The following is a 245,466-nucleotide window of genomic DNA, read 5'->3' as shown; positions in this document are numbered from 1 at the left end:
CTGATAATATGACGTATTAATTTATTATTATTAATTACATTGTAATTAAATAAATACAATTAAGTTTAAGCATTTAATTCGTGTACGTAACTCCCACATTGTTTTTGTTTTATATCTTACCTAGGTACTCGTGAGAATCTTTAAATGGCTTTCTGTTATTTTATTATATATCTATTGTAAAGTTTTCAGTTGTAGATTCTCCAATAACATAAATAAATAATATAACACAAATAAATTTTGAAAATAAAATTTTAAGAACGATGTGGGACTCGAACCATATAAATGATCACTAAACGAAACTTTACAGTTAAAAGTTACCTTCGAAACTTTAGTTGAGTTGATATTCGGTAAAGCAATGTTATTTATCGAATAGTGACTGGAAGAGGCTTGTTTTCTTCCAAATGAAATACAAAAACATTTCTTAAAATTGTATGAAAGACCATTGAGCTCGCACCTAGATTGAAAAGAGTCAATATATAAGAGTGTCGCAGTCGTGGTCGCTAGCGATTGCTTTAAAATATATTTGTACATCATCCGAATTCACTATACTTAATGCTAATATTTATGTATTTTTAAAATCAGAATCAACAGTGGTAGGCCCACTGTTGATTCTGATTTTAAAAATACTTTAGTAGTACATAGTGCGTATTTTGTGCTACACTTGAGATGACATCAAAAATCTTTGATAAAAAGTTTTTAATTTTTGCACATTGAATGCGATTCGATAAGAATGATCCAAACCATTTTAGCAAACTTCTAGTTATTCCATATCTCTTCTAGTGCCAGGAGCTTAATATTTGCTACATAAAGCTCTTCTTCAATTAAGATAAATGGCATGTAGGTACAATGAGATTCTTATTAACCTTAGAAATTGAGTAGGTATCCTAAATAGAGACATAGGTTGGACATTGCTGATCTTCCGGTCAAAAAAACATGTTGTTGAGGAATGATAAATTTCGATAGTCAGGAGGCTTTATTATATAAGGAGTAATTATTAATAATTACTTTTTAACCCGAAAAGTCTTTTGAGAGTTTTTGCAATGACACTCAATTTATTAATTATTGGTCAATAATTATTAAACGAGGTATCCCCATTTTTTGGTAAAGGTGTAATGTAAGAAAGTGTCCACACAGTAGGAACCTTACCAATCCCGGAGAATATGTAATAGTACAAGTACGGAAGTCTCACTCCGCAAAATCAACTAAAGAAATAGGGACTCTTGCGGACATGCAATAAGTTGTAATTCAGATCGCACAGCGCAATTAACCTACATTTTTATTCACCTAGGAGTTGCCTCTTTTTTTTTAAAAACGTTTGTGTGGTAAAGGTTACTATAACATAAATGACTTTCTTAATGATACCACAGATTGGGAATGGAGTGACCGCCCTCAGGCTTTTAAATAATAAGTTTAATTGTACAATATTACTTTGTAAACATATTTATTCGATGAAAAAAAAGCCCGCTGAGTTTGTTGCGCCCATTCTTCTCAGGTCTGAGGTATTCATTTGGAATGGGTGGTAGTTTTTTTGACTTTCAATAAGTGATGTCACATCCTATTTTGAATAAAAATATTTGAATTTGAATCTATCGCGTGACTCTTACCTCTTCTGATGACAGTAGGGTTCACTTCTTTACCTAAAACTATAACTGTTTAGTATACTTAATATAAATAAGTATGTTGTCGTTATTTTAACTCTATATTCTTTTGTAGTCAAACCTACAATATTTGCAGGTAGTAATGTATGCGTTGGAAAACCACGACATAGTCAGCATATTTTATGCTTCATTAAAATACCATACGCATCTATTTTTGAAGATTATTTGATTGCGCTTTAACAAATTTTCAGTCATTGTAAATAATAATTATACAGATCATTGTATAATTAAGAACCAACATAAAATTGAATATAGTGCTAACTACCGAAAATCATATCTAGGAACCATACCATATCTAGACTTTCACACTGTGCTTCATCCAAAAGCATTGCGTTTCAATGTTTTATATTTCGCGCGTATTTATTGCACATTTGTTTATTTAATATTCATTAGTCAGCAACATTTTAACAAGATAAAACTTAGATAAAGTCAATAATAATGAAGATTAAAAAAAACATGACCTAAAATATATGTTACATGCATACGCCCTAATAGCTTATTCAATAGATCGATAAAAACAAGCATTTTCTAACCGTCAACGGGTGATTTAAATCTGGAAATGGACTTCAATTTATGATAAGCGAGCCAATGTCCTTGAGTTATCGAGCGGAGCTAGGTTACATCGCCATAGTTTTGATTCAGAATTAAAAAAAAAATTTTACAACCATTACAATTTTATTTACAAAACTATATCATGTGAAATAGTGTTGATGTACAATTATTAGAATTAGAATTTTCGTAGATTTTTTATCTAATTTGAATGATTAGCATTTCTCCAACTATAAAAGTTAGGGTTTTTTGTTGAATTTTTTTCGCACTGTCCATAAAAATAGAAATGTAAACAAAAAGTGAATTTCGTATTCTGTAGATATATAGGTAACTATTTTTTGTAAAGATATAAGCTTTATATAAACCGTCAAAAATGGTTTCAATTATGCGCTATTTAGGAGATCTCTTGGGATATTGGCCTTAAGATTCCATAGTAATCATTGAAGTCAAACGGTAATTAGGTATTGGTAAATTCAACATTCGTATAAACACTCCCAAATCTCTTAGCAAATAAATATATTCTAACAATTTATATGATATATATGATATGATTTTCAGATAAAAGAGCCGTATCTCTAAACTTACTTCTGAGTTCTGACACCCTTTTAATCGAAAATGTCATAATATAAGACTTGTGAACATTCAGGTTTAAGCCATTAGAGATATAATTGTTTCCTAACTCAATTAAATTTAAATTTAACACAAAATAATATTATATATAGGAATTGAGATCTGTCTACAAGAAAACTTCAGTAAAATTGGCCTTTACAGATCAGGTGCACTTCCTTACGACGGGTCAAGTTTTAACAAGTAAGTACTTTTCTACATTAGGTATTACGAGTAATTCGTCTCGCGAAAGTTTAAGAATAATATTATATTATTATCAAGGCTAGTTCTAGGAATGGAATCGACTTTAAAAACGGAGCTAAAGAATGGGTTAAGTAAACATATTATAGATAAGCTATTGTTTAACCGTCTGATCCACTATCATTATCAAAGTACATACTGTCTGGAATACAATTACTATTTTTTACTACCTACCTTACCTGGCTTAGATTTTACAAATGCCCAGAATTTCTTAGAATTGTTATATATATTTTTTTCACCCTTATGAATAAAATATAAATCAGTTTTGTTTCACGGCGTGATTCCGAGAACCTAGCATACTATGTTCCATATACTTTTAATTTTTTATATCCTTTCGGTTTTTTGTTTATTACCTTAATAAAGATCTTTAGACTCTAGATTGCCAAGAAGGATACTTATTAAAAAAGTATTTGTGGGCGGATATCATCAAATCAGTTTCTTGTTTGCATATAATGTATCAAATTTAATTTGTGAAAAATTTTAAAATTAAAATTCTCTTATTACTAGTATACTTCTATGAATATATACTTTGCTTCTGATTTTAGTAACAATGGGGGGACAGCGCGTACGCAGTCCCCACTAACAAAAATTACGCGTCCGAGTTATCCGCATTAGGGATAATCGCAGAGGTCAACCCGACCGCAGTGCAATGGAAGGGCCTCGCTCTGGGGGAACCGCCTTCTTGATCACGGTGTCCCCTACGCCAGGTAAGTATGATTAAAATATATTAAACTGGGGTAGTCCACAATACTGAATAAACTTTGATAGCGCGTTATGGAATTACTGCGATAGAGCATAGCGCCATCTATCGGATGTTCATCGGATCACCCATCTAAGCGAACAGTGTGTATTGTGCATTGAAAAGTTATCGTATCTATACAAATTATAGGAAGAAAACATGTACGAAAACCATATTTTGCCTCAAAACTATTTGCTTATAGTATTAGTTACCAACAGGACCAACAGATTAGTAAGACACAACAGATGATATGTGACTATTCTAAGCATGTGACATTACATCCCCAAAGCAATATGCGTTTTATGGGATATTGATATGGGTGGTTAAGGCGGAAAATGTATCATACTTATAAATATGACAGTGTATTCATAATAGATAAAATTTGCATTGACGCTTGCTATTTTTTGTAGACAAAAACGCTACTTACTATAATTTATAAAGCCAACATAGATTTTAGAATTCTTGTTTAGTGTACTACTAGAAAAAAGCTTTTGTCTATTTAGATCTAGACAGGGCGACATTTATACTTTAAGCAGCAATACCAATGTGGTCCAGATGGACTCTCAGTCTCCCGTGGACTCGACGGGGGTCTACATTGGCGTTACGCAAAAAATGGGGGTTCACAAGTCGTATCTGTCTGCTTTCGAACAAAAACGATGGCGTGACTTCACCTATTAATGCAACGTAATAATAAGTAATCATTTTAGTTTTTACTGTTTAAGTATAGATTATTTGTCTCAAACCAACACATTATTTTTGAGAGTGCATTAATCACCTCGTTACCAACATCTGCACGTAACCTCACTTTAAAATCAGCAAACAAAAAAAAATCTCATGGCTATCATCTACCACAACAGGTAAATCGTTAATAAAGGTGAGAAACAAGAAAGGACCGAGAATAGAACCCTGCGGTACACCTATATTCCTACAGGTTTATTCGAAGATTAATAATATTATTAACAGTACTAATTTATTAAAATATATTAGTAGCACTGAGTAGGGATGGATACTTAGTTAGATAGATTTAGCAATTTAGTATTTAATGAGACACTTTTTAATATGCATAGAAAAGTAGACAGGTACTTAAGTATGCAATGCGCGTTCTCAGCAATATAAAACTGCATAAAATTATGGAGCATTCATATAATCATCTGCGCAACAATAATATAAAATTTCACTTTCACAGCACATCAACTCTATTCAAAATAACTTGATATTTTATAAAAATATATTCATTTTATTTCTTACCAATTGCTATGTTTATGTTTACGTAAATTTTAAGTATAATAGCACAGATAGTTTATTCAACAATTGGACTCAGTAGCAGGGGCGTGCATATCATGTAGGCAATTAGGCAGTGCCTACCTCGTTATGAACCTAAATAAATATAGTACTAGTGTTAAAGTTAATTTAGTTTAATTTGGTTATTTTATTACCAAACTTCCATTTAACACCTACTCATAAATTTTTCCTTACGCTAGATACTAAATACATACGTCAAGCAATCTTTGCTTATTCCAAAGCTCAACAATGACTAGTTAGATCCACAGTGCCTACCTTGCTAGAAAACCAATGCACGCAGGGGCGTGTAGTCAGTTATGCATAAAAATAGCCATGTGCGTTAATGTACACACAAAGTTATAAGTATTTTTCTGTCGATAGTTGCACTTTGGTTATGTTATGTTGTTTGTGTTGTTTTGTTTATTTTTCATCCTATCCAGTATTATGAACTGTTAACTGTTTGCTTTAAGGCAAATAATTACGTTTTAGAGTTGGCTGTTTCATAGAAAAAAAAACATTTTTTTTAAGGTACCTAATCACAATATTTTTTATTAATTTAAAACCAAAATTTAAATAATTAAAAAGTAAACCATAAGTTACTAGCTTAACGAGCCACATGAGTTGGCTGTGTTTTGAATTATTTTTAAACAAGAAAACAAATAAATGAGCACACAAAAAATCCATAGCAACAAAAACATAAATACAAAATAATCAAAAATATTTTGCCCGTACTCTACGTAAACCAAGCGGTTAACAATTCGTTCCATGATTTTTGAGAACAGGCAGGTGATCATACTACAAAGCTCTCTCAACATCACCGGTCTTTATTATTGGGTATGTACCTCTGTATCGTAGTATATTCCATATATACTCTGTATAGTATTTAAATCTCGGCACAGTAACACGTATCCTAGTTAATTTTCGATTCTCCTCCTTAACTTTTAAGTTTGAGAACAGGCGCGCTAGCGCAAGAAGGGGGCACAATAGATCCTAGGATTTAAGTGCATTGAAATCCCCAAATCATAAGAATAATAAATACCTCTGATCTGGCATCAAATACTTAAATGTTATAGTTTCTTAGTTTGGTTTCGTACTGCTTTTATCATAAGAGTAATTTTAATATTCCTTTTTTGACCACCACACGAATCCGACCAAAGGATTAACTCTATAACAATATCAGGGACATTCTTCTCTATGTGTTTCAAAAAGGACGATCCCACTTCCTGTGCACCACGTCCAGTCTGACATGTATAACAGTAGGTTTGGATATTTAAAGCACCGTGAACACCAAGTTATAAGGTTAGATTTGTCTTTTGTAAAATATTACATTTGTTTGAATCCGGGGTAGTGGTTGTGTCCTTTGCATATAAAATGTAAGATGTTTTTTTTTTATTTTTAACTAGCCTCATATCTATTGAAATCTTGCTCTTTCAGCCTGATGAAGATGTGTATTTGATTTTTCTTATGGAGTTAACATCCCCATTGCTTCTTCTTGCATTTATTATTTCGATTCGATTTGTATCGCATTTATTGCACGTATCTTTCCTTAGTGTTTTAACTTTGGTGTTATAGTTGCTGTAAAAAACTTCTGGAAAAACTGTAGCTTACAGCGTTCAAAGTAGTTTGACAGTGAAAATAAGTAGGTACCACAAATTGGAAATGTTTCCCGCTCCAGCAAGCGCAGTAATTAACAGTCCCCATTACGTAACAAACATACGGCCGAATGGTTAGTCACCCTGACTACTAAGCGAGAGGTCCCGGGTTCGAATCCCGGTAGGTGCAATCACATATATGATGAATCATGGATGTTTAAGTAAGTATATTATAATATATCGGTATAATATGTTCGGGTAATTTATGGTATGGGAGCAAGAGAGGAGATAGGGAGGGATATATATATATATTATTTATAATCGCTTATAAAATGCTCACAGAATACTTTTATTTATTTACAGTGTGTGAGGATGATGCAGCTACTGTACTCAATAACTTTTGTATTAATTTACATTTACTTTCTTGACTTAATCGTGTAAGGCAGTTGACATTTGAGTATGTTTGTTTCATAATTTTACATTTTATATTGCAATTGAAATGTTTTGTAAATCGATGGAAATGTAAATATTGATATTAAAGAGTGGCAATGAGTTTCTTGCTACTTCTTCTCATTAGCTCAACCCTTTACGAAGTAGCGGTAGATTCGATAAGAAAAATATTTTTTTGACATTCATAAGTGTTATTTCCGTGACCTACATGAATAAAATTAATTTTGATTTGATTTGCTATCGTTGGCTTGTACCCATAGTACAGGCTATGCCTAGTTTGGGCCAAGATATTTTGTGTAAAAGTGTGTCAATATTATATCCTTTATTTATATAGTGGTTAAATGTTTACCTACCTACACCACTAAATTATACCCATAACTTGTTACCATCACTTTTCAGAAATGCCTCTTCTCGAATTTCTCATCTAAACAAGTTTAACTGGCTAAGTTAAATAAACAAGATCGTAATGAGACTAATAAGCATTAGTAGTGCTGATAATAATTATTGTATTCCATTGATTTGATTCTTATTCATTTTGTAACTAGTTAAAAGGTACCTATATATCTATAAGTATATACCAATAGTGGTAGATAGATGGTATTATTGCCTGTAAATGTAAAGCACCATTTATAATTTAAGGCCAGGATATATACACTGGCCTGCAAAAGTAAGTATCACACTTTTCAAATTATTTTTTTTTCTTAACTATAGAAGGTAGAGATTTAAGATTAAAAACGTTTTGTTGCAAATTTTATAGGCTTTAATTCTTTGAAACTAAAATTATACATTAGTAACATTTTGAACTTAAAAAAGATAAAACAATGAAAATAGACATTTTTAGTTTAGTGTAAAAAAATTCAACTAAAATGTATTACATGTTATTTAATTTTTAATAACTGGTGTTGCCTCCTCGAGCTCTGATTACAGCTATGAGCCGGTTTGGCATACTGAACACTAGGTGTCGGAGCCGGTGTTGGGGAATATTCTCCCATTCTTCTACCAGGGCCTGCTTTAGTGCCCTGAGGGTAGTAGGTGGTGGTCTGCGATATCTGACTAGCCTCCCAAGCTCATCCCAGGCGTGTTCAATCGGGTTGAGATCAGGACTTCTTGATGGCCAAGCCATCACGCTGATACCGACCTCCTGAATAAACTCTTGTACGATATGAGCCGTGTGTGGCCGGGCATTATCATGTATCAGGATCGATCCATCACCCATATTTGCTAAATACGGCCCTGCATGCTCATTGAGAATCTCTTGAGCATACCTTTGCCCAGTGAGGGTGCCATTTTCTATGGCTACTAGCTCTGTGCGACCTTCTGAAGATATGCCAGCCCATACATGTACACTGCCTCCACCTTATTGGACTCTTTCTGAGATGCAGGCTTGAAGGTATCGCTCACCAGGTCGCCTGTAAACACTTCGCCTTCCATCAGAAGTGTAAAGGGAGAATCGAGACTCATCTGCAAACAAAATTCTTGACCATTCTTCTTCATCCCACTGCATGTGTTCACGGGCGTATCGCAGTCTCGCTACTCGATGCTGTCTCTCGAGTTTTGGGCCACTCGCTGGTCTTCGGGGTTTCAAATTTGCTTCAGCAAGTCTTCTTCTCACTGTACTGTCTCTAATGTTGTCCCTCCGGGTCTGAAGTAGCTGTTGCTGGACTTCAACTGCATTTTGGTGGCGATTCCTTAACACAGTGGAAATAATATAACGATCTTCTCGGGCACTGGTACACCTGGGTCTGCCATTAAAAGGTCTCCTCAGATGGTGTCCAGTCTCTTCGTACCTTCGCTTTACCTTCTGGACCGTTCGTACCGTCACACCCACCATTCTTGCAGTGCGACGCATACTGATGCCTAGTTCCAGAAAAGCCATGATCCTAGCACATTCTTCAACTGAAAGAGGCATGATAAATAAATGTTATGTGCTTTTTAGCATAAATTTTTAAAACAACACCCATCGATCTTGAAAAAAATTTAAAACAGAAAGAAAAATGTGAATGGTAAAATTGTAATTCGGAAACGTCCACTTTGAAAAAGGAATGGTTTTGTTTTTGAAGTTTTTTTTCAGCCAATTCTTAAAAGAAGGTTACCGACTATAAAGTTTTTATGTACAAAATTAAATTCTCTTTGGAGTCCTTTTTATTTCGAAAGTATATCTTGTGAACTTAAAACGTTATCCCAATTTTAAAAGTGTGATACTTACTTTTGAAGGCCAGTGTATTAGGCTCTGGGGTATTCTCTGGTTCAAAAAGCGTTGGGCACCTACATCTTCACACGGTCACGATAGGTTTCTGAATGTTTTGATAAACATTTTAAAACAATATTCACAAAAATGTCGAAATATATGCGGTCTGAAAACTAATACCCTGTTTACTTAGTTCACTATATCTGCTGCCTATCCATTTGTTTGTTTCAAATAAATCGCTAAATACTACCTATACTTACAGAAGAAATTTTGATTGAGTGTATATCAGTGTCGCCGCAAAAAATAAAAAGGTTACGGACGAGATGGCATTTCAAAATGGCAGCCAAGCGATTAAAAATGTTTATTTTACAATTATCAAAGAAGTACAGAATACTCTTATTTATATATTTGAGAATCTCTTGAGCATACCTTTGCCCAGTGAGGGTGCTATTTTCTATGGCTACTAGCTCTGTGCGACCTTCTGAAGATATGCCAGCCCATACATGTACACTGCCTCCACCTTATTGGACTCTTTCTGAGATGCAGGCTTGAAGGTATCGCTCACCAGGTCGCCTGTAAACACTTCGCCTTCCATCAGAAGTGTAAAGGGAGAATCGAGACTCATCTGCAAACAAAATTCTTGACCATTCTTCTTCATCCCACTGCATGTGTTCACGGGCGTATCGCAGTCTCGCTACTCGATGCTGTCTCTCGAGTTTTGGGCCACTCGCTGGTCTTCGGGGTTTCAAATTTGCTTCAGCAAGTCTTCTTCTCACTGTACTGTCTCTAATGTTGTCCCTCCGGGTCTGAAGTAGCTGTTGCTGGACTTCAACTGCATTTTGGTGGCGATTCCTTAACACAGTGGAAATAATATAACGATCTTCTCGGGCACTGGTACACCTGGGTCTGCCATTAAAAGGTCTCCTCAGATGGTGTCCAGTCTCTTCGTACCTTCGCTTTACCTTCTGGACCGTTCGTACCGTCACACCCACCATTCTTGCAGTGCGACGCATACTGATGCCTAGTTCCAGAAAAGCCATGATCCTAGCACATTCTTCAACTGAAAGAGGCATGATAAATAAATGTTATGTGATTTTTAGCATAAATTTTAAAACAAAACCCATTGATCTTGAAAAAAATTTAAAACAGAAAGAAAAATGTGAATGGTAAAATTGTAATTCGGAAACGTCCACTTTGAAAAAGGAATGGTTTTGTTTTTGAAGTTTATTTTCAGACAATTCTTAAAAGAAGGTTACCGACTATAAAGTTTTTATGTACAAAATTAAATTCTCTTTGGAGTCCTTTTTATTTCGAAAGTATATCTTGTGAACTTAAAACGTTATCCCAATTTTAAAAGTGTGATACTTACTTTTGAAGGCCAGTGTATTAGGCTCTGGGGTATTCTCTGGTTCAAAAAGCGTTGGGCACCTACATCTTCACACGGTCACGATAGGTTTCTGAATGTTTTGATAAACATTTTAAAATAATATTCACAAAAATGTCGAAATATATGCAGTCTGAAAACTAATACCCTGTTTACTTAGTTCACTATATCTGCTGCCCATCCATTTGTTTGTTTCAAATAAATCGCTAAATACTACCTATACTTACAGAAGAAATTTTGACTCAGTGTATATCAGTGTCGCCGCAAAAAATAAAAAGGTTACGGACGATATAGCGTTTCAAAATGGCAGCCAAGCGATTAAAAATGTTTATTTTACAATTATCAAAGAAGTAGATAGCGCTTAATTTGATGGCCGCTCGAGGCGGGTTATTCGAAAAATATGTTAATGACTTTTTTTAATATATTGTGTACTATTTTGTAAGAAATTACTTACCCTCATCGTGATTACATCTGGCATTCTACAGCCGTACGTTTTGCGAGGAACTTCTAGACTAGCACAACCACTTTGTGGAATCAATTATTATCGAAGGCACTTTTCCCGAACCGATACGACTAAGGGACCTTCCAAGCTTAGAGGGCCGGCCGAATCTCTTGGCTTCTGGTGTTACGGATGTCTATGGATGGTTGCCTCACCACTTCCCATCACATAAGCCTCTTGCCCGTTTGCCCCCCTTATATAAATAAATAATATTATATAAACAGGTCAGTATGTATTCCAACCGACTGCAGAATCCGTCGAAGCGGTCATTTAGTTTGGCAAGAAGTGTACGTAATATTACATCTAGTATGATAGTCACTACCTCATGGTCGTACGTTTTATCCCCTTTGGTGGTAGCTACAGAAGATGGCACTCCAGATGGTTAGAAGACGGGAATTACGGCTAAAATTAATTCTTGGTATGTAGCTAAATAATGATTGTGGGTAATTAGGATAGTGTTGAAATTTACAGGACTATCGTTAATTTGTGCAAACATAACACTGATTTAGGTACTACGTATATTCATTTTTAAGAAGTGGTAGACCAGTCAGATGTAAATGAATTAAGAATTTATGCAGACTGTTCCAACCTTGGGCACAATACAGCTCACTCTTCCCATGTTAGTGTGAAGTCATCCAGGAAGCTGCAGCCGCTATACTTAAAAGAAAAGAACATGGTTACAATGTAAGAATTCCCTCCCATATTATCGCAGAAGAATGACACCTCAGTGCTAATTTACTAGAGTCATCAGTACCTGGAACGAGTTTCCTCTGATGGGGTGATTCCGGGACACAGTGGGTCTTATAACTGGGTAACGATGCAACCGACGAACTTGCAAGGCGGGGCTCAGTGACTCAGGGGCTACCTAACGCCACTCTTGCCACTGCGGTCCAGCCTACTCAATTATATAATTGAAACCAGACTATCGTACATATCTAGTAACAAAGAAGAAATGTGAGTAGTTATGTAGGTACATAATATACATTTTTTTGCAACGGTTCTAGCAGCCAATCTAAACATCCGCTGACGTAAGGTCCATAAATATTTCTATGTTTGTTCAACTCTTAAGGTGTGACTCCATCTATAGGATCTACCTTACAGATGATAGCCTGCTCAACCCCAATAATTGCAGATACAGGAGTCGAACTGTGGAGATTACAGACCTACAGGCTACAACGCTTTCTAATAAAGGTATAGCGTAAACACACTATGAAATCGTTCATTTACTGAATTAACCTACTTATTTCGTCAATTCTATCGCAATATTAAATTTTGAACGATCCGAAATAATTAATGCCAGTAAGCACACCTATATAACATTTCAAACTCTCATTCGTGCAATAAAATGTTTTCTGCTTCAGAGTCAAGCTCTAGAATAGCAAGAAAGACCGTTATTCCTGCCTGCAATTCTCGGGAACGTTATGCAAGAATGCAATTTAGTTTTTTTTTACTTAACTCATCCATAGGGAGCATCGGGATTACGGTTTACACCCACGCCAAACAATAACGCACCGCCTACCACTAGAAGGAAATACAATAATTAATATATGTACCTATACCCTACCTTATACAACTTAAAAACGACTTGACTATATTGGTGAAAATGAGATACATATTTAAAAGAACCGATATCTTTAAATATATTTGACTTCCATTTGCTAATGTGATCAATATTGTTAATTTATTAAAACCAACGTAAGTTGAGCTCAAGTCAATAGTTGGGTCGTGTATATCAGATGGGTTTCAGCTTACGCTGGACGGTCGTCTGCGGCCTGACATTGTATTTATCTTAATTTGCTGTGATTATGACAGAACAAAATTGTATCATCGTCAATAAAGTCCTAATAATAAATATTTTTCCGACTAGTTCGTAAGTGGCAAGATAAAGATTGTATGCAGAGGGTAGGTCCTTATTTAAAAAGCCTAATCTAAACAAGACTAATTAGTTTTAATAATTACCTATGTACCTAAATGTGACAAACAAACAGCGTTACTCATTTTATCCTTTCTTAAATTATTAGTCCACATAGTATTGCTAAAAGGATTTTATTTTATGGAGCACTAAAAACATGAAGAAAATAAATTAAAACAAGTACTTTAGTCTTCAAAAACTTTAATTTTAAATGTAAACAAGGTGCAAATGTTATCGACAATTTGCCAAAACCTTTCAGTTCATTTTTAAATAGTTCATCTTAAACAGGTAAGTATTCTTACACAACGACAAAAATGCTACTTAATAATAAGATAAGTGGCACTTTACAAAATGGTTGGTGCCCATTGGAGCTAAGGCACGATTGCCGGTAAAGTATTAACTATAAAACAGCATGCAACAAAAATGGAAGAACGAATACTGCTCAGTAATCTTAAAAGGCGAATAAATAAAAGCAACTAGTAAAAGCATTATCTACTATAAGTAAGTATATCACTAAATTCATTCACAAAAATAAACTCGAAAAAATTTAACATTGCTTAAATATGTTTTACGAAATACATTATTTTAGATGACACTAAGTCACAACTCATGTAAAGTGTTTAAACAGTGATCTAAATTTTATTACCTACATAAATAATGGGATATGGTACTAAGGCACGGAATATTTAAAAAACGTACAAACCCTATCTAATAAAAAACTACATCAAAAATGTTTAGTTTAAAAACGTTAACTAGCAAGCACCGTGTTAAATTATTAAAGATAGTAACACTTTACTTAACATTAACATTCTACTTAACAATAGTTAAATATTTGAACAATACATAAGACCTTATGTTACCTACTTATTGCCATCAACATTTCATCTGATGAAATAATTTACGCGTTTACAATAAATAAGGCATATTTTAGAGTTACGTCACTTTAGGCGATTAGAAACATCCCCGCTATTATCTCTTGAATATCTTATTTACAATTCAAAACAGATCGACAATATCCGAGGACAAATACAGAACAGTTCTTACAACCCAGTAATACTCGCATAAAGAGATATAACCGTATTGACAAGTGATAGAATTAATTTTCCATAATATGCGCATAACTGTTGCATTTAATATTATTCGAGGCGTAGACACGCGAGTGTTCGCTCAAATGAGCACATGTAGGCGGTCAATGCAAACACTCAACGTATTCAACCAACACACCATATCACCAATTAACTAGTTACCATTATCTGACTTAAAAATCTACTTTAACTTAAAACTATTAATTGCAATGTATAAATCACACAAGGAGAGTAACGAAGTTATATGTGGCACTACGAAAGTGATAGTAATTGATATTTTAAGACATTTTATTGATACCCACCCTCACACTGTCTGGTGTGACTTCTAGAACTCTCTCATTTGCCTTGTCTTCCTCTGTGAAATGAATTCTCGTGATGACTATATCTCCAGTACTGAGTGTTTGAGAACCAGTTTCAATTTTCTTTGTTTCAATGAGATCATTGCATTTATTATCACCAAATGTGGAGTTGTGACACTTACAACAACAATTTTTCCTCTCACCATCATTAATATTCAGAATTTGGTTTAAATTGGACCAATCCTTGTTCTTGAGCAATGGCAGAGTTTTCTCCATTTGTTGAGAAAATTTGTCTTCCAGTTCACCACTTAATGGTGCTACAGCCGATAAAATTGCTTCCAATCGGTTTATCTTTTCTACTTTGTCCATGTTTGTATCTGATAATATTTCATCCATCATTTGCATGGATTCTGTGAGGCTCGGAGGTTGTGTAGAATGAGGGGATGATATAGAATCTGAGGGATTGGACTCCAAACTAGCCATTTCATTTTCTTTTTCATCATCGTCAGAATCACTGTACCTATCTTGGCCCATAGCTTCAAGTTTTTCTAATTTTTTTGATATCTTGTGACAGCCTTTCAGCTTCTCTTTTTCTTCTTCTGTGAGCTCTAAATATCTCAATAACCTAATTTCTCTATTGCTCAGCACAATATTTTTAGTACACTCTGCCAATTTTTGTTTCAGTTCGCCAACTTCAGTATTGACTTTTCTTTGACGCTTATGAAGCTTTACTTCAGTTGGTTCAATGTGCATTAAGACTTGTTCATTGCAAAGTTCCTCAAACAATTTTTGGTTTTCAGGTTTTATATTACTGGACATGAAGAAATAAATTGCTGGATTAACAAGAGATAGAACATCAGAAGCTGAATAAATTATCATATCTTTAGTGAGTGGTCTTCTTGTCCAATATTTTTGGTCTCTGCGATAAACATTCTTAAGTTGTTCCTTCATGGGGTTCATTGGGGCATTATATATTTCACATAGAGCATTAAGGCTTAGGTTCTTTACCTTGTAGACAGGAATATTGTGCTGCTGTAATTGTAACACAGCATGGGCTGCCTGAGTGTCAAACACATTTTTCAAAGATATCTCATACTGGTTGTACAAGTTAACCGAGTCATTCCTGCAGTCATGTATGATTTTAACAACATTCTCACTTTCTAAAAGCTCCTTGATTTTGCCTTCTATTATCATTCCGGGGCATGTCATTATATCCAATATGAATACCTCTCCATTCATAGTTCCAATTTGGCAAAGAGTTAATACACCCCTCATTCCTAAATTGATGCCTTCACAGTCAAATGATACAATACTTCTTCCAGAACGCTTGGGATTCAAAATACTGTCCATCAATGTAGCACATTCCCTAACATTTGCAATAATGGTTGTGCTCTGTATGACCTTTTGCCTCCATGCTTCCCCAGTCATCATATTTCGAAGTGTTGCTCCGTTACTATCTTCCGAGCACCTATTATATACATTGTTAACCCTGTCTCTGACCATATTCTCAGCTAAGTTCTTGATAACAAGGGAGTTTAAACGCTGCTTTAAGGTCTGGTTTGCAAAATTAGCCTGTGTGATACGGGGAGATTCAGTAGGGCTAAGAATCCTATTAGCAGGACTGTATTTGCCATCAGAGGGTGTAGGACTGGTGATAGTGGGAGGGACCGGGGAAGATTGCTTTTCCAATATGATAGGCTTTGGTGCATCAGTCTTTTCTTTCGGTTTTGCATTTAAATACATAACAGGTATTTTTGGTTTACTTATAAGTGTGACGAGATTTGCTTGCACATGGAAACTATCAGAAAATAACTTCAAAAAAGCACTTAAATCTGCCGGTGTTCGAAACATTTGGTACCAATATTCCTGTGGAAACTGAGCCACTATAAGGTGGAACAACTGATCGACCATGACTGGACCTTTAGCCTCAATACACTGAGCAATAAAGTCTAGTAATTGCTGTGCTGTGTCCACATTTATATTAGCAACAGGCAAATTATGGAATTGCGAATTGCTATGAGCATGATCTCTTAAATGATTCTCGCTGACTAGAATAACATTATCATCGACTATATGAAACGTATCCGGATGCTTCAGAAGGAAATCTTTAAATTCTTTAATACGCTGACCTGATATGTGACGAACTTGCGGAGAAGCTTGACTGCGATGGCCCAGAAGACTTTTTATAGGCACCTCCGTTCCTTCCCCATATTGTATCATCTTGTTTGCAAAGTATTCCTTGGCTTCTTCGATGTAGTCGTTGTTTGATGACGCGCCAGCACCACTGGTGTACCTCTGGAAAGTGTTAATATCAACATAGTCCCCGTCTATGTTGAACAACGCTGGATATTGACCCAAGAATTTCTTAAGGCCTGACTGCGATCCACCAGCTATCTGACGCATCTCCTTGGTGAAGCCTTTGGCACCAAACTGGCAGGAAAGATCGTGCAACGTTCTCGGCTCGCCTTTGTCGAGTAGGCGCTCCACGAAGAACAATAGAGTGAGGTTTCTAGCAAGCTCATATTCCATTGATTCCATTTCCTTACAGTTGGTGCCAATGTGGTTCTTATACTAAAATTTACGTATATGTGTCACCCACAGCACCATGAAATTCTCTGATTCTGAAATCAGAAACGATGAGAATGAGATATCAAATCAGTCATATAATTGCAATGTGACACATGACATCAGACATGACATTATTATGAATCAAATTCCAGAGAGAGTAAATGTGTCACTATATAGTCAAATTAAATTACAAACCGAGTAAAGAGTACCTAATTCTAAAAAGAATTATATATTGATATGAATTAAAAATTAATGATATTTTATTATTCCATTGATTGAATAAATATAATAGAAATACCTTTTCCAAACACCAAACAGAAATGCTTTGTAATATTGTGCACATTATTTCAGTAAAAACTTAATTGTAACTGCTGAACCCTTAAAAGCATTAAATAAAACGAGTTTTAAATGAAGTATAAACTTTGCATTTATTAATTTTATTTAGCAAGTAGCAAATGACCGTGCATGGCAAGGTGGCAACTAGCATTTGGCAATTTAGCAACACAGCAAATGGAGTCCGTGCCACTACTAGAGTTGAGACGTACTAGGCAAAATGCAATACTAGGTATGACGGTGACTGTGACTCAAAAGTAACAGCGACAAATACCTGTTACAAAATACAGTGAAACCTGGTTAAGTGAGACATCAAGGGACCTGCAATGTCGTTTCACTTATGGTTATACTTATAGGTATTCCACTTACCCAGTGTCTCAGATATACAGGTATAAATAAATATCTGTCTCATTTACAGAGGGTTCCATTAATAGAGTCACCTCTATTAATGGAACCCAGGTTACAGGAATACAGGTTATTTCAGTTATACAGGTGCGATCATTAAATAAAATAACGTGTTATGTATGTAAATGAGTTTTAATAAAAAAAAATATTATGTACTTAAAGGTAATCATACAAATGTAATCAACAAAAATATTCAAGCACGTTTTTACACGTAATATGTTTGTACGAACATGGAAACAGAATGTATCAATTATAAAAATCTGTCATTTTAGTTTGTCGTTTGGAAGTATCAGCCATCAGATGTTTTTCAATATTATAAATTTTATCAAATATGCTTTGGTCACCAATTGATGACATTTCAAAATAACTGTGCAAAGTTTCTAGTGCTTTTACTGCTTCGCGTTTAGAAATTTTTACGGAAATTAACTTCAAAAAACGGATATTAGCTTCAGTTTTTCACGTAAAGATAACGATTGTGGCTTTCGTTTTGACATTTTTCAAATAAACATCTGTATGATAGTAAAGCGAAACTAAAACTGAAGGTAATTGAAGCTCAAAATTTGTACTTACGTACTTGGAATTACGTGTGGAATTTGTGGGTAGAATAAGAATGAGTAAACAAACAATGTTATCTATGATGATAAATCGAAAGAACAAATCCCAGATATAGAGGTTTACCTCGTCCCACTAACAGAGGTAATTCAGTGCCAAAGTGTTGGGACCTCAGCATGAGTTCTTATTAGTTATAGAGGTTTCTCACTTATCCAGGTCCCACTTAACCAAGTTTCACTGTACTAGCTGTTATTTTAATTCTATCTGTGTTAATATACTAGCTACTGTAGTGAGGCGTATATTTTTCGTTGTTTGGTGTTACTTGTTAGCGCCATCTATACGTATTACATAGTACTTTCTCTTGTGGTAACTTCGAATTTCAAAAGTTCTGTTTAGGTAAAGCTGTACAGACCTATTAATTATTTTTATAGTTTTGATGTAATAAAAATAATCATAATACTTTCGTATTCATTATGTTTCAATACTACCTACGCTTAAACAGTGATCCTTACCTAGTACACAATTAAAATGTGCCCTTATCATACGAATAATTCAAGAATAAAGCAGAAATAAACATCATAAAAATATATTATTCAGTAGGTACTATCAAATTACCAATATAGGTTTTTTCTTTCGAAGAGGTGAGCCGTATTTTCCTGCTCGTAGGCACAATATAATTGTGAATAAATACGATTACGAAAAATGATATCAGAGACAGGGTCTTCCATTTGAAATTTACTTCAATATTTTAATTAGGTACCTACCTATCTTATCTTAACAATAGTATGTTAAATAAATGTATGAAAGTGATGTATCTATTATTTACAAATGTGTCTAAAAGAAAAATATTCAGTAAACAATAAAAGTAAACAGGGTTTTTCTTATCCCACATATTTTAAAAGAATAGTTGAACCATAACTATTTTATTACCTATTGAATTAAAAATAATATAACAGACCTACAAATCACACAATTATAGCTACATCAAAATACTGTTAAAAAATACCTACTAAATACTCCTAATTATTTGTTCAATAACAGGTATTACTCAAATATCAGTTACTACTAAAATACTAGCTGTTATTAAATACTTGTTCAGTAACAGTTGTTACTAAAATACTAGTTGTTATCAAATACTTGTTCAATAACAGGTGTTACTCAAATAACAGTCGTTACTAAAATACTACGTGTTATAAAATACTAGTTGTTACAAAATACTAGTTGTTACAAAATACTCCTAATACTTGTCACAGTTATTTTTGATATCTTGTCACAGTGACAACCGGTGATATTTTAATACCTGTTACAATAAATACGTCTCACCCATAGCCACTACATAAATTTAAAAAAAAAAGTAAATAGGAGTAAACTGTAACAAATGTAAAAGAGTAAAATATTTATTATTTTTAAATAATTAAATATATAAAATAATAGGTATTCGGTACAGTACAATACTGACTGAGTTGGAAACTAAAAGATTAAATAAAAGGCAGAAGATACCTTCATTTTGAAGGATAATTCACGGAGATTCGGAGATTGGAGAATTCTTGATTTTAGTGCATTACTCAAAATTGAAAAAGCTGTGTCTGCATCTACAGTAATCATAATTCAGAATTGACAATGGTATTTTTGGTATTATTTATGTCAATATGTCCGTTTTGTTGATAGTTAACATTAATTCCGTAAAATTGTTTTAGTTGGTATTAGTACTAGGAGATCTACACATTCCTCATCGATGCGCCAGTTTACCCCCAAAGTTCAAGAAACTCTTGCTGCCAGGACGTATTCAGCACATATTGTGTACAGGGAACCTCTGCACTAAGGAGTCATATGATTATCTGAAAACTTTGGCTAGTGATGTCCATGTAGTAAGAGGAGATTTTGATGAGGTCTGTATAGTCTGAGAATCCCTTGCAGTTGAACCACACAATGTCATGGAGCACAAGTACTACAGATTTCTATGGTTATACGGTTTTTGAATTAAGAGGTTTAAGGAATGTTTTAAAAGAAACATTCTTTATATGAGAATATTTTTCCTATGGCAAGGAAAAAGGGTTGGTCCAATAATCTTGTATATTATATTCATGCCACACACTTGCAAATATTAAACAAAGAGAAAGCTGCAAACCTCATTTTCAAAAACTCAATATTCTTACATTACTGTGCACATATATATTCAGAATATGTAAGTTTGTAAGAAAACACCCAATCATAGATGTGCCCCGGCACAACACACCTCACATTAAAAATAATCTTATGCAAACTAACTCTAAATTAACATTACACAGTTCCGGTCCCTACCCAATGTCAGTTAAAATTTATAATAAGTTACCAGAACACTTAAAAGCCGAAACCAATATTAAAAAATTCATAAGCTCTTTGAAAAAGTTGCTTTTGGAAAAATGTTACTATTCTATTAATGAATACCTAGAGGAAAAATATATTTGAATGTCTGCCCCTCTGTCATTCATTGCTATGCCTTATTACGAGGTGCATGTGATAATTATTTAGTACTACAATTTTGTTTAGTAACTAAGTCGCATGTTACGCAATTTAATAAATAATTAAAACAAATAACAGATTAAAATCATTTAATCAGGCCTAAATTTAAGAAAACATAATACACCCAATACCTTGTTTTGCCTTACATTTTAAAACGATATTTTGTTATTATTTACCATAATTAGTGTATTAATTTCCTAAAAATTATTTCAGAATTCTACTTATCCAGAGCAAAAAGTAGTAACTGTTGGCCAATTCAGGATTGGTCTGACTCATGGCCATCAAGTTGTACCTTGGGGTGATGAAGAGACACTGGCTTTAGTGCAGCGACAGCTTGATGTTGACATACTTATATCTGGTCACACACATCGATTTGAGGCTTATGAACATGAGAATAAATTTTATATAAACCCTGGATCTGCCACAGGAGCTTACAGTCCACTCTTCAGGTAAAGTTTTAATTAAGTAATTTATTTAAGAAATTCCATTAAATTTTAGAATTATCAGAAGTTATGTAGTCTGGTTAACAGATGATATGTAAAATGCATATTACTATAAGTCAGCAGCTCAAAAAGACTGTTGAACAAACAATTTGTTTTTTAAACTTTTATGGATTTAAGTGGCAATGCTCAAAAAAGATATGGTGCAATGTGTGGGTCATGATATTAATGATCGAAAGAAACAAACAATTTTTTATGTAAAGGAAAGCAAATTATATCATGATAAGTAATTGAAGGAAACTTCTGAAAAACATAACTTTTAACTATGATTATGATAAAAATCCTATTTTGTTATTGCAAATGTGAATTTGTTTGTTGTTGTTGTTGGTATGAAAGTTAAAGATGTTACTTTAACTTTTCCACCAATAATCATGGAGTTTGCACAGTATTAGGGTGATTGTGAAACATTCCCAAACCTTCGGGAATGTTTGACAGTTCCAAGAGAACCTAGTTGCAGTCATATGTCAGTGTTGATGCATATATATATATATTTTATTGCAAATAAAATGTATTACCCAATATATGATAGCATTATATGATACATGTATGAATTGAGACTTTAGGTGTTTTTAACTAGCCAGACTAGGCTGCTTTCCAGTACTTGAAAACAAAGAAGAGGTGACCACCTACCATCAATTGACTAACTTACACCAAAATCTGACATATTTTTTTTATGAAAATAAGGGACAAGACAAGTAGGACATTCAGCTGATGGATTAATTTGATTTTTGCCTCTCAGCATTTTTGAAAAACCCAAAAATTCTGAGTGGCACCACAACTGCGCTTGTCACCTTGAGACATACAATTTCAAGTCTCATTTGCTCAGTAATTTCACTAGCTACGGCACCGACAATGAGCAATGCTGACACATTACTGCTTAACGGCAGAATTAAGGCACCATTGTCGTACCCATAATCTAGCCGGCATCTGGTGCAAAGGAAAGTAGTTGTTCACTTACTTTATTGTGAATATGATAGAGTACTTTTACATACACTTTATATTAAAAATTAATTTGATTTTTGGTTGTATTTTTTTTTGTATTCGCAGAAACCCCACACCCTCGTTTGTGTTGATGGACATCACAAGTTCCACTGTTGTGACATATGTCTACAAATTGATGGGTGATGAAGTGAAGGTCGAACGGATTGAGTACAAGAAAGCATAATTGATATACTTGTATATAAATTGTAATTGTAAGAATATTATTTTTTAATAAAATTATATAAGCTATTGTTAAAACAGCTGTCTATTTCAGTAAAGCCCATAAAATATAATAATAAAAGTAGTTTAAAAAACTTATAAACACACTTTGGTTGAAATTTAAAATGAACGAAATCTGGCCATTTAAATTAGGTCAAAATCTCACCCAAATAAGTCGGTTACAAACATACATACATACATACAAGTGAAGCTAATAAAAAGCATGTAAAAAAGCTAAATACAATTATTTTAGTGTTGGTCTATAACATGCAATGCTTTGAATTATAATAAGTAAAGAAGACATTAAATGTGTTGCATGCGGTCAAATGTATTGAGCTGATTCTGGGGTGCGCCAGACCAGAGATGACAGCAATACTCCATATGTGGCCAGACCTGCGTTTTTTATAGCGCTAGAATGTGTGCCAGCTGGAAGTATCGCCGTGCTCTATTTATGACGCCCAGCTTCTTTGAAGCCAATTTGGATTTGCCCTGCAGATGACAACGGACTTGGCAATCGCTCGAAATTTTAAGACTCAGTATTCCAATACTAATACTAGGCGTGGCTTTAAGGGAGGTGTTGGAGCGGTGATACAACACATGGGTTTGGGTTTTTTAGTGGTAATTTGAGTCTCGTATCAGTGATGTGTAGGAGATAGCACACAGCCTTATGAGTAATACAATAGTATTTAAAATGTTCCACTTTCCAGTGAAGTGGCACTTCACACAAGTGGCATATAATTATCATTTCCAATTTGGAAATGATAATTATATGGAATGAATAATTTTGTGTTATGGTATGGTGTGGTGAGGTGGTTTTTTATTGAGTGAATTACGAAAATTCCGTGAAATTATGAATCCAGTCAGATAAAATAATTATTGTGAACATTTCAGGAAAAAACATAAATCAATGCATTATTCAGCATAGATATACCTTAGACCTACTTAAAGACTAAACAATTTTTATAATTGAATTAATTCCAACAAAATCTTACAATACCTAATTCAAATAGGTAAGTACCTAGTTACCTACGTGCTATTGGACATGGTTACTACTAATTAGTAATTACCTACACTGGAACTTAACCTAATCAAAGACTATCAGTAAATGACGAATGTTATTATTTCAACCTACATTAGAATAATAAATTAGCTGGCTACGTGACAACCAGTAGTGTCCTAATCATAATCTATAGTAGCGTACGAATTTTGGAATAGAAATAGTTTGGAAATAAAATTAGACTTTATCGTTAATGAAATAAGATACCATTTAGTTTCATTAATGAATATAAACAAAAGACCGGTAAATAAAAACAGTACCACATGTATTGCACGTAGCCCCAAAAACTGTGCAAATTTAATCAAAATTGTATCTTAAGTTACGTGCACACGAGCTATTATTGCGCATTGATAAATAATAATATATTACTATTGTCAGACGAGTGCTTGGCAACACGCCCCACCCTCGAGAACGTCCAATAAAACTAAACGGATGAGTGTTCGATTTTTAAATTGAATCTACAAGTGTGCAGTGCAAGCGCATCAAAGTTCAGTGACATAGACAAATAATTTTTAATGTGATAGTGACTTTTTTTTTAAAATGGCAACATTATTATCGAGGGTAGGATTTCGCGTTATTAGCTTCAATTTTGAGAAGACTGCTGCTGTATTTACTATAAATACTTCAAGTTCTAAAAAGGTAATAAATAATCTATGCTTTGTAAAAATATAGTTAAACGAAAAAAGAAAGTGTGTCCATCGAAGCGTTCATTCTAAACCCCAAAGGAATTGCTAAGCCTTAATTATTTCACAGAATACTACTTTTAAATTATTTTAAATATTTACAGTATATTTTCAATGGAACCTGATTTGAGCTAAGTTTGTGTATACATATAATAGAACCTTTTTAACATAAACAAATTGAAGTGTTATTTCGGTTGTTGCATTTGAGTGTTTGTAACCAGTTTCTCGACAAAAAGGGCCGATGTATTAACAGTTAATGGCGGTAGCGAGTGGGTGTTCATTGCTAGAAAAAATGAGTTCAGGTAAAAGGGACCATTCCATGATAGGCATAGATGCTACTAGTTAAGTTTTTAGGCACTTATTTTTTTTTGTGTTACTTCAAGATTTTGGCCCATAAGTTAAGGGCTTATAAAAAAAAATTGTTAAGATATAAACTAGCTTTTGGTACCCAAACGACCGATATTTTGAAACAAAGAAGATTAAGAATAAGCGGCAACGTAACAAGTAGGTAATAGGGCCAACAGTACTTAACAATTAGAAAACATCTGGAACATCGTGGAACAAATCATCAGGCACCGAAGGAAGATACACAAATATATGCTTACTTTCGTCTCATAGCAGGTACTTAGCTGTATGTGCTGTGTTTGTGTTCCCATTACAACTATTTCGGCCGTAAAATAGACTTGCTCTTGTATCGTTGTGTTCCGGTTTAAAAGTTGTGGTTGCCGGTGTAATTACATGAACAAGACAACCACATATTTAGACTCAAACAGATGAGTGCAAAGGGGGATCGTATCGCATTAAGCTGTCGGTCGTGTTGCAATGGGTAAAGTCTATGTCACATCAAACACATTCGAGCAGCAGTCGAACATATAGGTATCCTTTGTTTGCATAGCAAATATCTACTCAAACTGTTCACAAACTCTTAGCACCATTAATTTAACCCTTTATCAATTAGTAAATTAGTGGTAATTGGTTAAGGGTCCAATTATTAATAACGCCAATAAAATAAACAGTCTACGCAAAAAGAAACGTCGTAAGATTTGAAGGTGCAGCTTTGTTTAATTAACGTATCTTTTACGAAAACACTGTCCCCCTTATTCACAATAGTCTGCTAACTTATAGCTTTGCTAATTCTCTTCTTCTATTGACGAAATCCAATAGAATTGTTAAAAAAAGTTTGTGCGGTAAAGGTTACTATAAAATAAATGATTTTCTTAATGATAACACAGACTGGGAATGGAATGAACGCCCTGAGGCTTATTAAAATTATAATTTTGAATAAGAATATTTGGATTTGAATATTTGAAGATTTGGTACTACGACCATAACATCTTGATAGGTACTTTAAAACAATCTTTATATATTATAATGTTTTCAGATTCCATCTTAATAATTATTTTAATGAATGATACAATTAAAATCATAATGTTAGTTTGATTTTATGCCACGACGATTCTAAATCAGCTGTTAAAGAACGTAACATTATCAGCGGGCTGTTTTTATTTAAAAAATAGGCTTACGTAAGAAAATTACAACATTGTAACACAACGTATCAGGTATTTTATTTGGCTAGAAGCCGATCTAATTCATAGGAATTTAATTATTAGACATAATTGTTAAACCTACATTATGAGGGTGAAACTTCAGACACAGGTAGCTTATTTACAATTTTTTTTACATGAAGATGCGATTATTTATACCATGGTAGTTGCCTATACCTAGTTGGTTAATAGTATTAGTTTTGTATTTGTGTTTTTTTTACTTCTATTATGGTAAAAAATAAAGGTAGGTATCTTCTTAAAAATAAAGAGTTCCGGAAGTGTTCCGGAAGATTTATTAAATATTTCCTTTCCTTTATTGAAATGTCTTAAATAAAGTTTTTGACTAACAATATATTTTATCTTAATTTTTTCTCATTTTTAATCGATAATAGTAACTCATATATTTAGCAGCTTTAATGAATGATTGACGATGAAACGATGTTCATTGAACTTATTAACTAGATGTTACAAGATTTTAATTCAGTCTTGTTTACATCAGAAACAAAGCTATATGTTTAATATAGAAGCAGTATATTTATATTTTATTATTTACTAATAATAAAATATAAAAGTGCACTGCACACTGTTACGCTGTAGGTATGTGATAACCTCTTATCACGAGCTTCGTGTTATCAATTATTCCTAAAAAAGAATTGTAACCAAAATATATATTGTATACTAATAACAATAAGGTTGACTTTACTGTTGAAAATATGTCTAATATTTATTGTTCATTAAATAGGCTGTATTTAGGTCACAATGTAAATGAATATACAAATAATAATAATAATGTTCAACGAGGACAATATTTTTACAATTAAAAATACATCGTTAAAGTGTAATATGTAATTAATATCTATTATAATCAATGTAATGAAAAAACTGAAACATAAATGAAATAACGGTTCTCAAAGAATTTTCTTCCGCCATCTATTGAAGTAGGTATGCAAAAAAGTTACTGTTTCAGGTGCAAAATTATTTTTGTGGGGCAGCCCTATAACATTGAAATACACTCGTTTCAAAAATCATTTTTTATATTCTTTTTAATAAACGCTTTCCATACTTTTATAGTTCCATTATATTATATCTTAGATAATTTATATTACTTACGTCTAGATAAGAGTCTCTTGCTGTTAGACAACCGATAAAAGAAGGCCAGGCATATAAGTTTAGTATGCGTGACAAGCTACGTCTTACACTTGCGATTTGTAGTTTGTTTGTAGTGTGTGAGAATTGCTCGAAATAGAGGTTGATTCTAAACTCAATTTTTTCGACGTTTTCACGGCTGTCACAGTCTATCTTGACGTATAAATGATCTAAGCATTATATTCAACTTACTCAGAAGAGTTTCAGCTTATAGAACTTTAGATTTATTTTAACTTATTTTAAAGTATGGAGGTAAAATAGTTAGATTCTCCAAGTTGTAGTGGGAAAGGTGTTTACTATAATAGCTTTTTAGAAGTCACTGATTTCGTCTACTTTAGATTTTGAGCAATAAACGCTTTGTGGACGGCAAGGTATAGATACTGCAAGTCATTTTGGCGCGCGGCGCATGTGTGCACTGTGCGTATGCTTGTAAATATGCAGCTTTGATCTGTGTGAGAGTGACGCTCGATTGCTCGGACGACACCTGCCATGTCATGTCGCCACGCGTCAAGATGACTTGAAGTATCTGTAACGAAATCTTTTTTCGAATAGGTACATAACTAATCGATTTTTGAAACCATTCTTCTTTATAATAGAGTCTGCTAAAATAAGTTACTAAGCATTTCCTTGTTAATGCTAGTATGTATTGGAAAATCACTGTTGCTGACTAAAATATTACGTAACCTCATCCTAACCAGTCCTATCGAACATAATGCGTGTTATAGTTACTTCCGTCTTTTCAAATAAAGACCTTCAATATCCCAACAACATTAATGTTTGTAAACAAACAATATTGTAATGAGTGGCCGGTGATATTGTTTTTACAAGGACATCTGCTGTCTCAAACGTGGAACCTTTGATCAACTTTGCTGATCACTTCTGGGTTGGTATCAACGTTAGCGCTTTGTTTCGGGTAGGTAGTGAGACAGTTGTTGTAATGTAAGATGTAAACAAACGTATTTGTTTACATTTTGATTTTAATTGCTGAATAACAATCAGATTTAGTTGTGTTTAACTTATTCTTAGGTAAAGCGATCGATAAGGTTAATAGTTGTGCCTTTTTTGATGATTGAAGTACTCAAATGTTGTGTGTCTTCTGGGGTGTTAATTCCGCTATTTTACGAGACTATCTCGTGCCAGAATTCGCCGAGTCAACATCTCTAGAGGATGTCTCGTGTAGAGGCAAAACACGTGTCGAATTGTTTTTTTTATGATAATAAGGGGCGAGACGAGCAGGACGTACAGCTGATGGTAATTGATACGCCCTGCCCATTACAATGCAGTGCCGCTCAGAATTTTTGGGTTTTGTCAAGAATCCTATCAATAGACATAAGATGTTTAGTCTATTTGCCCTGTAATTTAACTAGCTGCAGCGCCCTTCAGACCGAAACACAGTAATGTTTACACATTACTGCTTCACGGCAGAAATAGGCGCCGTTGTGGTACCTATAATCTAGTCTGCATCCTGTGCAAAGGAGCCTTCCACTGGTTAAAGACAAATCTAATCAGAATTAACAAACACTCAAGAAAACTCACAGCATTTGGATAATTATGGATTTCCGCTAAATAATAAGTAGATTTTCAAAAACTATAGCGACTATAGCGCCTTAATTCAATAAATTTTGATTGATGTATTATTATATGATACCTACTTTCTTTCTCAGTCTGTGTCCGTCCATAGTTGAGATAGTTAATAATTTCAAGGTTACCAGTACTTAATCGTGTCAGAACCTATATACTAGCGTTTAGACGACAAGACAGTCCCGATAATGGGTGGCCAATTTTGATTTAGTTAGTTAGCTGGTATTCATTATTACAAATACTAAGGCGCTACTTCGAAGCGTTGCTGACTGTTTACGACTTATAAATAATAATCAGTTACAGTAACAATAGGTTCGCGTTCCTTTTCTATCGAGCTGTAACACCGTTAGAAGAGTTACTGTTTATCGCACGTTTTGTTTGTCTATCCTACTATACTACTATTGTAGTACCCATATTGTAAGTATAGACTTAGCTGTTATTTGGCGTAATAAAAACAAAAATTATTCTTCGTGCTTTTTTACATTTGTAGAAAAACCATTATTGTAATAAAGAAGGTTATACCTACCGCATAATTTAGTTATAAATAACGTGTATTTAAATATCATTAAAAAACTTACTTATAGAGAATTTTATTTTAAAACATGTAGGTACTTATATAAATTGAAATTTATTAAATTCTCGTTCTTTGGTTGACTAAGAGTATTGTTAGGTGAATTATGATACAAATGGTCTAGTTGACCAGCTGCTAACGTCAGAATGTCGAATTTGCATAGCGGTGTACGCGCCCATGGTAAAAAAATCTCTAATAATTTTGCCCTAACGCGTCAAAAGAAGTACCTATAACTTCTTAAATGTTATTATATCTGTAGATGTCTGAATGTGACATCATACTACTGTGCCACGTCCTGTACAATGAATCCGTCTCATTTATCGAATTGAGGCCAGGATAATATTTGCGAACTCGTCTCGTTTATAAATTATCTTTAGTCTCAATTGAACTCGTGTATTTTGAGTTTTATCTTACCATCGAAAGTCAATCAATAAAAGCAATCAGTACGTCGATACTTTTTAACCGTCTACGAATTTGCATAATATTAAAAAGTATTAATGTAGCAGTAATGTGTAAGCATTAAGTACTGTGTTTCGGTCTGAAGGCCGCCGTAACTAGTGAAATTACTGGGCAAATGAGACTTGAAAACTTGTCATCGAAAGTTATAGTGTTCTCAGAATTTTTGGGTTTTTCAATAATCCTGAGCGGCACTGTATTGTGATGGGCAGGGGGTATCACTTACCAACAGCTGAACGTCCTGCTCGTCTTGTCCCTTATTTACTAAAAAAAAGTAAAAACGTAGCGCAGGTTGTAGTATTTTGTATGGTTGGTAGTGTTCCAAAATAGGTCATATGTTTGTTGATTAGGAACTTATATATTATAGTAGTTATGTTAGGTTGTAATGTAGTACGTGTTTCTAATTTACACATGATTAAAATGACGAATCAAAAGTCTTATAAAAAACTTTTTTTCATGGATTATTATTATTTTTGTTGGGGAAATAAGCAGTTAAATCTGTAGATGTATTGTGCCCCCAACGTCTGCTTGGATGCACGCCCTGGCGATGACTATGCTCATTGTGATGAGTTGTGGCTGTAGGGCAACGTTTAGAGAATTTTTCCCTTGCTTATTCGGCGTCCAATTTGTATTTAAATCACGTCCTCCAGGCTTATGATCTTTAAGAGGCGCTGTATCCTCAGTAGATACAGGTGGGGTAGGTAGTCTGGATATTGAGGGTCTTGAGGCAACCTGCCCTCATTGCGGCGATGGCCTCACATTCCAGAGTTGGATGTGTTTAGGACTCTCGTAGGCCTCTTGGCCTCATAAACATATTCATTGATGGTAAATGCTTCATTGACTATTTATAGTATAAGAAACCAACTAAAACGCGCTTATAAATCATAATTAATAAAATGAATCTAATCTTTCTACATACAGTCCACCAGTTTATTATCTATCTATATATATAAAAATGAAAAATGCTGTTCGTTAGTCTGGCTAAAACTCGAGAGCGTCTGGACCGATTTGACTAATTTTCGTCTTGAATTATTTGTGGAAGGTTTGAATAAACATGAAAATGCTGGAAATTAAATAAAAACAACAGTTTTTATTTTCCTTTGATGTGTGTCGTGTGTCGTTCAGAAATCAAATTGAAAGAATAGTTATCTTTCTAACTTTCTCAGGAGGTAAAAACGAAACTTCATTAAAACACGGGTAAATAACACTTAAAAAAGTATTCCTATTGTTTGTTTTAAGTTTATTTTATACAAAAGTTTACGTCTTTTGTTTATCGATTGAGGCTATAGGATATCTTTTAGATTACTGAATCTAACATACGTTCGGTAAAAGTAGAGCTCGTAATTAATAAATAGCTCAACTAATTATAAATATGTTTAGGGTTTTAAATTATAACTATTTTTTAATACCTGTGATAGGGGTTAGGATATGAGGCTAAAGTTATGAAAAAATATTGTATTCTCATTGGAGCAAATTTTGAAGAAATTAGGACGTTCAATGATTGCATTTGTATTAATACGGAACAATTACAAGTTAAGGAACGTGGGTAGCTGTAAAAGTGTTTAATTTTCAATTTTTTATTACAATGTTGTTGACATGACATAACTTATTATTTATTATGAAGGGATACACAACGCCCATGTTTCTAACGGTAATAGATAAACTCATATTTTTAATGTAATCAACACAAACATAATTTAGGGAGGTCAATGACTCTGTTGTGTGTTTCTCCGGGCACATGGCTGACCCCACCGACAAGCGCCTGCATAGTGCATCATATTACCTAATTATATGGTCGGATTTCGTACGGCCGGACCATCAGATGTAGGTACGGTGTGTGTCTCGAACGATTGCTCCGGCTTCGTACTCGGTACGGTCCGGAAAGTAATAATCGGGGGCAGCTACCGCCGTATCGGCCGTATCAAATAAAAGGGGCCTCCGGGTGACGGGGGCCCGCGACGAGCATAAGCAAAAATTAATAAAAACATTTGTTTCTTGCCGAAAAAAGGCAAGGAGAGTGTATATTTAATTTGAAATGTTTGTAAAATATTTAAAAAAGGACAGATACTTAGATAATTATGATATATAAATATTTCTTTTAATTTTAGGCAAAATTTTCTTTTATTTTGTGGGAAATCTTTACTCTTCACCGAGCAAATGTTTATACGGGGCCCCGCCAAGGCACGCTACGCCACTGGTAATAATAATAATTTTCTGAGATGGACAATGCAATAAGCCATCAAGTATGGTCTGCTACCAGACCGCGTCTGATGGTTCGGCCGTACCAAATGCGATCATGTCTTTAGGCTATTATACTTAGCTCCCACACGTTACTGACGGCAATGTTGCAACCATAACCCTAGATTCGTGAGTCTTAACGAGTACCTACAAGATAGACAGACAAAAACTTCAAAAGATATCCAATTTCTTGGATATCAAAGTCCCGCAATGCTATTTTGGGCGCACGTTTTATGGACTTGGAACCGCCACTTTAGAAAATTTTTTGCATACTTTTTTTGCATGAACAAGAATACCTAAGAACTATACTGTCCAGAAATTAAAATATAAACACCTAAGTATAAAATAGAATATAAAGCGAAGCGTCCAAATACCAAAATCTTAACTTGTCAATTTTATTATAACTAGATAAATCTATAGACATGTACAGTATATGTATATAGTAATTATACTACATGAGTACAATATAAATTATTTCGAAAACGTTCTTTAATATTTTGTTGGCGTTGCCCAATCTCCACGCAACCGTGATTTACGGTCCGACACTAATACATAAATAAATTAAAACCAGTTTTATAAGGTCTTCGCCCTTTTGCCTATCGCATTATCTAACTTAACACGTCTGCTGACGAAACCAACTCGACCTATAAAAATAATACCTTTTGGAGAAAACCATTTTCACAAAATACGATGCCCGTGACTAAAGTTGATGGATAAATCTATTAGTTTCGCAAGGCAATTAGCCAACAATGAGAATTATTAAATGACATAAGATCAGATAAGTTGAGGTACTTTCTACTACAAAAGTTTCCATAAATAATTCAATAAGATTAGAGCAAAAACCCCTGTGATCGAACGATTTGATCTCAAGTAACACGGATCTTATAGAGTTGCTGGTGATTCAAGACCTAGAAAGACCATCGAGTTCCTAGTAGGAACTCTATGAACAATTGCTAGGTGTTGAGTGAGCATAAAATGAAATGCTTATTTTTGAATCGGATTATCTCTAGGTTAGCACTGTGAAAGACGCATAAAATGAAGATTGTCTGATCTTTTAATAAAACTTTAACTATAGGTCTATGAGCCTAATGTTATGACAATATAATATACTTACTCATATATTCCTATATTGACGATATACTTATTTCCAGCAAATACATACGAAGATGTCCTGCAACGGTACAGTTTGCTACTTACAACTCCAAGAAGCACGAGAGCTGGACATCTCGGAGACAGTCCGCAGTCTGAGAAGGTACAGCAAGCAGCACGGACGACCAGAGGAGAACCGGAGGAAACTGGATTATGATAGTGATTCTGACTCGGACACTGAATGCAAGGGATTTGAAAGAGTAAGTCTCCTTCAATTATGATTTTTTTTATCATAACAATAATTAAAATATTACATCATAATACATAGGCTGCACTAAAAGTATCGGGAATGGAATATTTCCACTGTTCCTGTCATATTAAAATCTTATTAATTGAAAACTCCTTGGTTTTAAAAATCGAATACCATTGATTTATTTAAAAAAAGATTCTCGGTCTTGTCACAAGGTGTTTTCAAACTTGTGTAGTCGTTGAGAAAATGGAATTGACTCGAGAAAATTCTAGAGCAATGATTTATTATGACTTTCGAAGTGGTTTAACACAAAAACAGTGTGTTGACCGGATGATTTCTGTATTTGGTGATGAAGCTCCATCCAAAACCACAATTTATCGCTGGTTTGCTGAATTTCAACGTGGATGTGTCAAGCTCAGTGATGATCCCCGTCAAGGTCGTCCAAAAACTGCAGTCAAAGAAAACGTTGATGCTGTGCGTAAGCTGATTGAGGAAGATCGACATGTGACATACCGCGAAATTAAGGCAACTTTAGACATTGGCATGAGTCAAATACAAATAATCTTGCATGAACAATTAGGTGTAAAAAGTTGTTTTCCCGATGGATACCGCACCACAGAGTGAAGAGCAAAAAGCGGCTCGCGTTGCTTGGTGCGTCAGAACTCTCGAAAGATTCCACGCAGGATCCTCAAATGCTGTATACAACATCGTATCAGGTGACGAATCCTGGATATACGCGTACGAACCCGAAACAAAAAACCAGTCACGAGTTTGGGTGTTCGAAAATGAGTTAAAGCCAACAAAAATTGTTCGTTCACGGAGTGTTGCAAAAAAAATGGTGGCTACGTTTGTCTCCAAAACCGGCCATGTTGCGACTATTCCTCTTGAGGGACAAAGAACGGTTAATGCAGAATGGTATATGCAGAATGATATGCTAGCATTTGTGGCAAACAGGTCGTTTCTGAACTCCTTAAAGAGAACTGCAACCGCCGCATCATCCTCCATCACGATAATGCGAGTTCTCACACCGCGCACAGAACAATAGAGTTTTTAGAGCAATAAAGCATAAAATTATTAGACCATCCGCCGTACAGCCCCGACCTAAGCCCTAACGATTTCAATACTTTCCCTAAAATAAAGAATAAATTGCGTGGTCAGAGATTTTCATCACCTGAAGAAGCTGTGAACGCCTACAAAACGGCCATTTTGGACACCCCAACTTCCGAATGGAATGGTTGCTTCAATAATTGGTATTGAAAAATGTGTCAAATTTCGCGGAGAATACTTCGAAAAGCAATAAATACATTTTTAAATAGTTATTTTGTGTCACTTCCTTGATTCCCGAAATTTTCAGTGCCGCCCTCGTTATTAAAATATTACGATTTGAAATTAAGCAGCATGACAATAGATTTACAGCAAAAATGTACGGATGGCAGCGTTGGTTTTAATCGACTTACTTACCTGCATTCCTCTATCAGGTCTGAGTGTACTGAAAAGATGCCAAGTCCAAGATGAAATGTGTCATGGTTTGAGATTTTTGAGTGAAACTTTTTTCACATAGTACCAATGTAGATTCCTTTTAAAAATGTGCAACATACGATTATCGACTTTCAGTTATATTTTTTATTCAGTTCATTAAAGTAAGTAAAATGAGACATATTTAATTTTTACATAAATTCACAACTAAGCAATGAAACATTATTTGCAAACACCATGATAGTTAAACTCTAATAAGCGATACCCATTTCATTGCTGTGAATAGTAAGCCTTTTAATGTCGCGATGTTGTCTCTCAAGTTGTCCGTTTCCTGCTTCTTTAGAATCTGTTCGACCTTCATAATTTACTTGTGGTTCTGAAAGCTGATAAATATTTTGTTTAAGACTGAATAACAACATAGTATTTTCTTTGATGAACGCGAGTGTTACACATTTGAGAAAAACATCAAATTAAAAAGAATAAAAAAAATTAAAAGTTTTTTCAATGAAAATAAGGGATATCTCTGGGAACTTATTTCGAAGACAGAAGTGGTGATGATGATGAATAATACGTGAATACGAATAAGGAAAACACCATTCCATTTAGTTCAAAAACAAGCTGTATACGTGTTCATAAGAAAATAATCTGCTTTTATCGCAGTTGATACTTATATTAATATTTATATTCAGAAGCCTATAATACTTTGTCAATTGAAAAATATATACCAATAAACAAAAATTTTTCACTTCTTAATGTTATGTCCCACCCAAAACATTATCGGATGATATTAATATTTTAGGAAATTAGGATGTGCCAATAACTCAGTATAATTTTTCTCAGTCTGAATTCTGGCGACGGAAGATGAGGACAGTCCACAACATTCTGGACGTGGACAAGGATGGATTGATCTCTTTCAACGACTTCCTGCTCTTTTCCGATAGATTCAAATCGCTGGGTAACTTAGATGAGGAACAGGCGAAGGAATTCACTGCTATCATCAAGGTAAGGAATGATGCAAGGTACTTCTCTCGCGCTTTATATGGCGCAAACAGCCAGTTAGTTTACAGAAATCCTTTTAGATTATCAAGTTTATTTTTTTTAAATATGTTTACGAAGCAATAAGTTGTTAAATTTATAGAGTGATTTAACCAGCTCTATATTTGCGTAAATTTCAGTAGATCATCGGATATTGCAGTGACGACAATCACTGTATTGAAATTGTTTAGTTAAATACCTATTTTTTTATAGCAATAAGTAATTGATCGATAAGGTCACAGACTATCCAACAGTGCGACTTCCAGTTATTTAGCGAAATAAATACTTCAATGCATAAGCAGTACACCTGTGAGGATGAAAAACTTTTGCATGGAATTTTAAGAGCAATGAACTATTAATGTTAGGCCTGTTGTTTGCACAGTTGACATGGGAGGAGCAGTGGGGCGCCATAGACCCGTACAACTTCGTGACAGTCGAGCAGTACTTGGAAGACATGCACCATGTTCTTAGCGACAAGACGCTTAAGCATCGCGCGCATCGGTGGCTGCCTTATCTGTTCAAGGTAAGCTTCTTGCATTGCACATTGATTTTGAAACATCTGCTGCCGGCTTTATAAAATTATATAGTATTCACGAGTCAATATGACTTAGGGTTAAAAACAAATATCACAGTTGTCCACAGTCCACTTTTGATTGGGTGAGCCTTTGGCACTTTGTCATAACCCATGTAACAACCATCTAACTGCAGCAAGAGTATTAGTCTGGAATCACTTGTTGACGGTGAAGCATTCATAAGTTTTAATTTGTCTTGTAAAATCATATTTGCTTAGCTTCCTAGAAGAACAGTTATCCATAACCTTCTCAGAAACCAGCTCAACCATTAGCGTTACGTAAAGACGTTTATCTTTATTTTTTTACTTCTACCTTCACATGGATAATTTGCTAAGATCTATGTTTGCCCATTCCTACCACTGATGTCCAGTATCAAACATACATATCCTGTTCTCAGTGCTATTTACTAGGAACCTTCCCCAACAACCAAACGGTAAATATGACGCTCGTATGAATCCTCTGTATTGTAAGACAGTACGGGACACTTACCATCAGACTTAGTTAATTTATAAGTTTAGATAGAGCTTGTTGCTCCTAGACAACCGATGAAAAACAGGCCAGTCTTTTACTTAAGTGTGCGTGACAAGCTACGTCTTACACTCGTGATTTGAATGTCACTTTGTATTAGTGTGCGTGCGTTCATAATAGAGCGTAACTGTCAACCTCAATTTTTATCAACGTTTCCTTCCTAACCTTTATATCTTAATTCCAGGCAGTCGATAAAGATAGATCCGGGTTCATATCAGTGAACGAATTCAAGCTGTTCTTCAAGTGCCTGGGCTTGGACAATGAGCACGCCGCCGTTGCCTTCGCCGTGATCGACACCAACGGGGTGAGTGGCTGACTCATTCTTGTATCACTATTATCTGCAAATAATCTTGTATCACTTTTATCTGCAGCTAATTTCCCTAAATGCTCATAAAACCTGTTTATCTTTCGAAGAGATAAACTGGACCAGTGGGAGGCTCCTTTGCACAGGATGCCAGCTAGCTTATGGGTAATGGCGCCTATTTATGCCGTGAAGCAGTTATGTGTAAGCATTCATTTCGGTCTTAAGGGTTCCGTTGCCAGTGAAATTACTGGCCAAATGAGACTTAACATCGTATATCTCAAGGTGACGAGCGCAATTGTAGTGCCGCTCAGAGTTTTTGGGTTTTTCAAGAATCCTGAGCGGCACTGCTTTCTAATGCGTATCAATTACCATCAGCTGAACGTCCGGCTCGTCTCGTGTCTTATTGTCACAAAAAAGTGAAACTTTTAACAATTCGCTCCTACTTTCTATCATAAAGGTACCGAAGAAGATTATTATTATTATTATCTTCAAAATTTAGCCGCACAAAGTTATCGATGCAAACTTTCCCAGATTTAAACTCTTAAAATCGAATCATTTTAATGCCGTAATCATTTAGTCAGGTTTAAAAAATAATAAAAGTAGGTATCATGTGTGAATATCAAAGTTATACAATATTTTAGTATTTATTACATTTTCACACAGTTACCAGTTTAGAAAAGTGGAGCTTTAATGAAAAGAGTTTAAAGGCTAGAAATCCTTGCCACTCTTTAAAATTATCATTTACAGGTGTGTGTATTACCTTTATACAACATATGTACACACTCATCAGCTCTCTAACTAGTGTATAAGCTCTTACAGATCACATTAAGGGGGGCTTATAATCGCAGTTATCATTTCAATACCCGAACCTCCATCAACCCATGGCGACCCTGCCTGATACCTGTCCTACATCGCACAGGTTCAACACTTTGTATAATATTTATGCAATATATATACTAAAACGTTTATTTAGTAATACGGCTTTACCCACGATTTGTCGGTATGGGTACCGACTAGTTACGGACCATTCGGAGGTCCTTCATCAGGGTGAGTGTAGTGGCTTCGCGATAACGTCCCGTCTCTTACTGCGGACTTGTGCTCGTAGTGCGCGGCTGGACACGGCGGGGGGCGCCGGTGGTAATGATTGAGATGAGAATAGTAGATACAATTACAACACCACACTGTCAAAAACTTAAGGGCTAGAATCTTTGACATAAACATTGACAAAAAAAATTACATATGAGTTACAAGAGGCTTGTTAGCTGAAGTATGATACAAATGGTCTAGTTGACCAGCTAACGTCAGGGTGTAGAATTTGCGAGACGGTGTCGCGCGCATCGTTTTATTATTATGCTCTAATAATTTTTCCTTAACGCGCCAAAAGAAGAACTTCAGAAATAAGACTGAGAGTTACATAAACTAAAAATTATTGTATATTTCAGGATGGCAAGGTATCTCTGAAGGAGTTTGTGAATCTCGGCAAGGAGTTCTTCACAACAGAAGACCAGAGCCGAGTCTCCAAGATGTTTTGGGGGCCGCTTATTGACGTGTGACATTCATAATGGTTTTTGACGATGGATTTGTAGATAACATTCTGTCATTTTAACATAAGAACTTTTACTGCGTGACCTGAAGATGAATATTCATTTATTTTTTATAAACCAATCGCCCACTGCTGGGCAAAGGCCTCGTGAGGCACCCAATGCGTGTCCACCTGTGCCCATCGGTCTGTGTGCATCCGACATAATATATGCCCAACCCAGTTCTACTTTAGCCTGGCGGTATTTCTCCCACGCCAGAAATGCCAGTTCTTATGCGATCGTTTCGCTTGACTCCCAGAATACTCTCCATAGCAAGCTGCAAACCTGGGGTTTGTTTCAAGCTTATTAAACAAGATGTCCCAAATTTTCACTACACTATTTGAGTTTGGACAATAGTGACTTCAAATAATGGCAGACAGGAACTCATTTTTATAATGTTATGAATAAATATTTTAAGTATTAATTTTAATAAGTTCTGTTCATTTATGTTTAGACTTGTCGAACTTATTCTATTTTATAAGATTTATCGTGACGTGTTTATTTTATAATTTGTTACTATAATTATGATTCTCTTATTTTCCCGATAGATATTACAAAAATTTAAATAAACACTTTTTAAAGGATTACAATAATATTATTATTATTATTTTTGCCAACCCGACGTTTCGTGACCTTTCCAGAGCACGTTTGAGGGGGTCATAAAAATGTAACTTTTACACAAATCTTCAGTAGAAACACAGTTACAATTACACGCGTTTTAATCCTGTAAACGTGTAACAATCGCGTTAATCAAAGTAATTACTATACAACAAGATTTTTTTAATTTTGATGTATCAATATTGTATCGATTTTAACTGAAGAGTCCTAACGCGTTGTTTCAAATTAGTTCCCATTTATTTGTTAAGCGACAAATGTCGGTCACCTAAACACGAACCATGTTAACTCGCTTTTATACATGTTTTAAACTTACTTATAAAATACCGTACGGAAAATTGTTCGCATGTCGTGGCGGTATAGTTTTGATATCAGAAACATATGGTACAATAAAATATAACCAAGTATTTTAAGTAAGAATAAAATTACTAAGTATGATATGTAACATGTAAGGAATCTCAATAAAATATTAAAATTTGGAAGTATGTATTAATTAACTACCCGAAGCATTTTATTCATTTAAATAAGTTAAATATTTAGATTTCCTCGCACACTCTGCGCTGTTACATCTGGCCCATACTTCTGCGTGGACTATTTAAGAAGGCCTCAGCTTTTCAAATGTGGGCATATAGACGTATGGTGGCCAATAGTTGGACTCACAAAGTCATGTCAACACGAACTCATGCAAACCATCAAGATGATGAAAGTCGCATAATTGGGGCACGTGCTTAGGCACGAGAGGCACGAACTCCAACAACATCGTGATGGGAAAAGTAGTTTCCGGAAGAAGAGGCATAGGTCGCAGAAAGAAGTCTTCGCTGAGCAACAACCGAGAGTGGACAGGCGAGTGCGGCAGAACTATTTCGCCTCGCGAAAAACAAAAAGCTATCACATTATTATATTACTTGGTAACTTTGGTAATTTACTTTTTACCGTTTAATTAAGTGTGACTATCAAAGCTAGAAGTTCTGGTGAAAGGTGATCACCTAAGCCCACATCAATCCATACGTCATGATTGATTTTCCTACCTCACGTGACCTCATTGACGGGGCTAATCGTCAATTGTTCACACATTACATTTTGAATCTCAGAAAATTTTTTGAATTAGGCGTTACTTTGCGGAAATCCATAATTATACAAATGATTTAAGTTTTCTTTAGTGTTAATTCCGCCAATATATGTTTTTTAAAACAATGCGATACGTGTTTCGCCTCTACACGAGGCATCCTCAGGACGTGTTGTCTCGCCAAAGTCTGGCAAGAGACTCAATAAAATTTCAAGACTCGACAAAACAAATATTGGCGGAATTAACACTAAAGAAAACTAAAATCATTTGTATTTTGAATCTCGTTAAGCTCATTAGAGCGAATTTCGATACGTAAAATTACAAAATAAGTATCGGTAATATCATATACACATAATATATCGTACTCAAGAACGTCGACCCACCAGTGAGTGCGATGTTTCGGTACCCGTCTAAGCTCAGGTGTAACCGGCGTACGGTGCGAGTGTGGTCGAGATCGGGCGCCGGGCGACCGCCGACGCCGAGCAGACAGTCAGGGAAGGATTATCGGGCGAGGCGGTTGTGTCGCACGCGCATGCCCGGGAACACCACGTTCTTATTACACAATCATAAAGCTTTGTGAAGTGTACCTACCATTACGATTGGAATGTTTGTTGCTAATAATGATACCGTATTTATTTTTAAGACTGTGTTTTACTTGATATCGTAATCAAGGCTCACAACAATTTTATTACAACCACGAAGACCCTGACCATATGACCGGCCCTACCCCTTTATATATTACACGTAAGATAATTGCTCGTTTAAATACATTGTTAAAAACATTTTTAAATTTTCCATATTATTTTTAATATCTCTGCAGCCACCTTCAACAGTAAGTAAAAAAAAAAACAAGTATAGAAATAATCATATTTTATTTAAAAATAGACAATCATACTGTAACTTAAACACGTAATTTTGGCTGAGGTAGGTTTTAATATAAGCCTGAACCAGCTACATAGTATCAATTTTTTTTATCCTACTATCATTTACATATTACCAACATGAGAGTTACGTTGCAAGCAGAAGTGGGATACAAACTACATTTAATTGATATTAGTTTACAAATTAATAAAATTAAATAACATTTTTATAAAGTAATGCCTTCATGTTGAAACATTAACTCAAAATGAATATTATAATCATATTTTCGGTTGTAAAACAGATTTTCAAAACCAATGTTTTATCAAATCGTTCTACAATATTTAAATGGGCTACGCATAAACAATAAATAAACAAAAATCAAATAAATGGCCTCTTTTTATAATCTACAATTTGTATCAATAGCTTTGACTAATCTGCAAAATGACCTTACCTCACTTTGAACCTCATAAGGGTCCCACAAACGTAAATCAACACATTATAACAATTATTAATAAACGAGTTTATACATATCTAGACACGAAGACCTTATCAAAAAATAATAAAGATATTCTTACAAAATAAACGTATTAAATATAATAATTAAAGATTAATATTTGCACTCGACTTCGAGTATACTTGTGGTACTTCGGCGAGTGTGGACGAGACAATTCGGCCCTACTCGGCAAGTGTATCTAGATATGTATGTAATTATTAGATAAAATTACAAATGCGCAAGTTACATTACGCCCAGTTGATCTTTAAGAAGTTTGGTCTCTTCAATTAGCGTCGATACCTGGTTCGTTCTGAAATTTGTAAATTAAGCTTAAGTAAATTCAACACTTAAACAATTTGTTATTTTTAAAATGATATCCCTCACGTCTGGGATTAATTAAATAAAATTTTTATCCATAATTTATGAACGATGCGTGACACAAACACGCGACCTCTCGGGTTCCGTCCGAACGCTCTTCCAACTGAGCCAACTTGTTTAGATTTGAAAGAGCGACATCTCAAGTCAACTTCCCAATATGCAATTATTGCGGTCGAGTAGGTTATCAACTGTAAAGTAAATCCTGCAGATGGAGCCCAACTTGAGAGTTGAAGACATACCAAGATTTACGAACCATACGTCACTCTAACGTTTGGCTCAGTTGGAAGATCGCTGGGATGGAACCGCATGGGTTCCATCACAGCACAAAGTTACAAATTTAATTTAAAATTAAATTTTAATTTAATTAAAAATCAAATACGTTAAATTTTAACGTACAATAAACAACTACACTCACAATCACGCTCAAAAATTGTCTGAAGCAAAACTCTGCCCATGCGTCTATTAGACAGAGTTGTTTCGACCGCGCTTAGTATACAACGCCACGCAATGACAAAGTGTTCAGTGGAAAGCTGTCCAAATAACAGCATAACATCCAGATTTAAAATGGATGGAGTGTCGTCTTTCAGGAAAGTGCCCCTTTAAGTTAACGAAATTGTAAAACGAAACTAACTTGACCTTTTTAATTATTTTGCTTAATAATCACAATTGCTAAAACAAACTACATCGCCGTAGCACATTTCGCTGGTGCCGGGCCCGCAAAAATAGAATACGCACTCTTAAGAACGCAGGGCACTGGCGGTGAGGAGTAATATTATGCTGGCTCGCAGGTTTGCTCGATGTAGCAGTGAGGTAAAGATAATGCTTTTCAAAGCATATTGTCAAACCTGTCTATACGAGCAGCCTATGGGTCAGATATACTCAAAGAACGCTTAGTGCCTTTCGCGTTCAGTACAACAATGGTTTCAGGTTGAAGTTGGGGCTGCCCCGCTTTTGCAGTGCTTCGGCAATGTTCGCGGATGCGAGGGTGGACGGCTTCCATGCCATCCAACGCAAAAGAACCGCGTCATTGCTGAAGACGTTGCGGGGTAGCCCTAACATCATTCTGCAAACCATTGCTAGTCATTATGATGCGCCAATTATAAAGGCATTTATGCGGCTTCATGTGCCTGTTTAGTTATAATTATACTAACATAATTTAGGACATTCTACTAACAAATATTATGTTTTTTTTTCCGAATTCAAATAATTAAATTAATTATTATTGATTGTTTTCTTTTTAATTGTGATTATGACGTATCTTAAATTTTAAACTGTAATTTTATCTGTAATTTAATTAATATCAAATTAAACTCAACAGTGTTATGAAATTTAATTTAAGTTAATATTGTTTGTGTATCTATGAATAATGCCTGACAATAAATGATTTATTATTATTAAGAAACAGCGACACAACAGTAAAAGAAGTGGTAGTGTACAGTTTTTCAATAGCGTTGAAGTGGTTTGGTCGTGCACAAAGGATGTATGAAAGTAAATTGAATTTATAACCAACATTTATGAACGATGCGGGACTCGAACCAGCTACCTCTCGGGTTTCGTCCGCGCGCTCTTCCACTGAGCCAACCGTTCCCGAATCGGTCATAAATTTAATTAATCCCAAGTATACCACTTACAAAATAACAAATTGTTTACATCTGTATAAAAGTAGATTGACTCTTAGCAAGCCATCGAGTACAATTTTTTAACAAGTAATACGTACTGTTGCTGCAGAATGGAAGATATGGTCTCACTGTGGGACTTCCCGAGCACTACGTTCTGCTTTTTGTACTCCTCTTGCCATTTCTTTATCTGAAAAAATAATATTTAAATATTTTTACACAAATTAATATTAATAATACTTAAAGATATTCGTCTTTCAGATTTACAGCCGGCTTAAATCTTTTTTTGTCTAATTACATCGACCGTTTCTATCAAACTGTTTTAGGTACAGTTTTCTTACTGTAACCAACTCATTGTGGTGAAAACTACTTTCCTTTATTACAGTAAAAGAAGAAATTATCGACATCAACTCTGATTTTAAGAGACAAATGTAATAAACAAAACCATATACGGGATGACGATGTGCATTCTCTCACAGTTGAGCTGGTAGTATGTATAATTTCAATTGCTTAAGGCGGCACTAAATGCCAGCGACCTTGAGCAATATGAGTTCACGGCTGCCGGCCCGCCATCTATGTAACAAAGCCAATATTTTCAAAATTCTTGCGTGGAAAACAGTGTATATGCTTACAATCCTCGTTATACACTACTAATCTGAATAAAATAAACTACACAAAAAAGTACAACCTATTAGAATAACTTTTCTGAGAGAAGTACCAAAAAATGCGTCATGCCATGCCAAAAAACTTGTTTAACTTCAAAGAAAAGTGGTAGTTCATCGGCAGTGTTAACTATAACCAACAGCAAGCACTAGCAACCTACAAATAAGACTTAAGGAACATATCCTTTTATATTGTTTAAGTAGTGTTCATAGCTCGAAATGCTATACTTTCACCACAAAATTTGTCTAAAAACACCATGTTTGCTTGTTTTCTGCTTACTCTTCGCCTTAAAATTTAAAAAAAACACGCGTTACGTCGACCTTTAAAGTCGTGTCCCGAGCTGTTAACTTATTCAGAAAGTTTACTGCTGCGCTCCAGGAATAGCACCTGACGCTCAGTGCAGCCTCTCGAACAGTCCACTGAACACATTGGATAAAATCTCAACTGGCCCATCTGGAGGTCGCTCAACCGTCTCAGAGCAGGAGGGAAATCTAGGGCAAACTTAGCGAGGTGGGGGTTTCATCTCTGGACATGATACGGAGTGCATGAACCTGCAGGAAGGAGGAGCTACACGAGGCTATCGACCGAGCTATCACGGTTGCGGCTCTTTAGGTTGCCCGTATTTATTTATTATATACAGACACTTTATCACATAATATTACATCATATTTGGTCCCTACTCTAAGCGTAGCCTGTCCTGTAGGAAACCAATTTACATTCTATGGTTAACAATATGAACCGAAAGGTCAATAAGTGCACTCTGTATGTGTGTGTGTGTGTGTGTCTCTGGGTGTGTGAGGTGACTGTCGACTCAATAAGGAGAGAAGAACTTATTCAGAAGTAGCGCATTCAGCTCCGGCTCGTCACACAAGCCGCATACCCCGCACGTTTGCTCTGTCTAGACGGCTTCGTCGGACGACTGTTTGTTCATTTATAGACTGTGCTTTTGGGTTGTCTAGTATAAATAATAGACGTTTTCGAGTTGACGAGTAAAATGAGTTCATAAGATTAGGATCAGCTCAGCGAGATATGGGATTTACAGTACGGGACAATTTTAAATTTATTTAATGTATTGATACACACTTTACCAGTGGGAGGCTCCTTTGCACAGGATGCCGGCTAGATTATGGGTACCATAACCGCGCCTATTTCTGCCGTGAAGCAGTAATGTGTAATCATTACTGTGTTTCGGTCTGAAGGGCGCCGTAACTAGTGAAATTACTGGGCAAATGAGACTTAACATCTTATGTCTCACGGTGACGAGCGCAATTGTAGTGCCGCTCAGAATTTTTGGGTTTTTCAAGAATCCTGAACGGCACTGCGTTGTAATGGACAGAGCGTATCAATTACCATCAGATGAACGTCCTGATCGGACCTTCCTTCAGACCGAAATACACTAATGTTTACACATTATTGCTTCACGGCAGAAACAGGCGCCGTTGTGATACCCATAATCTAGCCGGCTTCCAGTGCAAAGGAGCCTCGTATGTGTACAAAATGGAATTAGCGGTAAACACCATGCAGGCATCGCGCAAAAATCTGTGCGGCTACAAAACGTGACGTCATATGCGTAAAATAAGCAGCCGTGTATTACAAATATTTTATATTGTCTCAAGGGAAAACGTAGTATACAAAAAAAAACCATCTACAAGTTACTACATACTGATAATACCTACCACACAACATTATACATCACAACCATTAGGTACAAACATTAAGAAGAAGTCTACATACTTAAGTTTGGTAAATACATCTAGACAAGTAGGTACGAAGTTATTATTGCTAGGACTTCTTAAAGAAACTAGGCACATATAGACTTGGTTGGACATAGGTTTATGTGAAACAGACATAAAAGCTGGTGCCTTATTCCACATAATAGCTATTTTGCTGGAGAGTAGGTATGTAATAATGTAGTCTACATTATGACATAAATCTACTAGTACATGGCTGAGCTCTAATTCCTGAACAAGTTTCTATGTTTTAAGGATATTAGTACCCCCGTCTATCGGTCGGTTATTGCATAGTTCAAGAATGTGTATATGGGCGCAAATCGCCACCTACCGTTTAGTGTTTGCAACTATTGATATTTATGTTTTAGTTTATCGTTAAAATTAATATATTATTATAGATATATCTGAAATATATAAGATTTAAATGCAAATAGCTATTTGTAAACATATGACTGTTATTTATTAAGGTCTAACTAATTTAATAGACACTGTTTTGACTGTTTGAATTGTTTGAAGATGTTTGATGTTTCATTTATTGTTAAAATACTTAATTGAATGTGTAAATGTTCAAATTAATTTGTATTAGAATTAATATCGTTATTATTTTATGGAATAAGTCTTTCTTAGTTGTATTTCGAAAATTGCTTGCAGCGCCATCTTCTTACTTCGTAATGTTTGTTCAAATTAAATGAACAAACTATTATATAAATCATTTGAAGTTATATAAATTCACTAAAACATTTATTGAGCTGTATTTAGGAATTATTTTACAATACCTAATTTTATTTGTGTTTTAAAAGAAGTATCTACTCTGTTTCACCTATTGTATGGAAGCTATAAAAGCGGTTGTTTCATGTAAAGACGGTTCATATCTATATCTTAGTGTTGTATTTCTTCATGATGGCCAATTCAAGGAAACCCTGGTTTAACGCCGACATGTATGTCTGACTATTATAATGCACAATATGAGAAGTTTAATATTTTTGAGAGGGAAAAATAACTAAATAATATAATATATCTATGAGTAGTAATAAGTAAATATGTAGGTAGGTAATTAAGTCTAACTTACCACCAGAAACTCGACCTGTCAAAATTCGGAGAGGAATTAGACAGGGAGATACACTCTCTCCAAAACTGTTCACCCTAGTACTGGAGGACATTTTCAAGAAGTTGGATTGAGAAGAGTGTGACATTAATATTGAGAGCGAGAGACTGAGTAACCAACGATTTGCGGATGACATAGTACTGTTTACGGCCAACCCGGACGACCTTCAAGCAGGATCATACAGGATCAAGCATCTGAGCAGTGTGGTTTAGAAATGAACCTAGAAAAAACCAAGATCATGACCAACATCCTAAATAGTACCGCTAAAAACAGCGTGCAAAACAGCATGTGTGTATCTGGCTAAAGAAATTGACAGGCGCATAAGATTGGCGTGGGCAGCTTACTCCAAACTCAAGTTCACGACCAGAGCATCTTGCCCGGGCTTACGTATGGGGCTGAGACTTGGGTTTTTACTAAGGAGATCCTCCATAAACTTCAGGTGGCTTAAAGGGCAATTGAGAGAAATGAATGGGTCAGAGAGCAAAGCAAAGTGAGCGATGTAACCAAACGTGTTGCGAAATTGAAATGGGAGTGAGCTGGCCATGTCGCCCGCAAGCATGGCTCGTGGTGCAAGGCAGTGATAGAATGGAGGCCGTGGGGTGAGAGAGGAAAAGGCATAAAGGCATTTATTTTCTCAAAATTGAGTCCTTTAGAATTCTTTTTGATGTCATTTCTAACATACTCGATACTACTACCGCTTCGGTAACAAATGGCGCTCTGAGAGAGAAGAAGCGGCGCAAGAAACTCTCCCAGCATTCTTTTTGGAGTTTACTTTATAAGAATCGATTTTCATATAAGGCGCCAAATAGACAATATTTAACCTAACCTATTATTTTATTATTTAAATAATACGCTTTTATTAGCTTATGCTGTATGTCTGTTTGTAACCGACTCCATTGGACTTGATTTTGTTTAGTACCTGTTCAAAGACAATCGTTCTTGAGGAGAAAACTCCAGTCGTGCATCGGAGCTGATATACACACTTTTTTTTGCGCTCTTTTCAATAAGGAGCACCGCAGATGCGGTGGTACGACGATATCAAAAGACTGGCGGGAACAAAGTGGTTGGAAACCGAAAAAGATGGCATAAGATAAAGGTGGCCTACACCTTAAAGGTTGAAAACGGCTAAAGAAGAAAAAATTACTTAAGTCTAATAGTTATATGGTAAATATTACCTTTTCCAAGTGATCGTCGGCGTGGTCCCGCAGCGCTCGTGTCCGCGTCAAGAGCGTGTCGGCCTTGTGCTTGTACTGTTCCAGCCGCTTCACCATCTCGAGCTCCGCCGGAGAAACACGCGACGTCGACCGTACGTACCGGATCGCAACTGCACATCTGTTCAATAACGAACTATATTTGGATCTCAGTTCGGTTTAAAGATCATTTATTCTCATTAAAAATACAAACTGTCACTTACATGAGGACAATATTTATAAATAATAATCTATGAATCGTCCTTATGATATACACAGGTATTGTTCGAAGTAATCCATCGAACAGCATCATATTGCAGTTCGATGGATTTACTTCGAACATACTCCCGAGAACAAAGAAAAAATAACAATAACAGGTTATCAAAATATCTATCTATACTATTATTGTTGTTTAGCATAAGCAATAGTTTTATAATTTAGAGATCCGCGTACTCACCAGTAGAACCATTAATTATAGTTATTTAGCAAGTGTCATAGATTAATTTAGTATCTTAAGTGAATAAATACTTTAACCATTAAACCAATATATATATCTACCCCTAAGTGCACCCCTTTTCATGGTCCTTCGAGCCTAAGTACAACCCTTTTCAGTTATAAAACTAAATAAAGGAAGTATCATCTGCAATACATTTCGCTAAACGAAGCTTGAATAAATTAAAAGTGCCTGCATCTTTGATATCCGAAGATTGTACAGTTTAGCACATTCATATGTAATTGTTTTCAGTCCATAATTGGTCCTTGGTAGGGGTGAGACGTATTTATCGTAACAGGTATTAAAATATCACCGATTGTCACTGTGACAAGATATCAAAAATAACAGTGACAAGTATTAGGAGTATTTTGTAACAACTAGTATTTTATAACACCTAGTATTTTAGTAACGACTGTTATTTGAGTAACACCTGTTATTGTATTATATTTGATAACAACTAGTATTTTAGTAACAACTGTTACTGAGCAAGTATTTAATAACCGCTAGTATTATAGTAGCAACTGATATTTGAGTAATACCTGTTATTGAACAAATAATTAGGTAGTAGAAGTATTTAGTAGGTATTTTTTGAACAGTATTTTGATGTAGCTATAATTGTGTGATTTGTAGGTCTGTTATATTATTTTTAATTCAATAGGTAATAAAATAGTTATGGTTCAACTATTCTTTTAAAATATGTGGGATAAGAAAAACCCTGTTTACTTTTATTGTTTACTGAATATTTTTCTTTTAGACACATTTGTAAATAATAGATACATCACTTTCATACATTTATTTAACATACTATTGTTAAGATAAGATAGGTAGGTACCTAATTAAAATATTGAAGTAAATTTCAAATGGAAGACCCTGTCTCTGATATCATTTTTCGTAATCGTATTTATTCACAGTTATATTGTGCCTACGAGCAGGAAAATACGGCTCACCTCTTCGAAAGAAAAAACCTATATTGGTAATTTGATAGTACCTACTAAATAATATATTTTTATGATGTTTATTTCTGCTTTATTCTTGAATTATTCGTATGATAAGGGCACATTTTAATTGTGTACTAGGTAAGGATCACTGTTTAAGCATAGGTAGTATTGAAACATAATGAATACGAAAGTATAATGATTATTTTTATTACATCAAAACTATAAAAATAATTAATAGGTCTGTACAGCTTTACCTAAACAGAACTTTTGAAATTTGAAGTTACCACAAGAGAAAGTACTATGTAATACGTATAGATGGCGCTAACAAGTAACACCAAACAACGAAAAATATACGCCTCACTACAGTAGCTAGTATATCACAGATAGTATTAAAATAACAGCTAGTATTTTGTAACAGGTATTTGTCGCTGTTACTTTTGAGTCACAGTCACCGTCATACCTAGTATTGCATTTTGCCTAGTACGTCTCAACTCTAGTCCTTGGTTTTGGTAGTATGAAGTGATCATTATTGCGTCTATTTTGTGTTTGTTTCTTTTTTATAAATGTTAATTCTAAATGTATCTGTTTGTCTACAATTTTCCTAATTAGTATGCAGGTTGTGTATTTGTATAACTGTAATATATTCATAAATTTAGTTTCTTTATAAACTTTCTCTGTAGGTGTTACAAATGGATAATGGAAAAGTATTTTAATTAGTTTCTTTTGTATTACTTGTAGTTCTTTTAACATAAATTTGGCGGCGCTGCCCCATACTTCTATTAAATATAATAAATGTGATTTAACTAATGAGTTGTATATCATTAGACGGACCTACTTGGAAGACAATGAACAACTCTATGAAGTGAACCAGATAGTGATGATAGTTTAGATTTGACGTGATCGATTTGAGATTTCCAAGTCAAGTTACTGTCTATTCTTAAGCTAAGGTATTTTTCTTCTTGTTTCTGCTGTAGTTCTATGCCATTTATGGTAAGTGGAGAATGAGACGGAACACTCTTGTTTCTGGATAGACAAAGTTTACATAAGATGTTTTTGAAACGTTAATTATTAGAAGGTTATATTGGATCTCTAGACCCGTGTTCCAGATTGATGGTACCCACCTATATATACGAACCTTATATGCGAAAACTGTAAAATGTTAATAGATGTATACTTTTTTTAACTTATTTATGTCATGTAATACTGTTTGTTTTCGTAATATAATATTTAAATATTATGTCCACCAGAAGAACAGAGATGACCACAATACACCATATTATGCAGTTGGACTTGGGTTTTGCAGATCGCTAGATTATCGGTTCGCTTAAAGTATTGCCTTGCTCCATTATTAACATTCAATGTTCCCCTTCTACCTGTGTTTTATGTCCTCCTGTTTGTTCACGGCCTGCTCCCGTTTGGATTTCAACGCCCCCCACTTCAGGTGTACGTGTGCGATATCCTCCTGAAATACATAACAATATATTTAATGTGATTCATATCAACACATTTTTTACCTGCAGAACATTTTTTTTTATGGCAATAAGGGACAAGGCGAGCTGGACGTTCAGCTGATGGTAATTGCTACGCCCTGCCCATTACAATGCAGTGTCCCTCAGGATTATTGAAAAACCCAAAAATTCTAGGCGGCACTATAATTGCGTTCGTCACCTTGAGACATAAGATATTAAGTCTCATTTGCCCTCTAATTTCACTAGCTACGGCGCCCTTTAGACCGAAACACAACAATGTTTACACATTACTGCTTCACGGTATAAATGGGCGCCATTGTGGTACCCACAATCTAGCCGGCATCCTGCGCAAAGGAGCCTCTCACTGGTAAACTGAGGCGGCGGATAGCATATAAATTTTCACAGTTACAAAGTGAATAGGCCTATAAGTGACAATAACACCCCTGGAGTGTACCTTCTCGTTGGGGATCTTGTTCGGACCGCTCGTCATACCATCTAAAAAGCGTGTACTTTAAGAGCGACGGTCACCTGATATAAAGAGAAAATAAAATGATTGGAACTATTGAATACGGTTTCGTAATATTTGTGACATTACATAGTAGCAGGCCAAAAACTCGAAAGAGTGCGCAAATACAAGTATTTAGGTACGTGGTTAAATGAGAACTGGAATAGCGATCAAGAAATCAAGACCAGAATTGAAGTGGCTCGAAGAACCTTTTTTGGTCTTAAGATTTCCTTGTGCACTCGTTTACTGCGCTGTTACTTCTACGATTTAAGAACTTTATTTCTCAGAAGAATATTACAATATTCACTTATAGAGAAAATATATTCTAATTACTATATAATATAATATGTGAGCCGTGAGAATACAACAATATCTATAATATATCGATTATTTTTTCTTCTTTAACTATAAATATTAACAGAGTAAGTAAAGTGGAAAAAAAAACAGTAAACACACACTAGATGAAACACTTAAAAAGAAATAACTATACAAATTATAATCTAAAGAACATTCATAAATAATATATATTCATTGTAGTAGTAAATGTAGTGTAGGTAACTTATACGAATATCAACTAAAGACATAATACTGAATACAATAATACAAGAACTTTAGTGAATTACGCGATCGAGCGGCGCGATTCGCATGCGCAGACCGTCATTCGCAATTTGTAAATATTATAAAGCTGTGACTACACTGCAGCAACAATTATTCATTAACTTAATTTTTTCTTTACTTCTGCCCCATACTTCTTCATACGGATGTGAGACGTGGACATTTAAAGAAGACATCAGGAAACGTATTTTGAAATGTGGGCATATAGACGTATGTTGGCCATTAGTTGGACTCACAAGATCACGAAGTTATGCGCTGATTAGGTTTTGTTAATTTGTTCTTTAATTTTATATTTTACCTTTAGTAACTTACCAAAGTAATAAGAAAAACCCTCTTGTACTCTAAACTTACTGTTAAGTGCAACTGTACCTGCCGTGAAGCAGTAATGTCTAAGAATTACTTTGTTTCGGTCTGAAGGGCGCCGTAGCTAGTGAAATTACTGGGCAAATGAAACTTAACATCTTACGTCTCAAGGTGACGAGCGCAATTGTAGTTCCGCTCAGATTTTTTGGATATTTCAAGAATCCCGAGTTTCACTGCATTGTAATGGGCAGGGCGTATCAATTGCCATCAGCTGAACGTCCTGCTCGTCTCGTCCCTTATTGTCATTAGGTAGTATATACACAGCGTAAGGAAATAACATCATTGACAGTAAAGTAGATTTCTGTTACCAGTAGCATCTTCTGCCAGTCGCGCTGGTGGTTTCCCAGAGACCGCAGAGCTTCCAGCTTGGCGCGCAGGGCTCGAGTGGCACGCTCCTGTCGGGACATGTACTCATTGCGGAGCTTCACAGTAGCCTCCGTTAGTATCTGAACACACCATAAAACTGGTTGAATGAGAGAGATCGTAATTACTAGCAACCTAAGCACAGCTCACCCCTATAATCTGTAAATTCTGCTAAGATTTTCATTTCATCAATCAATTCCACACGTATTTTGCCTCTACACGAGGCATCCTCAGATGACTCGCCAAAGATTAGTGCCAGAATTTGAGTCGACTCAGTTTGGCAAGACACGTGCCGAATTGATTAAAGACAAATCTTGGCGGTATTAATATTCAAGAAATCGCACAAAAATTGGATAATTATGCATTTCCGCTAAATAACGCTTATTCAATAAACAACGGAAGTACTTGTTGGGTTAAGCTGGCCGTATTTCGACTCAACATTTGAACCATGTTGCTATACGGATGCCGGACCTGGAGAATCTTACACCAACTGCAGATCTTTTTGAATCCCTGCTGGAAACAAATATCTGTTGTTGTGGCAGCACTAATGTGATACGCCGATCAACCAGCAGATTATACGCCTGAAATGTAACTAGGTTGAACGCCAACTACGAGTGAATTCTGATCATATACCAACCTGTACTTTTCCCGGGGCGTAAAAAGAATAGGGGAGTCCCAGGCCCATGGGTGTCGTAAGAGGCGACTAAGGGCTTTTTAGAAGTGGGAGAGTCACGCTGCCGTCTTTTGACGTCAGCACAATCGGGCCATGCTCGTCCGGGTTAATTACCACACTCGCACAGAATACCGGCGTGAAGTAGCGGCCTAGTGCCGCTATATGTTTCGCATAGGTTAGTGTCGAGGACCGGTGGCCATCCCCCCCCTCCACCCGAATATGACAGCGGAACTTAAAAAGATTTTACCCCAGGGTACCGGCTCTACCAGAGTCGGAGAATCCCTCCCCGAGCACTCTAGCTCGGGCTGCCCTTCGTATTCTGGGGAGGGCACAGAACCGCGCATGACCAAGGACAAACGAGGCAGTAACACCACGGCACCTTGCTCCACACTCAACGTGGACTTTTGCAATATCAGGGGAATTCACTCCAATTTAAACGCCGTCCACCACCACCTTGAGACGGCGCAGCCGGCCTTGTGTTTCCTTACGAAGACGCAGATATCTCGACCTAGCGATACGTCATATTTAACGTACCCCGGGTACAAAATTGAGCACAATTTTTTGCCTCATGCCGGGGTATGTGTGTACGTTAGGGAGGATATCTGCTGTCGCCGTCTCGGCAATTTTGAGGGTAGGGACCTGTCCACTCTCTGGCTCCGCGTAGATTTAGAGGACCGCGTCCGCATCTATGCGTGTGTCTACAGGTCCCATAGTGGTAACGCAGAAACCGATCATCTCATGGGCTGCGTTCAAGCGGCAATTGACGACGTGCTTGCACAGATCCCCTCCGCTGAAATCGTAGTCTTGGGTGATTTCAACGGGCACAGTGCCGAATGGCTTGGATCACGTACTACAGACTACGCAGGGCGATCTGTGCATAATTTTGCATTGGCGTATGGTCTGTCCCAATTGGTCGAGTCGCCAACGCGGCTCCCGGATGTGGATAGCCATATGCCGTCCTTATTGGATCTTCTGCTGACTACACATCCCGATGGTTACCAGGTCTTTGTCGACGCCCCTCTCGGAACGTCCAACCATTCTTCAACCATTATTCAGCCTGGTCAGGAGTGTAGTGCCTATCCGACGCCAACGTCGCAGACCACCAGCAACCCGCCGCGTTTGGCACTACAAGTCAGCAGATTGGGATAGGATACGTTCCTTTTTTGCATCCTACCCTTGGGGCAGGGTTTGTTTCCCTTCGGATGATCCTAGTGCCTGCGCCGTTGCATATTTATACCAAGCTCTGTAGTACCCATCGGTGGCAGATCACAGCCCTGGTTCGATGCGTCAGTTAAAGCAGCATCTGACTGCAAAAAACAGGCGTATCGAGCTTGGGTTGCGGCGCTGGGCGCAAAGGATCCGAACTGCAGATTTCTTAAGAGGAAATACAACCGTGCCTCCAGATTTTTTAAGCGGCAAATCGCCCGTGCAAAGTCAAAACACGTCGTCATAATCGGCGAGCAGCTTTCCAGTTACCCGACCGGAACACGCAAGTTCTGGTCGTTGTCGAAAGCTGCTCTTGGTAACTTCAGCCAGCCGTCCATGCCGCCGTTGCACATGAGGAATGACACCCTGGCCCATACGGCAAAAGAGAAAGCCGATCTATTGTGCATTCTTTTCGCCTCCAACTCGACTCTTGACGACAACGGAAAAACACCGCCGACCATCCCGCGGTGTCAGAGCTCTATGACTGAAGTACTGTTCAGACAGAAAACTGTTAGGCGAGCTCTGTTTTCGTTGGACGTCAGGAAGTCGAGCGGGCCGGATGGCATTTTCCAATCGTGCTTAGAACGTGTGCCCCTGAGTTGACGCCGGTGCTAACGCATTTATTCCGGCACTCTTATTCTAAAGGCGTAGTCCCTGACTCATGGAAGTCAGCCCTTGTCCATCCAATCCAAAAAAAAGGAGACAGTTCGGATCCGGCAAACTACAGGCCTATTGCTATTACCTCCCTGCTCTCCAAAAACATGGAGAGCATAATTAGCCGTCAGCTCTTAGTATATCTAGAGGGTCACCAGTTGATCAACGATCGACAATACGGGTTTCGCCATGGTCGGTCGGCAGGTGATCTTCTAGTATACCTAACACATAGATGGGCAGCGGCTATTGAAAGCAAGGGTGAAGGCCTGGCAGTTAGCCTGGATATAGCGAAGGCCTTTGATCGTGTATGGCACAAGGCGCTCCTCTCCAAACTTCCATCATTTGGGCTTCCCGAGAGCTTGTGCAAGTGGACCTCCAGCTTCCTCACTGGGCGCAGCATACAGGTCGTTGTCGACGGATATTGTTCGAACCCGAAGCCCGTGAATGCTGGAGTGCCCCAAGGCTGTGTGCTGTCTCCCACGCTGTTTCTTCTGCATATCAATGATATGTTGGACACCTCCAACATTCATTGCTATGCAAACGACAGCACTGGTGATGCCGTATACACTGGCCATGCAGGTATCTCTCGGGAAATCGTCAACCAGTGCCGGGAGAAACTTGTGTCTTCGAGTCCTCTCTTGAGAAGGTCGCGGAATGGGGAAAATTGAACCTTGTCCAATTTAACCCCCAAAAGACTCAAGTTTGCACGTTTACCACTAAAAAAACCCCATTTGTCGTATCACCGCTCTTCGACAACACTTCCCTCAAAGCCTCGCCTAGTATCGGAATACTGGGTCTCGAAATCTCGAGCGATTGCCAATTTCGTGGTCATCTGGAAGGCAAAGCCAAATTGGCTTCAAAGAAACTGGGCGTCATTAATAGAGCACGGCAATACTTCAAGCCGGCCCACATACTAGCGCTCTACAAAGCGCAGGTCCGGCCACACATGGAGTATTGCTGTCATCTCTGGTCTGGCGCACCCCAGTATCAGCTCGATCCATTTGACCGCGTGCAACGCAGAGCAGCTCGAATTGTCGGGGTCCCAGTGCTCTGTGAACGGCTGGATCACTTGGCGTTGCGTAGAGACGTCGCTTCATTGTGTGTCTTCTACCGCATTTATCACGGGGAGTGTTCCGAAGAGCTGTTTAACCTGATTCCTGCCGCCGAATTCCACCTTCGCACGACACGCCACAAGTTAGGATATCATCCTCACCATCTGGATGTGTGGCGGTCCTCCACAGTGCGGTTTTCAAGGAGCTTTCTTCCACGTACTACAAAGCTATGGAATGAGCTTCCTTGTGCGGTGTTTCCGGGACGATACGACATGGGTACCTTCAAAATAAGCGCGTACACCTTCCTTAAAGGACGGCAACGCTCCTGTGATTCCTCTGGTGTTGCAAGAGATTGTGGGCGGCGGTGATAACTTAACAACAGGTACGCTCGTTTGTCCTCCTATTCCATAAAAAAAAGGCGAACAAGATTGGAATTCCTAAGGTATGTATCGAAGATCAGAGTGAAAAATACACCAGTGGGAGGCACGCATTTGCACAGGATGCCGGCTAAATTACGGGTACTACAACGGCGCCTATTTCTGCCGTGAAGCAGTAATGTTTAAGCATTACTGTTTCGGTCTGAAGGGCGCCGTAGCTAGTGAAATTACTGAGCAAATGAGACTTAACATCTTGTGTCTCACGGGGACGAGCGCTATTGAAGTGCCGCTCAGAATTTTTGCGTTTCTCAAGAATCCTGAGCGGCATTGACGCACAGTTTGACAGTTCTGCTGTAAAACAATTTCATTACAACAACAGGGAGCATATTTTACGAAATAATTCTTGATGTTATGAAATATTATTGACAAATTCATAAAAAACAGTATTTTATTTATTATATACAGAACAGCGTCTGTCGGGTCAACTAGTATTAGATAAATAGGATCTAATTGATAACTTTTCCTTTCATTTCTGCTTTCCCAAATGTATTTTATTATTATACATACTATTATTACTGCATATAAAATAAAATAAAAATAGTATTTTATTGTGTGTTCCCACGTATTAACAGTATGTAGTAAGCCTAAATACGGCCAACAGGCGGCCATTTTGCAATATATTTACCGACGGCATGGATAATGAAATTGTTTATGAATGGGTGCTTTATTTTAGTTTAATGCAACTTGTCTTGCATATTCATAACTAATAATCAGCAGCTTCATTGTCGAGATATTCAATCATGACCTACCCTTTGCTATATCCAGAAAAGAGCCCTTGATCTATTCGGCCGAACGACTCGCCTTAAATCTCGTAGGATGTTGGTCTCATCAAGACAAGATTACTACTAGACTGTTATTTTGTTTCTGGATCATAATGGTGACGCCAAGTAAGAAAGAAAAGATGTTCTAATATTTTTTAATTAATCAATATTACAACGAATTCGCAATTCATTTTCATCATATACTGAACGCCTTTCGTCATTCTATAAAAACGAAAAGAGAGCCCTCTCTACGTATTATGAGCTGTCTATTTGAAAACTAGCGCCACCTGGACATTGGCCCCGAAAATAACTATATATAAGCTCGAAATTATAAAATTCATTTTTAATGTTGTGACGCAATTAAATAACTAACTCTACTTTTTAATGTAGGTATTGCAATTTTTTACCATGTTGAAATTGCGCGTAGAGTTAGTTATTTAATTTTGTCACAACATAGAACATAAAGGATAGATTTAGTAGTGTAAATATGCAAAATGGAACACGAGAGCTACATACATGCGCAAACGCTAGAAGTAGCCGCCATTTTATGACCAGTGGGCAGTGACAAGTTTCAATCAACAGTTAAAAGGTTTCAAAGCGAGTGACAGCTGACAAAGCTTTCATTTTCGGGCCAACTAACAGATGGCACTACAGTCTTCTGAAAACTTCACTTTAAGGCGTCTGTCCCACCAGGGGGTGCACTATGATTACATACATACCTATACCACAATTATTGCTGGTCTATTTTCTACATACCTCCAGGCATTCCTTGGGCGAGGGTTCCGTAGCGGGCTCCATTTTGAGGATGGGCTGCGACATGTCCCGACTCAATATCTCCATCAGTATCGAAGTGAACGATACTTTTTGTTTCTGAAACAATGCAAATTATAATAAATCCCATACCTTGGTTGCGCGGAATATATTATGTATTTATATTATATATATTTATTTCCTATTATCCTACTCCTCCTTCAGTATCCTCTTTACCGCTTCTATATTCCATTTCCTAATGGCAGCGTACAAGGCCACAGAGATGGCGCTAGTCGTTCACAAAAGCCTTCAAATACGCTAATTACGCGAGGTGAATCGAAGGACGATCATTATTGTCTTCGAAGTGCCGCTGAGTGACACCGCTTCGGCGCCGCACGCATTAAATTGAGATTCGCGCAATCACCGCACTAACTTTATACAATAATTAAATACCTGTGTATGTGTCAAGTTTAAGTCATAGTGTTACCTACTTGGAGATCAACTTGAGACAGAACGAGCTCATCAAACAAGGTAGGTACGTTGCCTTCCTTCCGCCATATTACAATATAATCCTAATTTAAGTATATACTTATTTTCTACGTCCTTAATTTGAACCAGCGCATAATGTCCACAAATTCCGCATCACCAAATCTTACCGTTCGATGTATATTACTTAATGGTTAGGTTCAATTTTGTATGAAATAAAATGTTATACTACATATATTTGCATGCCTTGTAGGTAGAATAAGAGAAACGTAATATAAATAAAATAAGACCGATTGTAAAACTGACCTTATTCAAATGCAAATAAAGATTATTATTATTATTATTACTAATCCCTTCTTAAGAGGCGCATTTACTAAATACTTAAAATTATATGTATGATGATAATGCCAATAGGAAATTTATGTACTATCGAAAAAATTTGATCGTGACCTACCTTTATGACATTTTACGACAGTAATCATAAACAATTAGGTCGAAATTCGCTTGAACATACATTACCTAAATAACTGTTATCATTTTATTAGAAACTGATCGTCCACCAATTGTCATACAATCTATTTCGTGCAAACATAAAACTGTTTTTATGATTTTAAAAGAATTATCAGCAAATTGCATCATGAATCAATACTGTACTAAAATAGTCAAAAGAATTTAAACAATTTGTTATTTTAAAGTGATATTGTTCACTTCTGGGATTAATTATACAAATTAAATTTGTAACCAAAATTTTGAACGATGCGGGACTAGAACCCGCGACCTTTCGGGTTCCCTCCGAGCCACAAACTGGACAGTTGGACAAGACATATGATATGCGTCACTCGAACGGTTGGCTCATTTGGTAAGAGTGCTCGGACGGAACCCGAGAGACGCGGGTTCCAGTCCCGAATCGTTTCTTGGTCTTGGGGGATTTTATCAACATAAAGCACATTTTTAATATGTAAGTACATCGTTTGACCACAAACCTCTTTGAAAAGCTTCTTCATATCATCTTCGTCAAGCATGGGGTTCTTTAGCTGAATTTCCTTGTATAAGCCCTCTTCCATATCAAATGGCTCGAGAGTTCTGAAATAATAATAAAAAAATATTGACACACTTCTACACAAATTATTTTGCCCTAAACTAGGCATATCCGGTACTATGGGTGCAAGACAACGATATATTTAATGCAATACGAGGGCTGCACTAAAAGTGAATAGAATATTTCCACTATTCCTGTCATATTAAAATCTTTTTCATTGAAATTGACTCCTTGGTTTTAAAAATCGAATACCATTTATTTATTTAAAAAAAGATTCTCGGTCTTGTCACAAGGTCTTTTCAAACTTGTTTAGTCGTTGAGAAAATGGAATTGACTCGAGAAAATTCTAGAGCGATGATTTATTATGACTTTCGAAGAGGTTTAACACAAAAACAGTGTGTTGACCGGATGATTTCTGCATTTGTTGATGAAGCCCCATCCAAAACCACAACTTATCGCTGGTTTGCTGAATTTCAACGTGGACGTGTCCAGCTCAGTGATGATCCCCGTCAAGGTCGTCCAAAAACTGCAGTCACCAAAGAAAACGTTGATGCTGTGCGTAAGCTGATTGAGGAAGATTGACATGTGACATACCGCGAAATTCAGGCAACTTTAGGCATTGGCATGAGTCAAATACAAATAATCTTGCATGAACAATTAGGTGTAAAAAAGTTGTTTTCCCGATGGATACCGCATTTGCTATGTGATGAGCAAAAAGCGGCTCGCATTAGTTAGGCGCGTTATGAAAAAAAATATGAGAGTGGAATTTTAAGATGCGCGCGCATCACTGTAACACAAATGTAACAGGTAGATGTTGGTTCCTAAAATTTTCTGACGTTTGCATCATTCGTTATTTTATTTTGGTGTCTTCGTCCATTATTAGGACAGGCAAAGGGTTGACGCCCATACAGCCGTATTCGTTATTCAATAATTAACTGTCAAAGCCATCTTTGCAAGATTTTTATACAATAATTGTTTTCTTATAACGTAGAATAGAACGAGGATTAAATCATTTCAATGATTTTTGCTTCGTTAGGCCAAAGAAGTATAACTTCTTGCGTGCATACATAAGTACACACACACTTTTTTTTCATCATAATTAGAGTGATCACCTGGTGAGCAGGTCTCCACCGCAGCACAGCACTAGCACGTGGTGTAGAGGCGCTGGAGAGAGGGCCACGCCAACTGGAGGGCGGGCGACACGATCGCTGGTACACACCAGGTGCCGCGCCGAACTGGACTTGGCGCAGATTATCGATATGACAGAATCCATCTCACCTGCACAAACAAACTCCATAGTCCAAATGCGAATCTTCACTGTACAAAGTCTGTCTCACTAATAAAAGTAGTGTAAATTTACTCCAAATTTAAAATTACTTCTCCCTGTCTTGTAATTCTGTAGTGACAAAGGTAAGATGTGGACGAAAAGTTTTAAACTTGGAATAACTTTAATTCGCGTTTATTAATAAACACAGAGTCGGTGTTATTATAAAAAAAATATTTTAAACATGGCTTTGTTAGACAGTGTCCTAACTATTACAACGTCAGTGAAAACGACGTCTAAAATGGAGATTATCTTTTCCTATTACAAAACATTGTTTAGCTTCTGTTTACTAAAACATCGATAAACTCAACATAAACAGTGTACAGGAACAATTAAGTTCTTTTTTAATGAAAATAAGGGTCGAGACGAGCAGGACGTTGAGCTGATGGTAATTGATACGCCCTGCCCGTTACAATGCAGTGCCGCTCAGGATTCTTGAAATACCCAAAAATTCTGAGCGGCACTGCAACTGCGCTCGTCACCTTGAGTCACAAAATGTCAAATCTCATTTGCCTAGTTACTTCACGAGCTACGGCACCCTTCACACCAAAACACAATAATGCTTACACATAACTCCCATTATTTTGTCCAAACACAGGCGATAAGCTTAACGGGAGACACCTGCCCCTAGTTTTTAAGTACTTTTTGTGAAATAAATAAACAACTTTATTGTTATTACTGCTTTACGCAGAATTAGGCGCCGATGTGCCATAATCTAGCCGGCATTATGTGCAAAGGAGCCTCTCACTTGTCATAAGTGATCATCGACACCCAAAGCCTACCGTATTTTTTTCTTTCCTATGGTTGCCGGCCTTTTAAGAAGGGGTACACGCTTCTTTCCTTTTACTTTTACTCACTATCGTCAGCCATTGCGTAGTCCTTCAGGTGTTCCATAATCGCCAGGGTCACAGTGTGAACTCCCCCCGCGTGGACACACACGTAGGTATTCTTGCTGCACTGAAATTTATTGGACATATTTATATTTATATGTTCACTAGCTCATACCCGCGACTTCGTCCACTTACACATATGGCTAAGCACGTAGTACTTATTAAAACCTTTATTTCTTCAGACTTTATCAACTTTATATCCAATGAAGATATCGCCATTTTTTTCTAGAAAAGGGCCTTGTGTCTACGGAAAAAACTTGACTTAATATGTAAAATATATTCAATAGTTTTTCCATGATGCGCATAAAAGAAAACCTCTGTTAACGAACCTATGTTAACAACTGTAGTTAATCTACTAACTATAGTAAGCTATAATTAAGTTTATTTTTTACCTCCTGAGAAAGTTGAAAAGATATAAAAATTCTAAGTAGTTATTCATTTTGAACTATTCTTTAAATAAATTGATTTCTGAACGACACATCAAAGGAAAAACAAAATTGTTGTTTTTAGTTAATTCCGAGAATTTTCATATTTATTTAACTTTTAAACCTTCTCTGGAGTTAAACAAATAATTCAAGACCAAAATTAGCCAAATAGGTCCAGCCGTTCTCGAATTTAAGCGAGACTAACGAACAGCAATTCATTTTTATATATATAGACTAGTGGACCCAACAGACGTTGTTCTGTCGGAAATTTCGGACACACGTCTTAAATTTGAAAAATCGGTCCAGCTGTTGCGGTGAAGGAGTCCTCTAAAATACACTATATGAACGGAATTGAGAATCTAAACCAATCCCAAACATCATCAAAATAGGTCCAGCCGTTTAGGAGGTAGTGCAATTGTGAATCAAAATAATTCTCAAATCCACCTGAAGACACACACCAATCTCAAATTCACTGCAACACAAAAAAAATCATCAAAATCGGTCCAGCCGTTTAGGAGGTAGTTTAATTGTGAATCTAAACCATTCTCGAATCCACCTGAATACACACAGAAAGTTTCATTAGAATCGGTCCAGCCGTCTAGGAGGAGTTCAGTGACATACACACGCACACAAGAAATATATATATAAAGATAGATAGCGACAACCCTAGTAATTCTGGGTCTCGAAATCTCGAGCGATTGCCAATTCCGCGGACATCTGGAGAGCAAAGCCAAAGTGGCTTCGTTCGGAGCACGGCAATACATCAAGTCGACCCACATTCTAGCGCTGTACAAAGCGCAGGTCCGGTCACACATGGAGTATTGCTGTCATCTCTGGTGTGGCGCACCCCAGAATCAGCTCGATCCATTTGACCGCGTGCAACGTAGAGCAGCTCGAATTGTCGGGGATCCAAAGCTCAGTGAACGGCTGGATCACTTGGCGTTGCTTAGAGACATCGCTTCATTGAGTGTCCACTTCCACATTTATCGCGGAGAGTGTTCCGAAGAGCTGTTTCACCTGGATTCCTGACGCCGAATTCCACCTTCGCACGACACGCCACAAGTTAGGATATCATCCACACCATCTGGATGTGTGGCCGTCCTCCACATTGCTGCTTTTAAGGAGCTTTCTACGACGTACTATAAAACTGTGGAAGGAGCTTCCTTGTTTCCGAGACGATTTGACATGGTTACCTTCAAAAAAAGCGCGTACACCTTCCTTAAAGGCCGGCAACGCTCCTGTGATTCCTCTGGTGTTGGAAGAGAATGTGGGCGGCGGTGATCACTTAAGACCAGGGGGCCTAGCATGAACTCTTATAGGGACTCAATTGACAACCTAAAGTGAACTGCTTTGCTATTTCGTACCACGACGTGATTAGAGCTATCTAATTAAGGTTGAGGTCAAATCAACTGAATAAATCGCAAGGACGTCAATTGAATGTCAAAAATGATGTAATTGAATCGCAAACTGATTTAGTTCGTTCATTAATTCGTACCATGAGGTAATATTTTAACCTAAACTGGATAGCTTATGTGTCAAAGTTAGCGATTGGAAAAAAGTTGCTACTGCCTTAGAGGAAAGTGAAAGTGTTGTTTATAACTTTTAAAAATAGTGAAAACATAAAGAAAAGGAAAATTTTATTGATGAAAGATGAGAAACTTTATTGGACATTTTTGTAAAACAAAATACTGAAATAAATACCGAAAATTAAAATACTAAAGACGAGGCAGTAAGGGCCCGGGCTATAGCCTGTTCGCAAGAATGAATTAAAAAAAATGTACTCTGTGCTCCTGTCAAATCAAATATTAATGGAGGTGCGTTCATAACTCGTTATTTTAACGAAAACTAACTTTTATTTGAAATTAAAAGAACTATATATAATTATTTATATAACTATTATTTAATAAGTACAAAAACGGGCTTAATGGTTTATAATTTGACGCGCAATTTTAAAATGTATTTTTAGTATTTTCTACGCAAAAAAACCGCTAAAAACATATCATTTTAGGTTTCGAAACGCAAAGCATATGGTTCGAGTAAGAGAGACAAACTTATGCAACGACTGTACAGCGTCATCTCTTTCTCACACCGCGGACCGCAGAAAAATTTATTTCGTTCATTCTTCTTAAGCGATCCAAACGCCATTCAGTAAAAGGCACTTCATGGTACGAATTTTTGCGATTCAGTTTAGATACCTAAAGTGAACTACATCGAAATAGCATCGCTTATTAAAAGTTGATGGCAGGCCCTCAGGTGACACGTACGCTCACTTGTCATACTTTTCCATATAATAATAATACATGAGACACACATACAAATATGAATTTGCCTTATTGCAAACTGCCCATAACAACACAGGCGCCAAGGGTTGTTACAAATCTTTTGCTCTTTTAAAAAATAGTGAAAACATGAGTTGAGAGTCTGGCCCTTGGATCATGGTAAATATCTCATTATCACATTATAATGAATGAGACTTAAATTTATTTATATGTAAGAATATACATTTTTTTAAATTATGAAAACAAGGGACGAGACGAGCAGGACGTTCAGTTGATGGTGATTGCTACGCCCTGCCCAATACAATGCAATGCCGCTCAGGATTCTTGAAGACCCCAAAAAAAAACTGAGCGGCACTACAATTGCGGTCGTCACCTTCAGACATAAGATGATAAGTCTCATTTGCACGGTAATTTCACTAGCTACGGCGCCCTTCAGGTCGAAACACAATAATGTTTATACATTACTGCTTCACGGCAGAAATAGGCGCCGTTGTGGTATCCATAATCTAGCCGGCATCCTGTGCAAAGGAGCCTCCCACTGGTGTTGGTGGCTAAACAGGAAGTTCAAACATAGCACGTCCTTAGATTTAAAACAGGTTTTTATATAATAGCTATGATCTGTTTAAGATTACCGGGTATAGGTGTACCGGATAGAGGCTTGTGACGTCATTCTCCGTATTCAGTACAATGTCCAAATCCACGGATTCGACCACGTAGAGAGCGAATTCGTCTCCTTCTGTATCTGATTGCTGAAAGAAAATATTTTTGTTTGTAAGAATACTATCAGCGAAACTCTAACGGCCGTTCCCAATATTGAATCTATCTCTTACTTGAGATAAAAATCGTAATTATCGTTGACTTTTCTGTCCCAATAAATTTATCGAAGGTAACTCACCTTATCCGTACACTCTGTCTGTCAATGGGACGACCAGCGATAGAAGTTTGAATGGAAATTGCAATTCACGCGTTCCAATATAAGGCGATAAGAATGACTTATCGGGTATATTGGGACAGCTTTAGATTATTGACAGTTAATTACTGACAGTAGAAGGTAGTAATTTATCTGTATCTGTAGATACTATATTAGGAACGGTCGTAAGAAAAAAGCGATTTACTCGATTATATGAAACGTGCAGTCATTGATAGATTGACAGATGGCTACAATCTTGCAAAAAAAGGGAGATAGCCGAAATCCACTGTTTTAAGCAAGTTTTCGCTTTCAAACTTAGCCGGATTATACCTCGTGGCCAATTATCATTCTGTAATTACTACTATTTCAAACTTAAATCAAATGACTGCACGTTTCATACTAAACCATAGTTTCTCAACCTTATTTTGCTCACCGCCCACTTTGAGAATATGTTTTTTACTAGAGTATTTTCGTGTATTTTTTGCTTTTTAAGACTATATTTTTTAATCTACCCACGCCCCATCTGCGCCATCTCAATGCCCCCTAATTTTCTCTGGGTCTTCTACTGCCCCCCTGAAAGTCTCAAACGCCCACAAGGGGGCGTTACCGCCCACGTTGAGAACCTTTGTACTAAACTATAGTCAATGGATAAAATATACAGTTCTCTATGGCTCGATCACATGGCGTTGCGTAGAGACGTCGCTTCATTGTGTGTCTTCTACCGCATCTATCACCACGAGGAGTGTTACGAAGAGCTGATTTAACTGATTCCTGCCACCGTATTACACGTCTTCGTACGACACGCCACAATACGCCAGTGATTCCACTGGTGTTGCATGAGAATGTGGGCGGCGGTGATCAATTAACACCAGGTGACCCGTAAGCTCGTTTGTACTTCTTTCCCATAAAAAAGACAATCGAAGTAAATAACCTTTACTCTTCTCTCTACAAAACGATAGCACATAGCCCTGCACTCCTTCGCAGACTAATAGTCGAACATTCCGAACTCTTTCAAATTTGAGTTGAGTTGATATTTTTAACTAAGTAAATCTTACTACTCCACAGCTGAATATCTAAGCGAACGGAAAGCTCGGGACTAGGTTTTAAAGCATTAACAATGACAGTATAATATTATATATTTTGTATTAAAAAGAGCGCAAAAAAGAATGCTGGGAGAGTCTCTTGAGCCGTTTCTTCTCTATCAGAGAGCCATTTGTCCGAAGCTGTGGTAGTGCCTAGTATATTAGAAATGACATCAAAAAGAATTCTTAAGGAATTTTGAGATAATAAATGCCTTTTATGCATTTATATTTTTCATTTGCATGACGCCGTCAAGGACTATATGCAAGCATTATTTTCGGTTTGAAGTAGGCTGTAGCTAGTGGAATTGGTGCCGAGAAGAGTTTTGATTCAACTAAGAATCCTGAACGGCCAACATTGTAATAGTCAGAGCGTATCACGTACTCACTGGTGCCTGTAGTGCCGTGCACCGGTGGATGCTGTGTGGCGAGGAGCAGTAAAGGTAGGTGGTATATGCATTGTTCCTTTTTATCACGGTTGTTTTATTGCGCCTACCAAATAATATATACAGTCCATTCTTAGAATCGAACAACACTCTTACTCCCTTTACAATTCTTTTTGATGTCACTTCCAGTCTTCAAAATACATCAAAAATAATTGTAAAGGAATCAATTATGAGGAAATAAATGCTTTTTATGCCTTTTGAGGGTGTGAGCACTCACTTTAGGTAGAAGCAAGCAGTGATAGAGTGCGGCTGATGCCGTGGCGATGACGACCACAGCTGGGGTATCGACGGCGCCAAGTGCGGCGATCGCGCACGATTCCGAGCCATAGTTGTCGTCAGCGGGCGGGTACATCGACAGTGGACCCTGCACCTTGAACTCTGAAGAGCTGAAATCAATTTAGTAACATTACAGGTTAAGTAGTTTTTTATTATTATGATTTAGTAAAGTAAAGTAAAGTATTCATTTATTCATTACAACACCAAACATTATATACATAGTAAAATTAACAATTTTAAAAATACGGCGTCATGAAAAGTACACCCACTCAGCATTTTTTTGGAATTGAAATAAGGATCACCCCAATTCCAACACTGATTTTCAGTAGGTACCTAGCAAGTCGACCTGTTGACAGCAGCCGTAGACAACACGGTTCCTTTATTTATAGGTCTTAAAAGTGACCGTCTACAAATATTACAAAAAGAGAAGAAACTAAACTAAGCTAGATTGAATTTAATGGGGGTTTTAAAAGATTTTTTTTTATAAAAATAAATAGGGTATATTTTGTGTTTTTTTTTTATTATTATTATTGATTACTTTCTGATTATTATTATTTTTGTGCCTCTAAACACTTTTGTTTCTCTAATAGAAGAGATTTAAGTTTGTTTTCAAAAGAGAACAAACATTTTTGATCTTTAATAGGCGGCGGCAAATCATTCCAGCATTTGGAGGCGCTGTATTTAAAGCTACCCCTAAATGCTACTGTGCTTAGAGGCACTTCGAGGAGAATCTTACCGTGACGCGTCTGATAACTCTCATTTGAGTCCGACAACCACTTAAGCCTTTTATATAGATTTGGGTATAAAAATACACTTAAATCCTAGGATCTATTTTGCTTGCTAAAAATGAGATGTTGAAAAATCGAGGCTACTAGCTAGGGCACGTGTGCCTTTATGGTGCTCTCACACTGCTATTATAAAATGTTAACTAACATTATCTAACAAATATATTTCGATCACAATTTTATAAAATACACAAATAAAACTGAAAACAAAATTTTATGAACGATGCGAAATTGAAGCCACAACCTGAGAGTTGAACAAAGCATACAGGATTTTATGACGATACGTCAATCGAACGGTTGGCTCAGTTGGAAAGAGTGCTCGCTAAGAACGCGAGAGGTCGCGAGTACGACTCTCGCATCATTCATAAAATTTTGTTTCCAGTTTTATTTATGTAATTAATCCCAAAAGTGGGGGTTATCACTTAAAAACATAACAAGTTGTTTAGATTTGCAAGAGCGACATCTCAAGTCATTTTCTTAATATGCAAATATTGGGGTTGAGCAGGTTATCAACTGTAAAGTAGATCCTGTAGATGAAGCCACAACCTGAGAGTTGAACAAAGCATACAAGATTTTATGACGATAAGTCACTCAAACGGTTGGCTCAGTTGGAAAGAGCCTTCGCACGAAACGAGAGAGGTCGCAGGTTCGAATCCCGCACCATTCATAAAATTTTATTTACAGTTTTACTTGTGTTATTAATCCCAGAAGTGAGTGTATTTGTTTGTAAACATATTCCCCCTTATTCATAATAGTCTGCTAACTTCAAGCATTGTTGATTCTCACTCTGTCTTCTTCTATTGACCTAAGTCAGAATGAGAAAAAACACTCCTTAGCGGCTGTTTTAAGTAAGCGGACCATTATGAATAAGGGGGATTGTATCAAGGCGACAGCAGGGTATGCAGATAGTGCAGCCGATTTAGCGTCCTCCGCGCCGGCGTTATGATGTCATGTTTCCAAATGTTATAAACTGTTTGTAAACATTTTATAACAGCAGTGTGGAGCACCATTACTGTGCCAAAGTTTCAATTATATCTTCAAGATCTATTACTTTTAAGAGGCGTAGGATCTACAGAGGGTTTAGGCAGAGTCCTCTGCTTTGAGTAAAGGTACTTTAAGACACCCCAGCCTGATTCTGGCAATGGCCTCGCATTCCAGTAGGATGTGTTAGGGGTTTTTAGTGGCTTCACAGCAGAATCTGCACAGGTTTGATTCACTGAAACCTACTCTGGCTAGGTGCCTTTGTAATGGCCAGGGAGGAACCCAGTGAGGGCTCTCAGATGAACTCTTGGGGCGAGAAGTCAGCTCATAACATTTCATATTTTTCAGTATCTGGATAAAGGCTTACGAGTGTGTTCTGGGTAGAACGAAAGTAAGTAATTAACGTTTAGTTAGTAAGTATATTAGTGAAGACATTAGAAAGAAAACCAAGCTTACCGATGCACTAAGACACGCGCTAACATTGAAATGGCAATGGGCTGGCCACATTGCATGCTTCACAGATAGAAGGTGGACAATAGAGACCACCAAATGGAAAGGACCACCAAGTAAAAGATGCACTGGTAGACCAAAGCATAGATGGGCAGATGACATCGTGCAGTCGGTGGGGAGAAGCTGGATCGATCAGGCCAAGGATAAGGAAAAATGGAAAAAGTTGGGGAAGGCCTATACCCAAAATGGGGTCCATAATCAAAGTTATATAGAATAAATAATTAAATTGGTCACTTTAAATAAAATTAACACTAGATTTTAAACACTTTAAATTACTTACATTTGATTGTATTATGGGTTATGGAAAAATGGCTTATTATTATTATTAATATACTAGTAAGTATATGGTGGAAGACAAGACAGCAAGCGGTCGATCGTCGACCCGCTGGATAGACGCCATCACAATTGCTACTGAATCCACCATGGTCCAGTGTACTCGCAACGCCTCTAACCGTCAGTAATGGAAGCACATCACCAGGAGAGCTACCCTTAGAAAGGATATCGACCCAGCGATTACCCCACCGTGTATCTCGTCAGCGCAACTCCGACCACTCTGACAAGAGTGTCCGACTAAGAAGAAGAGTAAGTATAGGAAGTTGGTCATGGCCTTGTGCGATTCACAATTATTAATGACACATTGGATATGGCCGATCATATTATGCTATCCAGTGAGACCGATGCTTGTCCCTTGTTGATAGACATAAATAAAAGGACAGAACGTTATGCTTGGGTAAAACTAAATAAAATAATGCATTTACAGAAAACTAAATTATTTTTTAAGTGTACCAGTTCACCAGTACCGCTGATGGACACCTAAATTATTCGTAGTATTCATTGAATTCAGTTAAGCATTTGATTATCTGATTTTAAAACACTATTTCTACTGTTAGAAACAAGAGAACAAAGTTCTGTTCAAACGCCTAGCAACGGTTATTTACGAAAATAATATAATAATATATGTAATCCTGTTAGCATGTACTATTTATCGATATACCCACTGCACTTGTTCTCACTCAAAAAAATCAAATACCCTTTGCTATGCAAGAAATCGCTGCTCATCATATACACGTCTCCATTTCCGGTGAGCACCAACAAGTGGTTGCCATCGGGTGTCGCCGTCATGTCCACAGCCGAATCCCCGAAGCCATCCTGAAACGCCATGCCCAGGGGTCCCTGAGGCCTCGGCCCGATTTTACCAAACGGCTTGACTCTTTTAGGGCCTGTCTTCAGAGCGATATTATACACACTGAAAATAAAAATGTATATATTTGTAAACAAATAAATTTGGTGGGATTGAGCAGCGAACAACAGAGTCAATAAGAAAAATGATAATATTATTATATTGATTATGATATATTGAATCACATTATATATGTCGTAGTCATATCAGAAACTGTAAATATAGATTTAAAAGAGAGGCACTGAGTTTCTTGCCACTTCTTCTTATTAATTAAAGCTTAACATTTCCGAAGTGGTGGTAAAATCTTTGACGTGCATTAGTGTCATTTTGATCTAAGTGAATAATGATTTTTCTTTCTTTCTTGTATTTCTTTATATACTTTGTATACAATATATATATATATATATGATTTAGTTGTAGGTACACTTACCGCATAGTATTGTCTGAGACTAGCACCAGAATATGTGACAGCGAATGAGGATGCCACAGGACTTTAATGACTTGGCATTGGGAGAACAGGAACCTCTCATCCAGCGAGAAACTCCTGAAATCATATTTCACTATGGTTAAATTGCTGGAAATAACATTATTAGAAAAAAAAAACTATTGCAATATATTAATTCAAAAAGATTGGAAGCGAGAGATGCCTGCAACTTTGTCTGAGTGGAATATGTCTGTCTTGAACTCCTAATCCTATTAGTTTTTTAGGTTTAGGTTTAAAGAGTTTATTTCTCAAAAAGAACAAAAGTTCACTTACATGAGAACTTAATATTTTTAAACTTATTATTTATTCTTAATAAATGTAAAAGAAAACGTAAATTTAACAGTTACGGTGACTTTAAACAATAATAAATTCGAAACACGCTATGTTCTAAGGTAACAATCAGTCTATTGTGGATTAGTTTTTTAACTAGTACTAGTTATACAAACTTTTACATAAAATTTTATGATGTTAGAAGTCTTGTAAAAAGATGAAATAACGTTCGAGTCTATGGTTTTTCCCAACATTTCTTCATCATTTTCCGATCATTTATCCAGCCATTTTAAAATAAAATCGTATTTCAGCTGTTCTTATATATTTCATTTTAGTTGTACGTATGTATTCAAGTTGTATTTTTGAATAATTTAATCAAATACCACACTTTTTTTTTAATTGATAAGGGACAAGAAATAACTTGCCAATGTGTTTCATAATTTAAAAACTATAATAACAAGTCACAAATTTATTCTGCAACATGAAATATATGAATATTATAATTTAATCTTAATCTTAATTTCAGCCAAGTAATATAAATGCTTATTTAAATTAATTTTTACAAAGATTACTTCTACAAAGCGTTATTAATATGGTAGTCAACAAACGAGTGTACGAGCGTATTTTAATAATCTGAAAGTTAAAAACGAGGAAATTAATGATCTAATTTATTATAATAAAAAAAAAACATCAAGAAGGCGCCAACAAAGGCGCGCGCGTAAATCAAAGTATTTTCCTCGGCAAAGGGTTACTTTTTACCACGTGCGAGGATCGCGGCGAACAAACGATCACGCATTAGAACAAGCGGTCCACAAATAGGGACCGGGCCTGTCTCCGGAACAAAAACCGATAAAAAGCCCGGGAAACGCTCCGATTCCGTGAAAAAAAATAAGAATCAGACAATGGGGACGCGCCGCGGGTAACCTCTATACGTGTCCAGTTTTTTTACGATCCCAACCCTTTGTCCTTCCGGCGGTTTTTTAAATAGATCAGAGAGGGTAAGTAAAGACCGGACAGCCCTGAAATATTATTGTGGATTTTTCTGCGGCGCGTTCATAAATATTTCTGCCCTCCCCGCGGCCCCGCCGTCTTAGCCCCCGAATCGCAGCCGAATTATAAATTCGTTTAATAAAATATGATACGATAAAGCCGCTTTTTTACCCGCGCGAGCCTTTATTATATTTTGTTTAATTTTAATATGAATAATTAAATTGAAAAAGGAAATCTCGGGGCTAATGAAATTTTTGTTTTCGAGATAATGAATTGAAAACACGTCTCGCGGAGACCGTGTCGCCGCGCTGTTATTCTTTTAGCTCATTCCAATTCACAGTACGTGGACGTGGACGTAAATCCGACCGAGAAAAATATATATATATATTCTAATTTATTAATTACGACCATGAATTATATTTTTACAAGCTTATCTGAGCACGGGCTTGTTATCCTCGTTGGTCGCGTCGCGCTCTTTCAAAACACGTGCTCTTTCTGAAATCTGACCATTCATTTGTTTGTTTATATGTGTTGGAATTGGAAATATCATCATCGACATCATCATCAGCCGGAAGACGTCCACTGCTGGACAATGGCCTCCCCCAAGGATTTTCACGAAAATCGGTCCTGCGCTGCCCTTATCCAACGTATTCCGACGATCTTGACCAGACAACACTGCGTCTTCCGGTACGTGGTCGCCATTCGAGGACTTTACAGCCCCAATGGGCATCTGTCCGTCGAACTATGTGCCCTGCCCACTGCCACTTCAGTTTCGCAATCATTTAGGTAATGTCCAAACTTTGGTTCTCCAACGGATTTCCTCATATCTGATTCAATCTCGCAGGTTAACTCCGAGCATAGCCCTCTCCATTGCCCTCTGAGCGACCATGAACTTTCTCATAAGGCCCATAGTTAGCGACCATGTCTGCATACCGTAAGTCATGGCAACATACACTGGTTGAAAACCTTCGAAAACATTGGAAATATGCCCGCTTCTAAAACGCATAAGACCCATTTGTTATAGTACTGTAAGTGAAGTAAGAATAGTGGGTCTTTGGCCTAAGTGTTAATATAATATAAAGAATCATGTCAAAGCATCAGAATATAAAGAAGATAATTTAAAAATAGCTTTATTATAACACTATCCCACGTGTGAAGGAATAGCTCACACGTAAAAGTACTATGTATCTTATGAAATACACTATAACTTGTACAATCAATAAGTAATGTAGTTTAAGATAAAGTTACTGTTAACTATCACAAGACAGTATATATTCATAAAATATGCTTTGATAATTATTATCTTGGACAGCGATTGATGATTTACGGCCGTTTTCAATAACGTATCTCTTGTTACGGATACATTGCTATCACCTATTAATGACAAGATCTTATCTATCCGTAGTTATATCCAATACAGTTATATTATAAGTATTACTCCAATGCTATCTGTCGATAGTTTATTGAAATGTAAGTAAGCGTAAAAGGATAGATTTATCTTCCTTTAGTAAGTTAAAATAAGGATAGATAGGTTATTAAAAACGGCCGTTAGTTTAAGGTTGGTGATATCAATGTAAAATAATATGTGCAATAGTATTTTCTTTTATTAACGCGAGTGTTACACATTTAAATAAAGCACTTTTAAATGATTAGGATTTCAGGGGGACTGAAAACGAGATCTGGAAAGGTCTTGAAACGTCGGGTTAACTAAAATAAAAATGTAACTTTTACGCAAACATCTAATGTAAAACTGTTACAATTACACGCGTTTAAATCCTTTAAAAGTGTTTTATTTATATATGTGCAATGTAAAAAAGAAACATATTTTTTTATTTTATTTTTCATAGGAAAAACACAAATAGAATTACAAATACATGAGTAGAGAATGAGTTCTAAAAATTATAATATATGTATTCTAGACCACGTGTTCCGCTGATATTTAACAATATTGCGTTATCTACGCTCAATCGTATTAGTGCTTAAACATTAGGATTAAAACTAATATTGATAAGTCATAGTAATAATGACATTTATACTAAAATATTCATACAATAAAATATATAATACATCTACTCTCTATTATTATTCAGATTTACCTTTTTATTAATTTATTTATATTATTATTTATTTACATTTACATTTAGCATTGAAGTTGTACATATTTTAGGTGCCTGTATTCTATGTATAGTTCATATTTAAATTTTGTATTTATTTCTTAATATATTTAGAACACGGGATTCAAAGCGGACTGCTTGTCATGAAAAATTAAAAAAAAAATCGAAATCAAAAGGTCTCTCGCCGTTCCAATATCACTTATACACCGCCTTATCGACGCAAACCGCCGCAGCGCGATCAAACGAGCCACGGAATTGCAAAAAGTATATAAAACATCCCGCAACCGAACCGAGAAATATTAAAACAAAAAAGCATCGATCCAGCGCGCAGCGACCGCGAGGGACACGATTCGTAACGAACGCACAAAAATATTCAAATACAATAGTAGCAAATTGATACAAACACTCATTAGGAGCGGATCGTGGAAGGCTAGCCCCTCGCCGTGTAACCCCCCTGCCACCCGACGCCGCCGATCTCTGCCAACATTACAATCCACATCCAGCGTACAAATATTATCTAAAATTCCTTCTCATTTATAATCCTTTTGTGTCCTCAGTGCTGTGTCCTCCGTCAAATCTCCCCATCTCCCCGGGGTGGTGGGGTATTTTTATATTTTTAATCGCGTTGGGCATTATCCAAATGGACATTGCCGGTCGTGCTCGGTGTCTCTGCGGCTGCCGTCTCGATGATAAATTCTTCTTTCGTTCGACAGTCGACACCCGCACAGCCGCGACCAATGTTTTGTTTCGTCCCTTTACCATCGGTATCGGAGTTGGGACGTCATTAATTACCGTCGATTTGTCTGCGGCTGACTGCAGGCTTTCTTTCGATTCTGAGACTTTTAAAAATGGCCCCCACTTCCGATATTGTGTCCCCGAAATGAAAATTGATCGTCCGCTATTATTTGGTGCAGCTCCGAGTGATTTATTCAATTTGTGAAATGTTTTGTCTGTTACTAATTGACGGCTTTCAATATGGTTCATTAATTGCGGGAAATCGAAAATAAGCATTTTAATGTATACTACAATACGTTTACGATTTATGTTATTAATAAAATAAAATGAGGATATCTAATTAATTAAAACAAATAAAATACTTTAGGTATGGACAAATATCTTCTGTTATAAATATTATGACTGTTCATTGTCAGTACATTTATGAAAATTTAATATATGTTCACAAAAATCGTCACCTTTTTGCTCTTAATAGTGATTTTCATTATTATAACACTAGAAATATGGGATTGCTTGTAACTAGTTCTAGTAGGCTTCATAAGATACATAATAGCTTTAAGGGTAAATGTATACAGTTCTATAATAAAGTCCCAGCCACTGGTCAGGCATTATCTATAAATAAATTTAAATATTTTATAAAAAATGGCTCTGTCGTAATTCCTATTAACCCCACTGCTGAATATCTAAGTGATCGGACAGCCTGGGACTAGATTGTGATTAATTTATAGCGATAGAAATGACTGTACAATATTGTATATTTTTATTGAAAAGAGCGCAAAAAAAGAATGCTGGGAGTTTCTTGCGCCGCTTCTTCTCTCTTAGAGCGCCATTTGTTTCCGAAGCGGTAGTAGTATAAGAAATGACATCAAAAAGAATTCTAAAGGTATCAATTTTGAGAAAATAAATGCCTTTTATGCCTTTTTATGCCTTTTATGGTCATGAAAATTTAATTTTTATCATATTTCGATATCGAACACTTTTCATAAAAAATATTATATTAAAACAACTAACGCAATCTCATTCGTAATCATCCAACCATTCAATCCCAATGCTCCATTTAACCACAAAAACAAGGACAATATCTTCCGTAAGATAAAATTCGAAAAAAGTTTAATGGCACCCAAATCCCGCCCGCCGATAAAAATACCCTCAATATTTTATAAAATTCGAATTCATGTAAATCCCTTTATTACGGAAGAATGAATATACTTGGACTGCGCATATAGAAAACATTCTTTTATCGGAGTACAAAAAAAAATATTTATAGAATCCTGATACTTAATATTTTTCAAAGCTGAATTTATAGGATAGAACAAGTTGTGTCGCATAATAATCATAATTAATATATAATTAACTTGCAAGACAATTATTATTTTCATAACATCTGTTTAGTTTTTACGCGTTTTAAAAAGAAACTATTTAATGTGCTAGTGACAAAATCCAAAATCGTACTATTCCATAAAAGACTTCTTTTGAGATACAACACTCAATTAACATTTTTCTTAAATATCATTTTACTTAATTTAATTACTTTTTACCAATTTCACTTGTTATATGTTATTTCAAAATATTCAATTATTGATCTGAACTGAACTGAACTGAAATGAACTGAAATGATTTATTTGTATGAATCGTGGTAACATAGTTGTTAACAATTAATTGGTGTACAGCACAATTCGCCAATATATCGGCATACAAATATTTGATTGTCAATATTGGAATATCATATTTAATTTATACTTATACGTTCTTAATACACATTACATAGCTTTAATTCAATGAGATTATATAAAATAAACATTAGTCTGTAGGTACCTCTCAAAAATTACATTTGAATACTATTATTTTTGGCTAAAGAATTCTTTTAAACTATAAAAGCATTTATCTACTAGCCATAATTTTAATTTTTTATGCATTAATGTTTTAGACATCTCTCTAATATTCTTTGGAAGGTGGTTAAATACCCTAATACACATAACATTTGCGTTATTTTGATGAAGCGCTGTTCTACAGTATGGCATCAGAAGGCGAGTTGGATCTCTTAATCCTAATATGGAATAGTCCTTTGATATATACCTATATCAATTAAATGTCATTGTGTATATATAATATATTTGTTTGACTTGTTTTTAATTATTATTTGTACGCCACAGCATGCCGGCAAGGAATGGAGAACTTTTATTGGATTTGAAACATCTATGTATACCCGTGACTACAAATAAATGATCTTATCTTATCTAGTTTTCTTAAGGATCTTAAGAATTGTAGTGTACAGCAAAGACGATTTAAAAAAGACAAATGTGGTGTCGTGGGACACCAGGTAGGAACGAAGTTCCTTCGGCTAATGTAGAATCGACATAAATTGCAAACAAAATCGTTCTAATATTGCTATAATCGTTATCATATATTAATATAATAATATTGATAATATATACACTACTCGCTTGTGTATGCGACTGTCGCGCCTGCGCACGTCTCATTTAACGGTTTTATTCCACGCACTTTTTTCCACGGATTTTAACTTACGGTTTTACTATCACATTTTTTTCAGTTCGGTCGCGCAGAAAAATCCCTATCCCCTCCAAGCCTGCCGTAAGGAACTTCGTTCCAAAAATACTACGTAATAAGAAGCGGGACTGCTTAAGTAAATATAGAAATTGAGTTTAGTATGAAACGTGCAGTGATTTGACATAAGATTGAAATTGAAATAGTAATTACAATATTATGACGACGAAGTATGTTCCGGCTAAGTTTGAAAGCGAACAGTTGCTTAAAACGTAGTGGATTCAGGCTATCTCCGTAAGCCGTCATCTGTCAATCTACCAATGACTGCACGTTTCAATCATTGTTTTCTTACGGCCGTTTTCAATAACGTATCTCTAGTTACGGAAAGACTGCTATCACCGTTTTATGAAAAGATCTCATCTATCCGTAGTTATGTCCAATATAGTTATAAGTTATAGTTCAATGCTATCTGTCGATAGGTTATTGAAATGTAAGTAAGCGTAAAAGGATATATTTGTCTACCACTAGTTAGTTAGATAGATGGGTTATTGAAAACGGTCGTTAGAGATTCGCTAGGCTGGTGTACTGTATCTCTAACCGGAAACTGTCGTACTTTATCATTACTTACTTCGTCATAGACCATGACATTTTATGATAAATACCTAACTGTTAATTAACTCTTTAATAGTTGATTAACTGTTATTTATTTATTGGATTGTGACTTAAGTTTAAAATTATTCCAACGTACATTTTAGCTCTGAATTAAAGAAGCAATTGTAAATGTGTGTTTATTTAAAATCCACCAGGGTCAGCATTATTATCACGGCACAGCAGCGATCAGTTCGCTCTCGGCTCGCGCCTGTTTTTTATATCCTTTTTGAAACCTTTACCTTTTTCAGAGCAACCGCGAACGCGCTCCAAACTGTTTAATGATTTGAAAAACGTGTTCTATCAGCCTTTACTCGGAAACAACCGAAAAAAAGCCCACAACAAAGGGTACAGAGTGCAAATAGAGACGACGTTCAGATATTTGCGGTCGGCTTACATTCCGCATGCGATTTTAGACTTTATATCCGGCGGGGTACACTGAGAAAAGTGAGAATTGGGTTCACGGTTTATTTTTGTCGAAATGTTAGCACAGATCTCATCGGCAATTTATTATATTCCGGCCGTTCGGAATTTACGATTATTTGAACTGGACGACGGCTGGTGGCGATTGGCGCGGTTTTTCTAACGCCAATAAAAACTTGATGAATGATATGTACTTACTTACTCAAACATTGTGAAATTTAAATATACGACTGTGAGTCATTTTTTGCAAATAAAACCGATGTGTGTTGTCACCACACGACATACATGAAAACTTAATCAAGGCGTGGTCAATAATACGAAATACAACAATACCATATTCATAAATAAATTAATTGTGTATTAATTACTCCGTAAAATTTTGCTCTGTCCTTACTATAGCCGACTTTACCCAAATGAGAGTTGAATTATCACGGGGATCGTACCAAAGAGCTGTTTCACCTGATTTCTGCCGCCGAATTGCACCTTAACACGACACGCCACAAATAAGGATATCATCCCCACCATGGATGTGTGGCGGTCCTCCACAGTGCGGTTTTCAAGGAGCTTTTTCCCACTTACTACAAAGCTGTGGAATGAGCTTCCTTGTGCTGCCGTCGTTGCGGGGACGATACGACATTCACTTACCTTCAAACAAAGCACGTACACCTTCTTTACAGGTCGGCAACGCTCGTAAGTCATCTGTGTATGCAAGAGAATGTGGGTGGCGGTAATCACTTAACACCAGATGACCCGTACGCTCGTTTGTTCTCATTTTCCATAAAAAAATAGCCGAGCGTGCCAATTCAGACTTGTTCTACGAAAATGTGCGTCTGTTCACTTTAAAAACGTTATTAATATCGGTAAAAGAGTTAATGTTGAAGAAAATAAAACAAATATTCTTAGATATTGTTTCATTAAATCATTTGACGAATGAGTAATAATTAAGAAAGCGACCATACTCCAGACTGATGTCTCACCCACAAAATGTTTTTTTTATCAGCCTAGGTAAGTCACGCAATCTTTGGGCATTCATTTGTTTCCGAAGTGGTAGTATCTAGTATATACATATTCATTTTTTTATGTAGAATAGATTAAAATTCTTAAACAAACTAACGAATCTTACTTAACCTGTCGCTAGATTTGATTTTTTTATCTTCGATTCGTTTATATTAATCTAGTAATCATTTATTTTGTAATAAGCTAGGAAATATCTGTGAAAACTTGTAAATAGCCTTTTATGTAAATATTTTCCTAACTATTAATTAATATCTGTGGTATTTAGCTGTAAGTTTTCCAATAACAATAACATAAAAATACTAGAAATGATATCAAAAAGAATTCTAAAGGAATCAATTTTGAGAAAATAAATGCCTTTTAATTGTTGTATGTCTCGACGTATGTCGGGCTGTCTTTAGGCATCCAATGGCAATCAACCTGTGCCAATGCATCCGTGCCTGTGTGCATCCGAAATACATGCCCAATCCAGTTCCACGTTAACTTGGTGGTTTTTTCTCCGTATTAACGAATTTAACAAAAATGATACGATTTTTTTTCGAAGTTGTACAAAAAAATTAGTTTCTCTCCATTAGCAGCACACGGCCACTCGTCGTCGACAGAAATACAATTGCAAATGCGCAAAGCTAGCTATCGGCCATTTTATAAATTTCAGCTTGAATAACATTGGCTATTAATCAAGGGGGTTGCATGAATAGAAAAATATGATTATTCATTTATTCTATTTTGTTCGTGACATTTAATATGCATGTGGCGGGTCTCCAGGGGCCGCGGGGCCCCACATTACTTCTGAGGGTTTTAACTTTACATCGATTATTAAAACTTGGATACTTAATAACTCTATAGTAGCAGTTTTTATTTATTCGCCATTGAAAGTACTACTAGCAAATACTAATATGGAACTCGATGTCGACGCCTCGTTACATATAGTCTACTGTATTGCCTTTTACATAAGATGACTAACAGATATATTAGATCGTTAGTGATCTTCTCTCCATCCAGCCTAGTGAGCAGGCGGTCCGAGGTTCGAGTCTCCTTCCGAGACGCCCCGCGCCTGTGAGCTACATTTTCGGCCTCCAAGGCCCCCGCCCGGCTTCGCTGTAAAAGCCTTCAGGGCTATCAGCACAGAGGAGGTTTTTAGTCGGTAGGGAGTGTTTACACCCGAGCCCGACATATGGGCCCCGTTTCGGGGTCTTCAATACGTAAATGTATTTTACTCCTCTCGGAAAAAAAAAATTACATAAGGTGTTATTATATTATTATAATATCAAGCCATACACTTCGACCAATCAAATTACTTACTTACTTAAATTACTGTGTGAAATCACTTATTGAATGTAAAAAAAAAACTACCACCCATTCTAAAATAAAAAAAAGAATGAGTCAGATCTGAGAAGAATGAGCGCAACAAACTCAGCGGGCTCTTTTATTCATCAAAAAATATGTTTACGAAGTAATATTGTACAATTAACCCTATTATTTAATAGCCTGAGGGCGGTCGTTCCATTCCCAATCTGGTGGTATCATTAAGAAAGTCATTAATGTTATAGTAACCTTTACCACACACTGCCTCACCTGTCCTACTATGTCAATCATCCTTCATCTAACTGTCAAATATAACCAACATTCATTCATTCATTTCTACCTTAACTAGGTACTCAGACACGACAACTGCACTACACAAAAAACTATTGTAATCCTGTTAAGACAGACGAAATCTACCTCGTTGAGTAGATATCCAATCTTTATTTTGTACCACTCGGCGAGTGAGAAACCCTTCCGTTGTACTTCTACAAAAGGAACCCAGAAAAAGTACAGTCTACAAAATACATGTGTTGCGTAATCCAAAAGAAAATTTATTGAAGTAGGCGTTACTTTGCGGAAATCCATAATTATTATACAAATGATTTAAGTTTTCTTTAGTGTTAATTCCGCCAATATTTGTTTTTAAACAATTCGACACGTGTTTCGCCTCTACACGCCTCTAGACTAAGAGTCTCGTGCCAGATTTTGGCGAGACAACACGTCCTGAGGATGCCTCGTGTAGAGGCGAAAACCGTGTCGAATTGTTTAAAAACAAATATTGGCGGAATTAACACTAAAGAAAACTTAAATCATTTGTATAATCCAAAAGAATTGACAGTTTGTGTTGTAAAGGTAACTTTGATAGAGCAATGATCATCCCCAGGCTATTGAAATGGGTTCGTTTGTACTAAAACTTAAATATTAAAAATAAAGAATAAGTTCCACTGGGTTTCTTGTTTCAGGTATGAGGATTATCTCTTCCGAACGGGTGCTAGATGTAGTGGTAGAAACTTTCAATAAGTGATTTTAAAATCCAATCCTAAATAATTATAAGCAACAATCTATTGGTGTGAGTGTGAGTGAATATGTTGTTAAGCGATGCAAAAGAAATACTCGAATATTGCGATTTAGTTGAGTAAGAAAAAATGTAAATTAAAAATTATAAGCCAACAACACAGTTATTTAGTAGAGCAAACGCATCCACATACACACTGTAAATAAGTAAAGGTAGTCATTATACACGAATTATAACAAGGTATATTATAAATTTAAATATATAGAAGGCAACTTTAAAATTAACAAAAAGATAGATAGATAGAAGATAAAAGGATTATCGAGACTCCACAAGTAGCGCCGGTTCACGAGCATGGACCAGGTATCGCTTTCCGTGTCGTCATAAGAAATGGAGCTATGCGACTAGAGGCAGGGCTCAGGCAAAGGCTACTTTAAATATGGAATCTTCAAGAAGACCCAGACATACTTATCTGTATGCCATATTTCAACGGTAACAAAGCCTCAGACATATTGCCTCTCAAAGGCGAGGCAACCTACTTGAAATACAATCAGCAAAATGTAATTATAGACAGAACAGTTTTCTTATAAGAGCATGCAAACTTTATAATGAAGTTAATAGTGAATACGACCTTGACTTATTCAAGACGACACCATTTCAATTTAAACGTCAAGTAAATAAAAACTTTTAATTTATATAAAGAAAAAGTAGGTTATATAATATTATATTGAATGTAGGTAAACGACTATACACAATAAATAGTTATTATTTGTGAAAAATTGTAAATAGCTATCTGTTGTATAATAGATTAATTTATAATATGTATCTGTAAGTTTTCTAAAGTTGTAAAATAAAATAAAAAAATATCTCACCATATAGGCTAAAGGTAGACATTTATGCACAAATTATAACAACACATACGGAAGGTATATTATAAATCTATAAATATATGAGGCAACTTTAAAATTGACAAAAAGATAGATACAAGATAAGAGGATAATTGAGCCTCCACACGTAGCGCCGGTTCACGAGCATGAGGCATGGACCAGCTGTCGCTTAGTGTCCTCGACCATATTTCAGATAAATTCGTGTCACGACAACAAATGGAGCTATGCGACTATAGGCACAGTGCTCAGGCAAAAGCTCCTATGGAAATGGAATCTTCAAGAGACAGATTTCATCATATACTCATCTGAATGCCATATTTCAACGGTTGCATTATAAGAGGCGATAACAAAACCTCAGACATATCTCACCGTATACTAAATCGCGTAACGTTTTCACACGAAAGAGCTTAAAACTAATACATTCGTCGGGTGTGGGCGATCACCCAGGGTGGGTCAGGCGCCCGGAGGGGGGTGGGGTGCAAGTGGGGTGTTCTCGTGTTAATTATTCACATTTTAATTTACGAAGCGGGTCCAGTCGGGAAGTGGGAAAAATGTCTTCCACAGATCGGCGTTCACCTATGCCACGGCGGAATGTTGCTAATTTGTCCTAATTTTTTTGGGCGAAGTGCATTTCGTGTCGAGAATTAATTTGGATGTTTGAAAGTTTGATGTATGTAGTGAGGCAGATTTATTTTTACGTTTAAAATACAATATTCTAAAATTATGTGTGCAAGGTTTCTTAATCAAATTTACTAGCAATTTGATATAATATTTAAATTCCAGATACTTGACTTCAGTTGGCATTTTATGATGAAGATCCATCGCGCTGGTTCTATTCCTCGTTTAGTGAATTTAGACATGGACATAATCTTCTTTGTGGCGATTAACGTGAAGATCAGAGGTCTTGCGTGTGGTGTCGCACCAGACCCCTATGGCTCCACTCCACCATCTCCTCCCGTGGGTATCGTAATAAGCGAATAAGGGATACACAGAATGGAGGATGGCCAGCATAATCCTTCCGAGATAGCACCACCATCAACTGCGATCGGGTTGGCGATCCTGCCAAGAGTGGCGATTACGGCCAAGCCCCCCAAAAACATGACAGACATACCGATCGTCGGGGAAATCTTTGGAGAAGGCCTTTGTCCAGCAGTGAACGTGTTCCGGCTGATGATGACGTGAAGGTCGTCAGGTTGGTTCAGACTGGTTTTACCAAATCTAATATATAAATCATACGCCAACTGATAAATCCTGTTGGAAAAATACATCTCACGAAATACGTACTAGGTATTGGTATGAGCCAACTCCAAAAGATTTTGCATGTGACCTACCCTGGAGATTTGGAACCTTTGCACTCGATGGATACCGCATGATTCGACGAATAAGTAGAAACGAAAGCACTAAAGAGTGATCTCGTAAATAAATAAAAAAACAACAAAGGACAGTAACTTCCTGTCTGTAATAAAGTCACCGCTGACGAAATTTGGGGATATTGGTTTGAACCCGGAAGAAAAACCCAATCGGTGGGATGACTTTTTCTTTTGAAGATTTGTCTACAAAAATAAAGAAAATTAAAGAAGAAGCATTGGTATGAAAATGGTAACTTAATTTTTCAGTAAATCGGTAAATTTCACTACTGTAACTCTAGAAAATGAAGGGATAGTTCCTGCAGATTATTAATTATAACTACATACCAACACAGAGTTGTAGTAATCTTGCCCAGAATTTTTGGAAAGGTTTTGGGACACCGTCTTACAGCAAAGTTGAAACTGATTACGACAACACGTTCTTACATTCCGCTAAGGAATAAGTCTTTAAAGGTCTCAAACACTAGTGGGCAGCTCTTTGGCACAGGATGCCGGCTAGATTATGGGTACCACAACGGCGCCTATTTCTGCCGTGAAGCAGTAATGAGTAAACATTACTGTGTTTCGGTCTGAAGGGCGCCATAGCGAGTGAAATTATTAGGCAAATGATACTCAACATCTACTGTCTAAAGGTGACGAGCGCAATTGTAGTACTGCTCAGAATTTTTGGGTTTTTTCAAGAATCCTGAGCGGCACTGCATTGTAATTGGCATGGCGTATCAATTACCATCAACTGAACGTCCTGCTCGTCTCGTCCCCTATTTTCATTAAAAAAATACCTCACCTTGCGAAGCTAAGAGGCATATTACGAGCCCTGGAGAGACGGCGAATGCGTTCCAAGAGGCCATTCAAGACGTCCGTCAAGAAGACTTTCAAAATGCTTTACACAATGGTTCTGAGAATGCAAGTGTTTTAATAGCGAAGGAATATACTTTAAAAAATAATGATTATATATTAACATATAAAAAAATAATATGTGGCATTTTCAATACGAATCCAGAAATTTACAGTATGACCTAAGTGTAGTAATAAAGTAATATCACGTAATAGATTATGTTTAAATATAAAACATAACGGGATATTGGAAATTTAAGGACCGATATACAGGAAATCAATTCAATCACTCAGAAAGCTCCGCGTAACAACATTTTTATAATATTACATTTCGTATTCCCGGAATATTTGGAAAAAGCCAATGAGACAAATGATTCCAATACGCATACGACTTATCTAAATAATTCAAATCATGCATCCGCGGAACCACATCATCTTTACAATTCTACATTCTAATTTTCTACACGATAAGGTGTAATTTTGTATGACATGTTGAAAAGGGGTTGTTGTGATGTTGGTACAGTGCCGGAGTTTTTACGGGCTCTTATACGGAATGTCGATTCAAATTCGTCCCCGTGTGAAACAATGTATGCTGATCGTAAACGTGGGCGACGAGATGGGATGCGATCAGCTAATAACGCGTCCGAACGGATCAGAATAGCACGTCAGATTGTGATGTTGGTTTTTTGACTGATGGTATCTATACATGACAAGAGATTTGCTTAAATGCAAACATTTTGCTATTTTTTTTGATTTTCGTACACGGTAAACCATTACGTTAATTCCTTTTGATAGAGTATGCTTTAGAAGATTGACTCTTGATCCTCCCTAAGTATTTTCATGATTATTTACACTTTATTTCTTCACATATTCTTGAGAAGATGAACCTTCACAGACGGGCTATGGTGTAATAACATGATACGAGAAAGGGTAGTTCCCTTATAATTAACTCAGTTAATTTAGTTAAACTGATTGGCTACTTGAAAACAATACACAGTAAACCTTACTGTTTCACATCACACTGTTGCATACTATTGCACAGGAATGCTTAGTAGCGGTGTACGCTATGCGTAGCATGTCTATTGGCATGCTATATGACGTAGAGTACTTGCTACTGACCAAACCGTTTCGTAGCTTCGCTACGCATTACTTCGTAGCCGTAGCTTATCCGTTCACTTTTGGCCATGGGGTTGTCCTTTCTGATGGCTGCTCTTCGGATAAAAGCAGCTGTTACTAATGAAACTTTAGGCTTTCTTAGATGCTCACATATTATTCCACGTTTGTAAATATCGTAGCTCAGCGAGTGAAGAACAAATAGTTCAATAGCTCCGCTTAGAATTCTATCGCAGCGTGGACAGTAAAGATCATATAATTTCCTAGAACTGCGAGGCATACATTAGTAGCATCGTTCATAATTAAATATCAAACAGTTTCATTGCTTTACAACGCATTATGCACAGCGCAGCAACAAAAGAGATTCATTCCATTCCATAGATTCGCTACGCTTTATTTAGTAGCGTCGCTAATAAATTTCAATTATACATAATAATTCTTAGATTTGTTTAATAAAAGAAGAAACAAAGTTGGAAAATCATATTTTTGACTGTTTACAATTATAAATTACAATATTCATATTTAAACTATCCCAAAACGCAAATGAACAAGTACGAACTTAGTACAATAAAATGTTAATACACAGGTTCCTCATATTTATTGAAAAGGTCAGAAATAAGCTTTAAAATAAAGTTGGCATGGCCATCATTCAGAACTTAATTTTAAAAGTGTTAATGTTAAATAAGGGTTACTTTAACCCTTTTTATGAAGCCAACTGAATCAAGTTCTTCATTCTGCTTTATTTATCTTCATTTCATGTTATATGATACGCCTGCCCAATACAATACAATGCCGATCAGTTAAGCCTCTAAGGCGCGCGTCATCTTGAGACATAAGATGTTCGAGTCCCAGAAGCTCATAAGTTTCACTAATTTCACCCATCACACCGAATAGAAATAGTGCTTGTACATCACTGCTTGACGGTAGAAATAGCGCGACTGTGATGATCATTTAACCGACGTCATGTGCAAAGAAGTTTCTTTAAACAAATCAAAATATTCAATACCGTTTGAGTTTGCCTTTCTTCTATACAAAATATACTCCAATAATGTCCGTTTGATGTTAATCCCGACCAAAATGCATCGACTCAACTTCTCTACCATAACATCTCATTACCATATTAACGCTGCGACCGATCCCGCCCTCTCAAAGGCTTGCGAATGACAAAAATACGGCACGGGTGCTCATTACCTTTCGAATCACACAAGAAAACCTGCTGAATATTAAATCCGTCCCAGAAACTATATTCAGGTCCCGAGTGCGAATGGGCGATTTTAGCGGGATATCGTCGCAAATGTTAAGGAAAGGTACATGCTTTCTATATACCTCGTGAAAAACGGAGTACATACTTATATTACCAGGTTGAAGTGACTGAAAGACATGAGAACGTGGTTTGGCTTGAGCTCTAAAGAGCTTATCGCCAAAATGTACCGAGGAGACTAGAAAATGGGTTTTGTGCCTATTTACACACGTTACTATATTAATAATAAATTGAAAGGTCAATTTTAAAATTTTACTCTGAATGATTTTCTAGGACCTACTTACGAAATCCATATCAATATCGGTTTTGCATTGTCCATAAAAATATACATAATTCTATGAAAATAATTATTACTCAGAACCTATATTTTTGTGCGGAGAGCTATCTGCGGCATTAATTAAAATTATAAATAATTGAGAGTCCCCCGGTAGGTGGAAATCTTTTTTCAAAATTGGTTAAATAAAATTAATAGTTTTAAAGTTATCAACGAAAAACTAAACGATATCTTTTTCTCATCTTAATTTATTAATATTAACAATTGCAATTTCTCGTGTTAATACATACTTTCAATTAATATTTCAATTTGTCATTCCGTGCAGAAATAGCCATCGCTGATATTTATAGGAGCTTTATCAAGAAATAACACGTTTTTGAACTTGTTGACGTCTCTTAATCTACAGCCTCATGTTCTCAAAGAGTATGTAATTTTTTGTAAGCCATCAAAGGTGGAAGGTAGCACCTTTCTTATTACTCCATTACGCGAGGGTGGGGGCGCCGGGCACGGGAAACGGGAATAGGTGGGGGGAAGTGATGGCGTTAATTATACGATTTTCTTTGAAATAAGTTAATAAATATTGGATAAGGTTCACCCTCATCTCGCCCTTTAACGAATCCACTCGCACCTTCACCGTGTTGTTATTAAGTGGCAAATATTTATTCGACACATTGAAACTACATGTAGCTGTGTTTATAGTTATTGAGGGTAGCGTATTAAAAGCAGATAGCTAGATTTTAATTTGTATATTGTCTTGTGTTACGAAGGTTATACTTTAATTATATTCCTGTTCTTTACTAATAATGTTTAGCATTTATATAGTAATGACTCTGTTTATGTATTTTTCCTAAATATAATCGGTTAGTTAGCAAAAAGTTAAAGCAGTTCGAATTGTCGGGGGCCCGGTGCTCTGTGAACGGCTGAATAAATTGGCGTTGCAGAGAGACGTCGCTTCATTGTGTGTCTTCACCGCATTTATCATGGGTAGTGTTCAGAAGTGCTGTTCCACCTGATTCTTGCCGCCGAATTCCACCAAATCAGGATATGATCCCCTCCATCTGGATGTGTGGCGATCCTTCACAGTGCGGTTTTCAAGAAACTTTGTTCCACGTACTACAAAGCTAATGAGCTTCTTTATGCGGTGTTTCCGGGACGATACGACATGGTACCTTCAAAAGCAGCGTGTACACGTTCCTTTAAGGCCGGCAACGCTCCTGTTATTCCTCTGGTATAGCAAGAGAATGTGGGCTGTGGTGATCAGTTAACACCAGGTGATCCATAAGCTCGTTTGCCCTCCTTTTCCATAAAATAATATATATTGTTTACTGTTCCCATGTTTAATTATCAATACAATAATATAAGCCCTTGCTAGAGCTATAGGAGTTGTGTCCAAAGAAGCTCATTCCTCAGTTGTAACGCCACACATTCATATTGTGAGGATGACATTTATATTTGTTGGGGGTAAGGTGCTTTTTCGAACATAATTACGTAATGCCGCAACGGATGTGTCCTGAATTCAGTTTATGATAGCTGTTAACATAGTTTTTTTTTATATAAGAGGGGACAAACGGGCAAGAGGCTTTGGACACAATACAAGTAATAGTAACAGCGTATCTCGGCGGTCTCCTTGAAATTTATGCCTACGTCTGGACGGAGCGCTAGGGTTGGTACATACAAAAAGATTGACGACACGAACGGCGCGGCGCAGCTTATTTAACTCGGACAGCAACCAGTCTCGGCGGCGTACAGCGTGACACTCAATAGTTTTGTCTTCCCAAGATTGCTTAGCGGCTGTGTAAATTGTGTGTATGTGTGCGTGCGTCGATATTCTATTACTGCATTGTGCTCACGTGATGGAACTTGGTGAGGTAGCCGCCCATGGACATCCGCAACACTAGAGGTCAAGATATGCGTTACCAATTAATTTATTTTCTTTATATCTAAGCTGTTCTCAATCAGGGATTATAAAGTAGTGATCCCGCTGCACCGAGATTGAAGTACCAAAAGGCAGACATTGACGCGCAACAAAGCCGAAACCTCAAAAAGTGTAGCTCGAAGCAAGCGACCGCCGAACTCCATTATTAATCACACCCGCCGCGGCCGGTTGGTTAATTAGCTCCTTTCATAATGTACAAACGGTTTCTGAATCCCTCACCGAACCAGTTATAAATACACGTCGGCACATGTGATCTCAGCAATTTTCAGTTTCGGCACTGCGCTTAATAATTCAGGGGCCAGGCGCCTCGGCGAGCAGAAACGAAATCTCTAATGTGAATGGAACTTAGTACGAACCAACGGTCCTCGCGACTCAAAATAATTTAAGCGTGGCATTAAAAATTCCCGGAGCGCCGGCCGCCCGGATATGTGATAATATTAATTCGGCTCAAGCTTTCGTTTCAAAGCCGCGCAAATCTACTTGTTACGATTACTTGTTTAATTATTTGTGTCGGTTAATCATTACTTTTTCATGGCCAATGGAAGAGCCATACCTCGGTGGAGTCAAACTCATTAAATAACGCGCACAGAAATGGTAGCATTTCGAGATATATTTTTTCTGTAATTTATAGGTCTATATTTCAATTGAAAAACTATCGAGTAATAGATAACCAAGTACAACCTTGCAAAAAAATATTAGAAGGTTCAGTTATGTGTTGGTAGCGGTATTGTGTCCTTATACCTGAACTAATTGAATCTACCGGTTCATCAATTTACCAGTGGGAGGCTCCTTTGCACCGGAAGCCTGCAAGATTGTGGGTACTGAAACGGCGCCTATTTTTGACGTAAAGCAGTTATTTGTAAACATTACTCTGTTTCGGTCTGAAGCGCGCCGTAGCTAGTGAAATTACTGGGCAAATGAGACTTAACATCTTATGTCTCAAGGTGACGAGCGCGGGGTTTTCAAGAATCCTGAGCGGCACTGCATTGTAATGGGTAGAGCCTATCAATTACCATCAGCTGAACGTCCTGCACGTCTCGTCGTATGTTTATTATGTTTTCTCTCTCTTTGCCATCCCTATTGCCCCTTAAGTACGTAATTTTTTTATATTTCTTTAGACTCGTTGGGCAGGTAAATACAATTGAATATTGCGTAAAGATAAATATGAAATATGAAATTTGTCACAAAATAATATTGAAGACAATATATCATATTGCTTAACGAACCAACTACTTGTAAGTAATGTTAAACGAAACTGGAGCATGTTATCAAATTAATTGTAATTATTTTCATTGTTTTGAAAATTTTGATTGAATAATTGAAATTAATTTAATTTAAAAGAAAGCAGTTGTTGAATTTCTTGTCAATTGTTCCCAATATAAGCAGGTGGTCGTGTTGAATGATTTAACTGAAGATGCAAAAGGTGTTTATACGATCCTATTTAAAAAACTAAAGTCAGTTCCATCTCGTAATGCAACGAAGATCTGAAAATTTAATTGTCTTCCTTCAGATATGAGAGAATGATCGAAATCATCTCCTCGTCGGGGAATTAGACTACACAAATTGCGTAGATAACGTGCTTGAATTGCTCTTTTAAAATATCTTGACGATTTACGCCTTTCATACACCTAAGTAATCTTAATGCTTAAAACAAACACGGTACTTATATACTTACATCCTATAAATACATAGAATATAGGTATACATTTGATATTTATAATTAAACATTGTACAAAATAAAACGTGGCAAAACAGAGACATCATACAATGTTATCCTTTTAAAATCTCGCAACAATTTTCTTTTCCTATTTGCATATTACGTGGTTTATTACACTTGCAAATACTGAAGTACACACGGGGACGCTAATAAAATTTCATCCATGTTTACCAGTGAAGTGGCGGACGACGAAACAAACAGTAATATGATTAGAAAGGAATTACATAGGATGCGGTCCTACCCTATTGCGATTGCCCTGAACTGACCGCGCTTTCCTTTGTCTGTCCAGTTTCTTTGTATTTTGTTTCATTTCATGCAAAATTTAATTTCGTTTTCAAGACTCGCGCGGAATGATATTACGCGCACCGGCCGCTACCGTAATTTCATTGCTGCTCCTCAAGTGTGCGTGGACATTTGGGCCTTTTTCATCGCATTCCCTTTCGCTCAGCGCGCTTTTCGTTTGCGGACACGTTTTGTTCGAAATTAAACCGCCGGATTGCGGTATCGTTAATTGCTAAATGAAACCACCTGTGAAATTTTATCGGTGAAGGTTCACTTTGTAACTTACGTTTATTTTATTCCTTGTTTATGCTGTAATTAAATGCGCGGCCATTTGGTTGATTTGATCATTATAACGCTACGTCGAGAGCTGTGTAACTGCGCTGCACTTTCCACATAATTATTCAAAGCTTATTGAGATTTTATTAACATAAAATTATTTAACTTTTATTTCCATCAAGCTTAAGTGACTGGATTTACATCTATTTAAATAAAAATCGGGATCAGATAAAGGCCCTCCTTACAAGGCTCGGTGGATCCCTCCTTAAGGAGTGGCAACCCCAATTTGCCATCGATACTGGCAATACAGTCCGGCTTAAGGGTCTCCCTAAGGTAAAGGGATAAAAAGGGGACTTTTGTGTGATCTACCCGAAAACCGACACTTGACGCGAAGTGATTAGAATACTTTCCGAAGCGTGGGAACTTTTTCGCCCCCTTCGATATCGTCTTAACGTTTACTTTAGGAGTTCTTAAGAATTGTTATTAAAACACTTACTTTATAGGTGTGCGTAGAAATATTTTTGACATCCCAAAAATAATTGAAAAGCCTTTGTACTTGTTGCACTCTGTGCATACTTCCTCTGGATTAACAAAACATTACATAACACTTAAGGCGACACTAAATGCCAGCGACCTTGAGCGATATGAGTTCACGGCTGATCTATGTAACAAAGCCAATATTTTCAAAATTCTTGGGTGGAAAACAGTTTATATGCTTACAATCCTCGTTATTCACTACTAATCTGAATAAATGAACCTACACAAAAAAGTACAAGCTATAAGAATAACTTTTCTGAGAAAAGTACAAAAAAAATGCGTCCCACCATAACAAAAAACTTGTTTAACTTCAAAGAAAAGTGGTAGTTCAAAAAGGCTCGGCAGTGTTTCCTATAACCAACAGCAAACATTAGCAACCTACAAATAAGACTTAAGGATATGTGTAACAGGATTAAGTTGTGTTCATAGCTCGAATTGCTATACTTTCACCACAAAACTTGTCTAAAAACACCATGTTTGCGTGTTTTTTGCTTACTCTTCGCCTTAAGCTACGCTGCTATATGTATAGGGCTTGTTGCTGTAGACCTTCACACCGGCAGCAAACTTCATCTTGTCTTTCAAGAGTATGTAGCGGTGTGCAATTACCATGATTACAGCAGCATTGCTGTCTTTAGGATTGCTTGTGATCAAGCTTAATATATTTTAGAATTGTATGGTCTCCCACAATACAATTACTCTTGGGTGAGTACCAAAGGGTGAGCAAACCAATTGCACGGATTGTTGGTCTTGTGATATCTTATCATCATTTCATCGAATTCGAAGTGATTTTAATCGCAACTAGGTTATTAAGATAGTATGAATAAACCCATTATTACTTCATATGTCTGATATCGGATTACACTTCTACCATGTAATAATATGTCATGCATTAGAAAATGTAATAAATGAAATAGCTCTTGATTATCCTGTGTGTAAGATGCTTAGTAAATTGATAAACACTAACTGGAGTGGTTGCTGTGTAGTAGCATTGGAAGTCCCTGAACGATCCGTCGTCAATATTGATCTTGAGGACATGTTAACACATCGTGGAAAGTTAGCCGATTGGTTGCCTAATGCATTTGTTTGTTTGTCGGTCTGGTGGTTGCCAGCGACAGATCCTGAACAAACCGAGATGTTTGCCTATCGGCTACTTGTCTATTTGTACTAGCTGTCTAAGCATTGGCCGATTCTTCAGACTATGTCACCTATGTATGAACATCTTTGGAGAATAAATTAACTGAATTCTTATGCATCATTAATTCTAATTGAAGATTTTGAATTTCATTTTCAATATTCAGTATATCGAACAACAATTAATGAAAAGGCCTAAATTTGCAAAACTTAATTTGTTAACTTTGTATTTTGCAAATTGAAAGGCATCATTGATAATTTATCCCCACAAAAATAGATATGCATATGATTTAGATGTTAAAACATATATTTTTATGCATTGGTTAAAAACAGTACATTTCCGTATAAATCATCTTTAAAACAATTAAAAAATGGCAGAACAGATTTCCTTCGATAAAGATTGGCGCGGGCCCCAGTAAGGCGTCTCTACCGAACCGGATTCTCGACTAGGATTAAACGCTTAATTGGTTAAACCGAGTTCCGAATCAGGACGCACGAATCAATCTTGATTGACTCCGTGATTTACAGGATGAAACGCGAAACATTTAAATGTCTTGTATTTATATATAATATTATGATTGCGAAACTGAAGTGGCATTGGGCAGGGCACATACGGACAGATGGCCGTTGGGGCAATAAACTCCTCGAATGGTGACCACGTACCGGATGACAGAGTGTTGGCAGGCCTTCCATAAGATGGACCGTGATCTGTCAGCGTCACTAATAGAGCACGGAAATACTTCAAGCCGGCCCACATTCTTGCGATCTACAAAGCGCGACTCCGGCTACACATGGAGTATTGCTGTCATCGCTTGTCTGGCGAACCCCAGTATCCATTTGACCACATGCAACGCAGAACAGCTCGAATTTGCAATATTCGGGAACCCAGTATTCTGTGAACGGGTGGGTCACTTGGCGTTTGCGTAGAGACGTCGCTTCATTGTGTGTCTTTTAGCAAAAAAAACGAGCAAGAAAGTTTCTTGGCAATCTCATCATTCAGATTACGACGTTGGAATTTTTGGCGTAGTATCAGTGAGTTTTTGAAATAGATAAAATAGTTCTTGGGAATATTTCGTATGATAAAAGCAGTAGAAGAAATACACTGCATCAACGACTACACGCAACTCCAAGGAATCAAATCGATTACAAAGTATTGCATTCCTTACAATTCAAGCAGCTGTTTTGGAATTCATACTTCGGTTTAGTATATATAATCTCTACTAATATTATAAATGTGAATGTAAGTTTGTTTGTTAAACGCTTTTACGCCGTAACTACTGAACCGATTTGGATTAAATATGGTACAGCGATAGACTAGAGCTTGGGAAAGGACATTACATCCCGGCTACATCTTATCCCGGAAACATCCATGGTTCCCGCGGGATTTGTGAAAAATTTAAATTCACGTTATGAGCTATAACTATACCAATAGCAAATTTAGTTTACTATTGCAATTTTCCTCAAAATAAGATTCGTGTAATATATTGGGGAAAGGGAGTGAAAATGGGAACCGGAACTGAAACAGCACATGAGATAATCTTCAATTCCAAACTTCCGTCCGAGTGCCCTTCCAACTGAGCTAACCGTTCGAGTGACGTATCGTCATAAAATCTTGTATGCTTAGTTCAATTCTCAGATTGTGGCTTCATCAGGATACAGGATCTACTTTACGGTTGATAACCTGCTCAACCCCAGTATTTGTGTATTAGGAAATTGATTTGAGATGTCGCTCTTGTAAATCTAAACAATTTGTTATGTTTTTAAAGTGATAACCCTCACTTCTAGGATTAATGCAACAATTTTAATCCAGACTTTAAAAACATAACAAATTGTTGTGATAATATCAATGAATTGTTGACCTTTAAGATGATTCAACAAAACAAACATTAAAATGGAAGTAAACGTCCACACAAATAGACCTCGACAGCCGTAAAATTTTCGCTTCGCAACCCCTGACCACGTATTCAATTCCAATAGATTCTAATAAGATTAGTCTTGTCACGGGTGTTAGATAAAATAGTCTGTGGCCTATAATTGGAGGAGAATCTTCCCGTGACGTCTGACTACAACGTCTTACAATTACCGCCTTATTCGAAATGACATAAAGACTGATTTTGCTCGCAAAAAGTGCGTCGCGGCCATCACTCGCATGAGTAGGCAAAATCGACTTGCAAGGTGATGTTACTATCCGAATTGGAATTCTAAATCGTATTGTAGTGGGATATAGTTTGTATTCCCTTGTTAGTGGCGATAGTTTTCTCCGATTGGGAACGGTTTACAAATTGGATCGGCCGGGTAAATCAGGGTTACCCGTAATTGAGTCTTACAGGATCATTCGGTTCGGGATTCCGGTGGTCAAAGGATTATACGATATCTATTGATCTCTATGGGTGTTTGTTCTGCTCTATTTGTGGTTTCGGTGAGCTTGTGTAGTGTCCCTTATAACTTATACTAATTGCTTTACGAAGTTCGAGGTGATTGTCGATCAACATTGTTGTTTAGTTGCTGTTTGAAGTGTTTGTGGTCTCGTTGTTTTGAACTTCGATGTCAAGGAGCTAAATAATGCAGTTATGGGATAGTCCAGTATATCCATTGATATGTTATTCAATACATTATGTAGGTAGGTAAGCTTGAAGCTATTCAAATGTTGTGAGCCTTTTTGAGTGTAAATTCTGCTAAGATTCATCTTTAATCAATTCGACACGTGTTTCGCCTCTACACGAGGCATCCTCATCGTGATAGTTTGGCGAGTCAACATCTCCTGGGAATTGGCGGAATCAACACTAAAGAAAACTCAAAACATTTGGATAAATAATCTAGGTGAAAGGCAAAAAATCAAAATAGATTTACCACCACAATATACTCTGGAGTGGCTTAATCTTTTACCTTATGTTATCAGACGCGTTAGGCACTTTAATTGTTGCGTTTTGTAACGCTTTTTGGGGTAAAGTATTATATTTTTATATATTCTAAATAGTAGTACTGGACGATTACAGAAAAAAATTGTTCTATTATGTTCGTATTATTAACCTCGAGTTGATGTAGTTGTTACTCTGGGTCAGTATAAATCTATTTGTTATAAGCAAATCTTATCAGATAAAATTAGGGTACAAATTCACTATAATCAAAAATATTAACATAAAATCACGTCAAATGTTAAAACTTCATGGCTTTACAAACTTCTAAATTTAATAAATATGAATTAACCCAAATTGGGTTTTAAGAAAAAGTAACTAGGCAATATTTTTTAAACATTTATAAAAAAAATCATTTATTGCGCTGTTTCACATAGAAAAATAATTCTATAGAAAGGTAAAAAAAATATAAACACATTTCAATTTGCATTAATTATTTCCATTCATAATATCAACAATTTTCTTATAATATTTACCATATTCAAAACTAATATTTTACGCATATTGTGGTAACTAAAATAAGAAAAAAACAATTTTTATTCAAATTCCTAATAAATATCAAAAGACGACTAATTACATGAGTTCAATTTGAATGATATCTATTTCGAATAACTAAAAACGCCGAATCATCAACATTTTATGGAGCTCTGAGTATTTTTACTCTATTACAGTCTCACCATAGATTATCATAACGCCGTTTCTTTATGTTTGTCTCGAGACAAACATAACTTGAAACACACACTTTTAAAACATTTCATAACATTGACTGAGCCAAATGAAGTAATTAACCTATATACAATTAATATAAATCTTTTTGTAAACATACTGTCGTTAGAAATTAATATAGATTGAATTCTCCTTTTTACCTTTTTTATTTGCACTACAAGCATACAATAAAACTTTATGGTCTTACCCCCTTATTCATAATAGTTTGCTAACTTAAAGCATTGCTAATTCTCACTCTGTCTTCTTCTATTGACCTAAGCCATAATGAGAAAAAACACTCCTTAGCGGCTGTTTTAAGTAAGCGGACCATTATGAATAATAGTATTCACATTTCGTATTGGGTGGAAACCCAAATCATAGGGATGTATTAGAGTATTTCCCCAGTAAAAGCTAGAGTGCAGTAGATCGGCAATCAAAATAAAATTTTACTAATACAGTAAATTTTCTTTATCTGGAGCTAAAGCTAGATATCTATACAGGTCATAAAACTTATATATACATAATACTGACATTATTTTAAGTGGTTGTCATTCGGCTTGCAAGATTTGGCCTAAACAAACATTGTTAGTTAAATACCAGCTAAAACTACTATCCAAATCTACAGTCTGTTTTTGTAAAGATAAATTTATAATATTTACAATTGAGAATAATTAATTCGAGAATTATTGATATTCTGAAACGAGATTCATATCAGAGCGGAATCAACTCTCAAGAAAAACTCGCAAATTTGTATAATTACGGATTTCCGGATAATAACGCTTTATTAAATAATCATCATCATCATCATCAGCCGGAAGACGTGCACTGCTGGACAAAGGTCTCCCGCAAAGATTTCCACGACGATCAGTCCTGCGCTGCCCTCATCCAACGTATTTCAGCAATCTTGACCGGATCGTCGGTCCATCTTGTGGGGGTCTACGAACATTGCGTTCGTCTTCGTTTGTGGTAGTGTTGCCGCACCCGAGGATTCTTAGTACTGTCCCGTCGCTTATGTGGCTACTACCATGGCCACGAGCGGGGCTGCCGGTGACTGGGGGCCGGGGCCTTAGTGTCCGACATTTGTGGGGGGTTTTTGCTATAATCGCCACGCTTGAAGGCGGGTTGGCGATCGCAGTAAATGGTGTGCTCTTAAAGAAAGATGCTACTGCCCATCCTCCGTTGTTTCTATCCCTTAGTCGCCTCTTAAAACACCGAGGAAAGGAACAGGAGGAGATGGGGAGGTGCTATTCTGGTGCAACACCACACACACAGCAATTTTTTTGTTTATTCAATAAACTTTAAAAAATTTGAAGTAAATTTTGATGTACTTTAAACTATTCCAAAGCTGATCCGGCTGACAAGAACCGATAAGAAACCGAACACCTTTATAAGGTAGCAACACAACGCTATATTTACTACCACAAACTTTGAACCATAACTAAAGTCTAGATATAAAACACAGTATCAGCAAGTTTGGTGCAAATCCCGGTGCAGACGCGACTTGAGTCGTAACATCTTAACATAATTAGTGCGAGGGGGTTTTTATTGCTAATATTAGTTGTGAGGATTAATAAACACCAGCCAACAGCCTCTTAGCTGACATTATCATAATTCCCACTTTGCGTATTACATACTCTTTGTAGATGTACTTGAGCTTTAACTTTATTATTTATTTATTTCCTATCTACTGTGCTACAAGTATCAAATAGGTCCTGTTTTGTTTCCTCTTTTTAGGGTTCTATGCTAGAAGGGTTACTTACGGGGAATTTCGATAATAAAATATTTCAATTACACAAGTTTTAAAGGTATAAGAAGGGCAAAGTAGCTTGTAGGTCACCTGAAGTACACATCATAATTTTTACCAGTGGGAGGCTCCTTTGCACAGGATGCCGGCTAGATTATGGGTAATGGCGCCTATTTCTGCCGTGAAGCAGTTATGTGTTTCGGTCTGAAGGGCACCGTAGCTAGTGAAATTACTGGGGAAGTGAAACTTAACATCTTATGTCTCAAAGTGACGAGCACAGTTGTAGTGCCAATTAGAATTATTGGGTTTTCCAAGAATCCCGAGCGGCAGTGCATTGTAATGGGCAGGGCGTCAATAACCAGTAGTTCAACGTCCTGCTCATTTCGTCCCTTACTGACATAAAAAATAAATAATTACAAAAGTGTTGCCGGCCATTATGTTGACAATGAAGTGACGCGTTAACGAATATAAAATTTTCATTAGTCATTAATATTATACGGTTGCAAACCAACAGTTGTAAGCCTGACGAAAAATCAATTAAGCCCATTCTGACTTACGACTACTCAATTCAAAATCATGTATGTACGTGTTTGCAACTCTCCAAAGGTAAGATAAGTGGTAAATTTCTGTTGCATATTTAGTTTGCTACGATGAGACATAAATCATGAGAAATTGATATATCACAATCAAAATTATATTCTTTTTAGTTGCTACATTTATCACGTTAACGTAGTCGTTATATCTGGGGACGCCGATTTTTCTGGTGCATACGTATTTCGTTCAATACTGTCTCGACATGCTCAGTCCAAATTATGGGCGATCTGCCTTTCGCTCGTGGGCCTTCAAACCTTTCCCGAAGCACAAGGCGTCCGATGAAAATCTCTCCATTTCCCAAAACTTCCCCGAAGAATATGAGGATACAATATTGGACAGTGGACAGGTCCATGATATCCCAAACATTCTTCTCCAACACCACATCACTATAGCATATATACGCTTCTTCTTATTTTCCCACAGATAACCAGAAGTACTAACACTGGCTTTCGTTATGTAGGTATATTGAAAACAATGTATACGACCATTAGATTCAATTTTACAAAAGTATGAGAATTTATCACGATGGTTGAATCAAGGGCATAAGCCAGTCTCCAAATTAGGATTGAAAAAAAAAAAAAACACGTAATATAGAAATATTCACGTGTACATAAATTTTTCCTAAAAACTGTATCGTCTTAACCCTATCCGAATGCACAGATACAAAAACATCCCACCCCGAAATTGCCCCCGTCTGCCTGTAGATCAGATGCGGGGAAATCTTCGAATTAATTTTACTACCGAAATATGCAAATCACTAGATATACCCGCCTAATAACATGTACAAAAGAGTGGCGATTTTGGCGTCTTTAACGATAGATTATGTTGTGGGAAAAGAGCAATCGTTTTTTATTATATAGAGAACCGAAACCGTAATGTACTTGTGTATATTGCAATGTGTATGTGCATAGCGTAGGTGATGTATAGGATGCCCAAAACGTTCAGGTCCTCTAACATAATGTGTGAAATATTATTTATTTCATACGCAGCCGGTAATACGAAATAAATTGAAACTCTTTCTCAAACAGGCTTGGATATTTGAGCATTATTTTGACAACCTTCATCATGGCAAACAAGGAGGTAACTTACAAAGGTTTTATTTAAATTTCGAACTATCTTGGAAATTGAAAGTTGTATATTGAAAAAAAAAAAACAAATGAACAAAGCAAATATTTGAAAGGAGAAAATTGCCTTGCATTGCAAATGCTACCTATTTTAACTTGCCAAATTCGAAATACACACATCAAAAAAGTTTAAGCAACATGCATGAAATTACAAATTTACCATTTATATTAATTAATTTCTAAGTCTCTATTCACTCAAAGTGCATAGGTATGTAATTTTTTTTGTTATTTATGACATACTGGCTGGTTGTAAAAAAAAATCGATTATTATTTGTTTTTTTCATAAAATTAAATGAAGGGGAAATTATTTTAATTTAAGTGCGTTTTTATTGCTACGTTTAGTCTTAATTTTATAATTTTACCAACCATTTAAATAAAGTTAGCGACAAAATTGAATTGTTAGATATTCTTTACGTCATGGAGTGACGTCATTTGACGGCAAATGACATGCAAAGAGTTGTAAGGATGTTGCAAGCGGGAAGTAATCAATCTCAGTTATCTCGACATTTTGATCATAGAAGTGTTATTTTTCGCCTTTGGCAGCGCTACAATAATACAAGGGAACCCGCTAAATAGCATTCAGGCCGTAAAAGGAGTACAACCACTCGGCAAGACCGGTGCATACAACTGACTGCAAGACGCCAGCCGATGTTAACCGCTCGAGAGATAAGTTTGAGGCTACAAAAATCAAGTGGTGTTGATGTAAGTCCCCAAACTGTGTGAAATCGACTGCATGAGTACGGCCTAAGAGCTAGACGCCCAATTAGGTGCCCACCGATACGTCACGGGAATCGCGCTCGTCGAAATGAATGGTGTAGAGAACGCTGAACATGGACCCAGGAACAATGGGATAAAACTATGTTTTCCGATGAGACGCGATTCGGGTTTAGGCCTGATACAAGAAGGGTGCGAGTGTACCGTCGGCCCGGAAATACTGAAAGGCTCAGGTGCATTCAGGAAGTTTATCCATACAGCGGCTCAACAGTTATGGTATGGGCGGGTATTATGAAGAACAGGCGAACTGAGCTCGTTTTTTAAATGGAAACATGAACGCTGAAAATTACGTTAAGGATATTCTCAGACCTTATGTCCATCCATTTGCACAAACCTTTAGCTCCGATTTTACGCTTGTTCGCTGCACTTGCATTGCAAATATCACATATTCTAGTATTTAAATTTCATAAATGACAATTTCTAATAAATTAAAAAAACATAAAAATAACGAATTTAATAACAATCGAAGATAAAGGTATTCTTACTATTTTAATATTAAGCAAGAATTTTCAAGATATATAAACGATAAAACGTTTAAAAAGTTAATATACCTAAATTAGGCACTAAACTCCCCTGTTACTTACTGATGCATCTGTTCATAATTACAATATGAAGTTAGTCTTTGAGTAGATCGTTACCTCGGGCTAACATTATAGCCGCTTCGAGGAGCTTAATAGGTAACAAAATTTACCGTGATAGCACAAAATACACGATGCTTACGTGCTCGACTTCTTGCGAACTTATCAACCGTTATTAGATTCAATGAGTTTACTTCACGAAACATGCTTAAGCGGTTCAACCCCTTTAGTGTGAGTAAGTGGACAATATTCTTACAGTGCTGACTAGTAAGTAGTTTATAAAGATTTAATCCTCGAGATAAAAAGCAATTTTTATTGAATAACACACAAATCCCTGCCTATCTGTTAAGTATATGTGAGGAAAACCGTGGAATATTAAGTCGATTTTTACATTAAATAATATTAAGGATTACAGCCACTTGAAGCAGCTTTAGTACTTAAAACTTTGTGTCAGCTACAAATATATTTTGTTGACATTCGCAAAAAGTATTACATAAAAACCATAGCTGTATTCCTAATCTAGATAGCTTCGAATGTCTTGTAGAGATCGCTTTGAGGCTATAATATAGTATAAAAAATTTATAATGTATAGAAGAATCTAAGGTGAATTTTTCGATTTGATACAGAAAATGTATCGAAATCTATCTTCTGCACCTTCAGAACGTTTTGAAGCGCAGAAACCGATGGTCAGAAATATTCTCTTAAGAGCAGGACGCTTGCCTGTTTGATCCCTCTGATAGAAAAAAATTGGTTGTACTTACACACGCGATGGCCGTCGAAGCTTTTGCTGATTGCCGAATTAAAAACAGCGATACATGATATCTTTAGTTTCTGCTTGCATGCCCTTTTATAACTCAACAACGGTTTGACCGATCCTGATTTAAATTGGGGTGTAGTATGAACATGTGAACCAAAGACCATATTAGACGCTATGATGTTGGAATTTATTTATTTTGTTTACCATAAGTAGCGAGCACAAGTAGGTTTATTGTTATTTAACCAAGCTTTTTCAATATTGCTATAATATTATAATGAATACTGGAGTTCTTACTTGCAAAAGACGGTTGGTTTCCCGGACTCGAAGAGACCGCTTCGGCCCCAGCGTGAGGGCAGTTCGGCCACGGTGACCCCGCGTGAGCCCCATACGCACAACCGGGTGCCACATTCGCTGCTCATCAGCCGCTCCACTTCGAACACTGGCGGGGACGAGAAGATTATTTTCTGCAACAAACCAACCATGTTAACTTGCTGGATCTACAAAATTATTTCTATAAGGGTTTGACGTGCCAAACGGCACACATGAAGTTAAGTTCCAAGCCTTCAAAGTGGACGGAGAAGACGTCTTAGCATAAAAGGCTGCCAGTATTGCTTTTTACTTCTAGCAATCGGCAGGTGCACAAGCGAATTATTGTCTTCTGTAGTAACTGCACGGGTCACCTGATCACCGCTACAGACATCGGAAGAATCACAGGAGCGATGTTGAATTTTAAGAAAGGTGATTGCGCTTTTTTAATGTACTCATGTCGTATCGTCTTAGAAACACCGCACGAGGAAATCCAATCCACAGTTCCGGTCTACGTCTATTTCCTCAACATAAGATTTCGACAGCTAACGCCGCTGACAAGCCACTTTTTACATGATTTAGAGATTAAAGTGCGTTATAAGCGTGTCTGCGCAAGACGCGACTCACACCAGCAGCACTACTCAAGATTATAAAGGACATACGATTAGCCATCGTCACGTGAAATACCGTCCGTTTATAGGATAGCTGTTAACGGTAGCAATGGTCAGACGGACGACTTCGTTCAATTACAACTCCTATACATATAATAAAAATGTAATTCATTTATGTCTCTTCATAGAAAAAACATTGGGAAAGTCTTAACAAGATGCAGGTATTATATTGTATTATTGTTTCTGCTAAGCTTTGAAATTGAATCAGAAATGAGGAGATCTGTAGGAGAATCAAAGTCACCGACGTAGCCCATATAATTGCGAAACTAAAAGTGGGCAGGGCACATAGTTTGACGGACAGATGGCCGGTGGGGCAAAAAAATCTCGACCACGTACCGAAAAATGCAGTGTTGGTAGGCCCTCCACAAGGTGGACTGCCGATCTGGTCGAGATCGCCGGAATACGTTGGATGAGGGCAGCGCAGGACCGTGGACCGTTTACAATGTAGTATAGATTCAGGATTGTTGAAACCATAAGGTTTTCTTTGTTATGAGAATAAGGGACGAGACAAGCAAGACGTTCAGCTGATGGTAATTGATTGCCCTGCCCAGTACAATGAAGTGTCGCTCAAGATTCTTGAAAAATCCAAAAAATTCTGAGCCGCTACTCAACTGCGCTCGTCACCTTGTGACATAAGATGTTAAATCTCATTTGCCCAGTGATTTCACTAGCTACGGCGCCCTTCAGCCCGAAACACAATAATGCCTACCCATTACTGCTTCACGGCAGATAGAGGCGCCAATGTGGTACCCATAATCTAGCCGGCATCCTGTGCAAATGAGCCTCCCACTTTTAAACAACTTTACAGCAATGAGGTTGTATTCATCACCTTGAATTGTAAAGTTTCAATAGCTCAGTAATGTCACTAGCTACGGCGCATTGAAAACCAAAACATTATTGTACACTTACTACTTGGCGGCCGATAAGGGCTGTGGTATTCACCGTGTAAAGGACAAAGTTGCAGGCTGATGCTCGTTACTAACATAAATCCTTCTCGCAGAAAAAACATTCTAATGTGCTCAGCATTTTCTTAAAGGATAAATATGATTACGAAGTACTTTTGAGAAATCTTTAAAAAAGGCGAAGCCCGTCGCATCCACAAGTACACACTCATATAAAGGTCTCTCATAATTACCTTGTAATTTCTTAGAATCGTCGGCGCCCCACTCGTGGCTTATATTATATTTATAATCATAGTTTAAGTGGCTTCACAAAGATGGCGTATCTTAGCGCCTTACGGTTACGCCGAGGAAGCGCGCCAAGTTTTTCAATTTCCTCATCCAGCCATCAAACGATAACTGATGATTACAAGGAAACGAGGAGCCGGCCATAGTAATGAGAAACAGAGCGAACGAAAACTTGGCGCTTTTGTTCTTTTATTGATTAAAAAACTTCGCTAATCATATTTTTATTGTATAGATAGCGCTGTTTATTTCTCGCGGGAAATAAAGCCTGCCATTCCCGGCGACGAGCTTGAGGCCCGTGAAGGAAGAGGTGTATGTGCTAAGGCAATAGCAACTATTTTTTAAAATGCATGTTAATCGAAATAAAGTATTGTTAAGGAATTTATACGTATGTTATTTGAACATTTATTGTTAGTAAAATAAAACAAATACGGGTTGCACTCCGGGAGGGCCCGCAAAACTGAAAACTTTAACATTAACATTTTTAAATATTTTGGAATGGTTAGGGAATAATTTCGCACGAATTGCTTTATTTATCAGTATTAAAAACTTACGTAAACAAAAATAACAATTTAAATTGCATAAAAAAATTACCACTTCAGAATTATTACATTGTTTTACATTCAATGTTTATCTCTCAGAAAAATCACTTCACATCCATAATAAACCGCTGAGATTCCTCAACCTCGCGGGATTTTGGCTTCGCAAGCACAATGTTGCAACCGCTGGTCCAATGACCGTACGATAATTAAGTTAAAATAGCCCAACTATAATTAGGTAAAAGTATTAATCTTTTATCAATAATTTCAACGACTGTCTTACGAATTTTCGATCAGGCCACGTGTCCACCCAAGAAGAGTGCTCAACGCCGCTAAAGAAGTTTTAACTTCAATTATTTGTATAGCTCGACGTATCGTTATCTTTCCAGTGTTTTCTATGGCAGAGGAGGACCTGTTATCTGCAGTCAGATACTGCTTTCAGGGCTGTCATCTACAACCGATCGGTACTACAGAGTTTAATATTAAAATACCTATGCCCGGTAGCACTACTGCCTCAACGGTAGGATACAAAGAAGCAACGCATTCAATCACTGATCAGGCAATCGTTGGACGTCCCAAGATTGGCGTCGATGGAGTCGCGACGGAACCAATTGAGACAGACCGAGCCAGACCAATGCATAATTATGCACAGATGCAGACCATACGTTGTCTGTAGTGCGCGACCAAAGCCATTCGGCTTTATGTGCGTTAAAGTCACCCAAGATTACGATTTGAGCAGAAGGGATCTGCGCAAGCACGTCATCAATTGCCAATTTAATTTAGCCCATAGGATGATCTGTTTCTGCGGTACCTCCGGACCAGTAGACACACGAGTAGATGTGGACGCGGTTCTCAAAATTGTCGAGACGGTGACAGCACGTATCATCCCTAACAAACACAGACACTTCTCATCTTAAAAAAGCACAAGGCGTTTTGTCGAGATCAGTGTCTTCAGGGGAACTGAGGTTATTGGTTGAGTAGTAATTAATTTAAACATGTGATATGTACTCGCATTAATAAAAGAAAATGTATCAAACATGCCGATTACATATTAGCTGATTTACCTACGCATGTACGTTTTTTCTCTTTTGCACCGCCATACAATCTTATCTTTCTGTTGTAAAACTGGACCAATCAGGAAAAAAGATGGATGAAAATTGTTGAATAACCACAAATTTATTCGACGAATATGTTGGGAAAGCTCTACATAAATACATTTTCCAAATAAGATATTCTGAAAAAGTAATGCCAGTACTAAGAGTAGAGGTTCTACTCTAGAGTAGAAGAAGACAGGAAAGTGGGCATGAAAAGACCGCGGAAAGTCGGACTGCCTCCCAAGTTGTGTGTTTATTTAATACCCACCGCAGCGCATTTTTAACCTGTCATAGCAATATCGCAAAGTCAGACAATTTAAAATCACATATTACAACAATAAATAATTAAGGATAATAATAGTCTAACATTATATTTTTCCTTGCTACGTATCTTCCCCACAAATTATGCACATTCATAAAGTTAAGGCTGAGTATTTAATAATGCATAATGGTATAATTTACGGCAGCACCATGTATAAATGGATCAACAAAGGGAGCTGTATTAACCAGTGATTATAGAAAGAAACAAAAGTACTGCAACCCTTCCGAATTCCGGTCTTTTTAACCCTACAGCGCAGGTGTCCCAGTATTAGCGATTTTATAATAAAGTATTCTTATTTAAAAATAAAACTCACTTATTTTCTTTACGCGCCAAGAGAAAATGTCGACAATATATATACATATACAACTTAAACACTGCGTAAGTGAGCGATTATTCTATACTACTAATGAATTTCTAAATGCGAGTAATGTGTTGACATGAATTAGGAATCTTTTTATTAATAATTAATGAAACAATATTTATTAATCATTTTATTATTATGTTAGTCTGTAATTTTATTATTATTATCTTAATTAATATTTTATTGCTACTGAGAAGCAGACATATTTCAGCCTAATTATTATGATTTTGTGTTTAATTAGTTAATTGTATTTAATTAATTTCATTGCCTAAAATCTGGCGGAACATGTGAAATTGTAAGATTGTGCCATCGTAACAAACCATGTTTATACGCAAATAAAGAATTTTAGTGATTTATTGACAAGTAGTTTAATCAGATAGCCTACGAGATGGTGACCATATAAATATAGCTCCGGACGGATCAAAGGCAGCGGTACGCAACGAGTGGCGAAGAAATGTTAACTGAGTCTCACTGAACTCTATAAGCAACATGTTTCAGTTGCGATTCCGTCCACGTTGCCTTCCATAACTTGGCAATCTAACTATTGAATCAGATTTCTATATGTATTTTCTTATACATATGTGACCTATATTGATCTTTACAATATGAGAAAGCTCCCATGAAGTGAAGGTGTCAAAATAGTTGTCCAGCCATTTCGGGGAATAGCAAACAAACAGTAAGATAATTTTATTTTAATGGCTATGGTATGAGAACTGTATGAACATTTGTCGACGCCAGATTTCCTATCGTTGACTGGATTAAATTAAATTTTATTATTATATAGAGTCTTACACCCAAACCTATCAAACAATTACTCTAATATTACTCCATTTACCAACTCTGTCAATCATACTTCATCTATCTGTCAAATACAACATTCATTCATTCACTCTTCTACTTCGACTACTTGCACACGACACCTCAACTACACAAGAACTATTTCATCTAATCCTGTTAAGACAGACGAAATATAAATCTTTAAGAAGATATCAATCTTTCTTTTGTTCATCGCGAACAACATTTATACGCATTGTACAGTTCAATTCGATTTATATGTATGATTCGATCATGTTATTCTTTTATTTTCATCTTTAAACGCTAACACTGGCGCCCCACAATGAAGTTCGGCGGTCACCGCGGCTGAACATAAATTCAGCCGATGAAAGCCTTCTGACAGATCCGAACCGTTGACTCCGCCTGGATAATACTCTCGCAATTTTATGGATATCGGATCTTGCATTGTATTTGGTATGGATAAGGCTGATGAAACATGGAGTCCGGAGTGAATATTTAGTAATTTCTTGTTCAAACGGTATTAAGACTATCCGCAATTTGTTTTTTTTATGAAAATAAGGGACGAGACGAGCAGGATGTTCAGCTGATGGTAACTGATACGCCCTACCCATTACAATGCAGTACCGCTCAGGATGATTGAAAAACCCAAAAATTCTGAGCGGCACTACAGTTGCGCTCGTCACCTTGAGACATAAGATGTTAAGTCTCATTTGCCCAGTAATTTCACTAGCTACGGCGCCCTTCAGGCCGAAACAATGTTTACACATTACTGCTTCACGGCAGAAATAGGCGCCGTTGTGGTATCCATAATCTAGCCGGCTTCCTGTTCAAAGGAGCCTCCCACTGGTAAAATGGTAACTGAGTGGTAATCAAAATATGTGAAAAGGCGCAAAATGTGGAAATAAGGCTCGCGCTGGCGCTACTCCTGACAGAGCGCAGCGTTTTGTGCATTTATATCATTTTATGAACGAAATTATTATCTTATTTATGGGTACTATATAATAGTCTATACCAGGGATGTTGCGAACATTCGCATCTGCATCCGCAAATGCGGAACATCCGCATTGTTTTGGACATCTGCATCTGCTTCCGCATCCGCATTAATCAATGCGAATGTTCATGCGGATGCGAATATTATACAAGTAGCGACAAGAAAGAAATTGGGCGGGGCCGGTGATTGACGCGTGCCGGTCGCACGTGACAATAACCAATGGGAGCGAAGAAATTAGTGACAAGATTCGACACGTTTGTTTGTTTTCGCTAGTGCATCATTTGTTTGTTCCTTTCCTTGCAAGTGGAAGTGAATAAATACGTGTTTGTTTGCGTTGTGAAGTGAAAGTGAACTACTTATCGTATCATAAAGATAAATAGGTATTTTTAATGTTATTGTGATACAGTGTGTAAATAAGAAGAGTTTACAAGAAAACTTTATATTATTTAAGACTAATATCCATAAGATCACAGGGTAACTTCTATTATATTACGCCGGTAATACGTTTTATTGTAGGAAAAAATATCGTTTTATGACGAAATTCGTTATTTTTCCAGTGTGATTCCCGTTATTGATAGTTTATCTATCTAACTATTTAGTCAACAATGTCACCACCGACCAAAAGTAATGTATGGGATTATTTTGAACCAAATAAAGAAGACCAGGATAAAGCTGATTGTAAAATATGCCAAAAAAAGCTACTCTCGCAAGGGCCGCACCACGTCGTCTTTAAAAAACCATCTTAAGTCGATGCACTCAGAAGAATTTTCTACATTTGAGAACATTAGTAAAGAAAAAAAATTACAACAGATGAAATCTGACGCAAGTAAGTTTCATAATTAATAGTTTTAATTAATTAATATTTACTTGAGGCATTGTTTGGTTAGTTTAATAAAAGAATAGTTTTAGTTGTGGTTTATTGGCTAAGTTTCCACTCAATATTATAGTTATTTGCTGTCATATAAAACGTCAGTTGTAAAAAGACTAATATATGTAATTCATTTATCTACTTTTTTATTGTTTCAAAATAAAACAACCTGTACATAAATGTATATTTTTAATATGATATTAAAATATGAATAGTGAATTACTTAACTCAAAAACTATTCGGCTGATTGCAAAAATTTTATCACTATCAAAAAGTGTACCTTTTCTTTTTAGTGTAGTTTAGCTTCACGCTATATTTAATGTTAATGCCAGAAAACATTAGGGATCCTTCCTTCTTATAAATATTTATAAGGAATAAACTCCTTTTATTTTTATTTTTTGCAATATAAGTTGGACATTTGATAGAAAGGTTTTCTGGTGTTTTAAAATGTCCTCACTTTTTAATTACTTTTAAGTAAATAGTTTTTTACAACGAAAATTTTTATTTATTTGTGTATTTTTCAGATAAAGTTACCACTCCTCTGCAAGAATCAAAGAAACAACTTTCATTAGAGGAAATGGTTCTAAAAGAAAAGAAGTGGGACGTCAATAACTTGAATTCTAAAAAAATTGATAAACTCATTGGAGAAATGATTGCACTTCAAAATTTGCCGTTTAATTTTGTTGAAGGGCTAGGTTTTCGTAGACTGATGCAAGAATTAGCACCAAGATATAACTTTAGGGGACGCAATTTTTTTACAGATTTTGTATGCAAGGAATTATATAGCAAAGTGGCTCAAAAAGTTAAAGGATTAATCGAAAATTTTGATAACATGTCGTTTACGTCTGACATTTGGTCGGATCCTAGCTCAAACGCTTCTTTGCTTAGCCTGACTTGCCATGGAATTGCAGAAAACTTTGATAGATCATCGATAATATTGAAATGTGAGACATTTGACGGCCGTCACACTGGTGACATAGTTGCTGAAAAATTCAGTAACATGCTTTCTGAATGGAACATTAAAAAACAACAACTGCATTGCCTAATCAGAGATGAAGGGTCTAATATGAAACGAGCCGCGCGATTAGCAGCATTAAATGATATAGACTGTACTGTTCACAAGATACAACTGGCTATCCGTAGTTGTTTAGGTTCTCAAGAAAACATAAAAATACTAAAACAAAAATGTAAGAGAATTACGACCCATTTCAATCACTCTACCATTGCCCAGAAACAACTGCAATCAATTCAGGACAGACTGAATCAACCGCACCTGAAAGTGTTTCAAGATTGTGTAACACGATGGAACAGTACATTCTACATGTTCGAGCGTTTTTCAAAGATAAAGGATGCTCTGAGCCTTTACATGAATGATAATGAAATTGACCCTATTCTACCAGAAGAATGGAAAATGATTGAAAGTTTCATTCAATTACTGGGACCTTTTGAGGAAGCAACACGGGAACTGAGCAGCTCTTCTGCTCTTATTTCATCTGTGATACCGATAATACAAATGCTTGAAAAAAAAGTTGATGACTATTTATATTTAACAAGATCGCAAGAGTTTGATCCGATTCGTCAGGCTGTAACGACTTTGAAAAACGAACTTTCTACAAAGTTTTCTAGCTTGGGAGAAAACAATTTATATACCATCGCTACCTACTTAGATCCTCGCTATAAGCACAAATTTTTCACACCGGTGACTGAAGAAAAGATTAAAGATGACATTTTAAAAATGATAAATATTGAGAATGACAATTTTGAATCAGTTAATACCAATGCCAAAAGGGCTAAAATAACTGATTGCATGGAAAATGAAACAGAACAACTAGGACCAGGGACTTCAGGTTTCAACAAAAAGCCATGCTTAAAAAACGACCTGGCTATGATGTTAGATTCGTCGAGTGAAGACGAAAGTCAAGATGAGCCAGAAAATAGTAGCGTTGAAGCTGTATTAAAAAAAGAGTTACTTGCTTACCGTACTAAAAAAAGAATAAATGTGAGTGAAAATCCTTTAAACTGGTGGAGTGTACATCGAGGGGAATTCAAGGTATTATCGCCGATAGTACGAAGATTTTTATCTGCTCCACCGGGCAGTGTTCCTAGCGAACAACTATTTAGTAGCGCGGGATTAATTTACGAACCTCTGCGTAACAGACTAGAACCAGAAAAGGCGGCAATACTACTCTTCATCAAGTATAATGCTCCTATTTTTAAATTCAACTACTGATATAAAAAACAGAAGGTGTTCAGTTACATTATACATGACTTATATTTTTAACATAAAAATAAGTACTTAATTATGTTTGATTACAATAAAAATGTTAATAATTACGTTGTCATTGTTTTAATTCTTCATGGATAGACTTTATTTACATAATATCTTATACATCCGCATCCGCATCTGCATCCGCGGATGTGAGCCTGCTAAACTCCGCATCCGCATCCGTATCCGCGGATGTGAAAATATCGGCATCTGCAACATCCCTGGTCTATACTAGTAACAGCGTAACGATTTGTATGTATGTTATAAATAAATTAGAAAACTACTTAAGCGATTTTATAATTATTTCAGAAAAAAATGTATGATCCTTGAGTAACATTAGACTACGTAAAATGTAATAATGTAAAAACATGTTAATATAGGATTGCAACACTGCTGTAACGAAGAGTAAGGCGTTATATTTCTTACTTCTTATGCTATCAAATTCAACCAATTAATAAATACGGAAAGAACTCCTGGTTTGTTCTAACCTGATATAAATTTGCCAAATTATAAAACAAATATACATCAAATATATAAAATTCTCGTGTCATGGTGTTAAAAGGCATAAAAGGCATTTATTTTCTCAAAATTGATTCCTTTAGAATTCTTTTTGATGTCATTTCTTATACTACTAGATACTACTACCGCTTCGGAAACAAATGGCGCTCTGAGAGAGAAGAAGCGGCGCAAGAAACTCTCCCAGCATTCTTTTTTTATGCGCTCTTTTCATTAAAAATATACAATATTGTACAGTCGCTATAAAATAATCACAATCTAGTCCCAGGCTGTCCGATCATTTAGATATTCAGCAGTGGAGTAATAGGATTTACGACAGAGCCATTTTTTTATAAAACATTTAAATTTATTTATAGATAATGCCTGAACAGTGGCTGGGACTCTATTGTAGAAGTGTATACATTTACCCTTAAAGCTATTTTGTATCTTATGAGGCCTACTAGAATTAGTTACAAGCAATCCCTTATTTCTAGTGTTATAATAATGAAAATCACTATTAAGAGCAAAAATGTGACGATTTTTGTGAACATATATTAAATTTTCATAAATGTACTGACAATAAACAGTCATAATATTTATTTCTTTAAATTTTTCTTTGAGAGACTGTCTATAACCAAGCTGCTATATATCAGCTTGGACGAACAGCTCTCTTTTGCAGTGCAAACACTATATCAATGTCAGCTGCATGACCCCATAGTAATATACCGTACGTCATGATGCTGTGAAAATAACTAAAGTACACTAATCTAGCGGTCGCAACATTCGTGTACTCTCTAATCTTTCTAACTGCATATGCCGCAGAGCTGAGTCTATCTGCTAGATGGGTAATATGTGGACCCCACATATTACCCACCCATGTTAAACATTGAACTCCTCCGAAACGGCTTGACCCTTTCTCATGAAATTTTGAGTGCATATTGGGTAGGACTGAGAATCGGACAACATCTATTTTTCATCCCCCTAAATGTTAAGGGTCCACACGATTTATTTTTTTAATTTTTTTAACATAATTTTTAAATTTGCATGATTATGAGTCAGCATTAAAAAATACATACAACTTAAAATTTTCACCCATCTACGATCAACAGTTGCTTTTGTATCGCGATTTTAATATCAGCAATACAACGTTTGCTGGGTCAGCTAGTATTATTGTATAAGCATTCAATGTTACTTATAGGCACACATAAGTATGCTTAGAAACGAGGCTAAGGTTCTTCTTTGTATCTATTTCTATGGTAAAACATTATTGTATTGTTTTGAGAGAGTGTGGGTTCCTGTATGATAACAGTCCCAAGATACATTCCATCTAAGTCTGGGTGACGAGCGCAACGCGATGTGACAATGATAATAATACCGTTACATAACGTCGTATAATGACTGATTACTTATGAACTGGTATTACAAAGCTGAAGTTTTTGAAGTAAGACCTTCTTTAGTACTTGTTCAGTTTATTTTGTAGGTCTTAGATAATTTATGCGTCCAGATAGAGCCTCCTGCTGCTAGGCAGTGGCTTTACCAGTGGGAGGCTCCTTTGCACAGGATGCCGGCTAGATTATGGGTATCACAACGGCGCCAATTTTGATTTCGTTTCGGTCTGAAGGGCGCCGTAGCTAGTGAAATTACTGGGCAAATGAGACTTAACGTCTCAAGGTGGCGAGCGCAATTGTAGTGCCGCTCAGAATTTTTTGGGTTTATCAAGAATCTTGAGCGACACTGGATTGTAATGGGCAGGGCGGATCAGTTACTACCAGCTGAAAGTCCTACTCGTCTAGTGCCTTATTTTCATAAAAAAGGCTACGCATGAAAACAGGCCAGATTTATTTCTTTAGTGTGCACGACAAGCTAACTCTTAAACTCGCGATACGTATGTGACTTTGATTTAGTGCGCGTGCGTTGCTGAAAACAGACGTTAATTAACCACTTAATAGTATGCCGCTATTTTTTTTCGACGTATTCACAGCTGTCTAAATCTAGACGTATAAATTATATAAGTTGTGGCTATTGAATGAGACTGTGTCACGCTCGGCTATAGAGCGCGATCATTCACAGTAATATTTACCATTTTAAAAGTCAATATTATATTATATATATTGTACATGTAATTCCTTTATGAATATGGAACGTTAACTTAACGTAAGTTAAACGCATTCTTATTTGTTGGAACGTTTTTAATCTTTGGATTTATTATTTTGGGCTAAGGGTTGGTGATACTTTAATGCAATTTTCTTCAAAGATACATATCCTTTGTAGTTTGTAGATCTTTAAAATAATATTAAAATTGTCTACCGTCTCAACATAACCGTCTCAGGCGAACCACCGTCCATTTTTAACAGCGCGATAAAACATGTTACAAGCGGTGTATCCGCCGCAAAAATCTAAATCCGTCATTTATATTCCGCACATGAAATAAAAAAAAAACCAAACAATAATTATTAAAGCACCCGACCGGTATAATCTTCGCAAACCGCGTCTCTGGTCACGTAGAGCGGAGTGGCGGGAAAAAATGTCTGTTTGTGTCACCGATAGCGATACACGGCGCCGCGTGCCTTGAATATTTTAATTATTTTATTATATTAGTATAAGCTATACGCGTGACGCTCAAATACTAATTAGGCTCGCATATCAGCCAGCATCGCTCGGGATGAGTAAAGGACTAAAAGCAAGGCGAGGATTAATATTATTTTACATACATCCTGATTCTTATTATTGTAGGTATCAATTATGTAGACGTAATAATCACTGCTACCCATTTTTCTATCGAAGTAAGTAGTATTAGGTACTTCAGTGGTTGCTAATTAATTATGTTCTTCATTGTGCGAAGCATTTAGGATCGTTGACAGTTGTTCCAAAGCCTTTAAGCCCGTGAACTTTGGTACTCCCCAGGGTTGTGTGCTTTCTCCTACACTGTTTGGCAGAAATAGGCACCGTTGTGGTACTGTCGATTGCCGACGTGAAGCTGTAAAGTGTAGGCATTAGTGTGTTTCGGTCTGAAGGGTGCCGTAGCTAGTGAAATTACTGGGCAAATGAGACTTAACATCTTATGTCTCAAGGTGACGGGCACATTGTCATGGGCAGGGCGTATCAATTACCATCAGCTGAACGTCCTGATCGTCTCATCCCCTATTATCATAAAAAAAAACGACTTATAAATTTGATATTCTTCTGTATAAATGAGAATTCGTATACAATCTATTTCTAAGAATCTTTTTATAATGAAATGAAAAACAAGATTTCACCGTAACTGTTATGACGAAAAAAGGAAGATTTTTAATACTCTTTCAATTCACTCAAAAAAAAAATTTTGAGAAATCAAAACCTAAGATGACCGCCACATATATAAAACCTACACAATTCTACGTATAACTAGGACGTAGTACTCCACACATTTTAAATACAATCCGAATTATATTTTTAATCCCGCAAGCCTTTATTGTGTATGGCTTAGCGTCTACGTGCATACATTAAATTCTTACCAAATATCCCTTTATTTTATTATCCTTGCGGTGAACATTTTTGCATATATAATTTTGTTTTACAGCTCAATACATTCGTCGGGCGGTTATCGCGCGAGGCTCTGTGGGGCGTTTTAATTTTTTTCATAACGACCCTTTCGTATTTTATTGCCGATAAAATTTATTATTGATTGCGCGTATTTTAATATCTCTTTTATGTGTCGCCTGTTATTCGCTTATTACTTTGTTCACCCACAATTTATTATATTCTAATCAGCGGAGAATTTAGTGGCTTGCATGCCAGACAATTTCAGTTTAATTTTCAAAAACATGAAGTAATATTTCTAACAATATATGCCTGTTATTGTTATTTTTTTTATAATTTATTTACATGCGCAGCAGTTGCGTGACTGCATCACACGATAGAGGATAAAGTCGCGGGTACAGCTAGTATGTATACTAACACTAGAAATACTAGCTGTTACCCTCGACATCATCCGCATTTACCAGTGTATTTTTTTTTATTGCAATAAGGAATGAGACGAGCGGGACGTTCAGCTGATAGTAATTGATACGCCCTGTTCATTACAATGCAGTGCTGCTCATAATTGTTGAAAAAACCCAAATATTCTTAGCGGTACTACAATTGACCTCGTCACCTTTATTCATAAGATGTTAAGTCTCATTTGCCCAGTAATTTCACTAGCTAGCGCGCCCTTCAGACCGACACAATAATGCTTCCACATTACTGCGTCACGACATAAAAAGGCGCCGTTGTGGTTCCCATAATCTAGCCGGAATTCTGTGCAAAGAAGCCTCATATTGGTAAATGCCCTTAGACGCCACTTCCCAGACTCCCGGGCCTGAGAATTCTCAATCCTTTTTATGCCCCGGGAAGTACAGGGCAGGACAGTTGGTGTTAAAACACTGCCACATACATATATATATACAAAATAATTATCGATAAGGCAGCGTTCGTAAGAAATGTTTTCGTTCGACCATTTTTTACATTTACAGTACCATTGGGAGGCTCCTTCCACAGGATGCCGGCTACATTATGGGTAGTAATGTGAGAGCATTATTGTGATTCGAATCAAATTTATTTGACTTTGACTTTAAGCATAGATTATATTATTATTGTTAACCATTGTTCTTTGTACCAACACGTTCCATCATCATTCCTGAGCGGATCAGGTTAACATCTTGCACGTATCATGACGTTTTTTAAAAAAAAAAATATATCAAAAATTAATTTTACTAATAATGCATGTAAAGGAATTAGTCACGGATAAAGTTTGAGAGAATACACCCTGGGATTAATAAACTTTAGTACAGCTACTCAATACTAGATGGCGCTAGTCAAACAATGGCACCGATGTTACACTTTACGTTGGGTACTCTGTATATATATATATATATATATATATATACGTCTTCCTGGATATGTTGTTATTTTTATATATATTATAAGCAGGACAAACGAGTATTCTGGTCCTAGAGGCAAGTGATCATCGCCACTCATAGCTCACTAAAAATAAAAATAAAATCAGCTATTACTTTTATGCCTGAGCAAAATCACTAACATTGCTTGGAAGCCTGTGGTAGCTTATATCGTTTCTTATAGTAGGTATCCAACTAGAAATACCGGGTATGTCAGTTTATTTAACAGTTCGGAAAAGTGTTTCTTGAAAACCGCACAGTGGAGGAACGCCACATATCTAGGTGGTGAGGGGCTATATGCACAGGAGATGAGGAAAATTCTTATTTTAGATTGTGTTATGTGATGCGATGCTGGAATTCGGCGACAGGAATCAGGTTAAACAGGGCTTCAGAACACTCCCCGGATATATATGTATTTGGCATTTATTAATTGGGCGGGGTAGTAACCACGGCTAACAATTACAATTCTTTAGTTTCAAATGCATTTCCACAGTACTCGAAAAAAAGAAAATATCAAAAAATGAGTGTCATGCCAGTTTGTTACGTCGGACACGGAAACCAATAGGAATAGAAGAAAATAAAAAACTGGTAAAGGGTTTCCTACTAAAGAACAATTTCATCCGTAGTCCCCGTGAAAACGAGTTCTGGAAGGGTCTTGAAACGTCGGTTATTTAATTTTTGCGCAAAATCTAATGTAAGAACACTGTTAACAATTACACGCGTTTTAATCCTTTAAAAAGCGTTTTATTTAAATATGTAACACACGCGTTTATCAAAGAAAATACTAAAAGTGCGTCTCGGGTTCCGTCCGTGAAAGTACGGTGCCGAGAAGAGTTTTGGCTTCAATTAAGAATCCTGAACGGCACGGCATTGTTATTGGCGGGGCTTATCACGTACTCACTCACTTTTTCTCAATAAAAATAGTAATAAATACTCTGTCACAAGCATAGACTTACAAAATACTAGCGTAGAGACAAACAAGGCATGCAAGGTATGAGAACATCTCTAAATTAGATTCAGCAAGATAGAAAAGGTAAGCGAATCTATTGTTACTGTCACCTATTTTGATTGAGAAATCGTAAAAAGTCAGCCACGCAGATTAGCTCCTTAGTATTTTGAATATGAAATCACTAGCTAACCCACACATGAACAAATCAAAATTGTTCATGCATCTCGTCTATGGTCACAAGACGTTTACTGTCACTGTTTTTAAGATACAGCCGATTGAGACAGAAAGCCATATCAACGGATAGAGGAGTTTTAGTTACAGGGTTACCGATGGCAACCCTTCGAGTTTGGAAACCTAGAGGCAGTCATGTTAATGGTTTATAGTTTGTTGCAGTAACTGCAAAAGAACGCCGCTTCATTCCAAATTTAAGCTCGTTAATAAACCCGTCGTAGCTCAACATTAAACTGGCTTTAAACACCTATACACGGAACACGTAAGCCGACAGCATCCAGAATAGTTGGCCAAACTCCTCGCATAAATCAACGACGGAGGCACGGCGTTCTCTCTCCAGGGCCATTAGCATTTTTTATGCATAGAAATCGATCCAGCGACCGTCTAATGCCTCCCGCGATACATTAATATCTTACTTTTTATGACTCTTCTGTAACAATTCGTCTCAATCGCTACTACATAAACGCCACGCAATCATTTACGGGAAATGTACTTTACGACCCTCGAGATAGAGTCACCTTTCGCTGTCGTTTGCGGACTGAGAAAATTATTCGGCTTGCAGGGAGTTGATAAAAGGTGGCGCTGGCGATTTCCTTAACGCCTCCATTTTTCTTTCACGGGCACTTTGAGATTAAAAGTTTGGAAAATGAAATGAAAAGTTAGAGGCTCTGTTAGCTCCTTGTTAGATATTGGCAGTATTGGGGGGTGGTTCTATTGCACGGGAAATAATAATTTCAGCTTTGAACCTTGCAAGCTGAAAATGCGCACTAAGATTTAAGCATCTATTAGATTACGCATTATAAGATAAGCATTATCTATCTAGATAGCCTGTGGCGGCTGTGAACACGTCCAACTAATAAAATAAACGAAACGTCAAACGAATATAGCGGCGAACTGTTAGCTACTATTTTCACATTGGTGCACGCAACGCAAACTATAAGAGAGTGACTGACGTATCGCGAGTGTAAACCGTAGCCGTCATGCACACTAAAGTAATAAGCTTGGCCTGTTGTCGTCTATTGCCTGAGCAAGAGACTCTACCTAGACGTATATACAGACCTATAATAATAATATTGGCACACTTGTTACACAAATTATCTTGCCCCAAGTTAAGCATATACAGCCTGTGTTATGGGTTACAAGACAATGATATATTTAATACAATACACTTAGTTAAACATACATAAATTTATATAAACATACATAAATACATTTAAACATCCATGACTCGGAAACAAACATCCATATTCATTCGATTCGAACCCGGGACCTCTAGCTTTGTAGGTGGGATCGCTAACCACTCGGCTATACAGGTCGTCAATATATAATATAAGCATAAAATATTATTACAGTATGCATAAACTGAACATTTTTTTTTTGTTAAAATTGTTGGCAAGTTAGTTTCATGGAGATTCTTCTCGCGGGCTCAACTTATCCAAAAATGATCGACGAGCTCCATAACAATACCCATTTCGAATTTGTATAACTTCAATCTCACAACTGACATGGATTTTCTCAATAATTTATTGAAATTTTATTATTTTACTAACGTTTCAAATAAAACCACACCTGTGGTAAGATAGTTATGGTTTAATTTAAAACGTTTTGAATAATCTTACGTCTTAATCGTCTTAATTTTTTTATTCTATACGCAGGATGAATCAATCCTTCCACCGAAGAATTGGACGCAATTCCAGAAAAACGTTCCAAACCACAATCATGTCGAAATTGAGTTAAGAACACAAAACTGGTCACGTGATTCATATTAACGGACTGACAAAATATGGCAGCCCTACTACTGTCACTCTTTAAACGACATCATGACTTAGTAGTCCAACCCACATGCATGAAATACACTAATATTGATGAAACTTTAAAACGAATTCCTTAAATTGTGATGTATGTGGCTTGGAACGTAATAAGAATTCAGCAGCTAAATATCTTCCAAGCAAACATCCACTTCTGAGCCGAAGCTGCGAATAGTTTCCAGGCAACATCAGGTGTATTTTCCGGGATATTATTTATGAAAATCCACGCTAATACCGAGATAAGCCGTTACAAATAAGCGTTTAGAGCGCTGCGTGTCCGATACCGCGGGCTGGTCGGTTGGCGCGACGCCCATGGTCGCTATCACTTGGCACACAACCGCTTCTATTGTTCATTGGTTTGAGAATCACCTAGGCTCTGCATCTGATATTGTTAAATTACAATTATCTTCCAACTAAAGTTAAAGCAAGGCGGCCTACTGAAAACCTTTTCAAATCAAATCAAAATCACTATACTCATTAGAATTTTGGATAATTTATTCGTTGTCTCCTTTGCACAGGAAGCCGGCTAGATTATGGGTACCACAACGGCGCCTATTTTTGCAGTGATGCAGTAATGAGTAAACATTACTTGTCTCAAGATAACGAGCGCAATTGTAGTGCCGCTCAGAATTTTTGGGTATTTTAAAAATCCTGAGTGGTACTGCATTGTAATGGGTAAGGTGTATCAATTACCATCAAGCTGAACGTCCTGCTCGTCTCGTCCCTTATTTTCATGAAAAAAAATTACACTTGCGATTTGTATAACACGATCGGTTAGTGTGCGTGCATCGCTCAAAGTAGAGGTTAAAGTCAACCTCAATTTTTTTCGACGTTATCACAGTCTAGCTAGACGTATAAATGATCTAAGATTTACTCATGTAGGTCAAGTTTTCTCTTCTGTTTCTGTTTACGGAATAGTTGGTACTTAAATGTTTTACTTTTTTAGTAAAGTCCCAGTTTCTGTTCAGGCATTATCTATAAATAAAAAAAATTAAAATATTTTATTAAAAATAGGCTCTGCTGTAAATCTTACTCACGCCACTCTAAGCTTGCGACTAGAGAGAGCCTGGGACTAGATAATCAGTCACGTAATAAAACATTAAAAAAACAAAAATAATTATTAATATAAACTTTAATAATTGGATTTAGTTGAATGTAATCAAAACATAATCAGAAATCAAAGCGATTCAAAAGGTATTTAATCCACTCAATACGCCCGGTACCCATGCCAAAGAACAACAATGCACCTTCCGACATCAAAGACGAACTAATTCTGCCCGTCGCCATCCATTCTCCACCACAAAGGGTGCTATCTTGCAGCAAATTATTGGAATTATTACATTAAAAATTCCATCTAGGAAGCGGAGGCGACGCTAACGATAGCAATAACGTGAGCTATATAGCCATAGCGGTGGAGACTTGGGCGACGGATGGAAGTATTGCGCGGAACACATTACTCATATATACATACATTGCCAAGCGGGTTTGCCTGGAGAATGTTATTAAAACATTATAATACCACTGCCAAACTGAAAATTGACCGCGACGGCGTTCGAATTTTTTCATATGAAAGCTTCATTAGGCATGTTTTTTTAATGAAAATAAGGGATGAGACGATCAAGACGTTCAGCGATGGTAACTTTGCCCATTACAATGCAGTGCCGCTCAGGATTCTTGAAAATCCCAAAATTCTGAGCGGCACTCCAATCTCGCATAAGATGTTAAGTCTCATTTGCCCAGTAATTTCACTAGCTACGTCGCCCTTCAGATCGAAACACAGCAATGTTTACACATTATTGCTTCACGGTAGAAATAGGCGCCGTTGTGGTACCTATAATCGAGCCGTTATTCTGTACAAAGAAGCCTCCCACTGGAATACGGATGGATACTTTTGGGGTGGGGAAAAGCACTGAATTTATGCGGAAGAATAGACTTACAATATAGTCCATTTTCGGACTTTATTTTATCAATGTGTGCGTTTGCTAGTTTAATATTCAAAATAATATGGGGTTAAAAGGCATAAAAGGCATTTATTTTCTCAAAATTGATTCCTTTAGAATTCTTTTTGATGTCATTTCTTATACTACTAGATACTACTACCGCTTCGGAAACAAATGGCGCTCTGAGAGAGAAGAAGCGGCGCAAGAAACTCTCCCAGCATTCTTTTTTCTGCGCTCTTTTCAATAAAAATATACAATATTGTACAGTCGCTATAAAATAATCACAATCTAGTCCCAGGCTGTCCGATCATTTAGATATTCAGCAGTGGAGTAATAGGATTTACGACAGAGCCATTTCTTTATAAAACATTTAAATTTATTTATAGATAATGCCTGAACAGTGGCTGGGACTTTATTGTAGAAGTGTATACATTTACCCTTAAAGCTATTATGTATCTTATGAAGCCTACTAGAATTAGTTACAAGCAATCCCTTATTTCTAGTGTTATAATAATGAAAATCACTATTAAGAGCAAAAAGGTGACGATTTTTGTGAACATATATTAAATTTTCATAAATGTACTGACAATAAACAGTCATAATATTTATTTCTTTAAATTTTTCTTTGAGAGATAATACCAAGCGTGGCTGACTGTTTTCGATTTGTCAATCAAAATCGGTTAAAGTAAAAATAAAATTGCTTTCCTTTCCCATCGAGCTGTACGTCTATTAGAAAGACGAGAGAGATTCTTCTCTCTCGCAAGCTTGGTTCGTCTATGAAAGTATATATATATATTAAAATATGACATGGAGCGGATTTGTCAAGAATTTGATATTTTTTTTATGAAGTATTTTTAATTTGCATGACCATTCGCATTTTTGTTTGTTGCAGCACCAATAGAAGTACACATTTTAAAAGCTTCAGCTATCCTACGATATTAATAAATATCAGTTTTGTAAGCTAATAGGTAAGGTTTCTCGTGAGAAAAAAAAAAACATTTTTGTTATTGGATAGAAAGAGTTAAAAAAAATAACCGTCGAAAAAAGGATGTTGCTATACAAGTATGGGAGCTTCAGAGCTAGAAATAAATCCAAAAAATGAAATGAAATGTGATCATTATCGCCTGTAAAAGATCATATAATAACAATTCAACAAGTGCCTCTGCTAGGAAGAATGCAAGCAATTTGATTCAAGTCAATACTAAATAAATCTGACCAGACAATCATCTACCCTTAAAACATTCTAATGGCAGTGAGGTATAATTGGATGAAGAAACTGAAGCTAAAAAAATATATCAGTCGCGACTTTGATGCCGTAATAAACACAAGAGTATCGATGTACCGATACAAAAACATCTCCAATACACTCAAATCTGTCCACCCTGAACAATTGACAAGGGCAGCACAATTTAAATAACCTTAGAGGTATTCAATACGCTGCCCTCGCCCCAAACGATTGGGGGCGCGGAGAGTCCTGTTCTTGTCATGTTTTTATTAGCAAAAAAACAATGATGAATTAGCGAGCGTCTCGGCGGCCGACAATTTTTAATTTGCTCTCGGAAGATGTGTCGGGAGATATGCGGAATGTAGATCGGTGGTGGGGTGCTTTGATCTTTTGTGATATTAACGATTACGGCGGCCTATATTGACAACGAAAACAAAGTTTAAATCAATTATATTTAATAAAAGTTATAGAAGGAAAACTAATATTACTGATTAGATAAATTTTTCGATGAACATATAGATTTTCCTGTGCTCACATGAAAGAGTAACACAGACTAATGTGAACAGAATTTGCAACTATACAATCTAAATAATATATCTGTATACGAATAACCAAAACAAGAAATCGTGATCTGAGAGGCCACTGGGGTAGTCGTTATTGTGTTTATTGTTGTTTTTAATGAAATGTGGCCGAACGATGTCCGCCGAAGCATTGTCCAAATCGGGCCATTATCCCCTTCCCTTAATATCCACAAGGACCGCAATAAAATCCGCCTCATCCCTGCCCTTTGACTGATCGAATGGCGACAACTTTACAACTATTTCGCAAACATATTATACGGTTTACAAATTCATGAGAATGCCATTAGTCAAATAAACAGAGGTTTTGATTATAGTATTATAGTCATAGCTAAGCAAAATTAGAAGATATTACATGTTGAATTGCGAAAACAAACCTAATTGGGTTTCAGCACATTGGCTTAAAGCAAACATGGATATCGATAAGGAAAACTCATCTTTGATTCAATCGCACGCCGGGAATTAATAAAACATCCACTAAAGTGAAAACAGGCGGAAAAAAAGAGCCGAGGGAGTAAAAAATGTCCACAAGAAACGTGCTCTTCATTAAGGCGAAATGGAAACACCGGATGAATTGATCAATCAGAAATTTTATGGCCGAGAATCACTCAACGGAAAATAATTCTCCGGCCGTTTGGCTTGGCTCATCGCCGCCGTTTTAATTTCGTCCTCTTGGGGAGATCGAGTGTCATCCAATCTATCTGACGAGTTGGAAAAAAGCACCTCCCTCCCATCCCAATCTCCCAGACGTCTTCGAGACGGTAATACCCCACTTGGGAGATTTTTTCATGGAATAGATTATCTTTACTTTAAACGACTCAAATACAGAGTTAATGACACTTGTAGAACCAATGGGCCGACCACGCCCGCCGTCAAACACCCACATAATCGATGTTTACGCGACTAATTATTCCGGCGGTTTGACGCATAATTACTGGGCGTTAGCACCCATCAACTGTCTAATAATCTATTCCGTTTGCGATCGCTAATTAATCAAGATCAAACAGAAACAACAATCGCGTCCTATCTCATCGGGCGATATCTTTTGTTTTTCACGTCGGAAACCCTCTAGAGCCTCGCCACTCATCGCCTTGCTAATAATTGTTCATAATCCCGAAAAGAAACTCCGCGAAGCTGGCATTAAAAGCAACGATCAGACTGGCAATTTCGAGGGAGTTTAAAATTTGAATCCAAAAGAAACTGCCTTCCGATTTGTAATTCAAACGTGCAAGAAAATGGCACGATATCCGATTTGAATAAAGAATCCGGCGGTGATATAAAAATATTCCAGCCATGAATGATTCAATGTTTTATAATTGAAACATTTCGTGTACAACTGTAAAGAGCATAAATGTGCAAACTGCAAGATATATTGTCCTTGAACATAGAGTAGCACTAATTATTAACTGTTTTTGTAAAAAGAAAACATATTAAGCGGGAGATCTTGCGATTTTAAATTATAATCTATATAAACTTTGAGTCACCCCATGATTGGGCGATATAGGCTCGAGTGATCAGCCCTAAAGCCTTCATTAATGAAAACCATAAAGCCGGGGGCGCGTATCCGGCTCGGAGGACTAAGTAAAAATACGCGTCAAACGACCGACGCCTTATTAAAGGAGGGCAGGTGGGGTTCTGGAAAAATTATAGTGTTAAAAGAATTAAGTTATTGATGCTAGGCGGGCGGCTAATTGGTTTGTGGAAATTGGTTGTATTAATGAGTTTTTAATACACCGCGGAACGATATGATTGTTTACGTCATAGTTTTTTTCACAACTAGCTTTGAATGCTAACTTATCTCTCATTATATCCGATTTATATAGCTTTACAGAATGATTTCGCTAACTGAAAAATAAATTAGAGTATAGTAGGTACTATTTAATATGATTTTTGACAATTCTTCTAACTAAAATTAAATAGTAATACAATACAAAGGCAAGATCTAACGTTCAGAGTAAATATTAGACAAGTGATAAGATCTTTAGAAACCAAACAATGTATGTATAAATGTATCAGTAAATAGATACAAAAGTAGAAGTGTTCATACTCAATTACGAATACGACCTATGATGTTATTGTTTGGAAAACTATTAAATTCTCGTTTGTGAGCAAACTAGCTTCAAATATCAAGTGATGCGTGATAGCAAGTGAGTGGAAGACGAATCAAAGGCTATGAGCACGCGCTCAGGCGGATAAGTTAGTCAATTACCGCGGATCGCTTTGTGGCTGATAGTAACAAGTGATATGGGTTTACGTCGGGTACTTGTGAAAATAGATCGGACATGGTGCCTTTTGGTAGACGATTAGAGCTTCACATGAAGCTGGAAATAACAGCTACAAATCATCATAAGATTGCCTAGTCTTGAATTGCCCTAAAGGCTTTCATGATTCAATTACTATATACGTAATAATTTACATTTACTTTATTATGACTTACTCGTGTAAGGCATTGACTATTTGACGTTTGAGTATTTTTGGTATTTGAAGTTTGAGTATTTTTGAGAAATCATTTGTAAAAAGGTAAGTAAGGTAAGTTTCTTGTCACTTCTTCTTATTAAAGCTCAACCCTTTCCGAAGTGGCGGTAAATATAAAAAGAAAAGAAAACTTTTGACATTCATATGTATCATTTCCATGACCTACATGAATAAGGTGAATTTGATTTGAATACTTATAGTAAATAATATATTATTCATTTTTTTAATGATAATGTACCGAAAAACGTAACCAAACTAGGTAAATTATTGTAAGTAGAAGTAGGTACCTACTTCGTGCACATTATATAAATGTAAGAACATATTATTTTGTAATGTCGTTGAGTTTTCGTGGAAGGCTTTGTCATGCTCGCTTAAGTATCAATCACTATTCTAGTTTTCGAGATATTTGTAAAACGAGCGATGGCTGGTGGGTACCCACAGTATTGTTTTTGGGAAAGAGTGTGCTTGGAGTAGCTTTTGTTGTTAAAAAAGGTCAACTTTTTTCTTTCTTAACTTTTTTTCACATACTGGTAATGTTTATATAATCTATACTAATATTACAAAGGGGAAAAATTTGATTGTTTGCTTGTTGGCATTGAATACGCTCCGAAACTAATGAAACGATTTGAAAATTTCTTTCACTGTTGGGAAGCTACATTATCCCCGAGTAACATGGGCTATGAATTTTTTTCAAAAAAATTAGGGAACCTCACTAAAAATTCAATAATGTAACCTAAGGTGTAAAAAAATTACCACAAATATTCTAAACATTGCGTGCGCTGCGAATTTTTTTAATGATATAATAATATAATGTACTGCGACTTTGCAGAACACAACAAAAAGTGTCGTAACAGAATATGTTAGTAGACTTCTTTTATTTAAAAAAAAAATGATTGGAATGTCACTACTACCTGCTCAGATCTGTGTGTACGCGGACGAAAGCGCGGGGTAACAGCTAGTTTCTTTATAAAGCAGTGTATGTGGGTTGATGCACCTGTATAGTATTCATAACACTTTTTAGGTGTTTTCGAAATATTTTAGTTACAAAAAAGCATGTTAATGTTGAAATTGTGGTCGGAAATTGTAAAACGTAACTATAACTGTTCTTGAGTGATTACCCAAATAGGGTTTTCTACCTTGGTATACATTGATGGTGGTTAGAGGGCAAAAAATTACAACGGGGCAATAGACCCATAGTCACAAATGGATTGGCTATTCATGTTAATCGATCGTTTGCCCAAACAAAATCAAATAGGCATTGGAACAACGCAAGAAATTGAAATTAAAACCCATCGATTTTCCCATTTTCTGTCAAGTGAGTCCGATGGCGGGAGAGACTCAATTTCCCGTTCTACCTGGAGATTACAGTCAACAAAATCAAAAACAAAGTGTCAACATCTCGCGAGGTTCTTCCGAACTCCGGTCGACAATTTCGCCGTGTCCTCGATTTTTTAACAACATCATCAGGCCACCCTCGCTGCACCTTAATGAGACACCCTGTCCCGATCTCATAACTGCCGATAACGTTGGCACATTGAATAATTGTCGTAATTCAGAACGCTTGTTAGGCAAAAACACGACACTTGCTACTTTATTGCGTATCGCTGATAAGGGAAGAAATAATGGCGAGATTTAATGGACGAGAATTTTTTAGATGCTCCGATACGGTGATTGTTGATAAGGCAATTTGGAGCCTCGGAGATATTTGCAGTTTAAATTAAAACGCTTTAATATTTAATCTTTGCAGCATTCTTTCAAATTAGTAATTATTTGTTCTTATAGTGGGAACAGTAGTACACACTCTGTCAAAGTTCAGCTGTTTTGACTTTTTTCGGTTAAAGCGGAAACAGCCTGCTGACAAACTTCCACAATTTGGACAATTTTTTATTTGGTACAATAGTTTCTTGTCACGGAGCAATACAAAATGCAAATAAAAGGCAGAAATGTAGAGATAACGAGGTTAAAAAAAAAATATTATATAAATATTGTAAGCTTATGATTAATTTGCAGCAGTAGACAAACTCGAAAAAAGTTCGAATCCAGTTGCTAATTAAATAGTTTATATTGTACGGAAAAGACGCGCGAAATACTATATTGCTCCTGGAAGTTACTGAAGCAGATACTTGAAGAAGCTCAGCGGAAGTCAGCAGCAGTCACATGTTTTATTTTTGTTCAAGTGAGACAATCAATAATACCTAATCGAATAAGCTGTCGATATTCAATAGTCCTCTAGTTCAGCATCAAATAATACAATAGTTACAAAAGCTCCCACTCCATTTCCTTCAAATTAACATTTTCTACGAACATATCTTGACCTATTCCACTTCAAGTAGAATTTTTTCATGCACTAATTTATATTAAAATAATGGCAACAAGAGCTCGAAGCTCAGCCCCACAACTCAGCGGTACATAAATCGTATCTGCCGATATTTTAATGATACCCCAGTAACATTCCACGTTATTAAAACGTACAAGTGGCTTATTAGTCGCACGAGGCGACGTACAACGAATGCGAATATATTTCGCGGAGTACACGCTAATTCCACTCTTAATAGCGAGCTGGATTATAATTGAGCATGTATCCGAGATAGGGCGAGTGCTCGGCAAAAATTGTGAATATTAAAATTATTCAAGACGTGAGATTTTGTAACATACTAGGTAACCCTCGCTCCGTGTACGCGTCACTGAAGTACCTACTGGTGTGATATTATTTTGATATGTAGCTAACATGCATAATATTTTTTAAATGTATAACAATTTTATAAATAACTTCCTTATTTTCGAGTAGTAGGGTTGTTTACTAAATATAGCTTCCGTTGAGAAAACTGAACTCTGTATAAAATTTGGTTCCTAACATATTCTTGATTGTGCTACATACATACTATCTAATGATCGTTAACGGTTAACAAACAACAAAAATAGACCTTTTTTTTATCAAAATAAGGGATGAGACGAGCAGGACGTTCAGCTGATGGTAATTGTTACGCCCTGCCCATTCCAATGCTCAGATTCTTGAAAAACTCAAAAATTCTGAGCGGCACTAAAATGTCGCTGGTCACCGTGAGACATAAGATGTTAAGTCTCATTTGCCCAGTAATTTCAGTAGCTACGGCGTTCTAATTTATTAATTTACCACGGAACCAACACAACTCAAGCGTTGACAATTCTCTTGAACTTCTTTTAGTAGAGTTTTGTAAAATACGGCGTACATAGTGAAGTTACAGTGGTTAGTCTTGATCGTCTGTATAGGTACTGTTTTTTTCAAATGTCCTAATCCTAATGCTGATTCCTACTCAGAACATTTCACATATCGAGCATAAAAGAAAAGAAAATGGTATCCATAACATTATTAATGTTCTGTAGGTCATATAACTCACTGGCCAAATCGCAGAACATTGATTTATTCATTCCGCTTACTCAATATAAAAAGAAAATACTTAATTTATTTATTTCATATTTCAATTTTATTTTTCTATTATATACAACATTTATAGACTTTAGTTTTTAAATTGTTAAAATTACTGTCTTATAAACGTAGTAAAAATCATGAATGCTGTGGTAGCTTATAAGTGAATTAACTCTTATCCATATTATTATTATATTTTAAGTTTAAGCATATAAATGATTTAAGTTTTCTTTAGTGTTAATTCCGCCAATATTTGTTTTTAAAACAGTCTCGTGCCAGATTTTGGCGAGACAACTCGTCCTGAGGATGCCTCGTGTAGAGGCGAAACACGCGTCGAATTGTTTTAAAAACAAATATTGGCGGAATTAACACTAAAAAAAACTTAAATCATTTGTATAATTATGGATTTCCGCAAAGTAACGCCTAATTCAATAAAAAAGTTTAAGCATGTAAAGAGTGTAATTTGTTAGTTGTAAAATTTATTTAATTTTTTTTTAAGTGCGTTATTTAATTGCTTCGTTAATGAATCAGTCATTATAAATATACAATACAGATAAGCAAGTGTAACTGTGTGTAGCACGTGTAACGAGAAGAGTGGAGTCGGTTCGTTGGTGTTGTAAACTCATCTTTACATGTTCTTAAAATTATCCACTTATGTTACAAGTTGTCTTGCGTCAAGAGCGAGCTAGATACATACGTGCAATAATGTAATACCAGCAAAAATCTTCTGTTAATTAATAAACAAGTATTCCTTCCTGGTTTGAAAATATACAGTTTGTGAAGGCTGTAGTAAATAGTTTCGTAGTTTGATAGACCAGAGGGCTGAGCTAAGGTAGCTTGGCTAAGCCCTCTGGTCTATCTAAACTAGTCTAGTCGTTTCCCTAGGTTTATCTATTTCTTTGTTCAATTGTTCTGACCACTGAGTAATAGCGTAATTCGCATATATTTCCTTATACAATACAAATACCCATTCCATAGTCTGACGGCCATAATATACTCTTTTGGTTTGCGGATGTCACTAGGGAAAATCCATACGCACACTTACACAACTGGCATTTAAAGACTAAAAAACTTACATAGTTATATAAAATGCGAGACTAAGTAGATACATATTTTTTTAACTTTTCGATGGTTCTGATATACTTTCGTTCATTGAACCTTGTTCTCTTTCTATAACATTCTCGATCTGATCATGGATGCATGTTTAATCGATAAAAAACATCATCGACATTACTTTGAAAAAACAGTGCAATCAATCTTACTCTTAATATAATTTCATTTATCCTCTCCATATAACCCAGCCAACCCAACAATAAAATGTTATATTCAAAGAACAACGCAAACGAAATGATTTACAATTCTTTATACAATAGTTCGCTTTCCTGAAATCCTTGTACCGGTCATCGCATCATTAGGCTCGCTAAGCGTCACAGACACTGACGTGTTCCAATTTAAATATTGTCGCTAACGAGATCCTCTAGACGTTCGTTTCAGAACTAACGTTGAATTTCTGAATTATATATTGGCTTGTTGCTTGGAAACGTTCGTTGCACAGCCGCCCTGACAAGAGCTTAGCAATCAAGTGAATACATTTTCATGTGTAATAAAATCTGATTAGGAATCAATTAGGAATATTTCTGTACAATAGTCATTTTGAACATGAACTTCGGCTTCGAAAAACGATTCCATTGGTCATCCTTCGTCATTTCATTTCACATTCTATCATTTGAGCTGTTCTTCATGGTGGCGACAACACGGCAGAACAGTACTCTATTTGGGACCGAAATCCCAGCTTAAAATATTCCGTGACTTGAGACTCCTGTCTCGCCTTACTGCTCAGACACAAATGTATTTGAAGGTCGGCCTTTCCTTCGTGGTGACCTAAAAATTAAACAGCACTCGCGAAGTATTCCGATACAAGCTGTAGCAGATAATAGCTGTGGCAACAAGCAGCAGAGGCCTGAAATCGAAAGAATACGGCAAAGAGAGAGTGTTTAGAAGTAAACGCAAAGACCTGTGTCTTCTTACGGTTGGACTACAGTAAATTTAGGGTCATCCCAGACTTTGCCTCACAACGTCTTGATTGCAGACATAAGTTTGTTCTAGTTATCATTAACGTCATCTCAAGAGATTTTGGGAAAGACGGAATTTTCTAAGTCGATCACGGCCGACAACACTACGTTATCAATAAGACTTATCTCTCACATTATAGGATTTCAAGTTTGGTACTCAGAATGGCCTTCTCCATTATATGCACAGCTTGGGAATAAATTTGCAATGAAAATTGATGTTGCTATAAAATAACCCAAAAAAAAGTTTGCAACGATGGTACTTGTTTTACCGAGTGACTAGCACACAGAAACGAATATTTCCTATTCAAACATATACGAATAAATCAATTAAGGTAATATAGAAGGAATTATTCTTCCTCAAAATTATCTAAATTCATAATCAGGTTTTTATCAAAACAAACACATTCACAATTCTGTGACACTAATATTAAATGATCAAATAATTTTGTATAAAGAATTGCCGTGCCTCGCTGCCACCGATCCTGCGAGTAACGACATTTGAAAACACCTCTTTCACTGAATTCATAACCAGGATGGAGGTGTGCCACAATTGGAATGTTTATAGTCACAACAGCACGGGATCAATTCCCTTCCGAGGTGTTGTTTAATTTATTTTTGCCTCTACCCTCACTCCGCGTCTACTCACAACGGTAAGACTTCATTTGCGTGTACATCGCCATGAATATATTTATTTGTGTATTCGTCTGAAATCGCCTTGCGACCGATCGGTTGGCTCGTTCTTTGGCTGCCTTTTGTTCTTGTCTTATTTACAGTTTAATCCAACGTATTAGATGAGATAATTTAATTTACGAAAAGCGGTCCTGAATATGTTGTTGTTACACACACAAATTACAAAGTCAGATAATTAAATAGCTATCAAACATAAATTTATATTATTTTATCTATCTATATATTATATATATATGAGATTTCCACGTATATAGTCACTCTTCACGATATCTCTGGAACCATAAGGCGTAGAGACTTGAAATTTGGTAAGAATATTCCTTTCGCCGAGTAGAGGTCAGCTCAGAATCCAATTTTCCAAAATTCCACCCGCAAGAGTTTTTTTTATTATGAACAGGACAACGTCTGTCGGGTCAGCAAGTTTAATCAATAAACGCGCGGATTACTTTAATGTACCATACATTTGAAATATACATGTTAAAATAAATATATAAAATTTAAGCCCTTGACGCCAATTGAGATAATTGTAACTTTAAAACCTTAGGCCATAAACATGCGATAAACACGTACTTAATCTATGTGGTTTTTTTTCGCTGCCACGTCGTTATTCAATTAATATACAATCCTACAGTCAGAATGGTCTTGGAGCCTTTAAAACAGCGGCGATTGAACCCGGAGAACCCTTTTTTTCATAATAATAATAATGACCCGAAACTATCACAAACCAGACCGCCAGACAAGGATATATTTAATATAATAATAAAAATCTTTAATTTAAAAATCATTAACACATATATGGCTCGGAAACAAACATTCATATTCATCAAACAAAATATGATCGGAATTCGAACGAGGATAGCGGTCTAGATCACTATATATATATATTACTACTAACCCAGTGGGGTTACGAGGTCATCGTTGACAGTCAACTAATAATTCGACTGACAGTTGGACTACGAGTTCAATTTGTCCAATCTCGAAATATCGGCGAAGGCGAATATTGATCTTAATCATCAAAACTTAGTGCAACCAACAAAAAGGTTCAAGCATTATTAGATGAAAATAAAAATTTATAAAAGAACATTACGCATTCCCTTGAAAACTATAGGTATACCCTCAAAGCATCAACATAAATTGTGATTAATAAACAAAGGCCCTGTACAGACGGTAACACACCAATAAGAGATAACGATCTCGCGAGCTGCAATAACACTACATGGTACACCATCCGGGTTTGTTTGTCGACGAGATGATTATCGATTTGGTTGCTCAGTTTACAAGTCAAGCAGCCTTATAATACGATGCTCCTGTACAGGTACATGGAATTATATAGAGCTGATATATTTCCTTTGTTGAGGTGGATTGGTCATGTAGAAAAGAGACAAGAGAGAAGATTAAATGTAGAAATTTATTTACCTGAGCGCATATGCTGCATGCATTTGAAGTTATGTTGAAATGTTAGTGTTGGAAATAATATACTAAGGTGGTAAATTAAACAGTGAATGCACGTGAAAACAGATAGCTAATTCGAGTTTAAAATCCCTTCCACTGTAAGATAAACGCGATTATAATATAAAGATCATGATAAAAAAAGACATACTCCGATAATTTGATCATGTCGAGTAAAATAATATTGAAGTTATTCCAAAGGAGAGTATAATAACCATTGTATTAATTAATACCTAGAAATAAACAGAGCGCACTGTACATATGTGTACAAAGAAAGGATTAAAATACTAAGCAACACAATATTTATTTATTTGTGTTGAAAACAACATTGAACTTTGATTTGTTAAATATAGTATAATATATTTGTGTGTATTAACAACTCTATGTAAATCCAAGTTTCCCGGTAGGTTTTTCGCGGGGTATTATCAATTATTAAACATCAGCATGGAAATAGCACCCCGGAGTCCGCGAGCTTCCACCGCCCCCGTGTATATTGCGTACTTGTATTAAATATTCCTCAGATAATTTTATTTAGGCGCTACGATACGGCGACGACACGACTGTTTACATTTTCCTATATCTTTCACCGAAAAATCTATATTTAAACCGTAAAGGTTTTGTTTAGTTCATTGATAGAATAGTTAATGTGATCTTCTATTCAGTGAGGAACACCAGTGCTAGAAGGCCATGTTCGAAAGTTCATTAATATAACATTAAAAGTTAGAGAAATTTTATCTCATTTTATTTATAATTTCATTACTAAAGATGAAGCAACTTTAGTTTAATTAATCTTCTTTTGCATTTCAGAAGTGGGATAACCGCTACCAGGACCATTATATGTAAGTCCGGCCTTTCAGTTGAGAGTATGATCTACGCTTGAAGCAAAGTTGCATCATATAAGTTTAATTAAATTACAATTGGGTAGTTAGTAATATTTAAGTACCTAAAATAATCATATTGATATCGTCGCAGTGAGCTCGTCTCGGATCGTGTGAAGAAGACCGCTGTCGTTACCTACGTCTTAGGCATCCGTGAAATGGTTTTCGGTTTTGTGCAAGTTATTAGCTGGATTTGCATGTTTTTGATTTATTGTTTTTTGTTCGAAGGCTCCCCGCGACGTTCTCAAGACGTAAGCCATATTTCCATTGAGATGAGTTTTATTGCTAAAAGGGATTGTAATAAAATTTTATATCTCCTATTTTACATTTTGTATCCACATCATCTCTTACACGATTCTTAAATATTCAATGTTTAAGAGTTTCTGTTTTAGAAACTGTTTGAAGTATAATATAAAGAAATAATCGTGGTTTTTATTCATCGATTCAACGGTTTACAATTTTATATTGTCCTTTTTAAATTAGATATATCATATATAATAAAAATTAAGCTTGTGAAATGCCTGTGCTCGTAACATTAACAATAAACGTCATAGGTACTGTCAAATATTCAAAACATTGTTTCAGGGACTTCTCATTTTAAAAACTTCAAATTAAATTATAAACGTAATTTAATGGTAGGTAATACTTATACATATATGTCTCCTCCTTTATTTACCACATCATAAAAACTGTCAATTCCATCAGCGACCAAGTATGTGGCTTATACTAATAACGTGAGTTAAGACCACAAAGAAAAATCGAAATTTTACTTGAATCTCCTATCAATAAAATTATTCACAATTAACCTCTCAAGTTACTATATCATATCGAAATATAACTAAATTAGTTAAGTTGTGAACTCCTTATAAAGCTAATAACTAATTCCTTGATAGCAAGTTCCTTTACCAAGAATGGTTGAAATTAAGTAAAGATGGCGCCTGAGAATATCTCTGAATATTAAGTCGGCTACAAACTGCAATCAAGCACATTTCAAGGTAACCAATGACACGCCAACATTCTAGTAAATACTACGAAGATCAATTAAACTGACAAAGTTAATATACGGGTAACATAGGCACACATCAACATTTTAAACGAAAACCTACTTCTTATATTCTATGTAGGAAATGTTATTAAAACAACACAATTGATTATGTTATTATCACAAATCATAAACAATTGGTATTGGCAACGATAAGTGTATCAAACATACATTTAAAATCTACAGAGTCATAGAATTAACTCATGAATAATTAAGTTTCAAGGTAAAAGTAACAACGCGAACATGTACCCCCTTATTCATAATAGTCTGCTAACTTAAAGCATTGCTAATTCTCGCTTTGTCTTCTTCTATTGACCTAAGTCAGTATGAGAAAAAACACTCCTTAGCGGCTGTTTAAAGTAAGCGGACGATTATGAATAAGGGGGATAATGTAAAAGTTGAGTTTCAATTATACGTGTTTTATTATATTATAATCCAACAATTATATTTCTAGAGTTGAACATACAAGTAATAATTCTCCTTAAATACAGTCATAGTACCGTTACATTAGCATCCCCTAATTAAATAAGGTACAAAATGAATGTAATGAATAAGTTATAACACATGAGGTGCCTTTATTAACTAAAACCGACAATATTCTCACGTCCAATAAAGCAAGCTTAGAAACATCTGTTGGACGCTAATCAAATTAATCCATTTGGAAACAGATCGAAACGTCAGGTTGAGCCCGTACTGAAAATAATTTGCACTGCACTACGTCCAAAATAGTTAGAACTTAGCGGGCCCATAACAGTGCCTTGAGGCACTCCACTTTAGTAGAGGTTGCTTGCAGGAGGGATCTTAGTAAATTGGCTACGGAATTCGGAATAGCTGTTATGATGGATCGGGCGTCCAGTAGATGGGCTTTTGGCACAACCATCGCTCAATTCGACAATCGTTGTTCGACGTACTCGAGTGCCTTTAGATTGAGTCCATTATTCTTCACCTGTCAGAAAACAATATTAGATGGCGCGTTAAGATCCCGTATTGTGCGTATTGTGTTCGAGCCCTTTGTTTATTGGATGACAAACGTATATATACACGCGATATACATTAAGAGATTGTAGCATTTAGATTGTACATGAATTACAATATCTTACAGAAAGATATTTTTTTATGGAAGTTACGTTTTTTCCTCCACAAACGAGCGTACGGGTCTCATGATGTTAAGTGATCACCGCCGCCCACATTCTCTTGCAACACCAGACGAATCACAAGAACGTTGCCGGCCATTTAAAACAGGTGTACGGATTTTTAAGGCCTATGTCGTATTGTCCTGGAAACACCGCACACTCATCCAAAGCTTAACTGTACGTGGAAGAAAGTTCCTTGAAAAACACTGTGGAGGAACGCAACACATCCAGATGGTGGGGATTTTATCGTAATTTGTGGCGTGTCGTGCGAAGGTGGAAATCCTCTATATTATCTAAAAAAAAACAATCAATATTTTTTTTAGGTTTGTTTGTACCTATGGCTCTGCGCGTAATAGGATAAAAATCAAACTACTGATATATAATTATATAGTTCTCTTTCAAAGATTATTTCACGTTTGTTAAAATTGGATACAGCTAGTTTGCAATTTAAGCAAAAAAATCAATCAATACTTGCTATGTTACAATCCTTAGCAATAACTCTGTATTTAATTTTAGTTTATTATTTTGCAGTCTAATATATTCATGAGAAAAAAATATTGGACTTTTGTTTTTAATGCATTATGGTGTTCCATATTACGTTGAAATATAATAAACTCAAATCAAAGAAAAACTTTAGTAGTGACATGTGAAGTGCTAGTTTCGCATTTTGTAAATATTCAAAAAAAAATTTATATTATTTCATTATTAAATATTTTGCCCAGATAGAGTAGTAGCCTACAGTGGCTTTAATTACATACATAATTGAGTATAAATACCTTTTATCGCCGGCAAAAGAAATAACATGTCAGAAACAATAAACCAGCAGTTAATCCTACAAAACGATCAAGGCACACGTCTACGGCGATACTATCTACATTTAATTAACCGGTCAAACCCAATGTTCGGACCGCAAAACATCAAAGGACATCTTAATACGCTCACAGCGAAATCGCCTCCGAGTAAACATTGGCAATACAATACCGACCCTAACAATTTGTGTGTCGTCTTCCTAAGGTGAAATTTTCGCCAACGGGTGTCCAATAGTCTATTAAAACAGTACTACCAATAAGACTACATCCTTTGTTTATAATAAACACTTTCTATTCGCCTCGTCCCTTTCTTGTACGCGTCTTGTCGGATACATTCGTCGCATTCTCTCGTTTGTTTTGTAGGGGAATTCTAGTGCATATCTAGGGTACAGCCATCGCAAGAACCCTCAGGAACGTTAACGACATACCCCGAGTTCGCCCGAGGCCGATTCAATTACTACTGTCGTATTATTTCGACGAAAATATGTATGTATTTGTGTACGTTTGTTGTGGTGTGAATTAAATTCTGTTTCAAGTTTATTGGTCATGGATGGCGATAAGTTTGGATAAGGGTTTAGGGGTGGGATCGGACGGCTGGAGTCTCTACTGATATTGAAAGGGCCTAATGACTATTAACAGACATGAATTAACAAAACACAATTCAACTTACCAAACTATTTTATGTTTAAACTTTGTGAAGCCTAAGGCGTGATCATTGATAGCCTTTTGATATCAAAATTTGTAATTGCGATTAGTTTTAGTTTTATATGTAGGTATTTTTTTAATATTCTTTGAGCAATTTGTATAGGAACATTAACATAATACTGAAGCCATTATATTTGAAGATATCATAACATTAGATTGTGTACTGTTTGTATATCAACGTAATAGTCTTGATGAACCGTTACCCCGGAGGATACAATTATAGGGCCGATATAGCTCTTAACAACTCGATAAGGTGTTATCGGGAGACCTCAGAGCAATTTATGGGGAGTTAATAGTTACCCTTCAATGAACGCGCTCTAATATTTTACGGATCCTGTGTTTTCATTACGCGTTTCAATAAATGACCGCAGGGTATATTAAATTGATTCTTGGGAAAACAAAAACACGAGGAGGCCGTTACTTAAACTAAGGAGACCTGATTAGGTCTATTAAATTGTATAAAAAAATTGCATGTAGATTTACTGCAGAAATTTATAGCCACACATTTACACAAATTATCTTGCCTCAAACTAGACAAAGCCGAGTACTATAGTTGCAAGAAAACGATATACATAATACATATAAAAATCCATTACTTGGAAAATCATAATCATATAAAGCAGTTTGCACCTATAGGATTTTGAATCCGAGACTTTAGGTTCAGTGGACAGTGTCACCAACCACTGGTATATCTTGTCTAGGGCAGATGGAGGTTTTAGTAAAGGTTGACTTACATACATTACACGAACAAATCGGGAATGAACGAGTATATTCAGAAACGGGGATATTCAGTTCTAGAGTATCAGGAATAGGAGAACTTGTATGAAAGATTTGGTGTTAGTGGAAAAAGCCTGGGAAGGATGCCAGGACCGAAACATGTGGAGGTCGAAAACCTCTGGCTGCTCCTGTCACCCACAGGTAGAGTGTGCTCGAGCAGTTTGTTGTTCGGACAACAAACCGAAAGTAACGGCCTTGCAACAAGCTAAACATAGCAAATAGCAATGTTTAGCATGTCTTTATAAGGTCCATTACCTACTGTAGTTAAAATAGATAAAATATCATAATAATTGAATATATTCAACGCAAGTTAATTAAAATCAATGTAATTGGCATGAGTAAGCCCAATACTTAAATCTTCATAATCTTACATCAATACTATGAAATATTATTAAAGAGGATACAAAAGATAAAAGAGAAGCAAGCAAAGTAATGACTTCATGTGGTAATGCGCTTTTAATATTCAATGCAAGAGCCGAAAACGTAAGCCGCGATTAGTAATACACACTGTAAGAGATGCATTACGGTGAGCATAGTTTAGTGCGGAGTGCACACAGCACACTACCTGCCGAACATATAATCCATCACATCCAGTATCCACTACATTCGCATCTCACATAAAACTCGGTATATATTAATTTTTCAGAGAGCTGTGTGTAGCTCTTGAAACGTCGCCGCGGGCGAGCAGACAGTCGCGAGTGTAGTCGACGCGCTCGGCTGAGACTCGGGCCCCTAAAATACCGGTTTATTGTATATTTATTTATTTGAGCAATTCTGTTGCAAGCAACTTTAGTTGAAATACCAGCTGCAAGTGCAAAAACGCATTGGCAACGCTGGTGACGAAATTATACCCTCCTGTTCCCTATTTTAAATGTTATGAAGTAAACTAATGTAGAAATTTTTCTTCAGTAAGTTTTAACTCGATCAGTAGCCTACCATAAGTAAGAATACTGTACATATAATACTCAAAAAGCATAAAGAGCTATTGTGCCCCAAAAGAGAAGGATGTATTCCATAGTGAAGGTACCTACAGGAAATTGCATTTTGCTAGCGTGCAGAATATAATAAACATGCAGCTTAACTATATAATAAGAGGTTTTATATACGGTTGTAAATAGCAAAAATACAAAATACAGAATTACTGCTACACTTTTAAATGTACCTTTTTAAAAATAGGTAGTAAACAAGAAAATTGGTTGATGGTAAGGGAAGAGCGGAGCCTCCAATCACATGTATTATTATGCTAAAATAGAGACTATGATGACAATAAGTGATGATAAATAAGAAATAAAATAGAATTAAACAACCCACCATAATAATAAAACAAAGATTCTTTAACTCGGGATTTACCCGAATTTAAACGGAACCATTGTTTCAACATTTTGTTTTCTGTTCTATATAAAGGAAAAGTATTCTTAAATATTATCCTTGGAATGATAACTTCACATTTATTATATGATATACGATATGTATTTCTAGTATCAAAGAACAAACCTCAACAAAGCACCATAAGATTGAAGTAAAGATTTTTCGTAAAAATGTTTTTAGATTAGGCCGTAGTTTAGATGGTACATTTTGCGCGTATAATTTTTTTGTCAATATAGAAAGGGAGTGCTATCCAATTTTATATCAATATAACTATCACACACATTCTTTTTTTGAACTCAGTTTATTTGAGAGCGATGAGCACTATTTTGTGGCTATTTGAGAGTGAGCCATAATGCTCAGTTATATGTATAATGCTCGTTCAGATTAAGACGGCTCTAGTTGAATAAGTGATCCCGAACAGTCACAACAAAATCTCCAATAGTACCTACTTATTTTTCTTATGTATATTTTAAATGTTAACTATGGATAAAGAGCAAAAACTATTTGCAATGCGTATTAGCAAACCCGCCTGGATGAAGTTTTTACCTGATAAAGATCACACAAATAAAGTCACACATGCATACACGTTTTATTTAACAAGTTTCGTTGCCTTTGCAGGCCAGCGTTTTCAGAGACTGACCTTGATAATCAAGGAAAATACTTTTACATTTTATTTTATACAACTATTTTAGTAATTAAAAGAATGGGAAGTGCAGTGCAGGCGGATTATCGCTATTTTCGGGGCCACTCCTCATGCATTGCACAGACACGATACTCCGAGTAAAATATTGAGTTCGTGTGATATTTTAAAAAGATTCTTTAAGTGCTTATATTTTTCAATATACGTATAATAACGTTATTAACTCGATACTACTGCTTGGTGTTCTGATAAAATAAACTGTAGCAAGCTTTGAAACTATCTAAGCATGTTTGTGGATTTTAGAAAGCTTATTAGAGGTGCCCCGCGGTTTCACGCTTGTACAGATATTACAACGATGTTACTAATAAATTGTTAGGTCGCGAAATTTTTATGAATAATTTTTGATATAAATGTATAGTTAATAAACGTATAGAAGGGTATAGTTTCTTCTATCTACTGCAAGTCAATACTTTACATATTAGTATAGTATTTAATGTTTACAACATATTAAGTCTTTGTGGATTTTTCGTCTACGTAGTTTTATAAATACCATTGCATGAGACTTATGAAGATTTTCAACTAAATAAGAGCCTAGCCTTCCTTACGAAGCTAGGCTAGGCCTATCATATACCTACAATAAGGATTCAGCATTATCTTTGATAAATGCGAGGATCGCACATTAAGAGGTTAATCTTTCCTTAAATTCCTTAAAAAACGAATTATAGGAAAAAGTATTGAATAAAAAATTTTCAGATCTGACTAACTTCAACTTTATAATATTTATACAAAAACAGGTGAAGCGGGTGTCCATTGAAACTGGAACCACAATACAAGTAATAGAACAGAAGCGTAACTCAGCGGTCTCATTGTAATTTATACCTACGCCTGGGCGGAGCGCTAGGGTTGGTACTGTATACAAAATATTCACGACGCGAACAGCACGGTGCAGCTAATTTTACGGCCGTTCCCAATATACTATCTACAGATAGAGATAAATTACTACCTTCTACTGTCAGTAATTAGTTGTCGATAATGTGAAGCTGTCCCAAGATACCCGATAAGTCATTCTTATCGCCTTATATTGAGATACGTGAATTGCAATTTCCATACAAACTTTATATCGCTGGTAAGCAATATACGTCGTCCCATTGACAGACAGCGTGCACGGACAAGGTGAGTTACCGTCGATAAGTTTATTAGGACAGAAAAGTCAACGATAGTTAAGATTTTTTTCTCAAGAAAGAGATAGACTGAATATTGGGAACGTCCGTTAGTCGGACAGTGACTAGTCTCGGCGGCGTATGGCGTAACACTCAATAGTTTTGTCTTCCCAAGATTGCTTAGCGACCGTGTAAATAGAGTATATGTATGCGTGCGTCGATACGAGCGCTCTAATATTAAGTTAAAGTACTGTTCAATTACTGTATTGTGCCGGAATAAAATAGTATTTCAGTTATGAAACATCGTGTAGGCAATCAGTCGCTCTGGCTGCATGGGTTAGCTATTAATCATCACAAAACATCGGCTCATAATAACTGATTCCTAAGACAATCATAATAGGCGTCTGTCTTGTTCTACACAAATAAAATTTGAAAAACAAAATTTTATGAACGAAGCGGGATTCGAACCCACGAACTCCGGCGTTCCGTGCCGGTGCTCTAAACAACTGAGCTAACCGTTCGAGTACCGCCTCGCTATAAAATTCTGTTTGCTTTGTTCAACTCTCAGGTTGTGGCTTCATCATCTACAGGATCTACTTTACAGTTGATAACCTGCTAAACAATTAACAAATATGCAACATTTGCATATTAGGAAATTGACTTGAGATGTCGCTCTTGTAAATCTAAACAATATGTTATGTTTTTAAAGTGATAACATAACATATTGAACGCCGGAGGTCGTGGGTTCGAGTCCCGCATCGTTCATAAAATTTTGTTTTTCAAACTTTATTTGTGTATTAATCCTAGAAGTGAGTGTGATCACTTTAAAAACATAACATATTGTTCTTGTTCCTCTTCAATTCACCAGTGGCATGCATATACCACTGAACACACAACACATACGAGCAATGAGAAAACAGAAAGTACTCATGTGTTGGAAGAGATCATAGGCAAGTAATCACCAGCGATTACAAACGATTAAGTGACCCATGCCCGAGTTTGACCTCCATTATCAATCGGTTGAAGATAATCACCCACCTCTTACCACAATTCCTAATCTCAGAATTCGTTCTTGTTAAATACAGGATGTTACAAAACTACCCGTAAAGCTGAAAGAAGGTTAAATGGGGCCTTATAACGAGTCAATTCACAATAATTAAAAACCGTAGTAACGCTGTATAACATACCCGAAACAAAAACCCTTTTTCAGTAAATTTAAAGAGTTAACTACGCAGAATGTACCTACATTTCTATCTAGTACGCGGAACGACAAAAATTTTAAAAGCAACGCAAACGAACACTTCATAAAAAACGTCAAATTTAGAGAAACGGCTCAAAGTGTGCTCCGCCTTGCTCAATACACAACCAATACTATTGTTACCTTACTCGACCAACCAATAGATGCATGCATACATAGTCGATCATCAAAATTCACTCACATCTAGCAATACGATGTCGGCTAATTTGTTTAGCCCCCCGGCATTGTCTTGGCAGCAAGGCGGCGAGGGGGGCGGAGGGTACAGGGGGACTACGGCCGATCAATTATAAAGGTTTTCATATGCAAATACCGCGGGAGCTATTTTAATTAGGCATTTTGATTGCGCTGTATATATTGATTAGCTTCATTACGAGGGTATGCTTTATTATTCACCGTGTTCGTAAGTTAATGATAGCGGTGAGGCTCATGGGAGAACTTTTGTCGAGGGTAATCCACCTGTTTCTGCCGCGGAATAGCGTCGTACTTTGACTGTTGTGCTGCCTTTACCTAATGCCTCTACCGTCGCCGGTGTAATTACAGGCCAATGGGGTGCTATTTTTCGTATATTTTTTTACTGGAAGAGGCGGGCAAACGAGCATAAGGGTCACCTGATGGCATGTGATCACCGCAGCCCACACTCTCATGTAGATCAGTCACGTGAACGTTCCCGAACTAATCCGCTTGCACCCACCCAAAGACGACTGAAGAAAGTTTATATGTCAAGTACTAATGACAAATACAATATTATCAATACTTCGGGCCTTGTACCTAAATCGGGATGACCTTAATAATTAAAAAAAATATCGGCACACAGATGATGTAAGAAGATCCTTGTAGTTAATATTAATTAGGTACTTTATTGGATACTTTTGTTAATATTTTTTGTTTAAAGAAAATAATAAAAGTATGTGTGTACTTATGTAAGCACGCAAGAAGTTATACGTCGTTGGCGTAATAAAGCAAAAATCCTAAAAAAATATTTATTGCTCCTGCTATTCTATTGTTCTTTCTACGTTTGTAGAAAGAACAATATTGTGAAAATCTTGCAAAGATGGCTTTGACAATTATTTAAATATAATGTAACGAATAAAGCTGTATGGGGTAGAACCCTTTGCCTGTCCTAATTATGAACGAAGAAACCAAAAAAAAAAAAAATGAATGTCGCAAGCGTCAGAAAATTTTACGAACCAACTTCAACCTGTTACTTTTGTGTTACAGCGAAGCGCGCGCATCTTAAAATTTCACCCTCATAATTTTATCATAACGCGCCTAAAGAAGTATAACTTCAAAAATGCAATACAAATTTAAATGAAAAAAAATTATCGCATTTTTTTTCACTTGAAGATCAAAGGAGTGTTAATTTGAAAGATTTGATGAGAGGTTTTACTTTTACCTATTCAGAAGAGGCAGTGATAGCGTTCAATCAGCACGTAGAACACCAGCCGTCAGATTTGTGGTCTTCCTGTTTTAATAAATGGTTCGATCGCATAAATGTTTAAGATGTAAAGAAGAGTATTTTGAAAAGCAATAAACATAATATTTTGGTTATAACATGTTGTTTATTTTTAGTTACGCAAAACTTTTAGTGTGACCTACGTATATTGTATTAAATATATCGTTGTGTTGCAACCCAATAACACAGGCTATATATGCCTAATTTGGGGCAAGATAATTTGTGTAAAAAGTGTGTCAAAATCCCATTGACGTTAGTATAATACATCTATGGTACCTACTAATACAGTAGAAGCTGGTTTTGTGCAAGCTTAATTCGATAACCTTCTAAAAGTGGATTCCTTCGTGGTATTTAATATCTTAGATTATCATTCTATGTTCTCCAGCTCTGAAATCCTTGGTTGAAATGCAGTGATTGAAGTTGTGTTGGGATACGCTCTGCGATACGTTTTATATGCATTACGATTCAGATTCTATTCTCATAGTTATGGGCAGATTATGTCACTTAACATCAGCTGGGCCATTTTTGCATGTTACAATCCAGCCTTTTCCTTCGGGTAGTTATTACCGGTAGCTATTTGTGGACTGCCTTCATCAGTGTTACTTCACAAAATGATACCTATACCCATCTATATGACAATGCTTAATTTGTATAAAAATGACTAAAATACGAAACAAATTTGGGGTGTTCCATTAATTACAATTCGGCTAGGATTGCATTTCCAAAACTTTTTTAATGTCCGAAAAGTCTATCCAGCTATTTCTTTATTTGCCCCACGCCGCGCGGTAGCTGCAGTAGTCCTGACCAGTTACATCTACGGCTACGCGGCGTAGGGATCAATGTCAATGCCTACGCTAGCGCACGGCTACGAGATTAATTTCACGTTCTTCCGAAATGATATAATGGAAAATTGATTTATTTAGGTTAATTCACGGACTAGTAAAAAAAGAAGGACTCCACGCCGTGATATTAGCAAGTGAAGCACCTTTATGTTAGTGTGTGTGCGGTTACGGGGTATACTAGTTACACAACTTTTTCTCCCTTAAATAATCATATATCCACAAATACTTTATATTATTGATTTTACACTTTTCCACAACGCATGACGGCATTTTTAAAATATTTTATTGCGACGCAAACGAATCTGTCACAGACGTTGGCAAATCTCATATTGGCGGCCGATCGGCTTGTATTAGTGTAAGTGTATGCGTGGGGCTATGTATTTACACGTTTACCGGCTTATTTTGGTGCCTCACTGTTATGTAAGGTGACACGGAGTCTTTATTATTTTACTCGTCCATGGGTTATATGTGTATATTTCGTATTTAGTTTTTATGATTACGGTAAAGTAGTTCTACTCGCGCGTACATTCAATATCGGCATTGTAGCTCCACGCTGTATGATAATACTGTATAATATATATATTTTTTAAAGAAACATTCACTTATAATAGAAAGTAAGTAATAATATAAATAATCACGAAAAAATAAACAATCAACTAACAATTAAATCTTAATGGGCGGGATTGGTCACCTCTCGAGTCTCACTTAATCGAATCAAGCTGATTCAATCCGAACAAACGTTACATAGACGAGCGTGACGGCTCGGTATCATTCAACACCCACAAAACTAAGAAGCGAGCGACGTGCTCACTTCAAAAAGTGCGCAGCGAACGTGCTCGCTAAAATCAAATCAAAAGCAATGACATCGCGGTTATCTCCGCAAAGTAAACTTATTAAAACTCCCGATATCCGGTGAATGGTTAACGAGTTCGGAAATCGAGTGGCAACCCTTCCGCACCAACTTGGGCGGAACGAATCCTTGAATTTTTGATCCCGAACGGGATAGGGGTGTCGGCGACATTATTAACACTTAATATTTAGTGCCGCGAGGGTTGATATGTTTGCTTAACGATTTCCTCTGTTTGACAAAGACTTTCGGTGTATCCATTAAGCTTTAAATTGGATGAATAATTCCACTTTTGTGAATAAATTAAAAAGCCTGAGGTGGAGTTTTTTATCCTCGGGAGATTCTTTAATTTCACTCAGTTCTTGGGATTTATTTGAGATAGAACTAAGATGCTCGAAGTGAAATTAACTCATCATTTATATTAAAAGCAGCACGAAAGCAAGAAAAGAAGAAAATATCTCTGGCTTTGAATGAATATGAACCATTATAATTTTATTGATTATTACCAACCAAAATCAACTACTACTAAACTGTGCTGCATATTCTAGCTCGCACCTACAATAAGCATATTATAATAATTTAGATATGTTTTACTTGTCCAAAGTACAAATATATACTTTCTGCAATTATAAATCATACACACACACTATATATTTTATAAATCCTTATTTTATATTCTATAAAGCTTAACAATCAGAGTTTGGGGTCAACATTTCCTGAGGATGCCTCGTGTAGAGGCGAAACACGTGTCGAATTAATGATTATTATTGATTAAATTACAAATCTTGGCGGAATTTACACTCCAGAAAACTAACAACATTTGGGTGATTATGGATGTCCGCAAAATAAGGCCTAATTCAATATTTTTTTTTTTTTGAAAAATTGTCAATAGTCTATGTTACATTAAATTCTGTACAAAAACACTAAAGGTAATAATATGCTTAATCAGTGTGCCGGTTGGCAAAGGACTCCTCCAACGATTTCCACTGTTGTTTGTTGTAAGCAACTATTCTCCAGTTGAGTCCTGCTGTCAATTTTCAACAACTATACGAACATCCAAAAAGTTACAAACGATTTCCATGCGAGAAAAGTCGCAGGAGCCAGCCATCTTACAGTAAATACACAAGTTCGGTTAATTGTCTTATCTTCATTTGTCGACATTGATACAATCAGTGTTTCACAGATGAGATGAGCTTGAGCATCCCGCGAGGGCATTTTGCGGTGAGCACTTCTGCCAAACTTTCTACTAATCAAACAGGCTCTATAGGTATCTATATGTCTTACATGCAATATACACTTGTATCTGTACACGATCCTACTATGAAATGCTGGTTTTGTTTTTTTTAATCTTTAGTAGCCCAAGGGTTATCAGCTGGTATTGTTATGGCTTCTAGGTATACAATTGAAACTTTTGTAGCAGTTGTTTTTATGGTACCGAACTGATATGTAAAAGTTTTTAAAAGTATGTTCAAATCGGCCATACTAACAACGACTAATTAACTGTCTGTTAAATTGTTTAACTATACATCTACTTAAGCATCCTTACGACAACTAACTAAAAACCGAGATGTTTAATTCCAAAATATCCGCCGGAAACTATTGAGGATAGGAACATGATAAGTTATAGTTTACGCATAGAAAACCATCTTAAAAAGTACAAAGTAACAGATATGATTTTGAGAGTTCGTTCTGTAGCGAAATACAGTTCACTAATTTATCGTTTATTTTAAATTTAAAAGACACGCAATATTTTCCAGTATGAATTGTTATATATATTTTTTATTAAAAACAATATCGGTATTTGAATGCTGCCTGTGAAAGCAGCAGTTATTATTCGAAGAAGCAATCAAATACAGGGTCGGACAAGGGCAAATAAAAATTGTTTAACGTTCAATGGTACTCATGTTAAATAGTGTAGCAATTAAAAATATTTAAAAACGTCGCGTATATTGAAAAATGTAATCAAAGATACCAATTAAGCCACGCTCTTGACATAGAAGCGAGCTACACCGCGTACATATTGGGAGCCACAGAGCAGAAAGATAAGTTCCATGAGTCTTATTTTTTACAAACTCTTAAAGAAAGATGTCACGTTGAGTTTAGTTTTCTACATGTAGATAAGCAAAGAAAGAGAACCTTATCATGATTTTAATGTCATTCACTTCTCATAATATCTTTGATTCTTAACCAGTCTAGATGGAGAGTTAAAGCAGCTAAACTAAAAAAAAACAACAGCCCGCTCAGTGGCGAGTCTGTCATTGTTCGGTGAGCACGCATGCGCTTTATTATTGTACAAAAATGACAAGAGACGATTAAAAACAACCAAAATCTTATCATTGATAAGGAAAACTTTGAATAACAATGCATTACAGAAACAACAAATTAATCAAGTGTTATTTTATGCTCAGAATGGGTTATTAAGTGTGTCATTTAAAGTTTTGATGAGCTACATAGACAGATGATATAGACGATTCAAATGATGATTGGTATTTAAATCGACATTGTTAAAACAAAGTCAGTCGCAGGACTGCACATCAGAAGTGAATGGAAGTTTTTTATACTACAAAATTATTTTATCAATGTTTAAATATAGTTTATATTTTTAACATAATTCCTGCCGCAGAATTCCACCTTCGCACGACACGCCACAAATTAGGATATCATCCCCACCATCTGGATATGTGGCGGTCCTCCACAGTGCGGTTTTCAAGGAGCTTTCTTCCTCGTACTACTAAGCTGTGGAATGAGCTTCCTTGTGCGGTGTTTCCGGGACGATACGACATGGGTACCTTCAAAAAAAGCGCGTACACCTTCCTTAAAGGCCGGCAACGCTCTTGTGATTCCTCTGGTGTTGCAAGAGAATGTGGGTGGCGGTGATCACTTAACACCAGGTGACCCCGTACGCTCGTTTGTCCTCCTATGCCATAAAAAAAGTAATAATATTTTTGGATATTGCGCAGTTTTAGAAGAAAACAGATCATAATTATATATAAGAGGCGTGAATTCTTTATGATTTTCTATAAAACTTTTTATTCGATTGAAATTACTGAAAACACCAAATTTTGAGTTGCATCTAAGAACAGAACACACTTCATCAACTGTTACACCTGCTCTGCAGTCACCGGAGCTGTTAGCACATTTTTAATGCGCGTTTAACGCAGATCGCGATCGTAAACCGTCACTAAGTGTCGCGGGGTGGACCCCACGCGGTTCAGGTGCCTCATTAGAGGAGGAGTGCTGGTAACGGCTGAGCATCCATGCTCGGATACAAAATATAGATACAAGATTAACTTCTGTTGATTAGATATCTTTTAGATTTTACCAGTGCGAGGCTCCTTTGCACAGGATGCCGGCTAGATTTCGGGTAACACAACGGCGCCTATTTTTTCGATACTCAAGTATAAATACGTATTAGTTTGCTCGAGTCGACTAATCTACAGTTAGTCGAAGCAAAATTTATCAGAGTACCACTTAATTATGTGAGTAATATAAACATTGTGAATGAAGAGCAAATAAATAGTTGTACTTCATATCATTTACATCTTGATAAAGTTTTCACTTCTTTTGTGAGGTATTAGACATTCCTACACCGTTTTTTTTCTAATGATCATCATAGCCGCATTCATTCATTGTTCACTTTTTTCATGTTCATTAGATAATATTAGTAGACACTTCAGTCTATTTATGTAAATAATTTACATAAATATGCCAATAAGTACATAAATCAGGAACACTTAAATTTCCTAAACAAAGATGCTTCACGTGGATAAAAAATATGAACTTAGTTCGTTTACCGCAAAAAACTTCACCACAAAGCACTTTGAGAGCTCCGAAACGTTTCGGCAGCCAAGTGCGAGAATCGCCTAAACCACATCAAAAAGGCACTTGAGACGAACGCGAGCGTAACATTATTAGCGACACGGAATTTATCGAGCAGTATCAGCCAAGTAACAGCGCTACAAATGCCCAATTAAAATATTAATTACTTTGACTCCCGCGCTGTTCAGACACTTTGAAGTTTCTCATATCATCACACCACACGAGGGATGCGCTCGAATAAAAATGGCACTCGGGTACTTAGGAATTTGATGCACCTTGATTTCTGTGTTTTGAAATCATTCACCTGTGAACTGTACTCTAACTTGTAACCCAGGAAGGGAACTCTTTGTGAATCCTTTTTACGGTACAGAAATCACAAGTCTCCAATTAGCTGTTGTTTATCATGTAATATACAACTCAATCGGATTCTATATTTAGGATAAGCTATGCTACCAACTATCATTCAAATACCTTGAAATGAAATTCTGTTTCCATCTTTATATTTTAACGGGCAGGAAGCTCAAGTGATGGGTTGTGAAAATGCTGCCGCCACGACCAGAAGTCAAGACTATGCGATCCTTAAAGTGGGAAGTATGGTACAAGCACGAAAGGCCCCGAGTCGAATCGAAATACAGAATTCGTTTGGAAATACAGTAGCCGTAAACAGGTAATTCCACAAAATTACTGTATGAGACAAGAAGTTACCCGTAAAATGCGCGGTTGTGAAATGGCAGACATCAACATATGCCTGTGGAACTTCGCAATTAAATATAAGATATCATAACATTGATTATTTTTTTTGCCGCCCAGAAGCAGTGTACCTGCACATTTTTTGTTCGGGTTTGAAGGGCCCGGAACTAGGGTTACCACTAGATTTTGTAACTTAGCATTTTATGTTCAAGTTGATAAGGGAAATCACTCAGAAATTATAATTAAATGGTGGAACAGGGCGTATAAATATACTATTTCTCGTAACTTCTTCTAAAAAAAACATACCAATGAATATTATCAAAATAGACACTGCTACATTAATCTGATTGAGTGAGGTAGCAAAGATATTTTTTGAATTTTTCTCTAGAACCACCCTGTCTATAAGTATGTGAACGCTAATTGTCTATAACGGGTAAACCCATTTGATTGCAGTTTTTCGCGGATGTATTTATATTATTTATTTATTTATTTAATAAGGAAACAAACAGCTGATACATCACTATAGAATAAGTGAAGTTAAATAAAATATAACAATTACAATATTGGATATATCCTAGAATAGTTTCACTGAGAACACAAAAGAATACAAGTAGACAGACATGACAATAGAACGTTAAGATAAGTAAACAATAAAATATTTAGGCGAATACACAATATTATATAAATTAAGACACCGACAGACATACTAGTGGATATAATAATGATTAAAGATACGATTAATATTAGAATAATGAATATTGAGTTGTATCGTACCAAAAGACCCCGAAAATTAAAGTATATTTAAAGAACATGCTTAAATCTACGTGGGCAAATTCGGGCCCGTTTCTCACATAATAAAGAAGTTGAAGTTGTACACGGTTATTAGAACAGGAGTCTGGAGTGCGGACACTCCACACAACATCGATACGTATTTACACAATCACCCCTTCCCAAAACAGAGACAAAGTGTTGGTATACATTAGTGGGCGGAGGGAGGTTTTATTGCCTCCCGTGCCTTAAAATATTGTCTGATTCATTAGAGGATCTTTCACATTTAAGTTTCGTGTATGCTCTTCACTTCCTTGGAATATTTTGCAACTCGAAGCAAATTTCCGAGGTGATTTGGCGGCGCCGGGTGGGGGCCCGTTAACGGCACCGTTGTTACAATTTTCTAAAAGGATACCGTTACGAGTAATAAGACTCTAAGATTCCCTTATACCCTTAATTATGGGGGCGAGCGGGGTGTAATGACACATGTATGTAAATATCCGCTGAAACTGCTTCGAGGTGGCGACGTGTGCGCGCCTTAATGGTTGCTCGGTTGTTTTCTTTGATTAAAGAATTTTATTACGGCGTATAATTCACGATTAGACGTTAAAGGGTTGCGAGCTGCGTCTACAGATAAACTGCGTAATGACTGGTGCGTGATTCTGAATCATAATTGTTATTGCTCCGGCGCGTTTGTGAAAAACTGCTTTTGTTACGTTTCACAGGTGACAATGAATTGTGTCGCATTTTTCGCGGATATAACAGTATTTCACTAATAATTGTGCTAGTATGGACGTGACGATGTGATATATCTCTACTATATATAAATTACTGGGCAAATGAGACTTATGTCACAAGGTGACGAGCGTAGTTGTAGTGCCGCCCAGAAATTTTGGGTTTTTCAAGAATCCTGAGTGGCACTGCATTGTTATGGACAGAGCGTATCAATTACCATTAGCTGAACGTCCTGCTCGTCTCGCCTAATCTATTTTTATTCATTTATTTCAGAAACAAAATTACATTGCGAACTATAAATAGTATTCTGCGCAGCAGTTTTTCGGCAGTCATTCTTGTGTTTAGTATTTTATAAATACTTGTCTCCACACCAATAATATGCCTTAGTGTGTGATCAATTTAATAGTACTTACCTCTCAATATTTCTTATGTCAATTTATTATGGACATTGAGCTAGGTAAACTTTCGCTATAAGATCTTTACCTGACTATATATTGTGTGTGCGCGATGGGAAAACTTTGTTTGATGGGCACCGAGGAGATTGCTGAAGAAATGCAGAAAGCTTAAACGAACAACTTTTAATAATTAATTATTTACTTAACATATACATGACAAATGTTAGAAATGTCAAGTAAATGGAAGATGACAAGGGTCTGTATACAATAATTAAAGAAGTCATTTTTTTCTTCTATTGATGAATACATTTACGTTTCGTATATTTTTTATGACTTATGGTTACAAATTACGATCTATGGGCGACCACAAGTTATAGTGAATAGTAAAGTCAAATAAATCATCTCATCCAAACTATTCCGGTTTCCATCAAGTCCATCTTCAAGGGGGCCTTCCAACACTGCGTCTTCCGGTACGTGGTCGCCACTTGAGAATTTTACTGCCCCAACGGCCATCTGTCCGTCGATTTATGTGTCCTTAAGTTTCGCAAGCATTTGGGCTATGTCAGTGACTTTGGTTCTCGCATCTCCTCGTTTCTGATTCCATCTCCCAGGGAAACTCCGAGCAATGATAGCCCTTTCCATTGAGCGACCTCTGAGCGACCTTGAGCATTCTCATAAGGACCATAGTTGCCCTTATGGTCTGCGTATAATTCATTAATGCGTCAAATAAATATGGTGGTATTATTTAATAGCAAACTACCTCAACGCCAAGTCAGATATTATATTTAATTAGCTTTGAATCGTAAATAGAATAACGATAATACTAATGATAATAATGAAACCTAAAGTAAATCGGTCACAGTTAGTTTTGAACCCGTAGCGGCAACACTTGTTGTACTTTTATAACGAGGCAGTCGCTATTGTTATCTATCATAACATCATCACATTATTCAATCGTTTTGTATGACCTCTTTTTGTTAGTGACATGGCAGCAAGTTGAGGACCCAAGTGCTGCTAGATGCAGAATAGGTGACTGGATCTTTTCACTTGCATTTCGGTTTGACGGTTGCAGCCACCTTCAATTTGTTGTTGTAGCTAGTACCTACTGTTAGCTTGCCATGGTTGTTTATGGTGTTATTGTAGATATGTATTCTTTATAATTTTACTCATGGTCATTTAGTCTCTTCATATACTTACATTATGTGGCGACATGCATCTGTTGATTTGGCTAGAGCAGTGACAGTTCAAAGGCGCTGACAATGACAGATACTTGTCCCTGACATCTGTCAGGTCATTCATTTGCGCACGGATATATTATATATTGAGTTGAGTAGAGGTTGACCCCAAAGAGGATGTAAATGCTTATATATTAAGAGGCGGGACTGCCTAAGTAAAAATTGAAATTTAGTATGAAACGTGCAGTGATTTGACATAAGTTGAAATAGTAATAATTGCAGTATGGCGATTGGCGACGAAGTATAATCCGGGTGAGTTTGAACGCGAACAGTTGCTTAAAACGTAGTGGATTTCGGCTATCTACTTTTTTTTACAAGATTATAGACGTCATCTGTCAATGTGTCAATGACTGCACGTTTCATACGTTTTTACGTCTAGATAGACTGTGTCAGCGTTGAAAACATCGAAAAAATTGAGGTTGACCATTACCGTCGAGGTGACATACAAATCGCGAGTGTAAGACGTAGTAGTGTCACGCACAATAAAGTAATATTCCTGGCCTGTTTTCATCGATAGTGTTTTTTTTTATGGAATAGGAGGACAAACGAGCGTACGGGTCACCTGGTGTTAAGTGATCACCGCCGCCCACATTCTCTTGCAACACCAGAGGAATCACAGGAGCGTTGCCGGCCTTTAAGGAAGGTGTATGCGTATTTTTCTTATCTAAGCGATGTATAAATTATCTAAGTCACGAACATATTGACATGCATATAACCTAACCTTAACAAGAATGCAACGTATGAGTTAGTGACATCTATTAGATATTTTCTAACTTAAATAATTTCTGAGTGAAACATTATTTAAATCGACGACAGTCTGGACATCATGAAAGCCTTTTATGCCTACCACAGATTATTATTTTTATTTATATTTTCTATGAATGAGACTTCTGTAACCCAACCCGTTAATTACAAAAACGAATTACGTTTCGTAACACAACAAATTCAGTTTTAACGAACACGATAAGAGTAACGAAAATATAATGATTCGCGAGGCTCCAAACACCGTCTATCATTAAAATTCTACATAACATTCGCCTGGTTATATAATAATACGAATAACAACCTCATTAGCTGTAAGGTATTTTGTATTTGCTAATTCTATATTCGTACTGTTTATAATAAAAAATACGTTTACTTCAAGTTAAAACACAAAATGTAATTTTTTTATAATTTACACAGTTGTTTAATTAAAAAATGGCTTTGTCGTAAATCCTATTACTCCACAGCTGAATATCTAAGTGATCGGACAATGATAATGATAATGATTATTTTATAGCAAAAGCAATATGACAGTACAATATTGTATAATTTTTATTAAAACAACGCAAACAAATAATGCTGGGAGTGTTTCTTGCGCCGCTTTTTCTCTCTCAGACCGCCATTTGTTGGTAGTAGTATCTAGTATATTTAATGACATAAAAAAAAATTCTAAAGGAATCAATTTTGAGAAAAAAATAGCCTTTTATGCTGTCGGTTAGTACTTTGACGGTTGACAGAAAACATTTCCATTTTTGACATAAATCATAATTGACATTGGATGGGGTATTAGTGGGACGCTTATTGGCACAAGATGCCGGCTAGATTATGGGTACCACAACGGCGCCTTTTCTGACGTAGAGTAGTAATGTGTAAGCATTATTGTATTTCAGTCTGGCACCGTAGCTAGTGAAATTACTGCGAAAATGAGAATTAACATCCTATGTCTCAAGCTCAGATTTTTTTTGGGTTTTTCAAGAATACGGAGCGGCACTGCATTGTAATGGGCAGGGCGTTTATTGATATGATAATAGTACTGTCAGCTGAACCAGGGACGTGCATTGATTTTCTAGCAAGGTAGGCACTGTAGATCTAACTGGTACGCCATAAGTTGTATGAAGCGCTGCTTGCTTCGTATAATATAGAGACTGCCTACCGTAGGTAGTTAATTAACTTTAACACTAGTGCTATATTTATTTGGGTTCATAACGAGGTTGGCACTGCCTCATTTCCTGTATAATATGCAGGCCCCTGAGCTGAATGTCCTACTCGTCTCATCCCTTAATGTCAGAAAAAAAAGATGCAACAAGCAGTCATTGGTTTCATATGCGGCCACTGAGGTACTAAACTTTAAATTATAACTCATTGTTACAGACCGAGATACACTGCAGTAATTGAATGAAATTATTTAACATATTAGTTTATCTAACATTAAGTTATTATTTATTTTTTATATAATATATTTATCGACGTCACCAAATAGTCCAATGGAAGACCGGCGTTGTTTAAACGCAACCAGCTAACAGGATGAGTTGGGACCACTTTTTTTTATGGAAAAGCAGGACAATTAACGAGCGTACGAGTCAGCTGGTCTTGAACACCAGAGGAATCACAGGAGCGTTGCAAGCCTTTAAGAAAGGAACTTTGTGACGTTTAGAAAAGTTATTCCAGTATTTTTGTCTCTTTCTATATTTAAGTTTTACTGTACGTATTTATGTTTGTATGTACGTTTATTATACGTTACAAATAAACACTTTTCTTTTATTCCCTTCAATAAGTTTTGTAGTTTTTACCGCCGGTATCGTCTTTGCTTGACCACTATTTCATTATATTTTTAATTTTAAAGCTCATTTTAAACTATAAAGAAAGTGGGGAAGCTATAGTTAATATATTTTGTTAAGAAATTGATTGCTTTACATGCCCGCCCGCTAATTACTGGCCATCTATGACCGCACCCAGAAAGACGTCAAAAACAGCTAATATTAATTGACATAGTAATTTATTCCTTCTAATGAAATTGCGACGCTCGCAATAGTGATGGAGCACATTTCAATTTAACATAATTCGTACTGTTTATTAAAAACTGAATTATGGTTTTAGGCTGAAATTTATAGAGCGGAGTTAGACGTTTCTAAGACTTTACTTATGTAAAACTTTGCTGAGTGTAAGGTTAGCATAATGTTTGATTTAGTTTTTTTTTGTATGAAAATTAGGGGGCGAGACGAGCAGGACGTTCAGCTGATGGTAATTGGTACGCCCTACCTATTACAATGCAGTGCCGCTTAGGATTCGTAAAGAAAAAACAAAAATTCTGAGCGGCACTACAATTGCGCTCGTCACCTTGTGACATGCATAAGATGTTAAGTCTTATTTGCCCAATAATTTCACTAGCTACAGCGCCCTTACAGTTAGTTTAGTTATTTATTTGTTTTTTATTTCCCTTTTTAGTTATTTGCAATGCAAAGGTCACGTTCGCCTTTCTTCACACTCAGTTAAGTTTTACGTAAGAAAAGTCTGAGCAAAGTCTTAGTACTCGCTATAGATCTCAGCCTCAGTATTGACTAACAGTTATGAATGTACTTAAGCAAATTAACCAATTATTCGCAAGTAGGAAATTAACGTTACGTTATATAACAACAAAAGCAATTAATTTAGAATATTAACCAAATAACTGCTAAAAGAAAACTAACGTAGGTATATTTAAGTATGATTTTGAAAAATTTATTGAAGTACATTTTTTGAGTTTTCTTGAGTGTTAATTCCGCCAATATTTGTTTTCATCAATTCGACACGTGTTTCGCCTCTACATGAGGCATCCTCGGTAGATGTTGACACGCCAAACTCTGGCACGAGACTGTCTCGTGTCACTCAAGAAAACTCAAAACATTTGGATGATTTTAGCATATTATGTTACCGTTCACTTCAATAGTGTTTAACGTTATTATATAAGAGAAGGCTACAACACAAATTATTAAAACTTTCGTGAGACAGACAAACGAGCGCTAATCCGCAGTATGAGACGGAAAATACCGCGAACTTACTGCACTCACCCTGATGTCCTTCATCAGGGTGAGTGCAGTAAGTTGGTCCGAAACGGTACCAACTCTAACAAATCGTAAGTAAAGCCGTTTTAGACAAATAAAGACTTCAATATAATATACATTTAAGCGCTAGCTCTGATCCTAATTATAAATAGATATAATAGTATGGTTACGTAGGCTATGAAGACCCACGGCTAAGCAGATTACTAGAGCTTGCACCGTATAGCTGGGCGGGAAAAAAGTTGCCGCTTTGTCTCCAATGTAGCCGGCATCCTGTGCTAAGAAGCCTGACAAATATTTATAATATCAATAAATAAATATAAAACCAATTGATCAGATAAATCAATCATCGACAAGTAGTCGAGCACATCACTATACAATTCCCAGAACTAATAAAAAGCAAACGAGTAATATTCGTTATTTGTTTAATAGCAATCGGCAAGTATCCAGGAGCCATTAGCATGAGTGATGGTCGCCAACTCCCTTGGAGCTTGTGCCTCATTAGTGTGTCACATGTTTTGCTGTTACGTGTTATGTTGTCCTGGTATATGCGAACTACATCTTTTATGTTTGTGGAAGAAAGATAGGGTTCACTGGTTAGTAGGTAAGGCTGCAGAGTCAATAATAGGCCGCAACCGATTTTACTACACGCTTTTATTATTAGTTCAAACTGTACCTATGTTTACAAAGGAATCTGTTAACGTAATTTTCAACAACTCCAAAACAGAAAAATTTACGTATATACCCAATGAAGTACAATTCTCACACACGTAAGAGTAAAGGTCGCGGAAGGCGATGGCTGATCCATATGTCATGCTCGTAAACGGGAGTACCCGTACAAGTAGTATATTTGTGGTGGCTGGATGATCCTGTTACCAGAACCTGCCTCATATTTCTTTAATTAAAGTTATAACTTTTGACATCATTTCCTTGGCCTACATGAATAAAGTAACTTTGAGAGTAACTTAAGACAGGGAAGACGTTACAGATGCAAGAAGTAAGCCCTGACCTATTCCTGGCCTGAGTCTAGTTCGAAATCAAACCTCTGAGCGGCATTGCAATTGTGCTCGTCACATTGAGACATGTTAAGTCCTCATTAGCCCAGTAATTTCACTAGCTACGGCGCACTTCAAAACCGAAACACAACAACCTCTCACACCACGGCGTCACCGCAGAATTATGTGTAAAACACCATTGTAGTACCCATCTAGCCTGCAACATATGCAAAGGGTTCTAATTAAAAAATCTGATTTACTTGAAAATTTACACACGTACAAGGACCGATCACAATATATTGTTTATCTTTACCAGGATTTTTTAAACGTGTACATTCATTACAATGAATTATAAGTTATCTCGATGCTTTTATTAATACTAAAGCATTAATAAAATAAGTAACAGTTAAAAAAAACATGCATTCAGAAATTGCCTGATAAGTAGAATTCGTTATAAATAGCGATAAAAAATCCAGTATATCCAGAGATTTTTTTAGAAAGAGAAAAACATGTTTATTTGTAACTAAACTGTGTAAATTTGCTATAAGTCACAGAATGGTCCCAACTCAGCATGTTTGCTGGTTTGAAAATCAGCGCTGGTCTTCCGTTGGGCCATTTGGTAACGTCGCCTTAAAGATAATATAAAATAATAATTATAATTCTAGCTTGTAAACTAATCTCAAAAATACAGTGAACTTAATAACGTGAAATAATTACCTAAATGAATAAAAGGAAACATATACGTAATTAAGTGTATCTCGGTCTGTGAGAACGAGTGGTATATTTTTTTAAATCAAATTTGATTAACAACAAACGTTTTTGCTTAAATGCCAAAGTTACCAACAGACAACTCTGTCAGTTATAGTTTATGATCAATTTATGATTTACATTTATTGTGTTATAATAGAAGTATCTAAACAAATACAAGTATATTATTTGCTATCCAATTAATATAATATAATAACTATTCCGCGCACAAAGTTGCACTAGGATTGTCATAATTATAAATGTAATTAACAGATGTTAAGGGGCCATAAGGTACATAATTTTCTCCAAAAACAGCAACAACAATAAGTATTAAATACATACGATTATTTATAATCATATCAACTAATATTTTGTGTATATATATCATGCTGCATGCCTTTATAAACGGTCAGACTGTGCCAATAGAAACGCGAATGGCTGTACATAATGGAGTGCTTGTCGCCACGTTAATGTATGGAAGTGAGAGTTGGGTATGGAAGAAGAAGCATAAAAGCAGAATTAATGCAGTTGAGATGCGATCACTGCGTAGTATGTGTGGGGTAAGACTGACTGATAGAATTCCGAATGAGGTAATACGAGCGCGCTGTGGTTTGAAAGAGGATGTTGTGACAAGGACTGAAAAAGGAATGCTGAATTGGTTTGGACACGTGGAGCGAATGAGTGAAGAAAGAATGACGCATCAAAAATATAAGGCAAGTGTGTGTGGGCAAAACGGTCGCGGGAGACCTCGTAGAACATTCGTCGACCAAATTCGGGACGTTTTGAGAAAAGGAGAGGTCCGAAGCACCCGCAAACGGCGAGCATGTATGAAAAGAGTAATGAATATAGATGAAGCGCGTGAGGTTTGTAAGGATAGAAGCAAATGGCATTCTATTGTCTCTGCCTACCCCGACGGGAACAAGGCGTGAGTGTATGTATGTATATATCATCGAATAAACATAACACATCGATACGGAAAACCACCCGCGCCCTTGGCGGTCACTCGCTAATCAAATATCTTTTCTGTGTCCACTAGACAATACACGACGCTTGACACTTGTTCTCAAACATTGCTCCATTTCGCCACAGATCAATTTTTATATTCCTTACCGGAAAAAGACATGTGAAATGTCTTAAATTATAAAAACGTCGATGCTAGAAAGAAGGAAGAACTCAGGGAAGTATAATACCATATAATAATAATGAAATATACACTTAATGAGACGAATTACATAATCAATAAGACGTGTTTTTATATCGGAGGTTGCAAAAGATGCCTTTAGGAGTAAGCATGAATGTTCCTAAGTCCTATTGTTTCGCGAAATCTGCAGTCGATAATTGATTTCACGAAGAGGCTGTGCAAAGCAAGAAATTTGCGGGTGTTTCATCCGCATTTAAGTATAATACCAATATCAATTATGACTAACATAAGCGCACATGCACCAATTGTTCGCTTATTCTATATAATATAATGTCCCAGCCGCTGTCCAATGACGTGTTTTTATATCGGAGGTTGCAAAAAGGCAAGCAACCACCAAAAAATAAAATCAACACCAGGGGTGAAAAGATGCCTTTAGGAGAATGCTGTAAGCATGAAGGTTTCCATGTCCTATTGATTGGGGAAATCTGCAGCAGATAATTGATTTCACGAAGAGGCTGTGCAAAGCAAAATTCGCTTATTCTATATAATATAATGTCCCAGCCACTGTCCAGAACTGTTGCATAACTATGTTAATTTGAAAAATCTTAGAAATCAACTGCAGAATATTCTATCTATGAGACAACCGAGAGAGTTTCTTGCGTCGTTTCTTTTCTCCGTTGTTTCCGAAGCGGTAGTGCTTTAATTGACATCAAAGAGAATAATTCCAAAGAAATTATGTATGTAGTATGTGAGGAAGTTTATTGTTGTAAAATTGTATTTACGTATGCATTCAATTCTCTTCTAAATTGCAAGCACTATTTATTTAGATTTGTTTTATAATCTTCAAATATGTAAATAAATGCCACTAGCCGTATGCCAGTACTATCGTCGTATTCAAGATGTCAAAAATCCTGGAGCATAAATCTACAAATAATTATCAATTTTTTTTTGAGGTTTTCATTATTGGTTGGTTATTAATACATATAATAAATTCACAAGTTTGGGAGGCGATGTCTCTACGAGGAGCGAATGACAAATGACGGCGACAATACCATTAGCACACAAGGGTGTGACATATTCGATCGGGGACTTACGGTTTTCCCAATACAAAAAGTACTATTACGCTATATGTGTTACATATAAATTGAATAGTTTCTTGAGAATTAACTATTTTCGCATCGAAATTGAGACTATCTCGATGGAATCTACTTTAGACAATTTGATAGTTAAAGTAAAGGATGTCACTATAATTTTTGGTACTATTTGTCTACTTATCGTATTTAGTTACTGTCACTTTTTGACATCACCGCGAACCTACTACACTGATGGTGACCTCTGAATGGTACGAAACTAGTCGGTACCAATTTAAACAAACGGTGAGTAAAGCCGTTTTAAATAAGTTTATAAGGTCTCACGAAAGTTATAATAATTTAATTATTTGTCTAGTAAGAGGATGTTTTAAGAGCAAATGAGTCGATACGTCAATAGTAATAGTAAAACTGTATGTTTCCCTTCCGAAATCGGCAACTGCCCTATGGCACTAGTTTTTCAGAAACATAAAAATCGAAAATGCCGTACGGCACACTATTCCTTCACCAAGTTCTGACCCTTATTTTGTTTACAAGATGGTTTATTTTACATGGTCTTATAGCTTTCAGATACTAATGTATCTGTCTTTGTTGTATTAATAGATAATTAGGATTATTTGAGATAATTCTCAAATAATCCTAATTATCTATTAATACACGTAAAGTAATACGCATTGACAGAACGCTGCGCGCGCGACCAAACCCATGCCAATCTGAGGCGTATCGCGCGCGATCAGTGTTTCCCGAAACGGAAAGACAGCCAAGGTAAGGAAGGTAAGGAATACTCCATCACGGGACGAATTCTTGTAGCAGTGACAATGCATGATTGAACATATACAATTATAAGGCATTGCCAAGTATAATTCACCTCGAGTTATAACAAAAACTCGAAGACAACCGAAATACAGTAATCACAAATGAAACCATCCAACGCAAAAACAAAAGAGAAAAAACACGGTAATTAATAACGTCCACAATAGATCTAACACTAAGAAACATAGGACAAGGGGACAGTCGAGTCTATAATCATTTATCTCGAGTTTAATAAAAGGAGGATTATTTATGGTGGCGTGGTGGACGGGAGAGACTGTAATGTCGCATGATTTAATCCCATTACATTGGGAAGCGTGCCAGGGACATCGTATCGGAAAGATGCAAGTCCTTTGGTATTACGCTAATTTATTGCTCCATTAGGTGTCGCCGACATTATGTCTCATAGCACAGCAGTTTTATTCATTTATTGCTAGTCGATTTTATCAGTTACATTAGCTTATAAATGGTAATATCATATTGTGATAAGAAACTGAGTTCTTAGAATAGAGGAGCAGTGGTCTGTGGATTTCTTTAAGAATATATCGCACTAAATTCATTATTTATTTCAGCTTAACATATCTTAATACTTAACATAGATCAGTCGATAAGTTATTCACAAAATAGCTTATCTCCACCATTAAGGTACTATAAATTTATTCAAAATTATTATTTTTTAGTTAACAATAAATTTTGAATCTTAAGACTATAAATACCTAAACCTATTGAGTTAGTATAGTCAAATACAATACATTAACAACTATGTAGAAAATGTGTTTTAGTGCTATTAAAATCAGAACACAAGTACAAGTGACTTCTACCTCTAACTAGAGAATACTAAGAAAATACTATAAGAAAAGTTTATAGTACTTTCTTATAGTTATTTCTTTGTTAAAAAATAGATCATTCTTATATAATAACTAACTAGCCTATTTGGCTATATCATACGATTTAATTATTAAGTACTAATAAAAAATGTTGAATATATTTTTTAGTTAAAAATTGTACCAAAAGGGACATTAAAACTTCTTAAAGAATACATAATAAGTGCGCGGTTTTGTAATTTATTAATTTTTTTTTAAGTAAAATAATTATATAATCGGTTCTAGGTTATCGTGCTAAGCTGCTTATATATATGGTATATCTGAATAGACAATTAATTCATTGTACCTCTGAATTATAATAAGCATTATTGTGATTCGGTCTGAAAGGTGCCACAGCAAGTGAAATTACTAGGCAAATGAGACTTAACATCTTGTCTCAAGGTGACGAGCGCAATTGTATTGCCACTCAGAATTTTTATGTTTTTCAAGAATCCATCAACTGAACGTCCTGCTAGTCTCGTCCCTAATTTTTTTCTTTCATTCTTTAATTCCTTATACTGTATAGAATATCATTCTGACAGTTATTGCTTCGAAATACCTAAAAGCGACATCGGCGGCGACATTGATAATAATCTTACGATACACATTAAAAGGACCCACGGCAATAAGAAACCGAACACAATTGAACCCGAGGAGATGTCTCGCGAAATCCCCATTATATTAGTGGATTAAAGGCTACTTTGCTCGATATTCCCTAAAATATTGCGTCATAAATAGAGGGCAACTAAGGAAACGTGATCAAGTAGACTCAAGTAATCCGGTTAAAAATAGGCAATTAGAAAACAAACGGACAATGGCCGATCATACATCACGCGGAATAAAAACTGAAGATATAAGAGAGACGATGATTTCTGAAGACGCACAAGAGACAGATACGAATGGAATCGTGCGGCCGTAATAGAGACTGGCGCGGTCACTAAATGACCGGCATCCGGACGTAGACAAAAGCGAAGCCGACGTAATAAAGCAGGATTGATGAAAAAGCGCTAAGCTACGCCGATATAGTTTCACGTCCCATTCGACGAAATGGTAGCGATTTCTTACAGAGAAGCTCCTACACAGAGAGAGGTAGTTCCGATAGGTAACACTAGGCTTTATAAGTTTTATCAATTCGTCTAAGATTATAAAAAAAAATATTGAAGTAGGCGTTATTTGGCGGAAACCCATAATTATTCAAATGTTCTGAGCCTTCTTGAGTGGAAATTCCGCTAATATTGGTCTTCATTTTTTTTTTTAATTTTAGATTAAAAGATTTTTTGAATTTTGATTCGACACGTGTTTCGCCTCTACGAGAGCCGTCCTCAGGAGATGTTGACTTGCAAAATTCTGGCACGAGACTGAGTCTAAGATTGTCTAAGATTTTTCTAAAAAAACTCTGAAATTTATTAAAATAAGAGGAAGAAAGATTAGCAGTAAAGAGAAGAGTATTTTTTTAATCTATCTTATGTTAATTAAACAGTAATTTTTAACTAAAGAGAATGTGCCTTTTACCACATTTTTTAGGTTTTCCAACTTTGTAAGGATTATATAAAAATAGAACCGCACAAATCTCATAAACCCGACCAAACGACAAGATGTCTTCCAAGCGGCTTTAATACAAAGCTATTGCTATTACAGAGATCGCAACGAGCACGCCGGCCATCGAACAGTGCCTGGCTTTACTGGACTCACTTTACCGGGATTTCGGATATGACGTAAAGCACTCAGCCACCCCCAAACACTCCCCCTGACCGAGTTTTTCTCTTATTTATTAGCTTAGGTTACGTTCAAGTTTTGGTGTTCGGGGATTAAGTGTGATTCTGGGGCTTACTTGCTAAGATGTTATAAATGGTATCTTTGATGTTTAATATCCCTTTCCATTTAATAACCTGAGATAGTTAAGTACAGAAACAGATTAGTATCATATTTATAAGTTACGGACTTGAAATAAACCAAGACAAAACATATTTTTCTTCATTTCATGTTATTGCCGATAAAACTAATGGTAATGATATTGTAGAAGTATTCTTAATATAAATCACGCCAAGTCCATTGTAAATGCCATTTATAGCGCATTATATCAGAATATCTTTCGAATAGGCCATGGATACAGTGGCGTATTTTAACTTACATTCATTGGAGGCAATGACGTTCAGTGAACGCATAGTTCTATACACATATAAACGTCATTGATTGGAGGCTTCATTCTAGTGCTAAATTATTTTTGCTCAAACTTTTTTAACCTTGGGTAATTAAGCAGATTGTATGATAGTTAGTTATTTACTTTGTTAATAAAAAATATTCATTTCAGCCGGAAGACGTCCACTGCTGGACAAAGGCCTACCACAAAGATCGCCATGACGATCGATCCTGTGCTGCCCTCATCCAACATATTCCGGCCATCTTGACGAAATCGTCGGTCCATCTTGTGGGGCCTACCAACACTGCAGTTCCGGTACGCGATCGACTCGTTATAATTTTTTTTTAATAATATATTAAAATATTAAACTGTAAATATTTAGCAATCTACGAAACAAAATTATTTTCATGTCACTTATAATAATGCTAAGTTTCAAAGTGATATTATTTTGATTTAATCCTGAACGAATCAATTATTAGAAGTTTGAACTCTTAAAATAAATTTGTATTGCAGTGCTTGATTCACCTTTTAGTCGAAGATGACCATTTTATAGCAACAAAATATTGTCTTTCGATGCTTAAAGAATTCTTTGGTTTATCAGGGGCCTAAAAACCATGAAAATAATACACTACCTAATCAACAGAAAAACTTCAACAATTCATTGTTCTCTACAGGAAAGTTAAAAGTAGCCTATTTTAAAATGATTTTAGTTACAGGAATGATAAACAATGAACTGAAATATCACGGATAGCCAAGCGGTGACGATAATGATGGACTACTAAATGACCTACTAAAACCGGTTTTTGCTTTTTTAATTCTTAAGCTTGGTAGGCGGTGACGATTTATAGACAGGTTAACTATCCTTATATATCTAAAAATATATCTATCTCTACTAACGGCTTTTTTTTAATGGAAATAGAGTACAAACGAAAAAACTTTTAAGTGATCACCACCGCCCACATTCTCTTGCAGCACCAGAAGAATCACAGTAGCGTTGCCGGCCTTTAAAGAAGGTGAACGCGCGATTTTTTAAAGGTACCCATGTCGTATCGTCCCGGAAACATCGCACAAGGAAGCTCTTTCTTCAAAGTCCTTTTATCAAACATTATTATGTTTGTAACATATTGCGATTACAACTAATGGAATTTAGTATGGATTCAAAATTTTCTCCATTCCATGCGTTTTTCTTATCTCCTTGTTAAATAGCAATGTTTATGTGAAAACTCAGAATACAATGTAACATAAACATACCAAAAAGCTCTCCATTTCGAATAACACTCGACCCGAAATAAATAGTCCAAGCAAGGGTAACTATAAAACGTCGGTCATTCCGTAAGCAAACGAACCTTTCTATTCATTTATTAACAGCACAAAAACCTTGAAGCCACGATATTTACCGTTGAACCGAATTCATCTTTTACAATTTCCTTTGTTGAATACTCAAGTGCCCCGGGGGACACCTGCGCAGTGTTGACCATACGGCCACACTAACATATATTAATAACACGTTAATTTATTAGAACTACTGTTTATCCCCGGATTAGCTGTGAATAGTTTTAGTTGAAGCACAAAGGGCTGGAAGGGTTCAAAGCGAATTTCTTGCCGACATATTTACCTTAGGTGGAGGTGATAGTAATTTTACGCGCGAGAGGTCCGAGTTGTTGCGAGCAAACATTGTTTTCGTCAGAGGACAATACTTGCCGCAGGTGGATTACATAACGTTTATTGAATATTCAAGTTAATTTTCTTCTAACAAAGCTGTATTGAGGTTGTCTTTCGAGCGTATCAAAGTGAATATTCCATCTATGTTTATGCACCAGGTGTTTTTGCTGAATTTCTGATATAAAACGGCCAAACTTACGTTGAAATTGGCTGTCAAATGTATATTTATCAACCCTTCGTAATTTTCAATACGTGAGAGTTTTTTGAAATATATATTAAACTAGCTGACCCGACAGACGTTGTTCTGTAGATAATAAAAAATACTGTTTTATAGGAATTTGCCAATAATATTTCAAAACATTTACAATATCATTAATTATTTCATAAAAAATGCTCCCTGTTGTCATAATGGAATTGTTTCACAGCGGAACTGTCAAACAGTGCATCACGAAATTATCTATTTTAAAAAATATGTCCATACAAAACAAATAATCAAAGTCAAATCGAAATAAAAACTATCCTATCTCTCAAGTTGGACCAAACTGCACTCCATGAAGTAATCCCCATTAAAATCCGTTCATTAGTTTAGGAGTCCATCGCGGACAAACAACGTGTCCCGTAAATTATATATATATTAAGATTGAAGGGTACACTTTATATAAAAAAAAACCATTCAGCTTGCACCATTTCTTAGTCAGACTGATGGATTTTAGTTGCACAGGTAGGATGAAACCAAATAGCGTTGCCTTTTAGGAAGGTGTGAGCGCTTGAGTTGAAAGTACCCATGTCGTATTGTCCCTGAAACAGCGCACAAGGAAGCTCATTCCACAGCTATGTAGTACGTGGAAGAAAGCTCCTTGAAAACCGCACTGTGGACGACCGCAACACATCCAGATGGTGGGGATGATATCCTAATTTGTGGCGTGTCGTGCGAAGGTGAAAGTGTCAGACTGTTTTTAATTTCTTTGCTGTCAGAATTGTATCCTTGGTCTCTGTTTTAATCAATTTATTGAAGTACTTTAGCATCTACAAAAACAAACACCAAAAAAAACAAAACATAGAGAAATATAAAATGATAAGTAAAGTATATAATGATAATGAGTTAAAAACTAAGAACAAAAAGAGTCGATAACGTTTCTATAAAAATGGACTTATGTTTCTTCTTAGTAGGGTTGCGGTTGATTACCCTTTCAGTACGGAACCCTATAAACGGATACCTGTTAAATTATTGAAGGCAAACTTACAGCGAAAGTGAATAGTTCCGCACAATTTCAATACGGCAAAACTCTATATACTTTATAAAACAAGCATTAATTCATTTTAGCGGTAGAAAGTCAAACAGCGGAGTCACAAAAGGCGAAGGTCCGAAACCGAAGCGATGCAATATTAATGAAGCGACGGCCACTTCTATTGTTGCATTAACATTACCGCCTCAAGTCGAATAGATTAGTTCACATTAAAAGCGATACTAGACACGAAACACTACATCCGAATGTAACGAAATATAAACCCAATTTTTTTTTTATAAGATTGCTAGCATTATTTAACTGTACCTATGTTGATTGTCAAAGGATGGATACTATTACACGCTTTTTATTAGCTTCATCTGTATATATGTTTGTTAGTAACCGACCCATTTGGGTGCGATTTTCACCCACTTTAAACGGCCTGATTTTGGTTCAAATTTCGCAAGATTTATTAAGGCGGGGATACACATGCCTGTAAATCAGGCAAGTAGCTGGAAGGATAGTTACTAGCACACTACGGATACATTTGCAAGTAATACTGGCACGCAAGTTGTGCAACTTGCATGCATACCATTGCGTATACACAGGACAGTTCGTGAGAGAACTCGTACCTACGCGTTAAAAATGGTTAATAATCGAAGTGAATTAAACAAAATCAACGAGCCACCTACTAGCATGCCCGTAGCTGTCGCGTCTGTTAACTCCCTCAACGGACATGCAAGAAAATCAAATGTTGTGCTAGCTTCTTGCAACTAGCTAGCTTCCAGTTGCAGGCAGGCCAGTTAGCGAATAAACATGAGTGTAGCTGGCACTTGCAATGAGCTGGTATGCTAGTGTGCAAGCTACGTGCATGTGTATCCCCAGCCTTAGATTTACAATACATTAATTTGATAAAATTATTCCATTTTTCAATTTGCAAAATAAGATTTTTGTTAATTTATGTATTTTTTTCATCTACCGTCGATAAGGCAGGAATTGATATTCTTTTTAAATTTCAACCAATATATTTTCAACTAAAGCGTGTTTGTTTTTTTTTAAGTATTTTTATTGTTAGATGAATATATATAGGTAATATCGTAAGACAACTATAATTGTTCGCGGACAACTATTTTCTATGTTCTTTGTTACAATGATCTTTTTAGAGCGTCTTTTCATAGTTACTGTGGGGTATGGTATTGCCTCACCTGAAAGTTAAAACAGAGCCGTGAGCTCATGTAGATTTGCATGGATAGAAAAAGCAATTTGTGTCTAGGACAGAAGTGAAATCTATATAGGCGAAGTTATTAATACGATATACAATTATTTTTGTTCCATATTAAGTAATCACAATTTATACTACAGGTAAATTACTTTGGTAACTTTTGCTCTGAATGAAGGTGTTTAGTCGACTGCTCAGTGATTACCACTTTTCACCAGTGGGAGGCTCCTTTGCATCGGATGCCGGCTAGATTATGGGTACGGCGGCTATTTCTGTCCTGAAGCAGTAATGTGTTACTGTGTTTTCTGTCCGAACGGCGCCGTAGCTTGTGAAATTACTGGGCAAATGAGATTCAACATCTTATGTCTCAAGGTGACGAGCGCAGTTGTAGAATTTTTGGGTTTTTAAACAATCCTGAGCGGCACTGCATTGTAATGGGCAGGGCGTATAAATTACCATCTGCTGAACGTCCTGCTCGTCTCGTCTCTTATTTTCATGAAAAAACCCACATTCAACTGCAAGACCAGAAGAAGCACAGGAACTTCCCCGGCGTTGAAGAAAAATATACGCGTTTATTTTATGAATAACCTTCGTATCGTTCTTGGAAACACCGCACAATAAAGCTCGTATAGCTTAGTTGTTAGTGGAAGAATTTCCTTGAAAATCCCAATGTAGAAGAACGCGAGACATCCAGATGGTTGCGATCATATCCTAGTTCGTGTAGTTAGATTTTAGCGGCAGTAATCTATGGAGCGCCAAGTGATCTAGCAGTTCACAGAGCACTGGATCCTCCCCAATACGAGCAGCTCTGCGTTGCACGCGGGTAAATATTAGAATTTTAAAATTATTCACTATTGTCTAATGCCTTCAGTAATGGTCGTAAGCACACACCGTATTCAGGCGTAATTTCCAGACTGTTCGAATCGCGCTTAGCCATGCTGCTTGCAACCAATTACCGTGAATAATGTAAGTAAATGTTCTTGATTAATCTGTTTAAATATTTATCTTGGGTTAGCTGTGCTAATATCGGTTATAACAGAAGGAATCTAGGAACCTTACACATTTACTTTTAACTCATCTTGCTGTTCTACCGTTTGAGTAAGTGTGGTGAAACCAGAGATTCTAAAAGTTAAAGTTAGTGTAAAAAACACAGTGTATTCCTCTTAACAGAGACAATAATAAAAGTGCAAATGGACACTTTCTTGGCATTAGTAAAAAGCCTAGATTGAAATTTAAATGATAAAATCTAAATTTAATGAAAAAAGAAAAAACCTGCTGTGGGTATCAAATATAACTGCAATTCATTTACAAAATGCGATCTGCTACACTCACATCGACCGCACTGAAACAATTACTTTCATGGAAGAGTATTAAACGAGAAAGCATTGCGTTTTAGCGATTCTCAAAACATCGCTACAAATATTTCCGTATACACTCATCATATTCTTAAAACGATTCTTACAAAGCAAAAACAATTACATAGTCATTACCAGTAACCACCTTAACCAATTCCAGAGCGTATTTGTAAAATTTCTTAGTTCCGTAGTAGCGAATGAAACAAAAAGAATCAGATTTCCGAGTGGGAACCCTCCAGTTTCCTGTGAAGTGGCGTCATAATTATCCTTTAATGATCCGTTCGGCTTCATCGGTACCCCGGTATTAATATTTCATGCATTGAATGCTCGTTCAGACATGGATACAGAAATATGAACTACGGACTGTTGCATATTGCGAGAAACTATTAAATAAGTATTTTTTATATTATAAGGGACACACGGGCAAAGGCCTTTCGTGATGGGAAGTGGTGACAAAACCGACCATAGATATCCGAAACACCAAGTGTCAAAAGATGCGTTGCCGGCCTTTAAGTTGGGGATGTGCTCTAAGCTTAAAGGTCTCTAAGTCGTATCGGTTCAGGAAAACTGTAGCCGGTGATTGATTTGATATATTGATTGCAAGAAGTTTCTAGAAAAACGCGCGGCTGTAGAATGCTGTCAACATGATGCGGGTTACGATCGCATTTTGACTTTATGAAATTTTAATATCTAGAATATTTGGCATTTCTAAAATAAGCCCGTACTGATAACGTTAATTTAAAAATTATTAAAAAAATATATATACAACATTTAAATGCACCATCACAGTAACTAAGAGCTACTAATGTTTTATAAGCTAATTGCATACACGAGACTCATACGCACTGTTTTTTTATTTTTCCAAATTAAGTCAAATTTCATAAGAAGGCATTTATTTTCTCAAAATTGATTCCTTTAGAATTCTTTTTGATGTCATTTCTAATATACTAGAAACTACCAGCATTATTTTTTGTGCTCTTTTTAATAAAAATACATATAATATCGTGAAGTGCGTAAACGTAAAGTTGCATTAAGTATATTCAAAGCTCTAAGTTCCAGCCTATTCTTCCAAAAGATGTCACTTGAAAATTTATAAATATACCGGCAGCAGGTCTGTACGTGAATCTCAGGAAGTGCGCTTTCGAGTCGATTGTTTCACGAGATTTTAATAACGGTGCAACGCAAAGAACAAGTCGAGGGCCCATTGTTGACTCCCAAGACGCGGGCTATTCGTTCAGAATTATTCCAATTGGATTCTATCAAGACCGAAACCTGTAGGCGAAAATATCTTCGCGACTGAGCAAATAGAGATATATTTTAATGACGCGCCTTTCTACGTAAAAGACAATGGGCGGAGTTTGTAGCTCATTATAGAGTTCTCGAGAACATGATTGTTAGTTACCTAAGTGGGTCGAAAATTTTAGTATCCATTACAAATAGTTTACGTTACCATTAAATATGAACTCAGAACAATGGATGTATTCGATTACCAAATAGGTATGATAAGAGATTTTTGTATTCCTCGACGTCTGTTATTTAGGAAAAAATAATTTTTCAGCAATTACATAAACCATAATGCAAATTAATGTATTTACGCGTAGTTGGCGAATTATGCGTAACGCCTCAGAAATCAATAACATTATAGCAACTAAATTTTCAAGGAACACAGGCATTTATTTTCTTAAAATTAATTCCTTTAGAATTATTTTTGATGTCATTTCTAATATACTAGATACTACTTCCGCTACGGAAACAAATGGCGCTCTGGTAGAGAAGAAACTCTACTAGCATTCTTTTTTTGCGCTCTTTTTAAAAAAATATACAATATTGTAACTATCATTGCTATTGCTATAAAAATAATCATAATCTACTCCCAGGCTGTCCGATCATTTAGATATTCAGCTGTGGAGTAGTAAGTAGGACTTAGACAGAGCCATTTAAATTTATTTATAGATAATGCCTAAACAATGGCTGGGACATTATTTCTAGTATTATAATAATGAAAATCACTATTAAGAGCAAAAAGGTGAGGCATGATATCATTCATGTTTCAGTTAATATTTGAAATTGAATATATTATTACTATCAATATTTATATACTGAGTCATTTTTTGAAACTTTAATCCTATTTTTTTTCTTAAAACTTTTATGTGCAATTAAAGAACCATATCACAGTACCCTGCCTTTATAAATTGGACAGTTATAGGTAAATTTCTTTCTTTACTCATTATGATAAGAACTGTCGTTTTATTATTCCAACTAATCCTTCATTTCCAACAAATTATCTTAATCTCAATAAGCTTATACGTTCATTAGTTTGAACAGTAAGTCCGTAAACTACTAAACACTACTTTTGAATAGGCAAAGCCTTCGTGTGATATTGTCCCGCAAGTTTCTTCACATAGTTTAGCCTTTGTTCGGAGGCTAGAATCGCAGTTAACTACCCATAAATAACGTCATTACCTGTTCAAGGGACACCGTAAAGCATCTTGAGGAACAATGTGTGGGCTGACATTAAATTTATATCTATTGCCACATGTTGAAGGCACTACAATTAGGCGTATTATATTTGATATTTTACTATAAAATTATGCAAGGAATATGCTTCAATATTATTTATCAGTGTATATTGAATTGCAATGATCATACTGTCAAGACAATAAAAAGATTAGACAATTAACTGACATAGATACGGCGCGACTAGTATACTTTAGTTATTTCCATAGTATTATGTCCTATAGTATATTGCTATGGAGCAACGCTGCCGATATTTGTGCTGCAGAAGAGGGCTATTCGCGCTATTTATAACATCTCATATAGGAATCATTGAGAGCAAACTTCAAGGAAATTAACATCTTGACTGTTGCTTCTCAATATATTCTTGATAATGTAATGTATGTTCATAGACACATAAGTGAATTTGCCAGAAACTGTCATAACCATAATGTTAACACCAGGAACAGACATAAACTGATGATGCCTACTACTCGGCTAAGTCAAGTTAGTAAGTCTTTTGTGGGGCGATGTATATGCTTTTACAACAAGATCCCAGAAAATGTTCAAAACAAAAGTATTACGTTATTCAAAAGAATTGTTAAAAAACGTTTGTGTGGTAAAGGTTACTATAACATAAATGACTTTCTTAATGATACCACAGATTGGGAATGGAGCGACCGCCCTCAGGCTATTAAATAATAAGTTTAATTGTACAATCTTACTTTGTTAATGTTACTTTAATTGTAAAACATATTTTTGATGAAAAAAAGCCCGCTGAGTTTGTTGCGCCCATTCTTCTCAGGCCTGAGACATTTATTTTGGAATAGGTGGTAGTTTTTTTGACTTTCAATAAGTGATTTCACATCTTATTTTGAATAAAAATATTTGAATTTGAATAGTTTTTATTTAACGAAACTGATTTATCATCATCGACTGGTCATATACTGCGCAACGATAGGTACCGCCTGCTGCAAACTATTTTGATGGACAAAATTGATGGGAAAAGAGGTGTTGGAAGTAGAAAGAAGTCTTAGCTCAGAAATTAAGGGAGTGGACTGGCATCAAGACAGTCCAAGAACTATTCCGCTTAGCCATGGACAAGGAGAAGTTTTAAAAATTGACTACTGACTTTCAGTTATGGAGAGGCACGATAAGAAGCTAGAATGTGCCTAGAAGTTTAAGAATAGTCGCTCTGTATAATCTATGTCGCCCATAACTATGAGTCGTATTCTAATATTGTTCCGTACGCGTTATGACTTTTCTTTATTGTCAGGACGCGTTATGTTTGTATAGCCTGACACTGTGACGTCATGGATTTAACTAAGTGGATTTCCAATGACCATAACGCCGGCGTATCCAATTTTTGTTAGCGTTTTCGGGCTTTTAGTGTTACGTATGTAGGTACTAATATAAAACAAGTTTTTGAGTTTCATCTTTATATATCCAGTGTCCTGATATTTGTTTTCAGTGAACTCCTAAACTAATGAACTGATTTTATTGGCGATTACTTCATGGAGTGCAGTTTAGTCCAACTTGAGATATAGGATAGTTTTTATTTCGATTTGGGCCCGTTCATTATTTTTATTTCCAATATTTGTCCTGTCATATTTTAGGCAGTTGTCCAGCAGTGGACGTCTTCCGACGATTTGTCCTGTATCGACATATTTTCTTTGAGAGAATTTATTAACGCACGGTTTGACAGTTCTGCTGTGAAACAATGTCATTATAACACCAGGGAAGCATATTTTACGAAATAATTCTTGATACTATGAAATATTTATGTCTGTCGTCGTCGGGTCGGGTCAGCTAGAAAAAAAATATATATAATATAATAATAACACCGAACAGTTATAATCATTAAAACTGTGTTCCATTGCCCATCGGAACTAGCAAACAATGACGATATTCTTTCATTGGAATAATTTTTCTACAGAACGAGCGGGGGCAATTATCCACATCTCGGACACAACGGCGCAGACGTCCTCAACTCACAATGGCTACCACTCGAGGTCTTGCTGTAACGAATACACTACTGCCTACTATCAAGCGGTCCCTTTCGCGAAACTGGAGCGAGTTTGTTTGTGCGACACCCCTGCCAGTTAATGATGTATGGGAGGGGGACGTTCATTAAATACTGTTTGTTCACGCCTTTTTTTAAACAGACTTCTTTCAAATATTTTGCCGTGAATCATGTTGATTAGTACACCGCCTGAGACCCGTCGCAATTAAATTACATCTCGACTGACAGAAAAAATCATAAACTTTCTTAATGAGCGATTTGGATATTTAAGACGCTATTATTTCGTTTGCTTGTAAGTATAAAACAAATTGGTCTGTATCAACTGATGTTGGGGTCACGTATTCTTTTGTATTATCCTCAAAAATTACAAGGGTGACAACACAAAGGTAGTGCCTCGCTGAGGCACGATCCATCACTCTTCAATTGTTCGCCCCGACCTGTACCCTGATCATTATTTAAAATATAGATGAGTGTTTTCTTTCCGATAATCGAGAACACGATTGAGGGTTGAACACAATGGCGCCTTTAAACCGTCGTCAGTGGCTCGGGGACTGAAGGACCGGCCTCGCTTATTTGTATTAGTAAATTGAAAGCGCACTGTCCACTCTATCGAGATCTCCGCCGCCGGGTAACGTTTTATAACAGGTGGGGGCCCCGTGAGATCAATTACTGTGGTCGTTGCCAGCATTCTATCGGCACGCAATGAAAAGAGTTGTGATTTTCTTTGATATGCGGAGACGCGGTTTGCCGAGTGAGAAATCAAAGGGCGCCATCGTGATGCATGACGGGTTTTATTAAGATTTAATGCCGCCAACGACACTCTGAGGCGGGAAAAGAACGAGTCTCAAGTATTCGATGTACGTTTACATGACGCCATTTTGAATTCGTTCGGGCGGTGATTTTAAATCTCTTAAACTTCTGTGCACATAATTATTTCGAGAGCGTGATGGATTTATGCAAACTATAACAAAGTTGTCATATTACATGAATCTGTATCCTCTACCGAGTTATATTCATTCTGTACGTAGAGTTAGAGTGTGTGTTCTAACTCTAGGAGTGTTTTAACTATGTTTTATATGCGTTCACTGCTAGGAGTTCAGATTTGAGTCCTATCTCTGCACCGATTACATTAAATTGACCATTTACAATCAAATGTCACGTAATAATAAAATTGAAAATTGATCAGCTGTCGAAATTTAAACATTACAAGAAAATACAACAACTTTTTCAAATGATTTAAGTATGTGACTATGGCTTTCATCTGATATTATTATTAAGTATGTGACTATGGCTTTCATCTGATATTATTATTAAGTATGTGACTATGGCTTTCATCTGATATTATTATTAAGTATGTGACTATGGCTTTCATCTGATATTATTATTAAGTATGTGACTATGGCTTTCATCTGATATTATTATTAAGTATGTGACTATGGCTTTCATCTGATATTATTATTAAGTATGTGACTATGGCTTTCATCTGATATTATTATTAAGTATGTGACTATGGCCTTCATCTGATATTATTATTAAGTATGTGACTATGGCTTTCAATTGTTCATAGTTATTGTTTTATTCTTTAGTTTTTCTTGGTTATTTTTTTATCAGCGTTTTGCTTGTGTCTTTAATTTGTTAAATTTTTTCAAAAATTGTATTCAAAAGTTTTAGTTTAACAAAAAATGTATATAATACTATTAAGCATGTCGAGTTAGCCTGTAAGTGGAGTATACACCATTGTAAAAGAATTTTTAAATTCTATAGATTAAGATAGTTGTATGCACGTTGGCTTCCTAATAAATAAATAAATAAATAAATGGGTGTACATACACTAATAATACTGCAATACTACAGGTCCTGAAGAGGTGTTGATAACTTACCAGATTTTATTGAAACAAATCCTATATTCGGCTCTCAATTGCAGTTTGTCCACCTGCGAAAACTGTTCAGTAGTTAAGGAGATGAATGATTTGTATTCTATTACTCTTTATCCGCGTGCATTTTGTGCTTTATCTTCTTTTGGCGCAGTACGCATATTTTTAGATCTCTGGACTCGCGACACCGTTACGAGACTCTACAGTGTGAAAATATATGCATACGTACATATAGCAGACCGCGAACGCGTCTAGATTAATAAAAAATTGGTACCACGCAATCAAAGTTGAAGAAGAGATTGTCTTAATATGTGTGTCGCGAGTATATGTGCTGAGTTTGTTGCGCCCATTCTTCTCAGGTCTGAGGCATTCATTTTGGAATGGGTGGTAGTTTTTTGACTTTCAATAAGTGATGTCACATCCTATTTTGAATAAAAATATTTGAATTTGAAAGTATACCTAAATTTATTTTATGATAAATATATATTATACGCAGATATAACCAAGAGGGAAAGCTAGTTAAATAAAGGCGAGTGCACAACTAATAATATCAGCCAAATTTCTTAGCGGTCGAGCTCCAGGAAATACCACGATAACCACTAGCCGCGATCATAGGCTTAACAAGTTAAGTTAATGAACACCCGTGGGCTAACATATTCGGTGCCACGTGCCTCGCCTGGGAGGTCGCCCTGCTAACTCATATATTTTACACGTTGCAAACCTGTATCTTGGTCTAAATACCTACTAATTGTACACTAAGACGCCACGTTTCTACAAACTGTTTTAATATTTTTACTTCTATTTACCTTAAGTAGATAACATCTAATAGCACTCTACTAGCATCTCTGACCTATCTACACGGATGTGTTTGATTTAGGTTATTGTCATATGTATTAAATGCTTTTACTTTTAGAACATAAAGGAGATTGAAACGCTTCCATACATTCCTGGGCCCAGGTGATAACAAGATGAAAGTAGCGCCATTTAAAAGGTGACATTTAAATAATCCAATATTGAAAATTTAGCAAGACTTGTCAATCTAAGAGCTGAGTAATCGAAGATATAAAAATGAGGTTTTGTCTTAAACTATATGTTGACAGCTGATCTATAGAAGGTTTATTAAATGCCTAGCTGCTAAACATTTATCACATACTTATATATCAGGTTGTTTTTTTTTTTTTATTAAAAATACCTATCTATCTACTACTGTAACGACATTTTTTTTGCATTATAATATTGGACAATCAGTAATTAGACATAATATAATATTATACCTTAAATAAAAGATCGTCATGAACTGACATGAACTGTAAAACAGAGTGCTAGAGACAACTATTCTTGGAATTCAATTGGGTATGAAGTTAACAAGCCGGTAACTCAACGAATACAACAACAATCTAGAAAGGAAGTGACAATGACGAAGAAATAAAATGATCCGTCAGACTGTCATTGTCAAAGAGTAGTTGGTGTTGAGGAACAAGGATTACACTAGTATCGATTTTTATGTCAATCGATTAATTGGCTCAATGAAATAATTGCTCAGTTTTGCTTTCTCCTAAGAAAATAATGTAATTTATTCATAACAAGCTGACCCGACAGACGTTGTTCTGTTCATAATAAAAAAAACTCTTGCGGATGGAATTTTGGAAAATTCCATCCGCAAATGTATCCTATGAAGCCTACTAGAATTAGTTACAAGCAATCCCTTATTTCTAGAGTTATAATAATAAAAATCACTATTAAGAGCAAAAAGTGGCATTCCATACATAATCCATTCTTAGCTGACCTCTACTCGGTGAAAAGAATATTCCTACCAAATTTCAAGTCTTTAGCTCTAATGGTTCCAGACATATCGTGATGAGTGACTATATACGTGGAAATCTCTTATATATATATAGATATGGTCTTTCGAACATAGACTATGATTTCGACATGATGTGATGATACATTTAATTAGGAATATATTAAAACATAAAATATATTTTAGGATACTGTGACTACCGAGTTTTAAGAAAGATATGAATTTGAAAAAAGCATAAAAGTACCTCCATCTCACCAACGTCACAAACTGAAATGTTATCATCATCATTTGGATTTGTTACGTTCGTCCACATTTCTCAAATTAATTTCTGCCAAGGAGTGTTGCCAGGTCGATATACATTTACTTGGTGTTGCAAAAGAGGGACAATGATCACTTAACATCAGTACTTTGTTATTTGTCTTAATGTCCCAGAAAAAGTAACCGTGCGAATTAAAAACCGACAGTACAAAACCAGATTGTTCGCATGAACCTACCTACGTACATTACGTAAATTACCGTTTTATCTACGAAGATAAATCCGCGAGAATCAGCTAGTAAGTAACTTAGAGTGGGTTCATCGAAGACATGCAATATAACAAAGATGTTAATAATAACACGGAAGATAAACACGTCCTTTGAGATACATCTGGCGTGCGGGGCCCTTGCCTAAGGCTCGTAGCAGATTAATAACTACACATCGGCGTCTTGAGTTATTACCCTATCTGCTCTAGTTAGCGAATGGAATACCTAATACATATCTCAGATATTGAATTGTATCAGTTTGTCGTCTGAAAATCCATTGTTGTTCCCCATTAACGGGACCAATCGCGTACTTAAAATAAATTGTGCGATTCACTTTTAAACTACCCGCATAAAAATTTTCAAAAATCGGAAAGTTATTACCAACAACTAATAGAAAAAAAAATCTAAATATGGTATTTTTTGGAATAGTTTAGGCTTTGCCGATCGACTAGAAACTGAGTAAAAATCGGTTTATACATTCAAAAGTAATTGTGGTTTAAAAATTTATAAAATAGGGTTTTATCAGACTTTTAACATAAAACAGCTAACTTTTTCTTTTCTTCCAAAATAAGACAGAATATATTTTTGAGCTCAAAATCGTTATAAGAACAATTTGAAGCGTTTAGGTATGGAACTAGCGGGAAGTTGCAGGATGGCCTTTAGGGTCAAACGCTTGCCTAATTTTTTTAGTATAGAAATAATTTCATCCTATATATTGGATCCTGGAAGTACTGGGGATAAAATAATCTCTAAATTATAGGAATAAGAAGAAGACAAATGAAATGTCGCTAAACTGTCTGTTTTGTATTTAAATTACTGTGACAAATACTTTCTCGGTGCATTAAAGGTGCTGGAAACGTCTTAGTGACAGAAAAAAGCGCAAGTACCCAGCCGGGGCTAAAATGTATAACGGTCCTGAATATTTGAACGAATTAGCAGGACTCTAGTTACATTTTTTGTGATAGTTGAAGATATTTTATGTCGGAGAAAAAGTCTTTACGCACTTGGTATGCATTAACATGTAATAAAATATATTTGGCTCTACTATTTTAGTGTATCTGGCTTGCTCCACCTGGTGGTGCCATCAAGGAACTAAAGTTTCTTGGTATTTTTCATTTGTATTCCTTTCTCTCAAAATGAGTGAATCTCTGAATCTGTGGTTTTCTGATAAAACTTTTTCCCCGACTTATATAGATGTCTGAATACATCACAAAATTTGTAGGTTGTAAATTGGATGCTACAATAGAAATGTTAGATTAATATCGATAGGTAATGTAAATGTAATCAACATAGAAGTCTTCGGGTAACTTTGAAATATCCGTTTAAATCAGTAGAGCTGACACGATCGAGACATTAATTATTAAAATCCTCAAGGAAGCCTCACCTGTCCCAAGACACGGGCAGCAATCGGGTTAGACAAAGAGCGGCCCAATTCGCCGCCGGCTCTCAAATCCTTGAGGGTAGCGTAATCCGGACCAAGTATCGATACAAGAAACCCGGTTAAATCAGGTGTGTTCTTAATATACCCAGTTGGGGAATATCCCGTCCATCCAAGTGCTTACTCACAAAGCTTATTGTTAATAACGGTCTGAACTACTTTAACAATTTGATTTAGTTTGGATATACGAGAGAAATTTGTACATTTTATTAAATTGGTAGGTACACAATAATACTTTCTTTAATAATTTTTTTTACGGAAAAAGACAACAAAGCAACGTATGAATTAACTGTTAATAAGTTATCACTGTCCATACTCTCTGTCTCTATAAGCACCACAGGAACATTGCCGACCTTTTAGGACTTGTACGTACGTTTAAAGTTATAATTCTTTAGGCGCGTCATGAAAAAAATGATGAGAGTGAAATTATAAGATGCGCGCGCATCACTGTAGCACAAAAGTAACAGGTTGAAGTTGGTTCCTAAAATTTTCTGACGTATGCGTCATTTGTTATTTTTTTTTTGGTTTCTTCTTCCATTATTAGGAGAGGCAAAGGATTTAGGTAAGCCCATACAGCAGCATTAATTATTTAATAATTAATTGTCAATGCCATCTTTGCAAGATTTTTACAAAATTGTTCTTTCTAAAAACGTAGCACGAGGAATAAATCATTTTAATGATTTTTGCTTCGTTAGGATAGCCTCTTGCGTGCATACATAAGTACAAACACATTTTTTTTCTAAGCCGTGTAAGCTAGTTCCTTGAAAAGCATGTTTAGGAGGATATTACACAGCCACATAGTGAGGATGATGGAAGCAAGTTGCGTGTGGTGCGATGGTCGAGTCAATAAGCTCTACAGTACAGCATTCATACATAATATACAAATACCCGCAATTTAGCCTATTGATATTCTATGATTCGAACAGTTTTATTTAGTTAATGTTCTCTCCTAATCAATTCCATATTAACTGTTTAATGATTCCCTACGACCATTAAAAAAGGATGATAATCTTCCTAAAGAGGTTGATGAAATATTTGATTAAAAAAAGTATACGAAAATATTATCGGGCCATGTTCATCAATTACGATTCATCATTATTAATCATAAAAATTAATTATTTACAAGAAGCGTCTTGTTTTGCAATTTAGCGAAATTGGACATTTTTAAGAACCTACCTAATATTATTGAATTGGCATACAATTTCAGAAAAATGTTTATATTTCAACGTGATTCTTATTCTCATCGGATTTGCTTAGAAAATAAATAATACTTACAATTTAAAGTTGAAAGAAATTTTCAACATTTTTTTCTGGAAATATTTTGAAGTTAGTGGCGTTGAACACTTTTCTTGGGATGGGTTTGAAATGGTAAACTCGCGTCAGGGCACGTGACCTGTTCGAAAACTCATAAGACAGTCGTTGAAATTGTGGATGAAAGGTAATTTTTCTGAGATATATAGTTTTTTATATGAAATATTTGTAATAGTTCTGAAGTGTTAATTTTTTTCTGTAATGTAAATTGTAATTTTTGTGTACGATACCGCAATAGATGAGTATTGTATTTAACTACATAAATGCTAGTACTTTCATACTAATAAATAAAGCAATTCGTGCGAGTTCATTCTAAAATATTAAAAAATGCACAATGTTAATATTCAAGTTTTCACTTTTGCGGGCACTCCCGACGTGCAACCCGTATTTTTTTTTTCTGTTTATTTTTACAAAACATAACTATTTAGAGATATTTCAAATCTTTGATGATAAAAGGTATTAAAGGCAACCTACCTCTCGACTGTTTTCCAAGTTTTCCTCGAAAATAAAGCAGTTATTCCGCTTGCGTCTAAGTTTGAGATCTAACCCCAAGCGTCTAGGTTGAATTTGGATTGAACCAATCCAGATTTTGGCAACAACTTAAGACAATCGCGTGCTTACAAGCATTCCGGTGTATTTAGACGTGTTAGATCGATGTGCCTAATGTATGTGAATCGAAATGCAGCACCGCCGGGTTTAATTCGCCTGCCGTCCATTTGTTCCGATTGCGGGCTTATTTATTGTGGCGTTGCGAATTGGCCTACCGGAGGAGGTTTGTTTGTGCTTAATGGGAATGAGATAGAAGATTTAGAACGTCTTGATACACGCTTAAGATTCTCACATCTTTGTTTGTTCTGAGTTTGAGATTTGTGAAGATTGGATACAAAAATAGGTTTGTTTGGACTCTCAGCCCAGCAGTATCATTGGTTGGTACAATGCCGTAAGGTCAAATGCTATCTCTGTTTACATCCATTGATTCCTACCTATGATACGTAATATGATTATAGGCTAATAGATCCCACGTGTGTCCTTAATATATTTGACATAACTACATTGAGATCGAGGGCTCCGTTAAAATCGGTTCGAATGCATTTAGGGAAATAGCTGTTATTCTTGATATTACTAACATACACCAAAATTGTACTAATGTTTATTTTTTTAGATATACAGGGTCATTCTCTTACGTAGGAAACTTTTATAACAGGACTTACAGCGATATCGTCTTAGTAGACATTTCTTAATTTTTAGATTTAAGTAAAATTGTGGAAATTGAATATTATTCAAGCGCATAGTTACTTTTCCAACAAATTGCAAATGCTTAAGAAACAGAACCAGTTTTAGGTCTAGATTATATTATGATGGAGATATGAAAAAATATTACAATTGGTATTGTTAAAAGTATAATTCTGCCGTTATCCGTGAGACATTAGAATTGGAGAATAACCTACTCACTACCAAAATTAATTATTGCTATCCACTAATATAAAAAATATAACTTTTAAAACTCCCATAACAAATCAATCTTTTTAGTTCCTTCTCTTTTTGTACTATTTTTAGACGGTTACTTTTAAGACCTATAAAAAAAGGAACCGTATTGTCTACGGCTACTGTCAACAGGTCGACTTGGTAGGTACCTACTGAAAATCAATGTTGGAATTGGTGTGATCCTTATTTGAATTCCAAAAATGCTGAGCTGTTAATTTTAATATGTATTATGTATTTAGAAATACCAACATTTGTTTACATTGATGCGTTATATATTTATAAAACAGACTAAATATAATGTACTTAATGTAACAAACAATTACAGGTATCTACCACATGCTTTAATAATTTTCACAAAGTAAATATTAGTTTAAGAGGAAAAAAAAAAATATGCTAACAAGTAATAATGGTTAAATGATTTGGGTTTAAATTATTATTATTTAAGATCATTATATATATTATAAAACTAAGAAAAATCATTATTATGTATACATTTTATTCACTAAACTTACATACAAATAATTTACGAACTGTATGGACAGAAGTCGAAGATATCGAATATATGTCATGAATAAATGCATACTTTACTTTAATGTAACGAACTCACATCATATAATATGACATGACAAAAGTGTACTCCTACTTATGTGTAGTCCACCTTAGCAGATTAACATTCCCGTTCATCTATCCCAGAAGTCCATCCGGGTAATAAAACGATCTTAAGGCTGTGGAGAACGTCTTATTGCTCTTTGTTTGGGGCGAAGGCGATTACTTGTTTCCGCTTTCATAATTCTAAAGGTTCGAAAGGATTGTTACAGATCACATACAAAATGGAAAGGACATTATCCTTTGAAACGTTACTTTTTTTATGACAATAAGGGACGAGACGGGCAGGACGTTCAGCTGATGGTAATTGACACGCCCTGCCCATTACAATGTAGTTCCGCTCAGGGTTCTTGAAAAACCCTAAAAATTCTGAGCGGCACTAAAACTGTGCTCGTCATCTTGAGACATAAGATGTTAAGTCTCATTTGCCCAGTAATTTCAATAGCTACGGCGCCCTTCAGAACGAAACACAGTAATGCTTACAAATGACTGCTTCACGCCAGATATAGGCGCCGTTGTGGTACTTACCATATGATCTAATCTATAATATATCTTAGGACATAATCTAGCCGGCATCCTGTGCAAAGGAGGTATAAATAGTATTTTATCGTTATTATTAATTATAGTCTTTCCATACCTTTCAGATATAAATATGTTTTTGATCTGTAAGAATTATATTAGTAAGTATTTATGGTTAAATAAGTCAAATTAGTAAAAGGTCCCATATTTACAGACGTACTAAGATTTTGTATACAGTAGGAAATATTGGAAGAACACGCTGATAACAGCAACTTGGTGATGAAGATGGTATAAATGGTGCAGCCTAGATATATTCATTTTACAAGAAATGATTATAAGATTAATTTATTGTTTAGATTCTCGAGAGTCCCTAAGAGAAAAGTTTAAAGAAGTTGACAAACGGTAAGTATATAGCCAGTAAATTTTGCCAGATATCATGAAGTCCGCAAAAAATTGCACATGTTTGCAATGGTTTATCATAAAGAAGCAAACGTTAGTAGGCATTTATCAACTAAAGCAAAGTAAGTAAATCATTTTATGTGAATGGTATTCAATTTTAATAACATTATCCCCGAAGACACACAAGAAAATTTATTTAAGAAAGTGTAGAAGAATGTAAAGTGAAGAAGTTTAGTCGATGACAATAAATTGTACATATTATAACCTAAGGCATACTATAATATACAAGATTTTGATAATGATAAAATAGACTGGTCACTTTCTGTAATGGACATAAGTTCCATTGCTATATATATTTTTGAAATTTTATATTATATATAGATGTAGACGTCTTTCGATAAGTTTTATTATTGAATTCATTAAATAAACCATTAATTTATTGATGTTTCTATAGTAGATGATTTTCGAAAACGAGATATACTCAATAATATGTGTTATCTGTTGATCTTGATGATATGAGTATTTGTTTTAGCAGTAGAATTTTTATATATACTGACATAAACAAGTCTGGCTCAACGCTTACACAATTTGTAATCACTAAACGTTTGGAGACATAGTGTACTATGTGTTGCCCTTCCGTTAACAGGGAGATAACATCAGGTAATTGTGTCAATGTTTGATCAAGGCTGCGAAGGTTCAACCAAGGTAAACCGTTATAAGTAATTAATGGTAACAGTTTAAACTTTACACCATAATACACAAGTAATGAATTTTGGTATACCTCGCGTGTTGGAGTAGCGACGGTGTTTTGTCAAATAAACTTGTATGCGTAGTATTGTACGCAGTCGTCGGTTTTGAAACGTTTTATAGCCAAATGTTTTGAGTATTCTTTAGTGTTAATTCCGCCAATATTTGTCTTAAAACAATTCGTTACGTGTTTCGCTTCTACACGAGGATCTATCCTCAGGACAAGTTGATTCACCAAACTCTGGCACGAGGTCTCGTCTAAAGAATACTCAAAACATTTGGATACTTATGGATTTCCGGAAAGTAACGCCTAATTAAATAAATTTACGTTTTATAGCAACAAGCAGTAGGTATGCTGATTATTATTGAGAGAAAATCTATTTAAAAATAAAATTTCCGTTCTACTATTAGAGCAAGTTGTATCTCATCTAGATGCTAACATCTTTGTTAACGAACTGGTCACTATAAATCGCCCTTTGAGAAGTAGTGATTTAATCGGAAACCTCAGGGTCCCTCAGGAAACCCATTAAATCGTATGGTCAGAGGATAATTAATTCAGCGGTAACGTTCCAAGTGAGATTAATGAACATTACACGAGTCTACCTCTTTCTAATGTCCGACTTTTCAGTGTTTCTTAATTGATGAAATTCAATACAATTCATTACATTCATTAGAAGTGAAATAATTGATGTTCAAATTTTATTTGATATATTTTACATCCACCATACGTCGCCGGTCGAGTTTTTATTTTAAGAGCATACATATACAATTTTTTGCAACTACATGGGCGTGGCTTAGGGCCTCGTTCACCATGTCCAAGTAAAGCTGTGATTAGTAACTTCTCAATTAACGTTAATTGGAAGCTACATGTTATGAGTATCTTTTGCCAATTTCACAAGCGAAAATTATGTCTTGAGTAACTACTGATTGGTTAAGTGAGTAATGAATCTATCGCACGTCATATTCGTTCAATTTTACGTGGATAAAATTAAAAGGGAGAGAAGTGCATACTTTACACGATAGGTATATTTTGGTATTATTAAATAGAAATATGGTGATATCTTCGAATTTAAATATACGCATACTTGGTATTTGTTCTATGGAAGAATAATCTAACTCGTCCAATTGATGATCAAATAAATCGAATAAATCCATATCTAATGTGATGTTTTAAATAAATAAATAAATAAATGATAATTTATTTTTATGCTCCCCCTGAAATTCGTTGAAAGATGCATAAAACAAAAACTGATAATTATAGTAGGCACATAATATGTATAATGCAACTGTCAAGTAACCGTGCTAATTGGCAGAAGATGCGGCAAGTTAGTTACGGGACAGTTAATCTTAAGATTAGTGTTACTTTAAGGTCGTGAAATTCGCATGTTATGTTACTATTTACTTTACTCAGTGATAAGCTTACTTGATAGTTTAATTGAAGGTGGTGAAAGAGGGCCTTAGCGTTGTAACCCTGTCACTTTAATATCAAGCATTAAATATAGCCAGTGCGCCAAAACGTTGAAAGACAATAATTTGCGTAAGCGATAATAATATAGCCTCTATTTAACAATCACGAATTTGGCTTGTAGTCCATTTGAAAAAAAGGGGGGCGATTTGTATTTTCCTCTGTAAAAAAAATAAAACAGGAAAAACCTTTTTTTCGTTAATCTAACTTTAAGGTAAAGTACCGTGGCGTTTGAAAAAATAGATTAAAATTCAAGACTAATGCTGGGCATTTTTAAAGAACATCTATCTAAATAATTTTTAGACGATTATTTCTATTGATCTTATTGTCTTGTTTTTAAGTGGTAACTCGTATCGTTATTTAGCGTTCTCTAATGCTAGACAAAATTATAAAAGCCAGTAAAATTATTGCGTTGCTTGAAGAGAGTAGCAGTAAATTATTTAAAAAAGCCCACTGAGTTTCTTGTGCCCGTTCTTTCAGGTCTCAGGCATACTATTTCGAATGGGTGGTAGTTATTGACGTTCAATAAGTGATGTTAAACCCTATTTTGAACAAAAATATTTCTTTTTTAATTTGGCACAGAGATTAAATATCTGTCATTCCACAGTTCAAAAGACCTGTCAACAATATCAACACCGGTTAAGAGAAGGTCTGATTCTGGGAGAAAACTATTTAAAGCGAACCACGGGACCATCGTTTACTGGTCAATCAGGTGTTGAGGAAACGTAAATCTTCACATGTGACCTCAACAAGAAATATGCAAATCGGTCTATGGATGGTCAGAAAGAGTATTCCAGCTGTCAATATGGACTCAAGAAGACTGGGATTGGTTATTGTTCTCCGATGATGATAGATATCTCTGTTTGGTAATGACCAATCTTGGCGGGTGCTACGAAGGCGGAGAGGACACGAAGCATGGTTCGAAGGAATCATCCCTATGTTAGGGGCTCCGTTATGTTTTAGGCAGGCTTAAACTCATTCGATCGTACGCATTTATATATCGTCGGTTTACTGCAAGAACTCACAAATGGCAAAAAATCATTAAGTGCAGTTAATAACTGGGCAAACTTCGTCTTGATTGCTCTATAAAGTACAAAAACTCACGTATTTTTAGCTGTTCTAATTTGGAAGTTATTACGTATGCATAAAGTTGATCATTTCAATTTTAGCACTATTGGATCTATTAAAATCATAATATCACTTTGTAAACTTAAAAAAAAATCAAAGTAATGAAATAATGAACAATTACTTTTTTACAGAACTCGTTTATGTTATTTAGTGAGTTTTTTTTAAATATGACATAGGTACGAAAATCACATTAGAACGAAAATTGGTTATAAGTCATTAACTGCGCTTAATAATAAAGAATAATGTTATAATAAGACATAATAAATAGGTTCTTATAGTCATTATAGAAAAGGCACATGAATGGACATTGATACATAACGGAAGTTCTAATTCTTGAAGAACCCGTAATAATTACCCGACTTGGAGACTACTCGATTTATACAAATGACAACTCGCGCTACCGATTTGGAAGCGTATATGTAAGGGTTATAGGTTGGGTTTCGTCATTTGGATTGGCCAGCTCAGTCTCGATCTGAACCCCATAGAAAATGTCTGCGATTGACAAGGCCGGTGGTGTGATGTCTCAAGATGGTGGTAGACTGTGTTTAAATTAGAAATAGAAATATGAAAAAAATCATTCTTCTGTCATCGTGCGAGTTGTAAGGTAGCTTTGGTCTAGTCAGATTGTTCCTCGCCCTTACATCCACAAATAATTAGCTTAGTAGCGTGAAAATGGCGCCTGTTGTCTGTCTGTCACACGCCTCCTGTGAGCAGGTTCCAAAAAAAAAGAAAAGTAAAAGAAAAAACAAGAGAAAAAAGCAAAAAAAAGAAAAAAAAAAACCTTTTCTCCCAAAAAGCAAGAACTAGTAGATCGGAGTGTGACTAATCTGATTTATCAATGTGTAATAAACCCGAGCTACGAACTTTGTACGATTTATTTATTGTTTGACCCAACAGACGCTGTTCAATAGGAAAAAAAAAAGACGTGTGGCACTCGGGGACTGCCGCGGTAAAGCTATTGCATAGCATTTTTTATCAACTTATGCAATTATAATTATTTATTTATTTAATTTATGCAGTATTTTTTTTTTTTTGATAAAATTCATTTAAAAAAAAGCAAACGCGAAGTGAGTAAAATTTAACTTGCAAGATTTGATTACAGACAGACAACTGGACAGGTGAAATTAAATAAAAATGCTTGTCATAATAATAAAAATTAAAAAACGTGATAAAAAAATAAAGAAATTAAAAAAAATCAAGACGGACCCCAGGCTCGAACCTGAGACCTTCTGCACAAAAATACATAGAAATATGTATATAGATCCAGTAAGTAAGTGTTAGGTTATTTTCGTTACGGAATTTCTGGATTCGGTCTCCACGCTCAAGGCCCGCGATAGAAGCTATGCAATAGCTTAAAAAAATTATGTAAAGTAATTGAAGGATTTATATCGTATTTGTGTAAATAGCTTTTACATCACCACTTTATAATTGCCAATTTTTTAAAGTATTAAAATGACAGATGACATATGCCATCGTGTACTTTTCTGTAGATCTATATAAGATACACAATTCCAACATACATTATTTTGTTATATTTCAAAGTGTTTAAACAATATTTACGTTGAAAGCTCTCAGACGAATTTTTTTCCGACACCTCCAACAAATATCATTAATGTATACAAAAACTTAGACCTTAAACTTTCCTCGAGAACCACGTTATCCAATTGTGAAAACAGCATGAAAATCGGTGCAGTAGTTTTTGAGTTTATCGCGAATAAACAGACAGACGCAGTGGAGGACTTTGTTACATTATTATATATCTTAATATATATAAATTACGTGACACGTTGTTTGGCGATGGACTCCTAAACTAATGAACGGATTTTAATGGGGAATTACTTCATCGAGTGCAGTTTAGTCCAACTTGGGAGATAGGATAGTTTTTATTTCGATTTGAGACCCATAATTATTTTTAATTCCAATATTTGTTTTATATAGACATATTTTCTATGAGACAATTTATTGACACATGGTTTGACAGTTCTGCTGTGAAACAATTTCATTATAGTTAACAACAGGGAGCAATGACGTTCTATACATAATATAGAACGTCATTGACAGGGAGCATATTTTACAAAATAATTCTTGGTGTTGTTTTTATTGACAAATTCAGCAAAAACAGTATTTTATTTATTATGCACAATGTCTGTCGGGTCAGCTAGTATTTTATATAACATGTAGTGATCTTATTTGCTGGTACCTAAAGTAACTAAGTGAAACTTATAAGATACTCTTTATTCTGTGGTGTCACATCTGATTGGACGAAATTGGTGGGCACATACGAATAACAATAAATGACAGGAAATGATAAGGATGTGCTTCTTCATGCAGACCGGATATTAATATTATCTATTCAAAATTTATAAAAAGGTTTTACTAGGTATGTACTCATGATTCCATGGGTATAAAATATTCCAAATGGTTATATATGAAAAGCAAATAATTGTCAAACTACGTAGAACATCAACATATTAAATAGGGTAGATGAATTAGTTGTCGCTGTGGGGCCATTAGACATGACATTGATGATAATGTTGTTTATAAATCTGCCAATATCAACTAATTATTTTCAAATAGTTAAGTTTTCTGTTGAGCAGGCAAGTAGGTGTTCATGTTTAGATTCAATAGATCAGTGACTTAATAAAAAGGCTTTAAAAAGTCACAGACACTACAAAAAAGAACGATTTGTTCATGGATCTGAATGATGACCCATATAGGTGGAGGTTTACAAGCAAATCTCTCAACAATGAAAACTTTCTCCTGTTAGGATATGCAGAAATTTGACTGATGATGGACATCGTAATGAAGGCCCATATGCCTACACTCAGGTCACAAGTCTCAGGCACCCACGCTGTCAATCTATTGAATGTTAAGAAATTTGTGTCGCTTGATCTTGAACCCCCAACATCTCACATTTAATCAGCAAGCCAACCGTTTGAGTGACATGTCTTGTTCAACTCTCAGGTAGTGACTTCATCTACAGGATCTACTTTACAGTTGATAAACTGCTCAACCCCAACATTTGAATATAAGAAAATTAAGAGATTTTGCCCTTTCAAATCTAAGCAATCTGTTATTTTTTTAAATAATAAACCTCACTTCTTCAATTACACAAATTAAATTTGAAAACAAAGTTTAACAACAATAATTCGTCCAATCAGCTACCACACCACAGAACAAAGAGTATCTAATAAGTTTCACTTAGTTACTTTACAAATAATATCACTATATATTATAAAACAAAGTCCTCCACTGCATCTGTCTGTCTGACTGTTCGCTATAAACTCAAGAACTGCTGCACCAATTTTCATGCTGTTTTCACCATTGGATAGGGTTCTCAATGAAGGTTAACAATATTTGTTGGAGGTGTCGGGCAAAAATTTGCCATCTGGGAGCTTGCAATGGAAACACTGTCTGAGCCCTTTGAGATACAACAAAATAATGTATTGTGGAATAGTGTCCTTATATAGTTCTAGAAAAGTCTGGGATGGCATATGTATGTCTGTCTCCTAAGGATATCATACTATATCCATTTTAATACTTTAAAAATTGGCAATTATAATGTTGTACTGAAAAGCTGTTTACACAAATAATGATATTAATCCTTATCATTTTATTACAACCTGATGGCTCTGACTACATTTTTCCCGAATACTTAGGTGCAGATATTGTTTTTCTATTGACCGAACAGCATCTGTCAAGTCAGCTGTTATATAATATTAGTTCACCGTTCTTTAGTAACAGATTCAACATTAGCTGTTACCATAAATAAGTAAATAAAATCATATAGGAATAAGATTAATATATTTAAGAAGCCTGTGAGAATAATATTTCCAAGTGAGATATGAAACAGATAATTGCCATTCTTTCTCATTGAGATGTGGATATATGGAAAACTGTTCTTATATTTGATTGCCATACAAATTATAACTTCACTAAAATTAGGGATTGAATATTGTTATGTTAGACTTCTATGATCTACAGGTATTTAACACACAGCCATATGATAACTTTCACTGAAATAATAAATTTTTAGCTTTAAGTGATTGGATTGTATGTCAGCCTCATTATTCATACTCATTTAGACACATGGTAGGATGTCAAGCCGTAATAGAGAACTGGCGCTCAGCACCATGTTATAATATTACACATATGTCGCCACTTTTGACCCCCTCAAAATTTCATCACTATTTCTTATCCTCACTATTTCATATAAATTTGGCTCATTTAGATATTAACATCAAAAAATCATCATTTTTATCAATGGCTGATCAAAACTCTAATGTTCCAGATGACCTAGAAAGTTCAAATTTGTCATCCAGATAGGTACCTAGTTGGCGGAATACAAAGGAATGAATAGGAAATTTGTTATTTCCTCACATATAAATTATTATTAAGTACTAAAACAGTAATGGAAGAGTCATATGTTTAAAAGATAGTTTGTACCAGCAAGCCAAATTTTCAAAAGAATAAAATAACAACTTACAACTTTAGAACTTGCAAAGGTTATAATATAAGTTTTATATGATAACTAGCAAGGTCTGACCTTAAGCCACTGTCCCACCATGGCCCACATAGAGGCTACAGACACGTGTTAAGCTTTGCTTTACAAGAAAATATATGTGAGTGTGTTCACTGCTGCCTACGGACATGTTAAGTATCTATAGATGTCATTGATATATGTGTGATGCTCAAATACGCGCTTATGTAGCTCAACACTGTCAATGTGGAGGTGAGCTTGCTAAAGTAGTACATAGTCGTGGGTACATATTCCTGTATAGTGTGCTGCAGTGGAAATGTAGACCTAAATTGTCAAACAAATGAATCCACACAGCTAAAATGTGCCGCCTGCTCATGTCCAGCATGCGCAGAGGTGGGACAGCGGCTTTAGGCTTCATTATATTATATGTTGTCATAAAAAATTCCAATTAGTTCCAAGTTAATATCAACAACAAAGGTATAATATTATATCAAAACATACGTATTGAGTAATAACAGCAGAAATAAGTAGTATAAATATTACTAACCCCAATAATAAAAAAAGGGATAATTGATGCAAAATACGATAATTAGAAAATTTAAAATTATTGTCAACATAACCTAACACAAGATGAAATTTTGGTGGAATAAGTTGAAAACACTTACCTGATACGGAGTATCATCGTGTTCTTCCAAATGTTTTAAATTTACACAAAATAAACAGTTCTCATTTGAATTCCACGCGTACAAAACCTCATCACGCAATTCTATTAAATTACTCAACTTTGCATCTGATTTTTTACTTAGACTGTCTTTGAGATCTTTAAATATTTTATGATTTGCTAATTTAGTTTCGTATAAACGGCTATCCATTGCTATAAAAACAAAAAAACAATATTATAAAAGTTTGTTTTGTTTATTTTTGTCCAACGCCGGTGTACATTTGCATGAATTTATTTACTTGACAATTGTCATAACTCTTAACTGACATTCGTGATGGCGCGAAACTTGTAGTGTTCCATTCTACTTAGAGCTAGTAAAAGGTGTATTATCATAGAGTTTCATTTTATGTTTCTTTTATGTTCATGAATCGTGTAAGATTAATAACAATGATAAAATACTATTCCATTATATTTGAGTTGTTCTATGTTTAAATCTAAACATATTGAATAGGTTTTTTTTTTATCAAAACTAGTTTTAGCTTAGAAAAAACCAATTTTTTTTTCTTATGGAAGAAGAGTACATTGAGCATATTTATTTTAATTAATAATTAATATATTTGTTTTATTTTTTGTCCTGCATTAATAGAGGGTTACCTTTAAGTCTAGTCCGTGGCGGAATAAGGTCCCTAGGTCCCGCGGATTTCCCCGATTTTACTTTAGGCTGGGTAGACTGGAGCGTATAATGGCGATAAGATATAATTGGTGACAAATTCGAAGTATTTTCTTACTTATTATAGGTATAAGTAGATAATTTAAATAGTACCTATAAGCATTTATAATATTATTATTACCAAAATAAAATATAAATCGCAATAAAGTTAACTTCAAACGCTAACAAAATCCTACATTATCAAGCTAGAACTGTGGCGAACATTGACAGCAAGTAGAACTAGTAATCATGAAGATAGTGGAATAAAAACTAGAAGAAGTATGTACGTTATTAATGGGTATAGAATATTATCATGTCATTCGGTCTGTTATAGTACCATCTTGCTATTGCTAACCTTTAAATATCCTTCTCCATCCTAGCTGTTTAAAGTTATCTGCCTATGATCAAGGAGCTGATAAGTCGAGGAGGACATTCTTTTTTTTGAGTTTTATTTGCTATTATTGTCATTGTTTGATTTTGTTTTCGTATTCGTCGTTCTATATACATATTACTGATAAGAATGGACTTTACTTACTCATGGAACGAGTAGGTAAAAAACTTTCTTAAGCTCTTTGTTGTGTGGCAAAATTTAAAGCTTAATTTTTCACAACAACTATAGTTATAGTCTGTTAATTATATATTTGAGGCTAGGACCCATGAGCTCTTGCATAATTCCACTGGAACTTTACTTATAGGCAATAAGAAAAGCGCACGGTACAGGTAACTGATTATGTTCACACGCCTGTAGTATTTCACTCAAATTCCAAATGGTATCACGTAATTCCATCTCCCTCAGCGAGCTGCTGTTCTCTTATAAATAAAGCAAGATATAGGCTACGATAAATTTCACGTTCACAAGATTTGTGCGAAGCGTCGCGCAATTTAAATTCTTTGTTTTTAATGGTAGGCCTATTTGTTTCCACAACGCCTTAATTTTTTTACTTAATAATAATAGTATTCTGTCGTTTAACGTAGTGTTGAGGTTTTACCTACGGCTGATTATTTAGGTAAATCCTTTTAATTAGGTTCTTGCCCTGATTTACTGAAAGATTTATCAACGCAGAGCCTTTATTGTTGGTGGCTACGAATTTGTTAAAAAGTTTAAAGGTTCCCTAGATGATGTTAGTCAGTAACTGCCGCACTCATAGTCGTTATCTTATCTTAGTGCTAAGAAATACTTAGCTAAGTCCATTCAGTCAGTGTAATGTCAGTGTCTTCAACTGTGATTGTTGCTTAGGATTCTTGTGATTTTGTGTTTTGGAAAGAAGTTTTTCGTGAAATTCACTACAAAAATAAAGTTACGCTTCAAAAGCTCAAACAAATCAATGAACGTGGCAGCCTGTTTGAAACAGGACGTGGGCCTTCTTCTGTACCTCCACAGATAGCGATGGAAGCCTTCTCACTTTAGTTGAGGACGTATCTACCACTCATCATATAGAAAATCTAAAACTATCAATAACTTTTAAAACTGAAATGTATTTATTGGAACTAATCACTGAGTAATTATTTAAATTAAATTACATTAATATATAATATTACAGTTATTATTACAGAAATAGATACGTTAATCTCAATATTTACAAGTCAAAACCATTCTTTAACCATTTAAGTATAGGTCCGACAGTACTGTAAAGTATTCCTTAGGCCTATAAAGGAATCCTTAGTTGACTATAGTAGTGAACATTTTTAATACTATACTAAGTAGCTATTTAATTATATTTAAGTATTTTTTAAACGACTATGAGTACGGCGGTTAGAGCTTAATGTTCCTTTTCAGATAACCGTTCTTCTGAATTTATTTTTGGAAATTTCCCCCCTAAGAGGTCAGTGGTTTTCACCGTAAGTAGTTTGAAATATACCTGCTTCTCGTAAGACATAGTTGTGAATAAGAAGTTCAAAGTTATCATATTGTATAATTAGTCAATCTTGAAGGAATGAGCAACATGGTAAATATAGATAAATTTATACGATGCAGTATGTTGGCCGATTTTAGCTAATGCTCAACGTTTATTTGGAGTTACAGCCACTGGACAAGTGACTATAACAGGTCGCGCTATGTTATAAATTTCTTAAATCAAATTGATACTTACTACTTCTAACTCATACCATGCACTTTAAGTCTCATTACCATTCTTTAGTGTAAAAAAAAAGAAAAAAAATTTTTAGGTTATGTTTTTATTGGTTTATACTACAAGATAATATTGGCATACAATACTTTAAATGATTAGGTAGGTACGTTTAGCAAACGCTATACTTACTTGATTCTGTACCAATCGATATTGCAGCAACATTTAATTACGCGCGTGGGATAGTTAAGCTGTCGAAATGTTGCCCAAAATTATTTCTAGAACTTGGGCTTGCAGTATCTCCAATTTCTAATTTTATTATAATTAAGTAACAACAAATTAGTAATATTTTACCGCAAACATCAATATTTTATCTGTTCCGTTTTGTTATTTCCTGATAGACATTCCTTGAGAAGTAGCTCTACTTGCATTAAAGACTTACGGCCGTTTTCAATAACCTATCTATCCTAAGTTTAACTTACTAGAGGTAGACAAATCTATCCTTTTACGCTTCCTTACATTTCAATAAACTTTTGACAAATAGCATTGGACTATAACTATGGATAGATAAGATCTTGTCACTAAACGGAGACAGTAATGTACCTATCCGTAGGTTAAAGTTTAAACTAAGGATAGATAGGTTATTGAAAACGGCCGTTAGTCCTGCTTACAGATACTTAAGTCATTTGGGCAAACGTGTCAAGCTAAAGTCTCGGAAAATTTACAGCAATATCTCAACCAAACAAGTTTGAAGATGAGCAACGGTGATCGATGTCAGAACATTGTACGCTGAATAAAATATAAGGCTTGCGAAGCTCTATACGACTCAGTTTCGCGATATAATGCTATTGATAAATTTAGCAGCGTCTCATATGATATTACGGGGTGGCGAGTGCCGGTACCTCCCTTGCGTATCCATTATTATGCTGGGCAGGTCGCGGCTTATCGTGCTAGGGCTGACACTTCACAGTAAGTTTAACTATTGCACATCTAAAGATTTGTGAACTTAAAGTTTCCTATTATATGAATTTTTATTCACCTGATGTGAAATTGAAATAGAACAATACAATACTGATACTACTGATAGTCATTTAAACTTTTGAATAGGAATTGAAACAAAATCAGTTACCTACAATGAAAGGTTGACTTTCCAAACGGCTTAGGGTTTGACCCCTCAGGGTTATACTAGTTCACAGTACACGAAATTCTTCTCAAATAAAGCGCGCTGCACAGGCTTATATGGACTCGCCGACGCCTCCACTGTTTCTCATCGCTTCCTAGATGAAGATGAAGGAAGAAGGAGATGTCCTCCTAGTGTCATCCTTTCCAAGATGAAGTCTCCTCACTATGCGTCTAACAGTATATTTTCTCTAATTACTTGTTATAAGTGAGAATCAATCAGAAGTTAAATAGAAATATTCATGAATTTTTTGAAAGCCTTCAAATATGATACCTTTCGTAACAACTCATTACATTTGTATTAAAAGTACTATATATTTACTATGTACTGTATATTATATGTACTATGTATTTATATATTTTCATAACCTTGATTTCGTGCCGGCACAATAGCTTTCATTACTAACAGTAGGCATGTGTGGGTTGAATCATCTACTGAACTCAATAACTCTTTTTTATAATAATTAATAGGTATATATTTTTTACAACTTAACTTACTCGAATATGTACTTGTATTAATTCTTGACGCTTGAGTAGGATTCTTGATACATACTTTGCAAAGATTGTATTTAAAATAATTAGAAATAGTTGTATTATTTTTATTTTTAAAAGCGACAATACGTTTCTTGCTCGTCTCATTGGAACTGAACTTCTTCCGAAATGGTAGCAAAAGGTAAAATGTATACTTTTGATATTCATAAGTGTCTTTTTTACTTCACCTGACCTTGATGAGCATAGCAGTTTTAGTTAGATTTATTATTTCTGTCATAAATCTAATATATAAAATTCTCGTGTCATGGTGTTAAACTTTGAACTCCTCCGAAACGGCTTGACCGATTCTCATGAAATTTTGAGTGCATATTGGGTAGGTGCATATTGATTATGAGTCAGTATTAAAAAATACATACAACTTCAAATTTTCACCCATCTACGATCAACAGTTACTTTTGTATCGCAATTTTTATATCGGCAATACAACGTTTGCTGGGTCAGCTAGTAGATCTATATATTTGATTGACTTACGTAGCAATATTTAGAATAGCGACAGTAATCCCATTATTTATTTTAATCTCGCTCATTTAAATTTTAAGATGACTAAGAATATCATACATAGTATTACAATATCTATTCAGATTTATTTTTTTAATGTACCTGCAAATAAAATTGCAAGCGTAGCAACCCTATTTGAAGCAACCCGGCGGGACGGCACCGATGACTCGTCATTAATAACGACAGCGGAAATGTATCAAAAGGTGACGCGTGTCCCTACGTCTGTCTCCAGCCTTATTTATGATGCCAACAAACAATATTTATTCCATCTTCTGCGTCTATACATCAGGGCATTAGGCTCTACGTGGATGGGTTTTTGAGGTCCTGCAATTAGGAGAGGTAGTGAATGCTTTTGCGTTCGTAAAAGGGATGCACCCAAAACCTTTAAATACCGTTTTGAATATTCATAAATTTTAAATTCAAAATATGATCTTAAGTTACTTATTGTATGTCAAAAACAACCCCTTTTCAAAAATATTTTATAAAATTAATAACGTTTTTTTAAATAAAGTTTCATTACAGTAAAATTTATATCAATAGCCTGAGAGCCGAAAAATTGCCTGGTAGTGCGGAAAGCGCGTAAACTATGTCCTTTTTTTGTAATTCATACAGATACCACGCATCGAGCAATAAGAATGTGGCTGTCCGTTGAAACACTTTGCGCATGAAGGGATCGAAAAAAAAAACAAAGGAGTGTTGTTATGAAATTCAGTACAACTTTACAACACTCGTTAAGCTGTTTCAGAATCTTTAATAGAAGATTTAAAGTATGGATGTAGATAAAATATATATATCCTACATAAAAATTATCGTACTACAATTATCACTATATTCGATTGCCATCTTGCAACTCTATTGCTTATCTGTGGTTGGAATAGAATAATATTAAAATCGCGATACAAAAATAGGTGTTTATCGCAGACAGGTGACTATTTGAAGTTGTATGTATTTTTTTATCGCTGAATCACAATAAAAAAAAATAAGAAATCACTTAGGGGTATGAAAAATAGATGTTGGCCGATTCTCAGACCTACCCGTTACACACACAAATTTTCAAACAAATTGGTTTAGCCGTTTTGGAGGAGTTTGGTAACAAACAGCGGAACACGAGAATTTTATACATAAGATAACGAAACCCTGATCAACCATCAGCCAAGTATATACGACGTGATGTAAACATTTACACAATATTGCGATACGTCACAATGTCAGAGGTGTTCCCGAGGCGTCTTCCCCAATAACAACTAGAAATTGTTTCCCTGTGTCCTATCTATTACTTTCCTGAACTAACTGGGGAATTTGGGAGTCAGCTAAAAATTGTTACAAGTTATTCTGTCGATGGCACGTCAGATAATAATTACAATGATTGATAACGATATTTTTTACTTGGTTTATAAGGTAGAATGTTATGTTATTTACTCACTTTACACAACTTTTGATTGAAACGATTTTCTTTTGCGTTCTCTATTTTAAGGTAATGAACTTGTGTTAAAATTGCCTCTACAGCTGCTTTTAAATCTCCAATGGTGTCGTAGTTTGTTTTGTTCACTTTTAGTAATTTAAGCCAACAAGAAATAATCTGGTATTTCTTATTCAAATTCAAATATTTTAATTCAAAATAGGATGTGACATAGCTTATTGAAAGTCAAAAACTACCACCCATTCCAAAACGAATTATTATTATTTATTTATTTATACTATTAATCATTTACAGAGAGAATCTTAAAAGCTAACAGTCCCGAAAAACTGTTTGTCTGCAGGATCAAGTCTCTTGTTATACATTAATGCTTATTACTCGTAGAACATTGATTATATACAAGTGTGATTAACAAATACTGATAAAAAGTATAATAAAAAAATCTAATTTTAATTTTAAGGCAGTGTTGACAATAAATATTTCTTAAGTTTAGTTTTTAATGCCTCAGACCTGAGAAGAATAGGGGCAAGAAACTCAGCGGGATTTTTTTTCATCAAAAACATATTTTTACAAAGTAATATTGTACAATTAAACTTATTATTTAATAGCCTGAGGGCGGTCGCTCCATTCCAAATCTGTGGTATCATTAAGAAAGTTAATTATGTTATAGTAATCTTTACCACACAAACGTTTTGAACAATTCTTTTGAATTACGTAATTCTTTTGTTTTGAACATTTTCTGCGATCTTGATGTAAAAGCATATACATCGCCCCACAAAAGATGTACTCACTCTACTTAGCCGAGTAGTAGGCATTATAAGTTTATGTCTGTTCTGGGTGACCTCGCGGGCCATTTGATAGAGCCGTTCGCTTGCTGAACTGAGTTCTAGGTTTTTTTTTAAACATATGAATGAATTTTTTCTTGGCTGACATGGTTTCCAAGAACAGATCTTTGTATGTCTTTTAGTTTAAGACAAACATGGGCCATCTGTGTACATATAACATGAATCAGCGTGCTAACAAAATCAATTAGGTCAGAGATACCTACGAGTACCAGTACCACGTATTTGAGGCGTGTAACAAAAAACCTAGTATTGTTTTATTATATTTAATTCTTTAATATATTTAATGATTTATTAAATTTAAGATATAATTTTATTGTTCAGTATTACTCATAGTTTCATGTTTAGAAAATAATAATATTATGAGGCCATTTAAGTACAAACTTATAGGTACTTGACGTGGTGTTTTTTTTTTAATGAAAATAAGGGACGAGAATAGCAGACGTTCAGCTGATGGAATTTGATACGTCCTGCCCATTACAATGCAGTGCCGCTCCATTTAACGAACGAACGCGACTTCTTCTGCGTGGGAGAGTTACTATGGACAGCATTTTTTGTTAGGAAACTTTGTAAATAATACACACACGAACTGCTCTTTACGCTGCCCGCGCGGCGCTCTTCTACGATACAGCGGATATCTCTTGTCAATGTGTACAGTCTCTTTAATAGTATTTCTCTGCGAGCTTTGATCGCCTCTGTCCTATGTCATCCCCATGTAGGTCAAAGTTTCAAAGATGCTCGAACAAATGTTTATAAATTACTTCTTATCAAGTGCCTAAATACAAAGTTTCATGGTTTATCTCCGAAAGTGACGAATTCCCGAGCAAACTTTCATCCCTTATTTCAATCCGTTCATGCCTTTTTTTTTACAAAAAATAGTAGCTTATGTCCTTTCCCAAAGTCCCTAATTTTTGTTTCAAATATAATCAAATCCGAAATCGGAGTTTGGCGTGAAAGCGAGTCGTTGTTTGGACTCCCATCCAGACGAATTTTCATCCCTACACAGGTCGAAATTTTAAAAACGCTAGACTAATTTAAGTTATCAATCAAACTTACATTCACCTTTATAATGTTAATGATGTAATGTGTGATTGTGATGTTGAAATAACTAGGTATAATTATTAAGTTTACTGGTATAAGTCACGTAAAAGCTTTTCTTGTATATTTAATGTACATTTTTTTAAAGTATTTTAGTACCCAAAATCATCACAGGGGCCACGAAATATTATTATGGTCAGAAACAACGGCTATGAGGGATCTTATGGAGGATTTTATGAATATTATCTATATATGATAGTTTTGATGTTTCACAACTGCATGGAATCACGTGACAGCTCGCAATTTTTTTTATTTAATAGAAGAGAAACGAGCATATGCTACTGGTGCTATGTTTATCTGGAAGACGTAGAGTATGTCTGATTTCAGAGATTGTAAATAAAGAGTGCAAGACAATAAATAAGAGTATAATATCCGGACGACCGAGCCTTGCTTGGATTTTTAAGAATGTACAAAACTTGTACAAAAAAAAAACTAATAGAACATCTGGATTCGAACCGGGGTCTCCTGCTTCCCTATCACCCAATGTCCCATCTGAACTATAATAGTCTTGCATATAGTGGCGAAATTTACCTTTGTATTCTAATGTTATTGTAGCTGTTTCTCATTCAAACATGGATAAAACCATTTTTTTTTAAATTGAAACCTAGCTAGATCGATTTATCACCCCCGAAATCGCCTGCATAGTTAATTTTATGAAAATCGTTGGAGCCGTTTCCGAGATTCAGATTATATATATATATATATATATATATATATATATATATATATATATATATATATATATATATACACAAGAATTGCTCGTTTAAAGATATAAGATATAATTTAATTAATTTTTGTTGAAATATATTTTCCTCCGACAACTTTCATATTGACATTTTATTTTGTTTAGACTAATTTTTCTGCATTCAGATACACCCAACTATTAATTTATTATATAGAAAAATGATTTAAATATTCTTATTTTTCTGTATTTTGCTTTGAGGCGAAATAAAATTAGTTGAAATATAATATTTTAAATTTATAAAAACGACTTAACGCAGACGGACGGGCACACACATCGAATATTGATACATCTGACAAAAACCTTGTCATAACTTTTATAAAATGATAAAAGATCTATGTATTGACTCATCACGATATCTCTGGAACTATAAGGCGTAGAGATTTGAAATTTGGTAGGAATATTCTTTTCGCCGTGTAGAAGTCAGCTAAGAATGGATTATGGAATGCCACTTTTTGCTCTTAATAGTGATTTTTATTATTATAACACTAGAAATAAGGGATTGCTTGTAACTAATTCTAGTAGGCTTCATAGGATACATAATAGCTTTAAGGGTAAATGTATACAATTTTATAATAAAGTCACAGCCACTGTTCAGGCATTATCTATAAATAAATTTAAATGTTTTATTAAAAAATGGCTCTATCGTAAATCCTACTACTCCACAGCTGAATATCTAAGTGATCGGACAGCCTGGGACTTGATTATGATTGTTTATTAGCGATAGAAATGACTGTACAATATTGTATATTTTTTTTTAAAAAGAGCGCAAAAAAAAGAATGCTGGGAGAGTTTCTTCCGCCGCTTCGTCTCTCTTAGAGCACCATATGTTTCCGAAGCGGTAGTAGTATCTAGTATATTAGAAATGACATCAAAATGAATTCTAAAGGAATCAATTTTGGGAAAATAAATCCGCTCATGCTCAGTAACCGTTGTAATGATGAAACAACGTGTCGGGTGAGCTAGTAACTTTTATAAAATGATAAATGTACCTCAATCGTTAATATGTAAGACTTTATTAACCCGAAATATGCAATAACATTCTGTTAAGTTTCAGCACCGCGCAACGAGCTAAAGCGTAAATCAAGCTGAATTTACTATTGTACCTAAAACAAAACCAATATACCGCCTATAAATTTCACAAGTACGTCCGAAACACTTGAAGTGTGTCTTAACCGCGCGCGCGGTACATATGTTAGCCAAGAAAGGGTTAAGCAAGTGCTACCTGTGGGGGAGTGTTTGGAGTAGGGGTAAAGGGGGGGAGTTACACCCCTCATTTGTTTGCGATGACCCCCGAGCACTATCTCCTGAGCTCACTGTATCTAGGTATCACCTTGTCGTGTTTAATGGTACTTTATGTCGTTAACGGTGTTCTTATTTGCTTCTATTACGGCGAATTTATTTTTTAATGCACTCAATTCAGGCAAATCAGTACGGTAGATTATTCTATACTTACCCAATAATGTGTCATACTCGTCGGCGAGCAAAAGAGTTTTTGCTATTGGCTATGAAAGAATACTTTTTCGGCTTCATCATCATTATGATCTTAATCAGCCGGAAGACGTCCACTGCTGGACAAAGGCCTCCCCTAAATATTTTCACGACGATCGGTCCTGCCCTCATCCAACGTATTCCGGCGATCTTGACCAGATTTAACCTTTACCTTTACTGCCCCAACGGCATCTGTCCGTCAAACTATATGCCCTTACTTTTCTTCGGCTTAGTTCAATAATAATAGTAATAAAACACTTTCTAACTGCCTGTCTTATTTAAGTAGCTATTACTCAATAAAATCATAAACAATAGGGTAAAAACATGGTTCTCGTATTATTTAAAAAAGTATCGAGATACATTACTATAAAATCTCTATAAGAAAGCTCTTATATTTAAAGTATGTCTATTACACTGCCGTTCGGTAGAATATGATTCTGTTTCGTATAAAAATAATGTGTTGTTCGAATTTTATTAATCTGTGTGATTCATTTCCAATTGGGCAGTCTTATTGCGAAATTTGATTTAAAGTGCAAAGAATTTTGGTCAATATTTCACTACTTGATAAGTATAGCTGGACTTTACAAGTACCAAGAAATAATCAAAAAACGTTATAAAAGTTCGCACAATTTATACTATTAAAGTTGTGTATAGAAGTTTTTAATTCTGTTTACTGTAAAGTGACAGAATCCCGACTAAGTTGGTGGAAGGAGCTTCTAAGCCACCATCATCAGTTGGAAGACGCCCACTGCTGGACAAAGGCCTCCCCCAAAGATTTTTGTGACGATCGGTCCTGCGTTGCCCTCATCCAACGTAATCCTACGATCTTGACCAGATCATCGGTCCATCTTGTGGGGCCTACCAACACTGCGTCTTTCGTTGCCATTCTACTATTTTTCTGCCTCAAGGGCCATCTGTCCGTCGAACTATGCTCCCTGCCCACTGCCACTTTAGTTTAGCAATCATCTGGGCTATGTCTACTATTTTGGTTCTCCTACGGATCTCCTTATTACTGATTCGATCTCACAGGGAAACTCCGAGCTTAGCCCTCTCCATTGCTCTCAGAGCGACCATGAGCTTTCTCAGCTTATAAGCCAACAAATGGCTGATTTTTTTGGCGTTAACTCACTTAATTTTGCAAATCAAATCACCAAAACTTCGTCAACTATGACAGCGAAGGTGGAGAGAAGATGATTCATCTTTTTCTAAAAGATAAATCTAAATCGGTTTATTTAAAGTTTTTGTTTTATGTGACAATGCTCAACTGCAAATTGAGTGAAATGCAGGGAACAATCTTGAAAAACCCCAAAAATTCTGAGCGGCACAACAACTGCGCTCGTCACCTTGAGATATAATGATGTTAAATAACATAATAATGTTTAGTCTCATTTGCCCGGTAATTTCACTAGCTACGGCGCCCTTCAGACCGAAACACAGTAATGCTTACACACTCCATTACAGCCACTGGCGGGAGCTTCCCCTCCACATAAATTCAAAATCAAAATTAAATTTATATTTATCTTAGTTTAATCATATAGAACGATATTGTGAAACTGCGCCATATTAAAAGCGTTGGAGATATTTACGAACGGTGTTAGCACTTGGTGTTCCGTTACTGGCGCATTTACCCGACGCATCCGTTCACATTGGACGGTTAAGTAACGTGATAAACCTGTTGTAAACAGGCTTGCACTAGAGTTCTTAAGAAGATTTTACGTAAATATATAAAAGTTCTGCAAAGATTTTAATTAAATAACGTCAATCATGATACGTTTTTTTTTTCGGTTTGAGCGTATTCGTCTGTTTTTTGAAGGGCAAACCTCGCATCTTTGTTATTTTCGGAGTTATTGGGAACATTGTTCAAAGCATAGTTATTAAACAGAACTGTTTTGCATAAGATTTTAATTAAATAACGTTATTCATTTAAGTATGTTTTTTTAATCTGGTTTGAGCGTATTTGTCTCTTTGTTTGACGGGCAAACCACGCATATCTCTCGTTAGCTGATACAGCCATTCACAGAACACTGGATCCCTGTCTCAGTCTGTGGTCTCACTAGCATTTTAAGTGGTATGCATTGGTTCATGCATACCATTATTGAAAAAAAAATCGACTTTAAAAGAACGAATATCACATCGTGTTTATTTTTATAGTTTGCGATGTTTACTAACCTATATTCATATCTTCGACTCACACAAAAAAATCACTTGTATAAGAAAAATATTTTGTCAAGGAGAACTTACTATAAATTTCTAGGGTCGAAGAAAGAGGAATATAATAATAAGCAATATAATAAAAGAGATAGAGAAGCAAATTTAAATAGAGTTATAATAGATTGATTAGTGTATTCTTAGAAGAATACACTAATCAAGTGATGAAGCCAAAAGGTCGGCAACGGATCTTCATTCAAAACGCTTCAAAAGCAAGGTATAAGTAGTCTGTTCGATTATCGGACTGTCGATATTAAAACATACTCTCTGCTGAAGACTGTAAAATATACGGACGGCTGCGTACTGTTAGACCTAAAAAGGCTATTAATTCTATTAAAGGCAAAAGTCACCGATATACCTCTTAGCAATACACTTTTTAAAAATGTAGCTTGGACGTAATGATAAGAGATATATGATTGTTTTGTTCATATAAATGTCCAATCATATGGTTACACTGGTATATGCGGGCGAAGTCATAGGTTACAGCTAGTATATAATATCACAGCATTTAAATAAAACACTTTTTAAAGGATTAAAACGCGTGAAATTGTAACATAATATTATATTTTGCGTAAAAGTTACGTATAAAGGGACGTTTCTAAATCACATTTTCAAAAGGACTTCCCCTTGCAGAATCTAATGTAAAAACATAGTTACAATTACACGCGTCTTAATACTTCAAAAAGTGTTTTATTTAAATGTGTAGCACACGTGTTAATCAAAGAAAATACTTTATCACAACATGTTCTGTAGTAAGTACCTACCTATTACGTTGATGTATTTATTATTATAGGTTATATGTAATTCAATGGCAATTTCCGTAGAGTCACAACAAAACATATTATTACAAGTCGTTTTGTTATAATGCTGGTGTTTAGTTAGTTAATTACTCTATATTTAAGGTGGGGATGATATACGTGGCATCTTGGCGACTTATACACTTGCTTTTATAGTATTTTGAAACCGGTATATTAAATTGTTTAGATTGTTTATTAGGCGAGCCACCAGGCTGTATTTCATGAAGCGTTTGAAATTTTGAAAGTTTTGAAGGAAATAATATATAAGGAGGCTCCCATACAAGGCACGTGATTGAAAATTTATTGAAATAGGCGTTACTTTGCGGAAATCCATAATTATTAAAATGATTTGAGTTTTCTTTACTGTTAATTCCGGCAATATTTGTCAAACAATTCGACACGAGTTTTGCCACTACCCGAGGCATCCTTAGGACGAGTTGTCTCGCCAAAATCTGGTGCGAATTGTTTAAAGACAAATACTAGAGGAATTAACACTAAAGAAAACTTCAATCATTTTAATAGGAACGTGATTGTTTACGCTCGTTTTTTCTCCATAATGGTACGGAACCCTTCGTACACAAAGTCCGAATTGCACTTTGCCGGTTTATTTAACTAAACTGCTGTATTTAATAATACATAAATGTGCTACTTAGTTTGTTGGTATTTTCATAATTTTTCACATCATTGCTGCATCAGTCCTTCACTTGCCGGAGCATTGAAAGCATACCTAGCAATGTACTGTGAGTAATTTAATTAGCATTTACAACACCGTCTCCTTTATATTTCTATGGATAAGCACCTAATTGCCCACTTGTTATATTTTCCAATAATTAATCTTAATTCAATAATACGCCTAGATAGACTGTGACAGCTAAAACCGTCAAAAAAATTGAGGTTGATTGTCAGACTCTATTTTGAGCACAGCAAGCACACTAACATACAAACATCGATTGTAAGACGTAGCTTGTCACGCACACTAAAGTAATAAACCTGGCCTGTTTTCATCGTTTGTCAATATAGAGCAATATGTAACGTTTATATATAGTATTACACAATATTTTATAAAAATAATTATTGTTAATAGAATTCAAATACTTAGTTTCCTCTAATCTAATCTAATAGAAACGCGTAGTAGGTTGACAGTAAGTGTATTTTTTTTAGACAAAAAGTGATATTACGGTGAGACGAGCAAAGCGTCATGGTAAGTGATAGTGCCAACAACAGTGCAGTGCCGCTCAGAATTCTCGTTACTTTGAGCCATAAGATGTTCAAATTCAAATTCAAATATTTTTATTCAAAATAGGATGTGAAATCACTTATTGAAAGTCAAAAAAACTACCACCCATTCCAAAATGAATGCCTCAGACCTGAGAAGAATGGGTGCAACAAACTCAGCGGGCTTTTTTCTCATCAAAAATATGTTTTACAATTAAAGTAACATTAACAAAGTAACATTGTACAATTAAACTTATTATTAAATAGCCTGAGGGCGGTCGCTCCATTCCCAAGTTCATTCAGTCTCATTAGCCCAGTAATTTCACTAGCTATAAACCTAAACAAAATAAGAAATAAAGAAGAAAACTGAAGCTGAAAAATACATCTGATCGATAAGCGAAAAGACGTGCTTCACCCGGGAAAAACAATATAAGTTGTAAAGAAAAAACTTCCGCAACTTTTGCAGTAATATAATGACTCGAAAATATTAGCATAATTTTATAGTAACAATAAAATTATGCTTCGGTGTAAAGATACTATTTTTCTACATTTATTGACATAATATACTCGATACGACTCGATAAATAGTATATATAATATGATATAATATATATATGAAAATATGATACACAAAAATTAACAATCAAATCTCAATATACGTACACAAAAATCGTCACCTTTTTACTCTTAATAGTGATTTTCATTATTATAACACAATTCTAGTAGGCTTCATAAGATACATAATAGCTTTAAGGGTAAATGTATACACTTCTATAATAAAGTCACAGCCACTGTTCAGGCATTATCTATAAATAAATTTAAATGTCTTATTAAAAAATGACTCTGTCGTAAATCCTATTACTCCATAGCTGAATACTAAGTGATCGGACAGCCTGGGACTATATTATCTTTATTTTATAGCAAAAGCAATGACAGTAGGTACAATATTGTATATTTTCATTAAAAGAGCGCAAATAAAGAATGCTGGGAGAGTTATTGCGACGCTTCTTCTCTCTCAGAGCGCCATTTGTATTCGGAAACAAAGGTACTACTCGGTAGTAGTATCTAGTATATTAGAAATGACATCAAAAAAAATTCTTAAGGAATCAATTTTGAGAAAATAAATGCCTTTTATGCCTTGTATGCCTTTTAATGATATTACATCTGTATTTAATCACTTTGTTAATAAGTAACCGTTATCTACAACGTAATCAGACCCAGTAACACCTTTTGCCTTATCACTAGCTAAAAACAAGACTAAATCAGCTATTTCTTCTGAATCGGAACACCTGTTAAGAATTGTTTGTATCTTGAAATCTTCAGGTGAATCCAAACCAGCATTATCAAATATGTCTGTCCTTACTGGTCCTGGACTCACTGTGTTGACTCTAACACCTTGCTGTCCTAGCTCCAGAGCTGCTCCTTTAGTGAAAATATCCATCGCAGCTTTGGAAATAGCATAGATTGTAAACCTGTAAGTCCCCAATAATTTTCCAGCCACGCTTGATATATTCACCACATTTCCTTTGCTGGCAATTAAGTGTGGTGCTGCTTGGCTTGTCATATTAACGACAGATTTAATATTAGTATTCATCACATGCTCATAAATATTCATTATATTGCCATCTAAGAGACTGCTAGTTCTGAGGATACCGGCATTATTAATAAGAATGTCTATTTTCTTAAATTTTTCAATTGTTATGCTGATGATTGATTCTGCATCTTTGGTAACATCAGATTTGATAACAAGAGGAGTTCCACCGCTACTTACGCATTGTTTAGCGACCTTAGCAAGTTTTTCATCGTTCCTTCCCACAATCACAACAATTGCACCTTCTTTAGCAAACGCTACGGCTACTGCAGCCCCTATGCCCGAGCTAGCACCAGTTACAATTATAACTTTAGATTTAAAACTCATCGTGATCTTGTATATCTCTTAGTTGAATGCAAAGTGCCCTTTTTTATAGCTTTTCGCTGATATATATACATATACTAATAATATGTTAGGTACGTATAAAACGTGAAGTCATCATTTAGTCAAGGTCATCGCCATTGTGTGTTAGTAAGATTATGCTTCATTATAAGAAGGTTTTTATGCATAAACCATGTTATTATTAACAGTTCATGTTTGAATTATATAAGTCTTTTGCAAATATTACAATAGGGTCAACAATTAGTACAAATATTTTATAAAAGTTTTTTTCATATGTTTTTTATCAGCTATACGACTGCGCTCAAGGTTAGTTTCTTACGAGTGAACTTAACGTTTTTAAGCATATACATTATTGATGACCTTCATATGATGGGTATAAATTGAATGGGTTTTCTGAGAAGAATATGAAAAATAATTTACTATGTACATTATAATATTACAAGTAAACATTGAATTAAAAAGTGATATTATATGTTTTTCTCTTACTATTAGTGGCTCTGTCATAATTAGAGGAAAATAACGCTGCATACTAAAAGTAATGTAAGTAAGAACTAATATTATTTATTTTAAAATAAGACGATCTACGAAAACTTACTCCCAATATAATATCTACAGATAGAGATAAATTACTACCTTCTACTGTCAGTAATTAGCTGTCAATAATCTGAAGGTGCCCCAATATACCCGATAAGTCAATGTTGACTTATATTGGGACGCGTCACTTGCCATACAAACAGCTTCTATCGCTGGTAAACTATACGTCCACCTATTGACAGACAGCACTACCTACGGATAAGATGAGTTACCGTCGATAAGTTTATTGGGACAGAAAAGTCAACGATAGTTAGCTAGTCTAGTCTAGCTAAATAAATAATAATATTGGCTATTTCAACTGGCTCTGATATTCTTTGAAGCGACTTGCTATTTTCCATATCGTCAATTTTAATGTGACTTGCACCAGCATTGTCCATGAAGTCAGTTTTATCCGGGCCTGGACTTATACTATTTACACGGACTCCGAAAGAGTAAAATGATCCATTGGTGCTGAAGATACGTTTTACATTGAACCAGACACATATTTGGGAACAAATTTGCCGGCAACACTTGATATATTAATTATAGTTCCTTTAACTTTTATCAAGTATTGGGCTGCTAAAGATGTCACATTAAAGCATCATAGGCTTCTTAACCTTTCCGCATCGTACGTGCCCGCAGGCACTTGAAATTCAAAAAACACAGAGTTCGGCAGTGCCCCCAGGCACTCTTTTACCTCACCCAGTGTTCACCCTTATTAGGTGTACAAGATGGTTTATTTGCCTACGCAATTATGAACGAGTGAAGTCCGATACACATTTCGATCCATTACGATTCAAGGCCACAAATATTCGACGTCATAGCTTTACGGACATAGCATTTTTGTGTTCACTTTTTCCCGGGCGGCGCAGCGAGCGGTCGTTATCAAGACTTTGCACGAAGATTGTTCTTTGTGGACATTTTGGTTTCAGATAAAATAGTACCATATTTAACAAATCCAGCATTGTTAACTAGTACATCCGATATACCAAATTTTCCAATAGTTTCTTCAACAACGCGTTTTGCTTCTTCATCTTTGCTTATATCTGCTATGACTACAAAAGGAATTTTTCCGAATTTCGTGCATCTGTCTAAGGTATCATTTAGTTTATGCTCGTTTCTTCCAACTATAACAACGTTTCCTTTTTCTTTGATAAACTCTATTGCAGCGGCAGCTCCAATACCAGTATTGGAGTACTGGTACTACAGTAATTAAAACAACTTTGCCCGCGAAATTCATTGTTTCATAATACATGAAAAACTGATTAAAATTGTTTCATTAGACTAAACTTATATTAATATCGTTATCGAATAAAAAAATATCGAAGAAAAAAGAGCTCGACATATGCGTTTAAAATAGAGTCACATATAGAAACTTGTTTCACCATAATAATATACTGAATATTCATGCCTCAGTGTTCATCATTTCGTTTTGAAAAAAAAAAAAGGGTTTTTTCATAATAAGCACTTCATAGTACTATTGTTTTATAAAATATAACAATTTTCATTTAATGTAGTATCCTCAAGTTTAAATTGCATTAGTCTACTGTTTTATAAACGAAGTACACTTCGGGCCTAACGAAATGTTACTCCTAATAATACTATTTATAGCATTGTCATGTTATGGTTAGCAAACACCACCACCCATGCTCTTCTACACCACCACAGGAATCACATGAGCATTGTTGATTTTTAATATGTGGATTTTTGTAGACCATCATGGCGTATCGATCTGAAAACACTCTAAGGAAATTCAATGTTCCTTTAAAATCGCATTGTGGAGGACCGCCTCACATTCAGATGGCGTGGACGATATTTCAATTTGTGGCTTAAAAACAAAGTGGAAGACTGACCGTTTTAATTGCGGTAGGAGATGCATAATGAAGGGAAAATCATGAGCACCGAGTAGTTTAGTTTAGTTAAGGATTTGGGGTTGTTCGTAGATCCACTCTCCCAGTCTATATTTATTGTATGTTCTTAACCAATGATAGCATTCTAGTTATATCTAGTCTCAGAACCAAGTTGCAAATATAATCCTTTACCTCAATCACTAGCCCTATTAAAATACTGGTAATTTACAAGGAGTAGGATAACTTATATGGGGATATAATATAACACCAACTTCAATAGAAAAATATTTTTATTTTGAACGTTTCTCCCATATTTTCAATATTATTTTTACAGTTATACATTATCATTATGGATCTTATATCGATAATCTAGGAAGGAAAAGAGCAAAAGCTTCCATAAATATGTTATCTCATATATATTTAATAGGTGTCTATATTCTTTAAGACGCTATTGAATATGAATTTGTCATTTTAGTTATGCTTTAGCTTTGCGCCATTATCACATATATAATTAGATCCTGTTATACTTCTAGCTTTTTCACTTGCCAAGAAAGTAATCAAGTCAGCTATTTCTTCAGGTTCTGATATTTTGTGTAGCATGGTTAAGTGTTTTGCTTCGTCCCAAGATACATCAATATAGCCTGAGTTCTCCATTATATCTGTTCTAACCGGCCCTGGGCTCACTGAGTTTACTCGGACCCCGTGAGGAGCAAGTTCTTTCGCAGCAGCTCTCGTAAAATGATCCATTCCTGCTTTAGAAATAAGATAGGAAGTTAATGCCGGTATTGCGGGTAAAGAAGATCCCGCAACACTAGAGATATTTACAATGTTACCTTTAGATTCAATGAGATGAGGGACAGCCAGATGGGTCATGTAAACGTGTGCTCTAACGTTAATTTTCATGATCTCATCGTAACATTTCATTAAATTTTCATCGAATATTGTTGCATATTGCGATATACCTGCATTGTTTACTAAAACATCCAATTTTTCAAATTTCGATATGGTAGTATCCATAACTGTTTTAGCCTCATCGTCGTGAGATATATCAGCTCGTATGACATGTATTGCGTTACTTTGACACTTTTCTGCAACTTTGTTAAGTTTTTTCACATTTCTTCCTACAAGAGCTACTTTTGCTCCCTCTTTAGCAAATAGTTGTGCAGTTGCAGCTCCAATACCAGAACTAGCCCCAGTTACTAGCACGACTTTGTTAAGAAAACTCATTTTTGTGCAATCTTCACTAAAGTTGGAACAATACTAAAGCTGATTTTATGTAAGACAATGTCGCTTAAATATTGACACATGTGCGTGATTATGTCTATAATAATTTTATGGTTTGCTTAATTGCAAGTTTGAACAATTGTTTCACTGATGAAGAGTATTAAATTATTACTATTTATATTTATTTATTACGAATATGTTACGGATATGTTATTTAAAGAATTATAGATTTTGATAATTTTGGTAAGGGAAACAATATAATACTACATAATTAAGAATTTACTATTATAATTTCAAATTGCTTTAGCAAACTTTAGAAGCAACACAAAACACAAGCCTTAACAATACACATCATAAGATTGAACAAAGATAAGACGTTAATCACTCCAGGTCCGACCATCATAAGTAAAGGCCTGCGAATTAAATTTATACTACCCGAAATAATTAATTCCCTTTAACTTCATTATGAAACCCGCATAGGTGTAATTAGAATTGTCTAAGGAATCTTAATGGTTGAATTGAATATCATACATACGGTCCCTATAATTAAACGACTTCTTTTCTAGAATATTATATCTTTGAAAATTTTGATTTATTTTCATATTAAGATTGGCTTTGCTTGTGAGAAAATAAATTGGAATCTTATTCATTTTAATAAAACCATTGAAAACTTCTTTTTAGTTTTATGCCAGTCGTATAATTATTCACAAAATTGAACGGGTCATGTTGTGTTAAAGGCAGGTGGTACAATAATACTCCTGGTTTCTGCTCATTTGTTTACTTTTTTTTATGAAAATAAGATACGAGACGAGAAGGACGTTCAGCTGATGGGAATCGATACGTCCTGCCCACAACAATGCAGTGCCGCTCAGGATTCTTGAAAAGCCCAAAAGTTCTGAGCGGCACAATAACTGCGCTCATCACCTGGAGACATAAGTTTCATTTGCACAGAAATTTCACTAGCTACAGCGCCCTTCTGACCAAAACACAGTAATGTTTACACATTACTTGACGACCTATATAGCCGAGTGGTCAGCGATCCTACCTACTAAGCTAGAGGTCCCGGGTTCGAATCCCGGTAGGTACAAGCATTTATATGATGAATATGGATGTCTTTTTCAGAGTCATGGATGTTTCAATGTAGTTATGTATGTTTATATGTATTTATGTATGTTTAAGTAAGTATACTGTATTAAATATATCGTCGTCTTGCAACCGATAACACAGGCTATATATGCTTAATTTGGGGCAAGATAATATGTGTAAAAAGTGTGTCAATATTATTATTATTATTATAACTGCTAAACGGCAGAAATAGGCACCGTTGTGGTGCTCATAATCTAGCCGGCAACCTTTGCAAAGGAAAATAACCCACTGGTATTTATTTCAATAAAAAAAAGGAAATATAAAATTCCGACGCTACTAATATTTTGAGTTTTAAAGTATTCTTGCCTGATGGTAAAACCAATCATTACCGAAGTATTGGCCTAATATGAATCAATATTTTGATTTCATGTACCAAAAGTTTGTCAGAGAACATTAAGACGTCCACATGATGTCATTATCTTTTTTAATCAAGATAAGTGTGGATATGACCTAAGCTTAAAGGTCCTTATGTCGTATCTGTTGGGTTAAACAGCAGTCGGTAATTGATTCCACAAAGTGGCTGTGCAGGGAAGTAATTTCTTGCAAACCGCGTGGTTATAATGTCAGACGTAAATATGATACGAGTGAAGTTTAGCATTTTGTCGTATTGGCCGATGGTGGAATTCGGCTTTTGGTGTCATCCCGAATAACTCCTTTGAGCACTCCCCGAGATAAATGCGGTAGAAGATGCAGGGACAATCCACTCCTCTATGCAACGCTATTAAATAATCAAGCCGATTTGAGATCACTTGAACGTTAATGATTCCAGAGGGTCTTCGTTGCAGGCGGTCAAATGAAAGAAACTGGTACTGGGGATTGCAGTTACAGTACTCCGTGTGATACATACATCTATACAAATAAATACAATTGGAGTGTCTGTTTGTAATATTGAAATAACCATTTTTTACTACATGATTATGAATATAAATACATACCTATACATATACCAAAATATTTTTTTTTTAAATTTTTATCTATCTGTCTGTTTGTTCCGGCTAATCTCTGAAATGGCTGGACCGATTTTAACGGGACTTTTATTGGCAGGTAGCTGATGTATTAAGGAGTAACTAAGGCTAACGTTTATTTTAGAAAACAAATATTTTATTTTAGAAAAATAAAGTAATGTTGCAATGCATGCAATGTCCAAGAGACGGTCTGACCCTAAAAATAATTTATATTGCAAAACAATGTTTGCCGGGTCAGCTAGTCTTACAATAATGTTCGCCAATGTTAACAGCCGTGTGTCCCATTAATGTTATGAATATATGGTTTAACGTCGGTCAAATCGTGATACCTTAACAATAAGACGCATAACCTTATTGTTGTGTGACCCCTGACAATGAAGATTATCCTCCTGGTGTTATTAATGGATATACGAATTATACGCTTAAACGGGTAGTGACTATTATATTAATTACTCGCATGTCGCGGATTATTCGCGGATCCCATCAATAATTCAGGATTTTTCGTATTGCAAAAGTAGTTTACCAGTGGGAGGCTCCGTTGCACATAATACCGGCTAGATTATGGGTTGGACCACAACGGCGCCTATTTCTGCCGTGACGGAGTGATGTGTAAGCATTACTGTGTTTCGGTATATCATGGTGACGAGCGCAGTTGTAGTGCCGCTCACAATATTTGGGGTTTTTCAAGAATCCTGAGCGGCACTGTATTGTAATGAGTAGGGCGTATCAATTACTATCAGCTGAACGTCCTTATTTTCATTAAAGAAAGTTAACAAAAGCACATACTAAACACGCTAAACCCAATATTGATATTAATACTCACAATAGGATTAGTGAGGAAATCCGTTCCTTCTTAAGTTCTCTTATAACAACATTGCTTGTTTTGGCATTGATTTTCGTAACACATTTCGGGCTTTGCCCATGATATTATTAGATATAAGGTAGCACAGACACCAAAATCATATTAGCAGCATTGATACTCTTCAGCTCACACAGCGGACAACCCTGTCTGGGTGGTCGTAACAGAAAACGTTAGTAAGCGTAACATCGCAGTGTCCTGAACCCTTCTGTAGGACATCACAAGAAGTCTTGTTAAATTTACTCTTGCTTGGACACATCATTTTCACAAAACATTCAAAACCTAGCGCAATCAGCCTACTAAGCAAAAAACAATATAACGGAACAGAAAAAGTCGTACTGCACGAAAGAAAAAAAATTTTTTCAAAAAAACAACTGACTTCAAAAACAATATTCCAAAACAATAGATAAAATTATCACTAAAAAGTATAAAAATAATTGCGAATTTTTATACAATCTAATTCTAGTTACGTTTATTGTAATTTTTGGAGTCGGTGTCATTCAAGATAGGTTTGTTACTACATACATAGTTATGATAAAACAAAACTTCTAGTTATTGGCTCGCCTTATCTTCGTTCTACAAGTTTACCGCCTCCCCTGTATGCACACAGTTTTAACTGTTTTCATAATAATTTAAGGAATTGCTTTTGTAATCCTATAGAAAAAGGTAATTTTGTAACATACTTAGAAGTTAAATAGATACTAATTTCTCTTAATCATTTTAGTGAATTTGAAGTACACTAACTAACAATTTGTCTAAATATGTGTAATACTAAATTTTTCAATGCAATGAACGTAAGTGCTATGCAATTTAATTACAGACAGTTAGAAATTCTGCCACAGATCGCGCCCTTACTGTATATTCGACTACGACAATTACTTGACCATAACTATGTTATGGTAGATGACTTAAATACCCGGATAGCATAAAAAAGATTCGGCCGAGTATCGTTAATTTGCTCCTAAGAATTGAAGAGTTCGGTTACTTTGCCATGGATTCTGTAATCAGAACCTAACCAAACTCTCACCAAACTATCTTTGAAGTATATCCTTTCCAATAAAAAAAGAATCATCGAATTTGCTATACGTATGTATAGCAAATTTAAGACTTTTATGGTTTTCTCAAATTACAATGGGACCACACGGGAAGCACCAGCTTTCAAATAAAAAAAAATTATCAAAATCGGTTCACCCAGTCGAAAGTTTTGAGGTAACAAACATAAACAAAGAACATACCGACGAATTGAGAACCTCCTCCTTATTTGAAGTCGGTTAAAAGTAGAATTAATTATTTAAAAAGTATAGAAGGAAACACTGAGCTGTGAAAAGTAAGCAAACGATATGTTAAAATGGAAATATTGCTGGATGGAACCGAAATAATAAATGAACAGATAAAGGGGAAGGGGGATAGAATCGACATGGGAAGATCATTTAAAAAATAGGATGCCAAGAATGGTTACCTCTAAGTACAGTAACAAGATTCAATAGAGTCTATTGACGAATGAAAAACTGGAGTGAGAGCAGACTAACTGAACGCTGAATGGTTAATTTAGTTCATTAGTTTCCTAGTTTCAGTGTTAAGCGATTGTTTTATGAAATAACGTAAAAGCTCTATATGCAATAAACACTTATTTTATGTACAATAATATTCTATTAACATATATTTTTCCATAATTGTACTAGATTTCATACTGATTTCAGTTTCAAGCTTCAGTTCAACTCAAATTTCAGTTTCAACTCTATTCCTAGCAGTCCAAACATCTAAGAGAGTGTAAGCCCAACGATGTCAGCTTGAAACAGTAATTCCAATAGATCAATAATTTCTTTAAACAATCAGAAACATTAACGTATTTCAAAATGGTTTCAATTTTATTCGTGAAATCGAATTTGGCGTTAAGCATTACTTGTTTGTAATTTGATCTTTAAAACTGAAATTAAGTTGAAAGCATAATAGCAGGTGTATACTCGTGTTTATTAAAAAGGTTTAAAACTAAACGAAAACGGAAACACCAAATAAAGAGCTACTTATCGCTTTGACTCTATGTTCGAGCATCTCTCTCATAGCATTCGAAATGAGAAAAGTTTCGTAAAATGGCGTCGAGTCAATACCGACTATAAACAACTTAGTGTTTGCTCCTGGTTCCATGCTTCGGAATATTCGATCGTAAGCACTAAGTAAAAGCGCTTGTTTTAGCATAATACAGCTCAAGCTCTAGACTGGCTTTAAAGGCTAAAGCATACCGATAAAGTTTTTTCTAATAATGTTCACTGTTGCATTATTGGGTCGGAAATCAGAAGGATTTGTTTGAGATATTTCACAGCTATACACGATAGCAACCACAGACATAGATCCAAGTAGATAACACAAATCCCTCCGTCTGTATGAAAACCAAGCGTGCCCTTTTTTTGTACCTACTGTGACTTCGTTAAAAATGCCAGTTCATCGAGCTTAACGTTTAGCCACTCACCTCATCTTTAGTTGGCCTTTTTAGTATTTCAATAGACGGTTCTGCTTATTACTAAAATCGGCAATGTATTATTTTAAAAAAAGCGTCAAAGGAAGAGCATTGCTTCTCATTTTGTCGTCTTTTTGACATGCGAAGTACATACACTCGCGGCATCTATTTGGATCCATGTCTGTGATAGCAACACATATTATTTCCACTCAGTTTTCTTAGTTATTGCCTTTAAAGTACGCTTTTGATCAAACACAACCACATGGTTTTTCTAGTAGCAACTGCGGTAACGTGTTACATACCTACTTAAAATAGACCGTGGCTCTTGAAAACTTATAGAAATGTTGTCAAGAAACTGTCAAAGACCAATCTAGAATAGAATTTCGAAATAACTCTGATTTTGCAATTTGATAGGATGGGATTTTCAATAAATATTGGCATGTTTCTAAATCAGAATATAATGTAAAAGACTGAGCTTAAGGATCAGATCACCGCTGCGCTCCAACTAGATATCGCAGGCGTAGTCGAAAATTGCGGCAACGAATACTACGCCCACAGAACAGGTGAAAGACATTTTAAATAAAATTTGAAAACATATGAACCTTGCGAGACTCGGTCCACGTTGAACAAAGCATACAAGATTTTATGACGATACGTCACTCGAACGGTTAGCTCAGTTAGCAGAGCACTGGCACGGAACGACAGAGGTCGTGGGTTCGAGTCCCGCATCGTTCATAAAATTTTGTTTTCAAATTTTATTTGTGTATTAATCCTAGAAGTGAGGGTTATCACTTTAAAAACATAACAAATTGTTTAGATTTACAAGAGCGACATCTCAAGTCAATTTCCTAATATGAAAATATTGGGGTTGAGCAGGTTATCAACTGTAAAGTAGACCCTGTAGGTGAAGCCACAACCTGAGAGTTGAACAAAGCATACATGATTTTATGACGAAACGTGACTCGAACGGTTGGCTTAGTTGGCAAAGCACTGGCACGGAACGCCAGAGGTCGTGGGTTCGAGTCCCGCACCGGTCAAAAAAAATTGTTTTCAAGTTTTAATTGTGTATTAATCCTAGAAGTGAGGGTTATCACTTTAAAAATTTAATAAATTGTAAAAGACATGTCTTTAAACTGTTCTGTGTGGTGAGTATGGTGAGGGTAAGTGGGTGTACTGGAGCCAGTCTCGAACAATGTGTGACGTTTGTATTAGTATTTTATTAATTTCAATGTGAAATAACACGAAGGGTATGTTCCAAAATTTAAAAAATGCCATTGAGAAGGCCCTAAATTGAAGGATTGGCAAATAGACCCAGTTCTGTGGCACACGTGTTTATAAAGATAAGACAATTAACTGCCATTGATACAGCTCACTTAGTTTACTTTACTTTTTATCACAGCCTTAGATAATTTATTCGTTTAGATAGAGTCCCTTGCTGTTAAACAACTTATAAAAACAGGTCGGGAATATTAGTTTAGTGTACGTGACAAGCTACGTCTTACACTCGCGATTTATAGTGCAAGCATTTATATGATGAATATGGATGTTTGTTTCCGAGTCATGGATGTTTAAATGTATTTATGTATGTTTATATGAATTTATGTATGTTTAAGTAAGTATATTGTATTAAATATATCATTGTCTTGTAACCCATAACACATATGCTATAAATGCTGAATTTGGGGCAAGATAATTTGTGTAAAAAGTGTGTCAATATTATATTATATTGATACAAAGTTTGATAATTATTATATATTTTATTCGTATATATAGATACATTTATTCAGACTCAGAACTTACATTTTCGATAAACGAGAGGCTTATGGTAACTGAAGTATGAAATAAATACTTTGTTTTTTTTAGCCAAAACACCTATTTTAAAACACCTAAGCAAACCATTATATTGCAATTCAAATAACTACATATATATAAATATATTTCTATTATTTAATAAGTACCAAAAAGGCCTCAATAGTTTATAATTTGACGCTATAAAGCGCAATTTTTTAGTAATTTCTACGCAAAAAACTGCTGAAATCGTATCATTATAGGTTTCGAAACGCAACGCATATAGTTCGAGTAAGAGAGACAGACTTATGCAACGACTGTACACAGCGTCATCTCTTTCTTACACCGCGGACTTTCTTTCGTTCATTCTTCCATAAGCGATTCAAACGCCATTCAGTTATAGGCACTTCAGTGTAGCAATCTTAGCGATTTAGTTTAGGTACATAAACTGAACAGCATCGGAATCGCATCGCTAATTGTAAGTTGATGGTAGGCTCCGGGACACCGATATGTCTCTTGGGTCCCCTAAGATTCTAACATAATAAACGAGGTCCAAATCTGAATGAAAAATTATAAAAATTTTGAAGTTTCTAAGCTGTTTCAATATTTATGGACAGACTAGAATGTTAACCAGAGTTATGCCCACACTAGTCGGTTAAGTCGTCTATCCTGTCTGGAACGAAGCTCTCTGATCGCGCGGTATTGTTAAGATCGGCGCGATTTTGGCGCATGCGCAGCGTTCTGTCAATGCGTATTATTTTACATGTAGCAATAGATTGATTATAAGTAGGATGATGTGAGTGAATGTATCTTTAAGCTATAATTTATTTATTTATTTACAATACTTACGTCTAGCATTACAGGAATATTCCTAATGCACTAGTGTAACATTCACCTTAAAAAATAATGTAACATTGTAACAAGCTATAAAACCCACGCATAAATTATTCATATTGTGTTTTTATTTTATTTTACGCAGAACTTTCTTTCGACAAAAAATGGAAAATTAATTATATTTTTATGTAAATGAGTATTATTCTTGTCAATCGGCCACTCTTGTCAGAGTGGTCGTGGTTGCTAAGATGATGCAATATTAGTTACCGTTGGTCTCTTTAGTTTTGGGTTGCACAGCCTCCCGCGCGATGCTCCTCCACTTTTGGCGGTTTGTATCATTGCGGGAGCACTCCACCACCGTTGTCTCTGTCACTGCTTTGATCGGATCCGTCCATCGCGTGGGTGAGCGTCCTCTCGAGCTTTTCCCCTACAGCTGGTCCTGCACTACCAACTCTCGCTCAATCGATCCTTCATTTCAAACTTCAGAATTCGTAGTCGACGAAAGCCTTTCTCAGTTCTTTTAAGATGGAATTCTAGGTTCGGAAAGCCGTCCAAGGGATTTCAAAACATGCATGCCTTTGTAGTAATATTACGATATATTCATGCAGAAACATACCCACGGAATTGTTGATAAGTAATTCCTTTGCTGCGCGGTGTATATGCTTGGTTGCTTACGATATGTTCTCAGAGAATGTACAAAACACATGACTGTGTTGCGAGTTTGAAAACATTTGTTAAAAATGGTCGTGTGGCAAAGGTTGTATAGTAAAAGTTAAACCACAGCTTCCAAAGATTCTTTCACCGAAGGCTGTTAATCAATTTATTTATAAATTAAATATATATTTTTTAAGTTAAGTCACTCAGTTCTGAGATATATCTTTTAAAATGGATAGATTTTGATGTTCAATAAAATATGATTTTAAGATCGTTTTTACAATGAAAATATTTAAGTTTTGAGAAGTGATTCCATCGATGTTAGCTATAATAGAATTTTAGTATGCTATGCTGGTGGTTTTGATGTCACCAATATAACACTGGTCATAAGTAAACACAAGAATATTGCATCAAGCATAACTTGTAATGGGTTAGGTTTTAACTTAGCAATCTCACAGAAAAAATACAAATACTTCCTTTAGGTTTATTTCACTATATGTCACCAGTCCAAGCTAAGATAGAACGCTTAATTTTTATCCATTTACCCGATTCCCAACCGTCCAAGAGACATATCGGTGTCCAGGACGAGTAAATTGCATTCTACCCTCTCAATGTTTATGTTAGTGTACACAATTTTATTGATAGTAAGAAACTATTTATTATATTTCGCTTTGGATGTACAGAGCGTATTAATCATTTTGTTTGATAGTGTCAAGTAATATATACTTGCAGATATGATATTTGTAAAGTTTGAAATAAATCTGGACATGAATTACGCTTCACATAAGATCTTTTGATCTCCCCAACGCTCCATTGCACAAGCGTTTCTATGGTCCTGTGCTTCCGTATCCCCGAGGACACGGGAAGACAGCCGTCAAAAAACTACCAATATCTACGTATCCCTAGACAAAAACACCAGAGAGATATTTTACCGGGTGTATTATTAATTTATCTTGGTTCTAAAAGCCATAAAACAAAGCGCAACGCTTCTGAAGACAAAATATATAAGTATTTATTTGGCTTTAGCTGGCGGCGGCAATTTTGGTTTAGCATACAAAGGGAACATTATTTTGTGAACTTTTTTTTGGAAAAGAATATTTTCTTTGAAAGATATCATGAGATCATATTATAACGTTTCCACTATAGTAAAAAATAATACAAAGAATACAATTGCAATATTTTTATTTTGAAGCGGTTAGGAAAATATCCACAATTTCTCGTAGAACTCTGAAAGAGTGGTGATATCACAGCACGAATCCGTCATAAATCCCGGTTTTTGTAACAATAACCAAGCTTATTTATATAGCAACCAGTAACATATACCGCGTAATGATACCGCGACTATTGTAAACACAAGTGGATATAGCGTCTCAAGTGGCCAGCGCCTGGTTTGGCGCCAAAACAGCTCAGCAGGTGTGTGTCAACACTGCGGGCGCGCGGACACATTGGCATATCATCATTTAATATCGTCCTAGCGTCCAAAACTTTATTGAGATATATACTCAAAATTTTCTATTTGCAAAGTGTTTCATCGTTGTCATTCAGTTTTGCAACAAAATATATATGTAATGCGGCATTGATTCATAGCTAAGTACTTATAATTTAAGCAAGTTATGTTTTAATCTAATTATCATGAAAAGAGAATCGTAAGAAAATCTTATTAGTTTTTTTTCGATTTAAAACATTATATTATACACTGGACAGCAAATAAACCGGGCCACCCGCTACTTTGGAACTGATTTGATTTTCTCGAAAAGTAAAACTTACAACTATTAAAGTTATACCTACTGAAAGTGCGTTTCATGATGATTAAAGTGAAAGGAAAAAAATTCATGTTTTTTATTTTTTTTTTCATTTAAATTCATTGGGATTTATAATTTATTGAGTGTTAATTAAGGGTTTTACAAAGAATAGTCGTTTTTCAATCGTATTAATCCATAGTAATCTGAATCTAGAAAATCCATTTCCCCTGTTCAATTAATTATAAGTGGCATGTTCACGGGATGGTAGACCATCTGCGTTATTTGCTCTTGCGCATGATAATAAAACGGTAAATGTCGTCTAGCACAAGGTGCTTTACTGAAGAGTGCAACCCTAGCACCAAAATACACAGCCAATAAAGAATCATTAACGAATCATTTCCTTATATTTATTATTCTATTAAAATATTGAAATTAATTAAATCCAAAATCTGCTCATTTATTGCCTGTAAGGCGGAACAATGTTCGGCCAACGGTCAGCTAGTCATAAAATAAAATGAAAAATTAAAGCCTGATACAAAACAAAAAATTTAAAAGCGTTATGTTTCAGTATTCAGTATTTTCTCCCCTTGCGCGGATAACTGCCAGCATACTTGTACTCATCGACCTCACGAGTCTGACAATGTAATCTTGAGGAAATGTATTCTTCTCCTCTTCAATTGCTATTCGAAGCTCAGGAAGACCTGTTGGAGCAGGTACCTGGGTTTCAGCTTATCCCATAAGTGTTCTATCGGATGCAAGTCCGGAATTCGAGCTGGCCAATCCATTGTATGAATACCGAAATCACGTAGATACTGGGTCACCACGTGAGCAACATGAGGCCGTGCATTATCATGCATCAATTGCATATTCTGTCCGATATATCCTGCGTAAGGTACCACATGGTCTGCGAGGATTTCAGTAATGTAGCGATGAGAAGTTAATCGACGTGCATGGCCACGGGCCGACAATTCGATGAAAACTAACGCTGTATACGCAGTTAACGAGATGCCGCCCCAGACCATTACAGATCCTCCTCCATAAGCAACAGTTTCCTGGATGCAACACTGAGAATAAGGTTCTCCAGGGCGACAATATACTCTCTGTCGTGCGTCACTTCCATGTAGACTCACCCTGGTCTCATCAGTGAAGAGAACATTACCCCACTGCTCTAAATCCCTATACTCTCGAGCAAATTCAAGCCGAGCTCGACGGTGGGCTACCGTTAATGCTGGACCTGGTGCAGCTCTCTTTGGAGTCAGGTTCCGTTCAGCAAGTCTTCTTCTGACGGTATCTGAACTTATGACTACTTCGCATTCGTCACGCAGACTTTGTTGGAATTGAATTGCGTTGCGGCGGCGATTTCGCAGCATAGTATGAAGGATATAATGATCATTTGCTGTTGATGTAGTCCTAGGTGTACCTGGACGGCGATTGAATGCTCCAGTCTCTAGATATCGTCTGTAAACTCGTTGAGCTGAAGATCTGCTGATTCGAAGTCTTCGAGCGACCTCACATTGTGTGAGGCCTGCTTGAAGTAGTGCTACAGCTAGAGTTTCTGCCTGAGGTGTCGTATCCACTATTTACCGAAAAAAGCAACAAAATTACGCGTGCCAGATCAAACGATTGACAAAAACTAAAGAAATTATAAGAAATATATGACTACCCTCATTGTAGTAAAACGAACTCCAATCGCGATCTCTAGAAAAAACAGAGAAAATCGTTACAACCGTGTTAGTTGCTCGATTGTAATGTGAGTTGTCTGTACTTTAGAATAAATTTATAGTCAGTTTTATCATTATGAAACGTACTTTCTGTAAGTATAAATAGGACAGTTGTAAGTCTTATACTTTTTGAGAAAATCGAGTCAGTGATCCGAAGTAGTTGGTGGCCCGGTTTATTTGCTGTCCAGTGTAGTTATGTGAAAATATATAAGACTGGATTGCATCAAAATAACTTTAGCAACAACTAACATGTTAAAGTTAGGGCTAAGCAAAAAATGCACCATTTGAAGTCAGTGTTAGTATTATTAACATTAATATGACTTAGACCTTAACTATATCAGTTAATATGGTGCAACCCAGCCTAAGTCATGTGTACCCGTATCCATAGATTGGCCTCCGTTGCGCTCCAACTAGATACCACACCAGCTAAGAACAACAGCTTTTTTATTTTTATATTAACTATTACATGATTGTGTGCGTGGCATCTTAATTCTAAATGTTAGAAATTAATAAAATACAAAATACTTACTGATGAAATGCGATCCCAGTGTATTTCTTATAATATATATATATATATATATCTCGGAGATTCATTTGGATTTAAAAATCGGGCGTCACGGTGTTGGTATTCTCCATGTTGTTTTAAGTCGATCAGTACGCACAACCGGCGCGGGCGCTAGCTTGAAGACGAATGCGACTTCTCAATGACCGCTCTACTGATGGACAATAATAACTAACTACAATCACGTCACCGACAGTGACGTACACAGTGACAACTTCAAACAAACTTTAAAAGATGACGTTCGCCATCAGTTAAGCTCAATACACAGAGTAGAATATAATCATACAGGCCATATTACTGTTATATTCTAATTCTCCGACACAGCCATTCTGCAATTCAAGCGCTCTCGCGTTGATTTATCGACGTCAAGTCCAGCCTAGACGCCACAGCGCATAGCACACAAGTAAAGCGTTTACAAACAGCTTTCAACCTCCCACAAAGCAAAGCGTAAAAGCTTTCAGCACGTCACAGCTCTGGCGTATAGCAAAGCGTTAGGGCTTTCAGCATTGCTCAGAGGCAGCACTTAAAACACGCTGCAAAGCGTTGCAGCTTTCAGCATCAACCTTGGGTCAAGACAGATGAGCCCAACCTTAGTGCAACGCGTGATGGCTTTCAGTAGGACATCAGGACAAAGCGATAAGGCTTTCAATCCACTTTAATATGACAAAGCGTAGAAGCTTTCAGCGTCATTTGTTTTACGGAATCTAGCAAAGCGTCAAAGCTTTCAGCATAACCCATATCCGGGATTATACTAAAAATTCTAATCCACAAGCGTGGCGCTCTTAGAAGTTAACGTGGACAAAGCGACAGGCTTTCAATCCTTCACCCCTCCATAGGTGTAGCGCTCTTAGAAGTAAACTTGGACAAAGCGACAGGCTTTCAATCCTACACCCCACCATAGGTGTAGCGCTCTTAGAAGTAAACTTGGACAAAGCGACAGGCTTTCAATCCTACACCCCACCATAGGTGTAGCGCTCTTAGAAGTAAACTTGGACAAAGCGACAGGCTTTCAATCCTACACCCCACCACAAGCGTGGAGCTCTAAGAAGTAAACTTGGACAAAGCGACAGGCTTTCAATCCTAATATGACAAAGCGTAGAAGCTCTCAATCTCCAATGCGACAAAATTATCAATAAAGAAAACCATATTTATTATTGATGCGAGGATAACTTTGTACTAAAACTAAGTTGCCTACCGCAACGGATGAACTAAGGCCTTATCGGAATCGTATCGTACTTTATCTCTTTTTTACTAGCTCGTCCATCCTATGTTTTGCTTCTCGTCTCATTTCTATTAAATCCTCTAGCTCTACCATGAATTAGCAATCGAATCGTACTTTCACTTACTGCAGTCGATATCATACACCTTGGAACCTTCCTTGCTGACGCTTTTCGTCTTCATTTGATTCCACCGTTAACATATTCCAAGCTAAATAACTTCGGCCCGATATTATATGGAAACAGTATTTCTCGAGAGCATCTTACAAATAAGTTACTCATGGTACCAATTTTCTATAAAAACCGCTGCAGAACCTTATTCGCTTGCAATAAGATTTCGATAGGTCTTTTACGTTATGACACACATTATACTATCAAAATGAATTCTCCAGGTGACCGATAGAGGCGCCGTATAATTTAAGATACAAATCTTTACGAAGTTGCTAGTGAGTAGGATCACTGTAAGCTCATGTTGGATATACTGATTATCGCGAAGAGTTTTATCTAGGTGGACTCCTATTACAGCCAATTTGCAACTGGATCGGTCTTTTACCAGTACTTCTAAACATTTTGCAATATAAGGCAAGTTGAACCTCAACTGGAACAGATTATAAGTTAAGACTGGCATTATGCGTTCTGACGGGCAGGTCCGGTACCCCGACAGGCTCCACTAGCTATTTCATGGAATTCAATGGACCACTCCGTACAAACACCTTGGAACTCTTGACCCGTGAAAGTAGTTCCTTGGTCAGAGATAATGTGCTTGTGTATACCGAATATGTAAACGAAATTTCGCAATGCTTAGCTAGCGGATCGCGTAGTTAAGTCCTTAGCAGCTGTTAATTTAATAATAATAGTTTTTAATAGCAGCTTAATTTTTTACCAAATTCATGAACGATGCGGGATTCAAACTTGCGCCTCTCAAGCCCCGCCCGAGCCGCACCCCATCTGAGCCAACCATCCAAGCGACGTATCAACCAACATTTTAATATGTCTTAATCAACTTGTTCAATCCCAGAAGTGAGGGATCATTTAAAAATAACAAACTGAACTTAAATTGCGTATCAATTTAAAATCACTTGCCATGGAAATATCAGCTCACGGCGACGCACCACACCTTTTCCGTAACTGTTGCTCGTAGCGCCGGGTAAAGCTACAAATGCAGGTGCCAGTTAGTGGCACCACTAGCGAGTGACACACAGTTATCCAGGATCCATTACACTACGTCTCCAACACACACTCCCACTGCACAGACACTGTCCACTGTCCACCACGACATAAGCATCGCTGTGTCATGAGAATACTGCTCAAGGCCTCAAGTTAAATCACACGCTTCAAAATCACGCAACTTCAGCATGGTTGTAAATGCGTTCCCGGGCGTCAAATGTCCCTGGTATCGTGTAGCAGACGTCCCCGAAAACAAGTCGGATGTTTGCGAAGGCGATCCCACCGATGCTCTCGGAGATTCATTTGGATTTAAAAATCAGGCGTCACGGTGGGCAAATGAGACTTAACATCTTATGTCTCAGGGTGACGAACGAAATTGTAGTGCCGCTCAGAGTTTTCGAGGTTTTTCAAGAATCCTGAGGTGTGCTTTATTGTAATGGGCAGGGTGTATCAATTACTATGAGCGTCGAGCTCGTGTCCCGTATTTGCAAGAAAAAGTATCGCATTATTATTTATTTTGCATACAAATAGAACTGCAATATAAGCAATGTTAAAACACAACAAGCTTATATCTAGTTACCTTTTGTATTTCAAAAGATAACGGTATCTGAAACAATCACGAATTGTTTATCAAAGCGGTCAATATTTTGATGAATGTGGACCGTCGCGTCATGGTGACGTCATTTCGTGTATCAAAGTCTGATTCATAATAAATATTTAGTAAATTTTGTTTTATTCTGTAACAGGCTCGTTAGCTCAGCGGTTAGAGCGCCTATCTAAACTATGAAACAAAGGTGGTCGGGGGTTCAAATCCCTCACGAGCTGGATTTATTTTGTTTTTTTTTTATAGAATATATTTGTTGTATATCGTTGGTTTCTCTGCAAGAAGTCACAAATGGCAAAAAATCATTAAGTACAGTAAAATAAATAACTAATAAATAAATAAAAGGTATTTATTTCAGGCATAATAAAAGCCATAGTTACAAAAAAAAATTAGACACTGTAAAGGGGTGCCAAGTTAAAAGTAAAATTAGAGTAACTAAAACTATATACATATTGCACATATTTGTGCAGTCATTTTTTGTTCTTGTCCATCTGAACAGAGATCCAGCGCTTAATCACTGGATTCCTGATGTCGTCAGATACAGCCACGAGTATTTTGTTGTCGGAACGTCGCTGTCTCCGCCAGAAAGAGGCAATGCGAGATCGGATTATCGCGAAAAAGTCAGGGACCCCAGCGTCTGCGAACATGTTTGACGCGCTACAGCACCGCGGGAGCCGCATAAGAGCCCGGAACGTGTCATTGTACTGGACTCTTATTCTGCTCATAGCTGTCTGCGAAAACGTGATCCACAGCTGGCAGGTGTACATGCCTAAATAGTACGCCTTGAATAATGTGGTTTTTACATCCTTGCTGCATTTTGCAAATTGTCGAGCGAGCATGTTGCCTCTGACTGCAAGAGCCCTCCGCTCGCGCTCAATGTCATCATCGTCATACAATCGTTCCGTCAACAAATGTCCTAGGTACCTGAACTGCTTAACTACACCAACCACCGTGCCGTACAAAACACACTGGGTACTCTCTCCGGAGGCTGTCTTGCCTTAAAGACCATCATTTCAGTTTTAGAATTTCAGTCCGTGCGCATTTCCATAATACTCACAGACCGAAAGTAGTTTCCTCAACCCCTTGATCGAGGGGCTGAGGAGCACAATGTCATCCGCATATCTTAGGTTATTCACGCAAACGTTCCCTATACGACGTATATTGACGTAAAGATTAAACAGATCCGGATAGGTCACCCCCCCCTGACGAACTCCACACTGTAGCCTATAATTGCTAGAAGTTGCGTCACCCCATTTTACACAGTTCGTTTGGTTTCCGTACCAGAATCTCAGCAGCTCGACCACTTGTGTGGGTACTTGTGACGCTAATAGCTTGGCCCAAAGGACATTGTAGTTGACCAAGTCAAATGCGCGGGTAAGGTCTAAGAAGCACGCATAGACAGTAGTATTTCTGCACGTGTAGTAACAAACAGTTACTTTTAAACTAAATATAGCGGCATCTGTCGAGAGTCTGGGACGGAAACCAAACTGCGTGTCATCAATTTTTATGTTTTAAAGCAGTTAATAACCGCGCGAACATCGTCTTGACGAGCTTTATAAAATGCAAATACTCATGTATTTCTAGCTGTTCTAATTTGGAAGTTATTACGTATGCATAAAGTTGATAATTACAATTTTGGCACTATTTGTTTCTATTAAAATCATTAAATCACTTTGTAAACTTTAAAAAAATCAAAGTAGTGAAAAAATTAACAATTACTTTTTTACAAAACTCGTTTATGATATTTAGTGATATTTTTAAATATGACATACGAAAATCACTTTATAACGAAACTTGGTTAAAAGCGCTTAATTACTTATTTTAAACAATAATGTTATAATAAGACATATTAAACTGTTGTAATTAACTATTGTGTTAATTAACTATTAATTAACTATCGAAAGGAAGGGAGAAGGTCTGGCAGTTAGCCTCAATATAGCGAAAGCCTTGGATCATGTGTGCGCTTCTCTCAAAACTTCCATCATTTGGGCTTCCCGAACCCTAAGGCGGTATGCTATCTCCTACACTGTTTTTTCTTCCAGTTTCTTCTGTATGTCAATGATATGTTGAACAACTCCGACATACATTGCTATGCAGATGACATTACTGGTGATGCCGTATACACGGGCCATGCCGGTCTCTCCCGGGAAATTGTCGACCATTGCCAGGTGAAACTTGTGTCTTCCATCGAGTCCTATCTTGAAAAGGTCGCAGAATGGGGTAAAATGAACCTAGCCCAATTTGACCCCCAGAAGACTCAAGTTTGCGCATTATTAAAAAACCCCCATTTGTTGTATCACCGCTCTTCGGCAACGCCTGCCTTAAAGCCTCGCCCAGTATCGAAATACTAGGGCTTGAAATCTCGAACGAATGCCAATTCCGCGGTCATCTCAAAAGGCAAAGCCAAATTGGATTCGAAGAAGCTGGGCGTCATAAATAGAGTACAGCAATACTTCAACCCGGCCCACATTCTAGCGCTCTTCAAAGCGCAGGTCCAGCCACATATAAAGTATTGCCATCATATATTGTCATCTCTGGTCTGGTGCATCCCAGTATCAGCTCGAACACAGGACTGCCTGAGTTGGCGGGGACCCAGTGCACTGTGAACGCCTCGATCACCTGGCGTTTCGTAGAGACGTAGCTTCATCATTTGAAGAGAGCTCGGATGATTTGTTGACAAATCTCCATGCGAAGAAAACTGGCGTCAAGTGGCAGCTATGTTGTCGCGTTTCGATTGGTCAGTGAGAGTCCTGGAGGCCCACTCCCTTTACCTCCACCACAGTCCCGTAGGTCTACCCCATTTTCCTCCCCCAGAGCCCCGTAGGTCCACTCTGCTTCCGCTCAAACACCTTTTCCTGATAAGCCAGTAACGCATCTGCAAGCCCTCCGGTGGTGCAATTTTCCATGGGCGGTAGTGATCACTTTCCATCAAGTAAACGTCATGCCCGTTTACCCTCTTATTTCACAAAAAAAAATCGTTATTTTTATTCAAATACTACGTATTTTTTAACATAATCATATTTAAGATGATATAGGGAAAACAATATTACTAAAACTAACTTTTTATTCATAGTTCTGTTCTTGTCAGATAATGAGTTATTGCAGTAAGCAGATAGTTTTGATAGACAGGACAATTCGATGGACCTTAGCTGGTGAAATTACTGGGATACTGTTATTACAGTGTCATTAAGAAGTTTTGATTTTCAAATATCCTAAGTGGCAATGCATCGTAATGGGCGGGGCTTATTACTTACATTCAGATGAACATCTCGTCACTCTTCAATATAAAAATGTTTTTTTACTGGAAGCGTCTATGACTGTACTGTTATCAATTATTGCAATTTTGTAATTTTAGTTATATTATGTGAGGCTCGATAGCTCAGGTGGTCAGGGGTTCAAATCCCTCACAAGCCGGGACCTTTGCTGTTATTGCCTTTCATGATAGCGGTGAGTCAGCGGAGTCCTCTTTTATCACCGTGGTCCCTTTACTGCAATATTCAGCAGATGAAAAATTGTACCCCATCTCTTTTTCTTCAAAATACTTCCTTCTCACCCGCAAGAAAAATGAAATTTGTTTAAACAATAGTATTATTGTTTATACATATTTTCAGTAAGTGCCACAATTTTTCTTTTCTTAATTTTTATTTTTAATACATTTTATTTTCAAAATACTTGAAGTAGGTGCGGCTTGTTTGAGTACCAGTTATCGGCAGTATTTTTACCCCTCTGGCAACATTATAAATATCGGTCCTAGAGTTTCGGGAATATTAGGAAAATCCTTTTTCTATTTTGATCTTTGACATAAATCTCACATAAAAAAAAAAAATTTTTTAGTAAACTGTTATAACTTTTGTAATTTTTCGCACGAGAAACACCTTGACACATTCATATTTTTCCGAGATTGCTGAAGAAAGTTGAAGAAAAAATCAAGAAGAAAAAGTTGTTGACTAGACTTAAGACCAATAGAATAATTAGACAAAAAACTAAGTTTGGTCCAAAAAATATTAGCCAAAATAGTGACTATTATACTCACAAAAATTTAATAATCAACTTCAATGTGCTTGATTTCTACCTTCACTTAAATAAGAAGATGAAATGAACAACAATATATTTCCCTGAATACTCATAAAGTATCCGAACTTGTCTTATAGAATATTTACACCCAATATTGTGTGTTTGAATATTTAAGAAACACTTCTACGTTCTATCTTTGTGTCATATCATTTTGAGTTTGTTGAAAAATATAGAGAGTTAAAAATATAAAAGTAAAGGTGAAATTTCTGTACAAATTTGTGTTACATTTTAATTTGTATTTCAACAATTTAAATAACGGAAGACAAAAGTGGACATAAGGGTTGCCACCTGTAAATTAACTACATAAACCTCAGATCACTCATACGTCTAGATAGACTGTAACAGCTGTGACAACGTCGATAAAAATTGAGGTTAAGAATGAGCTTGTCACGCTCACTAAAGAAATAAACCTAGCCTGCTTTCATCGGTGGTCTAGTAGCAAGAGGTTCTATCTAGATGTATAAATTATCTAAGACATAGACTTAGCAATTGTTTTTTTTTCGATTGAAATAAACTTTACAATTACAATTTAGCAATGAAAATGTTTGCAAACAATGATTCAAATTCAAATTCAAATATTTTTATTCAAAATAGGATTTAAAATCACTTATTGTACGTCAAAATCTACCACCCATTCAAAAGAGACTGCCTCAGACCTGAGAAGAATGTGCGCAAGAAACTCAGCGGGCTTTTTTTTTAATATAAAATATGGATTACAATGTAATATCGTACAATAAACATTTATAATTAAAGAGCCTGAGAGTGTTCACTTTATTCCCAGTCCGTGGTGTCATTAAGAAAATCGTTTATGCTATAATAACCTTTCCCACACAAACGTTTTTTAACAATTCTTTTAAATTTCGTAACACATTTGTTTTGTACATTTTCTGGGATCATATTGTAGCAGCATATACATCGCCCAACAAAAGACTTACTAACTCGACCCAAACGAGTAGTAGGCATAACAAGTTTATGTTTGTTCCTCGTGTTAACATTATGAATGTCACAGTTTCTAGAAAATTCCTCAATGTGCTTATGAAAATACAAAACATTATCGAAAATGTATTAAGAAGCAACAGTAAAAATGTTTATTTCTTTAAATTTTTCTCTTAATGATTCTTTAGGACCAAGGTTATAAATCGCGCGAATAGCCCTCTTCTGCAGAATTAAGAAAGATTAGATTATTGTTATTATTTGGCCAGTACATAATGCAATTTAACGTAAGTTAAAAATGTTATTTTGAGCAAAAACTAAAAAAAGCCATCACATTTCTGAAATATATTGCAATTATTGAGTATGTCTTTAACTTTATAATTAAACTAGCTGACCCAGTAAACATTGTTTTGCCACATAAATTATTTTTAGAGTTAGACCGTTTCTTGGACATTGCAACATTACTTTATTTTTCAAAAATAAAGATTTTTTCTAAAATATCGTACCCTAAGTACTATATCACATCAGCTACCTGCCAATAAAAGTCCTATCAAAATCGGTCCAGCCATTTCAGAGATCAGCCAGAACAAACAGACAGACAAAAATTGTAAGATATGTTATTTTGGTGTATATATACATGTAGGAAAAAACGGTTATTTTAATATCATAAACAGACACTCCAATTTTATTTATATGTATTGATAACGGATTGCAATTTACAAAATCATTTGAGCATCATCCCATTCGAATTTGTTATGTAGGTGATTTCTATATCAATGAATGCTCCGCAGAATCGAGTACTGCACTCGTGAAAGTAAAAAGACGAGTAGAATCTGCCAAAACATAATATCGGTGAACTAAAATCGAGATCCTCTCGACTGTATAATTACGCCGAAAATTTTGGGATACTCTCGAGTACTGGATCCTCGAGTGTTGGCATATTCAAAAATTTCAATACCAACCAACCGCCTAGTGGGGTTTTAATGTGTGACATACGGCTGGCTGGAACGGTCAGCATTTTTGCTCAAATTGATTGTTTTTATTTTGTTGTCCTGTCAAGCGGTAGATTGCAAGTACTGCATTTGTGTTTCTGGGCTGCTGAATCTTGTTAATTATTCATCTCAAGCTAAATCCCATTGCCCCTCGGAGATATGACTTTTTACGAAACCTGTGTCAAAGTGCATCATTATAGTGGTGAGTCTCTTACTAACAAGTTAAATTATTTAAAAGTAATACTTAATAAAACAGTTTCACTTTTTTATTAAGTTTTAACGAAAGTCCTTAAAAACTTGGGGCAGTTATCTTCCATTAAGCTTATCGCCTGTGTTGGGAGGCACCAGCAAGTGAATGTCTTGATCGTCAACACTAATCATCAAAAAGTTTTTTTTCCTAAAAAGAAATATTTTATTATATAAATTAGGTTTGATGAAAATCTGTATTTAAAAACGAAGCTATATCTAACTACCGGCAGTAAATTATACGGAATAGTCTCTCTGGAAATGTGTTGCTGAAGAAGGATGTATCTAGGACCGAATTTCGTACAAATGTCTCGATACTTAAGGAACTAGGAACTTCAACTTCACATATTTTTTGGACACGTATCTAGGCTGCGCAGCTAGTCCACAGAGCGTCTTGTCGTCCAGGGTAAAAAGAAAGGACATACCAAATTAAATCTGCTGTGGGTGATCCTGGGTACTCAAATGACTTCCAATAGAGGAGATATGGTGACAAATTGTAAGACGTATTACATCTGCTCCTGATAACAAAACTTTATCACAACAACGGTCGTTCTGTATTTAATAATAACATAGTATTATTTTAATATTGCACACCTACAATATTCCATTAAAACAACATTTCATTGAAAAATTTATAAACAACTGCGAGAAAAACACACGATTTATCAAGCGATTAATTGTATCGTACTTAAAACCTTAAAAAATTAACAAATACGTTGTAGGTATCATCCAATTCAAATTCAATATTGGATTTTAGCATTACACTTTCTTAAAATGCAAATGATGAGGCAAAACTAATATTGCTTGAAAAAATGCTAGAAATCGTAAGCGGCTGTGTGTGTACAACATTATCTGAGTCAGGGGGAGGTATGGGGCCGGATATCAAAAGATTTCTCATCAAAAATGAACGACCGATGTCGAGATGTGAGCGCCTGAGGACTCGTATTTTTAACCTGTGTGCTTTGGATTATTTTTCAATGAACTCTACCCGTATTGGTGAAAAGCGGTGCAGTAAAAACTTTGAATAAAACGTCTGCCTAAATTTAAACAGAGGCTTATTCTATACGTATTTGCAATTTGCAACGATACGTCCGAATTTGTTTTGATGTGCTGGTTTATGGGATGTTTTAAAGTTTGTATGAATGTTTTATATATCATTTTATTTAAAAATGCAAAGCGCTTCGTAAACAAGAACTTCATGCCATGAAATTGGAATATTTGTTGGGATTCTCAATAATTAAAAAATTATGACTGTAATCATGTTCACGAAGCATCCTTACACAAACAATGAATTTAAGCTGTATAGATCGAAGCATCGAACATGTTATATATTACTAGAGTTTATTTTTTGGAGTTTATTGGAGTTTACTCCTTAAGAATCGATTTTCATATAAGGTGCCCGGTATGAGAAAAATATGGAGACTAAAATCTGCTTATCAAATGCCATAGTAACGTTTTTGGTGCGCATCATTTCTCGCGCACTTTTCACTTTCTTGTATTTTGAAGCTTTATTGAAATTGATTTATTATTATAATTTCATAAAGATAAGTGAAAATTATATAAATTATGGAAGAAAGTGGTGTAAATAATAATGCCGGAAAATCTGATAAGCACGTGGGTACAACATAAGTTACAATTTATGCATTAATATGACATGTATTGTATATATAAACATATGTGCTTTGTATTTATTATATATTGAATTATCAATATAGTTCGTACAAACTAATATGTGCTATGCTCATAATTAAATGTTTAATTAAATATGGAGAGTATATTATATAGCGCATTTCACGCCAAATAGACAATTTTTAACCTAACCTATTATTTGATTTTTTAATTAATACGCTTTTATTAGCTTCTGCTGTATATCTGTTTGTAACTGTCTCCATTGGACTTGAATTTGTTTAGTACCTGTTCAAAGACAATCGTTCTTGAGGAGTAAACTCCAGTCGTGCGCCGGAGCTGACACACACACTTTTTTATTTCTTTTTTACAAATATCTCATATTTTAAATGCTTTTTACCTTTGAACATGATTCATATTATATTGCATGCACATTACAAACTCTTCTTTTCTTTTCCTAAGGTAGATTCAGTAATATAAATTAAATATAATGACGATTCAATAGCGCTTAGTTTAAGATTATTTGAATATAGTTTATTTGACTTTGAACTTACGAATATTCGATGTGAACTAACATTTTTTTTTCTTTTTTCAAGCTAATGATTTATTGCTTACGGTAGCTGTTTTAGGTTCGTAGCTTAAGTATGACAAAACAATTATGAATGTTTTTCCTATTGCCTTAATATAAGCGGTTAATGTATGAAATTGGCGATTAGTACTAAAAAATTGAATATCGTTTTTTTAAATTTAACATATTTATTTAATCAAAATGATTATTATTGTTATTTATATATTGCTGCCTAATAGGAAGGTCATTTATGCCTTTGCGATAGAACTGTGTTGATCTAGATTCGACAAACTGTTTAAAATCATTTTGTACTGCCTCCTGAGAAGAAAGCTTTTTATCACGGTAATGGTCATATCATAAAAATGGTACTCCGTTGGAGCAAGAGCTGGCGAATACGGAGGATTGGTTTCTGATTGCAGTTCCTGTAGAGTTAAAGCGGTTTATCGTTCTGAGTGAGGTCTCGCGTTATCATGGAGCAATAACGGTGAAGATCGATTCATGAGTCGGGGCTGTTTCACTGCTAGTTTTGCTGTCATTGTTCAAAGTTCGGCACAGTAGACATCTGCCGCTATTGGTTTACCAGATCGGTGAAAACTATAGTGAATAACAACATGCTGAGACCACCAAACAGACACTATTACCTTTTCATTGGTAAGCTTTGCTTTAGGACAGTGTTGCAGCGTTTGACCTGGGGTCAGCCATTTCATTTTTCACTTACGGCTATCGTAAATCCACTTTTCATCGCATGTCACAATATTCCTTTATTTCTATATCGATTTAACAATGCAACACAATTTTCAACACGCGTTTCTTCCTTCAGATCAGTCAATTCATGAGGCACCTATTTTTCATGTTTTTTTTATATTATTATATATGTGACGCAAATGACATTAATTTTGTTGGTAAGGGAACGTTAAACCATTTTCGGCTTTCACCATCTCTTTCAATTCTCTGTTGTGTGTAGACGGTCTTCCACGTGGTTCGTTCTTCAATTCAAAGTTTCGTCATGAAAGCGTTTAAACCAAAATCGCCTCTCCGAACGCAACATTGATATAGCGAGCTGTTTCTACCGCGTTAGTTCCGCGTCTGAACTCATATTTAAAAATCACTCGAATTTTCGAAATATCCATCATTCTTGTCTAAGCTGAATAAAAAAAAAACAACTGAAAATCGATAGTCAAATGACAAATTGAGTGCATGATCACATTAAAAAAAAAGAACAACATAGGTACCATGTGAAAAGAGTTTCACTAAAAAATCTCAGACCTGAAAGTTCTATGTCAATTCGAAGTACCTAATACAATAAAACGGCAATTCATACTGTAACCCCTATTATAATTATGCATTAATCAGAAAAATATTGCGTGCGTGCAAAGTCCACATGTCAGAAGAGAAACCTGCAATTTGCTTGAACCTCTCAACTGCATATGAGGTCCTGGTACATGTTGCTAGGATGACGCATGATTTCAACCGCTATGAAAGACATTACTATCACTGCTACCATATTTATGTTCTCTTGGTGTATATATAGTAATATGCCGTGCGCATGACCTCAGAATAAATTAAGGTACTCGCGACATAAGCAATCTCTTCTTCAACTATAGTCGCCTGGTACCAAATCACTGTATAATGCTTCCTATCTCATTTTCTCCCTCGTTAAATCTTATGAATTTATGTGTCTGTCTCTTTTCACTGTCTCGCTTTTTCGTTTCATCGACTTTCAAATCGCATCGATGCTAACGAAGTTTTCACTTCAATAATTAATTTATTGAATCAATTTATTACTGTGGGTTGTTAGACCATTAAGAGGAAGGAATATAATTTCAAATAACGAGGATTTTTTTTACTTTATTGACAATAAGGGACGAGACAAGCATGACGTTCAGCTAATGGTTATTGATACGCCCTATGCATCACAATTCTGTACCGCTCAACATTCTTGAAAAACCCATAAATTCTAAGCGGCACCACAATTGCGCTCGTCAACTTAACACATAAGATGTTACGTCTCATTTGCCCAGTAATTTCACTAGCTACAGCGCTCTTCAGACCCAAATACAATAATGCTTACACATTACTGCTGCTGCACGGCAAAAATAGGCCCCATTGTGGTACCCATAATCTAGTCGGCATACTGTGTAAAGCAGCTTCCTACTGGTGAATATTACTCTCAATTTTTACTTAGAGACGTCTGTAGAAAACAGAAAAAAACATGTGCAATCTTTTTCTGCTACTACTATTTCTTGTGCCATACATCGAGTAGAAGCATACATCAAGAAAAAAACGTTTTATTCCATTCAAAATAGGGATCAATTTAAGATAAAATAACTTCAAGCAAATTTGCAGAAACCTTAATGAATGATGAAATATTTAGCAGCAAACATTCGAGTGATTTTTTCCTATACACGTATGTCATTCGCTTTGAGGCTTTATAATGGCGTATAAATATTAAATGGTAAGGGGATGCCTTCGAGTTTTAGCAGCTTTTAAGTGTTCATCAAGTCTGTATTATGTAGGCCTATATTACAAAAGCGTTTCATGCTTTGGATGAAAAGCTTGTGACAAATATAGGATATTGTTTATTTGTAAATCTATGGGTTAGTCATGAATTTAAGTGGAAAAGAGATCAAAGTTGATTCTCTTCAATTTAATCGAACCTTATTACGAAAATAATGTATTCTAGTTGCGGTGACTTTAAGCTTTGTATTAAATTTTTGTTAGAATTCAAATTCAAATTCAAAAACACTATTCATGTAGGTCACAGAAATGACACTTATGAATGTCAAAAAAAAAAACAATATTGTTTCTTATTGAATTTACCGCTACTTCGTAAAGGCTTGAGCTAATGAGAAGAAGTAGAAAGAAACTCATTGCCACTCTTTTAAGTCAAGATTTACAATTTTGTTGTTGACCAAATCATTTCAAAGACAATATATGCAAAGTGACGCAACAAAAATACTCAAATGTCAAAAACTTAAAGACTTACATGAGTAAGTCAAAAAAAGGAAAAAAAAAAAGTAAATTAATACTTATAAACACAAGAGTTATTGAGTATAGTAGATGCATCAATCCACACATACCTTAAATAAATAGAGGCATTATGTGAGCATTTCATAAAATAAAATATATAATAACTTTAACTTTAAAGGAAATAATAATAATAAAAAAACACATCACGCAGACCTCCCAGTAACAAGATCATCCAGCCCCCACGAGTAGCACCCGATCACGAGCATGACGCATGGACCAGCCATCGCCTCCCTCGACCATATTTTAGGGAAGGGAACGACCCGCCCCACGTCGCCGCCACAAGCAGAGGCATTTAAGTGAGCATGACGATACCTGTCACGAGAAATCTACTGAATAACAAAACAATTCAAGTTCATCTACATATTATGCAATACTTACTAAATGCCTCTACTTACAATTTTGTTTCAAATTACATAACTCATGATAATGATTATTAAAATTGATTAAAAAACAGAAACAATACTTAAATTATATAACTATAATGACATTTATCAAACTAAGACAGACATGTAATAGCCCAGCAGCTCAGTCCCAAGGTTTCTTTAGATCCAGTTATTCAGATATTTTATAGTACCCTTTTGTATACAACTTTTTCTTTAGCACTGATTTATATTCATTTAAAGGTAAGTTCTGAATGTCAATAGGGACCTTATTATAAAAACGTATACACAGACCTCTGAATGAATTTGTGATTTTTTGGAGTCGACTTACATGAACAGCAAGCCTATCCCTATTTCTAGTATTGACATTATGAGTGTCACTAATTTTTTTAAATGAATTTTTTTTTTTTTACATAAACAAGGTTTTCATATATGTATTGCGATGTCAAAGTCAAAACTTTTATTCCCTTAGTGACACTCTTGGTCCTAATTTATAGATGGCACGAATAGCTCGCTTCTGCAGTGTGAAAATGGTGTTAAAATCGGCAGCATGTCCCCAAAGTAAAATACCGTATGTCATCAGACTATGAAAATAGCTGAAGTAGGCCAACCTCGCGGTATTTTCATCCGTAAGTTGCCGAATTTTTTTAACTGCGTATGCTGCGGAACTAAGCTTTTTCGCCAAATTCATAATATGAGGACCCCACTGAAGTTTGGTATCTAAGGTAATCCCTAAAAATACGGTTGTATCTACAGGTTTCAACTCATCGTGTTTTACTACAATATTTGTGTCAACCTGTCGAACATTAGGCAGGCTTCAAAAATTTGCTGAATAAACTCAACACCAGCATCTGTTGTTGAGCGACCCCTTGAAAAACCAAATTGTTTAGTGCTCATTAAATTGTTACCATAAAAATGATTAAGCAATTGTTGTAAAATAAGCTTTTCAAATATTTTACTTAGCGTCGGTAGAATAGATATTGGTCTAAAATTTGTGGGGTCAGAAGAACTACCGGCTTTGAATCATGGAATGACTTTACTCTGTTTCATCAAATCAGGAAACACACCATTGTCAACACATAAGTTAAATATGACAACCAAGTATGGAGCAATACAAGCTATGAAGTGAATTATTTTAACGGAAAAGCCATCAAGATCAGCAATCTTTTTTAATTCTACTGATTTAAAGGCTTTCATTACATCATTGTTAGAAACATGAGTGAATCATAATCAATCGTAACATTCATAATGTAACATCATTGATCGTACCACTTCGTCATCTGTGTGTCCGTTTGTCTGAAAAGATTCGAAACGCTGTAAGCAATCAAGTTGTAATAAACTCATTGAGCTTTAAAAATTAAATTGGCAATCAACCATGCAAAAAGATACAAGATATTTTTTTTTAAATGAAATGATGTTAAGATGTTTACATAAAAATTATTAATAAGCCAATATATTTCGTCAATTGACATGCAAAATATGTTATAGAACGTGCTCTAAGTACCAACACACTACTGTATTACTCCGAATTTAAATGACTTTATTTATTTACAGTGTCCTTGAATTAAAGCCTCCACTGCATTCGATAACTCTCGAGGATTTATGAAAATACATAATATTTTTATTTTTTTCACTTACTGAGGTTCAAAGATTTAAGTACTTATTGCAGCACTTATCATAGACTGTAATTAAAGAAATTGTAAAATGATTAAGCTTTAAATATTGATTTAAAACAGCATCTAAA

At 35.8% G+C, this 245,466-nt stretch overlaps 8 protein-coding genes and 1 non-coding gene across 10 annotated transcripts; 3 read left to right on the top strand and 6 right to left on the bottom strand.

Annotated features, from left to right (window-relative positions):
• Positions 1 to 3,627: 3,627 nt before the first annotated feature.
• Positions 3,628 to 3,789, bottom strand: LOC126970984 (U1 spliceosomal RNA). Its single transcript, XR_007730753.1, has one exon. It is a non-coding gene; the product is annotated as a U1 spliceosomal RNA (small nuclear RNA).
• A 9,514-nt stretch (positions 3,790 to 13,303) lies between these two features.
• LOC126966519 (egalitarian protein homolog) lies at positions 13,304 to 17,149 on the bottom strand. Its single transcript, XM_050810645.1, has one exon. It carries the CDS (start codon positions 17,039 to 17,041, stop codon positions 14,483 to 14,485), a length of 2,559 nt encoding a protein of 852 aa, XP_050666602.1. The 5' UTR covers positions 17,042 to 17,149; the 3' UTR covers positions 13,304 to 14,482.
• A 2,749-nt stretch (positions 17,150 to 19,898) lies between these two features.
• Positions 19,899 to 22,602, top strand: LOC126967390 (vacuolar protein sorting-associated protein 29). Its single transcript, XM_050811837.1, has 4 exons — positions 19,899 to 19,984; positions 20,059 to 20,250; positions 21,077 to 21,312; positions 22,411 to 22,602. The coding sequence occupies exons 1-4, from the start codon at positions 19,982 to 19,984 to the stop codon at positions 22,526 to 22,528; spliced, it is 549 nt and encodes a 182-aa protein (XP_050667794.1). The 5' UTR covers positions 19,899 to 19,981; the 3' UTR covers positions 22,529 to 22,602.
• Positions 22,603 to 24,093: 1,491 nt separating this feature from the next.
• LOC126967219 (sarcoplasmic calcium-binding protein) lies at positions 24,094 to 39,766 on the top strand. Its single transcript, XM_050811714.1, has 6 exons — positions 24,094 to 24,259; positions 32,991 to 33,188; positions 35,495 to 35,656; positions 36,072 to 36,212; positions 36,974 to 37,093; positions 38,536 to 39,766. Exons 1-6 carry the CDS (start codon positions 24,161 to 24,163, stop codon positions 38,644 to 38,646), a joined length of 831 nt encoding a protein of 276 aa, XP_050667671.1. The 5' UTR covers positions 24,094 to 24,160; the 3' UTR covers positions 38,647 to 39,766.
• Positions 39,767 to 41,209: 1,443 nt separating this feature from the next.
• LOC126966605 (nucleoporin 88) lies at positions 41,210 to 196,052 on the bottom strand. The gene is made up of 15 exons (XM_050810771.1): positions 195,767 to 196,052; positions 103,880 to 104,049; positions 71,710 to 71,823; positions 71,130 to 71,345; positions 67,765 to 67,933; positions 65,745 to 65,861; positions 62,376 to 62,475; positions 61,307 to 61,472; positions 60,139 to 60,238; positions 58,676 to 58,789; positions 53,082 to 53,219; positions 51,195 to 51,283; positions 48,376 to 48,532; positions 43,804 to 43,892; positions 41,210 to 42,018 (listed from the first exon to the last, which is right to left on the bottom strand). Exons 1-15 carry the CDS (start codon positions 195,971 to 195,973, stop codon positions 41,952 to 41,954), a joined length of 2,013 nt encoding a protein of 670 aa, XP_050666728.1. The 5' UTR covers positions 195,974 to 196,052; the 3' UTR covers positions 41,210 to 41,951.
• Positions 109,864 to 113,050, top strand: LOC126966626 (zinc finger BED domain-containing protein 4-like). The gene is made up of 2 exons (XM_050810790.1): positions 109,864 to 110,674; positions 111,241 to 113,050. Exons 1-2 carry the CDS (start codon positions 110,476 to 110,478, stop codon positions 112,944 to 112,946), a joined length of 1,905 nt encoding a protein of 634 aa, XP_050666747.1. The 5' UTR covers positions 109,864 to 110,475; the 3' UTR covers positions 112,947 to 113,050.
• A 15,656-nt stretch (positions 196,053 to 211,708) lies between the features above and the next one.
• On the bottom strand, positions 211,709 to 212,509 carry LOC126967299 (3-oxoacyl-[acyl-carrier-protein] reductase FabG-like). The gene has a single exon (XM_050811770.1). The coding sequence runs from the start codon at positions 212,495 to 212,497 to the stop codon at positions 211,754 to 211,756; it is 744 nt and encodes a 247-aa protein (XP_050667727.1). The 5' UTR covers positions 212,498 to 212,509; the 3' UTR covers positions 211,709 to 211,753.
• Positions 212,510 to 213,541: 1,032 nt separating this feature from the next.
• On the bottom strand, positions 213,542 to 214,511 carry LOC126979517 (short-chain dehydrogenase/reductase homolog YusS-like). The gene is made up of 3 exons (XM_050828839.1): positions 214,497 to 214,511; positions 213,978 to 214,288; positions 213,542 to 213,672 (listed from the first exon to the last, which is right to left on the bottom strand). The coding sequence occupies exons 1-3, from the start codon at positions 214,509 to 214,511 to the stop codon at positions 213,570 to 213,572; spliced, it is 429 nt and encodes a 142-aa protein (XP_050684796.1). The 3' UTR covers positions 213,542 to 213,569.
• A 696-nt stretch (positions 214,512 to 215,207) lies between these two features.
• Positions 215,208 to 216,218, bottom strand: LOC126967269 (3-oxoacyl-[acyl-carrier-protein] reductase FabG-like). Of its 2 annotated transcripts, none has more exons than XM_050811754.1 (2): positions 215,769 to 216,218; positions 215,208 to 215,687 (listed from the first exon to the last, which is right to left on the bottom strand). In XM_050811754.1, exons 1-2 carry the CDS (start codon positions 216,160 to 216,162, stop codon positions 215,407 to 215,409), a joined length of 675 nt encoding a protein of 224 aa, XP_050667711.1. In that variant the 5' UTR covers positions 216,163 to 216,218; the 3' UTR covers positions 215,208 to 215,406. The 2 variants fall into 2 exon arrangements, with proteins under 2 accessions (XP_050667711.1, XP_050667716.1); XM_050811759.1 differs by having other exon boundaries at positions 215,208 to 215,684.
• Between the last annotated feature and the right edge of the window lie 29,248 nt (positions 216,219 to 245,466).

The sequence above is a fragment of the Leptidea sinapis genome, chromosome 1 (genome assembly GCF_905404315.1).
Source record: "Leptidea sinapis chromosome 1, ilLepSina1.1, whole genome shotgun sequence".
NCBI classification, from domain to species: Eukaryota; Metazoa; Arthropoda; class Insecta; order Lepidoptera; family Pieridae; genus Leptidea; species Leptidea sinapis.
The sequence above is the reverse complement of the archived record's forward strand: the minus strand, read 5'-3'. Positions and strand labels throughout refer to the sequence as shown.

Coding starts and splice junctions, on each gene's coding strand:
- LOC126966519 (XM_050810645.1), bottom strand. CDS start 17,041: ATGGAATCAATGGAATATGAGCTTGCTAGAAACCTCACTCTATTGTTC.
- LOC126966605 (XM_050810771.1), bottom strand. CDS start 195,973: ATGGATAGCCGTTTATACGAAACTAAATTAGCAAATCATAAAATATTT. Junction 53,220..58,675: donor CGCCCAAGGAATGCCTGGAG/GTATGTAGAAAA, acceptor TGGTGTGTTCAG/ATACTAACGGAGGCTACTGT. Junction 42,019..43,803: donor TCTTCCATTCTGCAGCAACA/GTACGTATTACT, acceptor TACAAATTTCAG/AACGAACCAGGTATCGACGC.
- LOC126967390 (XM_050811837.1), top strand. Junction 20,251..21,076: donor TAAGAGGAGATTTTGATGAG/GTCTGTATAGTC, acceptor AAATTATTTCAG/AATTCTACTTATCCAGAGCA. Junction 21,313..22,410: donor GCTTACAGTCCACTCTTCAG/GTAAAGTTTTAA, acceptor TTGTATTCGCAG/AAACCCCACACCCTCGTTTG.
- LOC126967299 (XM_050811770.1), bottom strand. CDS start 212,497: ATGAGTTTTAAATCTAAAGTTATAATTGTAACTGGTGCTAGCTCGGGC.
- LOC126966626 (XM_050810790.1), top strand. CDS start 110,476: ATGTATGGGATTATTTTGAACCAAATAAAGAAGACCAGGATAAAGCTG. Junction 110,675..111,240: donor ACAGATGAAATCTGACGCAA/GTAAGTTTCATA, acceptor TGTATTTTTCAG/ATAAAGTTACCACTCCTCTG.
- LOC126967219 (XM_050811714.1), top strand. CDS start 24,161: ATGGCAACATTATTATCGAGGGTAGGATTTCGCGTTATTAGCTTCAAT. Junction 35,657..36,071: donor AATTCACTGCTATCATCAAG/GTAAGGAATGAT, acceptor TTGTTTGCACAG/TTGACATGGGAGGAGCAGTG. Junction 36,213..36,973: donor GGCTGCCTTATCTGTTCAAG/GTAAGCTTCTTG, acceptor TCTTAATTCCAG/GCAGTCGATAAAGATAGATC.
- LOC126979517 (XM_050828839.1), bottom strand. Junction 213,673..213,977: donor AAGAACAATCTTCGTGCAAA/GTCTTGATAACG, acceptor CTTTAATGTGAC/ATCTTTAGCAGCCCAATACT.
- LOC126967269 (XM_050811754.1), bottom strand. CDS start 216,162: ATGAGTTTTCTTAACAAAGTCGTGCTAGTAACTGGGGCTAGTTCTGGT. Junction 215,688..215,768: donor TCATCTCATTGAATCTAAAG/GTAACATTGTAA, acceptor TTATTTCTAAAG/CAGGAATGGATCATTTTACG.